The following is a 283,890-nucleotide window of genomic DNA, read 5'->3' as shown; positions in this document are numbered from 1 at the left end:
ATGAGAGTGGCAGAGAACAGCCAAGGGCAGGGCTAGGACCCCCTTTCCCTTGAGCATGACCATGCCTGCAGGAGACTGAATGAGCCTGCAGAGAGGAAGCATCTTAGAAGAGATCTCTCTAAAGAGGTGAGGTCAACAGTGATGATGAATTATGATAGGAAACAGGATCATAAAAACTTAGCTTCCAGGCTGGAGAGATGACTCGGTGATTAAGAGCACTGACTGCTCTTCCAGAGGTCCTGAGTTCAAATCCCAGCACCCACATGGTGGCTCACAACCATATGTGATGAGATCTGATGCCCTCTTCTGCAGACAGTTAGTGTACTTATAATTAATTAATTAATTAATTAACAAAAGACTTAGCTTCCTCCATGTTTGGATTTCTTTGTCCACAATCACATAAAATCAACAGTAGTAGCAGTAACATTTGTCCCTAAGGAAGAAATCAGTTTGAAACAAGAAAGATGCCTAGAACAGACCCCTCAGCCCCCACCATAGAGCCTCACATTTTTTTTTTTTTTTTTTTTTTTTTTTTGAGCTGGGGACCGAACCCAGGGCCTTGCGCTTCCTAGGTAAGCGCTCTACCGCTGAGCTAAATCCCCAGCCCGAGCCTCACATTTCTTTATTTCAAAGACTTATTTTTATTTTATGTGCACTGATGTTTTGCCTGTATGTACGTCTGTGAAGGTGCCAAATCTGCTGGAATTGGAGCTACAGACTGTTGTGAGCTACGATGTGGGTGCTGGGAATTGAACCCAGGTCCTCTGGAAAAGCCACCAGAGCTCTTAACCGCTGAGCCATCTCTCCAGCACCACCCCCCATCCCCATTTCCTCTGCTGGATGGTTTCCCCAGCCAAGCCACTCACAGTAATTGGAAATACTGCAGCGTCATCTAGACCTGCACACGGGGTCAGGCTCAGCCTCTCCTGCCCAGAACGACAGCCAGCAGCACACCGGTATTCATCAGCACCCCTCTGTCCCCCAGACTTAACATCTCAATCCAGGCTGTGGAAGGCCTAAACACAGTCTACTCACAAAGGTTACCACAGCCATGACAGCATGGAAAGTCCTTGGCTTGGCCGCAGCATTCTGTAGGGAGAGCATCCAGAGGAAAGATCATCTCCACTGCTCACCAATGGCGCCTCATGTTGTCCCCAGCCACGCCTCTGGCTGTGCTGCCCCTCTGCCTGAAAAGCCCACTGCTTATGGACTTCACTTCTGCCAGGCCTGCCACAGAACAATGAAAGCAAAACCAGACCCACATTCCAGCTTCACCCACCCCCAAATCATGCAGGCTGGCTGGGCTGGGCCGCCGCCCCTTCTCCAACGCCCTACCCTTGTCACATAGTAACAGCCTTGTAGGCCTAGCCTGATAGCCATACCCTGACTCTTCACAGCACGGAGTACCTGAGACAGGGTTTCCAGCTCTAATGCAGGCCTGGTGTGGGAACAGAGATCAGCATCTGTGGGTGACTGGGTTTGAGAGCTGGCCCAGAAGCCAGGAAACAAAGAGTTGGGCCAGGAAACAGACAGAAAGCACAGTTGGCCACTGGTCTGTCCTCACTAGATGTTGTGTCCCTATGCCCCTATGTCATCTTACCCCAGAGTAACAGCCCCCTCACTGGTCACTCATGTCCGCTCAGTGGATAACAACACTTGCCACTAAGCCTGGTGACCTGAGTTCTACCCCAGAACCTACACGGGGAAAGGAGAAAGCCAGCTCCCAATAGTTGTCCTCCGACCTCTGCACACACACATTGTGCACACACACATTGTGCACACACACTATTCTTTCTGGCTTGTCTTTTGAGGCAAGGTCTCTCTGTTATGTAGCCCTGACTGTACTGGAACTTTCTATGTAGACCAGGCTACCCAGAATTCACAGAGACCTGCCTACCTCTGCCTCCAAAGAGCTGGGATTAAAGGCACAGACCACTTTGTATATATTTTGAAGCTCTTTAACAGGTTGCAGAAATGTCTCAGTGGGTAAGAGCACAAACTGAATAAGCGCGAAGACTTAAGTTTAATCCTTGGCACCCACGTGAAAAGCCAAGCATGCCTCTAACCCCAGTGCTAGGGAGTAGTGTGTGACTTTAGTCACATCCTGGGGCGGACCGTAAACAGGAGTGTCTTGAGTGTTCTCTGGCCACTAGCTCCAAATTCAGCAAGAGACCTTATCTCAAGGGAATAAGACAGGAAGCTCCAAATGTCTTTTGGCCTTCATACACATGCACAGGTACTGCCCACCTAAACACACACATATACCACACATATATACACGTCACAAATGCACACATACACAGACCTTTGGCACAGGCTTGGAATCAGGAGGCTGTGGCAAGGAGATTACAAGTTCTTTCCAAAGAAAGGCTGGAGAGATAGCTCAGCGGGCCAGAGTACTTGCTGCTCTCACTGAGGACCAAAGTTTGGTTCCCAGCACACAGCAGGCAGTTAACAACTGCCTGTAACACCAGTTCCGAGGGATCTGACTCCCTCTTCTGGCCTCCAAGAGCATTACACACACATGGTGTATATACAAACACTCAGACACATAAACATGTACGTACTTTACATAACATGAATCTCTTTTAAAGAGAGAGAGGCAGGAAGAAGAGAGGGAGGTGAACAAAGGCAGGAAGGAGGAAGAGATAGAAACCCATTAGAGAGCTTGGGGTGCAGCTTGACAATAGAAAACTTCCCTATGTAACTTTAACTTTTTCAAATCCTACTTTTAATGATGGTTCTTAAACACTTTAACCTCCCTTTCCTCTACCACCCATCAGAAGAAAGAACGGGTACTGGGGAAGTGGACCTGTTTAGAAAGGTTCTTTGGAGCAACTCCCGTCTATGTTGTCTAGACATCAATAGTTCAGTTCACAGGTTAGCAGCGGCACCTTGATCCATTCGAAAACAGTTCACGGATGTACTAGCAGTCCAGTTCAGTAGAGTCAGGTTCACAATAGGGGTGACATGACCTAGCAGAGACAGGCAGGCCTCAGCCTCAGCTCGAGTCAGCAGGAGGGACCCAGAGGGACACCAGGGGAAGTTCTTGGTTTTGCCTCTCTCAGGGAAGCAATGATCAGCAAAGAGGCGAGACCCACAAGCATTGCACAGCTGGCTGTACCAGCAAGCCAAGCTCTGTCTCTGTCACTCTGTGGAGTCCTATTTATACCCTCCAAGCATCACATGTCCTCCACATGCCTTGCCTCGGCATCCAATCAGCTTGAGTCCATGCAGTCCTGAAAAATGGAGCTCAACTATGCAATGTAAGACAGACAAATACATACACGTGTGTTGTTAGCAAAGAATCCCTCATCATGTGTCCTTTCATGTGTTTGCTTTAGCAGAACATCCTTTCTCCTGTGTCTGCTTCAGCTAAACGTTCCTTTACCTATTTGCCCCAGCAAAACACCACCCAACACAACTGACTTTCCAAAGAACCCTTAAGGTTTCCACTTCATTCCTAGCATGCATAAAGCCCTGAGTTCAAGCCCCGGTACTAGGGAAGGGGAGGAATGGAGAAAAGGAAAGGGGAGAGGGAGAGAGAAAGAGAAAGAAGGACCTTATAGGGTACACGGGGTGGGGATTGAGCCTGTCTACATCCCACAACGTGGTAACAAGTCTGCTTTGTGCCGTTGTTGCTTTTGGAGATAGTGTCTCATTATGTTGCCCAGGCTAGCCTGCTTTCAGTTCTCCTGCTATGCCTTCACACACACACACTAGTGCTGGAATTGCACTTGAGGCCGGGGACCCTTGGAAGCAGCAGACAAGTGCACCATGCTGTTTTAGAGGGAGTCTAGGAGAGCATGACAAGAATCAGCTGTCTGGACTTAACGTCAGTCCCGCCACATAGTGGCTGGGTAAGACTGGGCCAATTAGGTCCTCCTAGTTCCCTGTCGTGCCAGTATTAAAGGATGAAAACTGACAACTAGTGGGAGTGGATTCTTGACTTCTCTCTGTGGGTCTGCGGATCTTCAGGCTCGGCTGCAGGTGCTTTGACTCACGATGAGCCATCTCACTGGCCCTTCCCTGTCAGTATGTTTTCTGATTTTTGCTGGTCCCCCTTGAAGTAGAAACTTTAAGGATTCTTTGGAAAATCTGTTGGAATGTCTTTTGCTGGGGCGAACACATGAAGGAATGTTCTGCTAAAGTGGACACAGGTGTGAAAGACTAAGGCAGACTCACGGAAGGAACGTTTTTCTGGAAGCAGACACAGGAGAGAGGATGTTCTGTTAAAGCAAGCACATGAAAGGACACGTGGTGAAGGATTCTTTGCTAGTGACATGCATGCATTGGTCCACCTTACGTTGTGTAGCTGAGATGCAGTTGTCGGGACTCTGAAGACTTGGGCTAATTGGTTGCACGTGCTGAGGCAAGGCACATGGAGGACACGTGATGTTTGGAGGGTATAAATAGGACTCCACAGAGTGACGGAGACAGAGCTTGGCTTGCTGGTACAGCTAACTGTGCAAGGCTTGTGGGTCTCGCTTCTTCAAGGATCTTTGCTTCCCTAAGAGAGGCAAAACCAAGAACTTCTCCTGGTGTCCTTCTGGGTCCCTCCTGCTGTTATGTACTGAGGCTGAGGCCTGCTGTCTCTTCTAGGTCATGTCACCTTTGTTATTAACCTGATTCTACTAAACTGGACTGCTGGTGTGTCTGTGAAGTGTTTGTGAGTGGACAGAGCTGCTGCCTGCTGACCTGTGAACTGAACTGCTGATGTCCAGACAACACAGATGGGAGTTGCTCCAAAGAACCTTTCTAAATAGGTCCACTTCTCCCACTACCCACTACCTTTCTTTCCCACTACCTCTGGTGGGTGGTGGGCTACAAGGGAGGTTAAACCATCATTAAAAATAAGGTTTGAGGGGTTGGAGATTTAGCTCAGTGGTAGAGCGCTTGCCTAGCAAGCGCAAGGCCCTGGGTTCGGTCCCCAGCTCCAAAAAAAAAAAAAAAAAAAAAGGTTTGAAAAAGTAAAGTTATGCCCTCTTGAATAGGGACTGGTTGTTTGGGGAGGCCTACACTAAGTCCTCAGGGTCTTAAATGCTCAGACACCTGCCGCTCTGGTTGCTTTTATGAATGTCATTCTTGCATCTTTAATTTCGGATTTTTTTATTTATTTCGTGTATGTAGGTACAGTTGCTGACTTCAGACACACCAGAAGAGGGCATCAGATCCCATTACAGATGGTTGTGAGCCACCATGTGGTTGCTGGGAATTGAACTCAGGACCTCTGGAAGAGCAGTCAAGTGCTCTTAACCGTTGGGCCAGCTCTCCAGCCCCTTCAATCTAATTTCAATTGAACATATCTAGAGACCAGCATCAATAGTTATATCAAGTCTGAGATCACCACCAACAGTTAACAGTTCAGGTGTGCCAATAGGGCCGTCCTTGTCTCCATGGCCTGACCCCTAAGATGACAGCCTGGCTCCCTTCGCCACAACTCCCTCTCTGAGAACTATGCTTTCTCAGCCACAGGCTTCTCAAGACTTCTGCACTTTGTGTCTCATTTCCCCCAAAAGAAATCTGAAGATGGTTGTTCAGCACTCATGATACTGAGGTGGGGAGGATCATCAAGTCCAAAGGTACCCTGGGCTACACAGACCCTGTCTAAGCAAATAAAATGCAAACAGGGTGGACAGATAAGCACTATATTCTAGGGCTTGTTCTGGGGGACAAGACATCCAGGTCCCTGCTCAAATGATGCACAATACTTCAGTGTGACACCAATCAACAAGTACTCTTAGTTGCGTCCTACAAGGACAGCCTTTGCCACTAAAATGATGGGAGCTGGGCTGGCTGCCGGGCTTCTCTGGGTTGGAAAGGATCAGGACCAGACTTGCTAAGGAGGTGTAGTAGGCAGCAGAGAGAAACTGCCACAAAGGGAACGTTACCTATAGCAGCTGGGAAGGGAGAGCAGAGGTAGAAAGCCTAGCAGAGCAGGGAATAGTGTGGGGGGTTACACATTCAACTAGAAATTCAGTTGAAGGCCGGGACAGGGGACTGGAGAATGAACTGCTTGCAGACGTGGCTTCAGGTTCCTTGATATGGCTCATGGCCAAAAAGGGCCTGGCCCAGCTTGGCTCCAGTCTTCACTCGTCCCACCGGCTCACTGAAGCTTTGCTGAGGCTCCGTCCTCTTGGGGAGACTCTGAATTCAGAGGGAAACAGAAAGGGGACAACAGGTACAGGCATGCAGTGGGCCTCAGGCAGACCCTGCCTCCTGCTGCACTGCTGACTTAGCCCAGCTGAAAGAGTTCCCTGCAGTTCCCAACCACACAGAGCCATGGCTTGCAGGGCCTCCCCTCTGCAAGAAGGAATCTGGGAGACACCTTCAGCTGCTGGAGCCCCAGACTCCTCCACCACCTCCAGGGAGAAGTGGAAACAGCACTGTACAGTTGAGCCCACAAATCTTCCATTTTGCTCTGACACTTTATCCTAGGTACCTGGACAAGTCACTCCATGCCTCAGCTGGTATCACTTCCTAGGAAGGTGAACTGGCCATAGTATCTTGTGATGCAGCCCTAACCCTGCACCCACAGACCTCACCTACAGCCCTAACCCTGCACCCACAGACCTCACCTGCAGCCCTTAGCCCTGCACCCACAGACCTCACCTGCAGCCCTAACCCTGCACCCACAGACCTCACCTGCAGCCCTAACCCTGCACCCACAGACCTCACCTGCAGCCCCCCTGCACCCACAGACCTCACCTGCAGCCCCAACCCTGCACCCACAGCCTCACCTGCAGCCCCTAACCCTGCACCCACAGACCTCACCTGCAGCCCTAACCCTGCACCCACAGACCTCACCTGCAGCCCTAACCCTGCACCCACAGACCTCACCTGCAGCCCTTAGCCCTGCACCCACAGACCTCACCTGCAGCCCTAACCCTGCACCCACAGACCTCACCTGCAGCCCTAACCCTGCACCCCACAGACCTCACCTGCAGCCCTAACCCTGCACCCACAGACCTCAAACCACAAACCTCACCTGCAGCCCTAACCCTGCACCCACAGACCTCACCTGCAGCTCTAACCCTGCACCCACAGACCTCACCTGCAGCTCTAACCCTGCAGTCACAGACCTCACCTGCAGCTCTAACCCTGCAGCCACAGACCTCACCTGCAGCCCCAACCCTGCACCCACAGACCTCACCTGCAGCTCTAACCCTGCACCCACAGATCTCACCTGCAGCCCCTAACCCTGCAGTCACAGACCCTCACCTGCAGCTCTAACCCCTGCACCCACAGACCTCACCTGCAGCCCTAACCCTGCACCCACAGACCTCACCTGCAGCCCTAACCCTGCACCCACAGACCTCACCTGCAGCTCTAACCCTGCACCCACAGACCTCACCTGCAGCTCTAACCCTGCACCCACAGACCTCACCTGCAGCCCTAACCCTGCAGTCACAGACCTCACCTGCAGCTCTAACCCTGCAGTCACAGACCTCACCTGCAGCCCTAACCCTGCACCCACAGACCTCACCTGCAGCCCTTAGCCCTGCACCCACAGACCTCACCTGCAGCCCTAACCCTGCACCCACAGACCTCACCTGCAGCCTTTAGCCCTGCACCCACAGACCTCACCTGCAGCCCTAACCCTGCAGCCACAGACCTCACCTGCAGCCCTAACCCTGCAGTCACAGACCTCACCTGCAGCCCTAACCCTGCACCCACAGACCTCACTGCTATGAACAGGGTTTTGCTTTCTTGATCAGTGCAAAGATGGTCCTTGGTATTTTACTAGTTTGGCCTTACCAGATCATGCTGAAATCTAGTCTCAGTTGCGGGGCATTAAGAAGATGGAACTTTAATCAGGGATGCTATTTAAAGGTGGTCTACAAGATGGCTCCGTGGGTAAGGATGTTTGCCATAGAAATCTGAAAACTGAATTCAATCCCCAAAACCCACATGGCAGAAGAAAAGAATGGACTCCTGCAATTGTTCTCTGACCTGCACACATGTGCCACACACATACACACATGCACAATAAATACACTTAATTTTAAAAATAAAGGAAATGGTTGGATTAGAAAAGTTCATCAGAACAGAGAGAGAGAGAGAGAGAGAGAGAGAGAGAGAGAGAGAGAGAGAGACTGACTTTTACATGATGCCTTGCACCTTGGGATACTGCCAGCAGAAAAGCCATCACCAGATGTGGCCCATAACAGTAAACCGGAACTTCATTCTCTTTCCACCTCACCCTGTCTGTGGCACTGAGCTGTTGGCAACAGAAAGCAGATTGAGACACCTCTCAATAGGCCTGAGTTAGTCAGGCCACTGTCCCTCCCAGGCCTGAGTCAGTGGGACAGCATCTTCAAGACGTATAGTTAAGGGCCACATCCTGATAAGCACCCTCTAGGTGTGAGGCCTGGGTTCAGGAAAAAGAGCAACAAAGGACAGGTGTGAAGGAACGAGTGCCAGTCAGAAGCTATGAGGAGAGCCTAAGTGGGTTTCCTGAGAGAAAACATCAAGTACCCTCTGTGCAGAAAACGCTCATCGATGGTTGCTGGTGGGGCCTGTGGGTGCACAATTAAGACCTGCAGGTGAAGTTGGGAGGCTGTGGTGCATGCCTTTAATCCCAGCACTCAGAGGTAAGGCAGGAGGATCTCTGAGTTCAAGGCCAGCCTGGTCTACAGAGTGAGTTTCAGGACAGTCAGAGTTACACAGAGAAACCCTGTCTCGAAAAAACAAAATTAAAAAGAAGTGCAGGTGAGGCCTGTGGGTGCAGGTGACATCTTGGTGCTGCTGTCCCACGCGTTGTCAGCTCAATTGCTTAGGATGTCTGTCTGCCCTAGTGTCTAGGGATGGTTGACACAGTACTGAGCTTCATGAGTAGGGTCACTAAACTCCACAGCAGCCCCACAGACCAGTCTTCACCGCCATTTAAAAAAATAGAGGACAGTCCAGTGGCCACTGCTAGAAGGTAGCTGGGATGGGTTTTGAACCTAGATGTGTCTGAATGCAAAAGGCCATATCTGTTGCCTCAAGTCATAGAAATCCAGCCAAGGGAGCTCGCTGGCCAGCAGGAGTGAGCAGAGTGAAACTCAGAAGCCTCAGAGGAATGGGATGTGGGTGAGGGTCACTCAGAACCGAATGCCAGGAGGTGAGAGAGGGTTGGGAGCCAGTCCTCTGCAGTCTCAAGGTGTTCACGTATCTGGCAGGAGGGAGGAGAGAGAGAAAAGCTGGGTCGTTAGTAGGCTGCAGGGCCCTGGCTCCCCCTCCACCTCTCCAGCGGATCGCCCGCCCAGGCTTTGCAAGTCACCCTTCCCGAGGAGCACAGACCGCACCCCACAGACACCCCCTTGCTGCCCGCCAGCTCAGCCTCCCTCCCGGAGCGGCCGGAAGCCGCAGTCGCTCTGCAGACACCCCCCGGTGGAAACAGCTCATTACGGGATGGAGAAAATGTGCTAGAACATTAGCTTAATAAATCAAACGCTCCCGCAGCAGCCAGCCGCCGCCGCTCAGCTAGGCGGTGCCGCGGCGCCCACGCCCGCTGGGCCGGGTGGCGGGGTAGGCGCCTGTCGCAGCTCCCTCCTGCCTTGGCGGAGCTAGGCGGGCACCCCCACCCTCCCGTCCTGTCCCGCCCCGCCCCGAAGCCGCCTCCGCACCGGCGAAGCTCCCTTGGTTTGACTCCTGACACTGGCCTATGACTAGAACCTAATCTCCCAGAAACCTCACCCTTCCAGTGAAGGAACTTCATCCTTCCAATGAAGCAAAGCAGAACCTTTGACTGGGGGCCAAACAAGGACCTTTGCTCTCCCTAATTCCCCTTAACCAGTGAGACGCACACTGCCCTCCCTCTTTTTCAGAATAGTGATCCTGGCAGCCTGTGGTTACTTCCAGCCTAGCCTTCCCTCTGCCCTTCAGCACCAGCTGTGAACACACAACACACACACACACACACACACACACACACACACACACACACACACACACACACACACACACACACAATTTGCCCCCAAGGAGGTGTTTCACCTGAAGAAAGACCTGCTAGCCAGAAGGCTAGCCCAGCAACTTAACTGGTCTGTAGAAAAGCTCACCAGGACTTAGGAATTGACAGAGATGAGCATTTAGTGAACCCTGGGGTTTTGCACTGGTTGGGCAGGGTAGCACTGCTGAGCATGACCCCACCCCACCCCCCAGCAACCTGCTCCCACCTCCTTGGAGAGTTGACCTATCTGGCCCGTGTCTTCCAGTCCTGGACTCTGTTATAGCACACTGGGCACCCAGGGGGCAGACGTGCCCTCTCCACTGGCTCAGTTTCCCTCTCTGTACAAAGCTTAGCTCTCAAGGTGCTAGAAGGTTCTGCTTCTTCTGTATCCCTGTCACTGGCTTAGGCAGGGAGGGGTGAAGCTGCCCGGGGTCCCTGAGCAGGGAGGGCTGCTCTTGAGAGCCATTCTTCCAGCTCTCTCTGGGCAGAGGGAGAGGGAAAAATTCAATTACCAGACCTTCTATTTGTCAACTCCTCCCTCCCCATCGACTTAATTTTCCTCAGCCAGACCTAGAGTTAGAGGCATGAGTGAGCCTGCAGGCCTGGAGAGGGAGGGAGGAAGAGGGGAAGGAAGGGGCCCCAAACAGATGTGGGCACGGGCTTCTTGGAAGCACACCAAACCAGGGATCTTTTGGTGAGATGAGAAAACAACAGACTCAGTAGGTATGCAGGTATTCTCTGGGTCCTCAGCCCAACCAAAGGACACAGAGCCCCTCCTCCAAGGAGACTTTCTGAACCTCCCAGGCTGAGCTGGGTGCCCTTTAATTCCTCAGATATCATGCTGCCGTGGCTCCATTAACTTTTACTCTATTTATTTATTGTTGGTGTGTGTGTGTGTGTGTGTGTGTGTGTGTGACATGGTATCGTTTTAGATTTATTTTAATTTCTTATTTGTTTGTGTGTGTTTGGTTGAATGTATGCCACATGTATGTGGGTGTCCCCACAAGCCAGAAGAGGCCTTTGGAGCCCCTGGAACTGGAGTTACAGGCACTGTGAACCACCTAGTGTGGGTGCTAGAACCAGAATTGAACTTAAGTCCTCTGAAAGAACAACTGGTACTCTTTGTTGGTATTCTGTCTAAGCTCCACCCCCCCAGGGCTACCTGTGAACAGTCAGGTATGCTCTGCCCCACAGTTGCCTAGCAACAGCCAGCTGTGCCTGACTCTATAAGGGGCTGCTTGCCCCTCCTTTCCCTTTATTTTTTAAAGATTTATTTATTTATTCTATATAAGTACACTTTCACTGTCTTCAGACATACCAGAAAAGGACATCAGATCTCATTACAGATGGTTGTAAGCCACCATGTGGTTGCTGGGATTTGAACTCAGGACCTCAGGAAGAGCAGTCAGTGCTTTTTTTTTCTTTTTCTTTTTCTTTTTTTCGGAACTGGGGACTGAACCCAGGGCCTTGCGGTTGCTAGGCAAGCGCTCTACCACTGAGCTAAATCCCCAACCCTGCAGTCAGTGCTTTGAGTCATCTCTCCAGCCCCCCTCCCCTCCCTCTTACCCCCTCTTACTCTTTGTTCTTCTCTGTTCTTGCCCCCTTCCCCCTTCCCTCCACGTGCCCATGGCCAGCCACCTTTCCTCTCCTCTCCTCTTCTTCTCTCGTTAAACTTCTCCATGTGAAACCATGTTGCCTTGGTGTGTTCTGTCTGGGCACGGGCTGAGACTTAAACCCTAACACTCTTAACCCCTGAGCCACCTAACTCTTTAGCCGCAAGTTATGGGTATTTGAGTGCAAATGTGCCCAGGCCACAGGCAGAGGTCAGAGGACAACTTTCAGGACTGAGATCTTTCTCTCCAGTTGTTGAGGCAGTCTCTCCTGTTTTCTGCCACTCTGTACTGCAGGCTGGTGGGCCTGCAAGCTCCCAGGAGATCCTTCTCTGTTTCCTATCCAGACTTACGAGTACTAGAATTATACATGTGCATATCAGGCCGCTGTGGACAGGAGGATCAACTCAGGCTGTCAGGCTTCAGTAGCAATGAGCCATCTCACTGGTCCATTCACTCTGGGTTATTGTTTTTTTGTTTGTTTTTGTTTTTTAAGAGACAAGGGCCTCAGTGTGCAACTCAGGTTGGCCTGCAACTGTGTAGTCCAAGATGGCCTCATGACGATCATCCTGCCTTGGCCTCCAAAGTGCTGGGATTATAAGTGTGTTGCCAGCATACGTGGTGTTTTTTCTCCTTTCAGACTTCCACTGTGTGGTTCAGGCTGGTCTCAAACATAGGACAACCCTTCTGTTTAACCTCTGAAGAACTGAGATTGTACGTGTGAGCCACTGTGCCTGAAAACTTTCACTCTTTCATACACCAAGTATCTGTGGTACACGCCAAAGGTGCTGGGGACCAAGCACTAAATGGGATCCATTATCTGTCTGCTAGTGAGAAACCCATGGGATTAGCACTGCTGTGTAACAAACAGCCCTCACCTTCCTGCTGGAAAATAACAGCAATCATTTTATAATCCTCCCCATGTAAATGCATGAGGGACTTTGAGGGGGCACAGCTGTGCACGTCTAGCTCAGCCCCCCTCCCCCTTGCACTGGATCAAACAGCAGCCAGACATGGTCAGCGGAGGACTTCAGGAGCCAGATAATGGCTGAGCACCTCGCTGGTTGACTTGGCCTGGGACTTCTTCCTGCACCTTCTCTGCACTTCTCACCACATGGCAGCTTCAGAGCAGTCTGCTGTTTACACACATCTGGCTTGCGCCACAGTGAACTCTCCAGAAACAGGAGCAGCCGGGCATGGTGATACAGGCCCACAGGAAGCTGAGGCAGGAGGTGCTTGAGTTCAAGGCCAACCTGACCTACATAGCAAAATCCTGTCTGAAGCAAAAAGATACTAGCACGGGAGGGGGGTGGAGGTGTGAGACTAGAGTCTCACTATGTAGGCCAGTCTGCCCTGGAATTCAGCAATCCTCCTGCTTCAACCTCCTGGGGACTGAGATTAAAGGAGTATATCACCACACCCAGGTACAAGCGGTTCTTTGTTCCAAGACAGGGTTTCTCTGTAGCCCTGGCTGTCCTGGAACTCATCCTGTAGACCAAGCTGGCCCGGAGCTCAGAGATCCACCTGCCTTTGCCTCCCAGATGCTGGGATTAAAGGCATATGCTTCCCCGCCTGGCCAAGTGGTCCCTTTTGAGCCCTGATCTCTCCGCCACTGAATCCTTTCCTTTTATACAGCTTTCCTAAGGGCTCACCTGTGTGGCTTCTGATGTCTGAATGACTTGGGTTACCTATGTTTCTAAGATGTCAACAGTGCTGTGAAGAAGACAAACTAGACAGAGTAGAATCACCCCCAAAGAGCACATCAGATACTACACACCAGGCTTTCCCCCAGGACAGGCCCTGCACAAGGCCATTTTCCCCGCTTTGGGGAAGCTTGAGTAACAGGAAAACTTCCATGCTGTTTCAGGAAGTGCCTACCCACCTTCTCAGGAGAGAAAGGCCCTGTGGGTCAGCTGAGAAGCCTGACTTACCTGAACAGTCAGTCTCAGGAGCTGGGAAGAACTGCTGAGCTCTGTGGATGGAGGGAGAAGCTGGAAGGATGACTTAAGAAGAGGGGAGGGGGGGTTGGGGATTTAGCTCAGTGGTAGAGCGCTTGCCTAGCAAGCGCAAGGCCCTGGGTTCGGTCCCCAGCTCTGAAAAAAAGAAAAAAGAAAAAAAAAAAAAAAGAAGAGGGGAGAGGAGAGGGAGGGAAGGAGGTGATGGAGGGAAGGAGGTGAGGGAGGGAAGGAGGAAGGAGGTGAGGGAGGAAAGATGTGTCGTGTGCATGTGCCTCTGCCTATACAGGGATGTCTAGATGTCTAATGTTCAGGCCACTCATGTCTTTCCCTAGTGTCCTCAAATATTGAAATAATAAAGGAGGAGGAACCCACCTGCCAGACCTCAAGCCCTTCATGCCAAACTGACCTTGCCCAGGCATCCTCAGTGGCCAGATGGCCAAGCAGTGCCAAACTGCTTGCACTCACCGCGGAGCAAAGAAATACAGCGATAGGCCATTGCTCAGTACCCAACATTGTGGCCAAATCCCAACTCTGGATGAGACTGAGTACCAGCAGGTGTGTGGGAAGCAGTGCGCTCTCAGGGACTGCTAGTGGCTCAGGAGAAAGAAACCTGAAGGGATTTAGTACAATAACTGATCAGGGACCCATGGAGACGGCTCAGTAGGATTAAGTGTTAACTGACCAAAAGCCTATGTTTGATCCCTGGGACCCACATAAAAAGCCCGGTGCCAGATCAGGCAGTGATGCTGCACTCAAGAGTGTGCTCACACACATATACACATATACACACACATGGATGTACACACGAACACACGTATACATGCGCACACACACAAGCCAGATGGATCTCATGAGTTCTAAGCCAGTCTGGTCTACAAAATGAGTTTCAGGCGCGCGCACACACACACACACACACACACACACACACACACCACACACACACAGATATGGGATCTCCAAGACACTCCCACCCAAGACCTCAGGGGACCTGGATCGGGGCTTTTGCCCAGGACTTTCTTGAGAGGCAGACACTGGAGGCTACCCCCAGGAGGATGGTTGAGAAGGGCTCACAATCCAAGGCCTCCACATTGACTCTAAGCACCGGAAAGTGCTCTAATCAAGAAGAAAAGTGTAGAAAGGCTCCGGAAGACCTTCATCATCCAAACAGCAGTCCCCAAGTTCACAAAATATGTACACTGTTCAAAGCATAAGCAGAATTCAATGGAGCCAAGGCTTCTGGGATGAGAAGCCTCAGGGGAGAAAAGCAAGACCAGTAGGTACACTTTAGGTATTTCCTGTAAGCTAGACCTGTGTTTGGAGCACTCTGTCTGTTCATTTCGCCTCTGGAATATTCTAGAAGGAAGGTACTGTTATTGAAAGTATCGGTGCTAAGGCATAGAAGAGCATTCTATTACCTAAGGACACACAGCTGAAGAATGGAGGTGCCAGATTCTGATCTCCGGCCTTGACAACTGTAAGAACCTCTTCCTGCAGGTTCATCCCAACCTCAAGCCTATCGAATACTGAACTTGGCTCCTCTGCCTGATGCTGGGGCCTGGGTGTTAGTGCTAGCCCGTGGCCAGCCTCTACTTTTCTTCTGTGTGCCCCTGCAGTGTTTCATCCCACCCCGCAGCCTCTCCACGTGCAGTAGCCAGCACCCCGCCCTACAGTGGCGGCACCCCCGTTGCAGCACAGGCCAATGCATCTGGACTCCAGCAGTGGCTCCCACCCATCTATGTGCTCGCCCACGCCCTCTGGCCTCTCTACATCTGCCAACATTGAACCCGGTTCCTCTCCATCATCCCCTTCCTTGCTTCTATTGTTTTTGTTTTGTTTTTGAGACAGGATTTCTCTGTGTAGCCCTAGCTGTCCTAGAACTTGCTATGTAGAACAAACCGGCCTCAAACTCACAGAGACGCGCCTGACTCTGCCTCATAAATGCTAAAATTAAAGGCATGCACCATTGTGCCTGGCTCCTTCTTGCTTCTAAAGAGCTACCACATCAGATTAAGTTCTGGCTTTGGCTCCCCTGGCCCTTCTCACTACCCACAATGCCTTCTCCCCACAGGGTGGGACCCATGCCCTAGGCAAACCACCTTCTCTCCAGGAACCTCCGGGGTGCGGGGGAGGTTTCTAGGGGATCTCCAGGTAGCACAGAGGGCTTAGAGACAGGCCACATGGGTTAAGTTTGGGCCCTGTCACCAGTAATTCTTTTTTTCCTCTCATAATTCAAAAACCAACAAATCTTTCCTATAGATTTTTCAAACATAAGAACTATTATACATGTAGGGATTTTTTTTTTTTTTTTTGGTTCTTTTTTTCGGGGCTGGGGATCGAACCCAGGGCCTTGCGCTTCCTAGGCAAGCGCTCTACCTCTGAGCTAAATCCCCAATCCCATGTAGGGATTTTTTTTAAACTATTTTTAAAATAAGACTAAGGGGGCTGGAGAGATGGCTCAGCGGTTAAGAGCACTGACTGCTCTTCCAGAGGTCCTGAGTTCAAATCCCAGCAACCACATGGTGGCTCACAACCATCTGTAATGGGATCCGATGTCCTCTTCTGGTGTGTCTGAAGACACCTACTGTGTACTCATATACATTAAGTAAATAAATTTAAAAAAGAAATCTAAAAAAATAGGATTAAGGTGTTGGGGAGCTGTGACTGGGATGTAATATGACTTCTTTAAAAATGGACTAAGGTTTGTGGCTCAGATGAGAAGGTTTGCTTAACCTGAGCAAAGACCACAGGTTCAGTTTTCAGTTCAGCACTGTGGGGAGTAAATGCACAAATCTTAACTTGAGCAGACAAAATGAGTTCTGGCACACACGTTGGCCATTCGACATCCCTTCAAACAGCAGTGTTGTTACGTTAGGACGTCTTATTAATGAGCAGTTTAGATACTGTTCTCAACACAGATTTAATTGAGCGTCTGCTTTGTGCCCGGGTGTATGAGCGCAGGAGACCCAAAGGCTGAGAGACGTGGGGTTGCCAGTGTGAACTGTGATGCCATGTTGGGAGGAGGCCATGGTTTTCAAGGAGCAGAAGGGACTGTGTGAGCTCAAGGGAGGGAAGGGGCCTGACCTGGAGATCAGCAGGGCTTCCTGGGAGACAGGAAAGCCTGAGGAGCATCTTGGAAACTCCAGTAGATGAAGCTGGGCCACACAACAGGACAGCAGGCTGCTGGTGTGGTTGTGTGGCATTCGGAACACTCTGGGATCACCCTCAGGAAACTACCCAAGGTAGAGGCATGCATCTGGATCCTAGCCCTCAGGAAATGGAGGAAGAATGTGCCATGAACTCTATAGTCTATACTGAAAGTTCCAGGCCAGCTCCATGAGTCTCTGCCTCAAAAAGAGGAAAAACAAAAGCTGTGCATGGTGACTTGTGCCTTTAATCCCCGCACTCAGGAGGCAGGCAGATATGTGAGTTCGAGACCAACCTGGTCTACAAAGCAAGTTCTAGGATAACCAGGGCTATACAGGGAAACCCTGTCCCAAGAGAGGGAGGGAGAGGGAGAGGGAGAGGGAGCGAGAGCGCAGAGAGTGTCCTACTACAAGAATCACTGCCACCACAGCTCACCGCTACTATGGAAGCCATGATTCACAACTGAAGGGGTCTTGCTCTAGTCATGATGACTGCAGGCAGCTTGTATGACCTTTGGAAGAGACTACTCCAAGCAAAGCAAGTACCTTACTCACCCAGTAGCTAGTGTCACACAGGGGGCCTGAGAGTCTTATTATGCCTGGCTGTGAACCACATCTTTTTTCTAGACACATAAGCAGGCTCTATCTCAACCCTGTTAGACCAGTCCAGAAGGCTTCCCTCCCGTGTATTATCCCTTGATATTACATCGAGCCCTAACAAAAGGCTTCTCTCGAATGGTCTTTTATTGCCCGTTTGTGGTCTGTTGTGCATGTGGAGTAGGGCTGAGCTGGTTACACAAAGAGCTAAAGACGCTCCTTGGCTTTTAGCCCCAGCTATGTCCATCACAATGAAAAAGAACCGGGGAGCTCCAGAGGGCGGCTAGAGCAGAAACTGTGGAGCGCTGGGGCTAACGAAGGCAATGGTCGCAAGCCCTGGTCCTGCTAGAGTCTCTGAGAGCCAAGATCCCAACACCCTAAGCAAGTGAGGGAGCTGTGCGACCTTCTGTGTATGGGCATGCAAAGTCTAGGACAGAAAGCCCGAGACCTGAGCACCGCGGTTATGCTCTCTAGCTCCGAAAGCTTGGGGCATCTAGTTCTCCAGGCCTGGAGTCATAAGCCTCTGGCTTTGAAAGGTCAGAGTTGGCTCTGATTTGAGTGTAGGTAGTTTTGAGCCTTTTGGTGTTAAAAGCCTGAAGCCATGACCCTCTAGTTCCCAGGGCTTAGCAGGTGTGCTCAACCTGTAGCCCAGACACTCATGCACTGCAGGATAGCTATAGATGAGACTCAGCACATGTGGGGAGGCAAAGTCATTGCCAGAGCAAAAGGTTTAGCAACCTTGGCTAAGCTATAAGATTTGCACTCTGAGAGCCCAGGTTGCCAAGGTGAAGTGACCCTTGCATATTCAACATTTCAACAGGAAGTAAAAAGGATCCTTGTACGAGGCTCCATGTTGCACACCTGCAACCCCAAGGAGGCAGATGCAGAACAAGCACCCTAAGTTTCAGGTCAGCCTGATCTACCTAGCAAGCTCCAAGACAGTGCTTCTGAGGGGACTCTGAAACTTTATTTTAAAAAGGGAGGGAGGGGTTGGGGATTTAGCTCAGTGGTAGAGCGCTTGCCTAGCAAGCACAAGGCCCTGGGTTCGGTCCCCAGCTCCGGGGGGGGGGAGGGGGGATAACCTCAACCAATCATTTGTGAGCCACAGTCCACCTTACTCTGAGTCTCTCCAGCTCCATCTTCCCCACTTACACATCATCTCACCTTATTTCCACACTAAATACTTCTTTACTTCATTGTAAGGGACCGATTTCCTTTTCTCCATCCGGACTTAGCACAAGTCCTTCAGGAAGCCTTACCTGAGGCAGGTAAGGGTCCTCTTAAGAACCCATTCTGACCTAGAGTGGGGTGGTGCACACCCTTAATCCCAGCATGCAGGAGGCAGATCTGAGTTCCAAGCCAGCCTGGTCTACAACATAAGGTCCAGGGTGATGTTTTCAGAGAAACCTTGTCTAAAAAAAAAAAAAAAAAACAAAAAACAAAAAAAAACCCTTTTTGAGGCCAGACTGATCTATGTAGCAAGTTCTAAACTGGCCAGGGCTACATAGTGAGATACTGCCAATATGTAGTAGTAGTAGTAGTAGTAGTAGTAGTAGTAGTAGTAGTAGTAGTAGTAGTAGTAGTAATAATAATAATAATAATAATAATAATAATAATAATTCATTCTATCAATAGTTTTTCTGTCACCATGATGGCTATCTCTTCTGGGCACATGTGACTCTGCAGGGAAAGACTGGAATTGCTCACTTTGGTATTACCAAAGTCTGGGCACCCACCAGAGACCAGCCAACACGAATCTCTAGAATATAATGCATGTGTCAGAGAAGAACCCTAGGGAGGGGCGATCTTGAGGGTAACTGAAGGCTGGGCAGGGTGTGCAGGAAGGCTCAAAGAATCCAGTTCAAGAATCCAGAAGCCCCCAGAACCAGTAAGGGTAGGTGGCTGAAAGGATAGAGAAGAGAATGTTAGAGGTACTTAACGGGAGAAAGGAAAGGATCAGACTTTCGGTGCCTGCTTGTTGGTAAGCAAGAAAGAGAGGGAAGAGTCAAAATGACTCCAGGCAGTTCCCCAGTCACCAGGGAAAGAGGGAGGCAGCTAGCAGGCAGCTCGGACACCAGTTACCTTGGACACAAATAACCCTCAGGGACCCTGGCCCGGTCAGCGCGAGCTGCAGCCTCTTGACAGCGCCTCCTCGGCAGCAGCCAGTGCACTCCCCCTCCCTTCCCCAGGGGCTGACTTGACGCTCCGCTGGCTGCGAGCCCACCTCTCCCTCCCGCAGTCAGCTCTGCGCCAGCCAGGAGGGGAGGGAAAAGGAGGGGCGGCCCCGGGAGCCTTGCAGGGAAGAAGGGAGGGCGAGTAGGGAGGAAGCTAGCCCTGCAGACCCTAATCGAGGAGCAAAAGAGCACAAGAGAGGGCGTGGCCGGCGAAAAAGGAGGAGCCTAGCTGTGTCACCTAAGGGTGTGGGGGACTGCCGAGGCGGGGGCGGGGGGGGGGCGAGATGCCAGAAACCTTCTTTATAACCCCATGTCCCCCTCCCATTTTACAGATGTGGACACTGAGGTCTAGAACCCAGGGCTTTGCAATTGCATACCTCTCTGTAGATCCCCTCTCCCCATCCAGGAGCAGCCACTTCCACCCGGTCTGGCTTGGTGTAGCTCAGGACTGGAAAACAGAGAGCTTGGCCTGCTCTCCAAACCTAGGTTACTGTCCCCATGATTCAGGAGACAAACCATAAAACTGGGACTTCAGTTCTCCGCTGATTGAACGAGTGAAATTTCTGAGTTCTCACTTGTAAAATGAGAGGACATGAGTGAGAACAGAACAGCCGGTTCAAACAAGCCTATGAGTGAAGGATCTTCTCTTTAGGGGTCTGTTTCAGTAACTGAAGAACCAAGAGACTTGACTGGGAAAGCTTAAACAATCCAGCATCCTCCAGAAAGGCAGTGGGAGGCACCGACTTTCCACCCAAGTTCTAAACTCTAAAATAGAAACATAAACCCTCCTACCCCATCCTCCAGCCTTTAGAACTGTCCCTTGGAGGCCATCCTCCTGCCTGTCACCAGCTGGCCAAGGACCACCTCAGTGCAGCTCTGTGCTCCAGGACTTGTTAGGCCTCTAACACCCTATGGTAGCCGCCCTGGTCCCACTTACTAGCTAGATCAAGCCTTACCCTCCCCACCCTCTCCACTTCTCCTGCAGACCCGCGGCGGCCCCTAGGGGGCAGTGTTGCTCCGAACTTGGCGGGCCGCCGCCACTTCCCCCGCCCGGGCGAGCGCTGGGAGGACGCTAGGGTTCTGGGAATACTGGATGCCCCCGGCACACGCCGCCCCCCGCCGCCGGCCCAGCCCCGGGGCTCCCGCGCTGCGCAGCCCGCTCGGTGCGGACTTGCTGCTGCCTCCCACTCCTCTCCGCACAAGGCACTTCGCGGGAAAAGGCTGGTTTTTGCCTTTTTATTTTTCGTCAGAGGTTGAGGCAGACATTGGGTTCAAGCTGTACGCACGGACCTACTCGTCTGTGCTCAGAGATGAGGGGGAAAATTAAAAGAGGGTAGGAGGCTTGTTCTGCTCAAGAACCTGTCAACTGTCTCCCTGTCACCCCTTTATCCTCTGCCACCCTTCCTGGCGTGACTGACAGGCATCCATCCCGCGAGCCTCCTCTCCCTGAGCATCGCCTGGGAGCCCCAACCCCAGCAGGACGTGCCCTGAGGCTGTAGTGTCCGAGGGGTCCTGGCCCCATCGCCCGCCTCGCAAACGTAGCCGCGAGGTCCGGGCTGCGTTTAGGGGATGATTCCTACTGCGAATGCCCTCATCGCCCGGCTGAGCCGTGAAGTCCGGCCGGAGCGATGGCTCTAGGGGGGAAACGGAGGGAAAGCCCCATTCGAGTTCCGGCCAACGATTTAATGGGAGGCGGGGGGATGTAAAAGCCCCGAACCCACAAAGCAGACTTTTTAAAAATTCTAATTGAAACCATCTCGAAGTAAGGGCGGCCAGGAGTGGGCCAGCTCCCCGCCCCCCGTCCCATCCCCCTCCTCTGCTCCCCGGAGTCCGATGAAGTCATGATAACTAGACTACAAAAAGAAAAAAGTGGGGGGTGGTCTGGGGGGCACGGGGGTCCCGGGCTGGGGCCCCGCACGGACACAGTTTGGATACTATGGTTACGCGATCCGACCCAAACAGCGAAGATGAACAACAATAGCGGCCGCCAGAGGAGGAAATTCCTTCCGGGGTGGACGGCGCGGGGGGAGGGGCGCCTGGCTGGAACGCCGAGGCGGCGGCTGGGCCAATCAGCGCGCGGCCGCCGGCGGTTTCAAGGTGCCCCGAGCCGCCCGCACCCCCCTCCCACACCCCCCCTCCCCGCGCGCTCCGCTCGGGTGCTGGAATTGCTGAGACGTTTCCCTGCACGCGCCCGGGTAACACTGTGGGGGCTGCTGCCCAGGCCGACACCCCCAGCGCTCCCCGCACCCCTCCCGGAGCCCACCACCCGGGGCGACTGAACGTTCCACTGCACGAGTTGCTTGCACTGGAAAAGGGGGGGATCCCTGCCAGTCACTCCTGTCTAGGGGTTGGTTCCTGCATAAGCCTGTTTTCTATTTTAAAGCATGTCTCAAGGGGGAAAAAAGAGAGAGAGAGAGTGAGAAGGTCTACCCTGGACTCTGCAAACCTGGGAAGACTGGTCCCTGACTCCCTGATCTCAGGGTTTGTTACGTAATAAGTTGGGTTGTTAATTCTGAAGGTCTTGCCCGGGCATCCGAGAAGCAGGAGGCCAAGGGCAAAACTGCCATGTAGAATCCCACCATCACCATCAAGTTAAAATCATCTCTCTACCTAGTCATAGCCAACCCAGGAACACCCCTCACCTGGCATCTGGATTTTTTTATGTGGTAACTAGAGATGGCATTGTGCCAGCATCTCTCCCGCCAGCTTCTCCCACAGTCTGGAATCTGCCCCAGGTCATCTTCCTTGGGAAGACCTGGACGAGCTACCAAGCCCGTGTTTCTCAGTATTTCTATCCTGCCAGTCCCCGCAAACGTGGTATACTCAGCTCTGTGAGCATTAGATCTTCATCCGTCCCTTTTCTTTTTTAAGCTCCTGACCGGGCTTTTGCTTTCTGATGCCTCCTGGGCACAGGGCATCACTCCCCACAGGAGCGCATGCTTTTTTATTCATTGCATGCATAGAGATTTGCTTCTCTGGCAGCATCCAAAGTGCAAAAACTGTCTCTCCCCTACTCTCCATGGATAATGGGGATAGCCCTAATTCTCCAGTTCCCCGTGCGTCTTTTTTTATAAATAAATAATGAGATTTTATTAATTATGCACGCACCATATCTGCACGCAGATTGCTATGTCTTCTAATGCATAATAATAATAATAATAATAATAATAATAATAATAATAATAATAGAAACAGAAACACTCCACACCGTGCGTGGCTGGGTGTGTTTTCCCCTGCAAGCAAACAAAAACTTCAAGAGGCCATATGTCCTCAAAGCTGGGAGAGGAAGGCAGAAGTTGGGGAGTGCGCGTGACATGGAGGGATTAGAGGGGCTTCCTCGAAGGTTTTCAGGGCAGCTGAAGGCAAATTTCAAGTTGCATGCTTTTCTTTTTGTAATTGAACTGCAGGTCTGAAAATTCACAAAGTTCTCTGGGGCATCTGTGTGCTCGGCTGGCGGGATGGGCAACTATTGCTGTAAACAGGAAACCAGCAAGAAGGGAGTTGGCAGGAGCCCAGTCTCTGTCTCTTTTCGTGCCCCTCCTCAGAGCCCCCGACTCTGAGCTCTCAAAACACACTTAGCTCCTGAACACTTAAGCATCTATGTTCCTGAGATTGGCACAAAATAAAGGCTGAATAAACAGCACACTGAATGCATGGCAAGTGATTTACGCTGTTAAAAGTCGGCCAAGACTAGGTCTCAGGTACCTTGCATTGAAAGTGTAGGAACTGAAATCTATTCCTCAGAATAGGGTGTGCGGGTTGTGGGGTCCCTAAAGTTGTCTGGCCAGGAAAGCGACATAGGACATAGCAGAAGTGAATGTTTAAAGGCTGAGTCCAGATAGAAGTTAAAAGAATGGAGCAGAATCAGAGTGCCAAGGAGACATGAACACAGGAGAGGTACCCCACCCTCGGGACATTCTCTATCTCTGTGGTTAAGGCCTGGGGTGGGAGCGGGTGCAGAGGCAAGCTTCCACTCCACATGTTCTGAGTCTTTCTGTGTGTGTGTGTGTGTGTGTGTGTGTGTGTGTGTGTGTGTGTGGTTTTTTTTTTTTTTTGGAGGGGGGGATGGAGTTCAAGAGAGGTTTTCTCTGTGTAGCCCTGGCTAACCTGGAACTTGCTCTGTAGACTAGGCTGGTCTTGAACTCACAGAAATCCTCCTGCCTCTGCCTCCTGAGTGCTAGGATTAAAAGCACTACTGCTTGGCTGAGTTCCAAGTTTTAATTAAAAAAAAAAATGAGATAGGATACAAAAGGGATCTTGGTACCCTAGACACCACCTTAAACTGAGCTTTTTTTCTTCTAATGCTGGAGAGCCAGAGGGGAGGGTCTCATGATAGGCAAACACTCTACCACTGACCCCCTAAAACCCTGAAATTTTAAAATTACATCGTGTGTGTGTGTGTGTGTGTGTGTGTGTGTGTGTGTGTGTGTTATGTCAAAGGACAACTTTCAAGAGATGGCTTTCTCCTCCTGCTGCCTGAGTCTCTGGTTGAGCTGTCAGTCTCCGTGGTAGACATCTTTTCCTGTTGAGCCATCTTGGAGCCCTAACTCTGGAAATAATAATAAACAAACAAACAAAAACAAGCTGCAGACACATAAACTTACCCATGCAATCATTCACCCAATGAGGATGACATGGGGCAGGATGGGGGTGTGATATGGGTCCACCTGGAGTCCCACATGTTAAAAATAGATCTAGGGCCTCGAAAAATGACTACAGAAAGTCCAAAGTACTTTGGCAAAGTACGGCTTCCTTCTCAAGAAGGATGCCATGGATTTGCTTCTTACACACTGCAGTGACGCAGGGCTGGCACTCCTGCCTGCTTCACAAGCCACAAGTCTTCTCAGCCAGCCTCGCTCAGACCATGCTTCCTGACAAAAGGGTCAATTAAACTGGACTGCTGTCACTTACTCTCATAGACAAATACACGTACACACACACTTTGTGTGTGTGTGTGTGTGTGTGTGTGTGTGTGTGTGTGTGTAAAGTTGTGGTGCTGTTTCTCCTGCCTGCGATATGCCTACATATCACTGCCGAGTTCAAACATTAAAAAACAAAATTGCACCGGCTGTGGTTACCACAAAGCTATCAAGCTGGGTCTTGTTGCTGAAGCCCTGGCATCTGCTGTGTAATTTGGGGAGCACTTAGCCTCCCATCCGTGCATGAGTGGGGGTGGCCGTCTGACTTACTCTCTTTGTTTCCTCCTAATTAAAAAGAACCAGGACCACTTTCTGTGTGCGTTCTAGAGCATCTCCAGTAGGGAGAGGCGAGGGCTGCAAACGCTAGAGGCTCTTAGAGTAGGAGACAGCTTAGGAATCTGACATGCTCCCACCTGTCAGAGGAGTTATGCCCTGATGTGTGACCCTGGGCAAGGCCCTCATTTGCCCACAAACTGGGTGAGGGAAACTGGGTGTAGACCACTGATCTTACTTGTCTTGTCAGTTTAAGTCTACCTCCCTGTGGGCTGCTTTCCTGTGATCTGTCGAAATGGTGCCTCTCATCATGTCTATATCCTGTTCCTAGTTCCACTTTTAGGCCAAGATCCCCTAAGCAAGACACGTCTACACAGCAAGAGTTCCTAAATTAGGGACACTCGAGAGCACTGCTTCTCATATACACACATAGCAAAATACACATCACAAACTGTCCAGTCTGAGCAGTCAGATGGCCCAGCTTGCATGAGATAGAGGTAAATAAACCTTCACCCGCGTCCCAGCCCCTTTTTGGGTGCCGTAAATGACAGGGAGCTCATTCCCACAGCAAATCCTATCTGTTCTGCCTACCAAGAAGTCCTGGTAACAGTTCCATCAGGTTCTGAAACTGAACGCCTGGCGTTCTCAACAGACCTGTTCATCTCCCTTTGTTCAGGTGTCCTGACTCCAAAAAATGGCACCCCAAGCTAGAAGCTTAGGGATAGTCCTTCATTTCCTGGTGACCCTACAGTCAGCCAATCCAAGTCCAAGCCCTCACACTGAATCCAGTCAGCAAGCTTCATCATGTCACCTAAACAGGAACAGCTACTTTCTAGCTACCAGGTATTACTGCCTGCTTGGTCCCTTCTAAATTCTGCTCATAAGGCCTATCCCTGAACACAGGAGTACTTTTAATAAGCCGTGACCTGAGATGCCCACTGCACTCGAGTCTGAATTCCTTAGCACTTATCCAAGGCATTTTGGGCCCTGGCCACACACACACTCACACACATATGTACACACACACATGCACACATACGCATATGCACACATACACACCATATGCACATACACATATGTACACACACATATATGTACACATACACATATGCTCACATCTTCACACACACTCATGTGCATGCTCACACACACAGGAGCTGTGCATTCTACTCCAGACTTCCACCAAACCAGAGAAAGAGGGATTGCCATGAATTGGAGCTCAGCCTGAGGCCAATAAGGCAGTTTAGGCTACAGAGAAGGAGAAGGGGGTGGGAGAAAGGGGCCTCCACAGTTGTTAAGATGGCAATAAGGCAGGAGAAAGGCGGGGTATTGTTGTCCCAACTGCAGGAAATGGATTCTTGTCCCTTAAATATTTTGTTCTTTCATGCCTGGATCTTTACATAGGATATATCTTCTACCTAAGAGGCTGGAGAGATGGCTCAGCGGCTAAGAGTGGTGGCTGCTCTTCCAGAGGTTCTGAGTTCAATTCCCACCACCCACACGGTGGCTTACAACCATCTAGTATCTAGTCCCATGGGTTCCTCTGCCCTCTTCTGGTGTCCAAATGTACATGCGAAACATCCATATACATAAATGAATAAATCCTAAAAAAAAGATGACCAAGAGTAAGTGGCTACGCCTGAAGAACCCAGGTCTAGTGCCGCACCATCCAGCATGGCCACCTCTCACCGTAAGTGGCTGATGTTAGCTGACAAAGGGCAAGCCATCAAAATAGACCCATGCTCACAGCAGACTTAGCACCCCAAACAAAAATGAAGTACCTCGTTCATGTTCTCTTCATATTGCCTACAAGATATGTTACTATGTTATGTGCATAGGGTTTAATTTATAAAGTTATTAAAAGAAACTCTAGAGATGGCTGAGCAGTTACACTGACTGCTCTTCCAGAGGTCCTGAGTTCAAATCCCAGTAACCACAGGGAGGCTCACAACCATCTGTAATGGGATCTGATGCCCTCTTCTGGTGTGTCTGAAGACAGCTACAGTGTACTTATAATAAATCAATCAATCAATCTTAAAAATAAAAGATTTCCAGGCAAAACTCAAAAAAAAAAAAAAAAAAAAAAACAAAAAAAAAAAACAAAAAAAAACGGAAAAAAAAACCAAAACAAAAAAAAAACAAAAAACCCTAGGCCAGTCCGGGTATCATATGCTTGTGTTCCTACGTTCCCACAAGGCAGCAGTTAAATCTCAAATTCAAGGCCTAGTCACTTAGGAAGACACTATCTGAAAATTTTTAAAAAGGCGAGTTAGGGGTATAGAGGTCCATAGACCAGCAGTAGACGCTATCACTCGCAAGCTCATATGGAAAAGACGCCAAGCGTAACAATACAAGCCTATAAACCCGGCACTTGGAATGAGGATCAGGAGGTCAGGGACAACCTTGGCTACATGACGCTGTTTCCAAAAAAAAGGACTGTGCCTGTCAACAGTCAGTCATGTGTTGGGAGGGCCTCACAGGGGCCCTACCTCTCCTTTCTGAACTATCGGTGATTGACTGATTCATGGGATGACAGTCAATGCTCTCTCTCCGACATGTGTACCAAACATCAAGTCCACACACACAGTCCTGGTTAACAACAGTGAGTCACAGAACAAAAAGGTATGGCTGTGAGAAGACCTGTTGGGGACAGAGGGCGTGTGTCAGGGATAGGGGACAGAGGGTGTGTCACGGATAGGGGACAGATAAAAGAAAGTGAGGGGTAAGACCATGATATACATATGCATCAAACTGTCAAAGAGCAAATTTAACTAATGAAAAAAAAGAATGTTTAATCCAAAAATGAATTAATTAAATACAGCTATTAGAAAATAAAATGGGTGTGATTCACCTTTCTGACTTGCATTATGTGTCTTCGGGACAGCACAATGAGGAGCATGGTCATGAAAACAAGAACGTATAGGTAGGGTTGGGGATTTAGCTCAGTGGTAGAGCGCTTGCCTAGGAAGCGCAAGGCCCTGGGTTCGATCCCCAGCTCCGAGAAAAAGAACCAAAAAAAAAAAAAAAAAAAAAAGAACGTATAGGTAACTGGGATTACCAGAGAGAGAGTTCAGTGATTAAGAGCACAGACTGCTCTTCCAGAGGTCCTGGGTTCAAATCACAGCACCCCCATGGCAGCTAGATGTCTGTAACTCTAGTTCCAAAGGTTTCATAGGCACTGCACACATATGGTGCACAGATATAAATGCAGGCAAAAACACCAATAATCATAGAATAATTTAAAAAAATAGCCGGGCATGGGAGTGCACACTTTTAATCCCAGCTCTAGAGGCAGAGGCAGATGGATCTCTGTGAGTCCAAGGCTAGCCTGGTCTACAGAGTGAGTTCCTGGACAGCCGGAACTATACAGAGAAACCCTATCTTCAAAAAAAGTATTAAGGGGTTGGGGATTTTACTGAAGGGTAGAGCGCTTGCCTAACAAACACAAGGCCCTGGGTTCGGTCCCCAGCACCGAAAAAAAAAAAAAAAAAGGAAAAAAAAAAAAAAAAAAAAGTAAAAAAAAAAAAAAAAAAAAAAAAAAAAAGGAAACGAAAAGAAATACTACAGTAGCGTTAGCAAATACCAGCAACCCCAACACGTGGAAGGCAGAGACAGAGGCAGAGGGATTGCCGTGAACTGGGGACCAGCCTGGATTATACAGTGAGCTCCAGAATAGCTTACAATATTGAGGAGGAGGAGGAAGAAGAGAGACCATCAAAGTGAAGACGGTAATGTGGCAGGAGGAAGGATGTGTCTGTGGCTAGCCGGAATCAGGTTATCACTAGGGGAGCGCTTCTCCTTTAGGCTGGCCAACACTGGTCCACACCAGGCTTCCGGCATAGCCGCACACCTTCAGAGCACCTGGGTTCCCATGGTTGGCTGAATAAGTGCGGGCTGAATTAAGAGCGTCAAGAAGGTCACGTGGTCATTTTCCTCTAGAAAGCTGTCCGGACTACTCTATCTGTTACCCAGTCTTGGTCTGACCCTCCCCAGGGTTCCTTCCCTGCCATCTCTGCTTTCTGGCCCTGTACAGCATCAGCCTGATGGCTCCTGGTGGTGCTTTTGACGGGCGTGACAACTGTCTTCCTTCCCGCACTTCACCTTCAGCCTAGCCAGCCTTGCTGCCTTGGTGTTTTGCCCCGGTGCTTGAAGCAAGGAAGACATTTGTCAAATGTTTGTAAAAGGGGGGAGAGAATTCCTTCATTCAACAAACATTTATTGACCGCCCCCGCCCCCTCCAGTGGCCTTTCCAATTGCAGCTATCAACAACCGCGCGCGTTCTTGGGCTGCCTCCCTCCGTCCCTGTGGATGTACTGGAAAGGGTCAGTGTGCCTCGCTTCATCACTAAGACCAGGTGGTAATTTTGAACAGTATCTGAGAAGGTCCCACAAATCCCCATGCCATGCTTGAACCTTGAGGAACTAACTTGCCCAAGGGGAGGAGATAACTTGCCCAAGGTCACACAGAAGGTCCAGTTGAGGCTGACCTTCACCAACCCATCCTCCAGTTCCCAGACCTACTGCCAGAGGCAGGGTTGGTCCAGGGTTTTCTTGGGACAGTCCCAGTTGAGCAGAGCATCCCAGTCCCTTTTGCCTAGATCACCAGCGTGCCCTTCAATACCTCTCTAGTTGTGAGGCAGCCAAGTCTATCTCGGTCACAGTTCAGCAGCTGGTGAACCCCTTACCCCCCTCCCGTGCTGCCTTGGGCTGAGCACCCCACCCCCAGCACCCCCAGAGGCCCCATTTGGGAAAGGGAGGAGGGAGGAAAAGAGAAACCCACGGGGCCTCCGGGGCACAGCCCTTGAGGAGCCCCGGTGTTTGGTTTCAATTAGGAGGAGAAATTCCAGGAAGCTAGGCCAGTGCTGGGGGAGGGGGTGTGCAGAGCTGGGTTTAGAAAGAGGAGGCTCCTGGAATCCAGCCTCCGGAAGAGGCTCCCAGAGGGCTGATCTCAGGGCCAGTTGAGGAGCTGTGTGACCTGTAGGGCCAGGCTCACGTCCCAGGTCAGTGTGTACCTTCAGGGTAGCTAAGATGGTGGCCAGGTCCCTGTTCCCCTACATATTCTCAAGACTCAGTGAACAGTGGCCAGCAGTGCGTTCTCTTCTTGCTAACATTGTTCTGGAAATTCCAGCTCTGGGTGGGGAGGGCTGCCTGATGACAATGCAATCAGCCACATACAGAGATGGCCTTAGCCAGGAGTTTGAGCCAGCCCAGGAGCCCCAGGTGCAAACAGAACAGCCATGCAGGGTAGTCCTCTGGAGACAGACAGACAGACAGAGCAACCAGGAGCGGGGAGCTGAGAAGCCAAGGGGAGAATGGATGGTCCTGTCCTGTTCACCCTGCCCACCTTGGCACATTGTCCCTGGGGCTTGGCACCTAGCAAGTGGCACCCATCAAGCGCTAGGTAGAGTCTTGCCACATGGATGGCATGAACTCTGTTGGGAAATTTCAAGGGAAGTTTCTTAGAAAAGGGCTGTACTTAAGTGGGAAGCAGGTAAGGGCCAGTCTGCAGCACAGTGGACATCTCATGGTGTGCTGACAGAAGTCGGGACTCTACCCTGTAAGCTGTAGGGATTCCCTAAGAGAAAACCAGGAATCCATTGGGACGGACAAGGACCTATAGTTCCCAGCAGTATTAGGGAAGCAGAACTGGCTTCCTGACAGAGCTCACAATTGTCTGCCAGGTCCCCAGCTGTCCACTCAGGGTAGCTTCTCTTCTGCCAGTCCCCACCACTGTAAGAAATTTTGGGTGCTTGGTGTACGTCACTTCAGTGCTGAGTGACTCTGGGTTATACCCCCTCCATGTCCTCCCCCCCCCGCCCCCCCCCCCCGCCATCGCCCTAGACCAGAAGGCAGGTGTGGCACTGGCTGTGATGGGGCAGTGAGGTTCCAAAGTTCACAGAGCAAGACATAGAAAAAACAGAGCCCCTGCCTTCTCATGGTGGCAAACATCCTTAATCCCAGCATTCAGGAGGCAGAGGCTGGACACACACACACACACACACACACACACACACACACACACACACACACACACACAGAGTCTCCTAGACTTAAAAAAAAAATTAGATTTTTTTCTTTTACCTGTACGTTCGTATGTACACATAAAGGTGTCAGATCCCAGGGACTGGAGAGATGGCTCAGGGGTTAAGAGCAGTGACTGCGGGGTTGGGGATTTAGCTTAGTGGTAGAGCGCCTGCCTAGAAAGCGCAAGGCCCTGGGTTCGGTCCTCAGCTCCTAAAAATAGAAAGAAAAAAAAAAAAAAAAAAAAAAAGTGACTGCTCTTCCAGAGGTCCTGAGTTCAAATCCCAGCAACCACATGGTGGCTCACAACCATCTGTAATGAGATCTGATGCCCTCTTCTGGTGTGTCTGAAGACAACTACAGTGTATTCATGTAATAAATAAATTTAAAAAAAAAAAAAAAAAAGGTGTCAGATCCCCTGGAATGGATGGTTGTGAGACACCATGTGGGTGCTGAGAACCAAACTCTGATCTCTGGAGAGACAAGTGCTCTTAGCTGCTGAGGTTTCTGTCTAGCCCCTAGAATCTCATCTTAACAAAAGTTCTCCCAGGTGTCTGGAGAGGTAGCTAAAATGAGGAACACCTCGTCTAGCTTGCAGAAGACCCTTGGTTCTTTCTCTGGCACTACAGTAAGAAAATGTGAAAAGGCTTTACTTTTTAAATTTTTTTTATTTATTTTATGTATGTGAGTACACTGTAGCCCTCTTCAGACACACCAGAAGAGGGCATCAGATCCCATTACAGATGGTTGTGAGCCACCATGTGGTTGCTGGGATTTGAACTCAGGACCTCTGGAAGAGCAGTCAGTGCTTTTAACCACTGAGCCATCTCTCCAGCCCACCTCACCCTCTTTTAAATTTATTTTTATTTCGTGTGCATTTGTGTTTTGCCTGCAGGTATGTCTGTGTGACAATGCCAGACTCTCTGAAACTGGAGTTACAGACAGTTGTGAGCTGCCATATTGCCTTGTGGGTTCTGGAAATTGAACCTGGGTCCTGTGGAAGAACAGCCAGTGCTCTTGGCCTCTGAGTCATCTCTCTAACCCTTCTTTTGTTTAGTTTTCACTTTTATTTGAGGTATGGGGACATACACTTGTGAAGGTCAGAGGACAACTTTCAAGAGTCAGTTCTGTCCTACATCCAGGGATCAAACTCAGGTCAGGCATAGACAAGCAAACGGTCTTACCTGGTGAGCCATCTCACAGCCGCCCTTTTTTTTTTTTTTTTTTTTTTTTTCCACGTGGAAGGTTTAATGAGAAAAGAGTAAAAGAAGAGAGGAAAAAGTGGCCGGCCATGGACACGTGGCGGGGGGGTGATGGGGGCAAGAACAGAGAAGAACAAAGAGCAAGAGGAGGAAGAGAGGGTAAGGGGAAGTAAGAGAGAGAGGGGGTAAGAGAGCTTTTTTGGCTTTTCAAGACCGAGACAGTGTTTTTCTCCGGGTTGCCTTGGCCATCCTGGAACTCATGCTGTAGTCCAGGGTAGCCTTGAACTCATGGAGACCCACCTGCCTCTGCCAGTGCTGGAATTAAAGGTGTGCAGCGCCACCTGACTCAGCTTTTAGGTTGTGTCTTCAGTAAAGTTCAGACAGACAAAGGCTCAGCTGAAGGCTGGTGTGAGGGTTGATGTGACTTTTAAAACCTGTTCGTTTATTGTGAGGCAGTCCCGCTATACATCGGCAGCCTTGAATACTCAGCCTTCTGAGTGCCAGGGTTACAGGCATTGGTCAACATACCTGCTGTTAATGCCTTTCTTACCCTGGTAAATCTGCCCATATGGCAAAGAGAGAGTCTTCCTAGCAGACACGAACATCTAAGCTAGAACTGGTTCGTTTTCCTTGAATTTATTTTTATCTTTGCCTTCTGTGTTTTTGGAAAGCCGCGCTGGTTTTTCATTTCGAGCACTGATGCAGTTTCCTTGTTAAATAAAGTTTCGCAAAACTGAACGAATTCAAAAGAAAACACTAAGTCACCGTGCACGGTAGCCTGAGTCTAAGAATCCCAGCTAGTCAGTAAGCTGAGGCAGGAGATTTGCTTGAGCCTAAGAGTTCAAGGCCAGCCTCTGCCACAGAGTGAAGTGGATGGGAAGGAAGAGTGAAGGGAGATAAGAAGGGAGGGACTTACTCAGTAGACTGTAAATAGATGTGACAAAAACCCCAGAGAAGTCCTGGGTGGTAGTGTTAGCATTCTGTCTAAGCTCAGCCCCACAGTTACCTGGCAACAGTCAGGTATGCCTGACTTTATAAAAGGGGCTGTTTGCCCCCTTCTCACTCTCTTGTTTTCTCTTGCTTTAGCCTTCCTGACTCCAGTCTCTTCCCCATTCCCTTCACCCCCTCTCTCCACATGCTCTTGGCGGCCTCTACTCTCTCCTTTACTTCTCCTCCTCCTCCTCCTCCTCCTCCTCCTCCTCCTCCTCCTCCTCCTCCTCCTCCTCCTCCTCCTCCTCCTTGTTCTTCTCTCTCTCTCTCTCTCTCTCTCTCTCTCTCTCTCTCTCTCTCTCTGCCCCTACTACCCTCTTAACTTCCCTCCCCATGCCCTGAATAAAGTCTAGTCTGTACTATATTTTCATGTGGCTGGTCCCTCAAGAGAAAGGGATGTCTCAAGCATGAGCCCGCTGAGGCACTCACCCCCTACCCCATCACACCTCCATAGAACATATCCCCTATCCCTTTTTCATTTCATAAACACATCGGGTAGCTCGACCTGGCATCCCACCACTAGGGAGGGGGAAGCAGAAGGTCACGTCCATTCAGTTTGGTTTTTGATATTTTGAGACAGTGTCTCTCTATGTAGCCCTGGCTATCTTGGAGCTCTATATAGGCCAGGCTTGCCTCAAATGACAGAGGTCCACCTGCTTCTGCCACCACATAGTACTCATAGGACTGGCTCCAAGTCAGCGTTTCTCTGTGTAGCCCCAGCTGTCCTGGAACTAGCTCTGTAGACCAGGCTGTCCTCAAAAATCACAGAAATTCTCCTATCTCTGCCACCTGAGTGCTGGGATTAAAGGTGTACACCATCACCACCTGACTCCAAGTTGGAGGCCAGCCTGGACTACTTGAGAGTCTGTCTCATAAAAACAAGGGCTAGGGGGATGGCTTAGTGGGTAAGCACTTGCTATGCAAGCATGAAGACTGGAGTTCAGATCCCCAGAACTCATGCAAAGCCAAATGAGGTAACACATATCTGTAATCTTTTTTTTTTTTTTTTTGGAGCTGGGGACCGAACCCAGGGCCTTGCGCTTCCTAGGCAAGCGCTCTACCACTGAGCTAAATCCCCAGCCCATCTGTAATCTTTTTTATATATATATATATTTATTATGTATACATCATACAGCTTTCTGCCTGCATATATGCCTGCTGGCCAGAAGAGGGCACCAGACCTGATTATAGATGGTTGTAAGCCGCCATGTGGTTGCTGGGAATTGAACTCTGGACCTCTGGAAGAGCAAATAGGTGAGCCTGTTTCAAACATGGAGGAAGTGAAGACAGAGACTGAACACACACACCTTGATAAGTTTCTTTTTTATTTTATTTTTTTTTGTAAGATTCACTTATTATATATAAGTACACTATAGCTGTCTTCAGACACATCATTAGAGGGCATCAGATCTCATTACAGATGGTGTGAGCTACCATGTGGCTCCTGGGATTTGAACTCAGGACCTCTGAAAGAGCAGTCAGTGCTCTCAACCACTGAGCCATCTCTCCAGCCCCACTTGATGGGTTTCTTATGTTGTCTCTCTAGTCCAGGTGCTGTAGTCTGTGCAGAATCAGGGAAGAGCTTAACCCTGGGGCTTAAGGGTGGGGTGAGTCATATTTCCCAAAGAGTGGCTGTTGGCAACTTCAATGCCATCTGCTTGACCTTTGCTGCATCTCTATGAAGGGGCAGGAAGAAGAAACCCCGGGTTGGAGTAGCTGAACCAGAAACCTGGTCATCCCTTTTCTATTTTTCCAGGACTGGGATTGAACCCACAGCTTTGTGCATGTTGAACAAGCACTGTGCCACTGAGTCATATCCAACATGCCAATCTGGATGATTCTGGGACAGACTCTAGGGAGAGAACTCCGGGACTACGGGCGGTAGAGAGGTGTCAGGAGGCCTCTTGGCACCCACCAATCTTACCCGTCTCAGGAGAAATGCTAGTGAAGGCAAAGACTCAGAGAGATGCCTTCCTCCCAACTGAGATGCTCACAGGGTTCTCTGACATCATCGAAGCACACAAATTTATCTATGGTTCCAGTCTACTTAGCCAGTTCCTACTCCTTCCTCAAGATTCTCATCCTTCTTCCTGGCACTTGCCCTCTCAACCTTGGCTGAAATTTTTGTCTCCTCAGTATCCCAACCCCAGGCACCCACATCATCACTGTGTTTGTGGATCCATTGTCCCAAAGGATGGGACATCTATTCATCTTGATACCCAGCACAGGGTCTGAGCCTAGACAGTGCCCAGTACAGTCTGCAGAATTGAAGAGGGTATGTACACTCAAGGGGCATTGTGGTGGCCTTAGTCTGATTCCTGAGAACTGTCATAAGTCCCTCTTTCTATAGGTCAGGTGTCTATTAAGAATTGTCAGAAACCAGGGAAAACAGAGATCTTACACCAGATAATGGGCTTCAAATCCTGGTTAATGTCCAACTGGAATGGGTCGTTGATTTAGCTGAGCTCCTCCTTTGTATTAAACAGCTGTCCTAACCCCTACCACAGTGGCAGACAGGGGATGGTATAATGGATGGAAGGTGACATAAATTGAGAACAGGGATATCAAGGGTTGGGGATTTAGCTCAGTGGTAGAGCGCTTGCCTCAGAAGCGCAAGGCCCTGGGTTCGGTCCCCAGCTGGGGGGGGGGGGGAGGAGAACAGGGATATCTGCAATTCAGGTACACACTTGCTAATTAAATTATGCAAATGTTCCAACTACAGAAAGCACAGGAAGCCTAGATACTTATTGATAACTTTGTCTAAGGAACTTAGGTAAAGAAAGGACTATTCTTTGTACTGGGCTTTGAAGCTGAAAGGAGCCCCTCTTCCCATGAGTTAGCCATGAGATTTAAGACATAAAGTGTGGTTAGAAAAAAATGAAGAGGGGGTTGGGGATTTAGCTCAGTGGTAGAGCACTTGCCTAGCATGCACAAGGCCCTGGGTTCGGGCCCCAGCTCCAAAAAAAAAAAAAAAAAAGAAAAGAAAAAAATGAAGAGACTGAAAGGAGACAGCAAAAATTTGATTCCAGCCTCTTCAAGAAGAATGAGGAATTGTTTGTTTTTTTTATTTGTTTGTTTGTTTTTGAGACAGGGCTTCTCTGTAGCCTAGGCTGTAGCCTCCCTCCAGCAGCACACTCTCATGTGCTTGGGATTCCAGACTCGAGGCGCCATGTTCGGCTGATTAGAAAGACGGGTTTACAGTATAGGTTGCAAGTGGAGCACAAGCTGTGTAGAAGCTAGAACACATGTGCTATTAGCAGGGGCTGGGTAATGGCTGTAAGATCTCTGCTTTCCCTGTATAGGTGTCTTACCTACAGGAAGTGGGGACCTATGACTGCTCGCAGACTGGTGGCACCATGATATCCACTAAACTGTTTTTTTGTTTTTTTTTTCCAGAGCTGGGGACCGAACCCAGGGCCTTGTGCTTGCTAGGCAAGTGCTCTACCACTGAGCTAAATCCCCAACCCGATATCCACTAAACTGTTGCTCACTCTTTGATTCCGGGGAGCTTGATTGAGCGCTGTCTGGGCTGAGTCGCTGTGCTGTATATTGAAATGTAGTTCAGTAGAACACTTGCCGAGGACCCACAAGCCCTGGGTTCCACCCGCAGCAAGGTAAGCTGAAGGAAATGCCTGCTTAGCACTCAATAGGTCCTAGGCTTGATCCCCAGAACCGAAAACTCTCAAAGAATAGTCCTTTCTTTACCTAATTTCCTAGAAAATTCCTAGTCCAGCATTTGACTGAAGGTATAAAATGATCTAGAAGAATAGAGGGCCCCTGCCTCCTGAGTCAAAAGGTCACTGGCTTGTCTTTCTGTGACCAAGCCCAAATTATAGCCACTTTTCTCCCTAAGCCTGCTCCCTTGTGCTGGAAGTGAGCCTCGCTTTTTTTCTTCATGAGTGGGAGAGCCCCCCCACCCAATACTTGGGTTTGTGTCCAACAGCCTGGGCCCATGGCCAAGCAACCTCTCCCTCTCTCTCCCCTCCTCCTGAGCAGGTCCGATACCCTCCTCCTCCAGCCTTGACCTCAGGCAGGCATGCCAAATTGAAAAACAAGCCCTTTTCCTAGACCAGAGGCATAGGAGGAGGCCAAGCCCAATTCTGGGTCAGAGCACTTTGCCCTGCTCTTCCTCCCTTGCTCCTGTTGTCAAAAAACTAGACCTTGGGGAAAGCTGGAGAGGGAGAGCCGCCTCTGCGAGTGCCTTGGAGAGAGGAGGGAGGGGGGAGAGGAAGGGAAAGAGAAGTGAGGGAATATATGGGGGATGGGAAGAGAAAACAGAGCTTGGAGGTGTGCGTATGACTGTATGACTACACAACTGTGCAAGAGACTGGTGTGTGTGTGTGTGTGTGTGTGTGTGTGTGTGTGTGTATACACACATGTGCACGCGGGAAAGTGCACGCGCCCTGCTCCTGCAGCAAGCTGTACCTTAAAGGCACAGCCCCTCCTCTTGAGTCCCCGACCTCCATCCATCTCAGCCAGAAGAACCTCTTGTCATCAACTAGGATCCAGAGCCCACTAGTCCCCAATGCCTGCAGCACCTAGGAAGGAAAGGCTGCAGCGTTCAGATCCCCCTCACAAGCTGCAGTCAGGGATGTGGAGAGCTTGGGAAGAAGTGGAGAACAGAGCTGGAGTACCCTGAGGAAAGAGGCCGGGAGGATCCCAGCTTTTCCCTTGCCAGGGCTGAATTGGGAAGATGCCACCTCTTTCCGAAGCTGACAGAGCCAAGAATGTCACCACCACTGATGAAGATGGGGAGGAGTGGAACAGGACAGCTACCATGTCTCTGAGGCAGCCCGAGCCCTGGCCTCAGTTCTGTGCCCTCCAGCAACCTTCTTGCTTCCTTGGCAGCTGGAACTTTAGGATGTCTTCTCAACTGCAGCTTGCCCTACCCTCACCCCAGCAGAGGGTGAGGGGGTGGTGCACTGGAGGCCGAGCTTCTTATCCTGCTTCTGGCTCCTCCCTAGACAGGTCCCTCAAGGGTGCTTGCTATCAGGGCTGGTGTTGCTGAGATGTGTAAAGGACACACTGAGTGACGAGAGTCTACCCGCTTTCTCAAACAACACTGGCTGGTTCTCGGCCTTATGAAGGGTATCATTTGATGAGAAAATGCCTCCGTGTATGAGAAATTACCCGCACCAGCTTTCAATCCTTCAATCCTTATCCGCGAGCTAAAAAAAAAAATACTGTGCAGCCCTTGATTGTTTGCTTTTGTTTTGAGATGCCCGCCAACAAGGGTCTAGTTAAAAATGCCTTCGATATAGGTGTGGCACACACCGTTAATCCCAGCACTAGGAAGGCAGAGGCAGAAGGATCTCCGAGTTCGAGACCAGCCAGAGTTGTGATCTTGTCTCAAAAACAAAAGGAAAAACAAAAGGGGGAGGGGTGGTGTGCAAGTGTGCAGGGAGTGTCCAAAAGAACCATTTGGTCCAGTTCCTCCAGTCTCAGTTAGGGAAACTGAGGATAGGGAAGATGGTGAAGGTTAAAGAGCTGCCCAGAGATTGCAGGTAGATGCCCGGGCTACAGCTCCAGGTCCCAGACTCCTAACTGCAGGAGGCGGAGCCGCAGGGGAGCTGGCAACGACCCTACAGGCCCCTTCCGACCCCTCCCCCAGCCCGCACACCGTCCAGCCACCTGCTCCCCCGCCCACAGGGCGGGACAGACACCCCCTGGTCCCCATGGCAACACGCGGCCCGGCGGGCCCCAGCCTCCCTGCTACAGCGCAGTCCATCTGGCCCCCAGCCCACCCCAGCTGGGCGGCCCGAGGCTTGCTCTCCGGGGAACCCGGCTGCTCTCTGGGGGTCACTGTAGCTCCGCGACGACCAGAGCCCAGAGCCAGGTGCCCGCACCTCCCCGTACCATGGAGATAACTAGCTACTGGGCTCAGAAGTTGATCAGAAACCATCGGCCTTCCTGACAGAAGGTAGAAACACTCTCTCAAACCAGTCCGGTGCCGCAAGAGGCAGCATGGAAACAGCTCAGTGTTGCACCAGAGGCCAGCTTTTTGGAGACAGTAGACCTGGGTTCCAGTCCCCAAGAACTGTAAAATTAGCCGGCTAGCATGTGAAACAATGGTGATCATAGAACCTGCCTCTCAGAATGCTTATGGGGAGTAGGTGGATCTATACAGAAAAAAATGCACGGAAGTAGGATTAATAAATATACCAGCTACTATCTTTAAGGAAGGCTACCAGTGAGCAGGACAGGCCGTCCTGGCCCAGCCTGGGGCAGTGTGGATTGGACCTTAAAAATAATAATCAGAAACCAAAGGGGAGGGGGACCTCGTGGGCAAGGACTAGGACGTGAAAACATGGGAGGCAAATTGTGGGAAGACTGCTCCACCCTGGTTTGGCAGCTGGGGAAAGCATACATTTGAACTATGAAATAGTGAAAGGGACAAGGGGACAGAGCTTCTGAAGGGTCTAGAAGGAAGGTGCTTAGATGCTTTGGTTGGCTCCTGGAAGCATTTCAGGGCAAAGAGAGGTGCATATGGAAGCGTGGAGCTAAGAGGCCTATGCTGCAGAAAGTAGGGGGGATGGGCATGGGGGAGGGGGGCATTGGATGTAATCAGAGTCCTAGGGCTGTACCAGAGTCTGCCCTTACAGCGTACCAGCCCCCTTCACAGAGAACAGACTCGTCCTGCATAAAGAAACCGTAAGTATCTGCATGGATCCCCAGTGGAAGCAGAGATAGAAACTTAGGGCTTGAGAGACAGCAGTTAAGATCATTCTCACTCGCTGATCTTACATAGGACCAGGACTTGATTCCCAGCCACCCACATGGTAGCTCACAATTATCTATAACTCCAGCTCCAGGAGATTTAGCACCCTCTTCTGGCAGTGCACCATACATTCATGAAGGCAAAACAACAAGGAAATCTTTAACAAAAGGCTGCCAGGTGGTGGTGGCACACGCACTCTGGAGGCGGAGACAGGTGGCCAGCTTGGTCTAAGGAGCAAGTTCCAAGACAGCCAAGATTACACAGAGAAACCCCACCTCAAAACAAAACAAAACAAAACCAGCCAACCAACTCAAGGTTTCCAAGCTACACATGCTGTGCTCTCTTTCCAAGCTGCCTGAGATGTTAGGGGGTTGCTGGGTGGGGGAGAGGCAGAGATAATTCGGAAGGTGGTTGTTTAGCTGACTGAGCCTTCACTGGATCTCAGCGTCCTCCTAGAAACACTGGAGTGAATCAGGGGGTGGACACAAAGCCTCTAAGCTTGAGCCTGGTATTGGAGAATGGTTTAGGAGACCCCTACATTATAAAGTTCCAGAGTAAAGACCCAACTGCCTGGAGGCTGATTCCCAGCCTGTGTTCCCACAGATCCGTTACTTTCCCAAGAAACATACCACAGAGTCAGAAGCCTTTGTCCCTCTGCTCCATGACCAGCTACGGACTTCTCAGATTTTGCCTGCAGGCACAGCCAGAGTCTGCTGGCGTAGGGAGAGAGGAATTCTAAAGCCTCCTACTCAGCCACCTCGTGAACTATCACGCCACCACATGTGCCAGCCCTCAGCTGTCCTGAGAGCAGTTACTGTGGAAACAAGGAGGGTGCAGTAGTAGTTTGCTGTCTGTAGTCCCAGCCTTCAAGAAAACGAGGCAGGAGGATTACTATGAATTTGAGGACATCCTCAGCTACATAATGAGACCGTGTCTCAAAAAAAGAAACAGAAGTCTGGGCTGGAGAGATGGCTCAGTGCTTAAGAGCACTGGCTGCTTCTGTTGAGGACCCAGGTTCGGTTCCCAGCACCCAGGTGGTGGCTCACAACGGTAACTCCAGTTCCACAGGATCCAACCTGCCCTGATGTATGAAATACAGGCACACAAGCAGTGGGCGTACACACGTGCAGACAAATGCCCAAATGCATAAAACGAAAATAAAAGCAGAACTCACGAGATGGTTCAGAAGGTATGGTCTCCTGTTGCCAGGCCTGGCAACCCAGTTTCAATTCCCCGGAACCACGTGATGGAAAGAAAGAACCAGTTCCCTGCAAGTGTCCCCTGAATTCTTCAGGAGCACACTGTAGCATTTCCCCACTCCACTTCCACCTGCTCCAACAATAGGTAAATATCTGTTGTTGTTTATTTAAAAGGAAAAGGATAAAAGAGGAAGCAGGCTCACAGGGGCTAAGGAGGGGCAGGCTTCCTAACAGGGTGGCTCCTTTGTAGCCTCAGAACTCTTCTGAGTCACAGGTGAGGGCCTGGAACCTCAGGGGGAAAAAAACAAACTGTAGGTTATTGGAGGAGCATCCCGACAGAAGGAGAGTGGTGGAGTCTGACTGCCGACCCTTCTTAAAGCCCAGGGCTAGACCCAGGACCGACATAATGGGTCCTCACTTACGTCTAGTTTAGGGGAGCTGAGGCTAGCAGGAAGCCTGGGCTGGCCAGCGCCAGCGAGGGCCTTGGAATGTGAGGAATGTTCATCCCCAGGGCTGGGTGTGGACAAGGTGACCTCTGGGAGATAAAGTCAAATTCCAGTACTGAGAAGTAAGGTCTCAGAAAGCAGCAGAAACTGGCCTGGGGTGCTACGGGCAGGGACTGGGATGGGAAGCGGAGTCTTGCTGTCTGCAAAGCCCTTCCAGACATAGTTATGAGAACTGAGGTCTGCAGTGGGGTGCTGGGAAAAGACAAGATAGCACTCCAACTCCTGCTGTTATGACACTAGGCATCTTTCCTAATCTGCCAATGATGGGTCAGGGTCAGCAGCATTCCTTGAACAGTGTCCCCAAGCATTCACCTGGTCACCTGCCTGTTGCCCCTCAGAAAGCTCTGGAGAACCTCAGGCACTGTCACCCAGAATTATGGTCACCGCATTCCCTGCCCACCTCTAAGCAGCCTTCTGCAGCCCTATCTGAGCACTCCAAGGTTTGCCTCTCCATCTTACCCTGTGTGTCCACACGAAGTGTCTCAGTATCTCTGGGACCTTTCCTCTGACTACCCCAAGCGTCAGTCCCTCTGCTCCTGCCCAGAGAACTGCTACTACATTCCCCGAGAGCCAGAGGTAATTTGCCAACCATCACCCAGATGGTGGGAAAATTAAATATAAAAAGAAATTTCAATGGAGCTGGCGAGATGGCTCAGCAGATAAAGGTCCCCGCCTCCAAGTCTAGTGACCGAAGGTCAAGCTCTGGAACCCACAGTGATGAGAAGAGAGAACAGACTCCCACAGGTTGTCCTTTCATAACCACGTTGGCTCGAGCATGCACACACTCTCATGCGTGTATGCATGCCTGTCCTCGCACATGTACCATAGTAAGAAGAGCACTAACTGCTCTCCCGGAAGACCTGGGTTTGATTCCATACGGTGTTCACAACCAAACACCCCTACAGATAAAATAAAATATTAATTTAAAAATTAATTTAAATATTAATTTTTGAATCCTCCAACAACTGGAGGGGAGAGAATGGGGGACGGGGGTTGGGATGGGGCAGTCCCTGAGTTTGTTGCCTGTGGATCCAAGTCCTCTAACTGAGCCACCTTGTATGGTATGGCCTCAGTGGGAGAGGATGTGCCTAGTCCGGCTGTGACTTGATATGCCAGGATGGGGTGATACTAAGGGTGATTCTCAGGAAGGGGAGGTTGGGGACTGGGAGGGGCTGTGTGAGGGGGGATCCAGAGGTGGCTGAGATCTGGATGTAAAGTGAATAAATAAATAAATAGGAAAAAAAAGAAAAAAGTTTTTTGAAAAGACTCAGGCAGTGCTCTGTTGCTCCCTGCTTAGAGCGTTCTCCAGCTCCTGACCGCCTTGATTCTCAGAAACTACAGGTTCTCAATACCCATCCCATACATTCAAAGCAGCTCTGGACCTTGCCCTGGGCTGCAGGTGTCCCCTCCCCTGAAGAGCTCCAGGATTCTGTTTGTTTGTTTTGTTCTGTTTTTATTTCTGATCTGTTTTGTAGTGAGTTGGGTTCTCAATCTCAGCCCAGGCTGACCTCAAACTCAGAAGCCCCTTGTCTCTGCCTCCGGATGTGCACCGTGAAGGCAGGCTGGACTCTTGCCCTTGTGTTTGCTATTGTCCCCTAGCCCAGCATGACACTTGGAATGGCTTGCTGCTTTCTCTGGGCCCCTCCATACAAGAGAGGGTCCTCTGATGTGGTGAGCATGGTCCTCTCCAGCCATGGCAATCCTGGGCACTGTTGGCCCAAGGAAGAAGCCTGGACTCAGTTTGGGAGACTAAGGTTCCTCCTTCCCCCTCCCCCCTTGACTTCCGTGAAGACCAGGCTCCTACTCTGGCTTGGTGAGGTTCTAAAATTGAAAGACAGGGGAAGCTGGCTAGACAGATGCTGAGGTCCTCAAAGAATGCAGAATCGCTTCTGCTGGAAGACCTTCCATGCCCTGAGGAGATTGGGCAACTGTGGACCAGTAAAAGCTCCAGGGTAGGAAAGAAGGGAGAAGCTAGACTGGAAATGTTTAGGCAAGACATTAAACCTGGTCTTCCAATTTGCGTGTTCTCAGGGCTTAGCTTCTCCTATAAGAGACAGGGCTCAACCCTGCTTGGACAGAGGTAACATGAAGTAAATCCTCTTTATTGGAAAGGTTTCATTATCTGTCCTGGTGGGAGACAAGGAGAAGTAGGTATGGATGGCGCATTCTCCAGAGGCTCAATGCCCAGACTGGAGGCTTTAGCCAGCTTTCTAGGCCTCCTCCAGGAAGCACGATGCCTGAGGAGCCAAATGGTGCCCACTGGTTACTGGACAGGGTCTTTTACCCTCTGTGCTTACTTACCTCCATAGTCCTCCAATGCTGCATGCTGCTTGCCCAGTAGTGGGGAGAGAAGTTAAGAACTCCCTGAAAATCCTATGGTTTCCTCTACCTACACTGCTTCACTAGGGGCTATGTCTTCCTGGGTCCATTAACTCTCCTCACCCGGGCAATCTGGGGCCAGAGCAGACTATTAGCCTGGAGTGGCAGCGCCCCAGGTCTGTGCACAAAGAAGCAATTTCTTGCCTCTGAATAGCAACTAGAAGACAAACCTTCTCTTCCCTCTCCATTCCCCCTTTCCCCCTTTCCCACCCCCTTCCCGCAGCCCACTGAACTAGTTTCCTGTCTGTCCAGGAAACAGGCCTGCCTGAGCCTAAGCTGGAGAGCCTAAAAGGACAGAGGACAGGGAACAGGGAAGGTGTGCCTTGGTGCAGCTGGTCTGTCCCTTATTCCTTTGATCAGACTCCCCAGCCACCTTTCCAGACAGTACCTAATTTTTAGAGGAGAAAACTTGGACTCAAGATGTAGCCAGAACCAGGTGGTGCTGACGCACACCTTTAAATCCAGCATTTAGAAGGCAGAGGCAGGCGGATCGCTGTATATAGGAGGGCAACCTGGTCTACAGTGCAGCCAGGCTACACAAAGAAACCCTGTCTCGAAAAATTAAAAAACAAACAAACGAAAAAACAAAACAGAACAAAGAAAAATACAGCCTGGCCATTCTAAACTAAGTCACACAGCTGATTGCTTCCTCACTGGCTCTGGGGCTTCAGGCTGGCCAGGAGAGGGGTTGACATTTACCAGAGGCCAGCCCCTTCAGGACCCCTGCAGTGGTGGCACACACCTTTCTGTAAGCCCAACCCTCTGGAGGTTGAGGCAGAGGGATGTTGAGGCAGGGAGATACTCAGTTCAAGGCCAGCCTGGACTGGATAACAAAGTTCTCCATCTCCAAGTTTCAGAGTCCTAGAGAAAAGTGTCCAGGTTCAGTCAGAGTGCACAGAGAGACCAGGCCTGCCAGACCCTGTCCTGACATGAGTCAGTTGCTCGAGGAGCCCTCTGTCCAGCTGCACTCTCCCTTAGAGGGACCTTTGCCAACAGATGCTGAGTGCCCCACCTTGGGCACAGACTTCATTATGATCCCAGCCTGATTGTTTCCTAACAAGATACTAGCATCTCCTGTCAGATGTTTCTGGCCTCTGCAAAACGGGGTTTTCTGGAGAGAACAGCTCAGGGGAGAATAAGCTGTGAGACCCAGACCTACAAAGTTCTCACATTTCAGTGGGGAGGCAGACAAGTGACCCCACCCACTCACACACTCTGAAAGACTTCTGCACATCAACTCCACACTCAGATCTCTGTGCAACTAGTCTCCCTTCTTCAAACCTACATCCTACCTTGCCCTGGCCCCTGCAGCTCCATCCCCCTCTTGCTTCCTCCCACCCCCATTCTCCCCACCAAAGAACAAAAGGAGCATTTGACATTCTTTGTCCGGTGCAGACTCGTGCTCTGAGACCTGGGACCTACCAGGCCCACAGCTGAGACCGGCCACCTTCCCCCAGTACTGGCCCAGCTCTCCAGGGATGCCTTCCAGGGGAGAGGAAGGGAGGGGCTTTAAAGGAGCAGAGGCTGCTTTCGGGATCTACCGGAAGGAAAGGAGGAGGGCGCAAGGTGGCCTGAGGAGACTGTAGTCACGTGACCTGTGTGAGCTTGGGCTGGGGGACTACACTGCAATCAGCACCCACTCCCCTGGCTCTTAGCCCAGTTCTTCATCCGCTGGGGTCTCAGAATTGGTTTTTCTTTGGTTATTGTTATTGGATTTGTTTTCCTTCTTGTTTCGTTTTGTTATGGTTTGTTTATCTGTTTTGAGACAGTGATATTCTGTTAGCCCAGGCTGGCCTGAAATTCACGATCCTCCTGCCTCAGCCTCCTAAGAAGCAAGCTCCAATCCTGCTCTCTTCTGCTGTGTGATTCAGAGTGAAATCTTTTCCCACTTTTCTAGACTTCAGACTGTCTTGTGTAAAATGCAGGGGAACAGTGAGGATATGCACTCCAGAAGTCTCTGAGGCAGGCACTGGGTAGGTGCACGACACAGGAACAAGCCAGCTCCCTAGGTCTAGTCCTGAAAGTCCATCAGGAAAGGGCACAGAAGGTTTTGTGGCAACATTTCCACTGCAATAGAAACCCAAAACTGGGACCCCAAAACCAGAGAAGAGCAGCCCTACTCTCTACTGGTACGGTCTTATGGAACTCACAAAGTTCTTTCACCACCCAGTCTTCCTCTACCATCAATGTCCCCCAGCGTGTGTGTGTGTGTGTGTGTGTGTGTGTGTGTGTGTGTGTGTGTGTGTCTCCATCCGTTTGCTCGTGGGTATGGGGGCTAGAGGTCAACTTTAGATGTCCTTTCTCAGGAGTTGCCCACATTGGGGTTTTGCTTATTCATTTTGGTTTTTAAGAGAAGATCTCTGTGTGGCTCTGGCTGTCCTGGAACTTGTTTTGTAGACCAGGGCGGCGTCTAACTCACAGAGATCCACCAGCCTCTACCTCTCTATGCTGGGATCAAAGATGTGCACCACAACTTCCACATCTTTATTGGTTTGTTTGGTTTTTTTTTTTGTTTTTTAATTTAAAAAGTGTTATTAGCATATTTGAGTGTGTGTATCCTTGCTCACACGTGTGAAAGATGTCCGTGCGAGGGTACACATGTGTGTGGAGGTCAGAGGACAACATTATGGAATTGGTTCTAACTTTATGTAGGTTAGGGTGACAGGGCAGTCCAACTCACCACCAGGCTTGTCCGGCAAGTGTCTTTCCTCCATACTATCTTGCTAGGCCAGTTTTTTGAGACAAGCTTTCTCCCTGGGACCTGGAACTCACTGATTAGGGTATACTGGCTAGCCAGTGAGCCCCACAGACAGCTCTCTAGCCCTAGGATCGAGGACCTATGTCAATCTGTGCAGACAGGGCCTGGCTGGGGCTCAGACTCAGAGCCTCGTGCTTGTATGCCACACAGACATGCTGACGGAGTCATCTCCCCAGCCCCCACACTACCCCTTTGCCCCCCCCAGAAAATCAAGGCTGCCGTCACAGAGGCTAGACCCTACCCCAGCCTCGGGTGGTGTCTAGGACTCGATGACGTCTGTGGGATGGAGAAAGATGGTACCTTGAAGCCGGCATTAGACAGGCCATGGGTGTCAGGAGCAAGGCAGAAATCTGGATTCTGTGTAGTTTTGTTTGGCGGGAGTCTAGGGTTTGTTTGAGGGGAGAAGAGGAAGCCGGGGGTGGGGGGCTCCGCAGCTGGCTAAGGAGCCTGTTTGTGGGGACAGAGAGAACTGGGGCTCACTGCATGCCAGGCAGGGGTTGTTCACTACGGTTGCCATATAGAGTGAATGTGAGGTAGAGAAAGAGCATGTGGCGGCTGGGACAGCTGTACATACAGGTACCTCCGGACAAAGGGACGTGTGGGGGGAGGGGCAGAGAAGGGGCTCACCGTGTTGCTGAGCAAGTCCTCCAGGGAAAGAGGGGAAGTGAGCAGGGAGATGGAGCAGGGAGAGGAAATGAAAGATTAAGTGCACAAGGGCCATAAAGCTCAGTGCAGGTCCGGCCGGCCGGATTCCCAGTTTATAGATACATTTTTATATTCAGGGATGCCCCACCAGGCCTGGCGGCCCAGCGAGAGCAGTCACCCATCGAGGCAGAGGGGGAAAGTGGGTCGGAAGGGACCCTTTAAGCACTGCGGTCCTCTCTTGCCACCCCCTCCACCTATCCCCAGGCCTCTGCCTGGCTGACAGCCCAGCTGGAAGCAATTGTAGGCGCCCCCAGCCTAGACGCTGCATCCCACAAAAGACCTGGTAAATAGCAGCCCACACCCTAGACAGCCTGCAGCACCCCTCCCCTGCCCCCTTGCAGCCCCCTGCCCGGAAATTTAAAACAACTGCTCAACACAGTCTTAAATCCTCCAGGAAGGGGCTTGGGTTGACAGAATGCAAGTTTGAGGCTAGCCTAGGTCCTGCCTGGAGATCCCAGGGCCCCCAGCACTCCCTGAGCTGCCATGAAATATCTACTCCTTCCTCAGCTCAGGATGGCCAAGGTCTGGTCCTCTGCTGTGTCCTGTCATTGGGACTTCCAAGGAGTGACCGTAACCTGTGTACAGGAAGAACCAGCAAACAAACCTGTCACCTGGCCCTGAGCCATCCAAGTGCTTTCGGGGCAAGTCTCCTCCCCTGTCAAACAGGTGTGACTTTTGTCTCGGCTGTCTCTCAGGGTTATAGAGGAACGAGTGCTCAAGTGGAGCGGTGGGTGGAGCTGAGACGTAGCTTACTTCTGTAGTATACTCCAAGCCTGGGCCGACATGTAGAAACCTGGCATTGTGGACCTCTAACTCCAGCATTGGAAAGTGGAAGCAAGGGCTCAGAAGTGAACTCCAGGCCAGCCTGAGCTACAAGAGACCCTGCTCACGTGTTAGCAAGATGGCTCATTGGGTAAAGGCATCCGCTGTCAAACCCACAGGCAGAAAGAAGAGAACCGACTGCCACAAATCATTTTCTGGCCTTCACATATGTGTCATGCACACCCTTACCCCCACCACTTCCACAAATACGTGTTATTAAAAAGTTTTTTGGAAGACTCTTATTAAAAAAAAAAAAAAGGGACAGCCATGGACACCGTGGTCAATGCATGGTTTTGCAAGGCACAGCCCAGCCTATGTTCACTGCTCACTTCTACACGCCCCCCCCCCCACCGTTCCCCTGGGGCTGTGTTGGCTTCCCCTGGGAAGTATGAGGAAGGAATAGAGCCAGCCCCTGCACCAGATGGGTCTTCGGCAGCAGGGAAAGGCCCCAGGCAAGCCTCGGACAAATCCCCTGCCCCGCCCCACCCCCACCCTGGGACCGACCTCAGCCAGCAGGCCTCCCAGCTTTGATCAATACAGGGCAGGCAGCCAAGGCGGCTGCAGGCTTCATCCTCCCAGGAGGCCCCTGCGCAGCCAGGGTCACAGTGGGGAGGGGCTGACGCCCAGCTCAAGGGCTGGGGGCAGGGTAAGGGGAACCGAGAAGGAGAGCCTTACCCGCAGTCAGCCATTCACTCCTTTGCTGTTCAGTGGCCTGTTCAATCCACAAATATTTAGTGAGCACCAACTACGTACTGAGTCCTGTCTCCCGCGTTGGGTGACATCACCAAGCGCAGCTCTCAGGAAACACACCGAGAAGAGACAAAAAGGTATGAACAAAACAACAGAGAGCGTTGTTCCAAAAGGTGGCAAAAGCTGGCATAATGGTGCCTACCTGTAATCCCAGAACTTGGCAGGCAGAAGACAAAGATTCATGAGTTCCAGCCCAGCCTGAGCTGCACAGCATAGACTATAAATAAAAAATAAAATAAATAAATAAATAATAAATAAAAATACATTGTTCGTTTGAGACAGGAGCTCTCTGTGTAGTCCTGGTTGTCCTGGAAATCTATGTAGACCAGGCTGACCTCCACCTCACAGAGTTCTGCCTGTCTCTGCCTCCTCACTGCGGGGATTAAAGGCATATGCCACCACACCTGCTAAATTTTTATTTTTTTAATGAATAAACAGAAAGGGACTGCTGGGCAGTGGTGGCACATTCCTCTAGTCCCAGCACACAGGAGGCAGAGGCAGAGGGATCTCTATGAGTTCCAGGACAGACTGGTGGTCTACACAATGAAACTCTGTCATGGGGAAAAAAAAAAGCATGACATGAGTTTGATCCCGGAAATTCATAGTGTGAAGAGAGAATTGACCTCCAAAATTGTTCTCTGCCCTCTACATGCACATTTGTGTACACACGAACACACACACACACACACACACACACACACACACCACCACCACCACCACCACATATGCATCATATGCAATAATAAACAAAATAAAACACAATAAAGACATCCAGTTGCTTAGGTTTTTTTCCTTTGCTGTGATAAAATACCCCAACAAAGGCAAACTAAGGAAGAGTGCATTTATTTGGCTCACAATTCCAGATTACAGCCCATCCTGGCAGGGAAGCCACAGCCATAGGTAGACTTTGATGAGGTCTGTCTCCCCCCCCCCTCCCCCCCGGAGCTGAGGACCAAACCCAGGACCTTGTGCTTGCTAGGCAAGTGCTCTACCACTGAGCTAAATCCCCAACCCTCGTAGGTAGACTTTGAAAGACCTGGTCACACTACATCCATTCTTATGAGCAGAGAACGATTGACTGCTATATCCACTGTAGTGCTCAGCTGCCCTTCTCCAGTTTTATATAGATTCCCCTTCCTAGGGAATGGTGCTTCCCACAGTGAGCAGTTTTTCAGGATGAGTTCCAGAATAGCCATACATAGGGAAACCCTGTCTCAGCAGGGGTGGGGGGGATGGGGGGTGGGAGGGTGGCGGGTAGGGTCAACCCAGAACTCTGAGGACAGAGACAAAGGACCAACCACTGGGTCTTGCTGGATACCTGCTTACCTCCACGTTCAGTGGGAGACCTTGTCTCATGAAAATAAGAGAATAATAGAGCAGGATACTTAACATCCTCCTCTGGTCTCTCTGTACATACTACACACACACACACACACACACACACACAGAGTGAAGGCTGGTAGGATGCCTGGAGAAACATTGCATACGGTAGAGACTAGAGACAAGGGACGTGCTGGTGCTGTGCTGAATGACAGTCAGGACACCTAGGAAGCTCAAACTGCTGGGGGATTTATTTAAAGCATTCCTGACTCCCAGTGAGTCAGAGAAGGAAGAAGTTCCATTAAGGGAACCGGTAGACTGGCTACAGGCACCACAGAAGGCTTTGCTTTCTCCCACAGGCTCTGGAGCTGGAAGTGCCCTTTGGGAGAGCCTGGCTTTGCTAGAGCTTGAGGCAACAGGGCTGGGACTTTGAACCACTCTTGAGCAGCCGTGGGCGAGGGGGCCAGCTGTCTGTTGACAGTCAGTCATGACACCTGTTGCTGCAAGTGCTCTCTGCCACTGGAGGAATGAGGACCTCACCCCAAAACGGAGATTTGGGTGACACACGGAAGCATCCACTTACCCATTCTGACATTTGTAGGGAGAGTGTCCCAGAGGGGACCCTCTCTAAAGCAGAAGTGTGCTTAGCTGGTAGAGGCATAGCAAGAAGCCAGTGCTAGGGGGACACTGAGTCAGGGGCAGTGTGAGGCCACCCAGAGGAACTTCCTGTTGAGAGCTAGAGAGTAATCTGCTGATTACCTCATGGGGAAAGACCCTGGGTGGGGATGTGGGCAAAGCATGTGGAGGGTGTGAACAGCCATGACTTAGGACATGAGGCATGAGAGCTGGGATGAGGGGCCCAGGGAGAGGCTCTCACTTATTAAAGACTGCCATGGTATATTGTAGTGATGTTTTTAGCATCCCATGGGGGGGGGGTGTTAGTTTTTTTTTTTTTTTCCCAGCCTTAAGAAGATTCTATCCTGTTGAGGGTTTGAGAAGAAACCTCAAACCAGCTCTATTCCTTTAGATGGGCAGTTATCTCATTCCTAAACCTTGGTGACAAGTAGGCACGCAGATCCTGTGCGCCCCGAGGAAGGAGCCCTCTGAGTTTAACAGAGGTTCCTTGGTTGTCCCTCTGTACACGGGCTCCGCATCTAGAGATGGAGCCAACGACAGAGCAAAATGTACAGGAAGTGCGTGCCAGGGACAAACCGTGCTTGCCTGGTAATCATGAAGCCCTGAGTTCAGTTCCCAGCACTGCATAAAGCTGTGTCTATATTCATATCCTTTAGGAGGTAGATGCAGGGGGCTGGAAGTTTAAGCCATCCTGGGCTACATGAGATCCTGTCTCAAAAAAAAAAAAAAAAAAAAAAAAGAGGCTAGGTCGTTGTGGTATACACCTTTAATCCCAACACTAAGGAGGTAAGGCAGGCAGATCTCTGAGTTTGAGGCCAGTCTGGTCAACAGAGCTAGTTCTAGGGCAGCCAGTACTAAACAGAGCAACCCTGTCTCAAAAAACAAAAGTCAAAATACAAGGGGCTGGAGAAGAGTTAAGAGCACTGATTGCTTTTCCAGAGGTCCTGAGTTCAATTTCTACCAACTACATGGTGACTCATAACCATCTGTAATGGGATCTGATGCCCTCTTCTGTGTGTCTGAAGACAGCTACAGTGTACTCACATACAAAAAATAAATAAATCTTTAAAAAAAAAAAGGGGTTGGGGATTTAGCTCAGCGGTAGAGCACTTGCCTAGCATGCGCAAGGCCCTGGGTTCGGCCCCCAGCCCCAAAAAAAAAAAAGCAAAAAAAAAAAAAAAAAAAGACAAAGAGAGTATACAGACATCCTTTGTGATTATTCTCTAGATAACAGAGTATTTCTTTTTTTTTTTTTTTTTCGGAGCTGGGGACCGAACCCAGGGCCTCGCGCTCACTAGGCAAGCGCTCTACCGCTGAGCTAAATCCCCAACCCTAACAGAGTATTTCTATAGCATTTCATTGAATTGGCTATTGAAGGAATCTTGAAATGACAAAGTTACACAAGAGGATGTGAAGTTTGTCTGTAATTAAGGACTTGAGTATCTGTGGGCCTGCCTGGGGTACTGAAAACAATTCCTCATGGTTACCAAGGGACCACTGCCCTTAACATAGATGAGGAGGGCTAAGAAAACCTTCAGGAAATGGCCAGGCTCTCTGAGGCAGAGGGTGTCCTTACCTCTACAGTTCTGACTGGGTGAAAAGATTATCATAGAACCACATAGGCACTGGAGCCCTGGAAGCAGACTACAGAAGTGGGCCACTTAACAGACCCTGGAGGGGAGGGCGAGGGATGGGTGACAATTCCTCTCTCCCGCTGGGGCCTCCTGATGGTTGAACTAGAGGTCAGGTTTCCTAGGTTCGTGGAAATCAGCCTTCCAGGACCTGGAATTGACAAACAGTGATAGGAAACTGGCTTGGGGGAGGGGTGTGAAATTGAGAGTATCCGGTTGGGCAGTGCATCACCTGTACTCTCAAAGTCCATGGAAATAGACAAAAATGCTAGTTCAAATGATGCATTTAGGTTCAAGGAGCACAGAGTTAGCAAAGGGCTTGGGGAGAACTTACAGGAAAGGAGATGGCACCAATCAGAAGAGTGGGAAAGAGGGCTAGTGAGATGGTTCAGACATAAATGTGCTTGCTACCAAGTCTGATGATCTGAATTTAATCACTAAAACCCACATGGTGGAGAAAGAGAACAGACTCCTACAAGTTGTTCCATGGCCTCTACAAGAGGACTGCGGCACGCGCGCGCGCACACACACACACACACACACGCATGCGCACACACACACACACACACACACGCAATGTAGCCTGGCAGTGGTGGCACACAACTTTAATTCCAAAATGTAGGAGGTAGAGGCAGGCAGATCTATGAGTTCAAGGCCACCCTGTTCTACAGATAAGCTCGAATTCAGACAGGATTACATAGAGAAACCCGCCTCAAAATAAATAAATAAATACATAAATAAATAAATAAATAGTAAAGCCACCAAACTCCAAGTAGGTGTAATTACTTAATTTAATGAATTTGAACATTTCCAATGTCCAGAACAATCCTTTGTCCCCATGTAGACGCAGCCCTGTAAAGTAACCAGGGTCACAGGCGTGCTAGACAAACATTCTACCATTGAGCTGATCATCAATGTTCTTCCTCCATCCTTTACAGTTTTGGAGACTAGATCTTTTTTCGTAGCCCAGGTTGGCCTTGAACTTACGGAGTTCCTGACTCAGCTTCCCAAATGTGGGATTGCAGTTGTGTACCACCATACTGAGCTTGGTGTCTTTTCTTTTGTATGTATGCATATGCGTGGGTGTATGCTTGTGTGTGTGTGTGTGTGTCTGTGTGTGTCTGTGTGTGTGTGTGTGTGTGTGTGTGTGTGTGTGTGTGTGTGTGTAAAACTATTTTCCTACCAGTGAGTGCCAGGGGCCTTTTTCTGCTCTGTGTTTCTGATCTTAGAGACGGGGATTTGTGGAGTTCAGGTTGGCCTGGAACTCTTTATGTAGATAATGATGATTCTTGAGCTCCCAATCCTCCTGCCTTTACAGTGTTGGAAGTACTGACATGTACCACCATGCTGGTTTAGAAGGTGCTGGAGATGGAGTTCAGGGTTTTGTGGATGCTAACTAAAGTCTTTCCCAGCCGAGCCACACCCACTACCTGCTTCCTTCCTTCCTTCCTTCCTTCCTTCCTTTCTTTCTTTCTTTCTTTCTTTCTTTCTTTCGATAGAAACTCATAATGTAGACCAGGCTGGCCTTGAATTTGTGGTGATCCTTCTTTTTCTAGGTTTTTTTTTTTTTTTTTTTTTTTTGAGCTGGGGATCGAACCCAGAGCCTTGCGCTTGCTAGGCAAGCGCTCTGCCACTGAGCCAAATCCCCAACCCCTGTGGTGATCCTTCTTCATCAGCCTCTTGAGTTTTAGGATTCTAGGCATGTGTCACCACACCCAATCACAGCGAAGCATCATACCTTGTGGTGCAAATCCTAAAACTTTGTGCTTTGTCAGCATTATAATTTTTTAGTTTCTTTGTGTTTTCATGTAAATTTTGGGATTAGTTTTTTTTATCTTTTATTTTTTAAAAAAAAAAAGAGATAAAATCTTCATGGAATTTTCATTGTTATTTGGCCAACATAAAATATGACATTTTGAGGTTTGTGGTTGCTTTGAGACAGGTCTCCTATAGCCCAGGCTGGTCCTGAAGTCCTAGGATTACAAGCGGAGACCACCACGTGTGGCTTATGCAGTGCTGGAGCTCAACCCCTGAGCCTTGTCCATGCTAGGCGAGTGCTCTACCAATGGAATGATAAGCACAGCCCTAGTTCAGACCTTGAACTTCCCCCCAGGGCTCATGTATTAGGACATGGTCCTCAGCTATTAGGCGATGGTAGGAACTTGAAGACGTGGGACCCGTAGAAGGAAGTTATGTCACTGGGGGGAGGGGTGTCTTTAGAGGGATATTAAGACCCTGCCATGATGTTCTGTTTCACCACAATTGAAAACAACAGAACCAGGAGACCAAGTTCTGAAACCATGAGGCAAAGAAAACCTTTCCTCTTTATATGTTGATTATCTCAAGTAATTTGTTACAGCGATGGAAAGCTGACTAACACAGCTTCTATGTGGATGGGAGTGATGGTGCCCTCAGGCAAGGAGACTGTAAAAGCAGGTGGCTGATGAATCTTGGTTGAGATAGATATGTGTGGGTGGCTAAACCACAGCTGGCCACACAGGACTAAAGCTCAGAGAGAATCTAGAGAGAAATGTTGACATACATGTCTTCTGCTTAGAGGAGATTATTGAAAGTCATGGCCTGGAGACAGAACACAGAGTGAGTAGAGGAGAGGTCCAGAACCGATCTACATATAAAAGGGGGGCGACTGAGGACTGGAAGGTAGGGGAGCACTGACTGCTCTTCCAGAGGTCCTGAGTTCAAATCCCAGCAACCACATGGTGGCTCACAAACATCTGTAATGAGATCTGATGCCCTCTTCTGGTGTGCATGAAGACAGTTACAGTGTACTTATATATAATAAATAAATAAATCTTAAAAAAAAAAGTTCTTGCCAAATGCCAGGCCCTGTCCTAAGCATTTTCCTTTCACTAACTGCTTTAATCCTCAAAACATGTGGTGGACACCATTATTTCTTGTCTCACAGATGAGCTCACTAAAGCACAGACCAGTAACATTATCTACCCTGAGGGTACAGACCTGTAATCCCAGATACTTGCACACCAAACCAGGAGGATTTCAAGTTCAAGGCTAGTATGGGTAACTTATTGACAGCCCATCTCAAAATGAAAAACGAAAAAAAAAAAAAAAAAAGCAGAGATGGACTAGGTGTGGTGGCACATGCCTTTCTAGAGGCAGAGACAGTGAGATTGCGGTGAATCACAGGCCAGCCTGTTCTACACAGAGAATTTCAGGTCAATCAGAGCAACACAGAGAGACCTCGCCTCAAAATAAACAAACAAAACACCAGGGCCTGGAGAGACAGTTCAGTGGCTAAGAGCATAGGTTGCTTCTCTAGAGGACCTGGGTTCAATTCCCAACACCCACTTGGCAGCTCACAACTGTCTATAACTCTAGATCCAGATGTTCACATGCCCTTTTCTGACCTCTGTGGGTACTGCACTGCACACATATGGGGCACAGACATGCATGTAGGCAAAACACCCAAACACATTAAATTAAAGGAAGAGACAAAATGGCTGGGGTCAGCCACAGCACTGCATGCTGGTAGGAAGATACCAAAGAGAAGCCAACCTAGGGCTGTGATGTGGGCAGAGAGTATAGCTCAGAGCATTTGCCTAGCATGCACGTTTATTATTCATTTATTTATACTTTGTTTGTTGTTTGGTTTGGGGCAGGGTCTCTCTAGAGAGCCCTGCCTGTCCCGGAAATCACTCTGTAGACCAGGCTGGACTCACACTCACAGAAATCTGACTGTTTCTGCCTCCAGGGTGCTGGGATCAAAGGTGTGTGCCACCACTGCTCTGCTGGAATATAGTTCTTAAGCGTTTCTCTATGTCCCCTCACCCAAATAAAAGCTGCTCCTCCTTCTAGATTTGAAAAATAGGATTTTATCTCCAGCCCTGACTTCTGAGTTTGTGACCACTCCAACGTCTTCACCAAGTGATGTTCAAACCCACAGCTTCTCTCCTTTGGTCCTTGTGTAGCCCCCTATTGCCTATCCAGCCTCTCACCTGTCTCCAGTTCACCATGATCTGCCCAGCATAGTTAGCATTTTGCCTCGTGGTGAGTGTGTGTGTGTGTGTGTGTGTGTCAGGGCTTTGCTTTTCCTGAAGCAGAATCTACTCAGGCCGGTGGGGCCAGAAGTATCACTTATAGGTTGTTAAACAGTTCAGAGAACCGTCCAAAAGCAGAGCATCACTAACTCAATTCCAGACATCGCTCCTAGGCACATGGTCCTCCACACTGCCAGGTGTGAGGCCATGCTGTCATTGGCATCCTCATAACCCAACCCCGAAAGCAAAGACCTCAACTTCCACAACCATAATTCCACAAGTGCAAAAGTCATGCCTACACAGGGACTCAACCCTGCAACCCGTGCTGAGTGCCAGACAGATGTGGTTCCACCTCAGCAGCCCAGAAAGACATGAGTGTGCCACTTCCTCATGTGGCCCTGCCCCCTCTAGAACAAAACTTCAGGTAAGGGCATCTGGTTGGCAGAGCCTCTGTCATGCGTGTGCAATGTCTCTGCAGCAAAGGAGGATGGGAGCTGGAATTCTAGCTTAAAGGCCACTGGCTAGGGACAGTGGTCATTCAGGTGGACAGTGCTTGCTTGCCTAGCATGCACAAGGCCCTGTAGGATCCTCTGCACCACAACAAAGGTGGGCATGGAGTAGCCTTTCAGTCTTTTTTTTTTTTTTTTTCCTTTTTTTGCAGCTGAGGACCAAAACCAGGGCCTTGCGCTTACTAGACAAGCGCTCTACCACTGAGCTAAATCCCCAACCCCAGCCTTTCAGTCTTAATGAACTAAGGCAGCCTGAAGACTCACCTTCAAGGAATCCTTCCCTGACTTCCACCACACTCACCCCTGCCTACTGTCCCACCGGCAAACCTCCCTGCTGGGTGTGAGGACTTGGAGTGAGTCCGTGGATGTGTCTGGCATCCCAGGATCCAACTTTACTTGCACACCCATGATCCACACAGTCCTTTCTTCTTCCTGCTTTAGGACACAGATCACACGCTTTTGAAAATGTACTATTTAATTACGTTTCAGTGAGTTAAAATGTTTAAAGGGGTTTAAGAAACTACTCACTCTCTGCCAGGCAAAGAGAACATGCTTGGAACACTAGGACTTGGGAGGTGAAGGCAGGTGGATCCGGAGTGGAGGGACTTCCTAGGCTCCGAGTTTGAGATCAGCCTAGAATATAATAAAGACCCCTATCTCAAAAACAAAAGGAAAACAAAACCAACCAATAAAAGAGGGTGTTCAAATGCACGCCCGTGCAAAGCCACTGAGGACTTGGACTTAAATTTTTGAAAAGCAGAGTGATCGCTTACATCTTTAATCTCAGCATTGGGGAGGCAGAGGCAGGAGGATCTCCATAAGTTCGAGGCATGGTTTGCAAATCAAGTTCTAAAACAAGAAAGAAAAGAAAAGCAGAGGGCAGAGTACAGTGATGGAGTATTCTAGGAGGAGCATTGGAGAGGTAAGTGGTCAGCCATCTCACTTTATCCATTTACCCTTCTTGAATGACACCCCCCCCCCCATAGGTCTCCCTTCACCTACAGGCAGGTCTCAAACTCTTAGCTTTTCAAGTTCTGAGATTACAGGTGTGAACCACCACGGTGAGTTACGGCAAGTTCCAACGGGGCTGACCTCAGGTTGGACTGATTGACCAAAGTGTTTGCCACACTGAACACAGTGATTGGCCCAGAGATAGAAAAACAATCCAGTTCTGGCCAATGAGCAAAATCCCTGAGATTCTTGGCTCAGCTTCAGGGAAAGAATGACTAAGCTTGTGGACCTCAGGGTGTAGGGCCTTGGCCTATGCTGGAGTTGTCAGCAGCCATCTTTGAGGCTCTCTGGGAAATGCCCATCTCAGAGTGAAGACAATAGGAAAGAAAGCAGAGAGAAGGATCAGGCACAGCGGTCTAGTCAGGTGCTAGAGGCCTTGGGCCCAGCTAAGCATGGAGTCAGAACTACCCTAGGTTTTTTCAGCTATGCAAACTACTGCTTACACTAATTTAAATCAGGTTTCTTTTATATTACATCACTAATGGTGACTTTTTCTTTTTGGTTTCAAAAGTTACATTACAAAACAGGGCTTGGCAGTGGTAGATGACGCCTTTAATCCCAGCATTAGGGAGGCAGATCTCTGGAGTTCCAAACCAGCCTGGTCTACAGAGTGAGTTCCAAGACAGCCAAAGCTACATGTGTATCTTTGGTTTTAGCCATCAGGACGGTGAGGCAGGAGAGTGGAGAGCTTTATGCCAACCTAGGCTACAGAGTAAGACCCTGTCTCAATAATGAGTGAGAGGGGAGCGGGTAGGGAGAGGGAGACATGGAAGAAAAGGAAGGACAGGAGGGGAGGAAAAACGGGAAAGCTAAGCAGGAGGCTAAGCAGGAGGCCCCACGGAGAGCCCTCGAGCACTTGGGAAGTCGGTACACAGTTTTAAACTTTTGACCATACTTTTTCAAAAGAGCCAACCATTTACATTCAAACCATGTAATTGGTTATTTAGAGAACAATAAAAACAGTTTGCTTACTCACCTAAACAAATTTATTTATTTCCTAATTATGTTATGTCATTTTAGAAAATTTGAAAAATACCAAACCATTGTAAAGAAGGAAATTAGAAGCATCTGTGTAACCCCACCAGCTTCAGCTTCTCCAGAGAATTCCTGCCGGTCCATCTTCACGGTGTTTCCTGTTTGTGTATTTTTTTTCTTTTTTAAGATTTATTTATTTATGTTTGTGAGTACACTGTAGCTGTCTTCAGACACACCAGAAGAGGGCATTGAATCTCATTACAGATGGTTGTGAGCCACCACGTGGTTGCTGGGAATTGAACTCAGGACCTCTGGAAGAGCAATTGGTGCTTTTAACCACTGAGCCATCTCTCCAGCCTGAGTTTTCTTTTTGTTTGTTTGCTTTTTTGATGCAGTCTTTTTCTGTAGCCCTGGCTGTCCTGGAATCTGGCCTCAAATGTGAAGGTCTTTCCTGCCTCAGCCTTGTGCTGGGATTGCAGAAATGTGTCACCACAATCCACTGTGTGTGTGTGTGTGTGTGTGTGTGTGTGTGTGTGTGTGTGTAAATTTTCCTGCCTCAGCTTCCTTGACACTAGGATGATAAGGCTCAGCCACTATACTCAACTCACAATTTCTGTAAGAGTGTTGGGAATGATGGGAAAATTTTAGCATCCCTGTACTAATCAACCTTCTAGTATATGAACATGCCGGGTTAACATTCATGTTTAATTCCCAGAAGTATACTTAGTGGGTCACAGAAGCCCTCCTGACACAGGCTGCTGCCTGCTCTCCAAAAGGGCTGGTTCCAGGTATAGACCCAGCGGTAGCCAGGAGATGCCGAAGCCTAGACAGCCTTGGCAGCCTCACTCTGGGAAGGAAGTATCCACGCGTGCTCTTTCAGCTCTCATACAGAAGCACGAGGTCTCGTGTGAACAGGATCAGAGGCTTCCCAATTTCTCTTACCTCTGTCCTATTGCTTACAATTCAGGCATGGGTCCTTGTGAGAAGCCCCACCCAGAGGCTCAAGGTAGCACTTGCCAGCATGTCGGAGGCTCTGGGTTCAACCCCCAACCCTGAAATAAAGCAGTTGGGAATGTAAGGGACAATTTAAACAGCCAGTCATTAACAAATCAACTGCTTGGGGACCTACATGTTTAAGTTACATTTCAGACAGAACCAATATTTTAGCATAAATGGTGAAATCATAAAAGTTCTGGAGAAAAGCTTCCACATGGGACTTCACTGCCTGGGAACCAGCACACACTCTTAGGCAAGACAGCAAGGCATTGGAGAGCATAAAAAATACGTTAGGTCAAGCACACAGGCTCATGCCTGTAATCCCAGCACTGGGAGACTGAGGCAGGAGGACTGATATGAGTTTGAGGGAAGCATTAAGTACAGAGCGAATGCTAGGCCATTTTCCACTATGTTCTGAAAAAACGTATTTCTTTTCATATTACAGGAAAGCATTGTAAAGGCAAGTGGCAAATAATTATACACAGAAAGGTAAGGGAGTTTCTTTTATGAGCCAAAAACCTAACTTTATTAGTATAGAAGTAATCTCCACCATTTAACAAAATACACAGACAAACATAAGGTTGATGAAGGATGGGGTTGAGTTAAGAAATGCAAAAAGTTGTGTATGGTGGCTCATACCTAGGTGGATGTCTGTGAGTTTGAAACCAGCCTGGTCTACAGAGTATATTCCAGGTTACCAAAGGTACACAGTAAAACCCTGTCTCAAAAAAATAAATGAATGCATGAATGAATGAAGAAAGAAAGACAATAAGCATACTAAAATAATAAAATAAAACATGCTCAAAATATGAACATTCCCACTTATACTTAGTTGAAATCAAGTTAAGCCAATGAGAAACTCGTTTCACCCATCAGGTTTTCAAGCTTAAGTAACTTGCTAAAGAGCTACAATCTACCACTTGGAAGGTTGAGGCAAGAGGATCAGAACTCCTGGGCCAAAAGTAAGGTCTTGACTCCAACCAACCAACCAACCAAATTAAAACAAATGAGCAAACCAGGCAGAACGACTGTGACAGTTTGTAAAGAGAAATGTCCCCCACAGGCTCGGGTATTTGAATATTTAGTCTTGTTGGCCGCACTGTTTGGGGAAGTTTTGGAACCTTTCGGAGGTGCAGCCTTGTCAGAGGAAGTATATCACTGAGGGGTGGACTCTGAAGGGGTACACCCTTGTCCTACTTCCGGTTCGCTCTCCCCACTTCCTGTGGGTAGATGGAAATGTGATCCCTCAGCTTCCTGTTCCTGCCGGATGCCTGCTGTTTGCTGCGGTCCCTCCCCACCACGATGGACGCTCATCACTGGGGAATTGTGAGCCAAAGTAAACGCTTTTGTCTATACATTGCTTTTGGTCGTGGTATTTTATCTCAGCAACCAGGGTAACTAAGAGAGCGGTACCCACCGCTAATCCCAGCACTCAGATGGAGGAAACAAGGGGATCACAAGTTGTCCTCAGATAAATAACAACTTGGACGCCAGCCTGAGCCACATAAGGCTGCTCCAAATAAACAGACAAAAGAAAAAAAAAAAAGCCAAAACCCAAACAAACAAAGTCTGCTGAAACGGTGACAAGGGGCGGCAGTTCACTGGAACACACGTATATTCCGAGTGATGAATGAACTCAGAAAGTCATTTTTTTTTTTTTTTTTGGTTTTTTTTTTAAAGCTGGGGACCGAACCCAGGGCCTTGCGCTTCCTAGGTAAGCGCTCTACCACTGAGCTAAGTCCCCAGCCCTTCAGAAAGTCATTTGTTTAACCCATACTTTGAGATCCTTTGAGATCCCATGACAGGTTGCCAGATGGTGATGTACCTCTTTAATCTCAGGATTTGGGAGGCTGAGGCACTCTGCTTTCTGAGTTCAAGGCCAGCCTGGCCTACAGAGTGACTTCCAGAATAACCAGGGCTACACAGAGGAACCCTGTCTCAGTGCATGGGTGAGAATTCAGCTAAGTTGGCAGGGTGATGTCTGGTATTCACAAAGCCCTCAGTTCAGTCTCCTGACCCACTTTATCCAGGCATGGTAGTTTATATCTGTAATCCTAGCACCAAGATCTTCAGCACCATAGTGAATTTGAGGGCAGCTTAGAATTCATAAGACCCTATCAAGAGAGGGACAGGAAGGGAGGAGAGTAGGCAGAAAGAGAAGGAAGGAAGGAAAGAGGGAGGGAGGGAGGCAGGCAGGCAGGCTGGTATGATGGGTGTCTTAGTGTTTTATTTTATTTTATTTATTTATTTATTTATTTTATTTTATTTATTTATTTATTTATTTTTTTTGGTTCTTTTTTTCGGAGCTGGGGACCGAACCCAGGGCCTTGCGCTTCCTAGGCAAGCGCTCTACCACTGAGCTAAATCCCCAACCCCTTTTATTTTATTTTTTATTGCTGTGATAAAATACCACAACTAAAACAATTTGGGAAGGAAAGGATTTATTTTGTTACACTTCCACATCATAGTCCATAATTGACTGAAGTCCGTGCAAGAGCTCCAGACAGGAACCTGGAGGCAGGAACTAAAGGAGAGGATGTGAAGGAATATAGTTTAGTGTCTGCCTCTCTCCCTGGCTTGGTATCACCACTCCACCCCCTCACCCTTGCTTTTTTGCTGTGTTTTGTTTTTTAAGGCAGGGTCTTTCTATGTAGCCTTGGCTATCCTGGAGCTCACTATGCAGGTTAGGCTAACCTCAGACTCACAGAGATCTACCTGCCTCCTGAGTTCTGGGATGAAGGCATTGGCCTGCTTCCTTATATAACTCAGGGCCACTTGTTTAAGAGTAGGACCACTCATAGTGGGCTGGGTCCTCCCACATTAATCCTTAATCAAGAAAATGCCCCTACAGGCTTTTCCACAGGGCGATTGGGTTAGGGCATTTTCTCAATTTAGGTTCCCTCTTCTCAAAGTACTCCAGCTTGTGTCAAGTTGAAAAGAAGGAGGAGGAGGAAGAGGAAGAAGAGGAGTGGGAAGAGGAGTCGAAACCAGGACAATGGGATGTTCCATTACACATTACAATGTGTCCTGTGCCCGGGACACAGGAGGCAGAGCAGGCAGTGGATCTCTGTGAGCTCCAGGCCAGCCAGAGTGACACAGTGAGACCCTGTCTCAAAATGAAATAAAAAAAATAAAAAGAGGCAAGCTCTGCCTCCAGTTTTACAATATGACCTTTCACGAAATGTCACAGGTCTGAGGTCACAGATACTCAGGAAGCGTGGGAGTTTAAGACTAGCCCAGCAACCCTGTGAGGCCTGCATCTTAAAAAAATAAATACACAAATAATTTAGAAACAGAAAAGAGGAGCGATGCCCTAGGAAGACATTTTCCTTGATGTGTTCTCTAACAGTTTATTTTTCAATGTTGGAGATGGAGCTCCCAGCCTCATTTATGCAAATAACAAACTCCTCCCTGAGCTCCACCCACAGCCTTTGCCCTCACCCCAGCCATTCATTAGAGGCTGTCTTGAGCCTGAAGGAATGCACTGGAAGGTTGTGATGGAGCTGTTCTTCTGGAACAGAGGAAAAAGCACAGTCATCAGAACTCCATGAGGATGACGGGAATAGCCTCCCAGGAGCCAGCCCAAGGCAGGCTCTTCCAGGTTTACACTAGGCGTCATCCCCGGACCTTGCCTCTCCTGCCCTGCTCTCCTTCCACTGGTTGGGTTTGGACTCAGTGTACCTACAGCCTTCATCTGAAAATGAGGAGCAGGTGCCCCGTGGCCTGTCCTTGCATGTCCGGGGCTGTCATCTGAGGTGTCTGTAGATGCTGGGTTTTTTTCCCCAGTTTCTCTTCTTACCTGGGTCACAGATACACTTCCTTCATGCAAGCCCTTGCCTGGGCATTTGTTTAGGGAGGACAGACTAAAACAAATGCCATGTTGGGGGTAAACTACTACCTTATGCAAGAGGCCACAATTTAGAGTCTAAGAGAGCTAGGCACTCATCCTGTTATCCCAGGACTCAGGAGACTGAGGCAGGAGGATTGCTAGTTTGAGACAGACCTGGTCTATAGAGTGAATTCAAGCCAGCCAGGGACACATGGTCAAACCTCATCTCAAAAAAGCTGTAAAGAGGCTTTGGAGATGGTTCTGTGGATAAAGAAGCTTTCTCTCAAGGCTGATAACTTGAGTTCATCTCCAAAAGCTACATAGTAATTCCCATGGGTGGTCTTCCAGCCCTGTTAATACACACACACACACACACACACACACACACACACACACACACACACCTAAGTAAATGTAAAAATGAAAAATTTTTTTCCTTTTCTTTTTTTTCTTTTTTTTTTTCGGAGCTGGGGACTGAACCCAGGGCCTTGCACTTGCTAGGCAAGCACTGTACCACTGAGCTAAATCCCCAACCCCTTAAATAGCTTTTTAAAAAATAAACAAGGGCTGGAGAGATGGCTCAGCAGTTAAGAGCACCGAGTTCAATTCTCAGCACCCACATGGTGGCTCACAGCCATCTATAATGGATCTGATGCCCTCTTCTGACATGCAGGTGTACATGCAGATAAGACACTAATATACATGAAATAAATAAATCTTAACAAAACAAAACAGCCACGTGGTGGTGCACACATCTTTAATCCCAGCATTCAGGAGCCAGAGACAGGCAGGTCTCTGTGAGTTCTAGGCCAGCCTGTCTACAGATCTGGTTCCAGGGCAGCTAGGACTGACTACACAGAGAAACCCTAACTTGGAAATAAACAAACAAACACAGCTATTTCAGAGGAAAGCATGCCCTATTATTGGACTGGTGCAGACTGTAGTCCACCATTTGCTGAGACTTATGGTGGTGACTTGTTCCCCAAACAAACCTAAATAGTGATCTGGTGGAATGTCCGCCATACCACATCTTGTCTCAACCTGACTTTGTCTTCCACACACGTTTGTGTGTTCCCTTCTAACCACAATACCCAGATGCCCAAACTTGAAACCCACTGGGAACCCCATCTTTTGCCCCCCCAAAACCATCTAACCATCTAGCCCAAGAACCCAGACAACTTCTATTTTCTGTTTCTCCTGCCCTATCCCTCTCTCTTTCTTCCTACAAGGTTACAAATATCTTAGCCTGGTCTTAAACTCACTATGCATCTAAGGCTGGCCTTGAACTCTTGATCCTTCTACTTTTATTTTCCAGGTGCTAGGGTTGTTGGCATATGTCATCAGAATGGGCTTCCTACTTCTGGTCTCTTGCTGTTCCTACTTTCCATCTTCCTGCCTGGCCCTCCCTGTAATCTATCCACAGTTCTTCCCATTGGCCTTTGTACCGGTTCCTCTCTAGCCTCCAATCATTCTAGTTAACAGAACAATCTCCCTGAAAGACAAATCTTAAAAATCACCTTGCTGCACAAGATTCTTGACCAAATCAAATAAAAAAAGACTAGCCCTGCTCCTGTTACCCTCCGTGAAACAGTCTGGCATCTTCTTGGCATAATCTGCCATGCCCTGGCCCATCTGGCCTCTCCCTGGCAGCTGTCAGCATCCCCTGCATTGGTCCAACTTCCGCCTCTGCCCTTCTGTGCTGCAGAGCCTGCTTTCTGTAGCTGGGGCCCAGAATGTCCTTTGGCAGCACTAAGCATGTTGTCCTGACTCAAACTGGTTGAAACCACCAGAAAACAGAGTACCTTGCTCCAGGAGGAAGCCGAAAGAGAGCAGGCGCGAGACAATCGGCAGCCAAAAAATGCAGAGGAACCAGCTCTCTGTCTCTGTCTCTGCCACCCTCAGGGGCAGACTCATCCCTGAAGTCAAATCCTTTCAGGGATGGAAGGCCGCAGATAGGAACAGCACACTAGTCACAACAACACCCAGCAGAGGAAAATGACCCTCTTTGCTATCTCTCAGCAAAGCATTCTAGAAACGCTCTGTAGCCTCAGTCTCACAGGTCTGCTGCTAAACCGACTAGCAGCAACAGAAATCCCATTACGAATGGCTCGAGGGGTGCTTAGCACCCGCCTCCCCTACCAAAACACCTGCACTCTTCATTTCTTTCTGTTTCTCTTTAAAGATTTATTTATAGGGGCTGGGATTTAGCTCAGTGGTAGAGCGCTTACCTAGGAAGCGCAAGGCCCTGGGTTCGGTCCCCAGCTCCGAAAAAAAGAACCAAAAAAAAAAAAAAAAGATTTATTTATTTTATTTATATAAGTACACTGTAGCTGTCTTCAGACACACGGGAAGAGGGCATCAGATCTCATTACAGATGGTTGTGAGCCACCATGTGGTTGCTGGGAATTGAACTTAGGTCCTCTGGAAGACCAGTCAGTGCTCTTAACCACTGAGCATCTCTCCAGCCCTCTCTCTGTTTTTCAAGACAGGTTTTCTCGATGGAGCCCTGGCTGTTCTGGAATTCATTCTGTAGACCAGGCGGGTCTTTTTCTTTCTTTAAGACATTTTTTTTTCCTTTTCTTTTTTTCGGAGCTAGGGACCGAACCCAGGGCCTTGCGCTTGCTAGGCAAGCGCTCTACCACCGAGCTAAATCCCCAACCCCAAGACATTTTTATTTTATGTGTGTGGGTTTTATGTGTGTTTTGCTTCTACATGTGTCCCTGCACCACATGCATGTTGTATCCATGTAGGTCAGAAGAGGATAGCCAAGTCTCCTGGAGTGGGCTGGAGCTGCTTCTGTGCCACCATGTGGTGCTAAGAATCAAGCCCAGGTCCTCTGGAAGAGAGACTGATGTTCTTATCTGCAGATCATTTCTCCAGCCCCCAGTCTGAGCCCCCCCACAACCAAAGTGGTATTGCGTCTGAAACACTGGTTCTCAGCCTGTGGGTCAAGAACCCCAAGTTGTCAAATAACCCTTTCACAGGGGTCACTTAACACCACTGAAAAACAGAGATTTACATTTTAATTCGTAACAATAGCAAAATTACAGTTAAGAAGTGGTAACAAAAATAATTTTATGGTTGGGAGGTCACCATAACAGGAAGAACTGTATGGAACTGGGTTGCAGAATTAGGAAGGTTGAGAACCACTTTATTTCAGAGTCTCAAATGTGGTCAAGAGTTACAGCAAGATGGTAACAGAATTCTGTCCTTAGAAAAGGAGTGTAGCTAGAGTTTCCCTAGTATCACATGAAGTCGATACACTGTGTCAAAGATTATTCCACCCACATGGATTATTTTGTTTTCAAGTGTCATAAACACCGTTACAATCAGTTTCCTTTTACATTGAACTTAGACATTGTGTTGTTTTTCCTACGATATAAATCCTTAAGCAGTGTAAATAGGGCAAAAACAAAAACAGAACAAACAAAAACCCAGCAGGGTTAAGTGGCCCTTGGCTACAGGCTCAGCAATTTGGGAGACTGAGGGAAGGTAATCACATTAGTCAGGAGTTTGGTTCCAGTCTGGGTAGCATAAGATCCAGTCTTTAAAAACAAATGATAGGGAGGCTAGAGAAGTGGCACATTGGTTAAGAGCACTTGTTGCTTCTGAGGAGGCCCTAAGCAGCTCCCTGCACCCACACAATGCCTCACAACTGTCTATAATTCCAGTTCAAGGGACTCCAGCACCCTCTTCTGGTCCCTGAAGGCACAATACATGTGCATGATGCACATACATATATGGAGACAAACACACACATAAAATAAGTCTAAAAAGGTTTTAAATAAATAAAATAAATGATTGATTAATAAAAACCAAGAAGGTTTCAAATCTTGGATCTGTTCCTATGACAGGTGTGGTCTCCTTCCCCCTTTTGCTTGTTTCTTTTGTTGTTCAAGACAGGGTTTCTCTGTGCAGCACCTGGCTGTCCTAGAACTCCTCTATAGACCAGGCTGGCCTCAAACTAACAAAGATCCTCTTGCCTCTGCCTCCCAAGTACTGGGATTAAAGTCATGTGTCATTAGTGCCTGGCAGACATATATTTTTAAGCCCTTGGTCCCTTAATAAATACTGAATTAAAATTTTATGGCTTAATGTAAGAGAACTCTTGTCAACTTTGAGAGGTCCCCTCCAGAACAGTCAGGGAGGTGTATGGCTGGTCTCTTAAACTGTGTAAGCTTCCACTAGGTCTGCGTTCAGTTGAATTTCCTGGAGACCAACCTTGATTGGGACTGTTGCAGCTAAGGGTTCAGTGGAGGGTGTGATGTAGAGATGGCAAGGAAGGCAAGCTTGGGAGAGGCGAAACCAAACTAAGGCAGTGACTGGTTGGAAGAGGTCTCAGCTACCATTCCAGAAAGAGCTCTGAAGCCAGAAGGACCCTTCAGAGGTACCTTTAGTTGAAGCAAGGTAATGGGTGCCAGTGTAGCTCACTATTAATCAGTCATAGGTCACAGTCACCCCAGAGCAGAGGGCCTGCATGAAGACCTCTGTAAGCTGGGGAGATTTCCAGGGAGAGGCAGTGACCAGTCACATGTTACACAGCTCAGGAGAGGTGATCAGCCTTGAAGTGGGACTCTAGGAGAACAGGGACACACACAGCCCATCCACCGACCTGCCCTTCTCCATTTGTTTCCATAAATTTAACCCAACTTCTCCAGGCTCCTGCTCGAGTTTGTTTCCTGTAAAATCTTGGGCTTGGTTGTAGTTTTTGTTTTTGTTTCAAGGGGGTGTTTTGAGGCAGGGTCACACACTGTAGCCCAGGCTGGCTGAACTTTTGATCCTTTTGTCTTAGCCCCCACCTGGCTAACTTCTGGTGACACTTAACAGAGAATTGGAGTAGAAGTTCCTTTTCAGGCCACAACTGATGCTGCTAGCCTCTTTCAACCCTGAGCAGACTTCTATGACTATAATCTGTTCGTTTATTCGTCTGTCCATCTTTTTGTCTGTCCATCTGTCTTTCTGTCCATCCTCTGTACCCCTGGTTGTCTTGGAGCCTGATTTGTAAACCAGGCTGGCCTAGAACTTACAGAGATCCACCTGCCTCTGACTGGTTTTCTGAGACAGGGTTTCTCAGTGTTCTGGACTTGCTTTGTAGACTAAATTGGCCTTGAACTAACAGAGATCTGCCTGCCTCTGCCTCCTGAGTGCTGGGATATAAGGATGTGTGGCCACCTCACCTGACTCCCCTGAGCTTTTGCAAGCATTTTCTTTTTACTTGGACAGCCTGTCTGGTGGAGATATGGACTTTTACCCTTAATGATCTGAGTCCTAGGTTACTGTGCCCTATTCATACCATGGTGACTATACTTGCTCCCATGCCACTCATGCCAGGCAAGAGACTCCAGAGGCACCTCAGTGAGTCACCTGAGCAGGACTTGGGCACTATGTCCCCATTCTGTAGGAATGTTTCTTTCTCCTGATGATGGCCAGGGTCATCTCCTCTCCTCACGTGGAGATTTCTCGCTGTTAGCATTCCCTTAGCTTAAAGGTGGCCACGATGACCCTGAAGTAGTCATAGTTTTTAATGGGCTTAATAGATAGGGTAACTGTGACAACATTTCCTTGAAACTTCTAGACTTCAACTTTTATTTTTATTTTTAGTTTTTTTTTTTTGTTTTGTTTTTTGAGACATGGTTTTTCTATACACAGATCTGGAACTCACTAGATAGACTGGGCCTCAAACTCAGGAGAGCTGCCAGCCTGTCTTCTGAGTGCTGGGGTTAAAGGCATGCACCTTCACGGCCACCTGATTTAGCATTAACTTTGTTTTTTCAAGACAGGGTTTCTTTGTGTAGCCCTGGGTGTTCTGGATCTCACTCTATAGTCCAGACTTGCCTCAAGCTCAGAGATGATATCGTCGTCGTTGTCATCATCATCATCATCATCATCATTATCATCATCATCATCATCATCATCATCATCATCATCATTCCAGGTAGTGTGTGTGTGTGTGTGTGTGTGTGTGTGTGTGTGTGTGTGTGTTTGTGTCTGTATTAGCACCATAGTGTGGCTATAGAAGACAACTGGAAGAAATTAGTTCTATTCTTCTACCGTATAGGTTTTAGGAATCAAACAGGCCATCACGTTAGCAACAAGCATGTTTACCTGCTGGGCTAGTATTGGCCCAAGATTTAGTTCTTTATGGTGGTACATGCCTTTAATCTCAGTACTCTGAGTTTGAGGCCAAGCTGGCTTACATAGTGAGTTCCAGGACAGCCAGGAGCACACAGAGAAACCCTGTCTTGAAAACCAAAGATAAATAAAACAAAATAAATAAATAAAAGAAAAAATAAAACAGTACATCCATTTCATTTTTATTTCTCAGGTCTGGAGAGATGGCTCAGTGGCTAGGAGCACTAGCTGTTCTTCCAGAAGACCTGGGTTTAATTCTCAGAACCCACATAGTGGCTTACCATTGTCCATAATCATAATTAGAACATCTGACACCCTCTTCTGTGTCCACAAGTATCGCAATGGTATCTATACAAATACAATGCACATAAAATAATAATTAAACATTTTAAAATTTGTTTTTGGCTGGACTTTGTGGTGCACACCTTTAATCTTAGCACTCAGAAGGCAGAGACAGATGGATCTCTGAGTTTGAGGCCAGCCTGTTCAACATACTGAGCTCCGGACCAGTCAAGGGGAGGGGGGTTATAGAGCAAAACCTTATATCAAACAAACAAACAAACAAGATAAAAACAAAGACATTGCTTTCACCTTAGTAAATGGTACGTTTATATGTATGCCAACAACTTTTTAAAAATAAAGTTTTTTTTATATTTATTTTGTTAATTTTATGTGTATAAGAGTATTGCTTTTTTGTACGTATGTGCATCAGGGTGTATACCTGGTGCCCAAAGACATCAGAAAAAAAGTGTTGGATCCTCTGGAACTGGAGTTACAGATAGTTGTAAACCAAATGCTGGGAACCAAGCCTGGGTCCTCTGCAAGAGCAGTAGATGCTCTTAAGCCCTCAGCCATCTCTCCAGCTCCAAGTCAATTGCTTTGTACTTTATTATCAATAAATGTTGGTGCTGGAGAGATGGCTCAGCGGTTAAGAGCACTGACTGCTCTTCCAGAGGTCCTGAGTTCAATTCCCAGCAACCACACGGTGGTTCAAAACCATCTGTAATGAGACCTGATGCCCTCTTCTGGTGTGCATGAAGACAGCTACAGTGTACCTATATATATAAAATAAATATTTTTTTAAAAAATGTCTATTTGTGGGGTTGGGGATTTAGCTCAGTGGTAGAGCGCTTACCTAGCAAGCGCAAGGCCCTGGGTTCGGTCCCCAGCTCCGAAAAAAAAGAAAAGGAAAAAAAATGTCTATTTGTATACTTTAAATATTTGTTTTTATTATGTCTTATGTGTATCTATGTGGATATTTATGTATTTACATATAGGTGGTATTTGCAGATATCTGGAGGTACAGGAAATTGTGAGCCATCAATTGATCTAGGTGCTGGGATTTGAATTCTGATCCTATGAAAAGCAGCAAGTTCTCTCAAGCACTGAGTGTAATTTTAATTTTTTCAAACCTTATTTATAATGCTGGTTCTTAAATGCTTTAATCTCCCTTGTAGCCCACCACCCACCAGAGGTAGTGGGAAAGAAAGGATATGGGGGAAGTGGACCTGTTTAGAAAGTTCTTTGGAGCAACTCCCGTCTGTGTTGTCTGGAAATCCATAGTTCAGTTCACAGGTTAGCAGGCAGAAGCAGCTTATCCAATCCACTCGAAAACACTTCTGCACTTCAGTTCAGTAGAGTCTGGTTAGCAACAACCATGAGACAACCTAGCAGAGCAGCCAGGCCTCAGCCTCAGCTCTAGTCAGCAGGAGGAACCCAGAGGGATACCAGGAGAAGTTCTTGATTGGGCTTCTCTCAGGGAAGACCCACAAGCATTGCACAGCTAGCTGTACCAGCAAGCCTAGCTCAGCCTCTGTCAGTCTGTCAAATCCTAGTTATACCCTTCAAACATCACGTCTTCCACAGGTCTTGCCTCAGCACATGCATCCAATCAGCCCGAGTTGGAGAAAGTAGCAAGAAACTGCAGTACATCATGGAAGGTTTTTGGTGCGTTTCTCTATGGAGTCCCAACAAATACATCTCAATTATGCCATGTAAGACAGACCAATACATGTGTGTCATTAGCAAAGAATCCTTCATCACTTGCCCTTTCACAAGCTTGTGTTAGCAGAACATCCTCTCTCCTGTGTCCGCGTCCGTCAGCAAAACGTTCCTTCACGGGTCTGCCTTAGCCTTTCACACCTATGACCATTTTAACTAAACGTTCCTCCACGTGTTTGTCCCAGCAAAACACCATCCAAAGAACTCTTAAGGTTCTACTTCACACTCTGCCATTTCTCCAGCCACCATGTATACTTAAATACACACCTGTGTACTTGACGTTACGTAAGACTTTCTTGGAGGGAAAAGTGCACACAGAGGGGAAGAGGTTAAGTAGCTTGAACTAGATCTGCTGAGTTCATGCTTCAGGAATAGACCTCCCCTTAAAGTAATGGGCCTCGGGCTGGGGATTTAGCTCAGCGGTAGAGCGCTTACCTAGGAAGCGCAAGGCCCTGGGTTCGGTCCCCAGCTCCGAAAAAAAGAACAAAAAAAAAAAAAAGTAATGGGCCTCTGTGAAGCAAGGTTGTGCCCTGAAGCCTACAACAGTTCCTAGGGGAATTCTCCCCAGCAGCCAATATCTCCAGAATCTGACAAGTGGGTTCCCACCATTGCTACCCATGGAAACATCACGGATTTACTTTCCCTCCTTGAGTGGGGATCACACAGCTTATCGTCATAATTATTCAAATGGAAAGAAGGCAATGCAGGTTTAAAACCCTGAAATTACGCTCGGTGAACATGAGTTTCTATTCCCTGTTTCAAAAACACTTGTTTGTTATTTTTATTTATATGTAAGTGTGTGTGCCTGTGTGCGTCTGTGTGCACCGCATACATGTGAGTGCCCACAGAATCCAGAGGGGATTGGATCCCCTGGAACAGGAGTTGCGAGTTGTGAACTGCCTGATATTGAGTGCTGGGAATCAAATCCTGTTCCTCTTTATGGGCAGTAAATGTTCTTAATAGCCTAGCCATCTCTCTAGTCCCGTCAATTCTCTTTATATCACGAGCTCTGTGTGGGTTTCCGTCTCCCTTTTTATTTTGCCCAGCAGGGACTTCTCACACTCGTTCATAGGATCCCTAGATCCATTTTTCATTGTCGTGGTTTTTGTTTGTTCCCTGATATTTTTTTTCTCTTCATTTCTCACTAACCAGCAAGCCCAATTCCTTTGTTTCTAACCCTCTCTTTGCATCTGAATCATATTTATGGAGTCTCAAGGCAAGGCCTAGCAGAGGTAGGTGGTGTTTTCAACACAGCTCATTTTTTGAGATGTGATATCTTTCATCCTTACCTAGAACCCGGCCCCAACATCTTGCTCCAACTTTGCCTTGATTTGTTTTGACATCAACCAGCCACCCTACCAACCACTGGCAGCTAGGCATAGGAATTCAGTGTGACTCACACAGTTCTGACAAGTTCGAGAAATAACAAAAAGGTACCAAAAGGGGAGTGAAATGGGGGGATTTGTATCATTATGCTGTCCAGCAGCCAGAGGGCCCTGCTTAGGAGCCTTCTTCCTGTGTCTTCCCTCACATGCTAGCCCTGTCTCTAGCCATCTCAGTCTGCTCAGTTAACAAGCCCATCCTATCACTGAAATCCAGACACTTAGAGGACACAACAGAGCACACGCTGATTAGATATCGGGCCCCAGCGGGGGCCGTTCACACCATGTTGCCCATGAGTTTGGCCCCTACCTGAAGGCACCTGTGTGACTTAGTCTAGGACTCCACCAGGTAGTCAGTCACACAGGCATCTCTCTACCCTTCGCTGTTCCCAGGATAATCCTGTCATTGAGCTGTCACTTTCCTACCCACCTTCCTGCCCGGGGAAGCCTCTGCGTGCCACCCTCCCACTCTTGTTTCCATGTATAAGATGAGCTACACTCAGGAATAACACTTGCTTGCAAATAGCAGACACTACTGCGGAGGCGTCTCGAATGCCCCGTCATCCACAGCTCTAGCTGCTTCCACCCTTCCCCATGTCTGCTTCAGGGCTAAGGAAGTCTGCTTCAGGCCTCAGACTCCCAGGTCCTGGGCTGCTCCTCTCACAAAGTGCTTCCTCTTGCGAGCACATTATTCCCCAGAATCAGCACAGGCTTGTACTCAGGGAAGGCTGTGGGCTGGGGTTTAGCTTATGGTATGTGTGTGTGTGGTGAGAGTTTCAGGGGGGGAGTGTGTGTGTGGTGAGAGTTCTGGGAGGGGGGAGAGATACCGTTCTTTTTCCTTTCTTCCTTATCCTTCCTTCCTTCCTTCCTTCCTTCCTTCCTCTTCCTTCCCCTCCCCCTTTTCCTCTTCCTCATCTTGTTTTTAGAGACAAGATTCCTCTGTATAGCCCTGGCTGTTCTGGAACTCATTCTTTAGACCAGGCTGGCCTCGAACTCAGAAATCTGCCTCCCTCTGCCTCCTGAGTGTTGGGATTAAAGGCATGTGCTACCACTGCCGGGGCATTTTCTCTTCTATTTACATTCTATTTACTTTGTATGCATATGGGTCTGGGTATACAATGCTGTGAGTACCAAGGTGAGAGAACAACTTGTGAGAGTCAGTTCTCTCCTTCCACCATGTTGGTCGTCCTGTGGCTTAAGCCCGGGATATCAAGCTTAGCAGCAAGTTCCTAGCTTTATCCACTGAGCCATCTCACCAGTTTCAAGGGCAAACTATATATTTCTATTTTACATAAATATGCATTTTATGATGATTCTGGATTTAGGGTGCCCAGCATCCAGCCTTTCCTTGCAGACAGATAGTGTGGTGGTAGCGAGGGGTGGGGTGGGGTTGACAGTGAGTTGGGGGCGACTTAGTCATCATTCTTCCTCTCCAAGCCTCAGCTTCCTCTTTTGGAAGCTGGGTGAAATGCTATTTACTTTTAGGTTTGTTGTGACAGCGAAATAACATAGCAACTGAGTGTCACCTGTCCTTTCGTGGTCACGCACCACATCAGGCACCTGACCAAGCCAGTGGTAGCTATTATCCCACTCATGGGGGTCCAGGCCCAAAACTTGTGAGGCCACCCTCATTTTATAGAGAGCAGGCCAATAGCATGGCAGGAGGTGGGAAAACAAGGCCTCAGGCTTCTTCCATCCCAGTTCAGAGCACTTCACCACGGCTGAGACCAGCCTCTGGTGCTGGTGCAGTTGCGTGATGGGGATTTTACCCATCTTTGTCCATTTTCCCTGGCAAATCCCTTGCACACACAGAGAAACTGAAGCAACCGCTCACAAGACGTGCTTGGTAGTACATTACTTAGTACTGTACCCAGAGAATGGCACCATAACTTCTACTTTCCAAATGAGGACACCTGACATTCAGGGGAGGGGGGAGGCCACCCGAGGTCTACAGGCATGAGTGGGATGCAGGGATGACGCAGGACCTCAGCAGGACCGTGTGCCCATGGTTCTCTCCTTCCACTTCTCCCCTAGGGGACTGGCTGGAGGGTGGGACCTGGGATGTGCAACCTCTTCAGGTGAACTCTGGTCCATTCCTAGCCCAGAGAGGAAGTGAGGCCCCTTGGGAGGTTGGGTGTTGACTGGGTCACATCAGACAAGGTGTGACCGCCCTCAGCAGCTGTATCTGCCACAGGTCCTTGGACAGGGCAGCACTTTCACTCTGGGTTGGCTCTTTAGGTGGGGGCACTCACAGGACTGAGACAAACTACAGCTTAGGAGCCAGGGAAGGCATCAAAAAGAAGCGGGTGTGTGTGTGTGTGTGTGTGTGTGTGTGAGTGAGAGAGAGAGAGAGAGAGAGAGAGAGAGAGAGATACAGACAGACAGAGAGACAGAGAGAACAGAAGGGACAGAGAGCATAGAAGAGGTAAGAGACAAAGGCCTAGGGGGAGGGAGTGAAGGCCATGTCAAAAGATACAAAACAACAGATGGGGTCCTAGTGGGCTCAGTGGGTAAGGGGAAAGGTGCATGCTGACAAACTTGTTGACCTGAGTCCAATCTCCATGACCTATAGGATGGAAAGAGAGCCATGCTGTGGCATTTGCATGGCTACACACACACAGACATACAGACACACACAGACACACACAGACACATACACATACATACAACACACACAGACACATAGACACACACAGACACATACAAACATACACAGACACACACACACAGACAAACATACAGACACACAGACACACACACACACACACACACACACACACACACACACACACACACAGAATGTAATACAAAACTAGACCAAACCAAACTGCTGGTGAGGGAAGAGGGAAGACAGAGGAAGGCAGGGAAGGGATGGGGAGGAGGGAAGCACCCCCCCCCCAAACACTGTTCATTTTTCTCCCAGATGAAGGACTACCACAGGAAGGAGGGATTCAGTAATGGCCAGAACTGGTAAAATCTCTGTCTCAAAACAGGTTAAAAACCCAGTGAGGAGCCCACTGAAAGAATCAGGAAGACAGAAGGATAGTCTGGAGGCCGGAACAGAGGAGGTAAACAGAGCTGGGGTAGGGGTAGGACAGGAGTAGACGCAGAGAGCCAAGGTGGGGCAGGTCTGCTAGCTTTCCTCGAAGAAACTTTTCCTGTGAGTCTGCCTGTGCTACCAACCAGGCTAGCAACGGAGGACTTGAGGCCTCTCATTCCCGCTTCTCACGAACCCCAGGTTATATGACCAGGAAACAAGTCTTGGGTTTCACTGCCTCAGCTCTGTTAGCCTTGGAGGCTGGAGGCTGTGCAAGGGTGAGGCCCAGCCCTGAAACTGGCACACCCTGAGACACTAAGGAATCATCTCTTTGACTTCGGGTACTGTCACCTCAGAGGTAAATTAAAGTCCAAACTGACCTTGAGACTGCTTGCTGGGTGGAGTCAGCCCCAGATACAAGGTGTAGTGCTGAAGTGGGAGGCTGGTAGATGTGGTCTAGATGGAGTGTGGGGTGTGTTCTACCATCCCGCAGCCCCGACAACCCTGTTGTGTAAGTCACATGAGAGTAAGTTTGGAAGAGACCTATGTTTGAAAGCTGGGACTTTGACAGTCGCCGATGTCTGTTTCCGTGGAAACGGCAATCAGAAGCAGAGAGGAAACCTGTGAGCTCTACTCCAGGTGCCCCAGATAGTGAGGGAGAGAGGATCCACTGTACCCCTTCAGCCATGGTCTCTCGCCCTTCTCTTCTGTGGGCTGAGCAGGCAAGGCTGGAACTACTTAGGAAATGCCAGGTCTTCCTTTAAAAAACAGCTCTGAGCCTGCCTACCAGGGACTCTGAAGCAGGAACATCTCAAGTCAGAGGCTGAGGAGGCTGAGGAGGCTGAGAAGGCTGAGGAGGCCGAGGAGGCTGAGGAGGCTGAGGAGGCTGAGGAGGCTGAGGAGGCCGAGGAGGCCGAGGAGGCCGAGGAGGCCGAGGAGGCCGAGGAGGCCGAGGAGGCCGAGGAGGCCGAGGAGGCTGAGGAGGCTGAGGAGGCTGAGGAGGCTGAGGAGGCTGAGGCTACTTAACTGCTTAGTCTTCTCCCTTTTTCCACCCCCATGATTTTTTAAATTTTACTCTGTGTGTGTGTGTGTGTGTGTGTGTGTCTGTGTGTGTGTGTGTGTGTCTGTGTGTGTATGTCTGTGGCTCCTGCACACATGTGTGTCAGAAGACAACTAGTGGAGATGGTCCGTCTTCCCACCATCTGGATCCCAGAGGTAGAACCAAGTTACCTGGTTTGGTAGCAGGCACCTTTACCCTCGGGTTTTACTTTTAGAAACTAAGCCGTTACAACCAGCCACTCTGGCTCAAACTCGATAGGTAGCTGAGGATGACCTGGAACTTTTCTTTTCTTTTCTTTTTTTAAAGATTTATTTATTTTATGTATATGAGTACACTGTAGCTGTCTTCAGACACACCAGAAGAGGACATCAGATCCCATTAGAGATGGTTGTGAGCCACCATGTGGTTGCTGGGAATTGAACTCAGACCTCTGGAAGAGCAGTCAGTGCTCTTAACCACTGAGCCACGGCTCCAGCCCGGACCTGGAACTTTTCATGTTCAGGCCTCTACCTCCCCGATGTTGCTGGTATTGCAAGCAGGCATCACTACTCCAAGTTCAGGCAGTGATGGGGAGACGGGGAGAGAGTGCAGAGGTATGTGCGTACTAGGCAAGCACTGTCCTCAACCCCACCCTTCCCTACTTCTTAGAGACTGACCTCTTCCGCCTTCATAATGGCACCTGCCAACCAGCATTTGCACAGCTCCAGCCTCCCCAGTATTCAGCCTAAAACAGCAAGTCCTTGCTCCTGGACGATGGGGTGTCCTCTGCCCTCCAAAATGACTTCTGCTCTTGCTGTCCTCTCTCCCTCCTCGTCTACTGTCTGGATCCAGTTTCTGCTGCCATCGCTCCCCCAGAACTGTTTCTCTGTGTAGCCCTGGCTGTCCTGGAACTCACTCTGTAGGCCAGGCTGGACTTGAACTCAGCCTTTGCCTTCCAAGCGCTGGGATTAAAGGCGTGCGCCATCACACGCTGCTTCTGATTCCCTTTTCTCAACCTCTCTGAAGAGCCCTCCTGGGTCCCCCACTGGCTACGCTTTCATCAGACCTGTTGATGCTCCTCGGAGCTGCCAGAGAGCCAGTGTCTCCCCGGGAGGGCTCATCAGTGCCCACCACAGTTCAGACAAGGTCATCTTCCCTGACCCCCAGTCCGGCTTCGCATTTCCACACTGTCCACAGGGGCCCATGTGCTCCATCACTGTCCTGTCACCTTAGATCACAGACGCTGCTGGAGCTGTCTGCTTCCTTACATAAGGACCAAGGCTCTCTTATTTGCACATCCGTCCCCAGTACACAGAACAACCTGTGGCAAGAAACGGGTGCAAAGAGGCAGAGGCCGATGGGGTTTTCATGCGAGGAGTGTGGGCTCCATCCTGTAAGATAGGGAACCACCGGCAAGTCTTACTCAGGAGCTGGATAAGATCTCAGGCCAGGGCTCGGAGTGCATGACTCTGCTGGCAAGGGAGGAGGCAGAGAAGCTGCAAGGATAGGGCAGTGTTCTGCATGCAAGCACGTCAGGGGGTGCCTGCGCAGAACCCCACTGGGTTACTGGTCCTGGCTAGGGTCAGGAAAAAGAGGCACAGAGGCTGTCTGTTGGTGCTCTGTAAAGACATGGAAATGAGCGACAGGAATTGGATGGAGAGAGATATAAAGTCTAATCCTGGCCACCTGAACTTGGGGACTCCTGAGTGGCACCAGGGTGTTGAAACCTGTGGTGGGAGCAATCAGCACCAGTGAGACGGATCTAGTCAGGGGCCATGCCCACATGTGAGCTTGTCCAAAGAGACAGAGCAAGAACAGAGCTAGGGAGGAGCTAGCTTTGATGGACTGTGTTACCAGTCTGTGTGTGTGTGTGTGTGTGTGTGTGTGTGTGTGTGTGTGTGTGTGTATGCACCTATGTATATTATAAAAATATATACGTATATGTGATATATTAACAATATATATGAATATGTATGGACTATACACACACATGTATTCACACATACATATGTATGTATATATGGTCTTTTTTGGGGCGTTCAGGAAGATTATCTTTATTAGTGGCCTGTAAAAGCACCTCTCGGGGTCTGTGGCCTCCAGACTGGAGGAAGCCTTGTAGCAACAGGGACAAGCTGGGGCAGAGGGCTAAATGTGTCCCTAACAGAAGGGACTAGCCTGGCGCCTCCCCCCCAGGAATGCTCAGCGCTGGAAAGGTTGTAGGGGAGCAACTGCCTCCCTTCCTTCACCCCTACAAATTAGCTTGATATGGGTGAATAAATAAATAAGGTTCCTCAGATTGGTCTCCACAGGAAGGAGCTGTGGAGGTTACTGGCCCTCTCAGGGCCCATATGGGATGAGTTAGGGTGTCTTCTCTCTCCTGGGTGCTGGGGAGCAGAGAGGGATTTGCAGCAGCAGGGCTAAGGATGTCCTTGGCAGCGGGGCACCCCAATGCCCCTTGACCTTGGTCCCAGTGGGCTCCATTTCTTCCCTTTCCCTTTATTTTGTTAGCACAGAGGCAAGAAGAGGCTCTTTTTTCCGGATCCCCTCTCTTTCTGCCTGCCAATCTGACCTCAGCTCCCGAGGGTATGTAGCTCCTCCTTATTCTAAGTCCATTCTAAGTCAAGGGACTCCTGGCTCTCATCCCATGCACACACACTGATTAGCACCAAAGCGCTAGGGCTGGGGAAGGGGGGTGTGTGGTTCTAGGGCCTAGCCTCAGTCCTGGGCTGACAAGGAGTGGGTGGTAGGGAACTTCGGGATCGGAAAAGGCGGTAGGCTCCGCGGCAAATGAGGAAGAACCAGTAGAGCTGGGGTGCGAGGAGTAGCGCGGCTCCCAGGTTGACGCAGGCCAGGATGGCCATGGGCACAGAGATAGGGGACAGGCCAGCGTGGTGCCGGTAGGCCCGGAACAGGTAGGGGAAGAGCAGCACCCGGCAGCACAGGAAGCTGAGTAGCATCAGGGCCCCATTCACCTTGTGCAGCAACTGCGCGCGCTACTGCTTGTACTGGATGAGGATCTGGCCCAGGCAGATGAAAGGTGTGCTGGCCTCCGCCGTCAACACGCAGCCTGGAAAGAAATCTCCCTTGCTTTGTCGCCATACCACTGAGAGTGGGAAGCACACCAACACCATGGCCGCGTAGTGGAGCACCATGAGGAACTCCTTGTGCAGATACCCACGTTCCACGGCTCAGGTGCTGCCCAGGGTGGTGGGTGTCCCATCTTCTCCTCCATGCCCTTTAACCCAGTGCTTGTACCAGTGGCAGGGGAACTGCAAACTGTGTATAGGCCGAGGACAGGCAGTGCTGGTCAGCTATGATGTGCTTGCAGGATGTGGAGACTATGTAGCCAGATGTGGAGGCCATGGTGGCTTGGACAATTGACCACCATCTTGGACGCCACCTAAAACAGCCTCTTGCCTCTCCATCCGCAAACCGGCTGGGTTCTGCAGCCCCCAGATTAAGGCAGCAAAGCACCACATATATGGTCTTAATACACAGCTCAGCCTGGCCTGGATTCTCTGCCATCTTGTTGGTCTTGGATTTAAGATCCTCATACTTCAGCTTCCTGGGTGCTGGGATCACAGCCATGTGGTGCCACGTTGTTTTTTATTCTATAAATCTACCTCCTTCTGGACCATTCTGCTTAGGCTTGGCGCGTGATATTGGAGCAGAGCGGAGGATCCCAGCTTCTAGTGCTGTTATTACGAAAGGAACATGTCAGGAACCCCTTGAGTGGGGATCCTTGTGGGGTACACAGAAGTTGAACCTTGAATGCGAGCTGTGGAGCGGGTGGCAGACCTCTGAATGAGAAGTATGGCTTTTATGGTAAAGCCGCTAAGATGTGGAGACTGTCGCTTAATCCTGTATCACCAATGGTATGACTAACAGCAATTTAAGTGGGGGCTGAAGAAAAAGAATCCTTTAAGGTAACAGGAAGGACAGAGGAGAGAGGAGACTTGGCATTAGGGTGAAGGGTAAGTTCTGGAGTTTTGGAACCTTGAGCTCAGACACAGAGAGGCACTATATCTGCATATATAGAAACAAAGTAAGCTGGTTTGTGTCTGTAGTCCCAGAATTCAGAGGCTGAGGCAGTAGCGTTGTCCAGCTTGGGCAGTGCACTGAGTTCCAGGTCAGTCTGGGCTACCGAGTGAAGACAAGAGTCATTAGCTAAGCAGTATGATGGTCCTGCTTAGCTGTTCCCCAGGGCTTGATCTACATTCCAGATACTGGTGACTCTCTAGACCTCTTCCTGGGCCTCCAGACTCATCTCTGCCTTCTTTCGGCTGTCTCCATATTCCCTGGACTTCTAGCGGGCTTTCCAAACTCAGCCTACCCAGGATTGAGCTTGTAGCCTGCTCCTGATCCCACACCAGAAGCCAGGAGTCCTCAGTGCTCCTTCCCAGACTGACAGGCTCAGGAAATGCTCATCGGTCTCTGACCCTAACCCCAGGGTCTCTTCCATTCTTTGGGTGTACTGGGATGCCCCAATTGCCTCTGTTCCTCTTTCCTCTGCCCTGGCTCTTTCCCTGCAGAGGATCCTGGGTAAACCCTCAGGGGGTCAGCAGGACAAAGCTAACTAAATGTCCAGTCGGCTCATGCACAAATTCATGGAGTCCTTTCCATCCCACTCTATTCCACCCTTCCCCTACGCCTGCCGAGGGCCTCTCTGTGCCTCTCCCAGCCCACTTCCTGACTGGTTTAACCATAATTTCAGATCTTACATATTAGGTAGCTCTCATGACTGTCCCCTAGCAAGAAATTCTTGTAGCCCTTGCCTCAGCTCAGGTTTTAATTTCCCTGAAGTAAAAAAAAAATGAGAGCTGAGTATGGGGAACACTCAGCTTTAATCCCAGCACTCTGGAGGCAGAGGCAGGTGGATCTCTGTGAGTTTGAGGCCAGCATGGTCAACAAAGTGAGTCTAGGACAGCTGGCACTACACAGAGAAACCCCATCTCAAAAAACCCAAAAAAAGTGGTGCTAGGCAAGGGCAGTATATGCTTTTTGTTCCAGCACTCAGTAGGTAGAGGCAGGTGGATCTCTGTGAGTTCGAGGCCAGCCTGGTGTACAGAGAGAGTTCCAGGACAGCCAGGGCCACAGAAAAAAAAGCCTGTCTCAAAAACAAAAACAAAACCAAAAACACCCACCCTAACCCAACCCAAACCAAACCAACAAACAAAAATGTGGTAAGGGCTGGAGAGATGGCTCAGAGTTTAAGGGCTCTAGCTGTTTTTCTAGGGGACCCAGGTTCAATTCCCAACACCCCCATGACAGCTCACAACTGTCTGTAATTTTAATTCCAGGGGAAAGGACACTTTCACACAGACATGCATGCAGGCAAAAACACCAATGCACATAAAATAAACATGAATAAATCATTAAGAAAAGGTAAAAAATAAATGTGGTAAAATCCACACCCCATGAAAGGAACTGACTTACTGTTCTAAGTGCACAGCGGGTAGCGCAGTCCTCCATACAGTCGGGCAAACCTCACCATGTCCAGCTCCAGATTCTCCTCACCTTCGCAGTTCCCTGCTCTGTACATCTCTCGTGAGTGTCACTCCTTACACCAGTGGACTCATCCATACAGTGTTGGCTCCTTAGCACTTTGTTAGCTAACGATCCTAAGTCACCCATGTTGAAGTGTGCATAAAACTCTCTCAATCTCCCTCTCCCTCTCTCTCTCTGGGTCTCAACTATCCCAGGCTGGCCTTGAACTTGCCAGGGATAATTTTGAACCCCTACCCCCGCCTCCCAGTGTTGAGATTATCGCTGTTTACTTCTGTACTCAGCTCCTTTTGAAAATGTTTACTTTTCCCCCTTTTGCTTTTGAATACAGTGTCCCCTCCTCATGACCTTCCTGCCTCAGCCTTTTTATTATAGGGGTATGTCCCTATGCCCTCTCAAAATCTGCTTCCTTTTCCTGCTTCCTCTAAGACTCCCTCCTCGGGCTGGAGAGATGGCTCAGCGGTTAAGAGCACCGTCTGCTTGTCCAGAGGTCCTGAGTTCAATTCCCAGCAACCACATGGTGGCTCACAACCATCTGTAACGGGGTCCGATGCCCTCTTCTGGTGTGTCTGAAAACAGCTACAGTGTACTCACATAAATAAAATTAAAAAAAAAAAAAAAAGACTCCCTCCTCCATTTCCTCCCCTTTTCAGCCTGAATACCACTCCCTGACGTGTATCATTGTGTTTACACATTCGCAGGTGGACACGTGAGTCGTTTTCATCCCCTTATGACAGTGCAGTTGTGGACACTGCCGTACAACTGGACTCCTGCTTTTGGTACTCAGAAATAGAAACGACAGATCTCAGGTAACTCCGTAATGTTCTTCACAGAGGTTGTTACGTTGCCCACCAACTGTACAGATGGATTCCTAGTCTCTACATCCCCAGCACTCCTCACTTCCTGTTTCCTGTCTGTGGCTTTGCTTTTTGGTAACAGCCCCACTGTTGGGTTTGACTCCAGCTTTGTTGAATTGCTTGCTTCCTGCACCGTTACCTGGCAGTACCCCCTTAGGCAACTCCTGTATTCTGTCGGGCGCAATCTCTGACAGGATGGCAAGAAAGACTTCCAGAACAAAGGAGTTTTTGGCTGCTGCTGTAAGGGTCAGCTCTCAAGAATTCTCCCTGCAGAGCTCTATCTGCTGCAAACTCCCCTGTCAGTCCTGGAACACCTCACCCATGCCCCCATACTTTCTTCCTTTCCTTCCTTCCATCCTCTAGAACACAGAGTTAAGATCACCTCCTCTGGGAAGCCTTCCTTCCCCACTGGCCCTCATTCACACAATCAGCCTGCTGGTGTTTGCTTTTGTGGGGTCTGTCTGTCCCTCTCCTTTTTGATTGCTCCTAGCACTTGGCACAGTCAGTAATGACTGGAGTACCTGAGCGCCTGCTGAATTAACCTTGTCTTCTCTGCTGGCCTCTTAGCTCCACACAGAAGGGTCCTTGAGACATCTTCTTGCTCTCACCATTGTACACCCATCACTGACCAGTGCCCTGCCAAGGCCAGGTATTGAGAACCCCCTTGCTAAAGGAATCATCTAACTTTAAGATAAAGCCCCCTGCAGTGCCCCCACCCTAATGAGGGAGGTGGGTGAGAAAAAAACAAAACAAAACATCTACTCTGGCAAGTGGCTTGGTTGCTGTGGAGAAAAGTAGACTGAAACTGACCAGGTGTCTTTCTCTGGGCTCCTGAGGAAGGGAGTGGTGCTGCTGCGCAGAAGTGAAAACAGAGACCAGAAGAGACCAGAAGTGAAAACAGAGACCCCACAGAAGGCCAAGTGGAATGAAGAGCCACCCCAGTCAGTGGTCACTTCTAGAAGCCACCTGGTCAGGGCCTTCAGATAGTTCCCTGTACTCAGAGCACATAGTAGGTGCTTTCTAGCTCAAACTAGATCCATCCTATACATTTTCTTTTTTTTTTTCCGGAGCTGGGGATCGAACCCAGGGCCTTGGGTTTGCTAGGCAAGCACTCTACCACTGAGCTAAATCCCCAACCCTCCTATACATTTTCTAATACGTGTTCTCCTACAACATCGGAGTATGATGCGTGTTTACTGAGAGGCATTCTAAAACACATTTGACTCTAAACTTCAATCCACTTCTTTTTCTTCTTTAGCAAAACCTCTGCTTCTGCCTCCCACGTGTTGGGAAGGCGTGCGCCATCACCTTTTGGCTTGGAATAATTTTTTTTTTTCTTTTTAAACAGGGTTTAAAAACCGGAATCCTAGTCAAGGTTGGCTTTTAACTCCTTCCTGCCTTTTTTCCCAGAGTGCTGGAATAACAGGCTCGCACCACAATGCCTACCTAGTGACCATCTCTTTAAAAAAGATTTTTTTTTTTTCTGAGACAAGGTTTCTTTGTGTAGCCCTGGCTGTTCTAGAACTCACTCTGTGTAGGTCAGGCTGGCCTCAAACTTAGGAGATCTGCCTGCCTCTGCCTCCAACTGGGATTAAAGGCATGCACCACTACCACTTGGCCAAAAATATGTATTTTTATTATTTAAAAATTCTATGTATATGTCTGCTTGTGTGGTGTTGGATCCCCTAGAGCTGGGGTTACAGGTAGTTGTGAGATGCCCTAACATGGCACCAGGAACTGAATTCAAATTCTCGACAGCCAGGGTAACTACTCTTACCACCACCTCTCCAGCCCCAATGGTCATCTTTTTTTTTTAGTTTGCAGAAACTTTCTCCAATCCTGACCTCTTCATTGCTCCCCATCCATCCACCCACAGGGCTGTGGGCTCAGACACACTGTAAGATAGCCTGGAATGTGACTTCCTATCTTTTCCCTGATTCTGCCTTCAGGCCTTTGCCGTGGACAGTAAAACCCTCGATGCCCAGACAGGACACGGAGGCTCCTCGTGGGCTATCTCTAGCCCAAAAGCTTCCAGCAAAACAACGAAGACCTGGAGACCAGGTCTCTAGATGCTGGAATTTGCACTCTTCCCAGGGAGCCCCTAATGCCCTTAGGGGAAATTCCTGCCCAAACCAGGGCGGACAAGGCGCTGGCCAAGGCTTCCTGCAGAGCTAGTGGAGGTTTGGAAGGTACAATCTCCGTCGGATTCCCTGGACTACTGGGGGCAGGAGGGGGAAGGGCTGGATGCTAAGCTTCTGTCCCAGCGGGCTCGGAGGGGAGGAGGGCTTAGCTTCCAGCAGCTGTGAGGAACACCACCAATAGAGCTGAGAACCAGCCAGAGGAAACCAGATACCCTGGCGTCCTTGGCAAGCAACCCAGCTTCCTTGGGTTGAGCTCACTGGCTTCAAGTCTCTCTCTCTCAACGGCTACCTTTTGAAGGCCTGGTCCTCTCCAACCCTCCCCAGTTTGCGGGAGAGGAAGAAGCCGGCTAGTTCTCCATCTGTCCCTGATCCTTGTTTCTTTTAGCATCATTGCTGAACGTGGCCGTCCCCAGTGGAATGACGAGCTCCCTGACCCCAAGGAGTGGAGTCACGTTTCTATGGGTGTGTGTGTGTGTGTGTGTGTGTGTGTGTGTGTGTGTGCTTAGTGAACCACACTCAAGTAAGGTGCAGCCTGGTGCATGGCACTCAGATCTGGGCAGCTGGGGGCGCACCTTACTGCAGCCTGGAAGCTTCCGGGTGGGGGGGGGGGGTGGGTGCACAGGAAGTCCCTCAGTAGGGTATTCGACCATCCAGCTGGAGGAGTAAGGAAGTCCTGTGTCACAGGAAGAGACTCCCAGCAGAGGGTTTTACAACAGTGTAAGCCTCACAGGATAAGTGGTTTTGTTTATGTTTGGGTTACTACTCTGGGCTCGTGGCAGCGTTTTCTACATAGTAGGTGTTTAATAAACAGGTTCTGAAACAAAGGGTTTGGGAAGGAGTTGAAAGAAATGGCTTGGTCACTTTGGGATGTGATAGTATAGTACTTCCAGGTGGAAGAGGCTGTGGTGGGCGGGGCTTAGCAGAGGGCGTGGCCTGATCTAATCCTATTGTGGGTGGTGTCAGTTTCTTATCTCTTCACCCAGCCGGGAGCTACTTCAGGCCTGGGGTGGTTTTTTTTTTTTTTTTTTGTTCTCCCGAGTCCTCTGTGTGTTGGGTCTGAATACACACAGGTATGGAACCTGTGCTGGGTTCAGGAGACACCCAGATGATTAAAATATTGGTCTTACCTTTCTGTCTGGTGTGGGAGACAGACGGTAAACAATTGTTTTACACAATGGGCTGGATGGGGAGGACTACTGTGTAAGTTCATTTGAACAAATGAGACTCAAGCCGACAGGATCGGAGGAGGGAGTTTTGTGGAGCAATGTTAGTTTTTGAAGAGAGGTGAGAGAAGGGGCTTGGGGAGAGAGGCATTCCAGGTAGAGGTGTCAGCCCAAAAATGTGCTCTAAGGGAGGTAGGGGAACCTTGTGGGAAAAGATGTTAGGGGCAAAAAGGCCACCTCTGGGTGCTTGGGCCTGCTTATGATCTGACTAAGATTCTGGATAATTGCCAGCTGCAGCGTGCTAGCTGGGGCTGGAGAAAGGTCTGTTCTAGGGAACCCTTTAGTCTCTCCATCACCAAGCGCTAAGACACCTCCCTCTGGTCTCTCTGCCTAGGTTCTCCCGCTGTTTTCTTAGCCTCCATCAAGGACCCACCAGCCCACTCGGAGCCTCACTTTGTCAAGCTTCCACAAAGGGCAGACCACAGGGATTCTGAACAAACAGCCCCCCTCCCTCTCACACATGTTTAGGAAGGAGGGGCCAGTCCGTTTGCAAGGGAGAAAAAGCAAGAGGAACACTGACCTGGTGGACCATCGGACTACCAAGAGATTTAAAAGACCCCCTCCCCCCAAAACCTTTGCCAGCTGACAGGCGAGGAAGTGGAAGAGCAAGTGGCCCCGAGGTCTCTCAGCCCTTGGGCTGCTAGGCATGGCCAACCCGGAGAATGCTTCGGCAGTGAGCCCCCCGAAGGGCCGTGCCTTCCCTCCCCCAAGATCCAACTGGTCCTCTTATCTGCGGGACCTCCAGATACCGATGAGTCAGTGTGTTGACAAGCCATCCCTGGCCATTCCTAGCCCATCAAAAATGGAAGGAAGTCCAAAGGAAGGGTATGAGCAGACCGATTTAATTAGCGCGGGCTCTAAAGGTACCTTAAGTTGGCCCTATTAAATTAAACTGCCTAGGGGAAAAATAACTGTAATTATTTCCTTTTCTCTCCTACCACTGTACTTCAACTCCCAACCTCCACGCTTCTCCCCTCCTTGACAAGACAACCTTTAAACTAGGGGCTGGCACAGGCATCCCCAAACTAGGTCTCAGCGTTTCCCTTTTTCTGCCCTTCTTCTGTTTGAGCTCTGGTTCCTAGCAGAGAGCAGAGTCCAGAGGGGTCCACAGTGCTTGGCTATATTCTAATTCAGGGAGGCTGTTACAAGAGTAGAACATTTTTCCAAAAACGCACCCGGAGTCTCCTTCCTGAACCAGTGCAGATCCGTTTGCTGGGGGGGAATTTCTTTAAAAAAAAGAAAAAAAAAACCTTTTCTCTCTTCTGCACAGCAAAATAAGCAAACTTTAATGGTAGGGAATTATTGTTTATTTTGTTGAAATCTAGTTCTGAGTTTTCCTACTTAAAACGTGTTTTCCCCAGGACACTGACCTATCCTTTAATTGTTTGGTGCGAGGCATGTTAGGGGGAGGGGCGTTACTTGTTTATTGGAACAGCGCAGTTAAAAAAAAAAAATCAACCTAGGCTAACAGTTTCAAGGCTCCCCTAAAGATGTATCCAAACAGGCAGCCAATCAGCGCTTACACAGCTTTTTCTGCTTGACTCTTTTAAAGAGACAGTACCGACTATGTTTTATCACATTTAAAGAGAACCGCGCTCTAAAAACAGTATGAAAATGGGGGAGCCATTTCTTATCTCACCAGTTTTTGATTTGGAATCTCCAGTGAGAGAACACTGCAGGTTTTTGGGGTCGTCCAGTGGACAGAAAGGAGTCGTGAGCAAAAAGCTTGGTCACTCTGCCAACCCCCCATTTCCCATTGTACACCTGGGTCATTGACAATGGAAGCTTCCCCTCCCCCCACGCCCGACTCTGGTCCCCCTACTCTCCAATTTAGCTCCATTTATTTGAAGTTTGAGATTTCTGCGGCGCGCACTCCGAGTCGCGAGGCGTCCAGGTGACGTCCCTCATCCAAGCGGAACCCTTTCCCGTGGAAAGGCGAGGGGCTAAACTTGCCAGGGTTAGCAAACCTCAGAAATTTGAGAGAAATCACTCTCTTTCCTTCTAGTCCAAGACTCCTTTCCCTTCCTACAGATTGCCTGGGGCACGCCAAGGGCCATTTTCGCGCGGCTCCACTTTGGGGTTTCCCAAAGTATTTTAACGATCTAGTAAAGAAGCAGCCGCGCGCTTTGGCGCCAGCTACCGCTGCCCAGCTCCGCGTGCAGCCCTGGCCGGGGCTCCGAAGGCAGGGCTGGGCGCAGGCAGCCCGGGGTGGGGCAGGGAGCAGGGCCGGCCGGGGTCCTGGCCCGCTGAGGGAAGATCAACGCGGGGAGGCGGGGGCGCTGGGGGCCAGGACGACGCGGAAAGGGGCGCGCCGGGCCAGCCGGGGTCCGCGCCTCTCTCCGCGCCTGCTGTCGCAGCGCCCAGTCCCCGCCGCGCCGGCCGGGTGCTCCAGTTCAGGCCCCAGCCCCTCGCGTCGCCGCCCCACCCCAGCGCCAGGGCTCGCCCCCCGCTCCCCCGGCCGGGGCACGAGCGGGCAGCGGCTCGCGGAGGAGGCGCAGCGGGACTGGCGCGGCCGCGCTGACAGGCGTCCCTCCCGGCCTCCGGGCCCGCCCCCGCGCGCCGATTGGCCGCCGCGGCCGTCCGTCGGGGGCGTGGACGCCCGCCGCGCTCCTGCCGGGGCAGCCACGTTCGGTTGAGCCGGCAGACCAGCGGCGGCGGCGGCAGAGACAGCGGTGCTGAAGGCGCAGAGGGCGGCGCAGGCGGAGCCGGGTGGCGGGCGCGCGGGCCGCGAGCAAGCGAGCTGCAGGCTTCGGGCGGGCGGCGGCGCAGCTCAGGCCGAGCCGGCGCGGGAGGAGTTCCAGGGCGATGGGGCCGCGGCCGGGGCTGACGCTTTGACAGCTGGAAAGAGCGCGGAGCCAGCTCCGGGGAGGGAGGGAGCGCGGCGAGCGGAGTGCGAGCGAGCGGGCGAGCGCCGGGAGGGGGCCGGGAGCAGGGCAGCTCGGGAGACCGGACGGTAGCGGCGGCGGCGGCGGCGGGCTCGGCGCCCTCTTCTCTGCAAGCCATGTTTGCCAAAGGCAAAGGCTCGGCGGTGCCCTCGGACGGGCAGGCTCGGGAAAAGTAAGCCTCTCGCGAGTGGGGCCGCGCCGCGGGCGGCGGGAGGCAGGTGGGCGCGGGGGTCGCGCTGCCTTGTGCCCCTGGGGCCCGGGTCTCTGCCCCGCGACGGCGGCGACGGCGGCGTGGAGAGCCCATTGTTGGGCGCCGGCGGAGGCTGGGGCACCCTGAAGGGGCGGCAGGGCAGCGGTGGGCGAGGGTAGTTGGTAGGCGCGCGGCTGAGCGGGCGCGGGGGCCCGCGACAAGGGTGGGCGAGGTCCCACTGTGAGCCGGTGCGCTCGGCCGGCCGGGCGCGGGGGCCTTACTTTGCCCACCGAGTGCGGGCAGGGGGCGCGTGGCTTTCTGCAGCCCCGAAGGCTCCTTTTGTCCGCCCGCGGCGTGAGGACTGCGTGCCGGGGGCTTTGTTCGCCCGGGAGCGCTCTCCCTACCCAGCCAGCGGCCTCATCGTCAGCCCGGTGCGCTCCGGGGCGCCCTGGCTGGGCTGGGCTGGCGGCGCCGGCCTGGCCCCAGGCTTGGGGGACAGTTGTTTGAGGGGGAGATGCTGAGGGCGGCGCTTTGCTGCCCTCTCCAGAGCGCGCCAAGTACCCGAACTGGGACCGAGTCGGTCCGGACCCCGAAGCTAGGCTAAAGCAGCGAGCTGAAGTGATCTGGGAAAAGGAGGGTGGCTCAGGGCTCTTGTAGCGGCTTGCGAGTTTGTGAGACCTAGGTGGGTTTAGTCCCAGTGCCACTTGGAAGTTCAAGTTTGGGGACCTTTCTCCAGCTCCCGCGGCTTGGTGGCAGCTTGTCTCTGGTACCCACCCACTAGCAGTTCTGACTCGGATCCTGTCTGGGGTAATAGGTACTTACGTCTTGTCATGGCCACAATGGGATGGCACAGACCGGGCTCACAGTCACTGGCAAGGTCCAGAGCAAGCCTTAGTGTGATCTGACCCTTCCCTCTCTCTCTCTGCCTCTGCTCACTTTCCAGGTTAGCTTTATACGTCTACGAATATTTACTGCACGTAGGAGCACAGAAATCTGCACAGACCTTCTTATCAGAGGTGAGTGGGACTCCTCAGCATCCAGTTTCTTGACACCCCCTCCTCCCCACTATTCTTAGAGCCTTTGTTTTCAGGAGCAGCCACTGTGGCCACCATTTTGAATTTTTATCACCTTTTGGCATTTATTGTTAGTTGGTCTTCACAGCCTTTTGGCTGGGGAAGGCCCTGCGGCCCCCTCCTTTCTGCCCCTCTAAGCTGCCTTCGTTCCTTCTTTTCTAGATTCGATGGGAAAAAAACATCACACTGGGTGAACCGCCTGGGTTTCTGCACTCGTGGTGGTGGTAAGTTTGCGTGATAGTTTTCTGTGTGTTTTGTTCTGAGGCCCGGGTCCAAGTGAACAAAGACAGGGATCTGGAGCAGGTCTTCTACCTTTGCCTCTGCTTTCCTTGGAGCAGGCACCTCTGGGTGACCCGACGAGGCTTGGCAAGGAAGAATGGGCAGAAGAGGCTGCTGCCCGAAGTTGTTGCTGGTTTCTCTGCCTGTGGGGAACTGAACTGAATCTCTCTATGCTTTTCCTTCTCACTCTGGGGCACCAGGCAGGGGGCTCAGAAAGAGCTGGAAGGGTTTTTGTCAATCCTGCATGCTGCTTTAATTAGAGGAGTGGGGGCAGGGCGGGTGGAGGGGACACCAGGTCCGCTCTGCAACTGGCCTGTCCCTTACGTTTTCTTCCACAAAAACGCCAAACCTTAAGAGACACCCATTGGGCCTTTTCCAGGGACCCTGAATAAAGCAAGAAGGGCCGCACTTCCTGTAGAGACACTGATTCAGACTGACTGGACCTTCCTTTCCTCTGTCTCCCCACCCCCCAGCATCCCTGCAACCACAAAGCCTTACTTTACCGAGAACCTTAACCAGCCAGAGGTGGCCTGGCAGGAGGCCTGCAGCTTGCTCAGGGCTGGTTCCTCTTATCTTTGACCCTCTCTCCAGGCCTGAGCAGCCTCTGGTCTTTTCTGCAGGCCGGAGGGAAGGATAGGGTCAGAGCCTTAAGCAAGTTGTCTCGTGTGTGACCTGGATGTCTTGTGGGGCTGATAGGTGGACTCTTTCACACCCTTTTGAAAAGGAAAGGGGCAGGGGAGGGGGAGGGGGAGGGTAGCTTTTGGTATTTTGGTGGAGTTGAGTCAAACATAGTGTCCTGTTGGGGTGTTAGCACTCACCTGTCTGCCAGCTCAGGATCCTGTTTCAAGGCCCTTTGAACAGCGGGAGGATGAAGTGTCTGTTCTAACTTGTGCAGAGAAAATGAGTTTTTAATGGCTTCTGCCAACCTCCCAACTGCCTGGTCGGAGGCGGCGGCCGATGTGGCGCAAGGATTCCACCTGCGGGAGTGGGTGATAGGTTGGCTGTTGGAGGTGAGCGTGGTGATGGGATTGGTGATTCTGGTTGCTCAGGATCTTGTAGAAACTTGGGCTTGTGAGTAAAAGTTATTTTGAGGGTGCTGGAAATTAGGGTGTCTCAAAGTATTTGCTGTGTGGGGTTTCCCGGGGAGAAGCTTGGAGGGGGAAGGAATGGTCCCCAGGCTCTGTCTGCAGTTGTGCAAAGACCTGCTTTTCCTGTGGCTCCTGGAGTCTCTTGCAGCTTTTCCATCCTTGTTCCAGGAATGGGAAGTTGGCTCAGGCTGTGGTGGCTGCCAGTGGTTGTAGTCTTGTTTGTTGGAATGCTTACTCTGTGGCTGTTTTGGGGGAGCTGAGGAGGCCTTGGATCAGATTGGATTGGATGGGATGGGCTTTGTTCCAGGCACACCTTGAGGGTGGTGCTTTCCCTTGACAGTGGAGTTTGCTGTGATGGGGCCAGCAGCATTGGACCACAAATCAGATCAGACCTCAGTTTCAGTGTTCACTGTGCCCTTCAATCTGGTTCTGTCTGGGCTTTGGTTCTGGTATAGGGCATTTCTAAGGTCCTGGGTTTGTGTAGCACTCTCACAGTTAGACAGCACTTGTGTTTTTGTTGTTGGGACTGTGGAGTGTTGGCGTGACCATATAGAGTTAAGAAGGGTCTTGAGTGCTGTGCCCTGGACCTGTGCTGTGCCCGCTTACTCTGTACTGGATGGGTGCTGTCTGAAGAGGTCCTTCTGCTGCTTGGTGAGAGGGGTAAGGTTCCTGGTTGTCACAGCTCCTTCCTCTTTGGCTCACAGACAGGTGGTGGTGCAGGCTAAAGGATTAAGAACCCATAAGACTCCCCTCATTGCTGGAGTCGCCCAGATTGCTCTGCAGATGAATCATAGTTGTGCCCTGACTTTGACAACTCACCTTTTTACAACGTGCCGCAGCCATTTTGGGTTGGGGTGGTGAAAAGAAGAGATGGGCAGAGTCTCATTCAGATTGGTCTGTGGACAAACCGTGGGCGGGCTGTGCTTCAGGGTCTCCTAACCAGTGATAAACAGTGTGACTGATAGGAGGTGCCTACTACAGAGGAGCTGCCTGCATGGGGACGGGGACTATTACAGATGTCTGGCTTGTCAGGAGAGGCAGTGTCCAGTTGTTTTATGGGCTGAGTTTGTCCAGTGCTGTAAGGGAGGATGGAGCCCTTGGGAGAGCGGTGCTATACCGTGTTTCCCGCACCCCCCCCCCCCCCCGTTGTATACACGTAATAATTAGTAACCTGATCTTACTTTGTTTTTCTGTTTGCAGTGTATTTTGGGACCTTTACTGTGCAGCTCCTGAAAGGAGAGACACTTGTGAACATTCAAGTGAAGCAAAAGCCTTTCATGATTATGTGAGTAACAAGTTTCTAATCCTGGCAATAATTACAGGGTTGGATGGCTCTAACTTCTTTAGTATCAAGAGCAAGCGCACAGCCAACTGGCAGTGGTCTCTATTTCCTCCTTGCCTGCCTTCCTTCCCGGTCTCCTACCCACCTGCCTCTGTTGCCTGCCTCCTTATACCCTCCGTCCCTGGTGTTGAAAGTTGAGGAACAGCATTTCATCACTTACACGGTTACATGAACGAGGCAGATGCCTGTCTGGAGGGGGTTTGAAGACTCAGAATCATGTGGGGTTTGTTAAGAGTTAGCTGGGAGGGGGCTGGTTGGTGTTGTCTGAAGAAAAAAAGTGACCACAACCAGAAAGAAAGTAACTGCGGAACTTGTATTTTAGACTAGAAGGGGTGGTGGAGCAGCAGTGCTGTGGCGTGGACTTAGCTCTGTTTTCCGGAGGGCAGCCTTTCAGTGTGTATACGTCACACACAATGTGGGGTGCTCATGCGCACACACAGCGTGGGGTGTATGGGGTCACAAGTGTGGGGACTCATACTGCTCTTCTCACGTGATGTGTACTGTAAGGTGAAGCTCACTGTCCTTTGTCTGAATGCTCTATATTTAATTATACTTATTCATATTATATGCATATGCACATTTGAGTTGGGTGTATGTGTGACATTTGTGAAAGTGGAGGTCAGTACATCTTGGGACTCAGTTCTGTCTTCCCACTATGTGTGTCCTGGGGCTCAAACCTAGGTCCTAAGGTTTGGTGGCAGGTGTTGTTACTGGGTCACCAATCTCGCCAGCCTACTAGGGGTTGAGGGGGACAAGGATGGAACACAGATAACTGCTAGGTTGGCCTAGAACTCAGTATGTAGATGAGATTGACCCTGGATTTTTAGCAATCCTACCTCAGCCTCCTAAGTGCTGAGATTTTAGCCACCATGGCCAGCTCAAAGTTTCCTTTGAGAGCAGATAGATTTTACCAGCGAGTCTTCTCTCCCGTTGCTGACTATCTACCTGGATACATTTAAGGTTCATGAAGCCATTACAAGGAAGGTATCTGTGCGGCAATGCTGTTGTGTTTTATTAAATGCACACTGAACCAACCTGGGTTCAGGTGGGCAAACTTTATGATTTGATGAAACAGGTGGTTCAGACCTGTCAGGGAAGAGTGGCGTGAGGAGAGAGAAGTATCTCGACGACTTCCACCACTTCTGGGTTTTGCTTCCAGTAGGCACTGCAGGTGATCGTGTACAGATGTTTGTGACACCCACGTAAGTTTGGACTCGTGTGAGGTGTAGGAATAGTGCTCTCATTCTAGGAGTAGGAACTGGTGACCAGTGTCAGGGCCCATCTTCTTGGTTAGGTCATTTGCCTCTTTTGCGTGCTGAGTTTGAACCTGGCCTAGGAGACGACGGTTCATAGGTGGTCAGTTTCAATGAGGTGGGGGTTGCCATGGTGAAAATGGCTCCTGTTACAGGAGTTTGAGTTACAGTGAGACTGAGCTCACTGGCTTCCCAAGTGATCAGTGTGATGGGATTTTGTTGTGCCCTGGGGTAGGAAGCTGAGGAATGTACTCAGTTCTTGTGTCTTCTCCAGGCTTGGGAAAAAAAGCTGGGAGTGGTACTTCCAGCCTGGTGGACTCTTAGCTCTAAAAGGGACAGGTGACTGCTGTCATTCTCATGATGTGGTTCTGGGAAGATAGGCAGTGATGATGATGGTGGGGCTGAACTTCTAAACTGGAGCTTGCCAGAAGCTGAGAGGTACAGCAGTGGAGTGGAAAAGTCAGCGAGCTTCCCCTTATACCTAGCAGAGGACTGCCTCCTACCTGTCACCCCTTCAGAAGAACTGCAAACAGCCAGACCCACCTTGCTAGTCTCTCACTACAATGCAGACAGTTTCATTTTAGAGAGGAAGGTAGGATGGGAGTGTCTGTTTGAAAATTCCCTGCCCCATGCTAGGGATCAGACTCAGGGCCCGGCATGTGCCAGGCAAGCGCTCTGCCACAGAGCTATGCCTTCCAGTTGCTTAGACCAGTCTTTGACAGACATCTATGTTCTTCACAGAAAGTCACATATGCTAATGATTTAAAAAAAAGTTAGTGTGTTTATTTCCTCGTTTATTTACTTGCTTAGAAGAGTCGCACTGTGTGTCTCTGGCTATCCTGGAATTCACTAGACTAGGCTGGCCCCTGCCTCCTGAGTGCTGTGGTTAAAGGCATGTACCACTACTCTCGGCTGCTTGTTTATTTACTATATGTATGCATGCCGGCATGAGCTAATGTACACCATGCTCATAAAGGTGCTATAAGGATCAGACGGCGTCAGATTGAATCGGCCACAACTGGAATTACAGATGGCTGTGAGCTTCCTGAGGTGGGTGCTTGGAACTGAACTCAGGTCTTCTGCAAAGCAGTCAGTGCTCTTGACTGCTGAGCTGGCCTTCCTGCCTGCAGGCGATGACTTGTCGCTTGGTGCTCTGGTGGGTGGCGTTGAGATTCTCTCTGGCAGTCTGTGGTTTGGTCTTGTGTCTTGAGTGAGATGGCAGTGGTAGAAGTGCATGTGCGCTTGCAGCCTGCGCCTTGCTCAGGAATGGCAGTCGAATCTTGCAGATCGCTGAGGTTGGCATGACATTTAGAAGATGCTGCTAAGAGATGAGGTCATCCTAGTTGGGGGCCCATGATTCATAGGTTTGCAGCTCAAGGCCTTTTTCCCTTAAATTGGGATCAATCTGATGTGTCTGTGACCTAAGTCAGGTCACAAGGGAGAAGGAGCGGTGTGATTGAGTGGAGACTACTCTCTTCCCTTCCCCTCCCCTCTCTTCTTGTCCTCTCTCCTCTTTTCTCTCTCCGTTCTCTTTGAGACAGGGTCTCACTATGTAGGAGTGGGTACTCTAGAATTTGTTTTTTATATATATATATATACACATATATATATATTATATTATTTTACGCTTGTGAGTATGTTGGCTCTTGTCTTCAGACATATCAGAAGAGCGTTTTAGATTTCATTACAGATGGTTGTGAGCCACCATGTGGTTGCTGGGAATTGAACTCAGGACCTCTGGTAGAATAGTCCGTGCTCTTAACTGCTGAGCCATCTCTCCAGTCCTAGAATTTTTTATACAGACCAGGCTTTCCTTGAACTCAGAGATCTGCCTGCTTCTGCCTCTTGAGTGCTGGGATTAAAAGTGCTGTTGGAAGGCCCTGGGATTTTCCCTACACTAAAAAAAAAAAAAAAAAAAAGAAGAGAAGAGAAGAGATACTGAAGACAATTAATTATGTTGTTGTTCTGTTTTTCCCTTTCATTTCTTCATCTAGTTTCTCTATTCCTGTGTGTGTCACTGAGTTAGACTTCTCCCTGAGAAGATTCCAGTAGCTTAGTTATTTCGTGTACATATGATGTGTGAGCGTGGGTGGTTGTATCACAGTGTTTGGGGGGTTCAGAAAGTGGTTTTCAAGGATCAGTTCTCATACCCTGAGTTCTGGAGATTGGACCTACTGAGCCGTCTTGCTGGCCCCATGTAGGTGTTTTTCTCTGTTTAATCCTTTCTGTCTTTCTAAGACCTCCTTGGAAGACTGGCTCTCACTGTGGTAAAATTCTCAATTCTCCTGCCTCAGCTTCCCGAGTAGCAGGGGTTATAGACCCCCAGCTATCATGCACAGCTCTCAAGGACATCTGTGATTGGTTTCTGCATTTGGTCATCATTCCATTTTAGTCTCTGTAAACGCCACCTGCGTGTTGCGTCAACATTTGCCAAGTATCTGGCTGTTTGCTCTTACTGCCCTTGCTCAGTTACTCTGCCATTAGAGGAAGCAGGCATGCTGCTGGCTCCGTCCTGTAGATGAAGAAACTGAGGCAGAGGTTAATCGCCCCAGGAGAGTTAGAATGTGCACACAGCTCCTGGCTTCTAACAGCTCCTGGCACAGGCACGAAGCAGGTTCCACTTGCTAGCATGATCCTGGCTAACTTTTTAGATTTTCCTTTTTGCCTAGAGCTCCCTTTTTACTGTGGCGTAGGCTGGGAGCTGTTTATCTCTGTAGCGTATCTAAGGCCGTCTACCTTCATAGTAAGCACACACTGATGGCAGAGAGGGAGGGAGCTAAGAGGAGGGGTGCAGGTGATGGTGGGGAGGGAGGGGTAACCTGGACTAGGACAGCTCATCATTATTGGGAATGTTCTTCAGATGCTCAGTTCTGTGTGTCATCTTGAGCAAGTGGCAGCTTTAATGTCAGTTAGACAAGGACGGCGTGAAGAGTGTTTCCTGGCCCTGGGTGCTGAGCCAAGGAGAGTCAACAGTTCTGACAATGTAGAAAAAGTGTCTGGGGCACCTCTTGGCAGGGGGAGGCTCTCCAGTTCAGAGGGAAGGTGTGGGTCCTTGGTTATTGTACAGAGTAATATTGTCATCTCCCTCCAAAATAGGAAGGGTCAGGTTGGGTGATCTTGAGGGTCCCTCCCAGATCAAGGCCAGATCTGTGGATCCTGGAATGAGCCAGGTGACTCAGCAGGGAGGGGGTTAAACTGTCCTTGATTTGCTGGGTTTTTATTTGAGTCATTGTCTATTTTCCGCCTCACACCTGGCGGCTCGGGTTTTCCTGGCTCGTTTAGAAGCCTTGAAAGCCCTGATGTTTGCCACATGTGCACAGAGTGATAGTGGTTTTGAGTCTAGGGTGGACTTTCCTGAGAATGGGTTTGTTCTGAGTACCTGAGGTCACAGGAGGAGTGACTGGTTCCCTGTATAATTTCTCCCAGGCTTAGCAGTGTTTCCTAAGAGAGATGAGGAAAACCCACAAGGCCCGCTGGGGCTCCCTCTGGGTTTCCTCTGACAGGGTGGCCTGTTAGTGTCCTTTGTGTTTGTGTGTGTCTCGTTCCCAGTGTGGGCTGTAGGATGGGTCTGTGGACAGAGAAGTATTTTTGGTGCCTTTACCTCTAGTGGTCCTCTTCGTCCTGTGGTAGCTGTTGTATTTTCTGTTTGGCAGCAAGAAAAGCCCAAAGTAGGTTAGTGGTCCTCAAGTGCTGGAGAACTGGCACACCTTTGGACGTCCAACTGTGGTTGGGCTTCATGGCTGCCTCGTTGGTTGGGTTTTATTACTACTGAGTCTCACTCCAATTTACACATGAAGCTAGTACCAGGCATTTCGGTCGCTAGTCTAGGAGAGCTGAGGTCTTGTGTCCTACCTGACAGTGTTAACTGTGCTCACCTGGTCCAAGCTCCCTGAAAAACGGGAGATGTTGCACTTGACCAGAGTGTGCCCAGCACCCAGGGTGTCCATATCCATTCTCTGAGGAAATAACAGAAGAAAACGGGAGACCCTGTAAGAAGAACTGCCTAGTCAGAGGCTAGGTGAGACTTGACCCATGGAAGGGGAATCTGTCATGGTAAAGTGGCTCTTTGCTTTTGCCAGAAGTAAAGTGATAAAAGCCACCGACTTCCCTTTCTAGAAAATTCCATGTCCTCATAAAGGAGACTTTGTTTATGATTTTAGGAGGTTCATGGATTATTGCTCCAAAAAAGCCTAGATCCCTATTTCTCACAGTGAAGAATTTGGGCAGTATAGTAGTCTTGTGTTCCTGGGACTGTGGCCAGATTTCCTTGCTTGTCTCAGTTTCTCTGTTCTGAAGACCTGGGCCCCTTTCAGTGCGTGCCCCAGCCCCCTTGTGAGAGGTGCTTAGCAGAGGGAGAAGTGTCTGAGTTGTGGGTGTGGACAGCAGCTGGGGTATTTGTGGCTGTGTGGCTGGGGTCCAGTGTCCTTGGTGGGTTTGAAATAGCAAAGTGATATTTGAGAGGGCTCTCCTTGGATATGCTGAGCTGAGGTCCCTGCTGGGCAGGGAGTGTCTGTGCCTGCCAGGGCCCACTGGGAGGAGAGGGGGCTGAGAGGTGGCAGTGGGTGCTGCAGCTGGGCTCTAAGGAGCTGGAGGAGTGCTGGCCTCTGTGATAAGCCAGCCTAGCTATCTGGCCAGAGGTCCTGGCAAGTTCAAGGCTTGTCTTTGGCTTTGACCCTTGGCACCCTTGTGTGGCAGATGAAAAACAACAGAATATACACAGTTGTGGCCCCCCTTGCCCCAGCTTTATATTTGTATTGAATCCCTTCCTTGGGCTCCCACCCTGTCCTCTGGAGTTCTTCTTGCCCCCAGAGGCTGCCAGACTCCTCTGTTAGTTAATTAAACATTAAACGAGGAACTGGAATTGCATTTTGCCAGAACCCAGGCAATGTGACCACTGTAATGGGTTTCAAGTGGCTGCAAGACCCCAAATGGCAAATCCTTGCCCTTTATTTAAGACAGGAGGTGGAACGAGGGGGGGTTGCGACAGTGGGGACCCAAACAAAGTTTTTGGCAGTGGTCACTCCATTTGAACTCCCAGACCAGCAGTGTGCAGCAGCCTCTCGCACAATGCCATCTTTGTTAGCGGAGCATTTGCAAACTTGGACTGAGAGTTAGCCCTGTGCCAGCCAACACTTGGAGGGAGCTGGGAGACACCCAGTTCTATGTCCCTTAGGTCAGCTCTGTTTGTAAGGGAGGAGGGCTCTCCAGTGAGTACTGCGATGCTGGACCCCTGTCTTCTGAGCGCGTATTTAACCCTTAAGAGGAGTCACGGCATGTGTATGCGGGTGGATGGTGGGTGGTGGGTGGGTACGTGTGCTTGTGGCTTGTCAGCTATGATAGCAGAAATGTTACACTAGCTATAGCCTTCGTAGTAGTGTCTGAGGGGTTTAGAGTATTTAGCAGAATTAATCTTTCTTAGCTTGGTAGTAATTCTGACCACGGCAAACTGCGTTAGACGATTCACATAAACTTCTTTAATATCCGTCATTGGGAGCTTACAGCAAATAGACAATCGTGGTGGTTGTTTTTGATTTGTCAGGGTTGGGGTTTCCTATGGCTTTGACTAGATGAGTTGTAGGAATGGATCTTTCCACAAGATGCCTTTCTTTTCCTGGGCTCGGAGCCTCTGGATTTGGATGAGTTTGAGCTCTGGCTTGGACTTGCCCCTGACTTCATGTGCATGGTTGCTGTTTCCTGTCTAGATGTCCTTTGGGTTCATCTGTTATCCCATCTGGATGTAGGCTAGGGAATGGTAGCTCCTGCAGGGCTGTGAGGGCTGTGAGAGCGAGGGTATATAGCACATGTTTATAAGGTGGGATGTCTTCCAGCTAGTGCTTGCAGAGTTTGATTGTTCTTTATAGTCCTGACGTTTTGCTCAGAAAACTTACTGTACTGCCTTGTCAACAACAAGAACAAGTTGACCCCTTATGAAAGGATCCTGTGTACTTGACCGGCCTCAGTATGCCCATCTCTGCCAAGGCTCCTCTGGTGTGTTCCAGGTTCCTTCCCTCCCGCTGTCTTGTCTCACTCCCTGCACCCTCATGAGGGAGTGATAAAGATTCCCCTGAGATGTTCCTGCCTCTTATCTATGTTGGACAGTATCCTGGACCACGCCTGCTTGATCAGCTACAGAGCCCAATGGGGAGGCCCAGGGGCTTGTGGGTGGCATTAGTAAGGGTCTAGATCTGCATGTTAGTCTCAATGTCTGTGTTAGCTTTGTGGTCCTCCTCACTGTAAAACATGGACAAGGCCTGTCTTCCTGCTCTCTGCGGTGAGAAGAAAGGCAGGAAAGGTATCCCTGGAGGGTTGTGGTGCTGTGTAAATGTGCCTAGGTATGAATAGATTAGAAGCCCCTAGGTCCTGGGCTGGCAAGCTGGGAAGAGAGACACTGAGGAAGCTAGTTTGGTCTCTGTATTTCTGGGGTAAAACCCTATGTGACCATGCACAGGACACTGCCCACAGTTGCCAGACACCTGCCCTGCTTTGCTGAAGAGCTGGAGGTAGCCAGAGTGTGAGCAGTGCTTGCAAAGGGTTGTGTGCAATCTACTGTTGATGTCAGTGGAGCATCAGGGCTGCAGATGGTCCAACCGTCACTAGTCATAAGCACATCAGACAAAGAAAAGCCAGAGGGAAAGATGTACACATGCTTCATATCATCCCCAGTGGCTCTCAGGCTGCACACTCAAGCAGGAGCCAAGACTTCCAACACTTGCTAGCCGTGTGGACCACGAGCACCTTAATTAGCCTCTGTGCCTCAGTTTTCTTAGTCAGTAATGGGAGATGAAGCCACATACCTCTCAGCGTTATCATGTGGAGTAAATAATTTGTGTGTGTGTGTGTGTGTGTGTGTGTGTGTGTGTATGTATGTGTATGTGTATGTGTATGTGTATGTATGCGTGTATGCCTGTGTGCGAGCACACACAGAATGCACATACAGTAAGTGCATACTCATGCCAGGCATATTCTAAGTTCTTTATTTGTGTATGCTTGTGATCTTCCTGATTCTGGGAATTCCTGCTTTCTGACAGATGGTGTTTGGTGGTTGATAATGGGGAGCAGAGGGACTTAGTGTGAGGGGTGGAGTCCAGAGAGGCTTGTCCTTTGTTTACATGCCCACCTGTTGATTAGCTCTAGGGCCCCTGGGGTCCAGGGGGCTGCAAGAGATGGATGGGGGTGGAGGTCTTGTATGTATAGGTTCCATATCAATGTGTTACAAGTGCTGCCAGCCCACACTTGTGCCCATTTCCTCTGCTGCTCTAGGAGCCTGGAACATGCTCTTTCCAGCCTACCTTGGCTCTTCCTTGTGGTCCTACCTGATGCCACCTGATGAAGTTTTGTTTCCCTGGGCACTGGTTCTTCTGATGGTCGGGTCTCCCACGGGCCTGCCGCTTCTTCTCCTTCTTCCAGGAAGTTGGAAATACTCTGACTCACTTGTCACATGTGGCCTAGAAGGAGAATTATCTGAGTCAAGGTGGAGTTTCTTTCTTTCCTTCTTTAGACCCTTGAGGGACTTCATTTTTGCCTCCTCTGCCACCCCGATCCTGGGGCTGATTGTAGCATCTTGAATAAACCCGTGGTCAGTGAGCCAGACTCTGTGCCCTGAGAAATGAGGAGGATTTGATCCTTGCCCAGGACTAAGTGTGTTAAAGACGTTTTAATGAAGAGTGACAAGTGGCAGGAAGTGGCAAAGCATTGTTTCGCAGACGGAGCTATGACCCATTAGTGGATCTTGAATGAACTTAGTGGGTCATGGCTGGCAATTCAAAAAAAAAAAAAAAAGGAAAGAAAGAAGCAACTGTTGGATCACAGAGTAAACATGAGAGCTACTTCTGGCAACCTCCGTTCAGTGATTTATGAGTGCACACAAGTGTGTGTGTGTGCCCTGTCTTAACCGTGTAAAGCTGTCTCAGTGCAGGTCTCAGCCTGAAGTTCTCCAGCTACTGGTCCAGCGAGAGCCATTCCTTCAGATTGGGTGATTTGGGTCGAGTGGTAGGCAGTGGCTGGGCCTGTTCCCAGATCTGTAATAAGGAAATAGCGCCATCAGGTCCCGGGTTGTAGGGTGCTTGGCTCCTTTGTTTCTGCAGCTTACTGTTGAGGTCTTAGTATGTTAAATGCACGAGCGGTGCTCTACATGTTTCTTGCGTGCTGAATAAGTGTACCTCCCACTTGGAGGGATGGGGTGTGGGCAGGTCTGGGAGGAGTTAGTGGTCTCACTTCTAAGAGGCAGAGGGGAATGGTTTCTTGAGCAGGCCTCATGAGTTTGCCGGGTGGCTCACCACAGACAGCTCCTCCTGCTTGCCTTAGGTTAGGGGCGTCATTCTCACATGGAGAGGATTGGCTGAGTAGTGTCCAGGTTGTGGCTGTAGGAATACTACTAAGAGAGGGTCTGTGACCGTCTGTGACCCAGGTTGGCCCAACCTCCCAAATCCCCTCCCCCGCCCTTGGTGACTGGACAGGCTGTGTCCTCTTTGTGTTGTAGGGGAAAGCACTGAAATTAAGTTTGCTTCCCAGTTCTCTGCCTCTTGAGTCCCTTGAGCCTGAGTTTTCCTCTCGTCATCTTTCTCAGTCATAGAAGGCTACCTGAGAGGGGGCTCTGCAGTAACAGTGGACTGGCAGAGTGGTTGCTTGGTGGGCAAGTTGTCCTGGGTGTTGGAAACTTAATGCGGGGTTGTGAGCAATGCATGGGTTTGGACTAGGATGGCCAGGGTACAGTTTGGATTCCTCCTGACCTGAGGGGGTGGGGGACACGACTCATTTGGGCCCTTTGTGCTGTTGTTTGCTCTTAAGTAAGAGGCAGACAGTGAGGTGAAGTCAGGGCTAGCTTTTCTCTATCCCTAGCTTTTTGAGTCACTGTACTGGCTGCCCCTCTCCTCTTTTATCTTTATTTTTGGGACAAGGCATTGAGGCTGGCGTTAAGCTCGCTGTGTCATGGAGGCTGACCTTGGACTCCTCCTTTTTGCCTGGGTCAGCATCCCATGTCCTGCACTTACTGCTGTGTACTACCTCTGCTGGCTTGGGACCTCTTCAAGAATTCTGTTTCATGTTTGAATTGACCATCTGATGGAATACTGTTCAAAAAGGAACTGCTAGGTTTCCAGATGGGGAAACTGAGGCTTAGAGCCTGGTGGTAACCCTGCTGGTTTGTGACTGCCCAGTCCCAGATGCCTGTGGTAGACACTGACTCTAGACACTGTACCTGCGGGTCTGGCTAGTGTGCCATACTTCAGGAATCTGGCAGCTTTCTTCTTGTAATGCCTGTGGCTTTGGCTACCCAGCCTGTGCTGAGGAGGCAGATGCCCAGTGGGCAGGCCTGGTGTCAGGCGTGTGCGAGTGGCTGGTCTTTTCTCCCTGTCTTTTAGAAGGCGTCCAGTAGAAAATGTTATCCTCTCTCTGGAGGCCCTTCTTTCTGGCAGCGCTGCCTGCCAGCTCTCGCTCTGCCTGCCTGCCTGCCTGCCTGCCGCTTGGGTTACGTGAGGTGGTGCTGGCCGGGGCTCTGGGCACAGGTTCTGTTGAGGGTCTGCAAGCCATGAGCCGCTTTGAAAGGGATTTTACAACATGGCAGGGAATTTCAGCCACCATGTTATCTCCGAATTGGCCAATTGATGGCTTCAGCCGAATGAGCGTTTCGGCAACCAGGAAGCCAATACAATTTGAGTTAGTTGTGATGGCTGCCACTTTAAATACCACGGTGAATTTCTGTCAGTGAGCTAATGTGTGGAATAGGGAATTGCAGAAAACTTGATCACCAGAGTGCTCCGGTCGATTCTGACCCCAAGCTACAGAAAATGAACTTAAATCTAGTTGACTGTCACCACATACTTTCTTTGGCATTATTTTGCTGGCAGCATGTTCGTCAAAGGGAACTAGGTGGGGATCCCAGTGCTCGCCTCTGGCACCCCCTGATTTTAGAGAGAGGCAATCCTCTGTGGGTGCTGAAGCCCTAGGCAGTCCAGATGGCGGTTTTGTGGTGAGGGACAAATTACTAAATGATGGCATTATGGCTCACTAATAACCCCCCCTTAATGAAGGCTACAAGTGTTTACTGAGCACTAACTATGGTTACAGACCAGGTGGTGGTGGTGGTGGTGGTGGTGGTGGTGGTGGTGGTGGTGGTGGTGGTGGTGGTGGTGGTGGTGGTGGTGGTGGGTCTCAGGTAGTCTTTTTTGGTCTATCACTTAACTATGTAGACCAGGCTGGCCTTGAACTTAAGAGTTCAGTCTGCCTCTGCCTCTTCATGTACCACCATGCCCAGCTTAAAAAGTATTCTCATTCCATTTTCTTCTGAGAATGTAGGATATTGGTTCTTATTTCATGAACATAGAGCTAATAGTAGCAAGCAGTGAGTGCTAACTGTGCGCTCTATACTGTTTTCGGGTAGACTTTGTCTATCTTTCAGTGATCCCGTGGTGGATTATTTTGTTTTTGTTCTTATTTTGTACATGAGGATATGGAAGTGTTTGGAGTGACTCAGTAATGTCAGAAATAGCCTTAAACTTAAGTTCTCATTCTCTCTCTCTCTCTCTCTCTCTCTCTCTCTCTCTCTCTCTCTCTCTCTCTCTCTCTCTGAGATAGTTTTGTGTATCCTTGGTTGGTCTTGACCTTGGCTGTGTATCTGAAGGTGACCTTGAACTACTGATCCTCCTGCCTCTACCTCCTGAGTGCTAGGGTTACAAGCTTGCCCTGCACTTGGCTTTTGAAATGCAGAGGATCAAACTTAGGGCTTTGTGCGCTCCCAGGTTCTGTTTTTCCTAATCCACTCTGTTTCTGTGCCATGCTGCCTTCCTAAGAGTTAGCACAAGTGTGTCTGATGGCATACTCCTGTGCTCCTAGCACTTACGATGCTCAGAGAGGTAGATTTCCACAAGTGTAAGTTCTAGGCTATTCTGGCTGCAGAGTGAGACCCTATCTCAAAGAGCCAAAGCCAAAACAATCCCTGAAAACAAGCAAGCAAGCAAACAAACAAAACAAAACAAAAAAAACCCTCGAACAACAACAACAACAACAACAACAAAAACCCTACCCAATAAACAATGGGCTTAGGAGCAATCCTGAGAGCCTTGGGCAGGCCCAGGTCCCTCCTGTGGGAAGAGGGACTGGCTAGTTTTTAACAGCCTCATCTAAGAAGAAAATGCCTGGATCACTTGCAGGAAGGGTTTTCTTGATGTTTCAGTTGAGCTGAGCCATTAACGGCTTGCACCATCTCTCTAGCCCACAAAGGGTCCTGTCTCTCCTTGCAGGGCCCCTTTTCCTCATTCCCCGCTGCTCTTGTGGACTACATGCTTGAACATATTTTATTCATGAGGACATTGCCCATATCGAGTCATCATTAATTAATTGTTAATGTGGTGTCAGGACTTGAACTCAGAGCCTTGAGTAAACTAGACAAGTTCTATAACTATTCTCAACCCACCAGCACCATTAATTTGATTGTCTGAGTTTTTGAAACAATCTTTCTATGTAGCCCAGGATGGCCCTGAGCTCATGTTCCTATGCTTGCACTTGCCGGAGTACGGGTGCGTGCCTCCCAGTCCCACCTCCAGTTCCCACTGGTTTTAATGAAGCAGTATAAAATAAAAATGTAGATGCTGGTCAGGGCTGCTTAGTAGCTCCAGGAAGCCAGCTGGGGCTCACAAGCGAGTACAACTGTAGTGAGCAGAAAACACTCCCAGCAAAGGCAGACCTGAGTGTCGTTGAGCTTAGATTAGTACCGACGCCTCCAGCATCCCCAGTGAGGTTTTCTGGAGGCCTGTTGGAGTCATTAGGCGGAGGACCTTGGCTCTGCCGGGTGTTCCCCACTGATCAGCAGTGTTGGTGGCACTGTCTAACTTAGTCCTGGCTCGGGAAAGTCAGAATGCAGAATTGTCTCTGACAGGATCACCTGACTGACCCTCTGAGCCAAGAGAGCTCAGGGTGCAGAGTGAGGGCTGTGCATGCAGAGTCCAGGGCTGGCTGTGTGTACACTTGGAGAGCTGGAGGACCCATGCTCCTTGAGGATTGGAGCTGGTTCCTCCCCGAGGAACTGGCTCGGGACAGCAAAGTCCCCAGATTACCCAGATCAGCTTTTTTCTTTCTTTCTTTTTTCTTTTTTTTTTCCTTTTTTTTCTTTTTTCCTTTTCTTTTTTGCGGAGCTGGGAACCGAATCCAGGGCCTTGCGATTGCTAGGCAAGCGCTCTACCACTGAGCCAAATCCCCAACCCCCCAGATCAGCTTTTCTAACAGACCTTCCTTCATAGAAGCTGTCAGTGGATTGTTGGCTTCTTTCTAGGCCGTGGTTTCCATAGCATGAGGCTAGCAAGGGATAGAAGGGCAGTCTCTGAAATAATGGTGACCAGTATTTAATTTACTGAACATTTTATACAGGACCAGTACTGTGTGTGGGTAATATTTAATTCCCTTAACACTCTCCAAGGCAGGGGCTGTTATGATCCCATTTCTTGGATGAGGGAAATCAAGGCTCAAAGAAGAGAAGCTAGGAGCCCATGGCCATGGCCTTATTAGGAGTCAGGACTTGCTCTCAGGGCTCCACATGTAGCCTTTGAGCGACTGCTATATTGACAAACTCTGGGATGGTTTTGGGAGATGGGTCCTCGGGGAGACTGTTCTTTGAAAAAAATTGGAACATTTCATTACAGAAACGTGTAAATGAGTGTCTTGAAAAAATGTCAGTGACAGTTTGCATCTCAGCGAGATGAATGCAGATAAACCTATTTTGACTGTTAACTTATTTTGTTGCTTAAAAGCCAGTGACACGTAGCATTGAATTTATTTTCCTCCACGATGTTAAGTGTTTGCCACTTCTTGAATGACTTGTGTGAATTTGGAAATTGTCTTTTTTGGAAGTGGAGGCTGCTTCTGCACTTAGGTTGGCCTTCGAGGGGCTCGAGTTGGGTTTGTTGGGTGCAGGTGTTCTAGGACGTGCCTGGGAGCAGCATAGGTACCTGCGCCTGAGAATAGAGCCAGGGCTTGTCACTCAGAAGTTAGGGTCATGATGCAGAGCCCATCGCAGGAGTCTTTGTGACGGAAAGCCTAAATATTTATTCTGTTCTGTCCCTAATGAAAACAAATTGTCAACAGTTGTTCAGTAACTGACTAAATTAAAATCTGTAATTAGTCAATTAGATTAAAGAGTTGGCACAACCTGATTGTATCATGCTGCTTAGGTTATTAAGAGAAAGGGTGTGATTTTTAATTACTGAATGCTAATTTTGACAGTTTCAAATAGAAACAGACGTGGTTTCCCCCTTTCCCTAATTCTCAATGGTTTGGAAAGTGAAGGCACTCAATGTTTAAATTATGTTTTTTTTTGAAGGCAAATAATCCAAGATGGCCTTCTGTAGGGTGGGGGGATTTGGGTGGAGACCCATGTTGGATCTCTTGAGGGTTGCCTGGAAATCCATCCCTTCTTGAAGGAGGTGTGCCATTTCTGCTGTGAGAGTGTGGGTCTTAGTTGGAAGTGATTGATCTGTAAGTTCTCTTTTGGGGTTCTCCAGTGTTGTACCTTGTGCACTCATGGGGGAGGGGGTCGTTTTTTTCATTCATTCCTCTCTCTGTAGGCCTTACTGTCTAATACTGGCTGGCCTCACCTCAGACCTGATCTGTAGATCAGCCTGGCTCAAACCCACTGAGATCTGCCTTTCTTTGCCTCAAGGGCTGGGACAAAAGGTGTATCCTAGTACCTGACTGGCTCGCCCATGTTTTAGAAAAAGATTTATTTTTATTTTATGTGTAATGTATAAATGATTTACCTATATACATGTGCATGTAACATGTGTATGCCTGGTGCCCGGGAAGGCTAAGAGAGAACATCAAGATTTCCTGGAACTGGAATTACACAGAGTTGGGAGCCTCCATATGTGTGCTGGGAATTTAGTCTGGATTCTCTGGAAGAGCGGCCATTGCTTTTGACCTCTGAGCCGTCTCTAGCCTGGAGCTCCTTGTTTTTGAGAAAGGTTCTTGCTAAGTAGCCTAGGCTTGCCTCAAATGCCTGATTCTTCCATGGCCTCCCAAGTTCTGGGATGCAAGATGTGTACAGCCGTACCTTGCTGTTCGGAGACTTTTTTCTGTCCTGTAGTTTAACAGACTGAATTCAGCAGGGAAGCTGCATGAATGAATTATTGGGGAGGGGGACATCCTGGAGATGTCAGTTTGTTCAGGAAAGGGCGAAGATTTGTGTAGTGTTTCTGTCTGTTGGTACTCAGTGTTAAATGACTGCTTTTCTCTATGGGAAGTTCTGGGTGGAACATGAGTTTTGCCTTTTGGCTTTGGGGAGTTGAGAGCTGAGGGTTTGAGGTACCATTTATTAGGCTTTAGGATGAGGTAGGGCAGGCAAGGGCTTATGCACAGCAGGAAGGAGCAGCCTTCCTTGGGAGGAAGATGGATCAGAAGGCAGCTGCAGATTATGGGACTGAAGTTAGAAAGTCCAAGCCAGAGAACATAGGGAGAGTGTGGTAGGCTGACTTGCACATGGAGTGAGACTCCTGTCTTAGTGTCCTGGGCCATACTGTACCAGTCCCTGGGATACAGGGATGAGGAGATCTGAGCTCCTGGGCCCTCACACAACTGCCTGTTCCCACTGGCTCTGTTCCTGTGGATTCATGCTTGGATTCATGCTTCGGGGGCTGAGCTTCTCAAGCCTTGTATGAGACGTTAAGTGGGAAGGTACACCACCTATGCTGCTGCCTCGAGGCCTGGCTGGAGCGAGGGGCTGAGACCCATGTCAGCTTGCAGCCCTGGTGTGGGCCCTCTGCATCGGCCTCCTGTGCCTCTGGTGCTGAACTGATACAAACCGTACAGAGGGACAGAGTCACAGACACTACCTGGAGTGGTTTTCTTGTGGCCATGTCTTCATTATGCTTTAAGTTTTACTTGTTTATTAGTGTATGTAGAGGTTGGAGCACGTGTTTGTGAAATTGGTTCTCTCCATCCACACTCACTTTTCCTGTACATCATACTTAGGTCTCCAGGTGTACGGGGCTAACACCTTTACCTGCGGAGCCATTTTGCAGCTGTCATGATGCATGTCAAGTGCCAACACTCCTTAGCTTTCAGGAGTTCACAGTTCTTGGTGATCTAGAAGGTATTTTTCTTTGCCTGTCGTGGCTGGCAGACAAGGGGTGCTTGGGAGCTAAGGTGGGAGCAGAGGAGGCTTGTGAAGGGCCACAGCCTGGTTCCATCCAACAGGGCCTCTGCTCACTGTTTGCTCTGGTTTCTACCTCAGTGTCTTCATCTCACTGTTTGCAGTGGCTGCTTGGGAGAAGGAGTGAGAGAACCGTAGAAGATGTTTCTAGAGTCAGAGTAAGAGCTGAGGTAGGCATTGTTCCTAGGAAAATCTCTTCTATTGGGTAGAGCTGTTGTAGAGCAGTTAGAAGTGGGAGTGAGAAGAGTGTGTTCTGAACTTGGGGTTCCTCTTTCAAGCCAGGCTCCACAGGCATGAAACCCCCATAATAGGTGCATGTGTGTGCGTGTGTGGGTGCGTGTGATGATGCAAGGTCAAACCCCCATAATAGGTGGTGTGCATGCATGTGTGTGTGTGCGCGCGTGAGTTGCTTGTTGGGGAGGGGGTTGTCAGAAGAAGAAAGGAAGTGACAGTGTTAGTAGAGAGTTTATTTTAAAGGCCTCCCCACTGATAGATTTGTGGCTCTGTGTAAATAGGGAAGTGTGTAAACCTTGATTCATTTTCTCCTGAAGTCTGTTTTGGTTGAGTAAGGAGGATAGGGACAACCAAAGGAGCCAAGTCCCTTCAGGTCAGAAGCAGCTGTATGTCCCCAGAGCATGCTGTGTCTGAAGGGATGGGAACCTCATGTTGCCTCCATGGAAGGGTGGGCTGGACTGTGGGTCAGTCAGTTACATGGATGGTTGAGCAAGGTCTCTGCCCTGGGATGACTTCCTCCTTCCTTCCTGGCCTAGAGTTTGCTCTTTTCTTTCAGTCAGGAAACAAGTTCTCCCCTGTCCTTGCCCAACCTGCTCGAGACATGGTCTGGTAGCTGGCAGTGGCCAGTGTAGAGCTAGGGTGTGTCTTACACTGGAGGCCTGCGTGAATCTGCTCAGGAATCAAACTTTCTGGGAAGACACAGTGGAAACAGAGGTGACAGCAGGCAGAGGCTCAGTGCACTTACCTGTTGGAAATATAAGTTGAAGAGCAGAGATACATGCTTCTCTGTGTTGAACTAAAACTGACTTTCTTGTTGTTGGCTGGATGGAATGGAACTCCTAAGACTTACGTTAAGCATAAGGCAGGAAGCCCCGCTGCCTCAGGACCTTTGCACGTGCTCTCCAGCGTGGATCACTTTCTTTAATTCTTTCTCTGTCTGGAGGAGTCTGATTCTCTTTACGTGTCTCAGTTTAGATGTCACTAAGTTTACGGAACTTATTAGAGTCCCCTTTGAGTTGCAGGGGTCAGAGACTGCTGGTAGATTTAGTAGTGGGCTCTGAAAACTCTGGATCTTACATACAGTGGACTCCCAACTCATGTTTGCTGAGGCTGCCTGCCTTCCAGTGTAGCCGTGTGTAGTCTGTCGTATTTGAAGGCTTCCTGAGGTCCTGGAAGCTCTCAGCCAGTGCAGGGTTGTCGCTCTGGTGTTTGCCTTTCTTCTCTGAAGTAGGCCTTTGACATATCGACAGAACGTTATACGTGAAGTGCCCTTAGAGCTGTGTAGTAAAAGGCTCATTCCTCACTTGACCCAGCCTTCAGCTATCTCCCGAGACTCCGAGACTCATGGCCACTCCTGCCCAGGTTTTGCTTGTTTTAGGTGGACTGTGGAGGGAGGTGTGTGTGTGTGTGTGTGTGTGTGTGTGTGTGTGTGTGTGTGTGTGTGTGTGTGTTCTGGAATCCAGCACACTTCCCTTACCTCTGAGTCTTAGTGGGGTGCTGACCAAGCACGATGGAAGGCGCTTTGGTTCTGATCATCCAACTGCCCTGAAGGTCTGTATGGAAATACTGTATTATTTGGCTCTGTAAGTCAGGGTTGTGGGTGATTTTTATCAGGCCTTTTGAGTCTACAGTTGACCTTTGCTTTATCTGTAAAGACTCCTGTTTGCTTAGCCAAGGATAAGCAAGAAGATTCCAGAGTGGGTGGCCCCTCCATGGGCCCTGGGTCTTCGTATGCAGCTTCTAATTGGAAATATTTTATCTCTTTTTCTGGGAGGGGGTTTAGCCACGCCCTGGCGTAGAAAGAAGCTTATTTCTTCAATTCCATTCAGGCCTTCTCAAACTTTGAAATGCATATTCCTTTAAACAACCATTTCCTATTAAAACTGTTCCAGTTCAGAACTTTTCTGTCCAAAACCATACCTGGGGGCCATCCCAGGTGTTTGTTTCCTTTGTGTATTTAGTTTGTCTAGTCCTTCATTCTTTTTAAGTACCTGATGCCTCTCTGTGTGACCCCAGACTGGAGAGATGTTGCTGCAGTCTTTGCCCTCACATGGCCTTTAGTGCCCCTTCCAGTGCTCAGGGCTTCTGTGCTATCTTTCTGGGTCATGTGGGCACTCCTCCGAGAAAAGCAGAGGATACCTTCCTGCTTTCTTGACTGCTGTACTTCCTAGGAGACCATCCTTCCTCGGCCTGTCCTGACACCCTGGCTGTGCTGTGGGTCAGCTTTGTGATGGGGGCCAGCTCTCTGACTCCAGAGTGCTCTGCTTCTTTGTTAACAAGTGATACTTGCCCTTTGTGATCCCAGTACAGGTGGGAGCTGAGCTGAGCTGACCTTAACGGTTGGAGAGCCCAGAAAAAGTGGGGGTTGCTCTCAGAAAGACCATGTGGGGATGTGGTTAGAACAGCAGTGCCATGTTATTCTAGAAATGATGAAAACAAAAACCACAAAAAACCAAAAACCCCAAAACTGGCTTTTGGAAACTGATATCCCAGAGAGGCTAAGTAGACAGGATGCAGGAGGCTCTAAGGACTCACTTCTCTCACTTTAGATAAAAGTTTTTTAGGTTTTACTTAAAACACAGCATTCCCTGTCCCCCTCAGCTCCCCACTCAGGTTGGGCATTTTTATCAGGCCCTGGGAGCCACCTAAGGCACAGGTGCTGCCCACAGACCCCCCTTTGCTGTGAGTCAGCAAGCTTGTCCTGGAATATCTCTCCCTGGTGAGGCAGGGTGTTGCTGGGCCGCAGCTCCTCAGGAAGCTGGTGGACCGTCCAGAGCTGCCTTGAACACCGGGGATGCATCGATGGCTCTCCCCTTCTGGATGTCCTTTGAAAGTGTTTTCCATGCAGAGCATGTGTCTTCATGGCATCTCTTCATGGGGACAGACGCTGTCACTGCACGCCTTGGAGAGGCTGGTTGGGATCCAGAGCCCACTGTGGCCTGATCTGCAGTGTCTGGTGGGCCCTGTCCAGGTGGCATCAAGACTCAAGTATTGGGGGCTGGGGTGAAGAGTCCTGTGGAAGGGAGGGACAATCTAGGTGTGACTCTGTCAGTACCACAGGAAGACCATTCCCTTCTGAAACCAGCCTGCCTGCTGCCCTAGGGGAGGGGCTGTTTTGATCTGAAGTGGAGGCTGAGGCCAGCTGGACACTGTGGGAGTGGAGGAGGGTAGAGGCACCCCCTCTGACCAGAGACCCCCTCTGGGTTTTCAGGCTCTTTGTGCTAGTGAGGGTCCCCCCCCAGCCTCCACTGCCCCTCTGTGGGACCAAGAGTGCCGCAGTCTTATTCTTCCATGTGAGTAGCTCCACTGATGCTCAGTGACGTCTCCTGTGTTAACTCTGCTGGGGAGATGCTGGCCGTGTCAGTGCTGTGGGCTGTGCTGTGTGTGACACACTGTAGGGGCTCATATCGGGGTGAATGAGGCAGGAAAAGCAAGATTTTTGCATAGGTGGGAGACAGGAGGTGGTATGACCTTCTGTAGGGGGTCTCTGGGTCTTCTGTTTCTCTTGCTTGTGAGGACAGCCTGTCTCTCTTTCAGCATTGTCTTATGCCAGATTTTTGTTAATGCCCATATTAAGTAAAAATCAAATCAGAACCAAGACCAAAAAATTGAGAGCCACTGCAAAGACATCCCATTGAGGTCTCCGCCCTAGACCCAGCCAGGCTGTCCTCAGCCACACTTGGATTTTGTGGCAAAGGCCAACTGGGAACTGGTGTATCTTTATCACAGCCTTGTGCCGAAGCAGACAGCAGGTTTCAGGACAGAAAGGCAAAACCAGGTGGGCAGTGGAGTTCAGAGGGTGTCTGAGGTAGGGAGTGTGTTGCTGCCCCCTCCCCCCAAAAACAAATAGACAGACACACAACACACAGGTTGGGGCTGGAGAGGCATCTACGAGGCAGCTGACTGACTGATCAAGTAGGCCAGAAGGGACCCGACCAGATGAAAAAGGTCTAAGAGGTAGTGGTGTCTGACCTAGCCTGGGAGGGCCAGTGGGCTGCCTCTTGTGTAGTGGGTGTTTTCTTGCCCAGGTATGTGTTAGTGAAATGCTAGGCTGAAGGAAGAGTGAATGAGGAGTTCCTTCCCCAGAGGAGAAAGCAGGCTCCTTTCCTGTCCCTTTGTCTCTTGTCCCCTTTGTCCCAGCCTTCCAGCTCTGTGGCCTCCCCTCCCCCAGTGGTTCCTCCCTTTGTGCCCAGCAGGCCACTCACCAGTGAAACTTCGCTGAGGCCTGCTTCCCAAGAAGCAGCGAGGCCCAGGAGCTGGTGAATTTAGGCTGCTTTCAGCACCATGGGCTTAAAGTGATCCCAGTTTTCCCCTTAAGCCTCCAAAAGGTGGTGAAGGTTGGCTCTGACCATGGCAGCCCCTTCAGAGGGAGCAGCATTGTTGGGGTTTGTGCCAGGCCCTTCCTGGCTTCACAGTATGGCTCACTCTTGATCAGAGCGGTTCTGGGGCCTTTCTGGTCCTAAGCCCTCTGTGAAACACCACAAAATGTGGACATGCTGACCTCTGAGAGAGTCTTACTCACATCTGTCACATGAAGGAGTTTTGTTTTGTTTAATTTTAATTTTAATTTTAATTTTATGTACATGGTGTTTTGCCTGCATGTATGTGTGAGGGTGTCAGGTCTTAGAATTACAGCTGCCATATGGGTGCTGGGATTGAACTTGGCTTCTTTGGAAGAGCAGTCGGTGTTCCCAATTACTGAGATAGCTCTCTGGCCCCTGTTGTTAAAATTTTAAGCCAGGGTTTCAAGTCTGTGCTGGCTTGAAACTTACTGTGCAGTAGTTGAGGACTTTGAACTTCTGATCCTCCTGCCTCCACCTCCCAAGTGCTGGGACTACAGCTCTCAGCCTATATTTGCCCAGTTTATATTTTGTAGGCAGTGGAACCCAGGGCTTCGGCATGCTAATGCTAGCCAGACATGGACACTTGAACCATGCTCACAAGATAGTGCTTCAATCATAAGTGAAGACCAGTCACAAGGGCATAAGTAAAAACCTTCAAGGAGGAAAACAGAAAGCTGGGGAGAATATATCAGAATGAAGTTGTCAAGAACATGGGGGAGGCCTTGCTTCTGTTCTTTATGCGGATTGAACTCTGGCGCCTCATTTCTAAAGATCCAAGGACCTTGCTGTGACCTGGCCCTGTGTTGTCCTGTGTTGGGGCCTGTGAAGTACCACAGGGGTAGAGCAGAGCTGTGCAGTGGCCAGTCAGGCACAGCCATGGCCTGTTAGTGTAGCTTCACTGCCATCTGCAGTATTTCTCTCTGCTTATCATGTTTAATTTATTAATTCAGCTGTACATGTTCAAATAATAAACAAAGGGGGATGACACACACATTTAAAACACTGTAATTCACCCTCATGCATTCTCTCTGCTCCTAAACCACTGTCTGTAGCCACTTTTCTTCATCGTCAACACCCTGCCTGAGTTTTCTTTTCACTTTTATGTGTGATTTGGTCTCTAGAAATTGTCTGCAGTCACAGAGACCCATTGTTAACAGGAAAGCTGGCCTTGTAACAGGTGTCATGGCTGCTATACACTGTTCCTTACCCTTGTTCTGATGTTGGGGAGTGGGCAATGCTGGGCAGCAGCCTTGTCTGCTGAGTGACCTTGATAGTTCTCCCAGCATTGGTGTTTTCAGCCATTAAAAGCAAGTGGCAAGCAGGGCAGTGCAGGGCCTCAGGGCTATGAGGAATTCAGCATGGTGCTCTGCTTCCTTACAAGTGCCCACTGCATGCACCCTTGCAAACCAGGCCCTTGGCAGCACTGCTGCATGTCTGGTTTACAGAGTCACCTTGTGGGCTTGTCAGTCCAGGCCAAGGCAGACCTGTGGGGAAAGCCAGGAGGACCACAGAGGGTCCTGTTTGGGTTTGGCAGTGGGGAACCCATTCCCGGAGAAAGGCCTGTGCTCTCAGTAGGCAAGTATCAGTAATGGGTTGAGGTGAGGCCCTTGGCCCTGGGCCATTTATTGATTGCCTGCCTGTTAAATGTAGTGCCTGTGACCTATCTGCTGGCACTCCCTCCCAGAGTACTTTTTAAAATGCCCTTGGTTTGGGGACCTGTGCCCAGGAGGCAAGAGAAGACTTACTAATCTGTGGAAAGGACTCAAAGAAAACATTGAGGCTTTATCTTTTAATAGTTTTATTTCAGAGCTGGCACATAACATTGCCAGGTTGTCTGTGGCTGCGCCATCGTCATGGTCATCATGTGTTGGCTGCAGGGTGACAGGTCTCATGCTCTAGTTCTTAGTTGTGTTAGACTATGGCTGAGGTGTGTGTCAGCGCCTGTGGGATGATTTGCATTGCCGTTTGTAAATAAGTACTGCTTTGAATACCCACCTTGATATGCCCAGAGTGAGGGAGCTGGGATCCCCAATTTAGATGTTTGACATAACCTGAAAGTGAAAGGATCAAAAGTGTATCTCAGGAGACTAGAAGAGCCCGATGTTATCACCTGGCTGAGACTTCCATGTGGTTTGCAGGAATCCCAGGCTGAGCAGATACTGAGCATGTGGCCCTCAACTACTGAAGTGCCCTAAGAGACTGAGATGAGGTTAAACCGGATGCTGGAGCTCTTACCTTTCCTGTTGCTTTCTACCTCATCTTCTGCACTGCTGCACCCAGCATGGGGGTCCTAGAGTGGTGAGGGAAATAGGACCAGGAACTTGAGGAAGGGGCAGGGATGTAGGGCAGGTTTCTGTCTGCAGGGTCGCTGTGCCTGGGTGGGGGTGCAGATGATGAGATGGAGATGGAGGGGGAGGAATGGAGAGGGTCCAGGAGAACAGGCGGGGAGGGAAGGGCTCATTTGCTCTGTTAGGGGAGGAGCTTAGTTGGCAGGAAGGTTCTTTCCTTCCCTGTCCCCTTTCTGTCCCTCCTTTGTACTATCTCCTGTCTACCACTCTGCCTCCTTCCCGTCCCTTGTCTCCTGGCCTTGCTTTGCCTCCCTGCAGTTCCTGCATGCTGCTTGGCTCTTTGCCACTGGTAGTGCCTGTTGTCCTAGAGTCAGAGAAAGGCTCTGGCCCTAGTTTTTCTTGCAGAGCTGGTGCAGTTTTGTGTGCTACCAGCTGTTTTTTCTCATAACTGTCTCTTCTGTCTGGAAACTGGAGGCTCCAGGAGAGACTGGCAGATGCTGGCTCCTGAGATGGTTTTTTGGAGCTTGTCTCCAGCTTGACACTTCCTTCAAAACTCCTAGCCAAGGGTAGCTGCTGGAAATGAAGAGCCTAAGGCAGTAATGAGTTCATCTCAGTATGGGGGTGTGGCAGAGAGGGGCCAGTAGACTGGCATGGGCAAGAGCAGATCTTAAGTAGTGTGGCCTGGTTGGCCCGCCGTATGTCTTTTGGGTAGCTAACTGTGCTCTGCACTCCAGGCAGGAGAGAGCGCCCCAGAGGCTGTTCTTTTTCTTCCGAGCTGTTTGTGGGCATCGCCACCCCTGTGAGTACTTGAGTCTGTCTGGCCTGGGTCAGAGTAGGCAGGCCAGTGGAGACAGTGGGTGGGGCAGCATGTGGGTTCTCTGCTTGGTCGGTAGGCTACAGGACAGGACCGCAGTCTTTCCTGTAAATGGGGCTGGGTCATGCTCCCACCAGCTACCTCTCCCCCAGGGCTGTTTTCATCCTTCTTGTCCCTAATGTGTCTGGCCTCCTGTATACACTTGTGCTTAAGATGTTGTCTTCTCACAAAACAACAATAAAGCCAGCCTGTGCCTCGTTGACCAGTTCGCGCCCTGATTCCTGAGGCTGGATGGAGTGGGAGATGGAGTGCCCTTAAGTTTCTAGTACACCAGGGCAGGTGAGTGCAGCGCTCCTTTGCCTCTGCCCTCCCCCTTCGTGCAGAAGAAGGCACAAGGCAAGCGTGGTGCAGGCTTTCTCCATTCTCGCTTCTGAGTCGGCATTCTTACCTATGAAATGGAGGTCATGATGTTCACAGCTGGACCAGGGTCATTGAAGGTGGTGTCACTCTACACAGTGAGTGTTGTCAATAGTCTCAGAAACCAGGTAGGCAACAGGCCCCTTTGTGCTCTGCTGAAGAGAATAATAATAAAGACAGGCCTTCCCATGCAGAGGCACAGAGCCACACCTCAGAGCTGGTGCTCCCTCATAAGTGGCCATGAGACTGGGGCCTCTTGTTTACCTGGTTGCTCTGTCCCCTGGCCTGGCCTCTGTCCTGATCATCCAGGCCCACCAGCATTTTGCCAGTCTAGGTTGCTGCTGAGTGTCTGCTCAGCTCTGACTTCTCTGGGAGTTCCTTGGTTCCATGGCTCTTTGTGCCTTTGGTCAACTCTTTTGGATGAACTCAATGTGTATGAACACTGTGGGCAACTTTGGAGCAGTCTGTCCCTCCTGTCCAGCAGAATTATGGCTGAAAGGCATGACTTTCTGGAAGACCCCAGCAGGGTTGTCAGACTGTGTCCTCAGCTTCAGACATTCTTGTGGGTAGCAGGAGGATGGGGGTTTTGCTGAGCTGGCCATTGAGAGGCCTTCCTAGTTTTCCTGACAGTCCTCTGCTGAGTTCTCATAGTTACCCTCACCCTCCAGAGGCTGGACTTGTCGCCTCCTGCTGAGCCCTCTAGCTGGAATCACGAAGGATGACTCCTTTCTCTGCAAACAAAGGAAACTGAGTCCTGGGCTGGGAAGAGGCTACCTTGGCTGACAGAAAAGGGCCCCAGAGGCTTTTCAAAATTTCCCTCAGCCTCAGCAGCATACTGGTGAGGTCTCACCTTGCTCCCAAGGCTGTTGCCATTAGCAACCCACTTCCCCTGTTGGTTCTGGGGGCCCTTGAGGGGACGAGGAGGCGGTGGTTGAGTGTAGGCTGGTGATACTGGGAAGGAGGACCAGGCCACATGGAGCTCTCAGTGTAAATAAAGCCGTTGGTGTACATTAATCCTTCCCAATCACAGGGAAATCAGAGACAGGGACATTGCAATTTATGTGCAGGCATATACCCCACTTCCTGTACCCCACAGGACAGAAATGGAAGAAAAACAAAGGGAGAAAGGTTGGCTAGGGGACGTGTCTGTGGGGGACATCACAGACTGACTTTTGTTAACTGTTAAGCTGTAGTTCTTCAGTTTGGTGAGTCAGTTTTCCTATTTCTAAAGGGATGGTAGTGGAAGAAGTACCCGTAAGCTCCAGAGGGGCTCAGAGGTCCAGTCCCCTTGAAGCCTCAGTCCAGGTTTTCTGGTGGGGACCCAGTCACACGGTTACTGTTAGAGTTTGGCAGAACACTGAGGTGAATGAAGTGAGGATTGTGCTGAGTATCGTCTGCAGGTAGGTAAGCCAGTGGGTGCACTGGAGGGAAACAGGCAGAAGGTGAAAGTGGTCAGACTTTGGGGGAGGGTGTCTTCCTGGTTGGGTGTGGGGCATGTAGCTGTTCCCAGAGAAAGAATAGGAAAGAGGAAGGAAGAAGAGAACATTTCTGAGGCCAGGGGTTTGCTAGTGGTTGGCCTTTAGAGGCTCCCGACGCTGTATGTTTGATGCAGTAAATTCCTAGTAACTAATCTGCGAAGTGTTTGGTACTCTCAGCCCCAGAGAAGTGAGGTTACTTCTCGTTTACAGCCCAGTGGATCCAGCTTCGAGAGCCAGACTCCAGAGACCAGGCATGTGTGTATCCATTCAGCTCACTTCCCAGTGCTGGTTAGTGGGGGTAGTTGATGACCTTTTTGCCTTAGGCTCCCTATCTGTGATGTGAATGTATAAACTCCACATGCCCACATCTGTGAAACACGTTGGCCAATCTTGAGTGCGGCCAGCTCTGGACTGTCTGAGGTTGGGCTATGGGCCGCTGCTCACCCTCACTTCTGTTACCAGGCAGTCATTATATGTAGAAAGGTGTTGATGCAGCTACTCCCCTGTCTGCATTCCGCCATGCTGTGGAAGCCAGGAGGAGCTTTTTAGATTTAGATACAATGTGTCAGACTGCCCCCAGCACACAAGTGTGCGCCCAGCACCAGTAAGCAGGGGTTGTTTTTATTGTTGAGTGTTATCTTTCATTATGAATTATTGAAGGCCCCTCTTTGGCCCTTGCCTTAGAATTGGAAGCAACTTAAAGGGGGAAGTATATCTAGAGTTAGTGATTGGCAGTCAAGATAAACCACATGGGGTGTGCCACAGAACCTGGAGGTACCAGAGGCTGCCCCACATGTCAAAACGTAGGGCCTAGAATGGCCCCAGGCTAGTCAAGGCATCCTGAGATAGCCTTTCAAGCATGTGGGGTGAGGTATGAGACTAGGACTAAGTTGGTGGCATCTGCACTTGCTTCTGCTGTTCTCCTTGATGTGCTAATGTCCTTGGAACAGAGTCTGGCAATGGAGAGTATAAATGGTGGTCTGGTGAGGTGTTCTTTTTCTTTTTTTTTTTTTTTTTTTTATCCCCCCAGGTGTTCTTTTCTAAGATTGCCTGTAGACTCTTTCTTTTTCTTTTCTTTTTCTTTTTCTTTTTTCCGGAGCTGGGGACTGAACCCAGGGTCTTGCGCTGAGCAAGCACTCTACCACTGAGCTAAATCCCCAACCCCTGCAGACTCTTTCTTTGCCAGCTGGTATGCTCCCTGTGGGTGGCATCCCTGGCAGCAGTGACATCAACCTGTGCCCCAATACCGGGAAGAAGTAGTTGGCCATGTCAGGTCACTTAGGAAACCCATTTGGCGGGATTCGAGAGTTCAGGTGTCAGGGCTGTGTTGTATATGGAACTATGCTGAGAAAGATCAGAAAGAACTACTGAAGTCATGGGATATTCACCATTGTCCCAACGACGGGACAGGAAACCTAGGCTCTTGTCCGGTTCTGTGTCATGGGAGCTGACGGCCATTCAACCCCACACTTGGCTAATTCTTGGTGATCTGGAAGCCTCTCCTGGCCTGTGTCATGCCTCAGAACCACTCTTGTAGAGAAGGACTATAATCTTCAGATATAATCACCCCCTGCGCCCGTCACTTTATACAATAGTCTCCTGTATACAAGCTCATTGGTACCACCCTCCAGCAGTCCTGGGGCAGTGATAGACAAGGCTTATTACCTTGTTTTGTTGATGAAAAGGCAAAGGGCTTTACTGACTTTCCAGAGTCACATGTCCATGTCCAGTTTATGGTGAAGCTCAGAGTAAAATTCAATCTCAGGACTAGTCAGGGTGTTCAGGGCAGATGGTAAATGCTTGGTACACTCTGGAGCGTACCTCCTGGCTTCAGTCAGATGCTGCAAACTGATCTCAGTAACTTTCTGCCAACCTTGGGTTCAGAAATTTTCAGTATTTCATTGAGTCATTATTATTCAAATAACATGCCTATTCAACATGCAGCCATTGTCCTGTCATGGGTGACACATGCTGGGCTGGAAGTTGGCTGGGGTGTACCCCTTTTTCCACTTGTTTGGATTTCTAGGTAAGGGAAAGTTGGCTGTTGTGTGAGAGGAATTTAGTTGGAAGACCTATACCTGCCTGGCAGAGACAGTCTTACCAACTTCCAGGAAGGCTCCAGAGAATCTTAGAACGAGTGGTGCCTGGTGTTGAGGAAAGGAGGGCCGTTTGATTTGGAGTGCCAGATGGTGATCCAGAAGGGCGTGGGGGTGGGGGTGGGGGTGGGGGTGGGGCAATGTCTCTCGGAAACGCTTGAACCTTGCTAGCTCAAAGAAGTGAACGTGCACACACCCTCCTGACATCTTGAGCTCCACTCTGCAAATAGGTGTCTCTTGGGATGTCCTCCTTGGGATGTCCAAGGATGGCTCTTTAAACTATGTATGACCCTTAGGATGTGGGGCTCTCAAGAAGGTTGGGGTGAAGAGGTTGGCAAATGTTGCTGTTCTGAGAACGTAGTCCAGCTCCAGGCATTTCCATGCATCAGGTTTGATGTTCTCATTGCAGTTGGCCCTTGAGTTGCACGCCTGCCCCTTTGTCCTCATCTTTCCTCCATGCAGACACAGGGGTATCTGCTGTGCTCACCTAACTCATGCCTGTTCTTTTTTGATCACATAACTCTTCAAAAATCAGCCAGTTTCTTGCTGTCAGCCTACACATTAGTTTTTCTTGACCTTGGATTTCAAGGTGTTTTTCATCTATTCACCTGGCTGCCTGTCCTCTCATTCATAAAGTCATGGTCATCTGACTTTGTGCTCACGGGAAGTCCTCTCTAGTCATTCCTGCCTTGACCCAAGGAGCTGCTGGCGGAAGTTCAGCTGCCCCGAATTTGAGAAGAACGGTTGTACTAAAATACAGATGTAAGGACAGTCCACTGTAACAGCCAAGAGGGACCCTATGTGATGTGGGCTTCAGTCGCTCCTGTTCCCTTTGTAGCAGAGCCTTTTCTTTAAGCCTAGTCTTACAGGGAAGCCCAAATAATAAAATAAAATGGACTGCTGTGAGTTAGGGCAGTCGGGGACTCCTGCCAGCAAGCCGCTCTTCTTCGAGCTTCCCCTTGTGCACCTGTTTCTGGGAGGGTTCACCTTTGAGGGAGCATTGTGTAAGATTCCTCTGATTGGCCAGTGGCTGTGACTCAGTGCTAGGGCACTTGCCTAGCATGTGCAAAGCTGGGTTCCATTGTTAAAAATAGCAACAAAGATATTCGTGATTCAGTTGAATCTCCAGTGTGGGGGTCCTGGCTAGGAGGCAGTGGCTTATATGACTAAGGGACCCAGCCTTCTCTTCATACTGAGATACTTTTTGGACCCATTTCAGGAGTGTATCCAGAGCTCTAAGAAATGGGGGAGGTTTTGGTTCATGGGGATTCACTGCTGAGCCCATTCGAAGGCTGAGATCTGGCATGATGGGACATCAGCGAGGGCCTCTAGCCTACTAGACAGCAGGCCTTCATGTTTGAGTACTCCTCAGGTCCCAGAATGTCCCACCATTAACATTCTTTTGACCTTCTGACTTGTGTCACTGGGCACCATGTCAGCTAATGTTTCCCATCTTTTAGTGATCATTGGTACCTTGCTGGCTGTGCCACACTTTACCATTCTGTAACTGTTTTCTGATCTTCCAGTTGATCTGCTTGGTAGTATGATTGTAAGTTTCCTATGTTGCAAGTAGCACATAGGCATGGTGGTACTCTTAGGTGTGGCACTGTTGGGTCTTGTACTTAGAAATGCAAGTCTGAGCTATTGAGCTCTTTGAGAGGACTAGAGTTCAGTTCTCAGCACTCGTATTGGCAACTCAAAAGTGCTTGGCAATCTAACTTCTGGGGACCTGATATCCTCTTTTGGCTGCACACACGAGCACATACACCATGCACGTCCATTAGAACATCCTTAACATTGTTCCTGATAAAGCAGGAAGGGACAGGACCAACTGTAGAGGCAGCTTTGGTCCAGATAAAATCAGTCCTGGAAAACCAGAAGGGAGGCCTGTTGCTGTTTACATGCTGCCTTCTCTGGCTCGTCTGGCCCCAGAGAGCTGGGCATTGCCCCTTTTCACTTCTGTACTCACTCTAGCAGCAGGCCCTGTGGGGACTTACTACATATTAATTGATTAGACGTAGATACTTTCCCCTGTGTACATGCTTAGTAGTTGAGACCTATTTATTTGAATGTATTTCGTCTTGAAGCCTTGCAAGATGGCACAGATTAGACTGTAGTGGGGGCATCAGAGACTTGGCTTACAAAGAGGTCTCTGTCTCCACTGTTACTGTGTGGGTATTGCTGATCTCATTTATGACTGGCCTCTTCAGAAGGAGGTGTAAGGGGAAGGGTAGTTAGGGGCCAAAGTGGCTGCAAGATAATTCTCTGTTCTTCTGCCTGTGTTGATGGTTTTGGAGAAGGGATGATTTTGGGTATAGTGTTTATCATCTGGAACTGAGTTGATCAGGTGGCAGAGGAGGGCAGTCTACTGTCAGCCTCTCAGAACTTTCTGTGCTGTTTACAAGACCCCTAGGAAACCCTGTAAGATGTAAATGGTATCATGGGTCCCTCTTGGGCACAGAGTTGAGGTCCTAGGATAGTAGCGTGATAAGTGAGCATTGACTTTCTGCTGTCAAGGGAGGGGATGCCCGTGAGACTGGGAGCAGGTTTGTTCCGGTACGAAGCTGCTTCTTACCAAGGTGATGACATCATGGCCCAGGCTGTGGAACAATGAAGGGTTTGGAGAGAGTCGCCATGATTCTCCCCATGTTGCAGCACTGCCTTCAGAGTGGTTTGGGCAGTGATGATGTAATACCTACACACACAGAATCGGCTGCAGGGGGCATCCGAAGATGTTCGCAGCACTTGGGACTTCAAGGCTCTGGGGAAGCAGATAATCCAAAGAGGTCATCAAAAGACCTGAGAAAGTGCCTTCCAAGGAGCGGGGAGACCTTCATAGACTACTTCAGAGCATTCTGAGTGCTCTGTAGACAAACACATTTTATCTCAAACCAGTAGCTCTGAAGTGGAATTGGGATTAGTATCCCAGGTGAGGGAACAAGCAGAGAGGCCAAGTAATGTGCTCACAGTCACACAGCTAGAGCGTGTCCCAGACAGGAGTTGATACAGACAGGCATTCCTAGCATTTGGTAGGTGCAGCCTATCAGATCTCACAGAAGACTGGGGAGGAAGAGTTACAGGAATCTCTGGGCAAGGAGAAGGCTAGAGAGGTCAGAGGTCTGAGAGATGCTAAGGTTCTACCCTTCCGCCCCTCACAGGCAGCTCATAAGCCAGTGTTGTTCCGTTCAGTTCCCCACTGGGCGCTTTTCACTGTGGTCCTGAAATGGCACCCTTACTGGTATTTTTGGTCATTGCTTTCTTGAGGTTGAGAAGAAACTTGAATCCCTGGTGTGTCTCCTGTAGGAAACACGCACTGACAAACCCATGGCACGACTGAGCATGTCTGCTCCTGCCCCCTGGCACCTGGGCCGCCCGGGGCGTTTTGACATGGCGTGTGATATCCTTACTTCGTTGTGTGGCACAATAGGGCCTCTGTCGATATGCCAACTAATTAACTTTAACTTTGCAGTGTTGCCTCATCTCCGTACTGTTCACGCTGCCCGGCGTCTTCCTGGTGAGTGTGCGCAGAAGCTCTCGGTGCCACTGCCCATTGCTGGGACGCAGCAAGCACCCTTCCCTCTTCCCTTCCCACGTGTATCCTTCTTAGCCTGATTTCCTACCACCCTTTCCAGGGAAGTGGTGGGTGCTCCTTTTGGGAGAAGCCTATCTTACTGGAGGCTTTAATTTTAGCACAGACCCCACCAGTTTGTACTCCTCAAGGGCAGGGTTGTGCGAGACCTGAGAAGATGACATTGCGGGCAGCTGGTGAAGCGGAACTGCTTAGTCCTGTATTGCCAGGTTCACCTTCAGTGCCGAGGAGGAAGTGCCCTGCCTGGGCAGGGAGGAGGTGGGGCTTGTAAGGAGCAGGAGGAGGATTGGTAAAAGGCAGTTAGCCTGTGCTTTTGAACAGTCTGGGTGGACCATCGCCTTCCGTCTCCTTTCCCCACTTTCCACACGTTTGATGGGAACCTTGGGTTCAGCATTGAGCCTCTGGGCTTTATTGTCTGTTTCTGTGTCTTCTTGAGGAGTGTTTGTCTTGAAAACACCGCTCCTTATTTTATTTAATAGTGTATGGGATTTGAAGGCAGCTGGGACCTTACCCTTTAGCAGGATACCCTGCTCTGCTTTGGGCCTCAGTTTTCCCATCTGTGAAGTGGAGGTGCTGAGCTCTAGCCTTACGTATGGCCTTTGTAACAGCGTGCTCTGCTGGAGAGTGTGGCCGTCAGTTCTTCCTGGAAAGAGCCAGCCAGCCGACTGCTGTCGTGGGCAGTGTGGTCTTGCAGTTCAGTCCTCCCACTGAGACGGAGTCAGCCACAGATGGTTCAGACACAAATGCATGTGTCTATCCCAGGTCAGGCTTACTTACAGGTGCTGCATTTAACCTGCTGCCTTCGTGTGCAGACTCGAGCTCTAGAGTGTCCTTACTGTCTGCCTGGGGCAGAGAAAGGTTGGTTTTTCACACCACTGTGGGCTGTGCACATGGTTAGCCTGTGTGGCCGAATTCTATTTGAGATAGGGCAACACCTGAACCGTAAACTCTCCTGAGGCCCCACCTTGCCCATGAGTCTGCACCACACCCACACATTTCTTCTGGCAGCTGGGAGGTGTCTTGTCCAGCTCTCCCCAGGGAGCAGGTGTGCTCCTCCAGTGCAAGTCCCCCAGCTCCTGGAGTGGTGTCACAACTGGGAAATCCCATTCAGAGTCTGGTAAGACACCATCTCGTACAGAGTGGGACACTTTCCGTGGATCTCCCTGTGTCTTCTTGACGGGTTTTTGTTTTGAAAACATCGCCCCTTATTTTATTTACTAGTGCATGGGATTTGAAGTGCACGTCTAAGTGGGAGAAGGGAGGCAGGCCGAGCTGATGTCAGGGATTTTTGTCTGTGTGACATTAAAGAACCGTGGCCCAGAGGATGGTTTCCGAGGTAACTGCTGCATTTTTGTGTCGCTCATAACTCCCCAGCCCCTTCCTGACTTTTATGATGTTGTTTGGTTAAGGGCCAGAAAAGGCTTGGCAGTGGAGGGGCAGGGAGGAGCTACAGGATAAAAGAAGACAAATGGTCCCCGCCCCCTTTTTTGTTTTTTGTTGTTTTGGTGTTTTTTTGTTTGTTTTTTGTTTCGTTTTGTTTTGGGGTTTTTTTTGTATTTTCCTTTTTCATAAATTTATTTTCCTTTTATGTGCATTGCTGTTTTGCCTGCATGTATGTCTGTGTGAGGGTGTCAGAGCCTCTGGAGCTGGGAGTCAGACAGTTTTGAGCTGCCGTGTGGGCGCCGGGAAGAGTAGCCGGTGCTCTGAACTGCTGAGCGTCCGTCTCCAGCCCCTCCTTTCTTTCTGTAACTTCGCCCATGTGGCATCAGATGGTTCATTTGGTTCATTTGCTCCTCTCATTTCTTTGAGCTGTGCTGCTTTCTGCCGGGTGGAGACATGTTGCTTACTCACAGGCTGCAGGCTGTGTGGTTTTCTTCTCCTGAGCTGCTGTCAGGAGAGACAAAGCTTGTTTCTGTTTCTCAGATTGGTAAATAAAGCACTTTGCAGTTAGTTCTAGATAGAAAATGGACATGTCCTTCATACAGACTGAAGTGTGGCTCACAGAAAATACCTGACCTGGCAGGGGTGCTGTGCTGCAGTGGGCCTTGAAGGTCTGGTGCCTCCTTCCCCCAGACTGAAGGTGGTGAGGATTACCATCCTCTCTGTCTAGGACATCGTCTGGGCAGGCCAACCATTGGCTTTCAGACTGTTCATTTTTCTCTCCTGCCCTCTTCCGTTTTGTTGTTGTGGCCCTGAGGGAAACCGCAGCTTTATAAGCATGGTGGGAGGCCCTTCTGGGGGAGAACTGAGGGGATATACCACTGAAGCAAGACTAGCCCCTAGGGCAGCCTGCATGGGGCTCAGCTGCTCAGATAAATGTTTGGACAGCTTAAGAAGATAAACTAAAACTTAAGCAAATAAAACCAGCTACCTGGTTATGAAGAAAAAATCAGGTATGGGGCCTTCTGTTTCCTGAGGTTTTTAAGCTCACAGGGTGAGGAATCTCCTTATAGCTTCCCTCCCTGGACTGCAGTTCTTCACCTGTGTAAGGACACTGGAAGGAGCTGAGGTGGGTGCAGGCTTCTGCCTTTGGGGTAGCCTTTCCAGGGGCTAGCTTGAGCTCATGCCTTCCCCCCCCATTCGCTGTCCCGTCAGTTCACAAGACAGGTCCAGGTAGCTAGACCATTTCCCAGATGACAATATAGTTGTGGAGGAAGTGACCCAGGGACACTTGCTCTGTCCTACAGGGTCAGAGTAGTATGAATGAGGCCATGTTGCTTTTCTGAGAACAGTTTCTCTATGTAGCACAGGTGGGCCTTGAACCTTTAGTATTCCTACCTCAGCCTGAGTGTTAGAATGACTGGGGTGCTCAGATGCACCCCATTGCATTGTGCTCACCCTAGTGGTGCGGGAACTGTCACTGCTGGCAGCCGCTGTTGCCCATGAGCTCTGGGGGTGGGGTGAGGAAATGAGTGTGTGGTGGATAGAGGAGGGAGGCCTCTGGATGCGGTGAGGGCGTGTGTATTTATGGTCCCCTGTGCTAGTCCTTACCAGAGAGGTGGAGGCGGTGATAGGGCTGAAGACAGTCAAGATGCGGACACCAGACTGGAAAGGAGGCCGTGTACATTCTGAATCCTGCCTTTAGTAGGGCAGGAAATCTCTGCCAGGTTTTCAACCTCTTTTCCCCTCCCTCTTCAGTTCTGGGGGGGGGGGATGCCCAGCTCTCCGGACTGTGAGAATGCTCCGGTTCCGTCTTTATTGAGGCAGTGAGATAGGAGTGCATGAGGTAGGAAGGTGAAGGGTCTTTTAGTCAGGCGGAGTTGGGGGAGATGGCTTTTACCTGTGAATGGTAATGTAGTTGTTGCTGCTGCCGACATTGTGGAGCTGGCACCCAAAATATCTGTAGTGTTTTGACAGGCCACTTGTCTTGATTTTGGTCACTGCTGCTCATAGGAACTCTGTCACCATACACCACTGATTATAGTCTCACTTGTTTAGCTGGGCTTCCAAGAGGGAGGGGAGTAGCCCCATTCCTTGAGAACAGGCTCTGCACCTCCTCTTTAAGCCATTTAGTCCCAACCCAAAGGCCCTTCCTGAATCCCTCCTCGTGAGGGGAGGGCATGGAGGAGTGCCTGCTGTACACCTCAGTGGCAGACATCCCACTTCAGTCTCACTCTGTCACCTGTATGGTTCAATTTCTAGACCTTTCTCCTCCTCTTTTCACACCCCTCTCTGTTCAGTTTCCTGAGAAGGGTAAAACCCTTGGGAATTGTACTATCAAAATCTACACCTTTACATCGCAGTAGTGTTTGGAGTCTGGATTTTTACCTAATGTTATTTTGTGAAGTGGTCTTGATTGTTCTTTGTCCCTAATTGTCATATGTCACTGAGAGCTGGCAGGAAAGCAGATTCCTCTTGTGAGGATTTTCAGAGTTTCACAGTTAGCACTTCTCCCACCAGTGCTTATGGGAGGGTTTACATTCATTCTGCCAAGGCAGCTGTGGCATGGCCCCCATTTTGCAGATGAGGAAGTTGAGTCTGAAAGATGGTAGATAGTTCAGTGACTTCCCCAAGACCATGTGGCTCTTTACATGGCTCCACACTGCCTCCTAGCTCCTTCCTTCTGGAAACACGTAGGCTTGGACAGGCTTGTATAGATTAGAGCCGTTCCCAGGCTGGCTTTGGATGATTACCCTGAGTTCCATGGTTTTGTTGTTTTATAGCTGAGAAAAGATCATCTCAAGGGACAAGTGACTTGACCAGGGTCATACAGTAAATCTGTTGGCTGGATTCATTTCAAGACATTGGTTGAGCAGAGTGGTGACTGTCTGTGTCTACCTCATGTGCTGGGATGGAGTGGCCGACAGAACATAAACACCCTGATTTTGTGGGCCTCAGGTTGAAGCTTCTATATTCCCATGTTTTACCTCTCCTCAATAATCTGCTGCATGGCTTGTATTCTACCGTTGAAGCTAGACACTATCAAGGAAATTTAGTGCAGAATTTTGAGTTGAATACAGAGCGGTAGATAAATTAGTTTGGGGAAAAGAAGTTACAAAATTGAGTCTAAAATTGAGACGGAGTCTAGGGAGGTAACTCAGAATGACTAAAAGAGCTTGGAGGAACAACTTTGAGTCTCCAACAGCCACATAAAAGCCAGGTATGATCGCATATGCCTGTAACCCCAGCATCAGGAGGTGGAGACAGGTGGATTCCAGGAGTTTACTGGCCAGCCAGCCAGTGTGCTCCAGGGTAAGTGTGAGATGCGTCTCCAGGTGAAAGCTGGTGAGTATCGCAGTATGTTACAGGACGCCATGCAGTGGTCTCCTCTGGCTTCTGCATTTGTATGCATGGACATGTGCACACATATACAAACACATACATCCCACAGGGGTTTCTGATGGTCCATTCTGGCCTTGAACTCTTGACCCTGGAACTTCTAAGTGCTGTGATTACTGGTGTTTGCCATACTGCCTTGTCCCGGTCTTTGTTCAGCTGTTCTTGGAGCATGTGTGATATGCTGGTCAGTGCTTTGGTTGAGAGAATTCAGCAAACCTGAAGGGATGGCAATTCTGTGGCCTTGAGTTACACTGACACCCAGTACCAGTGGGAGGCTCAGATTTACTCCTTTGTGATTGGTCTGATTTGAGTGTTCCCCTAGGCTGGATGGTGTCTTCTTAGCTTGCTGGGCTGGGTGACACTACCAGGAAACACCAGTATGGCAGCAAGACCGTCCAAAGCTGCAGTGACAACCTGCTGCATTTCCCATGCAGTCTGCTCTGAAACTCCCCGCTCTGTTCTGACTCTGCAGGACCGAAGTACCCTAAACATTTGAGTTTTCACACAATGGAGCCTTTCTTACTAACCCAGCATCTCAGTCACCACCTGCAGCTTTTGCCACAAAAGAGTGACCTCTGCAGCCTAGAAGAAGGGGGTGGGGCTTGACCAAGGATGCCAGAGAGGCCTGGTGTTTATAAAAAGCCCTCTGAGGTCGGAGAGAGGCAGGCAAATCCTTTCCATGCCCCTCCTTAGGAATCCTGCACTTTTTTTTTTTTAAAAGAAGAAAGGCTATTTTAAAACACGAAGGGCTGGATGTTCTTCTTTATATCCCCTCATCTGCATATTATCAATTGATCACCTTTAAAGTCCCTTCTGAGTCGGAGAGTTTTGGCTTAGATTCCTGCTACAGTGCCTGCTTTGTCCCAGGAGGTAGGGGACTTGTCACCTGGACCGGTGAACAGAAGCCTGGGTCTAAGGTATTTCCACCATCAAGTGGACAGGGCTCTCTCCGCAGCTGCTTTTTGAGTGGTGAATATCATCCCAACTCACACAGGTTTCCGTTCTTGTCACAAAAGGCCTGCTTCCACTCTCGCCAATGAATGGGTTCCCATCCCAGATAACCTCAGTTCTGCCTCAGATGGGATCTTGCTGGCTTTTGCTTTGTCTGTGTTCTTCTGAAAACATAGTTTCCAAAACTGACCTCTAGCGCCCCCTCTCTGGCCCAGTGCCCTTGAAGTGTCTGCAGTTGGCCAGAGGGAGAAGTACAGTGGAGCGGAAGATGCTTCATCAGGAGCTGGCAGTGATCCGCTTTGCTCTGTGGTAGGTATTAACTGTGTTCCCAGGCCTGTTTCCTGCTCCCAAATGCCAACATCCCTGCCTCTTAAGTGAGGTTTAACTTAATCCCCAACCTTACCTAAATGTTACATCTATTATTATTCAGAGCTGTGGGCAGAATTTCCCTGCAGCAGTGAGACCTGAGAGGCTGAGCATCGTCGGCTGCCTGCTCTGTTCTGCTCTGCGCTCCTGTAGCCCTCCTGGCAGCAGCCGTTCAGCTAGGGTAGCTCCAGGCTGCTAGGGGTCAGGTCACTGGGGTGTCTTTAGAGGTAGATTGGACAAACCCTTTATTCACCAGCAGGAAAAACTGAGGCCTACGGCCTTGGGGCAGACCTCTCTCCCTTTCCTGTTTCGGAGTCAGTAACCAGGCTCGTTGTGCCAGAGCTCTCTGCCTTCGAGAGAGACCATAGTCTGAGAAGTGGTCCTGCACTGAGCTCTGAAACTGCGGTTACTCTGTCTGGGCCAGGTCAAGGCCACTGTGTCCAGATGCTGAGGGCCTGTCAGCAAGGCAGCAGTGGAGCCAGATGTCAGAGTCTGTCCAGTAGGAAGCTCACTAAGGGCAGACAGGCGCTTAGTCTTCACTCGCGTGTTCACAGTATCCAGTGGACAGTAAATGCTCAGAGCACTTGTTCAGTGAGTCAAAGGATTTGGATAATAAGACCTAACAATGGACAAGCTGGGTAGTAACCCACCCATTTGGTGGGTTAAAATGGGGCGGGGAACCTTTTTTTAAATCTCAAAGGCATTCTTAGAGCTCCTCCTCCCTAAGGACCACCCCCACACCTGGGTGGCATGCTCTGTTTTGCCTTGAGAGGAGTCCTTCCTCAAAAGCTGCCTCTTGGTGTTCAATAGCCACCTCACCGAGTTCATAGTGCACGTGATATTCCTGGTGATGTGCCCCCTTCCCATCCCAGGGAAGGGAGTGCATATCCTGCCTTCTCCGTTCCCCCACCTATCACCTCACTTTTAGTTCCTTCTGAACTTGATGGAATGATCTGCAAGAAAAGGCTGGGTGATGGTGGACCTGCTAATAAGAGGTGCTATGCCTGCCTCTTTACCAGGAAGAAAGACATTAGCATCTTAATTCACTGAACTGGATTTTGTCCCAGGTGTCCCTTTGGTATGGGACCCACGCTGGCTGGAGGATGAGGTATGGGTTGCTAAGCGTCCTGGTCATGAGCCTTTCCTCAGGAGAGAAGTGAACTTGCTGAAGCAGAACCCATCCCCATGGTTAAGGCAAGCTCCTTGCTCTCTGAGTATGGCATAGATCTGTTGTAGCACAGTGGTCTCACCTGGCTAGCACAGTGTGCCAGGCACACTGAGAAGACTTGGGCAGGCCTTCCTCTCAGATACAGATTCAAATTGTAGTCCTGGGTTGCCAGACACTTTTCCTGATCCCATTGCACTTTGTTCCTTGGCCCCTTTTCTGATCCCTTTCCTCCTGGAAGCTCAGTTATTTCTCCTGCTGTACCCTCCTTCCTAGAGACCGTTTGGTCCACTGGCTCAACCACAGGCCTGACTCCATCCTTGGAACTGTTACATAGAGTAAGGCTTGGCTTGGTGGGACCTTTCCTCCCTTTGGTCCATTTATGAACTTCCTCCCTTCAAATGGGAGGGGCTGAGGAAAGTCCGTGGACAGATTGGTTCTTTGGAGACCTATGAACAAATTGTGAATGTGGGTAGAGGAAGGCTGCCCTGCAGTGGAGGAGGGCGTGGCTGGGTGGCTGGGCTGTTGCGGAGGATGCTAAGGATGACTTGCAGGTGGAATGCAGGAGAGGCAACTAGCTATGGCAGTACCACAGCACTGCCTCAGGTTGGAATGGGCGTCACTGTACCCAGTCAGGCTCTGCCTGTGGAGTGGGAGCGCCTGCAAGGAGACTGGGGGCCTGCTTGGCAGCCGGCGCCTATTAGACAACTGGAAAGTGCCAGTGCTTGCGGGCCATCTGTCCCCTGCGCCTAACTCCCAGCCACCTTCTGCTTACCACAGAAGGGCCCGGCGCTGTTCCACAGCACAAGGGCGAGGCGCCTGCTGGGAGGGGCAGGCAGTTTTCCATTTTGCTTTTGTTTAGTTCCATCTTCCTTGTAGCTCCTGGTGCTTTGGTCTTGCCAGGTGTGTGGAAAGTTTGCCGGCTGCTGTCAGCCAGCCTTTTGGTGGATATCTGGTGGGAGAAAAAGGTGGGTGCGTAAGCAGCCTGTTCACTCTCGCTGTTCGTCCAACTGTGGACTCTGGTCCTTGCCTGGCTGCCTGCCCTTTCTCATTCTCTTGCTTTAATTATAGGAGAATAGCCAAAGCAGGACAACACTTGGGATTCGGGCTGGGCACACACCACCCCTCTTCCAGCTACTTAATGGGTTAAAAATTATGGGGAAGTTCAGCCGACACTTGCAAGATATGGTTGCCGTAGCAACAGGCCTTCTAATCTGGTAGGTGACCCGAGAGACTGGAGAAGATGTAGGGGTTGGTTTGGCATTTCATCATTTCATGAGGCTGCCTCTCCAGCTGGTTTCTTTGCTGAGCTAAAGCTTGCTGTTCCTGCCGCCAGAATTGCTGGCACATTCCAAAGCAACAGCTCGGATGGCGTGAGCAGTGTTCATGGGGGTTGGCCAGGCTGGGGGGAGAAGCTCTGGGGAAGAGGGCCTTTGTGGGGGACAGCCCTCCATACAAAGAAAGATGGCCTGGTCAGTGGGTGTGTCTGGCTCACTCTCCTTATCCGTCAGCCCCTTGAAGCAGCACGTCCAGTAAATGCATTTGTTTTCAACGTGTGCTCATGTCTGTGCTGGTATGTATACTTTTGTGTACATGTACAGAGGCCGGGGAACGTCTTCAGAAGTGCTGATTTCCTACTTGAGTCAGTGTCTCATTGGCCCATTTGGCTCACCAGTTTCATCACTTAGGGCTCACCAGTTAGGGTGAGCTGGCTGACCAGCAGTCCTCAGGGACTCCTGTCTCTCTGCCTCTGTCTAGCATTGGGATCACATGTGAACTCCACCAGGCTGACACTATATGAGTTCTGGGGCTCAAACTTGGCTGTTTATGTTTATTGACTGAAATATCTCCCTGGACCCTGAATCTCATTTTATGATTTTTGTTTTGTAATTGTCCTGAGAGGGACTAGCTTAAGGAAACTTGAAAGGTCTTCCTCTAGTTTGCAATGAATCTTCCTTAAATTTGGGGGCTTGTTTGGCATGGAGAAGGTCCCAGTTGTCATGTTTGTGTTCTGGCCTCATCTTCTATTCACCTCCAGATGGATTTTTGTCCAATCATTTGGTTCACTTGGCCCTATGAGGAACCTCATGCCTGGCAGGTACCGGGTTGGGCAGTGCCAGACAGAATGTCTGGTTTCTACCACTCTCATAGACGTCTGTAGCATGTTGTAGGCACAGCAGAGAGGAGGTAGTGCTGGCCTGAGCCTCCCAGTTCATACACGAGGAACCTTGGGAACAAGGGCAGGAGGAGAGAGCCCCCCATCCTATCCTACTCCACCTCTGTGCTTTAGATGGACTGTGAGGGGAGCCGAGAGTCTCGGCCTTGGGGAGGCCATTCGTTCATGGGGCCTTCAGACTCCAGAGGCCCAGTGTCTCTCATGTTTTGTGGAGTTAGGTAGGTGTTGTGCTCTGTGGTGGGGACATCGTATTCAAGCTATTGAGTGTTTTCTTGTTAATCATCCTCTGGTTTGGAGAAGGGGAAATGGCTGAGGAGTTACCTGTGTTGGTTATTTTTGAGCTGCTAAGGTGGTAGCTCTTAGATTTGTGTTGTCACAGCAATAAGGACAGTGCTGTAATGGGAGATGCCACACAGTTAGGAAACTGGGTGAGAACCAGACCCAGAAGATACCAGCCACCATACTGTCTTCATCATGAGACTTGAGATAGAATGGAGGTGAGTCTAAGGGAGAAAAGGCTTTGAGAAAAGATGAAACCTGACAGGAAGTGAGGTGATCTAACAGGAAGTGAGATGACTCAGGGGAGACATTGTCTGACAGGAAGTGAGGTGACCTGCAGAGACCATGTCTGACAAAGGTTCTGCACAGATAGTTTGTGGAGAAGTATGGCTTTGTCCCAGTGTCATTTGTAGAAGCCATCTCCTCTCTAGGTCAGGAAGTCTGGACCCTTTGGCTTTCCTGGAGATTTAAGTGGCCAGATAGTTTCTCTGTAGAAGAAGTAGAACTGTATCTCATCCCAGGCATCCTAAGGCATTATATGCTAGTTCTGCAATACTGGTGTTTGCTCATTTGTGTGCCCTGAGTTCTGCGTAGCCCAGGGCTGTGCAGACTGCAGTCCCTCATGTAAAGATTTGTCCTTCTGTGCTGTGAAAGCCTATTGCTTAGTTGGGGACCATACTGCCTCCTGGCTCACCAGACCCATCTGGGAGGTAACTTATCCCATGCTGGTAGGGTAAGTAGAGGAATGCGCTGAGCCAGCCGGGTTGGTTCACGAACCTTCCAAAGCACCGTTCACCCACAGGAACATTCACAGGGACTTTACTACAGTTGGGTGTGTACACAGCACAGGTTCCAAGACAGCTCTCAGAGGACCCAGTCAGGTTTCTGAGCCTTCCTATGAGAATGCCCACAGTTCTTTTCTGTCAGTTTGCACTGTCCTAGACCCACCTTCTTGTAAAGATTCCACATGTTAAGAGGAACATGAAATGAGGAAAGATTGGTTTGCCACATGGCCTTGCTGAGTAGCCCAGGCTGGACTTAAATTTATCTCACTGGTGTGCTCAGGTGCTGAGATTATAGGATTGCAAGCACATGTGACTGATGCCTAGCTAAAATCGTTTTTAAAGTTAATCTCTACTTACATCAATACAGTGTTGATCTTAGGTCCGTTACTGAGCTTCAGCTGCTCATAGGTGTGACCGGAACGATCTGTATCCTTTCTGAATACACCTAACAGATGCTTTCTCAGAGGCCAGTGGGCCCTCTCCTTCAGTCTGGTGTGTTGTGTGCAGTCTTACTCAGTTATAACACCAATGTGGGTACTGTTGTTTTGCTCTCCTCGAGAACCAAAGGAATTATATGTTCTGTACATACTCAATTAGTAGCCGCAAAAGGGTGGGAGGATGGCCCAGTGGTGCAGTACTGTCTAATGTGCATGAGGTGTGATGGGTTCCAACCTCAGCTGGAAGAAGTCACCTGTCAGTCCAGTACCAAGGCTCACTTTGTGCAGACAAGATTCTGGGATATTTTCCTCTTTTCCACTTTTTCCATGGGGCTTTATTCAGAATATTCCCATGATAAAACATGACCTAGAGTTGGAAAGATAGCTCAGTAGCTAAGAGTGAGCACACACTGCTTTTGCAGAGGACCTGAGTTTGGTATTCAGCACCCATATCAGGTAGGTCACAGCAGCCTGTAACTCCAGCTTCAGGGATCCTGTGTTGCTGACCTCTGTGCGTGTGATCAAGGCACACCTCCGCCTCCACACGCTGACAGTAAAACAAATATTTAATAACAGATAAACCCGCAGCACCTGAGAAACCATGGAGGCTCTGTTTCTGTTTCCAGATCCTGAGGTTTTCCTTTGGGGTGACTTCTGCAAAGTCTCTGTGTGGGGTGCTTTTTTTGGATCCCAGGCTGATGCTGGAAGAGTTCTTGCAGCTCGGCATCCTGGGCTTGGGCATCCAGACTTGAACAAGACCCTTTGTGTCTAAGGAGTTGCTGATTGGAGTGCTAATGAATCAATTAGAAAATTACTTGCTGCTGAGATCCTTAGCCAAACTGGGGCTGCTCGAGAGCCTGACAAGCCATCTGAAGGCCATACACGGATAAATCTTTCTTGGCCATGGCCCTCGTAAATCGCACCACAGCCTTTCTTGGGCCTGTTAATCACTTGAGCAAAGCAGGGCTTCTGCTTTGTCAGGCTGCCTTGTGTCTGGCACAGATTTCTAGCTTGTGCCTCCATTTGTCCCAGCGTTGGTGAGCAAGGCCGCTTCAGCTCTCTATAACAGCCTGGGCGTGGAATCACCCAGGAGCACTCTTGTGTCCTTTTGTTTGTCCCCACAGCAGCAGTAGGGAGATGTCCATCTTTATGAGAGGCAGCAGTGGGCTCAGAAAGTGCATGCAACCTGTATTCAGGGCATCTCTTTAGGCAGAATTGGAGCCACAGACACGTCAAGCAGCCCTGTGTTGTAGGCCCTTCCAAATGGAACCCATTGTTCTATTTAGGGGTCTTCAAGCCCCAGCTGGGAATTGTAGGTGAGGAGTAGCCTGCTGAGGTGGGGAGGGTGGGAAAGGTGATTTGGGTTAAATATCTGGGGTTGTGGTTTGGTGCCGTGTGACTTGAGGCAGACTGTTGGGATGACAGCCAGCAGCACTTAGTGTGACTCATGTCAGGGCACTGGCTAGACCTTGAACTGGGGGGGGGGGCGGAGGGGGGATGAAATTGTTGTGATTCTCAACTGAGGCCAGAGCCAGCTCGTGAAAAAGGCGTTTGCAAAAATAATGATTTTGGTGGATTCTCTGGCTCCCCCACACCAGTTTCCTGTTAGTTATACACAGTATAGTCATCCTAGTCTCAGAACTCTGAAATATGTTTTACCGAGACCGTTACCAGTTCTTGCCTAGAAAAGCCAGCATGTTTGTCTGAGGCTGGAGCCGGAGGCCGTGTTTTGCTGGGCTCCTCATTTAATTTGGATTCGTGGGGTATTGGAAGGATGGACTTGAATTCTTGGCTTTCTGGTTTCTTGTTTGTTTGTTTGTTTGTTTTCCCTCTCTGGGGCCAAGGTTGCTTGTTTTAGCACCTCAGATTCTCTTTATTTTTTTGTTTTTGAAAAAGGGTCACTGTTGTTCTAGAATTCATTATTTAGTCTAGGTTGGTCTCAAACTTGTGGTCTTCCTGTTGGGATTATTGGCATGAGCCAGCATAGCATGCCTTGCTAGTTTGCTCTTTTGTTCCTGAGATGTCCTGCTGTCTGGTAGGTCTGCTTATATATAACATATATTACATATAATGCTCAGGAGGCCTTGGATACTGAGAAGACTGTTGTACAAGCATATGTGCAAATCTGATGTCACTGCTGAAGCACCCTGGTGTTATGCTTTGGACTTTGAGTGTGGCAGGGAATGGAGAATGGGACCACAGGTTGCTGAAGCCAGCACAGGTAGGACAGAGTGTGGAGTGGAGTCTCCAGCCATCCATCTGCCCAACCAGCTCCTTGGCCTGCACTTGTTGACTTGGCCCTATCAATTTCCAGTATTGGAAGTCCAAAGTAAATAAGCCTAGTCCCTGGACAGAAGCAGGCTGGCTTTCTCCCTGTGAAGCTCAAAGTACAACAGCTGTGTGGGTAGACAGCACCAGGTGATCTCCTCACTACTGTTGTAGTGAGGTTCCAGGAAATTCTAGTAGGGCATGAGAGTCACATATATGTGGTTGGCTGTGAGCAGGGATGAGGTATATCTTCTTCACCTCCTGCCTGTCACCTTGACATTCAGGTTCCTTTTGAACCTTCTTGTGTTTCTGTTGACTTATCCACCCACCCTCTCCACATCTCTGTGATTTTGACACTAGAGTTGTTTCACTGGCAGGCTAGGGACCAGAGGGCCACCTGGTAAAGCTGACCTTCTTGTTGTGCTCTCGATGGCACTTGTACTCTCTCTGGCCTGTGTCTGGTGGTCTTGGTGAACTGTCAAGGTCGGTTGCACAGTGGTAGCTCCATCCTTTTGGGCTATGTATTATTGTAAGAGGGAATAGTGCAGAGGACGAGGGCAGTTGATGGGTAGGTGAGAGAGAGTTATGAGATTTAAGAGGTCTACATATTTCTAAAATTGCACTAACAGAGGACTATAAGTGAGTGAAGACTAAATCCAAGATCAAGTAGGGCCGTGCACTCCTGAAGGGTCTAGGGAGTCTGTCCATGACTTTCTCTTCTGGTGGTGGTGTTAGTCTTCGCATGCATTCTTTGACCCATGATATTCCAATCCCTGCCTCTTATGACTTGGCATTCTCCCTGTGTCTGTGTGGCTACGTTTTCTCATTGGAGCAGTGCTCATTCATATCCAATATGACCTCATGCTAGCTTGATTTCACCTGCAAAGGACCTGTCTACTGACAGGTTCATGTTCATAGGTGCCTGGATGTGGGGAGGCCTTGGACATGTTGTTTGTTTGTTTGTTGTGGGGTGGGGTGAGAACACAAGCTAACCTTCCCAGAGGTCTGTAACCTCAGAGGAGTGTTTAATTCCCATCATAAGGGCCCTTAAGGTTTGTACTTGCCACAGTCACTGTCTGGTCTCAGGCAGCAATAGGAGTGAGATATCACCTGGTTTTTGGGGTGAGAAGCTATTTCCAGAGATTTTAAAGAAAGCATAAAGGGAGTGTTTGTGCATGTACTGGGAGATGGCCTTAGAAACTAGGTAGGTTTGCCTTCCGTCCCTGTGAATTCTGAGGCTACTTAGCTTCTTTTTCTTAAAGAAAGGTGATGGGGAAGGTAGAGGGTTGCCTGGCTCTCCCCTGTAGGAAGGCAGGACTCTAATGGTTTGGCAAGTTTGTTGGTCTTGTTCCAAGCAGCCTTGGTAGCTGGTAACTTTTACTGGAAGGGCAAATACTGTGCAGTGTCAATACGGATGTGTTTTTGCTAAGGAAGAACATGAAGAGCCAGGTGTGTGTTAGTGAATAGTGGCTGGGGCCAGCCAGCTTTCTCCCCTCACCGAAGTTTCCCATTGCATAGAACCCAGATGAAGCTTTGTAGAACTTACAGGCTGTCTGTCCCAGAAGAGCCCGCTCAGAAGACAGGAGTGGAGTAGAGGCACTTCTAGCTTTTGAGTTGGTGAAACTCAAAAGCGACAGGGCTTGGGCAGTGAGGAACCTGGTTCCCTACCTTGGTTATTCATCATGTCTCTACTCCTGCAAAACAAGGAGAAGAAAGCTAATTGGTATTGTCTTCATGCCTTCCCTCCTTTACAAGACCATCCCTGTGTTTGTGAGGAGGACTCCACCCCAGTAGGTGTCACTGGCCAGAGCACATCTCCATGCTTGTAAAGCAACTCCAAAAGAATCCAAGAAGTCTCTGAGCATATTAACTCTGCCTTTCTGGGACTGGCATCTGTCATATTTTGGATAGAAATATTGTTACCTCAGGAGTGACAGAGGCAGAGCATTCTCAGGCCCAGAGTTTGCTCTGAGTTTTCCCATAGTACGTGCAGATGTATGCTCTTTGTAAAAGATAGATCCTAAAGTAACCACCGCACCTCAGACCTTCACAACCAAGGATGGTCCTGCTGTTCAGACATGTCCTTCCATCGGGTCTAATCACATGTACTTCTCAGCCACCGGGCCTCTTTCTTCTGGACTTCTCCAATTGCAAGGGCCCAGTTTCCTGCCTCCATTCTTCCTTTCTTTCTATCTTTGGACTCTGTGGGATAGTCCACTTTGCTGATCTTCATGCCCTGCTTAAAGTCAGAAGATCTTGGTGATAGATGTGACCAATATCTTTCCTTTGGAGTGAGGAGGTGAAGTGTAATCCTTGCTCAGAGCCCTAGAGTCTGGCCTTTATGTGAGAGGCATTGAGGGATGTGTGTCAAACCAGAAAGGTAGTAGGCTTCAGCCTCTAACCTTTATGTGTCCTTCCTTTGCCCCGCTCCAAGCACTTTCCACTACCATGTACAGATGACAGAACACCAGGGGTTTGGTTTGGAGACTCCCCTAAGCCCTTCCCTAGGGAGCCTCCCGGAGCAGATCAACTCCCCAAACTACTGAACCTCCTGGCCTGCTTACCCGGCCTCCTGGAGTCTTTCAGTGGGACTAAAAAGAGAGGACCCACAGTCGTGCTATTGTAAAGATGGCGGTTACTATGTCTGCTGTAATCTTGAACTCTGCTTTTCACCTTCTTCACTGTGACTCAGTGAGGGAGAGCTTCTGCTGTGAACCTCCCACCCCACCCCACCCCCAAAGAAAAGAAAGAGAAAAAAATCCACCATGACTTTATCGACCAGCAAAAGAAGGTTCAGAAAGGTACTGTGCCTGGCTAGAGCTAGGACGGGAACTCAAGCAGCATGGATGGCTTCAGAGTGTGTGACAGATGCCTAGCAGGAGCAAAGACTGTGCTCAGGAAACTGAGCTACAGCCTTCCCAGTGTGGAGGGTTTGGATACTCTCTCCTCCCTCCCCCAGGCTTGCACCTGCTCTGTGTCCTCCACATGCAGAATCTGTCTCCTGAGGAGCCCACAGGCTGGGGGAGGAGAATGCAGGTCCACCGCTCTGCAAAATGTGTGAGATCCTGTTCCCAAGCCGGCCGGGTTCTCTGAGTGTCCCGGCTGGCTGGTTTGCTAGTCACGAAACATGATCCATACACTGTATTTTAGGATTCCCCATCTGTCAGTGTCGGAGAGGTTGTCCCCTGAGGGGGTGGTGGGGGAGCCCTCAACACTTCATGATGGGGTAAGGGTCTGTGGTTGGGGGCCTAGGGGTACTGAAGAGTAGGAGATACAGGTCAGGTTTCCACATACGTAAGATGTGCCAAGTCACTTTCCTTATGATGTCTCTCTGTCTGTCTGTCAGATAAACTGCCATACAGGTCGTGGGGAAGGGACTTTTCAACCAGGTGTTCTTTTTCAACCAGGTTCAAGGCCGTTCAGGGACTGTGCAGCTAAGGTTTGAACAGTCTGTGTCTAGGCTGTCTGGAATTCTCTACTAGTTGTTGTGGGAACCACAGAAGCAGAGGCACGAGCCCCCCTCAGCCCACTCACAGGATGCTGTTTGCCCTGGTCCCTACGTGTCCCTCTAGCCTTTGCTGGTGGCAGAGAGAGAAGAGAAGGGCCATTGACCCACCCTCTCCTCCTGGGGAGGCCACAGCACCCTCAAGGTTTTGTTTTAAAAATGTATCAACCTGATCACAAGCAGGTCCCAGTTTAAAAATAAATAAAAGAGGCTAAACAAGGTGGGGGAGGTGAGGGAGTGAGGGATAGGTGTGTGAAGGGCATGGGATAGGCTCTTTTCTCAGGTGCCTTTAAGCTTCACATTGGGTTCTAGGCCCCTGTGGTCCTGCTTCCCTTCCCTGGGAGCCTGTTTTTTTCTTTGGCTTAGTCTATACAGTACAGTGTCTTCAACCTTAACCCAAAAGGGTCTCCCAGAGTGCAGTGACAATTTGCCGTGAAAGCCTGCCTTGTTGGCCCTGCTAGGGCACCCTGGCCACCCTCAGCCCCCCACAGTTCTCAAGAGTCCTAGCTCCAGCCTTTGCACATGTGGCTCTCCACAATGGGCTTAACCACCTCTCAGGTCTCACTGGGAACAGTTCTTACAGAGCTGGCTTTCTGCTGCCCGGGTCATGCTTCCTCTTCGTCCCTGTGGTTTCCAGGACTAGTGTGGAGGCTAAACTCAGGGAAGACCTGCCCTCCTGTCCTAGGGCTTCTGTTGTTGCAATGAGCACCATGACTAAGGTAACCTGGGGAGGAGAGGGGTATGTATTTGTCCTACACTTCCATAGCACTGTTGATTGTCAAAGGCAACAGGAACTAAAGCAGGGCAGGAACCTCAAGGCAGGAGCTGATGCAGAGACCAAGGGACGGTACTTGCAGTTGCCCTTCATGGCTTGCTCAGCTGCTTGTCCAGCATCACCAGCCCAGGTGTGGCACCATCCACAGTGGGTGGGGCCCTCCCCATCAGTCACTAATTAATAAAATGCTCTACAGCCAAATCTTATGGAGGCATTTTCTCAATTGAGGTTTTCTCCTTTCAGATAACTCTAGCTTATGCCAAGTTGATCTAGAACTAACCAGCCACCTCCCCTCTGAGTCAGGAAATCATTATGGCCTGCAGCAGTGGGGGCCAGGGTCGATGGTAGCCAGGGTCTACTCTTGGTCGTGGGAATGACATAATTCCCTGTGGACGGTGCTCCTCCCTTCATCCCTCCCTTTTTTTGAGACTCACTTTGTAGCCTTGGCTGTCCTGGAACTTGGTTTTGTAGACTAGGTTGTCTTCAGAATCATAGTGATCCTCCTGCCTCTGCTCTAGAGTACTGGAATTAAAGGAAAACACCCCCATGCCTAGTTCCCTGAATCTAGGGTAGGCAAACCGTGAGGCTTTAAGAAGTTTCAAGTAGGCACTTGCCAGCAGGGCTGGGCTTTGCACCTCCTGCAGCAGCTGCTGCCTCACCTGAGTCTGCATCAGCTTGTTCCCTCTCGATGGAAAGGGATGAAGTCCAGAGATGGGAGAGGACTTAGCCAAGAACCCAGGATCTTTATCCAGACCTCCACTGCAGAAAGATGATCTGTCAGGTGGCAGGGGTGGGCGTTTGCTCTTGGGGCCCACACGGCAGTCAAGAGACTCCGCTTGCTGCTCCAGAGCACCACAGCCAAAACAGTGGCATTGGAGCTCAGCCTTTCTGATTCATGGCACGCACGGTTCCACCCCATCTCCAGTGGGCTGGGATAGTGTGACAGCTGCCATTTCTTGTGTGGGCCATGGAGGGCCCTCTGCCTCCAGTTAGAAGAGTCACAGGGATCGTGAGCCTCCACTGGCTCCCTCATCCCCTCCTCCTTTTGTATCTTTCCTCCCTGTCTCTGAAATCATGTTAGACCTTTCTCTTGTTTCCCCTTCCTCATCCCTGCAAAGCCACTGGGGATTCTGGAAAGATAACTGTGGGTGATAGAGCAGAATCTCCACCTTTCTGAGAGTAACATTCCTGTCATTTGTAGCTAAAGATAAAGCCTGTGCATGCTTCTCTTTGCAGCAGATGGGTTTTCTTTTGGGCGCTGAAGGGGTCATCAGCCCCTCCCACCCTTCCCAGGTGTGAAGCCCTCCATTACTTTGGGGGCACAATGGGCTTGATGCTGCTCACTGGCTTTGAGCCTCAGTCCTCTGAGGAAGCTTCAGAAGTGGCTTTGGAAAGAGGATGGTATGTGTAAGATGGGACAGAGACCCCAACTTCCTCTGCCGATATGCAAGGCACCTTCAGAGGACTTCTCAGTGCTGGGTGTTTATCTTTGATACCTAGAATCACAGAGGCAAGACAGAAGAAATTAGTTTGTTTAATTAATTTTTTAAATACTTACTGAAGAGACGTTTTATGCCAAGCCATATGATAGGGGCCTAAGCACTGATTGAAAAGTAACATGGCCACATTTCTTTCTTGTTCTGTTTTGTTTTTCCAGATAGGGTTTCTCTGTGTAGCCCTGGCTGCCCTGGAACTCAGAGAGATCCACCTGCCTCTGCCTCCCAAGTGCTGGGATTAAAGTTGTCTTCAGTTCCCAGTGTGTGTGTGTGTGTGTGTGTGTGTGTGTGTGTGTGTGTGTGTAGCTATGTATTAGACGGGGCTAATAATTTACTTGCATTTATTTTCAGGGCTAAGCATTAGCTTTGGTCTCTTTATCCATTTTCTAGTTGATGAAATTGGAGCATCCCCTCCTTTCCCCAAAGATTATTAAAGTTTCTTGGAGTCCCACTGCTAGATATGTTGAGGTCCAGACAATAGATTTCATTCTTTTTTTTTTTTTTTTTTTTTTTTTGGTTCTTTTTTTTTTTGGAGCTGGGGACCGAACCCAGGGCTTTTGCCTTCCAGGCAAGCGCTCTACCACTGAACTAAATGCCCAACCCCTATAGATTTAATTCTTGAAGCTGTTTTGAGCCACCTGTCTGTCCTTGATACTTTCTTTTTGAGAATTTTCAATATACTTTCCATTTAATACATACAATATTAGTAGCCTGAAAGGGTAAGAATCTCCTATCATCTCTATTTCTTTAAAACAAACAAACAAACAAACAAGATGGTGGCAAATGCGTGTTGGCTGATATCTGGAGGCTAGCATTGCTTTAAAAGACTTTTTATAAAAAAGATCGAGGTGTGTATATGTACATGTGCCATGGCATTCATGAGGGAGGACAGACAACTTTGGGTGTAGGTCCTTGCCTTCCATACTGTTTGAGACAGAGTCTTCTCTTCACTGCTGAAGCTAGGGTAGCTGGCCTGTGAGCTTCCAGGAAGAAACTCTCATCTGCTTCTATCTTTCAGCAGGAGTACCAGGACTTGAGATGTGTGGTTTTGTGTGGTTCTATAGATCTGTAGGTTTGTGGAGCAGATATTTTACCCACTGAGCCATCTCTTCTGCTCCTGTTGCTTTTTACTCATTTTTAATAGTAGTACAAGGTCTTGCTGTGTTACCAAGGCTGGTATCTTACCCCTGGCTCAAGCAGTGCTTTTGCCTCAGCTTCTTAGGCAGCTGAGATAACAGGTCTGCCCTACCCTGTCTAGCTGGACCCATGCTGTGTTCATTCAGACCCTATGGGGAAGTCTATGTATGCAGTGTATTTGTTTATTTTTGTTTGTTTGTTTGTTGAGACAGGGTTTCTCTGTGTAGCCCTGGCTCTCACTTTGTAAACCAGACTGGCCTCGAACTCACAGAGTGTTGGGATTGAAGGCGTACACCACCATGCCTGGCTACATGTGTGCACTCAGAGTGGTGAGCGCCGAATGAATGAAAGGACACAAGAGAGGTGTGTAGAGAAGACAAGTGTGTCATTTGGACCTTACATATCCCATGTGGGGACTCCTTACACTGTTGTGGTGATCTGATTCCAGGTACCTGTGAAAATGATGGCAGTTGTTGTTTGGAATTCCCTATTGGCACACAGCAGCTGGGTTAGATGTAGGAGGCTAGGGCGTCCATGTGGGAACAAGCTGAGGCTTGTTAGGGGTGTCACTTTGCTCTGCCCTTTGTGTCACCAGGGAGGAGGGTGGGAGCAGAGCTACAGGGGCTATTTTTACACTGCACGTCATGTTCAGAATTACTAGATGTTTGTGGCTAGATCCCTGTTTGGCCTTAGTCAGGGAGAGAGCTTGCTGCCTGTCCCCGCATGGAAACTTGAGCTCAGCCCCTTGGGTATATGCGTTCTGAAGGCAGAGGAACCTAACGTGATCATGCAGTCACCAGGTCGTTGGGAGTTTCTTCTATTTTCCATGGATCTTCAGTACCCTGCTGGGGACGGGATGCCAGCCTGGGAGGCAGAGGCCATGTACTGACCCACAGACTTACTTATTCAGCAGGTAGTCTTTGAGTTTGAGACAAACACTAGCTGTGTGTATTTTCAGAGTGGAATAAAGTATTACTTCTCAATGATTTTACACAGTCGATCATGTACAAGCCAGGCATATGTGCTGGGCTCTGAAGAAGATCAGGCTGTCCGTCTGTAGGAGTACATGGCAAAGCAAAAGAAGGGCCCGGGTCATTCGGGGTGGTCAGAGTCTGCTTCTCTTTCAGGAGGTGCTGGGTGGCAGGAACTGACTTAAAGAATTGAGGGTAGAGTTTCAAGTTCTAGTTCAGTTTGTACGTTGTACAAATGTGTGTGTGTGTGTGTGTCTGTGTGTCTGTGTGTGTGTCTGTGTCTGTGTCTGCATGGGCACATGTCCCTGGCACAGCACTATTTGCAGTGAGTATTCCAAATGCCAAGTTCCCCTTGACTTGAGCTGAGCCGATGAAACAAAATGGCAGACAGATTAAAAGGGACTTGAGAAACCTTTTAGGATTTGAAAAGCGGACTTAGTTGACTTTGAAAAGCTGCTGAACTGGCCCATCTGCACAGATGGAAGGGCATCTGCTTGGCTCTAGGTTTGAGACCCTTGTACACATCTCCTCACCCTCAACCCCCATGCATGGGGGCCAGCCTGTCTCTGAGTCTCTCAAGGGTAGTAATGGGAGCAGGGGAGCTGGGCCTCCTAGAGCTTCAGGAGTTCAGGTAGATCTCCAAGGGGTGTGTGTGTGTGTGCGCGCGCGCACATTTCAATGTACCTACTAAGTCTTATAAGTATTTGCCGTCCTTCACCAAGGACCCAGTAGGTAGAAGGAAAGAAGATAGCCTTACTGTGTCAAATCTGTAGAATGGACCAAGAGAGGTATAAAAGTTAAAAGCACAGAAACCTTGACTGAGAAATCAAAGTGTCAGTGCCAGCAGAACCAGAGGCGGCTCCATTTGTTCCTTTGTGCTGTGAATGTACGTAGTACTGCATGTAGACATGTGCATAGGAAGAGGTAAGGTTGGAGTCTGAGCCTCCCTCTTTGGCCTTCAGCTCATACTTGTCTCATGACATCACATTGACTTCTGCCCTTAGTCCTTTCTTCTTCATAGACTGATTTCTTCTGCTCTTTCTTCAATTGCTTCCTCTTCCTGCCTGGATTCCCTAGGAACCCCTCAGTGCGTGCTGCCTCGTCCAGCCTAGGGGAAACAGGAAGAGCAGAGGGTCTAAGCAAGACCTGCTTCTGTGATACCCCCTAGGGATAGTACTCTTCTCATGAGATGACGCACACGCACACACAGAAACATCTCACATCTTGTTATATACCCCCTAGGGATAGTACTCTTCTTGTGAGATGGACACACACACACACACACACACACACACACACACACACACACACACACACATCTCACATCTTGTTATGCTCCTCAAAAAGAGTTCGTGGAGTTGGATTTTGGGGCTGTGGGAAGATGCTCTTTGAAAGGTGTGGGAGTCTTCTGCCAGTAATAGTCAAGTCCTCGGACACACAATGAAGCTCAAGTCCTAAATTGTCCTGCCTTTAGCAATAAGGTGGACCACTGTGCCCTGAGGCTAGAAGATTCTTTCTGCTTGTTCTCTTTTATTTGCACACTAAGCACAAGCGCCTTCATTCCCGGGAAGCACCATCTTCTCTAGAAGCATCGCTGAGAAGTAGGAACTCTGAATTCACATTGGAGGAATGCTGTAGAGACTGTGAGGAGTTGGGCGCCTGACAGCAGCCTGCTCACAGGACTCTGTTTCCAAAGCGAAGTGCTATCCCTCTCAATACAACTCTCTCTACTCCTGGCTCTTGTGTCCTAGCTGAGGCCTCACTGTGTGGCCGTCATTGTCTTAGCCCTGGGAGCTGCTTCTGTGGTCCGGCCCAGGTTGCTTCTCAGCAGGTTGAGCCAGCTGATCAGCAGATCCTCCTGTTCTTATTTCCAGGGTCACAACAACAGGATTAGGTGTTAAGTCCTGTATGGGTTTAAAAAAATTAAGATACTGTCATAGGGCAAGGGAGAGTGGTTTTAATAGTGAGCTTGACAAAGTGATTAAATCTGATAGCTGGCTTTGTGTGCCAATAGTTGGTCACCAGTGACACAGGCTTGTTGTAGAATGCCACATCCATTAGAAGGATTGCCAGTAACAATTAGTAAGCAGGTGTTTTACCTGTGACCTTATGCCACCTTTGAGGTGTATGTGTGAGCCTCCTTTTTCAGGAGATGGTTTGTCCAGCATTACTCAGGGCAGGACCAGGTAAGCCCAGGCAGACTAAGAACTTGCACTGGCTGGAACAGCGGAGGATTGGGTACTGGTGAAGATTCTGAATGAAGAAATGCTGAAGGAATTGACGGCACTTAGCCCTGAGGCAGCTTTATTTGTGCTAGGCCCAATTCCAAACAGTTTTTATGTGATGACTTTGCTGTTGCACCTAATTTTTTCAGGCAGGGAAATTGAGGTATGGGGAGGCTAAGTTAAGCAATTTGTCCAAAATGAGACTGCTGTATACAGCAGATCTTGGGTTCAGACTGGAGCACAAGGCCTTAAGTCTTTAAAGAGGATGCAGCTGGCAGACAGGAGAGCTCTGACCGCCCTTTTCTACATGGTAGTGGCTATTCTGTTTGGACTAAGGAAAGAGTCAAACTCTTTTTGACTATAGATGTGATAGGAAGAAGCTGGGCCCAGACTTACCTCTGTGGACACCAGATGGCTATGGAGTATATGTTCCCTGTGTGTGGCAGTGAACTCCCTGTTGCCAGGTGACTGCCTATAACCAGACTTGCCCCTGGAGACAGGATATATAGGATATAAAGGTCTCCGTGACCTACTGTGTAGCTGGCTGGCTCCCAGTGCTTTGTTGAAGACCGGACCTCCATTACCTGCAGCTGGTAGTGTGTCCGAGGTAATGGTCCCCATGGATCACTGCAGGGGAAGTAGCTGGCTGTCTACTGGGTCCAGCTTGGCCATATTAGGGAGCGCCGGCTGTCAGGCCCACAGAATGCTGACAATGGAGCCTGGGAACAATGCTGCGTGGGAGGTGTGTGTGTGCTCGCCTCCTGACCTGAGTAACATAGTTTATTTTCCCCCTTTGGTCCCCAGTGAGCACCTAGCCTGGCCTGGGTGCGCCTGACCCTTAGGAGCTAGAGCTTGCTGTGGGATAGCTGAAGAGTAACCTGAGCTGGGCTCTCCTTCCTTGGCCAGGGTAGAGGGGCAAGGGGACGTTCTTGCAGCCCTTGTCAGGTATCCACTCCCTCCTTGCCTGTTGTGTGTGGAGGGGCAGAGAGGAGAGAACATCCCTCACTGGTAAGCTTAACTATAACTAGCCTTTGGTGATGGGAACTGTGGTGGGGGCATTTGAGGATGTCTTGTGCAGCCCAGCTGTCTTGCAGGTGAGAAATTGAGGCCCAGACTGGCAGCTTTCCCTGGCCCGGTGTCCTCTCCGGTCATTGGTGGCAGTCAAGTCTAGAATTGGGTCTTGTGGCCTCAGGTCCCAGGCCTCCGTATTGCTGTGTTTCATTTGCTGCCAGTCAGATGAAAGCGCGTGGTGGCTGATAATCTGTATGCTTAAATCCGCTGCTTCTGTTTGCTTTGCTTTGTAAGAACTGGGACCCAGGAAAGGATCACAGGGTCATGTCTCAGTCCTGCTCAGAAGCTGTGTGATCTTGGGGAAGCTGGATAGCCTTTCTGAGTCCTGATTGGTTGGGGTGAGGTGATATTGATTCAACCCTCAGTAGCCTCCAAACCTGCAGCTCTATGACTGTAGCTTTCATGCAAGTGTGCAAGCCCTAACTCAAGGTTGGAGGCTCTGAGTGAGTGCAGGAACCATGGGAAAGCCTACCACCCTTCCCCGTGCCTCTGCCACCTCTCTCCACCTGGGTGCTGTGGGCACAGGCTGCTTGTGGGTGTGTATGAACACTCACACCGCCCCAGTCCATTGGCAAGGCCTTGGTCAGACTGACAGCTGGACACAGGCAAGTACCAGGTCCCCTGTGTCATTTGTGGATTGGATTCCATCCATCCTGGTCTTGGGCCTGGGACACCCTGCTTTCCATTAGATCACAGGTATGGGGTGGAGGTAACCTCAGAGCAGACCGGGAGTCACTGGCTTCTCAGAGTCTCCATTGTACTGTCATGTCAGCTGTTTACACGGTTGTCACTCTTTGTTTTTTGCCTTGACTGGGAGGTTACATCCTGTTTTATGTAACCTGAACCCAACTATCTGAGCGTGAAGAGCAGAGCTTTTTTTCTCCTTTTTCTTAACATAGGATATCCTAGGCCATGGCATCTGGAAGTGCTTGGGCACCTGGTTTGAGCAGAATTCATGCATGCACACACTTTTACAATATAGCATGGCTGTGTTCAGAAAATACTCCCGTGTCTTTTTTTTTTAACTAATTTATTTTATACACATGGGTGTTTTGTCTGCATGTAAGTCTGTACACCACATGTGTGCCTGGTGCCTACAGAGGCCAGAAGAGGGTGACTTAGGTCCCCTGGGCTGGAGTTAGAGATGGTTGTGAGCTTCCATGTGGCTTAGAGAATCTGGGTCCAAAAGAGCAACTGGTATCACCACTGAGCATCTCCCTAGCACCCCAACCGCCCATGTCTTTCTGTATCAGGTATTTAGCTGTAGTTTCTATGTTGATGATGTTAACATGCAGATGGTATCAGGCTGGGACTTGGGCTATACCACACACAGGGACAAATGTTGACTTGGGCTTAGAGTGAGGGCATTTCTAAGGGTTTTCATGTCAAAGGCACTTGTAGTGGTGGATGTTTGTGTGTTTTTCTTGTAAGTTGACTACACCATCTAACAGTGTCTTTAGTGGTTATAATCACACCTTTCCTCACCATTGCCAGGCATTGCCCACATGGCACTGTGGGAACTCTGCTCTGTTCCCTTGGAGAGGTGATCTCTACTCCCACTTCCTGTGGGTGCCTGGGAGGGGCAGCTCCATTTTTAAGTGGTCTGTTCTGACCATCAATCGGGTCTCTTCATGGCCTGATTTTGGTAAAGGTGAGAACCCCACCCACGAGATTCTGGGTGGTTCTGCCTTAGAGAGTTAGGCTCTGAAAGGATTATTCCCCCACCACGTACAGCCGGAGATGATTATTGTACTGAGATTTGGGCTGTGTCAGCAAGTGATGCCTGTGTGGCCTCACCTTGTGGGTGGCAGACAGGGAGCCCCGAGAGCTTCTGTGTAAATCTTGTGGACAGTGACTGAATGGGAGTGAGGGACCAGACGGCTTATCCTTTTTCCTGTTTGGTCCAAGGGGTAGCCAGTCGACATGGTCTTAGCATTTTTGACTCTGCTTAAGGAAGAATTTGATAGCATAAAGGCAGGCAAAGGGAAAAAGGATAGAGAGCATTGGAGGAGGGTCATGGGGGTACAAGGTCAGGCACAATATTGGTCCTCTGTAAACTGTAGGCAACTCTTTCTTTAGGGGAGGATAGCACCTCCTTCTTGCTCTGCCAATACTAATGCCCTCTGTGTGGTCCTCCTCTGTAGGGGTGGCAGCTACGTTATTGATTTTTGGTCAGTGTGCTGAAGTTGCCAAGGATGTACCAGGATTATCTGGGATATTTGGTTCTTTGTTTAATTAGTTTCTAATTTTAACTTTTAGAATTTATTGTCTTATGTTTTGTTTTTGTTTTTTGTTTTTTGTTTTTTTTGTTTTTTTTTTTTTTTTTTGTTTTTTGTTGTTTGAGTGTCTCTTTGTTGTCCAGAATGGCCATGAATTTCAGGTCTTCCTGTATTAGAATGCCCCTGAGTGGCAGAATCACGGGCATGTGCCACTAAGCCTGTCCTGAAGTCTCTTAGGGTTTTTCTCCAGCTGTAGGATAAGAAGTGGTTGTATTCCTCTGTCCTCTCCACCCCAGCCCTTTCTTTTTTTTTTTTTTTTTTCCCGGAGCTGGGGCCCGACCCCAGGGCCTTGCGCTTGCTAGGCAAGCGCTCTACCGCTGAGCTAAATCCCCACCCCCCCCCCCAGCCCTTTCAACCTCATCTGGATTGGTGGAATGAGGGCAGCCACCCAGGGCCGCTCCTCCTTTCCCCTAGTTTGGAGTTGGGGGTATGGGGAAGATCACTGTCTTACCTTGGTTTCTTGCTGCTAGGCAGAGTCCTGGGAAGTATGGGAGATCCCTGCCAAGGATTATATATCTTGGGACAGTTGACAGAGAGCTGGACCTCTGAAGTAGAAAACTTCTTTTTTGGCATCCCTTGTAGAGAGATCTCCTTGAGCCTTGTTTAGCTCCTTTCTAGCCTGAGCCCCAGGTTGAGCCTAGGGGCCTGAGTAGGAGGCTGTGGCCCTGACAGTGACCCATGTTGGGTGAGTTCCAGCCTTCTGCCACATCCTAAAGCGTAACACACTGTCGATCGTGCAGGTGGCTGGGCTGCTGTGCAGTAACCCTTGCTTCGAAGCAGGCATGCTCCTGAGGGAGGAAAGGGAGCGGAGTGATTCTGTCACCCATCTCACATACCTTTAATAATGCTCCTTGATTTAGGATTTCAGCTTTTTGCAGCATATTTTAAAATGTCAGAAAGATAAATATACAGCCTTCCTAATGTGTCTGCTTTGAACAGCGCTTTAAAAAAAGGTGCCATCCATCCTCAGGGTCACAGGCTGTTCTGTTCCTTTGCTATGGTGATCTGACCACCCTTCCCAGGGCAGTATTTTTGGTAGGGAAGGGAGAACAGAGGCAGACTGCCTCCTTCCGAGTCCAGAAGACACGTATGTGCCTAGTTCCGAGTCTGGTAAAGATGTGTAGTTTCTGGGATGCATTTGGGAAGTCTGCTATTAGACTTCCAGAGTAGGCACTGGCTTCTAGTAACTATCATCTAGCTAAATACTCTCCTCACCTGGAGAGAAACACAAGTACGTTGCTAAGCCTGTCCTGTCACTGAATTGATGGTCCTAGCTGTCTGTAGCCTGGGGTGAGTTGAGGCTGTTCTGTTAGGCACTTAGGCCAGCACTCTAAATGGCCTTTTCTGAGCAAGCTAAGATCAGGTGGGTGTTAGGTCTTGGTGAAGAAGCCACCGGAGGTTGAATCAGACTGCATTGGCCCTGGCTTCTCATGCTAGGCAAGTGTGCCACATCCCCAGGCCTCTTTTAATGTTTTCATCTTGAGACAAGCCTCATTATCTAGGCTGGCCGTGCAGCCCAAGCAGGTCTTGAGCTCCCTATTCCCCTGCCTAACCCTGAATAGTTTGGATCACAGGCCTACAGCACCAGACCTGACTGTGGTGTCTTCATCCTGTCATTGTATAGATTTTTGTAAATGTATCCTGGGAACCTAGCTGGTGATTTTTCTCCCAAAGGGATGAGAGGAACTTTTGGGGTTCTGTAAGGACTCCATCCCCTGAGCTCAGGAGAAAGTCTAGGAAGCTGAGCAGGGCCCACCTGAGGGGGAACTGCAGGGGAGCTTCTGGTCTGAGGAAGTAGCCATCACGTGTTTGACCTGAGCTCCCTCCACAGACGAGGAAGAGGAGACCTGGCGAAGGCTGCTGCCAGTTGGCCAGGGTTGCACAGTAGGTCAGCAGGCATCTGTGTCTTCCACCTGCTGCGTTAGGTGGGCCGGGCGGCCGAGGGTTGGGCAGGTGATACAAAGCCCCGATCTTAGCATATGAACTGGCCCACTTGGTTCTAATCTGTGCTCACTGTTCCCCAACCGGACCAGAGGTGGAGCACCCTCTTCTGTGCAATCTACTCGTACATGGGGTCAGGGAACGCTCCCATTCCTCTTCCATTCCCTCAGTCATCCCTCCTCTTCCCCAACACCATTTTTGAGGATCATAACATTTATCACGAGTCTTATTATGAGAGACTTTTTCGTGTTTAAAAATAAATGCTAGCTTACAAGACTATATTTGGTATATGGGAGTCGTCGTTTGCATGTAAATGTGCCTAAGGACAACAGCTCTAGCCCAGACCTAGAGGGGCCCTGACTGGAGGGAGGGCACAGGAGTGGTGGGAGGGCTTCAGAGTCTGCCTGCTTGGGACAGTTGACTTGGAGCCTTCTGGTTTGCTGGAGCCCTGTTCTTTTCTTTAGAGACAAGTGCAGGACAGGGTAACTAGCGCTTAAAAATTCATAGAAAATGTTTCTTATCACAACGTCATAATTGTTGTGACTCAGAACAGTAAAATTGCCGTTCCACTCTGCCTGTCTGCCCTCTCGTGAGTCTCCACAGCAGCTGCAAAGTCTTCAGAAACGAGAGAGAAGGAAAGAAAAAGAAAGGAGTCCAAGGCAATGCCGTATTCATGTTAACGGCTACATTTGACTTGAAAATTCTGTCCTCTGAGCCTTGAGGTCAGCACATTATGGGTGATTGATGGCTGTCAGGAGCAAGCCAGGTGGCAAATGGCAGTGGGGGAAGTGGACAGACGAGGCTGTGGCTTTCAGGGGCTTAGCAGACCCTGAGCTTTGAAAGGAACACAGTAGAAAACAAAAGCAGATGGGCGTTTGCCCTCCCCCACCCTCTCTTCTGTATTGAGCATTAGAAAGTGAGGAAGGGGTACTCATACCATCAGAGTCACATGGAGTGTATGCATCTTTTAGGGTGGACACTATCGTGAGAGCCTAAATGTGTTGGGCCTGAGTCAACTAGTCTCCCGATCCTTAGTACCCACAATCTTAGCCTAGAAACCAGGAGGCTCAGCTGTTTCCTCACTTTGCCTGTCTCAAAGACATCTTTGATGCTGCCCCCCCACCTCCCACCTGCTTCTTAGCCTCATTTCTGAGCCCTGTAGGGCCCTTCCCCACACTCTTGCCACCTTCTGAACTGAGTTACTCAGGATTATGTTTCCAACGGGCTTTTTCACTAATCCTTGAATATTTTCTGTGGTAGAAACAAATGGTATCAGACCAACAAGCCTATTTACATATGGGTAGACACAGAAATGATGGAAGAGCTTTGAATTTTAAACATTAGCTAATGAAGTTACAGATGAAGGCATCGGATGGGATGCCCCGGTATTCCGGTGGAACGGGACTTCCGGGAAGAGTGCAGACCAGTAGGAGAACAGGCGGGCTCACAGACCTCTGAGGAGTCCCTTTCCAGGGTCTCTCTCTGAGTGGCAGGCAGTAAGAGCTCTGATGCCTGCCTGGGCACTTGGCCTGGTTAAATAGATGGTGGGTGCTGGATCGGAAGGGCACAACTGCATGCTGTGTCAAGGCTGGTGAATCTGGTATCTGCAGGGTTCCAGGTTGGGCAGGAAAAGGAGGCTGAAAGCAGGCAGGGAGGCAGGAAGGTATTCCGGGTAGCTGCTGGGTGAGGCTAGAATCTTTTTTTCCCGGGGCATGGGCTGCAGTTCGTCATTTCCTCTGCCTCTGCCTCCCCCGCACTGCAGAGCACAGTTGTGTAGAGATGGGACTGGCTGTTCATTCATCCGCTAATTGTTTTGATAAGAGACTCTAATTATCCACTGTGATCATCAGATTACCCTGGCTCCAGGAGGGAGACACTAGTGATTGAGCTGCTGCCTTGCTGCCACCACCATCCCTGGTCCCTGCCAAAGGATCCTCCTAGTGCCTGGGCCACCATGCCTGGAAAAGCACCATAGGTTGTTGTTGGTGAGTTCTGCTTGCACCATCAACCCAAGAGCAGAACCTGCCGATGTCAGGCAGGCTTTTCCTTTTGATTATCTCTGTCTCACTGCGTTAAGTCCACAGATGGTTCTAGGGATCTCACCCTGTGGAGAGGAGCGCAGGGGAAACAGAGAAAAACACAGCAGTGTCTAATGAATTGACGTCAGCGTTGAGACAAATTCACATGCTTTTTGTACTGTTTGATTTGATTAAGTTCTACTTCCATGTGATTTTTTTTTTCATATAAAAGAGCAATAGGCAAAAAACAACCAGGAGGGCAGATTATAAATTAATCCAATAATTGGATCCCCCAGCAGAGGTAATGGGGAACGATGGCATCATAATTGATCTGATACAGGTATTCACACGAGTGGGAGGTGCAGCATAAGGAGTGTCTCATCTTGGAAGGAGGGACTGTGACCAGACCAGATAGGTTAAACCTTTGACAAGCCTTGGTGTGGTGAGTCTGACCTTTGCTGGTGGGAAATGTGATCCCCACTCCCCTCCTGTCTTCATCATTCAGGCAGCATCAGTGGAGCCCAGAGAAGCTGCTGAGAGAAATGGGCTTCTGAACAGCCCTGTGGTTAACATGGATCTTAGAGGAAGCACAGCCCATCTATGGGATCTGACCTGACTGGGAACAGTAGTGGTAGACAGCAATGTGATGTAAATGCCACAGGCACTAAGCAGTCCATGCTGGAGTAGTCCTCATGCTAGTACAAGGCTTTGGTCCTACCCTTTCTGACTGCTCCATTCTCAGAAGATGGACATGTCGCAGGGGATACCAATTTCCTTCCAGTTCTCATTTCTTAAGTTTCTTAATTCTGAGCCTCATTCTCCCACTAGAGTACAAAGTCAGAGATCAGTTCTTTTCTGTTCCAGGGCCCCTGCTGCTTCAAGATGTACTTTCCCCTTACAGAACCCAAATGTTGTCTTCACCTTTGGGGTTTATCTAGCTGGGGAAGTTTGGCAACACATCAGGCCTAGATAACCTGGCCTCCAGAAATCCTCTTTTAATAGACTTACTGACATCTTGGGCCTACTTGCTTCTCAGGAGCCAGCATTCAAAACATTTTTGCAGGACACATTGTAGTTCAATTAGGGCACTGCCATTAACCTGGTACTCCCACAACCTGGAGTAGCTCTGGCTGTCCTTGAACTCAGCATAGATCCACCTGCTTCTACTTCCCTAGTGCTGGGATTAAAGGTTTGCCCCATCATGTCCAGCCTATGGAATGACTTTGTTGTAAAGGGGGTTCGCCCATGGCCTCAAAGTCTCAAACAAGACCATTTCCATTTCAGGGTTCCTTGACCTAAGCATTGCTAGGGCATTCAAGGCCAACAGACCTGGTCGATAACTGGGCAGCAGACTTCAACCCTGGTTCCTGCCTTCTGCATCTGTATCGTGGGACTTACTAAAATAGGTTTGCTAAGAGAATCCAAGTAGGATTAAATGAAATGATTTTGTGATATGCTCAGGGCAATCTGGTCCTGCTGACTGTCTATAGATGTTTAGTCTTCTTTGAAGAGGTCACACAAGTCTAAGAGTCATACCACACTTAACACTGAGCTGAGGGAACACTAACCTGATAGGGGAGAGACCTCGTTTGCTGGTTCTCTCCAAACCCCAATAGTCTTTTCAGCCTCACTTCAAGGGAGTAGAAGCCAGCACTCAGGAGGCAGGGACAGGCAGATCTCTGTGGGTTCCAGGCCAGCCTGGATATTTCCAAAGGGGGACAGGGGAACAAGTCTGACAGTATAGATTAAAAACAAACAAACAAAACAAAACCAAAAACAACCTCTCGACACTAGGGTCAGTCCTTCCCACCTCTGGTTGGGGAAATGTTGCTGTTTTGAGAATCCAGGCCAACTTTCAAGCCAAGCACCTCCTCCCTGCCCTTTGCTTGCCTGGAGACAGAGAGCATGGGGGCTGGGACAGGGATGGTACTGCCTGCCTGTTGGGACAGGGTCCAGCTAGCAGGCCAGGGCAGAGGCTCTAGGTAGCAGGCTGCAGCAGAAGCATGAACACCACCTTCCAGGGAAGATAGGGAGCCTCCTTCCAGAAGCAGGACTCTGGCATCTTGTCTAGCTGGAGAAACTGGTTTCTAGGCTCCTAGGCCAACTTGCTGGAGGGGTCCTGGGATAGAGAGGCCAGGAACTGAGGCTTGGCTCTGCCTGTTTGCTGAGCTGCTGACTTTCCCCCTTTCTGTGAGCCATCTATTATCTGTGTATCTCTCGGCCTTTTACAGAGCTAATTAAACCCTCCAGGTACAGTTTTAGAGCCTAGAACTTTTTTTTTTTTTTTTTTTTTTTTAACTTTCCCAACCTTTGTACTTTGTGGTGTGCTGGAAGTTTAATTGTCTTGCTTAGGGCTGATCATTGAGTCCTCGAGCTGGAAAGGAGAATGGAGGACCCTGTTCTGTTCACCTAAGATGGTCCTAGTATGCCTGTGGGGCCCCCCCCCCCAAATCAGTGAAGGTGGTGTAATTATTTACCAGTATTGTTCCAGAAGGCAAGGATCATGGCTTTTTATTTTATTCCTCTTTCTCAGACAGAGAACTAGCAGAACAGAGGGTTTGTTGTTTAGGTTAGTGTGGGTCGAACCCTAGCATGTCAAGTAGGATGTATCAGAGCCTGCATGTCCCCCTTAAGTAAGACTTAATGAATGCTGCTTATAGAAGTACGATTTTGGGGACCAGTGACCCATGGTGTCTGCTTTGTGTCAGGTGCGCTGTGTTGGTTTCCAGCTCTGCCCGTCATACCAGCTGGCTTGACTCTGGGGGCAGAAGTGGGTTGTTACTTTTTCTTGAGCTTTGACTAGCTCAGAGTCAGGGACAGTTGTAGGCCTCTGGAAACCAGGTCTGTTCCTTCCACTCTTTGTGAGTGGAGAGTGCTTGCCTGTGGTGTATACCCTTTGTTTCTGTGTGGCCTGGCCAGGCAAAGCCTTATGAAATTAGGTGTCATCTTTGGTGTTTGTGCCAAGTGTGCATATTGTTAGGTGGTGGCCATCGAGGAATAAACTGTCCTAAGGCTCCTGCAGGGGCTGAGTGGTGTGCACAGAGGAGTGAGCAGCCTCTTCTTCTACAAGTATCTGCTGGCCATGGCTTAGCTTTCCCATACCATGAAACAGGCAGGGCTGCGGTGGGCCTTGGCTACCTCAATAGAATCGTATAGTCCTTTTCTGTTCTGTTCACTGCCACAAACTGCTGCTCTTTCCTGGTCTGTCATGGTCCAGCCACTGGCGGACAAGAGGACTGGCAGAGAACAGAACCTCAACCAGAATTTCCTTGTTGGGTGCTTGAAGTCAGAGCCATAGGATCCTACCTCCGTGTTCATTGCATGCTAAGACCTACTAATTTTTCCAGTCTTGAACTGAAATAGGCAGGGTGGAGTGTTCTGTCCTATTTTTTTCTAACCTCTTCTCAGCCTACTTCCTACTTTTCCTACTGCAAGCCAGCAGTGCATAAAACATGGCCTTCCTTGTCCAGCCACCTTTCCTGATTGGCTAAGGTCTCTCTGCCACCCCCACTGCAGAGGACTCATTATCCATTTGACTCTGATGAACCAACCTTAGCTCTGTGTTCCTCATCCTGCCCTAAATTCTCAACAGCACCTAGAAGATAGCCACATCTGAGGGAGCAGCACTACTGTGCTTGAAGGGCTTTCCTCCTGCATGTTAGTTAGCACACACCCTCTTGCCTTGCATATAGTCAGTCACCCCAGGCTAAACACCCCATCCTTCTGGTCTCCACTCGAGGAAACTGAAATCCACACAGGTGAAGAATTCCTGGACTTCGACCTGACCCACACTGCTGTTTGCAGAGGTTCATCTGGGTGAGACTTACAGCTTTGTGGGCGACTCCTGCAATGCAGATTTGTCAGGGTTACCATGGGTACGGGGCAAGGAGCCTAGGGCAGGCCAAGGGGAGTACACACAGCTTCTTGGATGGCCTCACTGTTTTAAGATTTATTCATTTATTTATTTTATGTATAGGTCACTCTGTATGCACACTAGAAGAGGGCATCAGATTCCCATTACAGATGGTTGTGAGCCACCATGTGGTTGCTGGGAATTGAACTCAGATCCTCTGAAAGAACAGCGAGTGCTTCTAACTGCTGAACCATCTCTCCAGCTCCATCAATGGTCCCACTTTTGTTCCTAGTTTCCTGCTGCCAGAGTTGCCTTTTAAAAGAGATCTGCCTACTGCCCCTTATCTGGCATCTTGAGAAATCCCCTTGTCTGTAGGGTGAAGTCCTCTATGCCCTTTCCTGGAGCCTCTAAGGTCCTGTGGTCAGCATCTTTTTCCAGCCACCCCTGTCTCTCCAGCATGCACAGAAGGTCTCCTTGGAGTTCACCCAATCTGTTACTGTGCCTTTGCATAGGAGCTTTCTCTGCCTGGTGTAACCCTTTCTCCCAGTACAGGTTTCTCCTTATAGCTGGCCACCAGGGCATTTCCTTGGCAGAGACTTCCTGCCTCCTCACACAGAATAAACTGTTCACTCTCGCACTCCTGCTCATCCCTTTCAGAGTCACTGGCTGAATGCTTACTGTCTGCCAGGCACCATACTGACCCACAGGGGTTTCCCAGGCAGCCTCCTGATCTTGTTTCTTGATTTAGTATTCTCGGTCCTTACAGTCTTTCCTTGAAGTCAGAGCCTTCTCTGTGTCTACTGCAGGAGGACCACCATCAGCTTCCCAAGTAACTCCCACTTTGTCAGGTCCTGGTGTTAACTTGCAGCCTGTTTGTACTCACCCTTCTCTTTGGATTCTTTGAAGGTGGTCCTCCCTGTTTCCTGGTCTTTTTAACCTAGAAGTGCCAATGTCTCTCATCTCAGAGACTGACTTCTTTCATCTGACTCGTCCCCTCCACTTGAAAACACTAGCATTTGTCAAACTTTCCCCACCAGACTGGAAGCCCCTGAAGGGCAGGGACAACCCAGTTCACCTCTAAGGTTTGTCCCTACCCCAGGTATGAAGCCAGCGCTGTCACAGTATGCAGAGTTCTGCTGTCTTTCTCCTGTCTAGACCTGAGGAGTAGGGAAGACTCTCTATCTAGATAGATAAAAGGGTTTGAAACCAGTGTCTTCAGCATTGGTCCCTAGAATTCTACCCTGGCCACCTGCCTCCCTCAAAGAGAAGAGGCCAACAAAAGAACAATAAAAATACCTCTTTCTTCCTTCACAACTTTTTTTTTTTTTTTTACAACCCAATAAATTGGTGCCAAACCTGCTTCTGGCCATTTTCCTGGAGGTAGTCATTGTCTTCTTGGAAACTGAGGGTTGATCATTAACAGATTGGGGGTTGGGGAGAGCTTGTAATACAGGTAGTGGGCCTGAGGGTGCACCCCACGTGGGCTGTCAGGAGCTGTCTCTTCCCTCAGGAGAGCCTCTTTTCTGTGGATACTACATCTTAGCATCTTTGCAAGTTTTATCTGAGAGGAATTCACCTGGTCCTGGCCTCTCTTTCCCTCCAGCCAGCAAAAGCAAATGTTCCTAGTACATGAGCAGCAGCAGTGTCAGGTGCTGCTTGTAGCCCTGGTCCTCCAGTATGATGGGTTGGGGTACGTGCATGCGTTGTGGCGGGGGCCTACTGGACATGAACCCTGGACCTAGGAGGTGGGCCCATCACTTAGAAGGAGAGAGACTGGAACCAGTTCCTTGGAGCTCTGCTTCTTCACCTGCAAGAAACAGCCCTTCCTTCCTGGGTTGTCACAGGGAATGAACAAAGGCACCATCTTGTTGCCCGTTTGCTTGTTTCCTGGCCCTTCCTCGTTAGGAGTGCTCTGCAGTGTTGAGGTGGTGTTCCTAGGGTTCAGCTGGTTCACACACAGAATGAGAACTCGCTGTGGAGGGGGTAGAGTGACTTGTGGGGTCATTGTGCCTTGTTTGTTGTCCTCCCCATCTTTCTGTCAGTGCAGTCAGCAGGGGGCATGTGGCAGTCTGGGAGATGTCACCACCTCTAGCCTGGCAAGAAGGCTGTGGTGGCTCCTCTTCTGGCCGCCTGCCTGCTCTGTCCCCACACATGTATGCCTGTGTTCTTGCTGTGCATCCTTCCCTGATGGCACACTCCATCCCCCACCCCAGCCACTCCCCACCCCCGACTTTGGGGTGTGAAGATGAACTAGTGTGACTATAGCTTGGTGTTTTGGTGTCTGAGAAAAGCAGAATTGGCTCAAGCTGCTTTCTCAGTTAAGGGGATTTAAGAAGAAGGAGAAAAAAATTAATCCTACCCTGGTGCTCAATCTGACACCTTCCCTTTGAGCCCCAGATGGTTCATTGGGGTAGAAAGTTGGCCACGGCTGCTGTAAGGGAACTGAATGGTTTGTCTCTGTACATTGGAAATTGAGGCTCTCAGTTACGTGCACAGTTTGCTCAGGGTGTGTGTGTGTGTGTGTGTGTGTGTGCGTGCGTGCGTGCGTGCGTGCGCGTATGTGTGCTCATGCATGGGGTAATCATGTATGTGCATTGTGTGTGCACATTGTATGTATACCCTGTGCCCAGAAGTTCCCCACTGGTAAGTGGCATGCTTCGAGGTGTTGGTCATGTAACCCTCCTTGTTCATTCACCTTGGTTTGTGTCTCTCACCCAGTTCTTCACCCCCTGGAGGGGTCTAAGCTAGGTAGGTGGTGTGGAAGTTGGGGACACAGGCCTAGCTGTCCCCTTACAAACAAGCTCAGGCAGTAGAGGTGAACTTTCTCCCTGTTCTTTCCCTGTCACAGCCACTGGCCCTAACAAATGCTCTCCAGTCTACACTTGTGACTGTGCTTGGTTGCCTTTTCTTTGAATAAACATGCTTCCAGCTATTCATAATTATGTTTTAATGGCGACCTTAGGTTTTACTGAAGCATTTCCTTATTGGCTAGTCCTTCCTGCCCTTCCCTACCATCCTGCACTATACATAAGACTGCAGCAAACACCGTTGCCATTCATTCTCCATGGTTTCCTTGGGATAAATTCCCAGAAGTGAAGTTACTGGATGAGGAAAGTTAGGCTCATTTCAAGACCCTTAAATTATTTTGCCAATAATTTTTCAAAGGGTTATCTTGAATTATACTCATACAAGTAATACATAAATGACTCGCCCTAACTATACTTTCACTGTTTTTTTTTCTTTCATTTTTAGAAGGTTTTGCTAGATGAACAAATCCTAGATAGCTGTTCATATAGTGTTATAGCTCTAACTTACCCACTGACCTCCCAGCCTGAAGCCTGCTTCTGTTGAACTTGGTACACTCTTCGTTACCCTGTTTTCCAAGGCATAAGAAGGGGGTCACAGGTAAACCACATGTGACCTCGATCCCTTGTGCAGGATCAAGATGGCTTCCTGTGTTCTCTCTCTCTCTCTCTCTCTCTCTCTCTCTCTCTCTCTCTCTCTCTCTCTCTCTCTCTCTCTCTCAGATATGGCAAAAAGGAAGTTATGGCCTAGAACACCTGAGTATCGAGGAAGGAGTACCCAGGGCTGGCTTTGTGCACCAAGGTTCTGTGGAGACCCTGATACATCATTCTGTTCAAGAGTATTTATGGGGCCTCTTGGGCATCAGGCTCAGTGGGGACTGGGAGATGGATAAGAGCCAGCAGTCACTCCAGGCAGACAGAGTCACACACAGGGAATTTCTATATGACGTGACAGATGGCTGGATAGGGTGCCATGGATGATCAGGGCCAGAGTGACAAGCTCTGCCGTTCTTTTGTTCTTGAGATTTTAAACTCCCTTCCCCCATTCCTGCTTATTAAGGGAGGCTAGGCTACTCTTCCCTTCTTGGCCAGTATGTAGGTAGCTTTCGACTGTATGGGTTTTACACACCAGGCGGGACAGCTTCCTCTGTCCTGGTGTGAGACCCAACGCTACAGATTTCTGAAACACCCTTTGGCAAAGTAATTCTAAAGCAGAACCTAAAGGAATTTAAGTTGAGTATTCTTGTCTTGGCAATTGTAACTTCTCATCTAGTTAACTCTTGTGTCTGAGCACTTATCCATGTGTCAGGTGAGGGTCCAGCTTGATGACCATGGCTCTCCCCATCATAGTGTGTGATCTAGAAGGACCTTCTTAAGGACCTGAGAGTGATGTGGGGAGACTTCTTCATTCTGATTGTCCTTGGTGTTTGTGCTTCACAGAAGGCCCTCAAAGCGTTTCATTTTACTCTCCCTCCTACTCCTGCCAAGTAATTCTCTGCCTGGAGACTAGGCCTAGGTCAGGAGCTGGCAAGGAGGAGTCCTGGACTCATAAGAGAGACCTGGCTCCTGGCTCCAACTCACTTCCTTGTTGCCTATGTGACTTGGCTCCCTCTGTCCCATCTCAGCCACTTGGTTGCCTCCTAGGTCTAAAGTAAAGGCCCTCCCACTCCCTGCTTCAGAAAGCTTAGCTCTCTGAACCTACACTCCAGGCACAGGGCAGAGGTGACACTTGTAGAGGGAGGGATGCCTAAGACCTCACACTTTATACTTTCCATTCAAGGTCTTGGACATTGACTCCAGGGCACCGCATAATACAGTGGACTGCTGTGTATCCCTTGCTCACGGGTAATAGCTGAGGCAGAGGCAGACCAGAGGCAGAAGAGCAGGCCTCAGACTTTTAGAGGAAGATCCTAGGGCTGTGCTCCCAGTCTGCCTTCCATTGTCCTGGAGCTATAAGCTACTAGCCCCCTCCCCCAGATCTTCCTCTGGAGAATAAACTATCAGCAGGATTGATTACCCTGCAGGTCCCTAGGCAGCTGTCTCTGGCCTGCGTCTGGAGCTGATTTCTGTGCCTTGTTAGACCCATTGTCTTGGATGGCTCATTTCCACAAATCAAAGTTGGCTTCACTGCCCTAACCCTAGTGTGACCCCAGATGCATGTTTGTTCATCCCATGAACACTTCCTGCTTAGAGGGGAGAAAAGCTGAAGTGCACATGAGTTAGCGCAAGAGCCACCTCCCTGCTCTGATGCAGACAGGATGTTCCTTCCCATCCCAGCCCGTCCCTGGCCTCCCACCTAGGCCTGCCCTTCTGAAGTAGATTCAGAGAGGACGGATATGTTCAGGAAGTTGGAGCCATCACCTGGCACCAGAGGGGAGACTCATAGCTTAGTGGCTCCTATAAGGCTCTGTGCCACCCACATCAAGGTAGGAGCTACAGGCCTCGAGACCTGGCAGACCCTGGCATGGGCAAGTAAGTTTGATCTAAAATACTGGCAGCAGCCTATTGGCTAAGTTTGTAGCACAGGCAACTGAGTGGATCAGTGGTCAGCGATGGCTTCCTTCCACCTGGAGGGAATCACTGAGTTACTATGCAGGGGTTATGGGGAACTGGACACTGCTCTGGGCTGGGGGATTTCAGTGGCCTTAAGTTTGTCCCTTCTTGTCAGTTTTTTGTTTGTGTGTATGGTGGGTTTTGGTTGGTTGAGCCTGTAAGATACAAAGCTCTCAGGATCCACCTGTTTTCTCTCCCCAGTGCTGGAGTAAGAGGGCATATGTGGTCATGCCTGGCTGTTTGTGTGTGTGTGTTCATACTTAACACAGCAAGTGCTCTAGTCTTACTGTTAGGACTTTTATGCTGACAGTAATTTAGTTTGTCCTCCACTTGAAGACCTTAGAACTTGGCGGCCGTGTTGGGGTGCAGAAGGCCTGTTCCTTCAAGGCAGTGAGTGGCTTTCCTCTTTGCCTCTCTCCCCAATGGTGATGGGAGGATAGAAGCCAGGATGGCTCAGCTCTGTGGCTGGCTGACTCACTTCTGATTAGGGACCTGTGTGGCTGGCGTCTTCCTGCCATTGTTTCCCAAGCCCTTTACAGGCTCCTCTGTCTTTATGAGCCCCACAACAGGTCCTGCGAGTTAGGGAGTCCAGAAGCACAACAACATCCAGGGTTCTTCAGGAGCTGTCTCTGGCATTGTGGGCTAATCCTCACTGGCTTTTGTTCAGGAAGAGAGCCCTTTCCGTGGGTATTTTGAGTTACCATGTGTAGCATGTAGCCTAGTCTTATCTCTCAGACTTTGGAGGCTGCCCACGATCAGACCTTCACTTTGCTGCCCCCTTCTGGGACGACCAGCTCTTTACTCATGGACTGCCTTTGCCTGATCTTCCTCACCCCAGGAAGCAGTATGTCCAGCTGCAGAATTCTTATTGCTTGAGAGCTCCAGACAAACGACAGTCAGGATTTATCCCTTCTGCATATGTATACTCCCTCCAAGAGTGAGGACGCATGCTTCTTGTAGATGCCATCACCCCCAAGCCCAAATCCAGATCCTGCCTAGGCTTATCCCACCTATCCACCCAAACCTTTGTTCTTGGTGAGACCTCAGTCAGCCTCTTATAGCAGGGTGGGTCATCGCTTGTCTTGTGGTGTAGGATACTACCTACAGTTGTTTAGTAGCCCAGCAGCAAAAACCCAGGTGCCTATAAAATAGTGGAGGGAAGGAGAGGGTGGGAGGGGAGTGGAAGGCCGAGCCAGAGCTGCAGACCTTCAGAGTCCACCCCTTGTGAACCCTACCCAGCAGATCGGCTTCCCACCCAGCCTTTTCCCTCCCTGTGGTCTGGACCCACCCGGCCTTGTAGATTGCATCAGGGAGCCACTTACCCCCATTAAAACTGGGAGGGCCAGGGAGGGAGGAAATGGGCTAGGGTGTGTGGAATGTTTTAGCTAATGCAGGGAGTGCTTTTTAAAAGGCAGGTAGAATTTTTTTCTTTATAGATCAATTAAAAACCCTTCTTAAAATTAGCCTCTAGGAAGGTGTGTCAGTGAACTCTTGTGTCCCACGCTCTTTGTGTCCTTCCTAGCAGAAGCCCTTAAGAAACTTCTTTAAGAGATGACCAGTGCTTTTAAATGCCAGGTAGTGACCAAGGTAGGGGGAGCTTGCACTAGGGTTGAGTACCGTCCTGGGAGGGCGTGTAGACGAGCTGTGACTCCTCAGGGCCATGCAGCTTGCTGGCAGCAGCAGGCACGAAGAGGGACACCTCACCAGAGCTAGGCAGATGGTGTTCACCTGCTCGGGACACACTCCCTGGTCTGCAGCCCGTGGAGTTGCTGAGATAATAACAGACAGCTGCCAGCCCTGGACCTAGATCTGCGGGCATTCAAAGGCGTAGAAGTGTGCAGGGAGAAGGAGCCTGCCCAGGGCCTCCCCACCCGCCAAGCCCTGCTTTTGTTTTGAGAGTTGTGAGCCCCTCCTTTCCCGCACCAACATCCGAGCAACAAGAGCGCTTTAATGGAGGACAGTTCTGTTTTGGAAACGACAAGAAAGCTCCTTGTCAAGTGTGACCTGGCCTTTCCTTTGTCTGGCCTCCCTCCTTTGTGCCTGTCTGCAATGGGTTTTGTTCCCAGGGGCAAAGGAGCTGGGCATGGATTTGGTGTGTTCCTGGGGTTTTCTTTCTCTTTTCTTTTTTGGCAGCAGCTAAAGCTTTTGGTTATTTCTGAGTACAGGACAATTGGGGAGTTGGGGATTCAAGACCACTCCAGTGCCTTTGAGTTACTGAGTGGTGTCAGCAACAGCGAGTGGCAGAGAAGCCAACTTTCTGACCGCCTGGAGATCTCTCAGCTCATTGTATATGTGCGTAAGGACAAAAAATTTCTCATGGCCTCCAGTCCTAATAGGGGCATTTGCCCAAATATCCTCAGAAGGCAAGACTAGCTGTTTAGCCAGCACTCTGCCCTCTAGCTGTGCTCTGAAGGAACTGGTATTTCCTAGTTACCATGTTATTCTCCTCCACTGCCAAATAGGTCTGCGCTGGCCAAGGTTATCTGGACCTGGCTCCATCCAGTGTGGGCACTATTGGGGAATGGTGGGGGGCAAAATTGGATGTTACTTCCCTCAGGGCAGGGCTCAGGCCTGACTCCTTCAGGCTAAGACTCAGGGCAGCTCAGTAGAGGAGTGGCGTTAGTAAGATTATAGGATCAGCTTGATCGTCTTAAATGCCCAGCCAGCGTGTTCTGATTGCGTGCCTGTGCCGGCACCTCTGTCAGGTGTCCTCAGTTGAGTCACAGGAGCTGTGTTCTATGTGTGCCCCTTAGGGCTTGTCAGAAGAACATTATAATTTAGTTGTGGTGATGGCTCAGTCCAGCATTTCATCTCTGTCTCTAATTATCCCAAGCTAGTGATACTTGTCTCGCATGAACCTCTAGACAGAAATTGTCTTATTACACATTTTTAAAGAGTAGGGTTTTTTTTTTTAAGGTTTGTTTATTTTTTATGTGCATTGGTGTTCTTTGCATCCATGGCTGTGCGAGAGTGTCAGATCCTCAGAGTTACAGACAATGGTGAGCTGCCACATGGGTGCTGGGAATTGAACTCAGTTCTCTGCAAAACAGCCAATGCTCTTAACCACCCCAGCCATCTCTCCAGCCCCAAAGGGTGGTCTTAAATGAGTATCTCTCAGTCCAGCTCTCTAGGGTCACATAGTAAGACCCTGTCTCCAAAAGACAAAACAAAACAAACTGCAACTGAGTTTTCAAAACTGTCCTTAACCGAGTTTCTGACTTGCTAGAAACCAAAACCTCTTCTACTCTTTTTTTTTACTTTAATTATTGATAAACATCTCTGGTGAGACTTTGGGCTGTTTTTTTTTGTTTTTTGTTTTTTGTTTTTTTTTTTGAATGGAGTTGAGCTTGAAAATGTCTTCTAATGTATTTTTACAAATACAGGGAGAGACAGACAGACAGACACACCCCTGTGAAGCCTGTACACAGTGTGACCCTGATGACAGCCAGTAGGCCTAGGAAGCTTCAGCTAGAATGCTATTTGATCTTTGCTTTTTGGAACCCTAAGGTTGAAGGTAAGGGCAGAATACACAGTGGTCGGTTCCACAGAATACCAGCAGTTGTCCTTGGGAGATGTCAGGGTCCCAGCCCTATCGCCCACCATAGCTTGCTTACCCACTCGTCTCTGGTGACCTAGGTAAGAGTAAGGATGACTCTGGAGTGTTCTTGTTTGTTTTCTTTTGTTTTGTTCTCTTTCTAAACTTCTCTTTGTCAGGCTGGTTTCAAGTAATTCAGCACTTGCTAATTATGAACCTGGTGTCCTGGCCTGAAATGCTTTCCCTGTTTGGACTTGCAGCTTTCCAGTTCCAGGAGTAGATGTATGCTCTTTGACATCAGCCCAGGTCTTATCGGAGCCAAAGTGTGTATTCTCACATTGCTCCCATTCTTACTCAGCTAGTGTGTCGGGTCCATAGTCTGTGGGCAGTGTGCAAGCACAACTTTCTTCTAAGGGGAACCAGGGAGACGGGTGGATGGCTTTGGCTGGTCTTAGAAGGATGCCAGCAGGTAGTGACAGGTAGGAGGGGGAACTCCATCAGTAAGGGTAAGTTTGGAAAAGGTTGCTGAGGAATGCATGTCATATTCCACTGGGACATGGGTCAGCATATCCACACATAGGAAGGATGACGGGCAGTCATAGGAGAAGGCAGAGTCATGGGAAGCAGTTTGCAGGTAAGAGCCCTGCTAGATAAAGAAGCAGACGAAGGTTTTAAAGCGAGGACTTTTTTCCCACTGTAGTGTGTTTTCCCCAAGAGTATGTAGACTCGGGTTCGCTAGCTTCTGTTCTAAGAGCAGCTGTGGCCCTGTGCTAACCAGCAAGGGAACCGTCTGCTCTCCTGATCTGTCTCCATCCAGAGATGGATCTAAGCCATCGTTTCCCCAGCTGTGACATCTGAAAGCAGGAAATCTGAACCCCTAAGATGTGTTCTGGGCAGGTGCTATATCCCCTGAAAAAGTGAAGAGGGACCAGTTACCTTGAAACAAAGGAACCTCTCCTATTCAACCTCTGCTCCTCACTGGGGAGAGAAGGAGGGATCTTTCCTTCTCGGTTGAGAAACAGTTTAAACCAGCCATGGTGGTGACTGGTCTCAATACTCAAGAGACTGAACTAGGGGAATCCCAGGTTTGAGGCCAGCCTGGAGTACATAGTGAGATGTCTGAATGACAGCAGAGATGTAATCCCAACAGTCTCAAGAGTTGGCTCCTTCATGGTGGCACTGGTGTTTTTCTGGATGTTGGGAATATCATTGTCTGTGATTGTCTGAGACTTGCAGTGGCAGACCTAGGATCATTCCATAGGCAAGCTCTGTCTGTTCTCTGACAGCACCCACTGTTCAGCCTCTGGCCTTTCTCTAGCAGCATTCCCTGTCTCCTGGCAAACCCAGGATGATACTGAATTACAGTGACGACCGAGCAAGCCTGACCTATCGCTGCCCTCTCGCCGCTTGCTCCTGACACTTGGAGCCGTTGCCTAAATGACCTGTCGTCCGTCCGGAGCCCTGCCTGTTCTCCCCTCTGTCACATACCTCTCCCCCTGCCAGAACATAATTGGCACCTGGAGCATACCCATGTGCAGCCTATGTTTCAAGTACTTGTAGCAAGGGATTCCAAGAAGCACCAGTAGGGCAGTGAATAAAGAAACAGGATTGCCTAGTGAATGGCAGACCCGTTTGGGGTGGCTGGCCTAGTCTGTACTTCAGAGTGGTGTAAGAGCTGAGTGAAAAGGTATTCGCAGAGGCTGCGCAGACTGGAACATTTGTTACTGAAAAATCCTGGTGACTTGTGTGTGAAAATACTGAACCAAGGTCTCTTTTGGTGCCAGGACCTGTTCTGTCCTCCTGGAGCTGGATACCTGAGTGGGTGCTGTCAAGGTTCCTGAGCAATGGCACGTTGTGCCTGAGTGTGGCATAAGGAGTGGGCTGGCATGGGGACAAGCCACAGCAGGAACATGGAAGAGAGAGCAGTAGCCGGGAGGGCCTCCTGGAGAAGGAGGCCCCACCTAAGCTCATCTTGGGTCTCATGGCTCCCAGAGCCCTCTTGGACAGCACCCTCTTCCTGCGGCTCCTGTGAGGGTGCTCTTTGTGATCACTGTGGTGTACCTCACTCTTGTCTCTAATTGTGTGGTACAGTGTGTGCCTTATTACATCAGGATATAATACTTGTAGCCTGGCAGTTACCTCGTTCACTGATTGTTTCGTGTATTTATCTTGTCTGCCCTGCTGTTCCTTTTGAGAAGCAGGTACTGTTTCTGTGACTCTGATCTCTGCCCAGGGCCCAGAGGCTAGGGTGTGACTGGGCACCCAGGAGCCTGCTCTCAGGGCCGGAGGCCAAGTCCTGCATCGGCCAGGTGGATTTGACCTGTGGTCTTCTGTACACAAGCTTGGTCTCGGAGCCCCTTGCAGCCCTGTCGCTTGGAGCTTTCTGCTCTTACAGTAGCCAGCCACCACCCCTTTGTTCTGCACGAGTGGCTCCTAAGGCTGAGTGTTAGAAGGCAGCAGTGAATGGCACATGGGCTGTTTTGCCTTCAGAGGTCTAAAATAGTAGGAAATAGATAATGGGGACACAACCTCTACTTCATGCTTACTTGGGAGCACATCTACTCAGTAGGTGTTTCAATACATTTTTACAGCACCACCTATGCTAAAACCTGGGGTACCCCGGTGGACAAAATGGAGGCTCCTCTTGTCCTGTTCTCATTCAAAGCTACATGAATGTATATTCTCTTAGGAGTATGCTCTTACACACCTGGTGCTTTGGGGAGAGCAGCAGGCACAAAAGATGGGCCTATATCTCGAACCATCAGAGCCCTAAGAGACTCCAGAAAGGGATGCACCAAGTTTTTGTGTGTCCCACCCCAGGCAGTGACCCAAAGCTAAGGTGTTTATTTATATTTTTGCTTTTTAATACATGATATGGGGGCGGAGGGGGTTTAAGACAGGATTTTAAATAAAAACCAGCTGAAGGCACTACAATGGGTGTTTGGGAGTAGGGCAGCCCTGAGAGCATGTGGCTGGGTCACCCCTTATAATTATGCCTCTATGAGGAAGGCCCTGGAACCCAGGGTGGTGGTGGGCGGGGGATGCCTGGCTTCCCATCTGCTCAGCCCTACTTGGCTCTGAATGGATTAGTTCTGTTTGGGTTAGAGCTTACTGTTGTGTGTGCTTTTTAGCCCTCTCCTTGTTCTCTCCCTCACCCAGACGCCTGCCCAGGACTGTGAGCCTTAGGAGCCAAGAGGGTCCCAGTGTGGGTGAGAGAATAGTGAAGTAGCCATCATCCCAACAAGAGAAAGGTTACTCAAGTTGGCATTCTGTCGACTTTCAGGAACTATAGTTGTAGTTGGATCTGAGAAGTGTCTGACTCCATGGACACTAAAAGGGAAGTGTCCCCTGTGGAAGCTGAGGGGCCAGTGCTATCTACAGGAATGAGCACTGCCCGGAACACAGTGCCCCATAGGTTAGTTTGTGCTGCTAACCCAGGGGAGATGCAACTGCTGGTCTATCTCTGTGACTTTCTGTCATATGAAATTTGTGAGTGTGCACTGATTCTCTCTGGGCAGATGGTCCTAAGTGAAGCTTCTACTGAAGGGAACTGTTGGCACAAAATTATTAATGGGCAGCGTGACAGTGAAAAGATTGGATGTGGTCTGTTCCTGACCTTAGGTTAGTTAAGTGATCTCCAAGCCTCCGTTTTCCCAGTCTGTCAAGTGGAAATATTCATTCCTGCTCTACAGAGTTCGTAAGCGGAAGCGGCTCAGCAGCCCCTCACAGGGCGTTATTTCCTGGACGTGTAAAAGTTGCCATTTCTGGAACACCATGCCCCATGCATGGTGCAATCCCATCGTTCAAAGTGTTGTGGAAACGGTTCGATTTCATGAAGGGCTTCAGGGAGCCTCGGTAGGGTCTAGCAACTGTGCTTTGAAATAAAGAAATGTATTGTATGATCCTACTAAGCTCCTCGGAGCCTCATGAGAGTGGACACTAAGCATGTTGGAGAGGGCAGAGGCAGCAGCCGTGCCATGTCTCTCCTGAAGTCTGCATTCGGACTAGAGACTCAAAATTTCACACCTGTGGGACAATTAGAGAAAAATAACAGATGGTGTCTGATCAGATGTCCCCACTCTCTGTAGCTCTCCCAGACTGCCCCACCCTGAGGGAGAAGTAAGCCTTCCTTTTCTCTGATATCTTAGCCCAGGACAGGCCCGTGCAACACTGTATTACATGGATTGTAATTGGCCATTTATGCAACAGCAAGTGTTTACTGAGTGTCTCCTCATGCCAGGGACCTGCCAGGGACCTCCTTGGGCCTTCCTCATGTCTTTGCTGTCACCTATGCTAGGCCCAAAGCTGAGTTAACTTAGGACTTTCTTCTCTCGGGGCTGGCAATGCTTATGACTTGGGCAATGCTTATGACTGTCTGTCTATTTTGAGATAGTGTCACAATAGTCTAGGCTGGTTTGGACTATGTAACCCAACTTTGTCTCAAACTCCCAAGTGTCGGTGTGAACTGATTGGATGAACTGGTATTGGGTTGTGAGATTTTTGAGGTTTCTTTTGCAAATAAATTCTTTAATGTGCTAGCCTGTTAGTAAGGTTATAGAGGTATGGATACTGTTTGCTTCCTAGTATATCATGGTTAGAGCTGCTGTCCTCAGCCTGTGGATATTTACATTACGTTTCATAACTAGCAAAGTAGCAGTTAGGAAGTAGCAACCAAGTAGTTTTATTGGGGGGGGGGGTTACTACAGCATGAGGAACTGTATTAAAGGGTGGTAGCATCAGGGAGTGGAGAACCACCTACGTCTGATCTACAGGGTGAGATAGCCTCAGCCCACGTTGATAGTATTGAGGGGATCTTGTGCACTCATTCCAGAGCCCCGAGAGGAGGTCTGTCTTAGCGACCTAGCAGAGCTGCATGATTGTGAACCTGAAAGAGAAAAAGGCCATGCAGGTGAGGGCCTGATAGGCAGAGAGTAGCCAAGCATTCTAGAGTGGGGAAGAGCCTGAGTATGCATGCTGGGCCTAGGAGCAGGCGCCCTGTGAGCATCAGGAGACAACTCAGTTCAGAGCTAGCTCAGTGCCAACGAGGTTGTGGAGGGCTGGCCAGGCTGATCTAGTGTTGTCTGGAATAGGGCCCCGAGTAAGCCAGTGCCCTGAGTTTGCTCTTTCTGGAGAAAGGGGGCAGGACTGAGGTGAGGAGGCTGACATGGTCAACCAGGCTGGGAGGAGAGGGGGTTTAAGTCCTGATGGTATAGGGGTGGTCAGAACCTTTGATGCTCCAAACCATTGGTGAATTTGGTAGTTGGGAGAAGTGCCCACAGTTCCTTCAAACACCACACTCTTTCCTAATAAAATAAATGTTCTTGTGTCTAAGTGGGTGGGATGTATATTACATAAACAGCCCAGATTTAATAAATGTTAAAAATGAAGAAGCCACCTCTCCAAGTCTCCCAGAGGATGGCAGTATGAGAGAATTTGAGGCATTCTGGAAGGGTTGTGGGCATGCATGTCTCCTGCTACAGGCCTTAATTTTCTTTTTGGTGGAATTGGCAGGTAGGGATCATGGACCAGTGGAGAAGGTGTGTTTGTACCCCATGACTGCCTCCTTTGTTCCAGGGGTTGACGGGCAGCTCAAGTGTGTAGGGCAGGGTGCTCCCTTCTTGGCAAGTGAAGTGGAAAATGCCAGTGTCTTGCAGTGAGTCCTAGTGGGTGTGGGGTGGTGTGTGTGTGTGTGTGTGTGTGTGTGTGTGTGTGTGTGTGTGTGTGTGTGTGTGTACTCGGCTGGGTGTGCCTCCAACATCTCCCTTGGACAAGGCATGTGTGCTGGCCTGGTTGGGAACCTGCCTGGGCTTCTTTTATAAAATGCTGTTTTCCTTATACCTATCCACAACACCAAACACAAAGCCTTAGCACCGCTTAGCTCCCCTCACACACCGTGTGTGTGTGTGTGTGTGTGTGTGTGTGTGTGTGTGTGTGTGTGTGTGTGTGTGTAATTTACCACTGCTGCCAACTTACTTCCTTAGGATATATTTAGATAAAGTGAGATAATCGAGAAGTAGGACACGCGTATTTGCACAGGGATGTTTGCATACGTCATCTGTGGTGTTTTTGAACCTGATGTCCAGGAGCTGAGCTTTCCTCACCCTTTCTAATGCACTTGGAGAGAGTATAGCATCCCCTCTTGGAGGGACTTGTGGGCAGGGAGAGTGAGCCTTTTTTTGCCCAGATGAAATGCAGCTGGTTGTCCTCCCAGCACACCCACCACTGCCTCCTTCCCACAGAATGAAGTAGCTGCTCAAGGCCACAGAGAATGAGTGGGAGGGGCAGTTGCTGTGAGTCTGAATCTTAGGGCAGCCGCCTCCTGGGTAACATGGGATGGTACCCTGTAAGAGTGAATGCACTTACTCTACAGTTTGCATTTATTACAGTCTTAGGGACAGCATCCACCCCCTGCTTTGCACCCCTGCCAGAACACCTCTGTTATGTCTTTGTAGAGTGTGTGCTGTCCACGTGGTGAGCTAGAAAGCTAGAGCAGAGAGGTCCCCTCTGGCCTCCCAGGATGTGATCAGCTTACACAGGGCCGGATGGTACTCTTCTGCATTAAACCCAGGACCTCCATCTGCAAGACGGAGGCAGCATTGATGAGATTAGAAAGCTGAACCAAAAGGCCAATTAAATCTGAGGCTCTACCTGTTTGGGCAGCTGTCTAAGCCCTGACCTGCACCCACAGGCATGCTGGAGACTCTAAGAAGCCTGGCCAAGGGAGAGGGGAAGGGCTAAAGTAGCCTCACCACTTAGGCCAGTGGGTCTCTCTTCCAGGTTGTTTCAGGGCCAGCGATAGGAGGTCTGGTTCAGGGGCTTCTAAAGTCATGGCCTTGCATCTCTGCAACCATGCAGCATGAGCAGAAGTTAGTTGTAAAGGTCCCCCTGAGAATCTACAGTGTACAAATCAAGAAGTAGGTGTGCATCCTTTGTTACATGGAAGTGGAAGGAAGGGAGAGGAGGATCCATCCCTAACACAGCCTTTCTTAGGTTTCCAACGGAGAGGTATGTTGTTTGGGCCTAACTAGGAAGGAAGTTCCATCTGTTGTCACCTGTGAACTTGTTCAGGACAATGAGCTGGCCTAGTCACTGCTGGCAAGATGGGGTCAGTAGAAGGCAGAACTGGCACCTCAGGAGCTTATTGAGGGATGGATTGGGCAGTCTCCCCTAGGGTCTGCAGAGAATAAGTCTCAGAATAAGGAGTTCTGTGCCTGAGTTCCTGGCACACAGACAGAGTCTTTGGGGGACAGTCTGGGAGCATTATAAAGATCTACTCTCTAGAGCATCAGAGGACAGGTAGATGGTGGTGTTAAAGGTGTGTCTGTAGAGGACCTGACTCATACATATAGGCCCCTTTCTTGGAAGCCTTGCAAGTCTATGGGGGCAGGCAAGTTTATAAGCCACTTTCTAGAGCCAGCCAAGGCACAGACACCTTGGGAAATCCTGTCCCAGGGCTGTCTTGCCCTTACCTCGGTATGTGGACTAAGGGATCCTCAGTTCCTTCCTGTTACATAGCTCTGGAATGAGTTTCTGAAGGCCCATGCATTGCCCAGGTTTAATTAAAAATTCTTGTCTTGGGTGGAGACCATGAGTAGAATTAGACAAAAATCAAAGGAAAACAACCTACATTAGGGCAGTTTTGCCATAGATCGGGGAGCTTGTCATCTGTCAGGGATTGGTCTGCTGTTCCTGAATTCTGGGTCTCACAATGTAGGAGACCCTGGATTCGGGCACTGTTTTCTGGTAACCACTGTGACAAGAGAACAAGGAGTCTTATAGGAGTGACGCTGTGTTTGTCCCTCTTGACATTTGGGCTTATGCAAGTATGTTCTGTTCTTTGAAGTTACATGGTTATGAAGAAGAATAAGGAAGGAGAGAGAGTTTTTTCCCCAGGAAGGCCAGACTGAGCTTGTCCAAAAAGGTCTTTTACCTTGGCTAGCATAGGGAGGGCCAGTCAAGGTGTGTGTCTGTAGTCATCTGATGCTTAGTGGTTATCACGTGTAGCAGACATTGAGACCTGCTTTGCCTTTTCGGAGCTGGGAGTCTGCAAGAAGGTAGCCTCTGTCCCTGATGAGGCCGGCTAAGAAATGCTATGGCAGGGGTTGGGGATTTAGCTCAGTGGTAGAGCGCTTGCCTAGCAAGCGCAAGGCCCTGGGTTTGGTCCCCAGCTCCGAAAAAAAAAAAGGAGGGGGGAAAAAAAAAAAAAAAAAAGGAAATGCTATGGCAGAGTTGAAACAGAGTCTGCTCAGTGCCCAGGACAGCCTAAGAGATGCGTTGGCGGGGCAGAGAAGTGGACATACCAAGTACAGTCCATGGCATCTGCATAAGCTGGTCACTAGCAAGATTTCCCTTGTGGTTGCAAGTGAGGGGACGAGAGAGGGAGGGTGGATGGGGGGGGGGATGATTAGTGCACAGCCTTTCATCATCCCCTGGCTCTGCTTCTCAGGCCCTGCATCAGCGGGCACATCGCAGGCCAGAGCAGCATGCCTGCCTCTAATCGGTGAGCAGCCAAGGAGTTCAGCATGTTCACTGCTTTCAGTGTATCTTTGTTGTCAGTGTCTCAGGGCGTCCCATGAAAGAGACACAGGTGGGAATCAGCCTGGTTTAGTGTTGAATTCTGGTTTATAATCTTTTTGTTCATCTTCTGGCCTAGAAAGTGAGATATGTTTGGTGGGTGTTGATGGAGAGCTAGGCCTTCTCTGGGAAGCTGGGAGGAAGTGGGAGAGCTTGCTGAGCAGAGAATGTGAGAGTACTGGCTCCTGGGTAGAGGGGTTGGCACCACCCCAGATGTGGTTAGTACCGGGGTGGGTCAGAGTAGGATGCAGGCTCGAGAGCTCAGTCGTTAGCCCCCTCTTCCCGCTATGCCCTCATTGTGTTTGTCAAGAGAGGTTGAGGGGGTAGGCATTCGATGGTGTATGGTAGTGTCTCTGTCTCCTTAAGCCAGCTCAGGGATTGCTCTGTGATGCTTATCTCTTGTACTCCAGCTGTGGACAGTGATCTCGGACTTGGCTCTGAGGACTTCACTGCAGTGGAGCACGTTGTCTGGGAGTGGGCCTCTGCCCACGCCCTGTCTACCATTTCCAGATGCCACAGCTGTTTGTAGCTTCTCTTGATTTGTATATGAGTCCCATATGAAAGTGACACTTTAGACAAGCCGAACAGAAGGTTCTTGATCAAGAACCCCAGGGCCTTTCTAAGTGTAAGCAACATTCTTTGCTTTGCTAAACTGGGCCAAGACCAGGAGAGACAGTGGGTCTCAGCAGTTCACTGAGAACTGGTTCCCTCTTTGCACTCAGTCTCTGAAACATGCCCTACATGTCTTCTGAAATGGGAAAAATGACAAGAGTTAAGTGTCCTGAAGTCACCCACACCACTCTTTGCCCCTGTAGTCCTTGGATGTACACTTTTCCAGGACAGTCGAAGTCTCTATGGTTGTCTTGAGAGGGAGATTGAGAGCGGTCTTTGCTGTGCTGACGTGACCCGTGACGAGGAGATGTGGGCTACCTAAGTCATTTATTAGCAAGTTCTCAGCAGTGGCAATAACAGCTTAAGACACTCTCAGTTCCTAGGTTGGGGTATGCCTAGGAACAGTGTGTCCTGAGATGTGTGGGGCGGTGTGCATGCACGTATGCGTGTATGTTGGAGCCACTGGGTATTTGGATGTGGGCTAGCAGTAAGCTAGAGGAACTGTGCAGCCTTGGGATTTGACCTTGTGGCTTCAGCACCTGCTCTCCATAGGCAGAACTTCTGCAGGTTTTTTTTTTGTTTTGTTTTTTTTTTTTGGTTTTTTTTTCTGAGCTGGTGAGCAAACCCAGGCCTTGCGCTTTCTAGGCAAGCGCTCTACCACTGAGCTAATTCCCCAGCCCCTTCTGCAGGTGTTTTATTCACCGAGATAATATTTACTGAGACAGCATCATCTCTGTGCTCGACAAACCACACCCACTAGTCCCTGAGAAGACAGCTGGCTAATTTAATAAGGAATTAACAGTCAGGTGGGAGGAGTGCAGTGATGAGGAATGCAGGGAAGATGAGGGGAATCTTCGGCTTATTTTCAGTTTATATATGGCACACCTGGCAGATTCCAGAAACCCTCCACAGAGAGCTTGACTGATAGCCTTCAGGCCAGGCTATATCCAGAACAGAAGCAAGAAGTAAACTGGTGGTTTGTGCTTGGTTCCTGATCCCTTCGCTTTGGGAGTAGACCAGCAAGCACTCTCTATGAGCCTCCTGAAAGCTGGCCAGGGTGAACTTTGTTCTAATTCTGCTGAACAGAAGTGTGGGGTCTCCTCACAGCCGATTACTACAGAAACAGAAGTTGAGACACATGGAATGGCTGTTTGGCTTCTAGGGAAACCCGTAAGTACCAGAGCTGTGGCCCTTCCTAAACACGCACACAAACACCATGGAGTCCAGCATTAGAGGTGTGAACATTGCCTTCTCCTCAGTGCCACTCCTTTTAGTTTGGAACCCTAAATAGTTGTAGACACTATTACAGGTGACAGGACCAGTCTCTTTGGTCTAGCCCAATACGGCCAGCCAAATAGTGTGTGACTAGGCTTTGAGGAAATTGGTTGGCCCAGTGTAGGGACTGAGAGGGATCCCTCACAATGTGAGCACTCACAGGGAAAGGCACCCAGGCCATGTGGGGTCTGTTGGTGGTGTGATGTTCTTGGCAGAAAGACTGAGATTTGGAATCTTATCACTTGGTGTGACCTCAGGGCTTGCCCCTTAACCCTGTCATTCTGTAAACCAAGAGCTTGGGGCTCTGAGAAGACCAGAGTGGCCTTATCCATGGTCCCCTGCCTGCTTCTGTCAGTCCCCATGGAGCCGAGCTGCAGGTGTTGGGCTCTTTTATGTCTGTCTGAAGATATGGTAGAGGGGAAGAAATGTGGACTTTGAAGTCAGATCCACCAGGCTTGAGTCTTAGACTGCTACTTCCTGGCCTGCTATGCAGCCTGGGGCAGGTCAGCTCGCTGAGCTCTACTTCTCTCTGTAACACAGGGAAGATAATACCTCAGCTGTAGGACTGTTGAGAGGATCAGAGATAAGCACATAAAAGGCCAGGCATTGGGAGGTGCCTGCTAACTTGTCAACTGTTGCTGTCTTGTATGTCACCTCCAGGGGAGAAGAGACTTAGCTAGGGGCCTGGAAGCCTCATCTACAGGCTCCTCACTCTGCAGCTTAGCGCCCGGTTTAGGCTTCTGCCCTCCTGCTCTGTTGATGAGTCTCCAGACAAGGCCCGCCACCTTCCACATCTCTGCCTCTGCAAGAGACAGGCCGTGCCTGAATTCTGGTCGGAAGAGCTGTCCACACTGGACTCCCGCCTGGCAGCTGGCTTGGAAGGCTACTCGACTGGACAGTGGCAGACACTGAGTGCCCAGCTCCTCGTGGTGCTGTTGGGTCCAATTTCCTTTGCATTGTGACCTACATCATTCTTTATTTGCTAAACCCTCTGAGTAGGCAGCAGTAATAAATCAATTAATGACTCCGATGAATCGTTTAATGGCTGACAAAACAACACTAAAGCCAACAGCTTGCATCTCTCCAGCAGTACCGAAGGACGCTGGTGGATGCAGGGCGGGGAATGAAGCAGAGACTGTTGGCGAGATTAGCCCAATTAGCTGTGCTTTGAAGGCTTAGGAGGCATCTGCTCAGCTCTGAGCTTGCAAGTGGGGGGTAGGGGTGGGGAGTGGGGCATGCTTGAGGAATGGCTGCATGAACCATGGTGGGCCACTCCTTGCGACTACCCAAGGCCAGGCAGGAGAGTTAAAGGATTCTAGTCCACTCTACTGTGCAGGAGAGACAGGGTGGGCCTTGGCTGCACCCCGGCGAAGCTTTGAGACTACATAGTCATTGTGTCACAGTAGAGGGTGAGGAAAGTGACTCTGAACCTGCTTTATTGAGTGCCAGCTGAGGAGGGGTGGGCTCCCATCCTTGAAAGATATGTGGAGGGCTTTGCCTTTAATAATTCCTTTTAAACTCGAAGCAAAAAGTTCCTAGAGGCAATGGCTTCTGTTCGTTGGGTACCTTGGTCCCGACAGGATTAAGTTGTCATTGGAACAGAGCTTGTATGCAGGTCCACGCCAGGGAATTTTCCACTCTGCAGGAGCAACTGCCAGCCTTCTTGTTAAGGAGCTGTCACTGGCCTACTATGACATGTTTGTGGTTGTAAGTCGCTCTTTAAGACAGCAGGCAGTGTGTGCATGTATGTATGTGTGTTTTGCTAATGGCATAGCCATCTTTTTAAGAAGAAAATGATCACTGTACAAAGAGCATGCTGTTGACTTACTGCATGGTATTCATCCAGGGCACTGCTCTGCCTCAGCCTCCCAGCCTCCCCAGTGTGCACCGACAGGCCAAGCTCTATATGGGTAGCCAATATAGCTACACTCACTGTGGGCTTGAGAGTTTCTGCCTAGGGCACACTGACTAGGGTCCAAGGCACAACCAGGTGGCATTAGCACCTGGGACTCCACCCCTTACAATGAGGCACCTTTTGATCCAGTTCCCAGGGTGGCCTGGTTCGTCCTAGGATAGGTGGGTCAGCCTGTGATACGGCGGCCTTCTCTCTTAGCCTGGGGAAGACAGTCTCTCTTTCTTTTGAAAAGGACTAATATGCCTTTCTCTTACCTTGTTCCTTTCCTTCCTTCATTCCTTTTTGCCTGTCTTGTAGCTCTTCTAAGGTGGCCACTGAAGGGAGACTACTTTAGAGCAGACGTCTCATCTGTCTTCCCTTCACTGCCCAACCCCTCCCGACATACCTGTGTGCTACTCTATGCATGGACTTTCCTGCTCACACTGGGCTCTGTGTCTGTGATTCCAGATATTTGACCGAGGCAGGAGGATTGCTTGAGCTCAGAAATAGGAATTCAAGGCCAGCCTGGGCAAGAGCGAGATCCTCACCTCATAAGTGAGCAAATATATCAAACTCCAAAAGCTCAGCCTATCTGACATTGTCCACTTCTGTATCAGGCTCAGAACCACCAATTCCTTAGCACCTGCTTTGCCCTCTTAGCAAGATGCCTTACCCGACAGCCCCAGCAGGGGCCAAGACTTCAGTTCTCTACCACAGAGAGCCAAGTGAGGGCATGTAAGGGGTACAGATGTTCCCAGTTCCTGGTGACTCAAAGGATTAGAGCTTAAATACAGACTTGTATTTCTCCATGGCTCCCAAAGAAGCTGGGACTTACCAAGACCAGGGGCAATGGAGTTAGCCCATTGGGGGGCCTGACTCAGGGCATTGCCTGTTCTGAGCCATACTACCCCAGATAGGTCTGATGTAGCCTGCATTTTCTTATGTGTAATGATAAGTTACTAAAGATCTGAGAGGGCCGAAGAGTACATTCTGGGCCTGGACAACTGTCGCCCTCCCATGTGAAGGAAGGTTAGGGAGAGGGAGCCCATGCCCACCCCTATCTGCAGATGGAGTGGGTCCTGGATAGCACTGTTGGAATCCCCACCTCCTCCCAAAGACACAGCAGGTGCCCATGCTGGGAGAGAGGGTTAAGATGTCAGCTGTTAATCTCTTGCAGGTATCATCTTTGAATTCTGCTGTCCTGTAAGGCCCTAGCTTGAGTGTCACCTCTTCCTTAAAGCCTCCCTGATCCCCCTAATCCCTGCTTTAGTGCCTGCCTGGAGTACCTTTCCATGTCCCTAAGTTCTCTGTCACCACAGCTCACTTCATCTTTTAGACCTTCAAGGCAAACACACACGTCTCCGGCCTAGGTGCAGTGCTGCCCACCGGAGTGTTTGCTGAGTACATCTGATACAGCCCAGCCCTGCAGCCCCTCTGTCTTTCTCCTCTTCCTTGCAGGCCACTTGCAAGTTAGGTCCACAGGCTCTTCCGAGGGATCTTACAAACATGGTCTCATTCCCTACTTCTTGGCAAAGGGCACTCACTCTCTGAAGTAGTTGACAGAGAGGGCCAAGTAGAAGAAGGTCAGCCTCACAGATTACCTAAGTCACAGAATGAATTGAGATTATTTGGTGGTTTAATGATCTGTTTGCTGTTTCTCATCATGAGCCAAAAAGTACAACGGTTTTTTGTTTGTTTTGGAAACTGTGGGGACTACTTTGAAGACTGGTACTTGGGTTTTCTGATTCTGAAATTGGATGTATGGGACTAAAGTTGAACCTAATTATTAACCATATAACCATAAGACTCAGTTTCCTTACAGAGTAAACCAGAAATGATAGCTTCTTAGGTTGCTGGGGCATAAATTCTTCCCATTCACCCCCTCCTGGTTTATGGGATCAGAATAAAAAGGTGCTTGCTTCTCTCGGATTTTTTTCAAAGACGCGCATGCCTTGGATCTGTGTCCCTTGGATCTTGTGGCCTGGCTGTGGCTGGTGGGCCTTTTCCACCCACACAGTAGCCTTTTCTTAGTTGCTTGCATAAAGGGCTCAGGTGGTACCTGTGTTGGCACCACGGCATTACAACCCTTGTATGCCAGGTGCTCATGCTTTGGAGGCCTGCCTGTCTTAGAAGTGAGTGGTTTGCAGCCAGAGCTAAGCCTTGAGGACCCTTGGTTCAGGGATCTAACAGTGCTCATGCCCAGGCTACCATAGGTGGCAGTAGGCAATATACTAGTTTCCTTTTGCTCTGTTACTTGTGAGCAACCCAGGGTAACCAGTTCTGGGACATAAATAAGGAAACTTGGTGCAATTTTATTCTGTTGTTGGTGCAAGCAGACGGGTTCACCCTCTTCCCAAATACTAGTGTTCTGCCTATTTGAAGCCAGATTCTCTGTTGCTGGGACTTGTTTCATTCACTAGTGGGTTTTTATCTTTTCATGTAGGTCAGCTCTTTGATTTCTCTGAGCTGCAGATTTTGAACGTGTTTCACCAAAATCATTGTCCTGTGGTCTGTGTGAGACTTCTTTTGCATATCATCAATGGCTACTGCTCTGGTCGTCACCTTTCTGTAGGATGTGGTATTTTCTCCACCCTTGGAATTCCCACTGTGCATCTTCAGCCTTCTCAATATTGCTGGGATGGGCAGGGCTACCTCAGGACTCTGTACAGACTCTTGGGACCTGGTTTTCCAGGAGCATCATAAGTCTCCTGCTCTACCCGGGGTGCACATCTACCAGGACCACACCTACTGTTGTCACTTTCATGTCCTGGCCACATCCAGGACACACCCGTTACCCCCTGCTGGTCAGGCCCTCTGCCACATGGCCAGCTTGAGTTTCAGTCAGGGAAGACTTGCAGTTGGTGGTTTCACACGTGGCTGTAGTGTGGCATGCCAAGGCCTACGTATTGGGCAGGGAAAGAGGGAAGGATTTGTAGAACAAGATACTATTTTTGCTGCCTTATAAATCAGTCAGGAGTTATTGGCTGAGCTGGGAGAGTCCAGAGTCCACCTGACTACTTATAAAAATAAATTATTTTATGGGGGCAGGCACTGCAGCAGCCATGTGAAGGTCACAGGACAATTAGGGAGAATTGGTTTTCTCTTTGCTCCATGTGGGTCCTGAGGATTGAACTCAGGTTGTCAGGCCTGGCAAAAGCACTTTTACCTGCTTAACCATATTAACCCCCCGTGAGTATTTGACTTTATTTATTTCCCCTAAACTTGATGGGCATAGATGTAAGACTCAATCCACTTAAGTACATACATATATTTGTATATGTGTTGTACATGCATGCTTGTGTGTTTTTTCCTCTGTCCATATGTTCATGCTACAGTGGGTGCCCAAGAAGATGGTCTGGGACCTAGAACCCATATGCCAGGGCTCAGAGAAAGACAGGTCTCTGGGTGCTTTTTGCTCTTTGAGCTGTGAGTGAAGAATTAGAAGCAGGGGGCTGACGCTCTGTTCTACACTCTGCAGGCAGCCTCTTCTTTCCAGTGTGTGTGAGCCAGGATGGGCAGAGCTTAGGAAAGGGAGTCCACACATGGGAAGGAACCTGACTCAGACGGGAGAGGTCCTTCCAACCTTGACTTGTGTGTGGTTGTTGCCTCTCAGGCAGCCATGCAGCCTGGTGTGCTATAGCCCTGGAGAATGTGCCAGGGCTTTGGGTTTGTTGAGAAAACTCACACGAGATGCTTTGTTGAGTGCCTTAATGGAACTCTCAGTGCTTGAAACCACAGGGAGAGGCCACTTCTTAGCAGGCCTGAAAGGTCTGGCTCCAAGGTGGTCAGGTTTGAGCAGGTCCTAGAGTATTAACGTAATCATTTATTGAACACTTGCTGTATGCCTCACCTTGTGCTGGGTCATGGGCGTAGGCAAGCAGCTCCTGTGGTTAAGGTGTGGGAGGGTGAGGGCAGATCAGTTACAGCCTGGGTCCCCTTGGTGAAGGTCTGTAATAGTTTGTCCTGAGCCCTCTGCAGTCTCTTAGCAATTGCCGATCAGCACCAGTTTCTGCTTATCCATCCTTTTATGTCTCCATTTTTGCACCAGCTAAAGCACAGTGAGCGCCTAGGCTTGCCTGCTGGGGAGGCGGAACAGGATAGAAATCACCTCCTGGCTTCCTGCCTCTTCCTCATGGTTAACCTGGTTGCCTTTGTTGTCTTCCATTGGAGATGGTGAAATACTGAGAGTTACACCATCCATTTAATTAGGACCATAGTTGTCCTGGCCTGTGTCATACACCCCAGATCCCCAGAAACACAAACACACACACACACACACACACACTCACTCTCTCTCTCTCTCTCTCTCTCTCTCTCTCTCTCTCTCTCTCTCTCTCTCTCTCTCTCCTGAATTCATGGTAAGCCATATTTGAAAGGGCATCATCAGTATATTCAGTCTTTCATTTAAAAGTTTATGACCACCTACCAATTGTAACAAATACCTCAATATGTAAAAAACCATATACCCAAATAACAAATTGAAAGTAGCACTACAGTTGTTAGGGCAAGGCACTTCGAAATGTAGTAATTCAGAATACCAAAGATATACCCCATCAAGTTAGCAGTGACTCCAGGTCTGCTAGTCAGGGGTTAATTCATGCTGTTGGTGAAGGATGAGGCTCCTTTTCTGGAGGAACCCGAGAGATACATGGAAGTTTATCTTAGCCTCCATCTCTTAGTGTTCTTTTGCTCCTGGTGCAGAGAAGTAATTGTTGGCTGTTCCAAAAAATTACAACTTAATCCCCTAGGCAGGAGATTTTCAATAAGTTCAAGGTCAGCCTAGTCTAATTGTGAGTTCTAGGCCAGGTAGGGCTGTATAACTAGAGAGAATATATTTCATACATGGAACTCTTAGCCACAATAACACAACTTATGCCTGAGCCGGCTGACTCCCCCTCAGATCCTTTCCCAGGTATAGGCAGGACTGGGTGTGGCAGGACTTGCTCCCCCTCTCGCCCTCCCCATGGCTGTAGACTGGGGTTGCAGATGAAGGCCAGCAGTATTTGGGGTTAGGCAGAGTCTCCTTAGGGAGGTTCTGTCAGCCTTCATTTTGAAAATGAAAACTAGCAGCTAGTTCATTCTCTTTACCTGGGGTCTGCCAGGTAACCACTGTATTCCCCTACTGGATCAACAGAACGTTCCCTGCCTGCAGACCTCAGTGCCTCCCAGCACTGGTCCTTACACTCCTACCATGGAGGTTGGACAAGACACACAATCATAGGCCAGTAGCCATGGCCATTCCACATAAACAACAGCGCTCACTCGGTGTTTGTGGGAGTCCATACTTCTCTTTCATGTCAAGGAGAGGAAAGCAGTGACCTCCTGGACTGAGGAGAGGGACCAGTGTGTGGAAGTTTAGCTTGCACAGGAGAAGCAGGGAGCACACTCTGCTTAGAGGCCCAGACTGTGACTTCTGTAAGGCAGAGCTTTGGCCTCTCAGCCTTAACTTTGCACATTTAAGAACAGAGTCAGGCACAGACATGCTGACCACACAAACAGGTTGGGCACAAGTGTTAGAAGGTGGCCAAGTGGGACATCTGATATCTGGCCACCCCTGGGAAGCATTTGTAGAGGCAGAAGTGCCAAGTAGATGCTGAGACGGCAGGATTCAACAGGAAATAGAGGCCATCTCCCATGGTGTAACTCTACTTGTACTAAGAGGCATGTAGGACCTGGTGAGGGTCAGAACACGTGTCCTTCCAACTAGTCTGGATATTCTCTTAGTGGCCCGTCATCTATCAGTAATATTTATTGACTTGCTCTGTGTAACACGTCAGTGATTTGGAGAGGGTACCACTGTTTATGAATTGGTCCCCTTACTTCTTAGAGCAGCTGGTGGAAAGTCAAGATATGTTATCAACATATACACCGTGGATTGACTGCACATCACCGCTCTGCCAGACTACAGGAGTACTTTTGCTTTGTCCCTGCAGTGTGCCTAAATGTAGACATCAGCCTCTGCCTCTCATTTTAGAGATGAAGCAGTGGGGACCCAGAGTCCATGGCTTGCCCGGTGAATAACCCCTCTTCAGGGCTTTGTATAGAAAGTGGCCTTTGAGGAGGAAGGGTCTGTTTGGGGGCAGGGACCAAAAGCTCTCTGTGCAGTTGGATGTTTGCCGCTGACCTCCTCGTTCTGTCTCCACAGAGTGCAGCAGCTGCCCCAAGTCCTGTGCTTGGCAACATTCCCCCCAATGATGGGATGCCTGGAGGCCCCATCCCACCAGGTTTCTTTCAGGTATGTGCTGCCCCGGGGCCCTGTGCTGGGCAGGCAGGGAGGAGAGGACAGGAAAAGCAGCTCTGTTTGCCATGGTTTAAATACAGTTGCTTTATGCTGGTTGAGGCCCTGCACTCGTACCTTGTCCACTTCTCCAAAAGCTGCAGAGGGGAAGAAAGCTCTGAGAAGATGTCTCCTTCCAGGCAGGCTGTGGCCCTGCCCTTCTGTCCACCCTGGTGTTGGGGGAGGTCAGTGCTTCCAGGCCACTGTGGGGTTTGTTTTATAACAGAAGCTGTATTCTTTGTCTTCCCCGTTTCTAATGAGTAAACTGTCCTTTGTTTCTGTTCTGTTGCTCCTGTCTTCACCATTGTTTACTTTTCCTGTCCAAACTTCAAACCTTAGGCGTAACTAGAAAAACAAAAGCCCCAGCATCCTGGCATGCCTCGATGTCCTTTCACTTTGGTTAGCCAGTGATTTTTTCCGAGTGCGATCACAAGCATCGTCCCACAAGCATTGCTCAATGGCATCTGGGCTGGCACCCTGCCCACCTTAGGCAAGATCGGATCCCACAGTGAGGGGAGCCCCACCTTCTCTACAACACACCTTGTTGGTCTTTCAGGCAGGGGTAGGGGTCTGGGAGGTGTGAAATCACTTCGCTCTTTTGTCAGGGTTGGGTGTGGCCTCCACACCTTCTTTTCCATCCCCTCCCTTCCCTTCTGGTGCTCATGCCTCCTCAGCCAGACTGGGGCTACGGAGTGCTGCCTTGGAGTGCCATTGGAATGCTGTCAGCCTTAGCCTGCTCTGCAGGCTGTGAGAGGGAGCACTTGGGAGGCTTTCCTGTTGCGGCTCTTGATTGTGACATCGCCAGTTCTTTCAAACCTGTCCTCACTGAGTTTGAAAAGTACTTGATTGTCCATACCTTCTGAAGGATAGGACTCCCAGACAATGTTGGGAAGAGAATTCTCAACAGAAAGCCCAGGTAGGAATGCAGAGGTGGAGCAGAGGGCCCCATGCACAACGTCAGGAGCAAAAATAGGATTGACACCCTATGGGAACGATAGGGCTCTGCTTCCTCTTTCCTGGGAGTCACTTCCGTTTTGCAAGATTGCATATTTTAGTTCACAGTAAATCTGGGAAGAGGAGGGTTAGGGCACATACGTATCAAAAAGAAGGACATTGGTGACATTTGCTCACTCCATAAAACAGAAGTATCTGACTGCTCATCAGTGGGCAGCGAGAAGAGAGATACAGGGTGACAGTTCAGGGCATCAGATGGCCACACATGTATCTGTGTGTGATGCCAGCGTGCCACCAAAACTGGGGCCATGTCCAAGGTATGGAGATTGGAGTCCTGGGGGTAAGACTGCAGACTGAGTTAGAGAGGCTGACAGGAAGCAAGAGCTTAAACTCCTGGGACCTGTTGCCCTAAGGAAGGCCAGAGCTGTGTTGTTGCTCACCTTTACCTGAGGGGCAAGGATCTGGCGGGCTCCCCCACTGTTGTTCTGCTCAGTGGGAGATCTTTCTCCGGTTGACGTGGTGTCCTGATACAGTACAAGCATGGCTTCTCCGACTGGCCTACAGAGCCCAGACAGATATCACAGCTGCCTGTATGCCTTTGTTCTGCGTTTTCTTAAGGATAATTATGGCCTCCAGGTACCCACTACAGGCTGCTATAGTGAGAGACAGAGGGTAGACAATTGTAGATTGTGTTTGTTTGCACAAATTAAATAGTTTCTGTAAAGTTTTGTTTTTATTTTATGCAGATGGGTATTTCGCCTGCATAGACGAATGTGTTCTGTATATGTGTCTGATGGCAATGGAGGTCTGGACACAGTCCTGGGTCCCTAGAACGGGAGTCATGAATAGTTATGAACCACCTTGTGGGTGCTGAAAACTTAACCTGGACCCTGTACAAGAGCTCTCAACGGCTGAGCTATCTCTCTAGTTAATGCCAATTGTATTTTTAAAAATAGGCCATTGACTTCTATTTTGGCTTGAGCCTAGGAGAAGGAATGGGTCTGCATGATATGTGGGCAGCTCCCAGCTTCCTGCTTTGCTGTAATCTTCCATGGTTAAGTTCTAATTCCAGTCATACTTTGTGGATCCCTCCCCTATGACGTTTAGGGGTGTGTGGTCAGATAGCCCAAACTGATTTCTGCCCTTATTTAGCCACTGCCAGCCACTGTTAAACAGAGGTATCGTTTAGACTCTTGCCTTGAGATCATCTCTGTTCCCCAGGCAAGGTGCACTGCCAAGGGTTGGCTGGATCATTCAGGAAGGTTCTGCTTCCCGGGCCTTTCTGCTCTCTCACAGACTGAGCAGTTCGGGTTTCTTATTCCCCAGCATTGTAGCAGTAAAGGGCAAAACCACTTTGGCTCCCAATGGGTCGCACTCGCCAACAAGCATCCTTCCACCATCAGTCAAATGAAGGAGGTAGGGGTAGGCCAGACACTCTGAGTGGGTGCTGGCTTTCCATGATGCTGATCACTTGGCCTAGACCCCTGCAAAAAGAAAAGGCATCTCTCTATAAAGGAAGAAGTGACAGCCCATTTCCGGAACAGATCATCTTGACAGAAATATTAGCGATTGATTGCGGCCCTTCACTATTCTCAAGCAGCCACTCTGATACTGGAAGGAAAATAGAGATAATATCAAGCATTTTATCTGGTGTCAGCAATTGTACTTCTTCCTTCTTGGCTGCAGCCTGGACAGGTGGCTGGGCCACAAGAGGGCTGTGTCCTGGGAAGGCAGCCCTGGTGGCTGGGCCAGCTTTGTCCAGCCTGTGTCCTGTGGTGTCACAGACCTTTTCCAAGTCAGAACTGTAATACCAGTTGGTCTTAAATTTAGAAACCAGTAGGGCCTCCAAGGATGGTCATGAGGGAACAGCTGACTCCTGCCTATGGAGGCGCCTCAGGAAATATCACACAGGACTTCCTTAGGCTTCTGACTACCATGCAGGATGGTTACTCGTGGAGTTAGATTGGGCCAACAGTGCAAGAGGCCCTGTTTGCTATCTTCACTTTGGGTCTAGGTTTCTGAGATGGGCAGTGCCTGTCTAGGCCTCTGGAGTGGTGTGAGATATGTGTGGTCATCTGTATACCGACCCAGTGACACTTCAAGTTTGGAGATACTCTGAGGCTTTTGGAGGCCTTGCAGAGTCTAGCCAGGATGGTTGAACTCTGATCCTTGTTATTTAAAAAGAAAAAGCCCTAAGTATAGCAGCTGTAGCACCTGGCAGGCAAGCAGTAGAGTGGGACACAGCACATGTCTGAACCAAGTTTATTGTGGTGCTCGTGGTACAGGACAGAAGCCTAGCCTGCTCTGAAGTGTCAACCTGGAATTTTGGCCACTTGAACTCTGACCAAAGGCTGCTTGGGCATTTAGGACTGGCAGTCTGGAGAAGGGCACAGAGGGCTTAGCCATGTGCTGGCCGAGTGACCTTGGGCCAGGGCTCCCCATTGCTGGCCCTAGATTTTCTTATCAATAGATGGTACAGGCTGGACTAGATAGTCATCCAACTTTGATTTTCTACATTAAACCCAGATGGACTTTACATAATCAGGCAGTGGCATTTCCCCCTCACAGCTTAACTCAGGCTACACATCTGGAAAGTGGGTTGGCCTTGGCCAGGCATACTGGTCTGGCTAGGTCCCTGAGTTTCTTAGCCCCAAGGGGAGATTCTCCAGCAAAGATCTCTAGGTCTAGAACTGGACAGTTGCAGGACAACAGGGGTCACAGAGTAGAGCACTGGGTACAGCCTGTTTCTGTTCTTGTTTTATTGTTGAATTCCATTACTAATTGTCAGTTGTGTTTTAAGCATGCAGCTTACTTTCCTTGAGTTGAGTGATCCTGCCAGTGAGGCAGAACTGGTCAGGAGAGGAGACTTAGAAAGGTGAAGGACTGCCCTACACTGTCCAGTGTATAAAGTTTGTACTCAGTCCAACCGCTGGCTCCCCATGTCCTTTCTCAGACCACTGAAGCCCAAGTGTAGGTGTCTCCTGATTGTCTAAGACAGGAAGGATGACTGTCTTCTTGGGGTTGCCCAGGAGCCTAGTGGCAGTGCTGAGTGCAGCAGAGGAGCGGCACGAGCACGGAGCACATTCTAGTGTGCTAGTCCAGCCTCTCACTCAGCGACTGCACATGGAGTCTTGAGAGGAGGGAGAAGGGAACTGGTCCCATTGGGGACCGGCAGAGGTCATAGGGATAGACGTTGTGTCTTCTGTAGATCAGTCCTGGGCTAGCAAGGGAACCAACTCCTTTTATCAAAAGCTCAGCTGTGGAGACAGTGATGATGTGTCCCAACACCCATCCCAGCAGGCCCCCCTTCTACCCCATTCTCATTCCCATCTGTGCCCAATGCCCTGTAAATAGGCTGATCTCTGCCCTAGTTACAGGGACAAGGGACAAGGGCAAGATACAGGGACGAAACACTGTACACAGCCTGGAAGGTAGAGAACAAGGAAAAGGAAGGAAGAGATCTACAACCCAGCCCTTCTCCTGCAGACTCAGCTGTGGGCTCCGCTCTCCAGAGACGCAGCCTCAGAAGGCTCTGCTGCTTGCTGATGTCCTGCCAAACGGTAGAGACAGCCTTGTCTTGTGAGGCTCCAGCCTCCGATCCTGAGTCCTTGAGGGAATAGAGAGAAGCGAATTTGAAGCTTTGTGGAGAAGGCAGTTGTGCCATCTGCAGATGTTATGGTGAGGTAGTGAGCTGACTGACTGATGATGAGAGTAAGCAGTCACAAACAGGATGCCCAGTGGAGAGCTTGGGAGGGGAGATATGTCCAGGGAGGTCAAAGCCCTGCTGACCTGAATGCACTGCTGGTGGCAGTGGGTTGGCTCTAGGAAAGTCAATGCTGTCTACAGCCTTCTTCAGAAGAAAGAGGAGAACAGAGGTGTGTGAGGGATGGGGGTGCACGCAGGCCATTCCTCCAGCCAGAAAGCTGCTAGACAGGCACTTCTGCCGACCACTTCAAGTCTAGGGGTTAGAGAAAGAATTAAATCCTGGTTTCCTGATTTCTGAAACCTATTACTAACCAGGACTTGCTGTCAGGACTAGGAGCCAATGAGAAGAAGGGAGGCAAGGAAGTGGGCAGGAACCAAACCCATGAGTGTCAGACATGTCCCTATGGTTGAGGAATTCTGGTGATCACTACCAGAAGGAGCTATAGACAAGAACCTGCCCAGGGACTCAGTCTAGCAAAGGCCATAAAGAGAGACGTCATGGTGAGACATAGAAGCACAGGCTAGGCTTAGACAATGCTGGGCGGTTTGGGGGCAGGAATTGGGTGTATAGTAAATAAACACCTCCTGCCCCTTCAGCCCCCTTTTTGCCTGTCCTGGTTGAGCTCAGGCCCTTCCTGGTGGGAGCTCTCTGGCCTTTTTGAAGTTGGGGGAAAACATTCTCCCAGAAGAGTTAGCTCTTCCTGTCTTCTAGGATTGCATTGTTTTAGAAGGTAGGCCCCAGAGCCCAGCATGGCTGCAGCACAGATGAGGGAGCGCTAGGGAGCCAGACAGACAGACGGTTCTGGACAGCATAGGATTGTGGCTTCTGTATGAACTACTAATCTTTCCAGTCATTGCTCCCTCCTCCCCTTCACCCAGGCCCCACCCCCTCACCCCAGGCTCTGCCCAGTCTGTTGTCCATTGATTTAAGGCCCACAGGTGCTCTCTGAGCCCTGGTTCCCCTGCCCCCAGCTTCTTACCAGGTGCAGTCATCTGCTTCCAGACTGACAGAGGTGAGCCAGTTACTGCTAAGAAGGGTTAGGGATAAAGTGTTCCAGCTGCTGGGCCCAAGTCTCAGATGGGGGTGAGGTCCTTCCTACTCTACCCCTACCTATTCAGTCAGTGTGCTCTGGAAGCAACTAACTTCCCACCTCTGGTTATTGCGATGGAAGCTGACTACAGGGCAGAAAACTGAAGGGCCCCCACTCTCACTCCAAGAGCTATGTACCCTGAATTGAATCTAACCCTACTGACAAATTCTTGGGTGTCCTTCGAGAGTCTTCCTACCCACACCAGGACTTATTGTCCTTCGGTTTAGTGACGGAGCCTTACCACCACTCACCTTTCCTGGGCACCATCACCTCCTCATAGGTCTCTGTTCACCCAGTGGCCAGCCTGGTGCCTTATGTCTGCCCAGGGGCAGATGACTGGCACCAGGGCTCCTAGCAACCATGGACAAGAGGTTATTCCTGATGTGCCAGGCTGCCTGAGTGACTGGTGGGGCCTTGGCTGGTATGCCTGCCCAGATGCATGTGTTTGGACAGGTTTGTGTCTGCACACTCCAGCTGCCCCCACCCCAGTGTGCACTCCACATGTAGCGCCGTGACTCTCACTGATGAAATGGATAGTTGCACATAAATCAGTGTCTGCTGCCCCGTTAGCTATGCATCAGCAGTCAGCGCCTGGGAGACTTGCTCAGTAACAAAGCCCCTAGTGTCTCTGCAGGCTGCGACTGCCCCCTAATGCAGAGCCAACCCCACACCATGGAGCCCTGCTGGTTGTCTGCAACAGCTCTCTCCTTCCCAAACTGGCAGATGCTCAGACAGAGCTGGACACTGCTCTTTGCCTATGGTGGGCCTTACCTCTCAAGCTGTAAACTTCAGCATTTATGCTTCTAGTGCTGGGAGGACCAGTGCCAGCTGCTGCTGACCCGGGGCTGCTTTCTCCTCCCCTTTTTGGACTTGCATTCTTATTTGGGTTTCTTTTAGCATTGAGTCTTCTTTTCTGCCTCTGAGAGCTACTGCCCTATGCTGCCAACTGCCTGACTATATTTCCTTTCCCCAAATAAGAGTCACGTTTGCAGGTGCTCACATTTGTGGGACTAGACTGTTGGGACTCTCTAGCCAATGCAAGGGTAACTCTGCCTGTCCTGCTGTCACATCAACAAATTGTGAGATTTTTCTCCTTTACAAAAAGGAGGTCAGATTCACTGAGTCCTTGTAGCAGAAAGGGTTTGAGGAAGAGAATTCTAGTAGAGTCCTGTGCAGTACACAGTACACATGCCTCTGCACAACCCAGGTCAGGACGGCCCCTGGGTCAGTCATAGTAGATGTCCTTCCCTGGGAAGACCTAAGCCTGGGGTCTGGGATAGGATTAGGAAACAGCTGAGCCATCTAATAATATATTATGAGGACTTGGGACATGGTAGGACCCACCAAGTGAGTTTCAGGTGTGCGCCCCATTTCTGTCTGAAGGCCCTTACTTCCCTAGGCGACTTTGCTAAGCAGAGTTCCATCCAGACACGAAGACCTTGACAGCAATGAAACGTTTAGCCCAGACCCACCGAGCTTCTGTGAGCTTCATCCCAAAAAAGCCCCATCTCTTGCTAAGACTTAACTGGTGGTTAATGAGGCTGGAGTATTAGGGGCAGGCACGGCTCTCATGAACTGCCAGCTTGGTGCTAGATGTTAAGCTAAGCTCTTCTAGCAGATGATGACAGTGCAGGGCAGGTGTGGATGGTCACTGTTAGGCTAGGAACAGCGAGTGGCTGTGAGCAGGGCGTTGGGAGCATCGGGGCTTTCCTCACCTAAGGTGCTGTAGGATTCCTGCTGTCTGTTTCTGTCTGTACTGGAGGGGGGCAGGCTAGACACAGATGCCTGATGTCCAGTGCTGTTTGCAGTGCTGCTGGGAGATGAGGAGCAGCCTCAGATCCATGCTGGCAGGGGCCTGGGGAGCATGCAGTTCCCTTTGAGCCAGGCAGGTGCACAGCCCCACCCCCTCCTTCCTCTATGAAGGGGCTATTTTCCTGGTGGCTAGGGTTGCTCCAAAAATTCAGTGAACCTCTCTGAACCTCAGTTGCCACATCCCATATTTGGGGTGGATGGGATATCCATGAGTCCTCAGGACTCTTGTGGAGAATCTGTGATATGCCTGTGCTAGGTACCTGGTGAGCACTTTACCTACCAGCACTTAGATGGTTCCCGTGTGTCTTGGGGCCACTTTATTCTCCAAGTTTCCTACCTGCTTTTAGTGTATTCTTTTGGCAGAAGAGCATCTTGAAGCTCAGTACAGCCTTTATGACATTACTAAGGTTCATGATTCTCCAAATCAACTATCCTGTCAACACTTAACAAGAGTTGGTTCTGGTGAAACACCAATTCCATTTGGCCCTTTAATGAGGCAGCTTCCTAATCTCTTGCTCAAGTCTGCCCACTTGACTTATTCCCTTGACTTTAGCCATTCTGACTCCTTGTTCTTTGGTCTAGCCCCTAACAGGAGTCTCTATGGGAAATGAAGGCAGACAAGTAGGTTGTGGGTTCAGGAGTTTCTGCTTCTGCTCTTAGCAGTCTTGTTTGGATGAACTTAATGGAGACCTACTCTCGGACCCCAGGGACGACATGGAGTTCTGTCAGCAGAAACTGCCGGAGCACCTTTGAGTTTCATTTCTCCCCTGCCTATAAAACAGCCTACTTCATCAGCTCTGAATTACACCAGAGAGCATGAAAATGGTTGGAAATTTTACAGGATTCCTTTCCAGAGGCCAGCATGTAATCATTTCGTCATGTAGCACACAATCGGTCAATGGCCTTTGGCCTGGCCATAGTGGGTACACTTGTCCACTGCCGTCATAGACTGCCATGTTCGGTGCTCTTCCACAGTGTCCTTACTCATAAAACTCCACACTGCCTAGTACAGCACCCAGAACCCTATCTGCTCTGTCCCTGACAACCTCACACCATTGGTAGACCAGCTCTTGGTCTCCAGGGTGAGGATCAGCTCTCAGGTCTGGTCTCTGTGCTTCCATCAGTCTGAATTCTTCTCCCAGCTGCTGAGTTCTTTTCTAGGAGTGAAGGCTCTTCATTCTCAGGTCAGTATTCAAGAAGCCTTTGACAGAGTCTGGCCCTATCTTTGCTCCAAGATCAAAATGGACAAACCCAACATCTAGCCAAGTTCCTCTTCCTGAAGGTAGCTTTAACTAATACAATAGCTGTGGAGTTGTAGGAAGAGTCAAAGAGTCTAGAAAAGCGGCCTTATTTTCTGAGTCCTGGTCCCCATAACATTAGAGGTAGTGGATGTGAGAGGCACAAAAGGAAACCACACCAGGCTTGCCTGTTCTTCTGTGGAAGAGCCTTGTTCCAAGTGGAATTCTTGAGTGGGTAAGAGGGGAAAAGACAGGGTGTCCCTGGAGAAGTCTGGGGGTGGAGAGGATCATGAGTGCCAGCTTCACATATTAGCAGCTGCCTCGCGGTGATAGCTGGCTCCAGCACTGACCCGAGTACTTGACTCTTGGCACCACAGACTTGAGATTGTCTTCAGGCATATTAGGATCTTCACAGGCACAGAGGCCAGGCTCCTCCCATAACCCTGGCTTCTTTCACTACCCCAGTCACTCCTTCTGCCAAAGTTCTCCAGGGACTATGTCGGTTGCCCACATGGCATTGGACCCGATATCTCAAACCTGTACATTTCCAGAGTTCTGGCATTTACCGGCCCAAGCCTGCTGCTTCACCCTAACTGAGAAGAGAATAGAGTCCCAAGTCATCTCAGCATGTCGGAAAGGGAGAGGCTTGAGAAACCACACTGATGGAGCAAACCACACTGATCACTTCTGGGGTCTGCTGTTTGGTAGGCGTTGGAGGCTGAATTCTGGGCATTTTGGATTTGTGGCTTCCGGGGCCTGGTTACCTGCTTCCTGGTTGGCTATGAACAATTGTGGATTGTCTGTTGAGCTGTGCAGTGTTACTGGAAGAGCTGTGTGCACAAGTGTGTAGAGGACTTCAAGCAGAGCAGGATTCTCTGGGTAGATGAGGCCATGCCTCTTTAACATGCACCTCACCTCCACTGTGCTGTTGCGATTAACAGCAGAGCAGAACTAGCAGGCAGGGTGGAGGCCGGCAGGAGCCAGCTGCATCAGTAACACTGTCCAATTGCAGAGCAAATGATAGTTTTTAGGGGGGGGGGAGCAGATTGCTCTGGCAAAGCAGGAATATCCTCCCTGTATCCCAAGGAACTGATGTAATTTACTATCAGGGTCCGTCTCTGATGCCCACACATTCCCAGAACACGTGACTTTGCAATGAGCAGAAGGGAGAACACCTGCCATCAGGTCCCTCTTAGAAGCCCTTGGGGATGAGACTTTGTGTGGGAACCTTGACCTGGCCAGTGCTGTGGCAGATCCCATCAAGGTCACAGAGCCTGCTCACAGGGGGAAGATAATGGCTTTCTTCCATCCCCATGACAAGAGATGGAAATTAGCACCCTGGACAGCTGTTAGCTCAGGATTTTCCCCCATGGCCACAGTCCTGATTTCTGACTTGAAAAGAAGTAGAGAAGCATCATGAGAAGAAATGGACGTGCGATCCTCAGATAAGCCAATCTTAATAGTAACTTCCTAATAGAAGCTCCCATAGGTTAGACTTCCTCCGTCCCAGGCCCAGGTCCCTGCCTTTCTGCAAGCATACATATCTTTTCCTGAACCGGGGCTGTCTAGGCATCCTCTGCGCCCAGACTGCCACCTCTCTTCACCCAGGGCACATCTAAGGCCCTGCCTCCTGTGATTCTGTCATAATCACTGCAGCGTAAATACCGCCTGCATTTAGTTTCTGTCTCCGAAGCTGCTGTGGTCATAGTTAAACTTAAGTCTCCAACAGACTTCCACTCCTGAGGGAAGGGTGGGGTGCTACTTGTTTGTGATGTTGGCACAGCAGCTGGTACATCAAATGCACTGGCCATACACAGCAGACTGTGGTCCTGTTCGCTAGTCTAAATTCTGGATATTCTTCCCTTGTCCCTACAGACAGATGACCAGTTATACAGATAGCAGACACCCAGTGTCAAGAAGGGAGATTCCAAGGTTTCAGTGGCTCCCCAAATCATCTCTCCTATTTTACCCCATCCCAACCCATGCATTTAAGATTAGGCCTGAGGAACCCAGAAGCTCCTCCATGAACCTCAGTCCTTAGAAAAGGGCCCAAGCAGTCTGAACCTGCTAACAGAATACAAATGCTCATGTCCCAGACAAGAGAAGCCCAGCACTGTGGCAGGGATGAAGTGATTTCCATCAGCAGAGGGCTGGGGGGAGGGATGCCCGAGTGGAGGTCTAGGTCAGCTTCTGAGTCCGTTTCCTTCCACCACTTAGTCCGAGAGCAAGCCTAGGTCCTCAAGCTCGGCAGCTAGCATCTTCACCCAGGCGTCGTCTCACCAGCCCCTGGTCCTTTATGCTGCAGTGGTGAACTGCAGTCTATTCAGGACTGAAAGGCAAGCAAACCAGGCTGGTGAAAGGTGATGTGGCCAGTGGGGAGAGAGCATGCTTGTCAGCCTCGGACTTCCGTTCATTCTGGCCGTGTCCCGTGGGATAAACCGTGACTCTCTGCTAATGCCTTAATGTCACTGGTTTGCCATGTTCTCTCCCATTTCAGACTCACCGTGTAGCTAAGGCTATCTTTGAACCCTAGACTCTCCAGCCTTCCCTCCCAAGTGCACGTGCCACCAGGCTTGACGCCATTTTCTCCTGTGCAAATAGTTGGCTCTTACTGCCTTTGTCTTTTAGGGAAGATGTGAGCTTAAAATCAGAAAGTGTGCGGGTATTGTATTTTTCCTTGCAAATTAATAAAGGCCCCAGTTTTCCCTCATCAGCTTAAAAGCTGTGCCCTTACTCAGGGATCTGTCGACCATTCCTGTGATTGGAAGGTTAGCAGATGTCAAGACCCTGTGCTCCTCAGGTCTCCCATGGCTGCACAAAGGTATCTGTACATAGAACACAGATGCATGGGCTGTGTCCAGCCACACCTTAGAAAGAGCTGGCAGGTCCGATTTCTCCCTGAGCTCACTGGAGTCTGACTAGTAGCTGTCCCCTCGGGGTCTTGTGCTGGCATTCACCTCAGCCTCACCTCAACTATGCGTAGTGTGGCAGAGGACTGAGTCTGAGCAGGTGCCTTCATGGCTAGGGCGTGTCTGGCCCCTTAATCCGCCTAAAAGCAGTAAGCACAGATTTCCTCCCCATTTTTGGTTTGTTTGTTTGTTTGTTTTTTGAAATTACCGGCTAGCTGGGTGATGGTGTATCCCTTTAATCCCAGTACTCAGAGGAGGCAGAGGCAGGCAGATCTGAGCTTGAAGCCAGCCCAGTCTACAGATCCAGGATGGCCAGGGCTACACAGAGAAACTCTTGTCTCAAAAAACAAACAAACAAACAAAATACCAACAGCAAAGCTATCATCTGCTGATGCATGGGGCAAGTGTGCCATGTACACGTTGAGAAATCTTTCCTTGAGTGTGCCTGTGTGTCTGACCAGGCGCATGTGAGACTCAGATTCACTGTGAGTTATCACTCCGGTTGCCCAGTGCTGTCCTGACATCACGGAGAATGGACAGGGCAGGAGGCCATGATGCTGGCTTTACTTTGCTCACATAGAAAGCAGTGCCCCTCTGTTGATTCTCCCTCCGGTTTCCCCGGAGTGGAGATACTCGCTGTGCATTTCTTCTCACTCTTAACTGGTGACTTCCCCGTCTCAGATGCAGGGTGTCTGTGGCCCATGGGCACACCTCGGTTCTCCGTACAGAGTACAAGGTGGATTGTCTGTGAAGTCCTTTTGCTGTGTATCATCATCATTTTACATTGCCTCGTCTACACAACATGTCCAGCAGGCAGGTGTCCGCCAGTACCACAGGCCTTCATACTCTGCTCTGATAGAGCCCAGTGTCCACAGTCAGGGGAGGGGTTGAGATGTCATGGCTCTTACTTCACCTCTTGCAGCTACATCCTCAAGTCCACTTTCCAGTGACCTTCTCTGAGAATGAAAGTTAGATGGTAATGACACTGTCGTTCTAAAGCACTGTCTGAACCCTGGGGACTGGGTAAGAGCAAAGAACCTGCCAGCCAAAGCCAAGGCCATGACCACAGGGTGTGACTCTAGCCCTCATTCCACAGCTTTCAGCTTACCCCTGCTCCTTCCATGGAGGGGTGGGAGTAGGGGTATTTAAGAAAGGACCATGTAATTATCTCCATTTCTCCTTTATATGTGCTTCGGTGTTTTGCTTGCATGTGTGTCTGTGTCACATCACATGGAACTGGACTACAGGCAGTTGTGAGTTGCCATGTGGGCACTGGGAATTGAACCTGGGTCCTCTGGAAGAGCAGCCAGTGCTCTTAACAGCTGAGCCATCTCCAGCCCCTCCATTTCTCCTTTAAAAGTTAGCATTTATTTTTCTTTAGTCTTCTTTATAGAGCTCTCATTCTCTACCCCAGAGTCATTTAGAGTATCCGATTGGTCCATCTGTTGGTGCTTACATGCCCTCCTAGTTCCTCAAGACCAAAAACATTAGAACTTCATGAGGTCTCTTGATGTAGCTGTATGGTCACATGCCCAAACCTCACTGCACTGGTCCAGCCTTGGCTCTCTTAATGGGGCAAACAATAATAGTTGTCCCAGAATTCTGCACACATCACCAACTGACCAGCAGGTTATCAGTGGAGGCTTAGAGGATGCTATCTAGATAGCTTTCCTCAGGGTATGGATATTCATGACAGGACACCCTGACCCAGACTACAACCTGCAAGCCAAGCTGCCAGTTTCCCTGCCTAAGAGGCCTATTGTGAGCCCAACTGCACTGCTGCAGTGTCTGTGTAGATGGCTCCAGTTTTCTTAGAGAGACCTGAGGCTCAGAGCTGTTAGGGAATTAGACTCAGCACATATACGTCAAGGATTCCCCCATCATGCCCTAGTACATCGCTCGAGAGCTTCGGTACAGGGCATAGCCAGAGCGTGTCAGGAGGAGCTCCTGCTGGCAGTTGTAAAATGCTTTTCTGCAAAGACCTCCGATCTCTGAGCTGCAGGAGTGCTGCTTCCTACCATGCTGATGCCCCATCAAGGCTTTTGCACTAAACCATCAGCATCCAGACTGTGAGGTTCTGTGAAATGGCTAAACACTTGCCTCGATCACACCCGTAACAGAGCCTCCCAGGCCTTGCCTAAGTGGCTCTCACAACCTGCTGGATATAACACTATTCAATGCTGAAATTACAGAAAAAAGAATGAAAAGGAAGTCTGGGGGTTCGGGTGTCTGAAGGCAGTGATCGGGAGCCAGCTGTGAGGGAAGGGCAAATCCATTAACAGGGTTGGCACGGTGTGAAAGCCGCATAGGCCATAGGTGTATTTTCTACCTTTTTTTTAAGATTCAGGAGCAGGAATTGCCCTTGTTCATTTGGCTCCCCCTCTCCTAAGGTCCCATCTCCTGACGTAGGCAATGGAGGCAGTAGAAACAAGTCTGATCTACTGCAGGACTGTAGTTGCCGTTCCAGATTCTGGGGGCTGAGAGAGCAGGCCTACATCCTATAGCCTCTCTGGACAGCAAGGGGGAACTGTGCATCACTCTTAGAGCCCTAGGGGGGTTTGCAGCTCAGCCTTTTCTGTCATTGGGTTCTTTTTTTCCTCAAATGAACTTGGAGGTCTTTTGGGCACAGGCTCATGGGCTTGTGGGGTGCTGGGCTCCTCCAGATCCCTGGTTCCAAGAATGAGGCTTTGGTTCCTCATTAGTAACCACAGAATTCTCCTTTCTCAGCTTTGTTTCTTGCCTATAAAATAGCATGACTAGTGTGTTTTGTCGAGCTTCTATGTGGGGGTTTGCCCATGCAGGACAAATTGGGGGAGCCATTAGGTTCCCTTTATGTAAACCAAATGGCAGCTCTCTGGCAAAGAAGGGATGGTGAGGCTACTTGTTTGGGGCCTGTGTGGCAAGCTGTTCAGGGTTCCCTCTGTGGATGCTTCAGACAGTCTAAGGTCACGGCCCAGCATAGTAAAGAGAACAGATGACACAGGTACCAAGAACATGAGTGAACTACTTGCAAAGTCAAAAGAAAACTTTTTGCTTCTGACCCATGCAATAGGCTCCCAGAGAGGCCAGGTGCTGTGCCTGAAGGTTTCTAAAGTGAGACAAGTCTGAGGCTGACAGACAAAGGGGTAGCACTTCTGCTAAGGGAATGACTTTCTGTCATCTGAATTCCTCTGTGGACTATCTCTGTCAAAGCCTGGGCTAGGATGCTCTGACACACCTTCACATGGAGAAAGGGAACTGCTGTCCCTACATGCCCTTAGGGCCCTACCAACAGCCTTGTTTTATGGTGAATCTGTCTTGGTGACAAACTTGCTATCTCCGCTTGTTCAGAACCAGCTTTGCCTTCTGCACCCCAGGGTGCCTCTTGTAAGGACCTAGCTACTGCTACTAGCCCAGGCTTTCAGACCCAGGCTTGGTCCCTGAACCTCAAGTCAGCCATCACATGAAGCCCCAAGGTGGGGTTGCTTCAAGTGTTTTTTCTATTTCCTGGTAGCCATCAGGGACTGCTCTTGCCTGGTGGGGCACACAGGTGTTCGGAGCTTGCTGAAAACAGTCTGCTTGCTCTGCAGATGCATTTGTGTGACCAGGGAGGGAGACAGGACTGTGAGGGAGGAGGTAGTTCCTGTTGCCAGGAGCCTGAGGACCAGCAGACAAGCCTTTGCCCCCTCTTGGCAGCTGGACCTTACCCCCTTGAGCTCTCTTCCTCCGTTCTTTTTCATTTTCTTTTTGGGGGTTGGCTTCAAATTATCTTGTTTTGTTTACATTACACCCAAGTTTTGTGGTATAAAAGACTTGCAGGTGCAAATATGTCCCGCCTTCATTAACTTCCCCTCCCTTTTTAATTTATGTGATTTCAATTTTCCTTCCCTGTACTGTTAATTAGGGGACCCTCTAATCAGTGCCATTATCACAGTGGTTTTCATGTTTAGGAAAGCCGCTAAACAAATGCTTGCAAAATTGCTAAATGGCTAATTAATGTCTGTTAATTAAGAAAATTGCTCATGGTAACAAACCATGCCGTTGCTGGCAGCCGCTAGAAAGACACACACTTGTTGAAATTAGTAGCGTGGCAGGTAGGGGAACATCTGCTCCTCCAAGCTTTCCGGAAGTGAACAGCCCCTCACTTAGCCAAGAAGCTCTGGGGCTGTCCTCAGTGGTGCCCTCAGCTGCTGGACAGCTCTTGCCTCTTGTTTTGCCCACCTCTTTGTTGTCTCTACCTTATCCCCAGCCCCACCTTCTCCTCAACCCTGGCTCTGTGTCCACATGGGCTTTGAGAAAGACTGAGGGTGGAACCAGTGGCTCTAGTTAACTTGCTTTCCTTCCCTTCATAAATGCCTGGAGTTTTACTATAAGGGACAGCTCCAGTGCAGAAGGGTGCATTGCAGTTTGTGATACGTGATCCTGTTCTGAGACTAGGTCCTAGTGGCCTGTTGAGCCAAAAGGGGCCTCAAAAGCAAAATGCCTGTGAGCCACTATCATAAACCTTTATGACTTTCCTAATCTGTGTATGTGCATGTCTGTGTGCAAAGGCATGCAGGCACACGGGCGTACTTTTTCCTGCACACAGTAAGTTCTGAAGAGATACTCTCCTTGTGATACATAAGGCTCTCTGATACTTTGTTGCTCTGTTTTTGTTTTTGTTGTTTCGTTTGCATTTATTGCATTGATCTTAGCACCCACTGGCAGGATACAACCTGCAGTTTGGCCTACTCTATAGATAGTGAATTCATCTCCTTGTGTTTGGTGGGCAGTTGAGGTGAGCATAGCCCAGAGCTTGGACCTGCAGGTGGCTCACCATCATCTGGAAAGTAAGCCCTCCACCCACTGAACCACCAAGCAGTGACAGTGCTCACCCCTGTGCCTCAGCCTGGCTCTGCCACTTAGAGCTTGTGTGGCTGTGGCCTGGTCTCTTCATTGCTTGACACGGTGTTTCCTCTCCTGCAAAGGCTGAAAGAAAAGGCAGTGCATACAGAGCTGTTTTGAACTGTAGGTGAATTCATGAGCCATGGAGCCCTGGCAATGCTTGCACGAGCTTGGCGACTGTCTGTATACACTATTGGCTTAGAACCTAGACCACCTCTGCCTCTGTCCTTGTTTGTCCCATCATTCCCTCTGCTCTGCTTCAAGCAGCAGGACCTTATGAATACTGTCCCAAATCACCTGTTCTCTGTCTGAGAGACCCTCAGCTCCTTGAGGGCAGGGACTTCACCTGATTCCTCCTGTCCTCTGAAGTGGTGCTTTCAGGCATTGTGTCTGGGTCCAGGGCCCTGTCTGAGTCAACCAGTGTATTTAACATGGCAAACTCTGTGTGGTCGTAGCCTGCGTCTGGCCCTCGCTCCTGTGTGCTCTGATGAAGGTGCTTTGTTTTATTTTTTCGTTTTTCCAAATCCCTTGTGAATGTATTGGTCAGCCTCCCTCCTTCCCGCCTGCCCGCCGTTGTTCGCCATTGAACCAGGACCCAAGCAGCGCTCCACCACCTCCTGCCAGCCACAGCCCACCACCCGCACGCCCGCCGCCACTCTGCGTTTTGGTTTAATTTTTGTTCTTTTAAGCTTCTTCTGCGCTTCTCCATGTGCTGTGATCTATAACCTGCCTCTACTGTCTGGCCTCACAGGGTCCTCCGGGGTCACAGCCCTCGCCGCACGCACAGCCTCCACCTCACAATCCCAGCAGCATGATGGGACCCCACAGTCAGGTAAACGCACTGTGGCTCGCCGGCCCGCCGGCCGGGGGGCGCCGGGGCAGGAGGAAGGAGAGAGCCGCAGAGGAAAAACAAAAATCAAATGTGCTCCAGCGTTGCCTTCCAGTCCTAATTGACAAGTCTAATTAAAAACATTCTTCTAAATACAGTCTTCATTTCTTGGACATCCCACCCAGTTTGGATCTGAAACCAAGAGAAAAGAAACAAAAATCTTTCTGTGACCTTGCCAGTGGCCTTTATGTTTTTGGTTTTTCCTCTCTCCCTTTTGTTTGGTTTTGAGTTTGGTTAACCATTTGTTTGTAACCAAGGCTGCACCCCTGGCCTTTTCTTTGTGCACTCTCGCTGCTGAGAAAGCTTTCTTGCCCATTCCCTGCATTAACTTAGGGGGCCCACTGTTTCTTACTGTTTTTTTCATTGTGTTTTCCCATAAGTCCTTGCCTCCCTTCCCACTCCTCCCTGTTGATGGTTTCTCTGTGTGTGCTTGTGTGTGTGCTTGTGTGCGCGTGTCCTGCTCTGTCTGCAAACCTGAAGATGTCTCGCTCTTTTTGCTGCTTGTTTTCTTTACCCTTGTGGAAAGCAGAGGTGGCCTCCTTTGCCCTGCATTGATTTAGCTATTCTGCGTTCTGTGTGACGTCCTAGCTGCTGCCCCTCCACCCAAAGTAGATTCCTGCAAGCCAGTGCAGGCCGGGAGTTGTGTGGATCTGTTTTCTCTGCCCAAGGGAAGTTTTGCCTGGAAGGAAGAGGAGGCTACCGGACTAGAGAGAGCTTAGAAGATCACTAGTTGTCATAAACCGGACTTTGCAAAGTGCAAAGCATTTGTGTTTGTCACCACACAGTAGTTCATCTGTCATTGAACTGATTCCCTATAATTACAGCCTTTTATGTCACCGCGATATGCAGGCGGCCCCAGGCCCCCGATCAGAATGGGAAACCAGGTACAGTATCTTTTTTGTTGTTGTTTTCTCTTCTCTGTCACCCATCCTAAGACCTAGGTAGACCTGGACTCAAGTCAGAAGCAAGGTGCAAGGCTTGGGGGCAGAGTACTAGGTTTTTATTGTTTTTTTTTTTTTTTTTTTTTTTTTTGTGTTTGTGTTTTTTTTTTTTTTTTTTTTTTTTGTTTGTTTTTTTTTTTTTCTTTTTTCTTTTTTTCGGAGCTGGGGACCAAACCCAGGGCCTTGTGCTTGCTAGGCAAGTGCTCTACCGCTGAGCTAAATCCCCAACCCCGAGAGTACTAGGTTTTAAGGTGGGGGAACTTGTCCATGCGTCTGCTCTGAGCCCATGGTCCAGCACATAACCTGCTTTTCACGGGGAGCCTCATAGCGGCCTGTATCAGATAGCACCAGCTGGTGGGATTGCAGGACTCAGCTCTTGTAGAAAAACTGCTAATAACCCTAGTCCTCCCTTCCAGCCCTTTCTTAGGAGAGGGTCTTCCTCCTTAATGAAGTCAATTGACAATGTGCATTTTTTTTCCTGGAAGTTTTTGAGAATTGCCAAGGCTGATAAACAGAATCCTGCGATTAGAGGGAGAAATGTCCTGAAGGAGTGCTTAGATCAGGAGCCTGACGACAGAGGGAGCTGGGCACTTGTGAGGTGTTCTTTCTGCCTGCTTCCCCAGAACAAGGAAGGACTTGTTCATATATTTAGAAAAGTACCCTGCTTATGAAGAGAGCTTTTCAGCCCAGGGTCACGTACCTTCCTCTGGGCCATCAGAGTTGACAGTTTTGGGGTAGGCTGAAGAGTGGGTCCTCATATGGTCTTCTTTGGTCCACCCCATCAAGGTGGGGTACTGAAGAAGTGCAGATGCCTCTGCTGAGGATGGACAGACAGACACAACCTGATGTAGGCATCAGGGAGATTTCTCTCAGTGCCAAAATATTTCTAGCTAGAATTCTTCCAATGTCTCAACCAAAAGTCTCTGCCAGCATTCATTGTCAGCACACTGGAGCTAGAAGTTTGGTCACCTACATTGTGACTCACTGCAGGAAAGCCCAAGTGACGGCATGGGCTGTGGAGGATGCTCTCCAGTATGAGAGCGCCCACCACCTTTCCACCTTGCTATTTTCCTCCCCCACAGTCCTTTGTTTCCTTTTTTTCTCTAACACAGAGGGGACAGATTTAGACAAAGAGAGTTTAGAAGACTAGGGTTTTGACAACAAGGACTTCTTGGGTATGTTGCGGGTGAGGAAGCAAAAGGAGGAAGGCCAGGGCTATAGGAGAGCAGGCTTTCCTCCAGGCCATCCCTGTCCCCTGTGGGCCTCTGGGGGGGGCACACATAGCAAAATTATGGCCCCCACCTACAAGGTTGTGTTTCCTTCTCAGGTATGAAGGCATCGGCCTTCTAGTGTAATACCTGTTTTCCTTGGCCCTTGTTCATATAGTCTTCTTCCTCTACAGAAGAGCCTGGACCACCCTGTCTGCATTTCAGACACCCAGCTGAATATAGTAATTCCCAGATACCTTAACCCAAACTGCCAACTAAAACCCCTGGCACCTAGCAGGTTTAGAAATCATGGAGAAGTGCTGTGTGAAAAGCAGCCATTGTTAGAGCTATTTGAATGGGATAGGTGGGGTATACTTATACCTATAGTGGGGATCTAGAAGGTCTCAAATCCTGTCTCTATTAAAAACCACCGGCACAGATGGGCAGACACAGACCAGCCAGGTGACTCATAGTTCAAGAATTTGAGGGGACAGAGGGGAAAATGAGGAAGGTAAGGATGACTAAATTCAGGGTGCAGGGACCTGGCCTCATCAGCTCCCCAGGCTGTTAGAAACAGCAGATGCCAACACAACTTTTCGAACCTGAGATGCAGTGTGACCAGAGGAGCTCGCCCTCATAAAGCCCCTGCCCCAACCCCTCCTCCTATTCTGAAGCTGGGGACACAGGGAAGGGCTGTCCCTTCAACTCTTACCTCCTTGTTGAGCCTGCTTGGCATTCGTTGCCAGCCAGAGACGGAAGAGCCTAGGTGTCCTATAGTAGCACTCGAGTCTAGGGAGCCTGTCATGGCCCCCCAGATCCACAGCCCTTCAATCAGGAACTGTAGCCCTCTGTCACCAAGGCTTTGCTTCCTGAAGTCAGTGGCTTCTCTTTGGTCTAAAGGTCCCACAGGACACTGGGCCCAGCCTCTGCTGTTCTCTTGTTTTCCAGATTACAGCTAGAATAACTTCACCCGAAGTCAATTACCTTTAGTCTGTTCTTAGAGCATCCTGTCTCCTTTTGATGATGTCACACTGGCACCCACTGCTAGAAAAGCAGGCTGCCCTTAATCACTCTGTTCCTCTACAAGTAGCTGCTTCACCACCTTTGGGATGGAAGCTCAGAGGCCTGGAGGGCTCTGCTGACTCAGGCTCAAGCTCTTAAGAGCTCTGGACCCCAGATAACCCCACCAGAATCTCCAGGGCCCCTTTATGGTTCACCTTTTAAAGGCCTCCCTGTGGTGATAGTTTTTAAACAGTGGCTTCTCTAAGTTCTTGTTGCATCTTTAAAGTAAAAGAAAGGTAGGGCTGGACTTAAACTATAGTCCCTGGGGTTCATATTCTGCCCTTTGGGTGGGGGTGAGCAGCAGATCCAGAGTATGCCTTGTTCAGGATGCAGGTGCAGGTTCACGTGGAGAGCTGAGCTCCCCACTGTACTCCCACCCAGTGCAACAGTTCCGACTAATGCTTGCAGGAACTGTCTGCCGTGCTCTCCAGCACTGGGGGAGTACCCTACCCAGCTTGCACTGATGGTCTCAGGCAAGCCATGACTTAGCCCCTTATGGCCAGGTTGGAGGAGCAGGGTGGGGCAGGCAGATGCATATTGCCCCCCACAACCACCCCCAACAGCATCCTGTCTCTGTAAATGGCGACTCAGGCTGTGTGTCATACGTCTCTTTCAGCCTCCAGGAGGAGTTCCTGGGACACAGCCACTGCTGCCCAATTCCATGGATCCCACACGACAACAAGGTAGAAGGGCAGGCAGCGTGGTGTGGACCGGGGTGTTGGGGCCTCCTCTTTGCTCTGCTCCTAACACAACTCACCTGTCTTCTCACACAGGTCACCCCAACATGGGAGGGTCAATGCAGAGAATGAACCCTCCCCGAGGCATGGGGCCCATGGGGCCTGGCCCACAGGTAAGCAGCTACCTGTCTGTCTGTCCATCTGTCCCCCTGCCATCTGTGTGCCCCCGCCTTCTCTCCTTTTTCCATAGTCTGTCAGTCTCCACATTGCTGGCTCTCAGTTGAAAGGAAGGGCTCATTCAGGTGTCTGGCTCCCCTCCCTGTCTGCAGGATGCTGAGTAGGAATAAAACCCCAGCTATCTGGGTAGCAGAGCCCTCCAGGGTGGGCGTCACAAGCTGTGATGTGGGATCTTCAGGAATCTAAAGCCACTTCCCTCCCAGAATGGAACAACCTTAAGGGGATCCAGGACCACCTTGTAACTTGAGTCAAGTAAGGGATGATGATGGCCTTTATGAGGCACTTTGACTTCTGGGGAGCCCAGGTACTTTCACCATCTACTGTGAAAGTCTCTGTTCCCACGGGATGTGGCCAGCCATGCTCCTCAGCTCCCCACAGCTAACTTCACTGCTCTTGGGCTCTGATCCTTGGAGGCTCTACGCTGTCCCTCCCTCTCTTTGTTATAGGTGATGGACATCTTTGGGTCCCCTCCTCGGGTCTCCAGCTCCCTGGGGCTGAAGTTGTACCCTCCTGTCCTATGTGCTCACTTTCATAGGGAAACTACAGACCTGAAAACCATCCGGTCATTCCCAGACCCCTAGCAAACCAACCTGCTCCCTTTTCTGTGGTGTTGAAAGATCTTAGGGTAAAGGGAAGGAAGCAGTTGAGACTTGAGAGGTCTTGTTTTAGTCTTCCTCAAGTTTCCCATAGTCCCATAGTTCATGTTTTCCCCCCTCCTGTCATCTCAAGCTGACCACAGGACTGTCCTTAAACAGGGCAGAGGCCAGCATTTCAAAGCACATCATCTCAGAGAGTCAGAATGGGTCTCTGTCCTCGGAGGGCTTGGCCTGACCAATGTGGAATTCACTGCTGGTGAGGATCGACAGGTTTTGGCTTTTCGGGGATCTGAGTGATGCTGTGTGAGATCTTGTTTCCTCATGGGGCCTCTGAGAGGCTCAGCAGCTACGTCTCTCAGATGAATAAGCACCGTATCCACACTGTAGGGAGCTGAAAGTACTCAGTGCTGATGTGATCCCTGGGCCTTGGCCCCCCATGGAGAAGTTAAAACTGCTGGGTGTGTACATGTTTAATCCCAGCGCTCAGAGGGGAGTTGGAGGCAGCTGGAGCTCCTGTGAGTTCCTGAGTTGTCACTACTACATAGTAAGGCTCTGTCTGACCACAGAGCAAGTTCTAGGTCAACTGGGGAAACAAAACAAGAACAGAACTTAAACCAATGTTCAGGACCTCAGCTGTTTCGGTTTGATTAAGCTTATTTTCTTTCCTGGCCGTCATTAGCAGTTTATTAGGCCTCACGGTAAGGCTGAGGGAGGGCCGTGGGGCAGTGAGGGCAGAGCTGTTGCCTAGCACACATAGCCCTTGGTTCCATGCCCAACATCACAGACAATAAAACTGAAAAACAAGACTTACAGGGACTGGGAATGTAAGCTCGGTAGGTAGAGTACTTGGCATTCGTGGGGCCTAGCTATAACCCCAGCACTAGAGGAGAATCAGAGGTTGAAGTCATTCTCAACTCCACAGTGAGTTTGAGTCCAGTCTGGGCTACATGAGAACATGCCTTAAAACAACAAAAACCGGGGGCTGGGGATTTAGCTCAGTGGTAGAGCGCTTACCTAGGAAGCGCAAGACCCTGGGTTCGGTCCCCAGCTCCGAAAAAAAGAACCAAATAAAAAAAAAACAAACAAACCAAAAACCTTACAGATCTGGAGTGAGACTCCAGTATGTCTCACAGTAGTAGTCCAGCACTTACGTGGACCCTGTCTTAGTTACTGTTCAGTTACTGTGAAGAAACATTATGACCAAGGCAACTTATAAAGAAAGGTATTTAGTTGGGACTTGCTTACATTTTCTGAGGGTTAGTTCATGATCGTCATGACGGTGAGCTTGGTGGCAGGCAGGCAGGCAGCCTGGCATTGGCGCAGTAGCTGAGAACTCATGTCTCATCTGCAGGTGGCAGACAGAGAGACTGGGCCTGGTATGACACACATCCTCAACAAGGTGTGCCTACTCCAACAAGGCCACACCTCCTGATCCTTCCAGACAGTTCTACTAACTAGGAACCAGACATGAGCCTATGGTGACCTTTCTCTTTAAAGCACCACAAATCTCAAAGCTTCGCATAGGAGAGGACAGGCCTACTTTTTCCTCTGGGTGCTTTTGTGTTACTTGACTGCTGAGGCTACTGCCCAAGCACAGTAACAGACAAGAGGAGTAACCTTGAACTTGGTACTGGGAGATACTGACTGGTACTGACTCAACTCTTATTCCTGTTTGCAAAATGTGTTGCCAAGAGGTAACACCTTCTGAGGCAGGGCAGGAAAATGACTGTGGATCCACTGTTCCCTTTCTGCATGATGTACATTCTGTTTTCTGGTGGCTGGAGGTGGTTATAGGGCAGCCTGCCTCTCGGGAAGCATAATTGAGCACTGCTGTATGAGTCTTGCTACACTGTGAGGTCAGACATAAAGGTGGGATGCCACTTGTAGGATTTCTTAGTGAGGTAGCAGAATGTATTTGATCACTGATCCCTCTACAGCTTTCTGGAAGGGGTTGGGATGCAGCTATGCTGTGGTCTGAGAACTATTTTATAGGTAGACTGGCACTCTAGTTTTTGGCCCTGTATCCTGTTTTAATCCAAAGGTATGAGCAGACAGTTGTCCCCTGTGCTTTCCTCTAGGGCCTGCGGTGGTTTTAGTGTGCAGTGGGAAAAGACAGTGCTTCATGGATGACAGCGTGAGGTCCTGAGGGCCCTGTTGTCCACATTCTGCAAAGTGAATTCATAGACAGAGCTAAATCTCGGTTACTTTGGTAAAGCAGGTTGAAGACCCCTGAAGCCCAGTGGGCACCAACCAACCCAAGGCCCCAAATTTGGCAGTTCTGGTCTGACTAGAACCACACTACCATCCTGGGGTGGGGTGGGGTGTATTTTCAGGTAGAGGATATTCTTGATTCTCCAGGGACAGTCCTGTGCCATCTGGAGAAAAGAATCCCCTGGGGCCCCGAAGACCCATAGCTGGTACAAGCTCAGAGCTTCGGAAGGACCACTTATCCTGTGTAGATCCCCCGGGGCTAAGTGAGGGATTGAGGCAGGCACTGGGGGTCAGCCTGGGAGACTGTGTCCTAGCTTCAGGTTCCTCTACAGGGGAGTCTAGTGACAGGTGGCTCTGTTTGAAGATAAAACCAGAACAAGGGAGGCAGAGGAAGTGTGAGAGAGTCCACTCTCCTGTAGACCCCATTCATGTCCTTCTAGTCCCTCATAACTGTGGAGCAGGCACCTCTTCTCCAGCTAGGAATGAGGAAGGAAGCCCTGTGGTGCTGATGAAGGTGAGGGACGGCTCCTGTTAGGGACCCAGTCACCTCCAGCAGATCAGAGCCCTGGGTCCTGGTCTTTCAGCCCCATATGCAAAGCTAGTGCTTCTGATTGGAAACTTGGTCCCAAACCTGGTTTCAGCTCAGCTTCCCTCCCTGTCTTGCTTACTACGTGGCTGTGGGCAAGTGTCTAGCCTTTTTGAGCCTCCAGGTTGTCATCTGTGAAGTGGGAGGTGTGTGCAGTGGCCCTTCCGGCTTGGCATCTGAGGAGGGAGACTTGCTCGGGCTCTGTGAGGGATACCACCTTGTTAGCAAACTGGATAGGGTTCGAATCCTCTGCTGTGCCTCCCCTCAGGCAGCAGGCTGCAAGTCTAGGTGGCCGGCCCTCTTTTGATGCACACTTTGTGCTGTAGCACCATCCTGACCTCATTTAGCCCTGGAGCTCGCCGTTTGCCTCTTGGGGTGCGGGGGGGGGCGGGGCGGCTCTAGAAGATCTTTCTCATGAACAGTTCTCATGCATCATGATGAGCTGACTTGCTGTGAGGGGCAGAATTGGGTAGAAGCAATCTGGGTCTGCTGCTGTCGTCAAGTGACCAGGCACCCCTTACTAAGGGGTCAGAACCAATGTTTACAGTCAGCGTGGGCTCCTGTAAGGCTGAAGGAATTAGGCTCTTTGTCCCTGCTTTAGAGACTGAACAGGGTTGTGACCCTGCAGGCGGAACCTGGCAACAGGTCCTTGTCCCAGCTTAGCACCTAGCTGTTCTGTTCCTTCTGTGCCTCATTTTCTGAGCCCTAAGGGGGTTGCTATAGCTGTTAAACATCCATGTACACACAAAACATGTGACACAGCTTTATCCTCCATAGTGAGAACTGTTGTTTGTGTAGTTGCCGGAGTCAACAGCAAGTGGCCAAGCTGAGGACAGCTTTCTGTGGCCTCTCCTTGCCATCCAGGTTGTCGAATCAGAGCAGGTCCTGGGACTGAGGCACTGTGTGAGCTGGCTGCAGCCTGTCTGCCCTGTAGACCTCACTTGTTGCCAGCCATCTGGATGTCACAGCCTGTATTCTGTCACGGCCTGTATTCTGTCCAGGCAGTCTTGTAGACGCAAGGCCTCCATTGGAGACCTAGCAGAATAGGGCCCCTCAGTGTGAGGTTTGGGAGACAATTGTGAAGTCAGCTCAGGGATATGTCTGTGCTTGTCTGACCCAACACTGTCCCTGGTTTTCACCTTCTTCCTACCAGAGAATCTGGGAAAAATCCAGGGCATATGAGTGAGACTCTGGTCTGCCACACTAGCTTTGGCCAGCCGCTCCCTCTTAGGCCTACTGCTCTCCTTTTGTAAAGTGGGACCAGCTTCAGAGGGTTGTTAGAGGGACAGAGCAGACGAAGTAAAAGATCACTGTGTGCACAAGGCTCACACAGGAGGTCTCATTGCCTTCAGCATCTCACCAGCCTTCTGATCTTAGATAACCACAGAGGCAGTGCCCAGGCTTACAGTTGGTGCACTTTGTTCTCTTCTGTCTTCCCACACTGTTTCTGTCAGTCACTGAGCACCCCAGGTTGTAGAGTTGGGGGCGTGGCCATGGAGGCACTGTCCTGCTGCAGTTACTCAGAGTCCACACTAAGGGAGGAATAGCCATGTGACTGACTGTACGGCAGGCTGTTGAGCACTTGGAGGTCAGAGGCATGGTGGGCTGCTTCCCTCTGTTGTCTTCTCCCTCAGTCTAATGTGTCCCAGATCACCAGTCAGCATTGGGCCCAGTAGCAGAGTCAGCCTGTCTAACTGCTGAGGCCTGTGGGAAGGGGCTGACAGCAGCTTGCTGATCAGACACGTTTTAGGGGAAATCATCATGAAGCCCCTACAAGCACATTGACTGTTGTGACTGTCCCTCTGTGCTGGCTTGTTGTCATTGTGGTCCCTGTCACTTGGTCCCGTCCGTTCTGACAGAATGTGATTTTTTTCTCATCAGGTTGTCGTCACAGACTAACCCTCTCACTTATATTCTGTGTTTGTCTCCCTCCCGGTTCCCCTTCTCCTCCTCATAGACTGACCCTTGGTTATCGTTGCAGAATTACGGCAGCGGCATGAGACCACCACCCAACTCCCTCGGCCCCGCCATGCCTGGGATTAACATGTAAGGCAAATAGGCCCTGGCTGGTGCCTCAGAGCCTGTGGCCTCCCCACCCACTGTTGGAACCCCAGGAGACTCTTAACACTCACTGGCGCCTCTCTGGACCTCAGTTTCCTCATCGTTAGGGTGAGAGCTCGACCTTAAACAGTGTGGTGTGCCAGGAACAGTGTTGGCCACACACATAATCATCAGGCCACTCCTGTAAGGAGTGGTTATTCCCTGCCTGTGATGAGGTCACTGAGGCCCAGAGAGGTAGAGTGACTTCCTTAGGCTTGCACAGCTTCAATGGCTGATTCAAGATTTAATCCTTATGCAAATAAGCCCTGATAGTTAGTGCTTATGAGAATCAGTGGTCCCTCTTCCTAGGGAAAAGCAGAAATACTTATATATAATTTTGGAAATACATATTTTACAAATTTTTTCATATAATTTGAAGGCGTCATAAGTCTTCTGTGGAACTACCCATTGGTACCCCTGAGTCAGATGGCATCTAGGACTTCCTGTACTGAAGGCAGCCTGCTCCTGCCCCCACTGGCTGCACTCTGTAGTGTTTATAGCCCCACTTTCATTGTCCCCATCTCTCCTTCTCTTAGGGGCCCAGGAGCTGGCAGACCCTGGCCCAATCCCAACAGTGCTAACTCAGTGAGTATACAGATCTGGAGGGTGCCATTTTCCAGGAGAGAGGTTCTGGGCATTAGGTAACCCTGTTGCCAGGAAGAGGTATCAGGAGGGAGAAGTGTACTGTAGTAGGATTCCACATGATGCTTCTAAGAAGAAGGCACATGTAGGTGGAGCCCATGGGCAGTGTGCTGGGGTCCCCAGAGGTGCTCCTGCCCTCAGCTCACAGGCCCCAGATCAGAGCTGGAGTGCCAAGTGCATCATGGCTCCGGTTTCTAGCATTGAGGGGGAAATGATTGGTGGGCTTGGTCCAGACAGAGGAAGGGTGTGGGTGTTGCTCTCTTCCACTCTCCCAGTTGGGAAAACTTCTGGGACCCTACTCTCAGGCCCCACCGAAGACTGGGAGAAAGGAGACCAGGCCCCAGGACCACTGAATGTGGCTTGACTCACATCTCAGGCCTCTTCCTCTGGAAACTGACCAGGTTACTAATTCACTAATTCCCAAGCCTACCGTAAATAAGTGAGTGTGCCCCAAAGTGGGTTTGGAAGTGACAGGGCACGATGCTTGTCTGTCAGAGAAGGCAGCTCCAATCCATGGCTCCTGAATCTTCTTTCCAGATCCCGTACTCCTCCTCATCACCCGGAACCTATGTGGTAAGTGCAGCTATGGATTCTGACTCTCTAGTGCAGATGGCCAGCTGCCTGGGAGGAGAGCCACGCAGGGTCTAGTATATTCCTCATGAGGATACATCTGAGCCCAGGAGCCAAATTGCTATCAGTGTTTAGATATTTGTACAAGCCTGGGGTAGCCCAGACTTCTCCAAAGTTGACATGGAAGGGAACTCCTTTTTAGGAAACACCCAGCAGGCTGCGTGTTCCCATTTACTGCCTCTGGTTGGTTGGTGCGTGCGTGAGTGCGTGCGTGCGTGTGTGTGTACGTGTGTACGTGTGTGTACGCGTGCTCGCGCGCACACACAGATGCATGTGTACACCCACTGCTGAAGCCTCTGGGCTTGAGAGGAAGCATGTAAATCCAGCTTCCTTCAGGCTTGAATGCTCTAGCTCTGAGTGCAAGAGAGGCAATACTCGGTACCAGGCCGGTCTGGGCACTGGCAGGTAGCATAGAGGCCTCCCCAAGCTTCTACCACCATAGGGTACTGACAGCTTTTATCTCACCTCAGGGACCCCCTGGTGGTGGCGGCCCTCCTGGAACCCCCATCATGCCTAGTCCTGCGGGTAAGAGGGCTTGGGGGATAAATGTCTGGTGGGAGTTGGGTGCTAGGCCTCTGTTGCAGACCGTGGCCTTTCAGGCTCTGCTTCCTAAGCCCGTAAGAGTGGATGTTCTGCCAGGCACTGCTGCCTGGGGGTGTAAGGGCCATGAGCCCTCACTACCAACGACCCATTGCGTGGCTTCAGTCATGAGACTCTTATATTCCTGTACAGTGCTTTGAAAAGAACAAGATTGAACCAAGGTCTGAAACAACATGGTCTCATTACTCTAGGTGACTTCAAAAGGACCTTTGGTCCCTGACAACTGGGCATCAGGATTCTAAATCACACATGCTCCCCCCGCCCCAAGGTTCTGGGTTCTAGGCTTCTTCTGGTCCTCTGTGTAAGAGGTCTTGTTTCCCTGTTTCTTTTATCTGGAGAAGGCATGCATGCACAAGCGGGCGTGCACACATGCACACATACATAGTGTCACAATTATCTGTCTGCTGGCTAAGAATAGCATTGCAGTCAGCTGGGAGTGTAGCATACATCCCTACCCAGCCCAAAATAGAGGGAGACTCTCTGCTCCTGATAGAACATCATTAGCGGTTTCCTAAGGAGACTTTCCTGGGAGGTGGGAAGTGGTGGAGCCTCCCCTCCCAACTCCCCATAAAGGAAATCTGCTCAGCTGCAGGAGTGGCTCCCGCTCCAGCTCCCTCTGCAGCATTGATGAGCAGCGTGACCTACATTCACACTGGGTCACGGTAACCCACTCCCTATGTTAATGCGGCCCGGGCCCTGGCCAGCCCCGGCTCCTCAGCCTAGCAGAGTGGTTCTGGAAAACTTGCTGCATTTGCCTTCCCTGGGTGGGGCTGACAGAAAAGACAGGTTGTGTCCTTGTGTCTGTCCTTGCTAAGCTTAGGGGATAGATCTGTGTCCCTGTGCTGTGCCTGCCCAGATGTCCTGACATTCTCAGGTTTGTGGTTGAATGGTTTTCTCAGTTGAATTTTCTGTGATTAAAAACTTTGTGAATCTTCATTAAATACAAATTAGCCAGAAGATGGTGATACTTAGAAGAAATTTTAGGTGATAAAATACAAAAGAATGAGTTCAAGTGCCACGAGTTTGTTTTAATTAAGAAATGAATTAATCACCTGAACTATACGGTTTCCACTATTCTACAGATTCAACAAATTCCAGTGACAACATCTACACAATGATTAATCCTGTGCCGCCTGGAGGCAGCCGGTCTAACGTGAGTCTGCTTTCTGCTCATTTACATACCAGATACCATAACAAATCATAATTAACTTCATCAGCTGAGGGGAAAGCAAGCGTAATTGATTTTAGCCATTTGTTACCAAAGATGAATAAAATAAACCATCAGAAAAGCGATTAACTCTTGGGCTAGTCAGTCCTCTTCTTATCGCTAGTGGGCGGGAGGAGGGGCGGGGCTCACCCTTTGATCAGGTGTGAGGATGCTAGCAAGGGAACACCCGGGCTTCTGGGGCTCTGGCTACTCCCCATTCTTCTGCCTGTCTGTGCCACCGTGGGTAGTCCCTCTTGCCCATCCTTCCTGTTCCCTGGGCCTTAATGCTAAGGGTGAAGCCTGGGGAGCCTTTGAACCCATGCTGATGCCAAGAGGACAACTCCTTCATCTCTACTCCCGACTCTCTCCTCTCCAGTGCCCCACAGAGCCTCCCTATACAGTGTCTGCCTTGCTTCTGTAGTTGTGGAGAGGAGATAGCCTCTGGTTTTGTGGTCCCAGTTCCTGGGAAAAGACAAAGATCACGCCAGGTATTAGATTTCTACATGTGGGCTGCCCGACACTGATGATGACGGCAAGCGCGTCTGGTGATGCGGAACGAGTCCAGGACCCTGTGCACATAATCACATGCCTCCTCCTGTCCTGCACCTCTGGCATCGGATACCACACACATTTCATCTTAGAGCAGCCTTCAGAGGCCATGTTCTTTGGCCTACCTCCTTTGCCAGGGCCATGTGTTGAATGAATATGGGGAGCTCTGTATGATGCAGCTCTCCCACCCATCCACTCGCCTTTCTTCCCCCTCGCTAGGGTTGTCTTTTGTCCAGACATTACTACTAATACTCTGAGACACCTCAGGGCATATGTGCTGTTTGTAGCAGTGAGTATAGAAGACTGAGAATACCAAGCCTACTGGACCGGGTGGGGAACACTCTTGTCAGGTGGAGGTGATTTAGGTCGTCTGCCACCTACAGTCACTGTTGCATTGTCACAGCCATGGCTGCTGCTACGTATCACTCAGGCCTTGTGATCCTAAGGGCTGTGGCCTCAGTACCTCTGCCTACTGCTACAATTTAAGTTTGCATCACGATGCTACTGAGTTTACGTGTGGCTTTATGAATACCGTGACCGCGTGTGTTAAGAGCTGAGGTCATGAATCTAGGAACCATGAGAGTGCCAGCTCCAGTGTGATCCAGATAGCATCAGTTAAGCTGAGTGACACACAGCATGAGGACAGTCAAGAACATTACACTGGATCAAGACAGGTACTCCGGTGGGCAGAAAGGGGATAGGGAAGCTCACACTCTCCCAACTGTGTAGGGACTGGCATATCCTTTGAACCAAAAGCTCTTTTTGTTCTTCAAAGTGACACTGGTGTCCATTCAAATACAGTGACCACCCCACCCCTGATAGCGCTGAGTGTAGGCTGGACTGAACACTGCCATCACTCTGTTCCCTGATTGCTCTAGAACTAAGTTCCAGCTGCAGTGGTTATAATAGAAGTCCAACGTGTGGAACATAGGGATTTTGATAACAGTTGTCCCAGCCCCTTGGATATAGCTGTGCTCTTTATGGAATACCAGTGACAGCTCACATCATTCTAACACAGGATTGTGTGCTGAAGGCACACTTAATGTTAGAGCACATGCCCTACATGCAGGAGACCCTTACACCACCCAACAAAACAAAACCAACCCCTGCTAGGTGTTTTGATTTAAGAACTGGAGTTCTATGTTATCTTGATTTCCTAAAGGCTTTTAATGAAATTGCAGAAAGCAGAACTGTCCTCTTATCAAAGCCAAGCTCCAGTTTGCTCATTGATCTGCATGTTTGACAAATAGCTTTAATATCACGCTTGGTAACTTGATCTGAATGCTCTCACCAATGGAAGGAGAGCCTCTCACACCCTGTGCCTGGGCTTCCACAAAGGGTGTCTGTGACAACAGCCCTCATGGTGAAAGTTTCGGTAACTTGTCAGTTTGCAGAAGAACTTCATGCAAGTTTTACTTCATAGAACAGAATGCCTCAGATAGATACCTGTGAGATGACAGTCATTGGGGTTCGGAGAGATGGCTCAGTGGTTAGAGCACTGGCTGCTCCTCCAGAGGACTCAGGCTGAATTCCCAGCACCCACATGGCAGCTCACAAGTGTCTGTAACTCCAGTTCCAGACGCTCTGGCACCCTCATGCCAGCACCCATGTAGGACAAACAGCAGTGCATGAAATAAAGATGGCAGCCACAGAAACGGTGGTAAATGCTGTTTCTAACAACTCCATAGTTTTGTTGGGAGGGTGGAACAATGCCTTTAGTCCTAGTACGCAGGAGTTCTATAAAGTGAGTTCCAGGAAAGCCAAAGCTACCAAGCCAACCCCCACAATTTATTTTTACATATGAGACGAGCTGCCGTGTGGTTCACACCTACAATCCTAGCACCCAGGAGGCAGAGAGGTAAGAGGATTGCCTTACATAGTAGCCAAGGCTATATAGTGAGCACCATGTCTCAAAACACAAGAACAGCACAAGTGTGAGGCGAGGATGTCCATCTCTAACCTGGAAGGGGGAGGAAGAGGGATTGGAGTAAAAGGAAGGAGTGTGCTCAGCTCATACACAGAAAGAAGGACGCAGTTTTAGAAGTGAGGCTTCGAAGAACTCAGCAAAGGCCAGCCAAGCTAAACAGGCCTTTCTCAAAACATTTCTTTCTTAAAACTCACATGGACTTCAGCTGGGATCTCACAGGTGCAAGTGTCCTCTGTGGCTGAATACCATTTCTTCGTGAGAAAAAGGTTGGGGGGGGGTGCGTGCTGCATCTCACAGGCAGGAATGACCCAGAGCTTTCAGGCATTTCAGAGAGGTTGGGGAGGAGGCAGAGACAGAAGGAAGTTGGACATGTCAGGACAGGATCATCGTAGTGAATGTACAAAGCTTCCTCCTTTCCTTAGTCCACCTGGCTGCTACCTGCTGTGGCTAACCGACTCTCAGTTTGTTTAAGCGGCGGTGTTCTGATTTGGAAAGTTAACCAGGAGACTGAAGTTGTAAATGGGACAAGTGGTACCACAGCAAGTGACGGGGTGGCCTCCCACCTCACACCAGTACACGAACAAGTACTTGGCGACTGGAAGGTGGGCTTGCCGTGCATGCACGCAGTCCCACATGCGATTTCCCAGAGCTTGTGGCTTTATTTTGTTTGTTACATGCGTGTGCTGCCAGCACTGGGGAGGTGGAAGTAGGAGGTACCCAGAGCTCACAGCTCAGCCTGTGTGGCTGAGTAGACAAGCTCCAGGCTCAGTGAGAGACCCTGTTTCAGAAACTGAGGTAGAGAGCAGTAACGGAGACGCAGCTCTGACCTCCAGCTTTCCCGGGCAGGTGGGCATTCCCCTCTACGTGCACGTGTGTGCGTACCCATGCACATGCTGAAAAATAAAAGTTAAATAACATTAACACCCCAAATATTTAAACCAGGTGCATATTGACACACACCTGTAAATGTAGCTACTCTGGAGGCTGAAGCGGGAAGATCACTTGAACTCAGGAGTTCAAGGCCAATCAGGGCAAGCAATACAGAGTCACCTCAGAAAGATAATGAGAAGGTGAAGCAGAAAATCTACAGAATGGAGGGAATGTATGTGATTAAAAAAAATGAAACTCAAAATAATCATCCTGCGGATATGATGAGCAGACGTGTGTGGCAGAGCAGAGTGAGCTCTGCCCTGGGCTTCCATCCATAAGCAGGGATATGGGGCAACCTAAGATATATATGTGCTAAGAGAGTAAGAGCAGCCAGGGGAGACCATGGGCTGCAGTGTCCAGAATTAGCAAATCCATAGCCATGAAACAGACTGGTTACTGCTGAGCGTGATGGACGTTGTAGGGGTAGTGGCCAACCATAAATGTAATGGATCATTTGTGTGACGTATGAATGTTTTAAGTTACTAAAACATTATGTGGAAATATATACTATATAATATATAATTTCAAAATTGCCTGATTTGGAGACGGAAGTGTTGGTGTATATCTTTATCTAGAGCTTGGGAAACAGGCAGGCAGATCTCTTGAGTTTTGGAGTAGCCGGGGTTACATAGGCCCTGTATCAGGAAAATGATGAATCCCCTGATTTTTATATGTTGGTCATATCTGTGTTAGAATGGTGATGTGCATTTGTACATGTGTGTGGTGTGTATTATGTCAGCAACTGTAAACACTCTTTGGTCTGGGGGCAGCTGTGTCTTAGGAGCTTAACAAGATGACCATTCCCCATCTGGGCTAATTAGCATGAAATTCGTGCCTTGGAAAGGTGACAGAGATGTTGGACCTCACTGTTCAGGAAGGCCCTGCCCTGCCTTGCAATTTCAAGACCCCAGTGCCTCCACTCGTGTGCGTGTTGCCTCCTGTCCTGTGGTCTGTTCTGGAATGGCTCCTGTATCTGTTCTCCGCCCAGATTCTGTTCATTTCTGCTAAGACTCTGCAGCCTCCTCTTTGAAACCTGTTCTGGTTTCCCTGCCCATGTCCGAAGCTGCAGCCATGCCTTGTCTATGGCTGTGTTTGGAGCTCAACCCCTCTGGCCCCTCTTCTGTTGGCTGGCTGTGACACAGGTGTGACCCCGCTCTGTTTTCAGCACCCAGCTCAGGCCAAGTCCTCCCCCTGTCACATCGTGTCTAGCCCCTCCTACTCCCTATCCAGTCTGTGTCACAGGCACCCATTCCAGCATAGGCTCAGCCTTACCTCAGGACCCTGAGATGTGGCCTTGTGTCCGTTCCTTTCTGGGGTGAGCTTAGCAGTTGCAGACAGAATGGGGGAGTATACTCCTCACCAATACCCCTCGAAACTTAACATGTCTGAGGTCCCCGTAACAGGCTCCTGGTCCACTTTCTGCTTCACCTGGCCCCCCAGGAGACTATGCAAAGCACTTCCTGTGCAGGTGACAAGTTTGAATCATTTTTCTGGACTGGGTAGTCTAGATACTTTTCTATGCAACATGGCTGGTGAGCCAGGCACCTCAGCAGAAGTGGATCAGGTCCTGTGAGGTGGCCCAGGAAATTGGTGAGCTGGCTGTATATAGAGTCTGGTGGCTTTAGTCTGCTTCCTTCCCCTGAGTTTGCTCTTTTATTGTTACCTAGGCTCAGGCTCCTCCACTTGGCTGGCAGCCATGAGGGCCAACCAGCACCCAGGGCCTAAGTCTGCACAGGGAGGCCCATCAGCCTGGAGCATCCTAGGTGCTCTGCTAAGCCCCTGGGGCCTGAGGCCTTTGCCTTCAAAGGTGCTTGGGAAGCAGAAGAGGGATACAAAAGGTCTGGGCCCACTAACCAAGCCCTGCTTATCCCACAGTTTCCAATGGGTCCTGGCTCAGATGGCCCAATGGGCGGCATGGGCGGCATGGAGCCACACCACATGAATGGATCCTTAGGTAAGCCAACACCTACACATACTCCACCGGCCCAGGCCTGGACTCTGCTTTAGCTCCTCAGTCACCTGGGCCTATGACAGGGCTGGCCTTGACTAGGCCCCTACAAATGCCCTGAGCCAAAGCAGGACGTGAGGGTCGGGGTGTCCTCTCTAAATAAATAATGTGAATTGGTATGCACAGGACCAGAGAGGAAAGGTCCTTCTTAGAGGGCCGAGACCCCCACAGAAGAGTGATCCAGCAACTGGACCGGGCCAGGCATGTTTGCACACATGTCCTATAGTCATTCAGGAACCAGAAGCAGGAGGGTTAGGCCTGCCTGGATAACACACAGTTTTCAAAATAAAGAGAAAATGAACTAAAGATGTAGTCTGGAGTTCAGGCACTCACTAGAGCATGCACGAGACCTGGTGAGATCCTGCTGGGCATATCTTCAGTCTGAGTACTCAGGTGCCCAGCTGGGAGCACAACTGATCCCTGGCATGGCTGGGCTACGTAGCAAGGTCCTGGCTTCAAAAAAGCAAATGGGGCTGAGAAAATGGCTTAGACAGTAATGTGTTTATTTGTCAAGCATGAGGACACTTAGAATACTAGCACTGTCCAGGCAGAAACAGGAGATCTGTAGCTGAATCAGCAAGTTAAATCCAGGTTCAGTGAAATAACCTGTCTCAAAGGAAGGTAGAGAACCCATGACAATGATCTTTGACCTCTCCCAATGTATACACATACATACATGAAAACATGTATCTACATATTGCGCGCGCGAGCACACACACACACACACACACACACACACACACACACACACACACCCCATGCTGACTCCGTTTCTTCTTCCTTCTTAGGATCAGGCGACATAGATGGACTTCCAAAAGTGAGTGGTACTCTATTGCCCCACCCCCCAATGTCATCCCGTCAGTTAGGCCAGGCTTTGGCCACATGGACTCACCTGCTCATCTCTTTCCACAGAATTCTCCTAACAACATAAGTGGCATTAGCAACCCTCCAGGCACCCCTCGGGACGACGGCGAGCTGGGGGGGAACTTCCTCCACTCCTTCCAGAATGACAATGTAAGCCCTGCAGCCCCAGCTCCTCTACTTCTTGGGTCCCAGTGACTCCCTTAGGCTCGAGGGCTCCATAACTGCGTCTTAGCCATGCTGTCTTTTATTTAGTCAGCCAGTTGCAGAGCCTCAGCCATTCGTCGTCTGTTTTCTCTTGCCTGGTCCTTCCAAGGGGACTGTAGAACAGCTGGGAGCCCTGGATTGAGTTGGGGCATATGGCCTTTATGCCCATTGTCATTGATGAAAGCAGCTTTTGAGAGCCCCAGACTGTCCCCAACCCACAGCACCCTTCAGGAACTCTGACTCACCAAGTCTAGTCTCCACTGTATTGCTTTCCCCAAAGAGCTGACCCCAGAGGATAAGAACTAGAGGTCATTTGTACTGCCAGAGCTCCTGGCAAGGACTAGAACTGAGCTGGGCCCAGGAGGAACTTCCTGCCCCTTCACCTGTCGCTTCCCATTGTGCCACCAGGCTGGCTTTGTCAGCACTGTGCAGCAAGCCTTCAGAAGGTTTTTGGCACATTGGCAAGTCCGTGGCCTCTCCCCTCCACCTGATCCTCAACTCTGCTTTCCCCGCAGTATTCTCCAAGCATGACGATGAGTGTGTGACCCCCTCTCCACGACGCTGAGAGCCGGCATTGCAGGCAGAAGATGCCAGAAATTATGCAAGAAGAAGTGAGGTGTCGATACCAGGAGCTGGGGGAGGGCGTCTCCTGCTCCCCTCCATTCCTCCCATTCACTCCCCCACCTTTCCCAATTTTAGTTTCATGCAATAAAAAGGCCAAACTTTTTATTCTGTCAAACATGAAGGACAAAACTCAGAAATATATTTCAAGTCAACGACCAGAAAAATCTCACCTTCTCCCTGCCCAAAAGGACCTTTCTGTACATGACACTTTTTGTTGGGTTTTTTTGTTTGTTTGTTTGTTTGTTTGTTTGTTTGGGATTTTACCGTTGCTGGGATTTTAAATTTGTTTTTTTGGGGGGGGCGGGTCTTTGGGGGAATTTTTTTTAATGGAAGCTTCTAGCAAGCCCTATGCCCCACCCAATCAACCTCTTTGCTTTCTTCTTTAATAAAAGGAAAAAAAGGAAAAAGAGAAAAAAAAGGAAAAAGAAAAAAAGGCCAAAAAAAAAAGGAAGAAAAACCCACAAGCCCTGCTGTCTATCCCCAAGTCCTACCACCAGAAAAGCTAGTCTAGGTGTGCAATATCACACTGACATTGTAGCCATCTAAAAATAATAATAATAAACTGGACAGTTTACAATTGGTGGTTTCTTTCAAAAGCTGTTTGGGGAAAAGGAACCGAAGTCGACTGTTTCCACGTGGGCCTTTGGGGTTTGTGCTGGGCAAGGAGATGCAGGTGTCCTCTCTGCTCTGGCTGGGCTGGCCATCACAACACACTGGGCCAGAGGACCCAGAGCCCCCAACTTGCTGTCACCCAACAGAGACCATCGCTGTGACCCAGCGTACACACTGTTCCAGGATGGCTGCCTCTTCTCCAAACCTCTCATGCCCAGCCACAGGGGCCTCCAGCCCCTCGGTCCCCACCGTTTCCTGGCAAGAATCCTGCTGGCTGGGTAGTGGCCCAGGCTGTGTAGGAGAGGCCCCACCAACAGGATGACTACAATCTGGGCCATAGAACTGACCTCCATGTTCTGGTCCCGAGCTCCTCACATAGTGCGCACTGGCAGGGCGGGCTGAAGTTGTGTTTTTCTTTTTTTCTCCTGTTTGTCCTTTTTCAAAGATGGGTGTTGGTTGGAATTGCTCTGTATTTGCTTGGAACTGGATGGACAGACTTCAGCATTGCTGTGGGGGTGGGGGGAGCACCAGCAACCAAACAGACACTGTTTCTGGTCCTGTTTTTATTTTCAAAAACTGATGAACCTGATGGTGGAGCCTGTCCCCTCCGAGGAGGGGTGACTTGGCTGCCCTGGCCTCTCCCCGTGGCAACCATTGTGTCTTGCTCCGGAAGACACTGAGTTCTTTGTACATTTACCCCCTCCGCGCCCCGCCCACCCTCGTAGCTGGTCTTTGTTTTCTTACCTCCCCTTTCTGACCCATGTATATCATATTATGTGAGATACCATCTGCCTGACAAAAGACTTGTGCGGATCCTTGGGAACATTGTAGCTGTTTCTGTGTTTTTTCTTACCTTGTAGTCTGGTTCTGAATTATGAGAGGAAAAAAAGTAATTATGATACATTGTAGTTTGTGTACGATATATGTTGATAACGTTTTATTAAAGGGACATCTTTTTTCCGCAGCCCTTCCTGACATACTTGGGGGGACCCGGGTAGGAACTGATACTGATCAGGAAGGAGAGGCTGTGCCTGGCGCTTAAGTTCGGTGCTGAATACTGTGGCCTTGGGAGGGGTTTGGGACAGGTAGATGCCAGTCTTACCCCAGACCTGTGGAAGCCTTAAGGTAAGGCAGCTTCTATGATCTGCCTTGCAGTCACATTTTAGCTTCCACGGCTTTGCTTCTACAAGTAAACAACAGTCCCAGGAGACTGTTTTCTCCTGGGATGGGGGCTGGTCCTCCCAACTGTTCCATATCCTGCCTTCTCCCAGAGCCTTTTTTTTTTTCCTTTAAATCTCACAGACAGGGATGGAGGTGGGAGAGGCAAGGCTTGGGGATGGGCAAAGGATTTCAGGAGTGGTGCAAGGTGACCTGTGGTTTACAGAGGGGCCGGACAGTGTGGCAGATGCTGGTTGACTTAACAAAGTACAGTTGACGTCCTGGGTACATGTGGCAGGCCCGGGGTGGGGACAGTGCTTGAGCATAGGTCATTCTGCTCTTCTAAGACTCTTAGGACCAGATTGTAGCTCCCACAGATCGGAGTATTGCCTCTGACTAGAGTTGGGGTGGGCAGGTTAGTTCTTCCTCTAGACACTAATGCCCCTGTGGAGTGTGAGGAGTGTGTGCTCACCACTTGGCGACTACTTGGGAGGATAGTGGGGTGGAGAGAAGCTGGGCCGCTCTTCTCAGCAGTTTCTGGCCGTGGCATCCTCATTGGTGACTATGAAGATATCCTTGCACATTCTCATTTATGCTTCCAGACGAGACCTGTAGAGGGCGTTCTGTGTGGGAGAAGACATCCCCAGCTCTGTCTCAGGTGGCAGGTAACCTGCATTTGTTCCCCCTACCCCAGCATCAACAGCCACTTAACCTGGTTTTAAAGGAAAGGATTGGTTCTCCCTCACTAGAGTGTTGTCATTCCCCTGCTCAGGCCTAACCATGACATCAGGGCCAGGCCAGGGCACTGCTGTGAGCAGCATGAAGCTACTAGAGAGGAGAGGACTGACTCAGCCTATGGTCTCCATGCTGGAGCCCCCTGTGCATAGGCACCTCACTGAGGAGTGGCCTGGCTGCCCTTTCCCTGGAAACTATATCCAAAGAACCAGAGGCAGGGCTGTCTTTACCTGAGGGCCTGACCTATCCCTGTCCATAGGCAACAGAGGAGCAGCGCTAAGACTGCAGACCCCATTGAGTCTGGGCTCTGGGCACCTAGAGTCATGACTTGTTGGCCTTGACTCGAGTGGAGGGGAACCACCTGATCTCCAGAGATGTGTGGCTCTCCAGGCCTTGGCTGTGGGCTAGGCAGGGAAAGGGGGACTCGAGGAAACTAGCCTTTCAGCATTGGGCTTCAAGGTTGGACAAAACCAGCCAGCTGGGGGCCATGTATTGAAAAGATTGCCTTATGATGGACAAAGGTTTAACTTCTGAGGCTCCTTACTCTTGCTTGCAGTCACCCGCTCATGTATTTAGTGACACCTACCTGCTAAGTAAAATAGGCTGGGCAGGATGGTGCTACCCTAACCCCTGGCAGGCCAGGCAGGTGATAGAACTGCTCTGTGGGTTAAATTGAGTCAACTAGATAGAAAAGAAAGCAGACATCTAGGCCTGTGTTAGAGACCCACTTAGGACTTGATGGCATTTGAATGTCTGATGGCTGGAGGACAGCTTAGGTCATCTAGAGAATAGGTCAAGATGTGGTTTCCAGAGATCAGAAACAGGAAACAGCAAGGGAGGGCAGAGGTGGGCGAGGGACCACTGCAAGGGTCCAAAAGTTCTTTCCTAGCATTTGATGCTCCCTGACAGATGTCACCTAAACCTTGGGTCTCTTTATGCCTTCCTAGCTGTTCCCTGGAGCCAAGCTCCAAAATCCCCACCAGGAGAAGGCTCCTTGGCTGTGGCTGCTGTTGAGTTCCCAGGCCCTGTGCTGAGTCTAGTGTGCCTTCTCTAAGCCAGGGCCTAGCTCCTGGCAGGTGCTCAGGGGGTGTTTGTGGAGGAACACTGAAGGTTGCTGATTCAGTCAGCCCTGGAACAAGCTCATGACGCCTATTCCCAGCATTCAGGCTAGACCTTAGGTGTAGAGGGAAGGTGGCCTTTGTGAGCAGCTGCTACTGCCGATCCAGAGGAGACTGGTTTTTGTCAGTGCCCACTAGACAGCTAGGAACTCCTGGGGACAGGGACTGTGGCTCCCAGCTTGAGTTTCCCAATCCCAGCACAGTGCCTAACACATAGTGCCTAGTGTGAATGGCTAAATTGCCAGAGATGTAGGGAGCCTCAGGACTCCAGTCCTGACGCATTTGGGGGTCCCCACATCAGTCTATCTGGGTTAGAAGCCTGTAAATTATGTATGTGCTCTAGGGAGGGAGACACATGCTCTCCGAAAGCTGAACTCTTGAGAATGGAGCCTAGATGGGTCGGGTGAGATGTGGCCTGAGGCATGATCTCTCAGGTGGAAGCATCCTAAACAGGAAGTGCTGGCCTTGCTCTGCCTGCCCTCCTCACAGCCCAGTTCTGTGAACTGAAAAGTGGGGCCAGCCTGGGAAGGAGACAGCAGGCTGTCTGAGGTCCATCATCCTCACCTCCAATTTTTTTAGGGAAGGCCCCCTACTGGGAGACGTGTGTGACCCAGCAGGTAGAGTTGAGGCCCCAGCACTGAAGCTACAGCGTGGCCTTCCTTTAGCTCCATAGGGCACTTACCAACCAGGGCACCTGAAGTCTAAAGGAGGGTGCTTATGGTGTTTCCCCGTGGGGAGGGGGAAGCCAGTTGGGCACTGACCGGGGCTGCGTGTGTTTGAGGAGGTCTGGTTCCTAGCACTGGAGTTAGGGCCAGCTCACTCTGACATCAGACCTGATTTTGGCTGGATTGCCACCTCTAAAAGGTCTCTGGAGGCGTGACTTACCCAGTCACTTCCACTTTCTCTTTTGGCAAAGATGCAGCTCTGCAGGCTGCTCCAACCTTTACCCAGCTCAGAGCTTACACTGTCTCCAAATCCTCTCCTGGCCTGCCCTACTCTCCATTCAGGCCTGTGTCATTGATTCATGGAGACTCACTCCATGTACCCTTCTGGCCTGGGAGGGCAGTGCTAACATCATCTTCATCTGCTAGTGATTGACAGGTATGCACCCTCCTGAGAACCTCCCCCTGCAGATCCCTTCTAGGCAGTGGCCAGTGGCATGTGAAGCCCGCGGCTGCGGGCAGCTTTGTCTGCGCAGCACCCACAGCCTTGTATCAGGTCTGGCACATACTAGATATTCCAGGGAACTACTGAGAATGGGTTCTCTACAAGTTCCCCGGATCAGGTGGGAGACTTGGGTTCCCCATACCCTCGGCATTCATGTGGGCATATTGAAGAGACAGTTTTCAGGTCCTGTGCCTGCTTCCAGGGACTCAACTTGAGTGAGTGAGCTGAGCCTGTGTAGCTCCTTCCAAGTGAAACTGCAAGGCAAGGCAGCCTCTGGCAAGCGACTGCCTGGGACCACCGAGGACCAGCCTCAGAGAAAAGTCAGCAGAAAGGGAACCCCTTCCAGCTGGGGCTTGAAGGCCTCCACAGCGATCTGAGGGAAGCTGATTAGATGCAGCCCACCTAATTAAAAGGTGAAAGACTGCAGGGGCTTTGTGCTCACTCTGCAGAGGACGGGGGCAGCTGGATCCTGGAGGCTGTGGGGAATGGCCTCCAGGCCAGATTTAATTCCCTTGAGACTGAATTGAGCCAGCCTTTCTCCCATATCCTTTTTAAAAATACTTATTTTTTAAATAGAGATTATTGTAGCCCAGGCTAGACCAGAATCCCCAATATAGGCAAGGATGAACCTGAACCTCTCATCCTCCTGCTCTACTGGAGTGTTTGAGTTAGAGGTCTATCTCTACTCAGTGTGGGAGAGTTTCTCAATGACTTGGGGACATTCAGGTTCATTATGAAAGAATCATTTTGGCCCCAAGTCTTTTGCTTAAAGTCCCCTGGGCATCTCATACTGAGTGTGACCCTGTAGCTAGCCTCTCTCCTCTCCTCCCCTACACAGCATCTCTTCTCAGTCTCAGGCACCTGTCCTCAGGCTCTGAGCCACAGACACAATGTCATCCTGTAAGAAAAGCGGAGTGGAAGAGACAAGGCAGCTGGGCACGGGGAGCTGGGGAAGGGAGTTGATCTTGGCAGAGGTGGCTCTTCACCAGTACGTCATGTGGGCCTTTCAGCCTCCTCAGTTTCCCCATCTCTATGGGGACGGGGATACCCACCATTCCTCCTGCCTTGGTATGGAAAAGCTACACTTTGTGTTCAGTTTGCTTCTCTGTGCTGTGGGCTCTGAGTGCATATAAGACCATGTCCACACTGGAGCTAGGGGAGCATTGATTCCCAGCCCTGGAACACTGGCCCATCCGGGGACAGCATCAGGTCTCAAGCTGCAAGGTCATGGGCTGACTGTGCTTACTGAGAGCCTCCACCCCCCAGGCTGGTCATTTCACCCTCTTCACCGGCCATCAAGCCAGTGATAGGATGATAGGACGTGCGTGGGCTGCCTAGGCTTCCAGCCATCGCTGTCATTGCAGAGGATTACCATGGTGGCCTCCAGCTGGCTGTCTCAGTCATCTGCCGACTCACCCTCTGTGCTCCCACCAGTGTTGAAAACACTTCCTCTGAGTCAGCAATTCCACTGCCAACAATTTACCCAATGGCAGACTTGGAGCCATGAACAGGGATGTTTGCTGCACATTTTCTGATAACCAGTGCCCAGAAACAACCTGTATGGCCATCTGCAGCCACAGCTGTAGCATAGGTAGGGGTGGGCTGTCCGTGCTGGTGTGGCAGGACCCTGAGATTAGTTAAGTGTGTAAGGAGGACACTAAGTACACACAATTGTGTGCTTTAGGGCACATGAGTCTTGACATGGGGTGGGTTGGGGGGGGAGACTGGATTACCCCTTGAGAAAAGGACAAGGAGTTGCTTGGGGTGACTAACTCTTGCACTTTTCTAAATCCCGTCTTTACCTTCTGTTTTCATCCTGAATGGCAAGGTAAAACTGGTAACAAGGCTCACTGGACCCCATGTCAGTCACCTACCTCCCCTGGAAAGCCCAAGGTGCCTAGTGTTGAAGGCCTCATGAGACCCCCAACCTCTATCCCAACCCTCCATTTCCACATTCCCAGACACCTGACATGCCAGGTTCCTCCTTCTTTCCTACCTCCCCAAGTCCCACAGCCCCTGCCAAGCCCCAAAGCTGGCTGAGCGGTGGGAGAGCACAGCCTGGAGTGGAACAGACATGGCCCAGTGCTACTACTTGCTGATGATGTTACCAAGCTACAAGGTCTCTCTGTGCTCTTTCCACAGGAAGCCTGGGTATTCAGAGTCACCTCATCATGTATGAGCGATGTGGCTCTCAGGTCCTGGGGACGCCACTGAAGCCTCAGGTGTGATCACAGATACAGAGGCAACCACCATGTTCCATCAGTGTTCCTCACAGGATCTGGACCTAGGCTAGTTTCTCCCCAAACACCCAGAGGGTCTTTGTCCCTAGGTCTAGATTAAGGAAGCCGACTCAGAACATCAGCTGTGGGCACATGGGGCCACTCCATATGGTTTCTCCTCATGCCTTCCACATACCCATCCCTCAGTGCTTTGACTGGACGACTACCCTGTTGACCACAATGTAAGCAGGACTTGATGGTGTCTGGAGCCAAGCTGACCCAGGAAACTCATCAAACCCATCAAGCAGGAAACCTACAATCAATGTTCTCAGAGCCTCTAGAGTCACTGAGGAACGCTTATGCAACTTGAATAGCTTGAGAGCACTGGCTGCTCTTCCAGAGAAGCCAGGTTCAATTCCCAGCACCCACATGGCAGCTCACAGCTTTTCTGGGCACTAAGCATCCACTGGTACACAGACATATATACAGACAAAACCCTTATATATTAAAAAGAAAACATTCTGTAAGAACTAGGCTCAGGTTCAGAGCACCTGCCATGAGGCAGGGAAGACAGCCAAGTCTAGAATCTTCCAAATTAGAAAGGGGAGCAGAGGTGTGGCTCAGCGCTACAGTGCTCTTCACAGGTTCAAGCCCCTGAAAGAAAACAAACACAAAAAACCAACCAAGGGAGGAAAAGTGTGCCACATGCCAGAGACGACCGTACTCTAGATGCTAAGGTAAGGAGAGCAAGGTCAAGGCAAGGCTGGTTACACAGCAATATCTTGTCTCAAACACACACACACACCAGAGAGAGAGAGAGAGAGAGAGAGAGAGAGAGAGAGAGAGAGAGAGAGAGAGAGAGAGAGCGCGCCCAAAACTCTAAAGGAAGTGATATTAGCTTCAGGATTTGGATGACGAAGCTCAGGCACCGTCTAAGCCCTTACGTATGCAAAACCCAGGACCTGTATTTTAAGAGGCAGGAAGGCACAAGGTGTTGTCCGCATACAGCGCATACCAATGTCTCACAGACAACGTCATACCAATGCAATACTAAGACTTTATTTCCATAGAGACCACTAGGCTGAGAGAGCGGGAGGCTCGCCCAGGCTCCAGCACCACCGTCCCAGGACATGAGCTCTTCAGAGGCATCAGGCCCCAGAAGGTTCCTGGTTCACACAGCACCATGCAAGTACAGAGCTAAGAACTTCTTGAAGGTCTCCGGCTGGAAATCAACAGGCCCAACAGGTTCCTGGAGGAAACACAGACCATTAGGACACTGCTACCATTGCATGGCAGCAAAGGGAACAGGTCATTTTCTGAGAGCCACCAGTGCCTGGCGAGTCACTGTCATATCCCGCATCACCTCTGGGAATGAGGGCACCGAGGAGCTGGTGCTGCAGATGGGCAGGGTTCCTGGCACCCATTGGCCAAGTCATCAGCTGACACTGCTCTGGCTCCCAAGTCTCTCACTCCAGCCACCAGGAAATGACAAGAACCCCGCATTCTACACTGGCTTGTAGGTTCCTGCTCTCACTGTGTTGAGCTTGTGCTCACTGCTGGAGGCCTAGGAGGGAGGCAGATCTGGCTCCTAAGCTCAAGAAACTTCCAGTCGGGTATTTCGCTGACAAGAAAACATGACAGGTCTCATTACAGAAGCAATAGGAAGAGGCCAAGGTGTTTGCATGTTTGACTAACTCACTGACCTTCGCACATGGAGGATGAGTAGAATGAGCTTGGAAGGAAGGAGCTTCAGACAGAACAGTGCATTCAATAGCACAGGGTTACAAATGAAGGCAAGAAGGACCACAGCAAGATTAGAACCCAAGCCCACGGTGGTGGGGCTCAGAGGCAGGAAATCAAACTGCAGAGGTTAAGTGGGAGCTCTGACCAACCATGGAGAAAGACCAGGGGGAGATGGCACCAACCCCTGACAATGGGGGTGCCTGGTAACTCTGTCACAAGGGGGGTGGGGCTGGAGAATGGTCCAGACTCCCACAGCAGTTAAAGGGGAGCAACGCTGTCAGATAGGAGAAGGTACCACTGAACTGACTGGAACTTCACAGGCCACTCGCCCCACCCAGCACAATGGCCTTGGGCTTAGTGGGTCCCACAGCCCCCATGCTCTGACATGCCATCCTCAGAGTGCTCCCCTTCCCAGCTTGCCTGAGCTTGTTTAGACATCTTCCCTGCCACTCCCCAGACACCAGGGTGGACTCTCAGCTGAGCCCCAAGTGTAGCAGATACAGGGTCACAGGATAAAGTCCACACAGCTTTCAGGGGAGTTTAACAGTTAACCACAATGTGACTGCTGTAACAGGGCCCACCAAGGCACTGAAGTGGGCAGGGGAGTAGACACAGCAGGAACTGTCAAGAAGGGCAAGCCGATGTGAGTGTCCAGTCCCTAGATCCCCCGACCACACCAGGCCCAATTGCAAGGAGTCAGGGCCCTGTTGTAATCGCCAGGCTGGAGGCAACTAGACTTACCAGCACCACCTTTTTTTTGATGACTGGGCGACACCAGAAGTGCTGGTAAAGGAGCTGGTCTGAGTCTGTCCATACCAAATTCTTGACGCCCTCACTAGATGCCAGATCTGTGGTGTTCAACTGCAACACCAGAAACTGGAAGACACGGCCATCGGTGCCCACGCTCTGCACGACTATGGGCTGCTCCAAGACTCTGGCTGTGTTCTAAGAAGAGTAGACAGATGAGTCAGGTAGTAGGATAGTGCACACCAGTAGCCCCACTCCACCCTTTAACACACCCACTTGCTTCCTTTTTATGGCTTCACCTCAGGTAGGTAAGAGCATACAGAGCTCCACAGTCCACACCCAGTCTCTCCTGACCCAGACAGGCCTTTCCTCACCCACCTAGGCATCTCCTCACGTAGCCTGGCCCCCCGCAACCCAGACTTCTCTTCACCCAGTTAGGATTCCCCTCACCTAGCTTAGCCTTCTCTGCCTCAAGGCCCCCAGAAAACTGCTCTGCAACTCAGTGGTAACCCCCACAGCTCACTGGTGATTACTGGACAAGCCCTGACGTTCAGGCAGATGAGTTGGGAAGGTTAACGGTGGGGATCTCTGAAAGCTCCACCTTCCCTGAAGAGACAAGAGTGACGTGCTATCAAAGGCTAACCCAGGGGGTTGGGGATTTAGCTCAGTGGTAGAGCGCTTGCCTAGGAAGCGCAAGGCCCTGGGTTCGGTCCCCAACCCCGAAAAAAAAAACCAAAAAAAAAAAAAAACAAAAAACAAAAACAAAAAACAAAACAAAACAAAAACAAAGGCTAACCCAGGTTTACTATCGGACCTATCACTCAGTTCTCACTCCATCTGACAGGTGAGGAACACACTCAACATGGTGACCTGACTTGTCTCAAGTCACAGAGCTGGCCTGCATCACTGGGCACTTCTGAAAGCCCGACTGTCTGCTCTGCAGTCACCTGAGTTTCATTTGCTTCCTGCGACTTGTCGTCCAGTACTCCGGGCATGTCAGTCAAGGCCTGTACTAATCTCATGGTCACAGCAATGACACAGCAGTTATGGGAGCTCACCCGAACATCCAGGTCCCCTGCCTGACTTTACTCACGGCTCTCATAAATACAAGTACATTCCTGCTTCTCAAAGAAGCTGAAGTTTAGAGAGGTTTGTTCAAGGGCAGCCTGAGGCACAGGCCACCTGAGGTGACTTATGTGCAGGCTGACTTGACATCCCAGCAGACTGACAGCAGAGCCTTGTCCACTGTTTGTCTGAGTAACTCCACGGCCTGCCTCTGTACACTTTGTGCCAACCCAGGCTGCCACTGGCCTAAGAAGCAGGGCATTCCTAAGGCGAAACCACTGGTGCTTTGCCCCTCCAGGGCTCACCTGACTTTAGGACTAGCTAATGGAAGTCCCAAGTGTGGGCCACACCAGGGCTGCTGGTCTTATAAATACCTGTTCTTAGCTGCATGAGAGATAAATAAAAAGTGAAGTACCTGTAAGTGTTAGCTGAGACTCTGTATTGACTCTTATCTCCCTCTACAGATCAATAAAACTGCAGGCAGTACATAAATTTCTCAGCGATTTTACCTTTTACATGGAGGCTCTTCCCATAACTGCTCAACTTCACAGCCCCAGGAATGATTTGTACCTGGAGACGGTGGGGAGGCCGCTTCTCCTATCTATCTGGGTAGCAATTAGTCAGCACTGCTACGCAGGCCCTTCTGGCAACAGCTGGCAGGGGCTACACGGGGCCTGTGGGCCTGGGCCGTGGTAAGTGGTTGCTTCCTTCCTCTGCCTAAATCGGGGGCAGCACATCCTTTTGAAGCCATAGGAATCACAGATCAATCTCTGCTTTCCTACTCATCATGGGTGATTTACCTAATGTCACAGAGTTCAGGAAGTATATAGGAGGAACGGGACTAGAGCCCACCACCCCTCCCACACTAAGACAGAAGAAGGCCACATGAAGATCCACAGCTGCTAATCTTTCTGGTTCTATTTCTTACCATGATGGGGACGGAAACTGGGGGCTCCCACATGCTGGGAAAGATGCTCTACCACTGAACCATACCTCCAGCTCACCCAGGCTCTCAGCTGTGTGATGAGGAACAAAAACTAGCCTTCCTGAGTTTGTCTCCTCATCTGTAAAGCGAGGCTCATAGTGCCTGTCACACAGGGCTGCTCAAAGGCAGATCACGTGAGTAGTCCTCACACTTGAGTGTGGGGTTCCCGGAGCTTGCACCAGCCTTACTGGTGGGCTTTTGGAAGACTGACTGCTGAGCCCCACCTCAGAACCTCTGACTCGGTGGGGCTGGGAAGTCCAGGTCTGTCAAGCTCCCACATGAGGTCCTACAGCCCCTCCAGAACTGTAGTTTAAGAACCACTAATATCGAAAGTTTGTTAATGGGTGTCAGGTGATCAATACAGGACAGTTACTTCTACTCCTCCCCACTCTTGCAGCCTACCAAACCCAGCCCTGCCAATACCGAGAGCAGGCAGGACGGATGGAAATCTCAATCCCTCATTCTCAGGAGGACACTGGGCTTTAGGTTCTAACTGAGACCTGGGAGAACAGCACAAGTTCTCAGAAACATGCCCTGAGTTCCCACCCCTGTACCCCATTCAGGCTTTTTCCCCATTTTGAGACAGTTCTCTATGATAACCTCTCAGCCTCCATTCTGTACCAGCTAGGTCTTGGAACTTCCTCTTAATATTAAGGACCACGACCAAGTGGCATCTTGGGTCCCTGAGCTGAGGGGCTCTGCCTGGACCATCTGGAAGGCCTCACTCCCTAGGCCTCCTGATAGTGCTGTGCACTCCAGTTCTGACCCTGCACACGAGTAGGGCGCCCTTGTTCCTGTCCTTTCCCCAGGCTTCCCGTTAGAAAACGCAGGGTGAAGTGATTAGTTCCCTGTCGTCCCATGGCACTGGAAAGGGGAGCTATTAGAGGGCCACCGTGACTAGATAGCGCACCAGCCCCATCAGCTCCCAGGACAGGTCAGGCAGTACAAGTTAAGCGAAGTGCATAGTCCTGCAATTCCTTAGTCAAAATCAAAGTCAGTCCCCCACGCCATTCTTCCTGGCAGTAGTCTTTACAGCAGGGAGTCAACCCCAGAGAAAGCAGTTCCAGAGTCTCTCCGTATACATACCCCATAGAGGAGCCTGGCCTGAGCCAGGGCATTTGCGAAAGCAAACAGGAGCATCTTAGCCCTTAGCTGTTCTGGAAGAAAGCGCTGTGGCCGTAAATTGGCTTTTTCCAGGATATACAAGGTGTGGGGATGGGGATAAGGATAGCCCTCCCGGAATCCTGCAAGAGAACAGACAAGAAAGGTGAGGAGACAACTGATTCACCAGTGTGCCACAGAGAAGGAATCACAGGGGACACTGGCTATGCAACCATGCTCATAGAAGTAGGGATGGCTACTGAGGAGTTGAGGCAGAAGCCAGAGGTGGCTTATACAACCCAGAAAATGCCTGTCAAGCTGCAGCAGGTACTTCCTACCCACATTCTAACTCCATCCACTCGTGCTCATCCAAGCGCACGGTGACAGGATCACTAAAACACAGAGGGTGTGGCTGTTACGAAGGCAGAAGGCAGTACTCTATTAGGAACAAAGGACTTGCCTCAGACCTCACAACTTCAGACATGACTGAAGTGTTCACTGTCACATCACGAACCCCCTCTGAGTGGCTATGAATACATCTCTGTGAGTTGGGAGCTTCTAGAATAAGTGGCTGGAATGGGTGAGTGCACATGAGGAAGGAGAGAGCCGCTGGAGACATGGGCTCTGAGAATCAGGGAAAGGAGTGCTGGCTGAGAGCCCAAGCTTTCCTGCACACCTTGGCCTTCAGGCTGCTCCGCTCTGTAGCTTGTGTGCACCGAGCTCTAGACAGGAAGCAGGGAGTGCACAATTGGAGCCTGCTGCTGCTGCCTGTGAGGAGCTCACGGTCTAGAGGGGAACTAGACGGGAAGATCAATCACATCCCAGCAGAGATGTGGCAAGAACAAGATCCAGGGTGACTCAGGGACTGTGGGAAGATAAATGAAAAGTTCCTGATTGAGTTCATCATTTCTGGGAGGAAGTGATTCCTAGCATGGACTACTAACAATTAAGTTAGGAAGCACAGGCTGCCACGCAGATTCTAGAAGGTGCTGTATCTGTAGCAGTGTTGGGGCATCTTTCCCTTTCTCTGTACTGCCCAAAATCCAAAGCTTTTCTCTGTACCTGTGTCGTCTTTCACTTCATAAACATGGCACTCCTGAAGATCGATGGTAGGAGATATGGGATAGAAGGTTTCGAGAACATGACTTCTGGTAGCTTCAACCTCCTCTCTGGAGGCAATGGGGGGCAGGGGATCCTTGGCACTCAGCATGGTACTACTCGTACCTCGGACCTGAAGGAGAAGAGACTCTAAAATGGGGAAAAGAAGATTAGTCTAACTGGGTCTTTTTACAGCTCTCAGAGTGTGAAGCCTTCATTACCCGCAAACCTGAGTCCAGTCTGTTATAGGTTCTCTAGATGACCACACATGGCACCGGGACAATAATTCTGAGCCCCCCCAAGAGATGAGGAACTATGACATTCTTTTCTCTGTGTACTCTTCTGATAAATCCCAAGACCCCTGACTCCTGGGCATCCTTCATCTTCCAGCAGCACCAAGCCAGGGACCCAACAGTTAAGTCAGAATTACCCTTTGCTCTCTCTCAAGGAGCCCGTTAGGCAGCAAGCATTGCTATGGAAAGCACAAGCCATATTTAGACACAGCCCTCTGCAAAGCCCAGAGCGCCTCCTGCAGGAAGCAAATCCTTTACACTGGGCAGCAGAAGCCCCTGGGAGGCAGAGGCAGGAAGATTTCAGCGTGTTCAAGGCCAGTCATGGTTACAGAGTGAGACTGCTTGACAACAACCACCAAGGCTATCTGAAGGAGGAGCAGGGTGGGTCTCTCTTACTGGACCAGCTAACTCTCTACCAAGGGGCCAGACTGCGCACGCACATGTTCAGCAGCAGCCCCGTCCTCTGGCCACTACAAAGTCCAGCTCCATCCTCACGCATGCCATCTCGGTCATGATCATCAAAGCTGGCTTCAGACACTGCCCAATGCCTTACTGCTTCTGGTGAGAAAGCTCAGGGCAGGAGTCTGCCAGGCACTGAAAATGAAGACTCGCATACAAAAGCATAGAGGAACAAACCAGGGTGCGCTGAGCATGACCCAGGAGAGCAAGAGGCATAGAAAGAGAAGGGCTGTGAGCAGGGGCAGAGGAGACCGTTCAAACCCAGGCAAAGAGCCAAGTTCTTCTTAACAACCGAGTGAGAAAAGCCAGGCAGATCAGAGCCTGGGCTAAGTTGGATTAGCATGTATACTACATGGGAATACAGGTGGTCAGAGGAAACACACGCACAACTCACTAATCACTGAGCCTGCTGTGAGTACATGGAAATGTCACTTGTACTGTTCCCCTGGGGAAGCCACATGCCACTACCAGACGAATGTGTTTAGAAAGACTGTTGTCAGGACCCTGAGTGGCTCTGAGTGGCACTGCCCTCTGCAGGGGCCTAACTTCAGAAAGAGTCAAATCCCAGTGTGAAGGTAATAGATTAGGGTTGTTGTAAGATTAGAGATCAGCTTGGTCAATGACATGTCATTTAATTAGCATGCAGCCTCCCAAGATCCGTAAAAAATGAATGTTACATCTACAGACAGATAAATTCTGCAGTAATTGCACCTCAAGATCAGTTTCCTAAGGCATTTCCTGTTTCCTCACACAAATGTGCTTGGACCTCTCCTAACCTTGGGTTTTAGATTCTCCCCACAGATCACTGTAGTGTGGTTTCTAATTCAATTCCCTCCACATCTCTCCTCCAGTGACAGCTCAAAATGGGGCAGTTTAATTAGAGGTAATACTTGACAATGGGCCAACAAGTACTCTCCATTAATGAGGTGCACTAATTTCCTTAGTGGTACCATTACCTCTGCCAGGCTGATTCCTTGCCAGAAGTCCATAAGCATAGGGGGGAGAGGAGAAAACCTGCTCACACCGACATCCCAAGTCCCACGTATTCCTCTGCGGGTTTCTTGCTCCCTAATTCTATCTGTTAGAGCTCCTGACTGACACTGCTGTCTGGAACACCAACAGGCACTGCCAAGTGCACAGCATGTGCGAAAGCAAGCAGGTGGGGAAGCTATATACCAACGAGCTCTCCCTGGCAAACTCAGGGACATGGGGAGGGGTCAGCAGAACAAGTGACACACATAGGGCTAGGTGGAGGCCGCAGCACAGAGGGCCTGGTGTCCCATGACAAATGACAGTGTAGGGTGACGAGCCACTCTAGCAGCTCTGCTCACACAGCCATGGAAGGGAAGCAAAGCTGCAGCGTTGGCGAGGGAGAGATCAGTGTGCTCTACCATTTCCCTGGCTGTGGGGTCGTCTTGACACTACCAAGCATACTGTGGGGCTCAACGGATACAGTCATCAGCCAACACTGGTAGAATAAAGTTTTAGAAGGAGATAAAAACAGAAACAAGAAAGTTGGGCATGGTGGTACAGACTGGAGGATCACAGTCTGAGGCCAGCCTGTGCTATGTAGTGAGACACTATCAAGGGTGTTTCTGAACCCACAGAATAGGTAGCAGGAGATGAATGTGAGAGATGAGATCTGGTGGTAGGGCTGACAGAAGGATCAGACACACAACACAACCAGAAAAGCAACAACAACAAAAGGCCCAGCAAGGCCTTCTGGTACATAGGATGACTAACCTCGATTCCAGGTGGTGGCTAAGGAGCAGTTTTGGGCAGAGGTCCGCCTGGCTAGAGAAGGGTGCTTGATAATCTGGGACTTACACAGCTGTAGGAGGCTGTCCACAATGAGCGGGCTTGGAGAAAAAAAAAAAAGATATCTGGAGACTTAAAGCAACATGTAACTTCCAACACTCCTCAGTTATCTTATCTGGAGGAAACTCACCAGTAAGTCTCTCTCTTGGGGATGTCCTCAGTGGAGTGCCAGAGCCGGGCATGAGAGATGATATCCAGAACACGTTGTTCTTGGCTCTCGATGTGATTGGTTGGATCATCAACAAGACTAAGCACTTTCTTGGGGAGACCCTCTATTAACTTGGTCTTCGTAAGCCAGAGAGCCTGCTTCATACCTTTGGGACAACCAAGAAGAAAAAGAAAAAGAAAGAGAGGGGACAGCTTAGGAAGGGATGTGCATGCCTGCAGGGAGCACCACAGAGAAGAGGCTGCCTCAACAGAGAGCTGGTTTTGTTTTTGAAATATCTGAGAAACGAGACTTCCAGGTGGTGAGAGTAGACTACGGGAATAAGTGCTTAAAAATGGAAGGAGTTCAAACCATGCCCAAGGCGCCGAGTTCCCTGCTGCTCCCCACAGAGAAATCAAAGGTGTGAGACTAGCTCAGTGGATACTGGCCCTTCAAATAAAACCCCAGCTCTGTGATGGTTTGTTTTTTTTTTTTTTGCTAGCAATCTCAAGCCAGGTTTTATGGTTCTCTAGCACAGAACAAACTATGTAGTCCTTAGAGCTGCTATTTACTGAATGTCTCCTCCTGTGCCATGAACTTACTATAAGTTAGATGGGATTCTGACATGAAGGGGAAACCTGGACAGACTGAGTTTGCCTCAAGTTGCCTATCTTTAAGGTGATACAGGTAAGGGGAGAAACTGAGCCTGTCTACCATGAAGTCCACAATCTCTCCACAGCCCCAATCCTCTTCTCAGGCCCATATCTTAAAAGGGTTTGTTGTGACTTTATAAGACCTCTCTGTACGTTGAGGAAGTGTAGGATAGAAGATACATTTCCAGACTGGTTCAATGAGTGCAATCTTAGCCTCTGATCTTTTTTCTAAGATAGGGTTTCTCTGTGTAGCCCTGGCTATCCTGGAACTCACTCTGTAGACCAGGTTGGCCTGAACTCCCAGAGATCTTCCTGATTCTGCTTCCCCAGGGCTAGAATTAAAAGTGTGCACCACCACCTCCCGACTGCAATCTTAACTTCTGAAATACATCCGTCCACTATTGTCAGGGTCACTTAAAAGAGTCATGTCTGTGAGATCCTTCACAGCACCTGAGTTCACTGAAAATGGTTAATGGCTAGAAAAATCAGTTTGCAGGCATAGAAGTGGGCATTTTAGGAGGCTGTGCCACCACCACCATCACCACCACTACCCCACCCCCACCCCCCAAAGTGTTTCTCTGTGTATCCCTGGCTGTCTTGGAATTCATTCACTCTGTAGATCAGGCTGGCCTCCAACTCAGGAAACAGGCACAAGACACTATGACCTGTTCTTAAGTGGGCAGATTTTCGGGTCTTTGAAAACATATCCCAGACCTATTTAACAAAAGACACTAACCTAGGAAAGTAGCGTTGTAGACCTGCTTCACTATCCCTTCTCCATGAATGTAAACAGATCACCTCCCGCTACACTCATTCTCCACTGCTCCCTCTCACAAATACTGCCCTTGATCCTGACAACTCTTGGAAGACGGATGTCAATCAGATTCTACTTCGCAGAGGAAGAAACTTCCCCAGGGTCGGGATCATTGCTGAGCTGATAACAGGGTCTCCTCCCGTTTGTCCTGAGGCCTCACCCTCAAGGAGTCGGCAACGCTGGTGGAAGATGTAGCAGGGTTGCTCCTTGTACAGAGGCTGCTCGTGGATGGGGGCCGCACGGTGGAACCGTGGGTCATTCCAGCCGCGCTCCCACGGCGGGAAGATCGGCTTCGCCAGCCACGGGACGAAGTGCTTCTTGCCCTCGTAGGTAATGGGTTCCAGACCAGGGATCTCGTACACCCTGTCCGGGGGGCGAGGTTCGGGTTTCCGAGTGGAGCGCACACCCCACTCATACGCTCCGCGTTTCGGGGCCCCGTAGCCCCCGAGGCCGAGCCTCGCAGAGCCAGCGAGTGCCCGCATAGCGGGCCCGGACGCCAAGGCCATACCGACTCGGGTCTTCACTGCACCTCTACCTGGACGCCGCCATCTTTGCCCGGGCAGGGCCTGCTGGGAGCGAAAGGGGCGGAGCGCAGTGGCTCATTTTGCGATTGACAGACACTTCACCCAATCACAAATAAAAATCCTTGCTTTGTCCCCGCCCCTCAGGCAGTTCCCATCCTTATAGATGGAACCTGCAAAGCGCTCTTTGCTTGGGGTTTCTGAAGTACCCCACTTGAGGAGACTTGCTGGTAGGTAGGTGAGCGTGGTGGTGGTGCTTGCGTCCGTAGCGGAGGAGTGTAGGGACCTCAAACTTGTACTTTGGACGTCTTTGACCATTAGGCATTTAGTATTTGAGAGGGCCCAGTCTCCTCGCTGTAAAATTAGGAGTTAAAATGTCTTAGCAGGTTCGACCCCTAGTGAGTTCTGGAACTATCGTCCTCTCCACCCTTCTCACTGTTGCCCTCGCTCTCCTGGCTGCGGCTTCCCAGAGCCTGCTAGTGACCCCGGTTACCTCTACGCCACCTCGGCAACTGGCAGGCACTGCGGCTCAGCACAGCGCCGAAAGCGAGTTACTTTTGCTCTTCTGAGATTTCTGATTCCTGAAGGGGACCAGAGCCGGGAATTGCTCCTTCGCTCAGCACTAACTTCTGGCAGGCTCACGGTAGGGGTCGGGGTGGGTATTGTGCTAAGTACCAGGGTGGACGTGTAGAGCATAGGTTGAGGGACCACCCAGTGAGTACATGAGTGTACGACTTGAACGGTGGCAACACACACATGCTTCTTGTCCATGTCCTTAAGGTCTTTCCTCTTGTTTGACCACTGTCAAAGTTGCTGTTTTTATTTTGTTTAGTGACTGTCCTGTGAGCTCTCCCTGACTTCTAGAGCAGTTGCGTGACTCACAGTTCATGTTTAACAAATGGATACATACTAGAATAAAGCAAGTGCTTGGTGATGACAAGTGCAACTATTGGGAAGGTCTCTGACAGGAGTTGACCTTTCAACCAAGGCCTGAAGAGTAGGGATAGGCGTCCAGGTCGAGGCTGCAACAGGGATTGTGCCTCCCAGATAGGAAAGAATCATGTCTTTAAAACTGAGATTGATATGGCCAACTTGTCTACCAATTTCCAAAGTAACTGAGACAATAGGACTATTTAACCCCCATGAAGGCGAAAAGGCAGCGGACAATATGACCAACTCTCAGACTGTACAGCAATTTACAGTTAACAAAGCATTTTCATTTGTCTGATTTTAATACACCCCCTCCCCAAACCCTAAGAGTAATTGGCGTAAAGAGAGACATCATTCACTCATGTATCTGATACAGTGCATGCTGTAAAGATGGATTGATGTAGCACCATGCCAGGTCTTAACAAGGACAGGGACTGTGTCCTGTGCACGTCTCTTGCCTTCCAGCTCCTAACCCTGTGCCTAGCTCCCAGTGAACACTCACCAGTCAGTGGGAGCTTCCCGTATGCCGGGTGTTTGGCAGAATACAGAAAGAGTAAGACACAACTTCATTCTCCCTGGTTCCCCAGCTTCAGAAACATACTGAAGCTTCTTGCACAGTGGAAAAGTTCTTCTGAATCCAAATCCCTTCTCTGCTAAGATTTACTTCACACACACACACACACACACACACACACACACACACACACACACACACACACCCACCCAATAATTATAAGTGTTTCCTGTGTGACAGCCTCTGGTTAAGCCATCTCTATCCCTATAGACTACCTATAGAAAGTGTGAGAGAGATAACAGGGTATAACTGCCATGTTTTCCTTCTCCCAGGCAGACAGCAAAGAGGAGCCTGGCCTATTTCACCACCACCCCACACCCCCATATTGCCCAAGCCCGGCTGACAATGGCTGAGAGGGAGGATGACCATGCTGAGGCTTGGCTGCAGTTGAAGCCTGTGGAGCCCTTGCCCTCCCAGTGCTGTGGCAGTGGCTGCTCGCCCTGTGTGTTTGACCTCTATTACCGAGACCTGGAAAGATGGGAAACAGCCCAAGCCAAAAATGACATGAGCCTGCTGAGTGGGAAGCAGCCACCTGAGAGCCAGGTGAGGAGCCCAGAGTGGCAACATCTATCCGGCCCTGCCCTGCCCTGCCCAGGCCCCTGCTATGGGATGCCTTCCTTGACTAGACAGTGGAGAGAAAGAAGTCCTTATAATGGAAGCAGGTAGACCCAAGGAGCAAGGTCCAGACCTAAACTCAACCTATTAGCTATGTGGATGTAGTCTAAGTCCCTTAACCTCTTGGTGCCTTTATTTCCCAAATTGTAAAATGGACTGAGTTATCTGTAATGTTTAACACTGAACCTAATAATTATTTCACCCAACATTCAATACCCATTGAATACCTGTCGTACCCCAGGCACTATTAAGCCACTGAGGATTGTGAGTGAGCAAACTAACTTGGTATTATACAGACAAGTACATAAGGAGTGTTGCTGTTACTCTGGAGCTTAAGGACTTTCTCTTCCCATTCTAACTCCTTCACAGTACTCATGTGTTCAGTATACAGTGGCTCTGTAATCACCTGTGATAACAGAAAATTAAGTGATAGTACAAAATGTGGCAAGTCTTACAAAACAGCTTTTTTTTTTCTCTTTGGATTTTCAAGATAGGCTTTCTCTGCGTAGCCCTGGCTATCCTGGAACTCCCCTCTGTAGACTAGGCTGGCCTCAGACTCAGAAATCCACGTGCCTCTGCCTTCTGAGTGCTGGGATTAAAGGCATGCGCCACCACTCCCTGGTCAAAGCAGCATACTTCAATCTAATAATTTTATCTTTTAATGTAATAAAGTAATAATAATATACTAATTTCTCTAGTAATTTCCACTTTTGAAATTCATATACAAAACGGAGCGCAGTGGCGAATTCTTTTAATCCCAGCACTTAAAAGCTAGAGGTAGGAGAATCAAGGATTCAAAGCCAACCTTGGCCAGCTAGGATCAGGTCAGTCTGAGTTACATGAGACCCTGCCTCAGAGAGAGAGAGAGAGAGAGAGAGAGAGAAAGTGGTGATGGAGAAGAGGCAGACTACTCAGGCCATGCTCACCTGCTGCAGCCTTTCTCTGTCTACCCTCACAGCTCCTGTGCTGTCTGTCAGATGTCAGGTAGACACCACAGTGTGACTGTCTGTGACTCTGTACTTCTCGCTTCCTCAAAGGAAGTTTACCGAATACCCTAATCAGAGCACAGGTTAACTGAAGGGTTGAACCTTTCTCCCTTCTCCTACCTCCAGGGAGTCAGACAGCCTGACTGCCAGTATGTACTATGGGCTGCTCATCAGCTACATGACCTTGGACCTCCTTTTTCTCTCTGAAGCCTGTAAAAGGAACACCCACTTAGCTTCAGGAGCCTGAACTTTCTTTGGAACTCCTGCCATATTATGTCTTGGGTGTTAATAAATCTGTTCCCAGAAAGACAGTCTACCCCAGCATTCCTCTTGAAATCCAAAACTTAAGACCTTTCAGGCCTCCGTCTCCCCATATGTGATATGAGGATATTAGATTGGACCATCTCTGAGGCTTCATCAGTTTTTTAGATCTGGAACTTAATAGATCTGAAGGATGAGTGCTGTTTTGTATAGAGCATACGGTTTGAACAATAAAGACCTTGAGGTAGGTAGGCAGTGACAGGTGGCCTTGGGAGGAGGAGGAATGAACGTCTAAGGTCTGTTCTGTGGCAAATAAAATGAAGCTTGTAGTTGTCCACTGCTCCCTTGAACGTAGGCTAAGGAGCCTGCGCTTGTTCCGGCAGCTGCGGGGAGCTACAGAAAGCTTACAAGAAGAGTAAACTCCATGTACTATGCTGTACATCAAGGGGAAGCAAGGGCCAACTTCTGTCACATCAGGAGATGGCTCTCATCAAAATCAGAGAAAGTAGCAAGGATGTGTGTCCCTTGGGTCTGACCTCTAGAGGTCAAATCTTTTCCTGTTATAGGGCTGTTCTACCAAGCTGAGTCCAGAGACTTTCCTGGCCTTCCACATCAGCACCATGGAGAAGGTCACCAAGGACACCTATCTTGTCCGGTTTACACTACCTGGGAACTGTCACCTCGGCCTGCTTCCTGGGCAGCACCTCATCCTACGGTACATTCAGGTAGTGGGAGGACCAATGTCTGCTGCCCTGCTTTACCACTGACCAGCTGAGTAGCTGGGGGGAGCTTACTTGACCTATTTTAAGCCCTTCTTCAGGATGGACGTAGCAGCATAAGACTCAGGGTCCTCGGTGTGGAACTCAGTAATGTTTTTGTGATATATGATACACCAGCACTTTGATAGCACTTACTAGCCAAGCCATAGTTCTGTCTGCTCACATTCCTAAACTCATTTAACAATCATGAAATCCCCAGAGGATGCTAAAGTCAGAGAGTTTCAGGAACTTGCTCACACAGGAAGTATTGGATCAGGATTTGAAAACAAGCAGTCTGTCTTCGGAGCCAGTGTAATTAGCATCTGATGACAGAAAGGACACTAAGAGTAAAGAACCTGAACATATAAAAGGAGGAGGCAAGAAAATTAGAAGTCTAGGGTCAGCCTTAGCTACATCTCAAGTTTGAGGCTATCCTGGGCTCTATATCTTATCTCAAAAACAGCAGTGATACAAAAGAGGAAACAAGCAAGCAAACAAAAAAGTTTCCCAGTCTCACACAGCTACCAAGTCATGGGATCCAGATCCTGGCCTAGATAGCCTGGCCACTGAACTGCATTAGTGTCCTTTCCTCTGAGAAGAGTCCTTTGAACTTCCTTCTGACCTGCGCATCCCTAGCCTGAACCATCCCCACCTTTCCTGGGAAAGCATCTTTCAGGTGGGCAGTTGTGGCTTTGTGAGGCTCTGCAGAGAGGTCAGTACTGCAAACATGGATCTGGGCAATATCGTCACATACCCAGACAGCATTCAGGAGTGTATTGTATGTGGGAAGAAAAATGGGCATAGAGCTGAACCCCAAGAATGCTGGAGCTTATGAGGTTTGCAAGAAGAGAAGGAACCAGCAAACAGACCACAACAAAACAAAACAAACCCAAAAACCTACAAGGCGTGGCCCAAAGACAAGGCAGGAGGGCACTAGAAAGAGCTTACTGCTGGTCAGACTGGCCACTTGCCTCCAGTGGTCTGGCCTGTGGCCTGACTGGCAATCCTTGAAGTTCCATATTCCAGCTGTCAGGAGAAGCCGCTCTGCAGCTCTCCATCCATAAAGTGGAGTGGCCAGGACACCCTGCTTCTAGGCTGGCTGCCCTCCATCCTCTCTACCATCCAGTGACCATGTCACTCAGTAAGACATATTCTGGTGCTCCTCATTGCTCCCATGGCATGGTTGCCCAAGCTTCTTTCCTCCCAGGTCCTCCTTTCCCTACTTCACATGTGCCCCTCCCTGTCAGCCTCAAAATCCTACTACAAGTTTCCAACTTGCCTGCATTGTCCAGCCCGGGCTGTTCCCTCTGCCTGGAGTTCCTCTGCTAAAGTTACTTCCTTTCCTGGGCTCACCTGTCAGTGGCCTGCTCCAGCCTCAATCCTGACAGCAGCAGACTTCTGAGTTCACAGGCGAGCATGCTCCCTCCCTCTGAGACTCGGCTTTGCCTGCTGCAGGAAGTGGTGTCCTGCTCTCCGCTTCTGAGCCATGTTCTGCTCTCGGTATCTGCACATATTTCATTAGCTTTCCTCACGTTCTGTCTAGTGTCCCTGCATTTGGCGAATTTGGACAGGGCTTTCAGTCTTCCTAGACACCAGAGCTGAATGTCGTGCACAAGAGAAAGGAATTCTCGGCTGTGCCAGGGAGCTGTCGGGATTTTTGTTGTTGTTTGGGTGTGGGGTTTGAGTTTGGTTTTTATTTTGTTTGTTTTTACACGGTTGTTATGTACTTCAGGCCACCCTCAAACTCCTATTTTTCGGCCTCAGCCTCACAAGTGCTGGGGCTACAGGGTGCACCACCACACTTAACTGCCTAAGATATTTTGAGGAGCAGAACCCAACTTAGATTTGGAGCCATGGCCAGATGCCAGCTGTGCGAGGGCTTTCCTTCTCTTAACACTGCATTCTGCATTTAAAAAAGATTATTTATTTTTATTTTATGTGTGTGCATGTGTGCTTGAGGGTTTGTATATGCGTTGTATGTGTAGTGCCCATGGAGGTCAAAAGAAGGTATCAGATCCCCTGCAACTAGAATTACAGGCAGTTGAAGCCACCCAATACGGGTGCTGGGAACCAAACCAAGGCCCTCTGCAAGAGCAGTGAGTGCTCTTAACCCCTGAGTCATTCTCCAGCCCTGGGCTGTTATTTTAAATGAAGTTATGTATATAATGTGCCTGATACACAGCAGGTATCACACCTCATAGCACTTACCAGGACTCAGGACTGTGCTCTGACCCCAACATTGGTAACATCGTAAAAACAATCAATACCTTGGCAAGGCTTTGGCCTCGGGCCCTTGGAGGACTCTTCCAGTTCTCACGCCTGCTGCTCTCCGGTAATGTTCCATAAGCTGCTAGCAGCTGCTTTCACCTGTTTTATTTTGTAGCGGAGAAGGAAACCACAGTAATGTCCCACAAACTGCTCAGAGCATCAGTGTGCTCTTTGATGTACTATTCTGTCTAATTCAAGTGAAGTCACACAACCAGGACCTGAATGGTGAGCCCTACGTTACAGGAGGTGCTGCTGAGAGATTAAGTAGTGTGCACAGGTCTCACAAGTAGGTGGGCAGTGGTGAGCTCACTGCTCTCCCTTCTGCTGTTCTTTATCTGTCCCTCCGCGAGGACCTCTGGGAATGACTGAAACCTACCCTTCATGTCCATTAACCTGTCAGGGGAGGTGCCCATTAAATGGCTGACTACCTGACTTCTGTGCACCTCTCCTTTCCAGAGGTGTAGTAGATGACTTAGAAATTCAGAGAGCCTACACTCCCATCAGCCCTGCCACTGCACAAGGATACTTTGACGTCTTAATCAAGGTGAGTCAATTCTCGTTGAAGATTCTGTAAGGTGCTATGGACTTTTTCCCTCTCTGACTTGCCTGAGGTATTAGTTGTCATGAGAATGGGCTGACTTGAAGGAACAATAGTTTATGAGGGGATCTCTTCCTTCTCTTCTAAGGAGGTTGCTGTTATGCCCAGAGGGCATGCTATTGGGAGATTTTAGGAAATCCTATACCTTATCATCTTTTATGTGCTGGTGGAAAGAGAGTATTGAGTTGAGAAGTGGAGAGAAGTCCCTGCACCTGTGTGTGCTGGCACAGGGGTCCAGCCTGACCTGGAGGGACCCAGGATAAGTGATCATCAGATCAATACAGTACAGTATGATGCTAGTCATGAGAGTGGAGACCCGGCCCAGTACAGGGCAGCTGTAAACAAGGAACTCAGGCCCGGCTTCCTGGGAGGTGCTGTATGTTTGAGGGCTGAGAAACAGGAAAAGTATGAGGAGAAGGCTCAGAGACCTGGGAGCGGCACAGCAGAAGGGGCATGAACTGGGAAAGGCTTTCGTCCTGGCACAGAAGGCAGCAGGGTGCCAGAGAAAGCCGGGCATGAAGACCGTGCAGACAGGACTACCCTGACACCCACTCTGGGAGGTTAGTCTTGAGGAGTGAGAACTGACGGTGGTAAGGAATGAATGCCATTCTAGGCTGAGAGTACTGATAGCCAGACTTCGGGAAGGCTTCTGGGAACTGTGTTCAGTCCAGGTGGTGGAGCAGAGGATGCCTGTGGGGCAGCTGGGCCACTGGAAGAGTTGGCAGGAAGGAGTGGAGTGGGTTGGATACAGAATACCTTGGACACTCAAGATTGTGGACCTGCTGACCCACCGATGTTTGACTTCCAGCAAGTGAAGCTTTGTGTGTGCCAACCTGCTGTAGCTCTGCTAGGCCCAGACAGCCTCTTGTCGTCACAGCACCATGCTGTCAACTACAAAGTTCATGCTCTAGAACAATTGAATTAGCAAACAAAACCCCAAACAAAAACACGGATAATGCTCTAAAATCAGTTTCAGTTTTGTGTCAGACCAGCTGTCCTTAGCTGATTGTGGCCATAGGCCACAGGTCTGACATGCCTGCAAGTGAGAACATTTCCCTCATGCAGTCCTAAGGAGCATCAGTAGCCTCCTTACAAGGCTGTGTCATGATCTCATTTACTGGTCAGCAGGCTGAGGCCGGGAGGACCCAAGGTGGGAGGTGGAGGAAGGAGTCCTGAGGGGGAGCAAACCCCTGATTCCGAGGCCTAGAGCTGACTTGGGCTCCTGCTTTCTTGCCTGCCTGTGAGCCTGAATGTTTATTCCTTCCCACATAAGCCTGGACAAGCTCCCTTCTGCACGCTACTGTTTGTCTGGGAGATTCCACAAATCCTCTCCAAATGGCCTGCTTCCCTGCGCTGCTTGTCTAGGGCGCTTCTGCTGAGAGGATAAGCCCAGAGACAGCTCTCCAGAGCAGCTGGATCCCTCCCAGCTGCAAGGCTGATTTGCTCCTTCAGAGCAGTATCTCATTATCCCTAAGCCACTGGATGGAAAGAGCTAGAAATGTCTTTGCAAATTGGGAAGGCAGTGGGAATTTGTGGGTTGACTTTCCCATGAGGAAACTAAGGAGGGCTCTGTTTTCAGTACCTGCTAGGCAGTGGTTACACTGCTTGTAACTGTTGTCATTTCAACTCATGACCTCAAGAAAACCATATTATCCCCACTTTACCAATGAAGAAACTGAAGCTTAAAGGCCTCTTGGGTGGTAGGACAAAAGCTGTCTTAGTATTTCTTGAGCCTTTGCTCCAAACCAGGCTCTCCGAGGCAGAAGAATCTCCCCCCCCCCTTTGGTGCTGTCTAGGGCTGCTAGGGCCATAGCTAGGGTTTTTGTTTTGTTTTGTTTTTGTTTTGTCTTGTGTTTATGGACAGTGGTGAGCCACCATGTAGGTGCAAGGAATTGAACCCAGGTCCTCTGGAGGAGGAACCAGAGCTCTTAACAGCTGAGCCACTTCTCTAGTCCCCATAGCTTTACTTTCCCCCAAATTGGGCCCAGAAACCAAGATATGCCCACACACAGCTTCCAGTAAAAACTCTCCCTCCTCATCTCCCAGGTGAGCCGAGACTTCCTGCACCTTGTGCAGATAGTGTCGGAGGTAGTTGTGGACACTCAAAGGCAGGTCTGACACCAAAATCTGTCCTTCAAGCTTTGGACCATCCCAAACACCCTTCCAGTTTTGTGTCTCAGTGTTCCTGACTCTACCCCTCCATGGCTGTCGGTTCTTCCCAGGAAAAGACCTGGGCTCTATGCCTTTGCCCAGGCAGCCTCAAATCCAAGAGTCTTTGCATGTCTCCCCACCCTGGGAATCCAGTTTTGCCCAAACTCCAAGAAGCCAGCCTTATTTCACTCCATGGGCTCATGGTTTCTCCTCAAGGAGTGGGAAGCTGTCTGTACTGTGTGAATGTCTGAGATGTGTATGTACATCCCTCCTCTACTGTGAGCCCACCAGAGGAAGCCTGAGTGCATAAATTAATTGATGGGAATATTTAGTGCTGAATGTTCATGGTTCAGGCACTGGATGTCTTCACAATGTTTCAGATTCAACTGTGTGTTCTACTCCAGCATGGTGCTCAGAACAGTGCAGGTAGATAGTGTAGACAGTGAAGGCAGTGTAGACAGCTCACCTACTTAGTAGTCATCCCACCAGGAGGTGGTGTAGAATGAGCCAGACACTGGAAACAGTCCAGTGTTCAAATCTACTTGGCTTTAGCCTGCCTAGGATTGCAGAATTACAAGTTTATTGCTGACATTTCAGAACTGGGAAGGTTTTCAGTAAAAAATGGATCTCCTCTATCTCCTGGAAGACTTCTGAGATCTGGCAACATCTGCCCCACAAGTTACAGACTGGCACCTGAGAAATAGCTTCCCTCTTAGAAGGAACATCCATCCCTTTTAAACAGACAATGTCTTTTCTCACACTGCACGCTCGTTGCCTTTAGTCACTAACCCGTTCTTTGTTGGGCTACACTCCCTGCATGGCCTCCTCAGGCATTTCAGTGTGCGACCTCTCTGAAGGTTGGTAGGTCCATTGGAGTCTCGTCTCAGCCTTACCATCCTCCTGTGTGTCTAGATGCCAGTGTGGGTGATAGCTCCAGTATGGGGGGTACAGAAGAAGGCAAGGTGAGAGTCCTCAGGAGGCACCGAGCATGCAGAAGGAGCTTCAAGCATTAGTTAGGGAGGTTTGTGCTGTGGCGAATGTCTATCCACTGACCGTTCCCTGTGTTTGCTTCAAGTGCTACGAGACTGGGCTGATGTCCCGGTATGTGGAGTCCTGGAGACCAGGAGACACAGCTTTCTGGCGAGGGCCTTTCGGAAGCTTCTTATATGAACCAAAAAAGGTCAGTGCCAGCACCTTCAGTCCTGAGGAGCTTCCACGAGTCACTGTGCTGTTCTTCCAACATTTAAACCCAGCCCCCAGAGTGATGTGAGGCTGAAACAAGGCTTAGACAAGATAGATGGGCCCTAATAAACACACTGTCCCCTTTACTCCAAAACTGTTGATGGCTGCCGTGCCTCAGAAGATCAGGTTTGAGGACCTAGAGCTCAGGATCCTGATGCCCTCTGACTCTTAGATGCTGTTCCGATTGCATCTTCACCTCGGGAAGCTGAGCACAGCCCACACTCACTTCTAGACTGAAGGCTCTTGCCTCGTCTCCACAGCACGCTTGCTTTGCCCACCTTTCCCAGAAAGAACTGGTCATTTCTCATCGCTGCCTCATTCCTGGGAAGAAGTCCAGTCGTGTGTATCGAGAGTCTTGAGAATCCTTTGACCCAGTAATTCCATTTCTGGAAGTCTATTACACAGAAAACAAAACAGAACAGAACAAGACAAAACCCAAATGCTGCTTTCTGTGCATGTGTGAGTAGATTTTTACTTATAATAACAAAAGACAAGAGACAACTGAGTACCCCACAAAGAGAACAGTTACAGGTACTTGATAGAACGTTCTCCTAGATTTTAAAGTTATGTTGTTAATGATGCCCTGTGCCTATGCTATGAGAGCAAGTGACAAGTGCTAAGTACAAAGCAATGTACACCCAGTAGGGAAACTAACTTAAAATGCACAGAAAAGAATATGAAGTGTGTGAAATATTAGCAGGTTTGGGGGGGTTGTGGGCAATTTTTATTTTTTTCATTATGCTTTCCAAATTATCTGGAATAAACACCTATTACCTTTATAATTAGGAAAACAAAGCCAAAACCAAAACAAGCAGAAAAGAATGAATCATGCTTGCCTTGCCATTCTTCTTGTTTAATTTAAAAATAGCTTTTATTGTATTTTCCCCTTATTATAAATGCAAAACATTCTCACTAACAAGAAAAAAAAATCACCAGAGACAGACAAAAGGAAGAAACCCAAATGCACCTGGAAGCCATCTCCCCAGGATGCCAGGCTCACTTCCAAACCCTCTGCCACATATGGGCATATGTACACACACACACACACACACACACACACACACACACACACACACACACACACACACACACACGCTTATATGAACATCATCATACCATCCCTGTCGGGACTGGGATGTAGCTCAGTATAGAACACTTTCCTAGCACCGGTGAGGCCCTGGGCTCCATCCCAGTAGAGTTATACCCACATACATACATACATACATACATACATACATACATACATACATACATACAGGTGGATATGCTATCACTCTCCAGCAATGTTCCGGAACTATCCAAGCTCAACTCTGCACTGTGCCCCCCCATTCAGTGTCCCTGCCCTTAAGAACAGGGTGTGGATGTTTCTTTTCCTGGCTTGGAGCAGATGGTCTTCTGACCATTTGCCCCATAAGGGGGCCTCCCAGTGCCTGTGACCTGTTTCCTTGGGACATCAGGGCTTTTGTTTCTCACCTAGATCCAGCAGCAAGGACCTCCCACATTCAGATGGCCACCAGAGCTTTGCCAGAGTCTGCTTTGCTCCTAGAGAAAGCTCAGGATCCCACCCCTCTTTCCAGGCCTGCTCTGTAGTTGTCTAATTATGCACAGATGTTAAATCAATCATACAAATGTCTGTCTCTGCTGTCACAGCACAAACAGACACTAGTGTCTGTCCAGGAGGAGACAGGCACATTATTGTCGGGGTTTGAGGGAGGCACAGGCACTGGGATAGGAGATGAAGAGCCCAGCCCAGCTCAGGGAAAGCTTCCTAGGACACAACCTGAGCAAGAATGAGAGAAAGGGAGGCACCCCTGAGCAAAGGCCTGGAGGCTGCAGGGACCACTGTTGCAGAACAAGGTGACCCAGCCCAGTGTCTCAGGCCTAATAAGGGGGAGGACTGAAATGGATTAGACCCTGACTCCACACCCGGCCTGTCTTCAGGGCAGTTCTGAGCTATTTCAGGAAAACGCTCATCATTGTTCCCCACCAGTGAAGAAATTAAGGTTCAGATTAGGAAAATAGCTTGCCCAGATCACAGTTGATATCTATATACAGATGTCTAATCTCTGGAATGAAAGGGTGAATATTTCAGTGTGGGTCAGGCATTAAGCTTTAAGAAACTGACCTTGAGAGCAGGGTGGGAGTGACTCACTCTAACCCAGCACTTGAGAGGCAGAGGCAAGCCTGGTCTATAGAGAGTTCCAGGTTAGACAGGATTACACACACCCACACACACAGAGACACAGACGGGCGGACGGACAGACAGACAGACTTTGAAAAGGCTTGCCCTGTTTTTTAAGGAACCTAGAGACGGGAATGGGTTTACTGAGGAGGGGTTGATGGTACTGTTCTCTTGGGCAGAAACTTACCTTACAGTGCCATGCTAGGCAGATGTATTCATTACTTCCTTTACTTCAGAGAGGCTCAGAGTTCTCGGCTGGGGTCCTGAGACCTTTGTAGAGCTCTGCAGAGTGGAGGAGGCAGGCTAGAGAGCAGGCTGGGATGGAGTTGGGAGGGGCCAGGCTTCGGTGGGAGAGGAAGTGACTTTGGGAGGTAGTTGAGTTCCTTGCCAGCTGTAAGCAGAGTCCTTGTAGAGAAATGTTAAGAGAAGGTTGGGGCTTTGCTCTCTGGGAGCCTCAGAGTCGCATGAGCTGCGTTCCGCAGGCTTTACCTGCTGTTCGTAATTCAGGTGCCTTCATGCACCAGGGGAAGAGCATGGCAGAGACGGGTGGTACACTTGAGAGATGCATTGCTGCCCAGCTTAGGCAAGACCAAGAGCAGACCCCTGTGGATGGTGTGAGACCCGCGCCATCCACTGTGCTCTCCGTCCTGCTCTCTAGTACGGTGAGACCCGCGCCATCCACTGTGCTCTACATCCTGCTCTCTAGATAGTGTGAGACTCACACGCCATCCACTGTGCTCTCCGTCCTGCTCTCTAGTACGGTGAGCTCCTCATACTGGCAGCCGGCACAGGCCTGGCCCCTATGGTGCCTATCGTGCAGAGCATCACAGACAATGAAGACGATGAGACCTTTGTCACCTTGGTCGGCTGCTTCAAGACCTTCGAGGACATCTACCTGAAGACTTTCTTCCAGGAACAGGCCAGGTTCTGGAACGTTCGAACCTTCTTTGTCCTCAGTCAGGTGAGCCCAGGGTGGGGGCCTATCCCCTAACAAGCTGCATTCCCTTTGTGCTGTCCTGAGGACTGGCTGCAGCCTGTCCACCCTGTGCTATATTAATAACCCCAGGTGCTCTGTCTGGAGTGTAGGCATCACCAGGTCCATCATACAAGGAGGAAGCCGGTTGACAGAGGTCCCAGTCTGAGGGGCCCCATATGCCCCACATTCCTAAGCTCCACCCTCAGCTGTGTCCCAACCATCCCCTGGGTCACTCGTGTGGAGTTAGAGCAGCAGCAGTCCTCTTCACATCTTTGTGGCTAAGAATGTGGGCTCACATACTCGCCATGGTACCTAACATGAGGCTAGGCCCAGAGTAGGGGTTCCATTGAGACTGACTAGGCAGTGCCTCAGTAAGGGCCGTGCCATCTTCACCTGTTCCTCCACACAGCTGTGGAACAGCTACTGTCAGACTCAGTGGGCTGAAAGTTCTCTAGCTGGAAGCCACGCATGTCCTGCTCTCTGTGTCCACATTGCCCCAACTCTCGCTATAGCCTGGCGTTTCTTAGGCCAGGCATCCCGTTACTATTGTCTGTCTGCTTTCTAGAGGGTCTAATCTCACTGCTTCCTGTTTCCCTGGGTCGGGTTCCCTGCTGCCCCTTCCCTGTTTCCTATTACTTGAGGGTCAGCCTTATATACTGCAGATACTCCCTCCTCAATTTCCTTTTTGACAAAATTCTGGAAAATCTCTGACAGCTTCTGAGATCCTCAACCTTATGGCTGGGTCCAGGAAACTGGATTGCCGTCCCCTCCAGAGCTTTGTAGATGCAGTCTACAGACCTGTCCACAGATGGGAAGCTCTTTGAGAGGGCCTGTTTGGTGAACATTAGCCACAGCAGGAAGTGACCAAGGCAGGCATAAAACAGAAGGCTGGTGTGTAGCAGAGGGGACAAGGGAAGGCCACACGCCCTGCAAAAGCCTGGGCCAGGAAGGGGAATGACACAGGCACCTGGCGGACTCACCCTGGCTGCTGCCTCTTTCCCTCCGTCCTCACCACATGAGAGATGCCAGGGCCACAAGTGAGGGTGAGGTACCCTCTGCCCAAGGGACACTCACCTGTCTGCAGGGACAGCTGTCACGGCTGTCTGTCTTAGTCGCCTTCTGTCGCTGGTAAAGAGCATGGCCAGAAGCAGCCTGGGGAAGAAAGGGATTGCGCCAAGCCTTCATCTGTATCTGCACTGAAAGTCATGGCAGAAACTCAAACCTGAACACAGGAAGCAGCAGAGTCCATGAAGGAATGCTTCTTCCTGGCTTGTTCACTTTACTTCCTTTTAGAGTCTGCCACCCTTCCACATCAGGCATCAATTAAGAAAATGAGCTGGCATGATGGCGCACACCTTTAATCCCAGCACCTGAGAGGCTGCAGCAGTCAGAGCTCTATGAGTTTGAGGTCAGCCTGGTCTACATAGTGAGTTCTAGGCCAGCCAAAGCTATACATAGTGAGGAGGACCCGAGAGAGAGAGAGAGAGAGAGAGAGAGAGAGAGAGAGAGAGAGAGAGAGAGAGAGAGAGAGAGGGATGAGAATGGGCTCCACAGGCTTGCCTATAGGCCAATTATTTACTCAACTGAGGCTCCTTCTCAGATGACTCCAACTTGTATCAGAGTTGACAAAACTGACCAGGGTGCTGCTTTTCTTTGCGCATGTCTCTGTGTGCCATTCAGAGCACTTCAGTCCCCACCACAGTCTCGTGAGGGTTGTACTGCCGTCCTGTCTCTTTCACAGGTGCGGAACTTAGGTAACAAGGTAACAGCAGCAGAGAGCTGGGTACCAGCCCAGCTGGTCCTGCACAGAGGCCATGTCTTAGTCCATCAGGATAGTACATACACATGCTGGCCAGCGTGGAGGGCAAGCGGGCCAGCGTGGAGGGCAAGCGGGGTCAGGAATGCCACACAAAAGAGGTAGGCCTTGAGCCTGGGCTGGAAAGTTACACGGAAGTTCACTTCTAGCCCTGCCAGGCTTTGATGATGCTGAAGGTCAGGCAGGGGAATGGGCTGGCTGGCTCCACAGCAGGAGTAGGGGTGACTGTGTAGCTCTACTCACCCACATGCATTTGACACACAGGTTGCCCCTTTCCCCACCTGAGCCTGGCAACTCTCCTTCCACTTCCTGCCAGCCCGTCCGCCCATCGTTCTACACTGCCTTGTTCCTAGCCCTTTGCTGGCTCCTACATTCTCAGGGCTTCCCAAGCCCAGTGGCCTGATGACCTTGACAGCTCCCTCTCCTGGCCTGCCCTCCCTAATGCTGTGTCCTGGTGTCACTGGCAAGCTTGCAGGTACCACTGTGCTGTGCTTTTCAGGTGCCAGCCTTTGTCCCTGCTGTCCCCTGCCAGGTGTGCTGTTTCCTTTTCCTTCCCCAGTGCCTGCTCACCTTTCCTGGATCTGCTGATGGGTAGGGAAGTCCATCCTGCAGTCACGGGTCCCTGGGTGCTGCTGGTGCTCCTGCTGTCATAGCACCTACCACCTACCTGCCATTGCTAAAGGGTTCCGCCTCACTGAGGAATAACCAGAGTCGGTGCATCTTAGGGTGCACAATTCGGGTAGGGCCAGTGGAACCAAGAGGTTGGGGAGAACTGGGAAATGGGAAGGAGAGATGGGCCAGTGAGGTCTGCTGTCTCTACCCTCAGGGTTCTACTAGATAGGAGAGTTTGGGGGGAGTGTAGAAAGATCCAGGTCACCAGAGAGTGTTCCTGAACAGCACTAGGGGACCTGGAAGTCATCCAGATTCCTGAAAGTGAGGCTACAAGGCCTGAAAGCACATGGGACACTAGGAGCTCCTGGGCCTCCCCAGAACTGAGTTTTTACTGTGGTCAGCAGGACCATGGTTCTCCATAGCCTAGGCCTTCTTCTCTCAGCTCAGAGACTAGGGACTCACCATGGCAGTGACAGTTGAGTTAGAAGCTTCTTTTGGTGAAGGGTTTCTCCCGTGTCCTGCAGTGACAGAAAAGAGCTGGCTGGGTGAACACCGAGAACCCCCAGGAGTCATCCCTGCTCTCTCTTGCCTTCCCAGGAGGTCTGCCCAGATCAGCTACCCTGGAGCTACCGTGACAAGACCCACTTTGGACGCCTGGGCCAGGAGCTGGTTGATGAACTGGTGGCCCGCTGCCGGAGAAGGCCATTTACATTAGTCTGTGGCTCGCCTGCGTTTACTGAGGACATGGCTAGGTGTTTGCTGTCTGCTGGCCTGACTGAGGACTCCTACTTCCTCTTCTAGCCCTGGCCTTGGACCCTAATCACGGGTACCGAGAGGAGCCCAGACCAGAGTCAGACGACATGGAGTCCAGGCCTGGCCCTGCTGCTGACTTGCCCAGAGGCCTTGGGCAAATGTCATCACCCTTGAAACTTCCTTTCCTGTCTGCTGCATCCTGCTGTGTGGAGGAAGGAAGGCCAGCAGTTATCCTGGGAGCCAGGGAAGGCTGCTCCAAGGTCACCATCAAATGGAGTCCTACTGAGCTCAGGCTGGTGGGAGCTGGACAGGACGAGAGGTGAGGAGCCTCTTGTCCTTCCAGAGGGCTCATCAGTGCTGAGAAAATGACTTGGGGAAAAGCTCAGAGCTCTTGGGAGGACCTTAACTTCTGTGCCTCCTGCGGGGTGAACCTGACTTGCTGAAGGAAGGCCTTGGGTGTATGAGCTGACTGTGTCCTCAGACCACGGCACTGCCCTGCGTCATCTCTGTGTCCGTGACAAGCCTTTCCTGGACCATCTCTGCCGTGACCAGCTTCACGCTCAGTGTCTTTCCTGGCTCAGGAGGCCAGCTCAGAGTCCTTTCCCCACAAAAGAAGAGGAACAGAGGCAAATGCCCCTCCCTCCTGCAGGCAGCCACATAGCCCGTGCCTTCAGCTCTCGGTGCCCTGGCGACGGTTGCTATGGAGATCTAAAGATAGAGCAGGAGTCAGGAGACCTGGGTCCCTCTCCCAGCTCTGCCCACTGAGTGGCTGCTGATCCAGGTCCACCCAGCCCCCACCTCCACCTCCTCTATCCAGCGTGGGGCATGCCCTCTCCAGGGAGCTCACTGCCCCTGGGCATCACACTGACTTAACGAATCCTGCTTTCCACAGCCTGGGCCCCAGTGCATTGCCCAGCACAGGCTGGATCCGGGCAGCCCCAGACTTCTAATGCTCAGCAGTGGAATGTTAGAAGCCGAGAGCCAGGAACCTTCAGGATTAGATGTTTGTAAGTTGTGATCCTCCCTCCATAGCAGACTTCAGATGCCAAAACTCCCTGTCCAGCAGACTCAGTGCACAAACCAGTAAACCAAGCCTCTGAGTGGCTCACCCAAGGTGAGTGCCGAGACAGCCCTGCAAGTTTCCATCTCCCCTCCCCAGTACGCCCACCTGTGATTGTATACCACGCTTTGCAAACTGGGCTCCCCAGGCCGCTAGGGAGCCTTGCCTGGAAGGCAGCAGCAGTAAAGGTGTCTGGAGGGATCCCCAGGGCCCCTAAATCACAGCAGATCTGTTCTTACCTCATCTTCATAGTGGGCATGGGAGAATCTTTGTCACAAAGGACTTTTCTGTCCCACCCTGAAAAATCACAACAAAGAAATCCCTGTTCCCTGCACAGCCGTGGTGCTTGGTGGGTGACGGAAGCTTGCATGCTGCACCTCAGGGCATGGAACCTCTGTCGTGGTTTTACAGGGCATTAGGTGTGACTTCTTGGAACCAAGTGTCGTGAGCAACTTAAAGCTGCATAATCATAGGTCAAAACACTTGATTTTGTTTGGCCCAGGTCTTGAACCTCAGGGTCAATTTTCTCTCGAGTCTCAGGCCTAGCACAGTGCGACAAGACTGAGAGCCAGAGCTCCCAAGCCTGGTCCATGGGCTGGCTCTCCTTGCCCAGCCTGTGACTTGGGGCAAGGCACCTGTCCTCTATCTGAGAACTTCATCAGTGTGCCGTGGTGGGTCGTACCGGTTGTCCTCATGGAGGCTCCTGTGGGACTAGGAGCCCAACTGTCTGAGGAAATAGCATGCTAGGCACAGCCTTTGCACTGGAGAGCTCCAGCCAAGGCTCAAGTTGGCTTGCACAGCTCTGAAAGGGGTGAATATTATAGAAATGGGGTTCACAGTGCTAAGAGAGTGCATGGGGCTTGAGCCTGTAAAAAGCCTGGGTTACTTCCCATCTCCAACGCTAGAAGCTTCAAAAGCAATGCTTTTGCTCATTCCTGGGAGGGCCAGGGAGGGCCCACTTAAGGGGAGGAGCCTATGGCAGTTCCCACATGCCTCTCTCTCTCCCATTAGATATTTGATGCTTAGACGGTAGATTAGGCCACTCAGAGGCAACTGACATCCCCTGTCCTGGGTGGGTTGCCTTCCTCTTTACTTCCCCAAGTGTAGAATCAGGGTAGCCTGGCTACTGGTGGGATTAGTTATTGTGAATATTGGCTAGGACACTGATGTGTATGTAATGCCAAGATGCCAAATGGTCTTCTGTTACCTGGGTACTCGAGAGCTCACAGATAGTGTTTGCTATGCCTGGCAAGGTATAGGTGAGCATAATATAGGACTGATTGGAATTCATGAGGTCATCCCACTTCTCGGATTCGTTCTGCCAGCTAGCCAGTTTCTCGTAATAATGCCTGGCTCTCTGCAGGCTGTGGGTATGGAGTTCGCCCTGGGCACTGCCATTGTGTGGCAGTGCAGTAGCAGAAAGGACACTCAGGATCTGAACATGACCTGAAGGCCTCAGATGACCCACAAAGAGCTCACTTCTCTGTGAGCAAGACAGATTAGCACCCCCAAGTTATCTGCCACTGCCCCTCTATCCAGTCAGGAAGGATAGCCAGATCCTGCCTGGCCTCACCCAGCCACCGTATTCCCAGCACACAGGTGCTCAGCCCCTCCTGGAGGAGGACACCTGAGTCATAGCAGAACTGTGGAGTGCTTTACAGATGGCGGACTCTCCATCTACACGGAGTCACGCCACTGTATTTGCCCCAGGTCAGAGACAGAATCAGCCTCTGAGCCACCAGGATCATGTAAGGGGGCACAATTCCAACATGCGTTAATTGTTTTAACGGTTATATGACACGTGTACACACCTGGAGGTCCATGTAAAGACCTTGTTTCTGTATGGCGTGAGACAACCAAGGCTAAAATCTGTGAAAAAGCAGAATGGGAAGTAAGAGGTTCTCTTTTGTTTGTTCTCTTTGTTTTGTTCGGGTGCTGAGGACTGATTCTAGAGCCTTGTGGGTGCCAAGTTAAAGACGTGCTCCACCACATCTAGTTCCAGTGGAGATCCCAGTAGGATATCAGCCTGCAGTTAAAACGAATGCATCGGTCTGCATGTACCAGCATAGAGTAAACGTTGTTAAAAGTCATAATGGAATAAGCTGCACACAGTAACAGGACAAGGACAGGGCTAGCAAGATCGCTTTGCAGCTAACGGTGCTTGCCGTCAAGCCTGACACCCCAAGTTTGAACCCTAGAACCCACATGGTGAAGGGAGCGAGTCAACTCCCACAAATTGTCCTCTAGTGTATGCACACACGGACCAATAAAAGCAAAAAGATTTGGGGGTTGTACTTGGGAATTATAAAACTACAAATTAATGTTTTCTGTAGAGAGAGCCCAGCTGCAAGCACCGAGCTGACTGATGGAGAAAGATGGCCCTGAGTGGGCGGGGTGGGGAGGGGGTGGGGCCAGAGCTGCTCTTGTGTTACAGAAAAGATTTGAAATGAGCTTCTGGCAAGTCCAGGTGTTGGTTCCTCCTCCCCCCCACCTCTGTTTAAGGTTCTACAATTAGATTGCCAGGTACACACATGTAACCCCAGCACTTAGAAGGCGGAGACAGGAGGATCAGATCAAGATTATTCCTGGCTACATAGGAAGTGTGAGGGTAGCTTGGGGTACTTGGGAGGGTGCCTCAAAAACAGAGCAAAACCAAATGATCCTATGTAGCCAGTCCATATAGGCAGAAACCAGGGGCTTCAGGTGCTCACGGGCGCTCCCTTCTGATAGGCTTGTCCCCACATGCCTCCACACCCTTCAGTAATTCACTGCAGGTCTCTGTGAGCTGCCGTGCCCCAGGCCTTCTAGGTGTGGAAGACACAGCACTGCAGGCAGAGCTGTTCCTGGTCCCCAGACCTGGTAGGGGACCTCGTTCTTCCTCTTTTCCACGTGAACTCAAATCAAAGCGACTTGGCAAACCCCTTGGTGGTGCACTCTTTCTCTCCCCTTTTTAGCCACTTTTAAAATGAAGCAGACCTTGGTTCAAATCTCTTCTTGACTGTGACCCACAAGTAACTTAGCCCCTGTGACGCTCAGTTTGCACATCTCTACAATGGGGACGTAACCATCCCTCAGGTCCTCTGTCTTAGTGAGGATGAGGGAAACGGTTTACACAGCCTGACCTGTATTAGTAGGTCCTCACCACTGAGAGAAAATGGAAGAAAGAGTTAAGAAAGAGTTAAGAGCTTCAGTCCATGGCCAGCTGACTCCACTGCTTGGGGTCTAAGGCCAGGCACAGCACCATAGCAGCTGGTGTGAGAGACAGGAGCTTTCTACCTCCAGGAAAACAGCAGAGAGAAAGGAAGGGGTCAGGATAAGATGTACCCCCCCCCAGAAACACCCCAACACCCCTGCACCCTCCGTGACCTACTTTCTCCAGCTAGGTACTGCTAAAGTGTCTAGCACCTTCCAAAATAGCACTGCACATGGGGATCAGACTTTCAACATATGGGGACAGCATTTCATATTCAAAGCATGACAGGCCAGGTCTACCTCCTACCTTCTCCTCTCCCTGGTGCTCAACTCATGGTGACCTCTGCAAACTGCATTTCTTCCCAAACATCACTGTCGATAATCCTCCGCACGCCCAACAGGATGATGCACTCCCATAGCCTCAGCTACTCAGATGCTGAGGTAAGAGGATCTCGTGAGTCCAGTGTTCAAGACCAGTCTGAGCAACATGGCAAGACTCTCTGAAAATTTCAGAAAACAAACAACAAAAACCCCCCACACCACCACCATCTTAATTCTTTTTCCCTTGTTTTGGGGGATTTTTGATTCCAAATTGCGAGTGATGATTACTTACCTCCCGTGTTTTCATTAACGAGGTAGACAACCGCCACTTAAAGCTACTAATCTGCACATCCCACCAGGCACTGCTCAGGACTGACGTGGTACTGGCCAGAGACAGAGGAGCTCTGTAGCGTGTGTCACCTCCAGACCCTGCATCCTACCCCTTTAGTCGGCATGAACTGTGAAAACTGCTGGCCTTGGCCAGTTGAACACTGTTCTCATAACTGGTACTGACTGGCAGGCTGGGAACTGAGTTTCTTTGTCATACTGTAGTATGGCACTTTCTGAGGGTCCCAGGTCCCCCCACCCTGAAGGGCTCACACTAGATAGATGGCATTCACCAGCACCACACAGCAGGCTGTAGGGCTCACATACAGGGAGGTGACAAAGCTGTCTGCATACAGGTCCCACAGACCCTGGCTGGAGACCACATCACCATGCCCACTGCTCCCAGTGACAGAACGCACTAGCTTATATGGGGTGGGGTGACAGTGTTGACCAGATCCCAGATCTCAGCGCTCAGCATGGTGGCCAGGTTGGCAGGCTGAGTAGGGTGGTAGGCCACACTAACCAGCTTGGAGGGCAGGTGAGCCTGGATTAGCCCCTCCACCTGGGTTCAAGGGAACTTCACCTCTGGTCTGACTGACCACAGGGGCCCCTGAAAGAAGAGGAAGAGAGGCAGGTTGTTTCCTGCAAACAATTAAAACTTGAACCCAATATGTTAGACGTAGACCTCTGAGCTGGAGTGCATGATTTGAACACAGTGGAAAAATGAATGCAGAAGCTGCCCTAGGTCCACCCCACCAAGAGCTCCTGAGCCCACACCCTAGAAGCAATAAAGAGTCCACTGACTTGTTCAACAGCCTATAGGTGTGTGTATGTGTGTGTGTGTATACATGTATATGTGTATATATGTATATATGTGATGTATATATGTGTATATGTATATATGTGTATACACACACACACACACACACACACACACACACACACACACACACACACGGTCTTTCTATGTAGCCCTGGCTGGCCTGAACATGCTGCATAGGCCAGGGTATCCTCACACTCAGATCTGCCTGCCTCTGCCTCCCAAGTGCAGCGTTTATCAGGCCTGGCTGGATGAAGGTTTGAGAATATTATGAGCTAGGCATGGTGGCATGTGTTTTAGTCCCAGCACTGGGGAGGCTGCAGGTCATGGATCTCTGTGAGTCTGAGGCCAGCCTGGTTTACATAGAGAGTTTGAGACTAGCCAGGGCTACATAGTGAGATCCTGTCTCATAAAAATAAAACAGAGGCGAGAAAGATGGCTCACTGGTTAAAATTATTATGCTTGGGGTTGGGGATTTAGCTCAGTGGTAGAGTGCTTGCCTAGCAAGCACAAGGCCCTGGGTTCGGTCCCCAGCTCCGAAAAAAAGAAAAAGAAAAAAAGATTATTATGCTTACAGAGGATCTGAGTTCGATTTCCAGCACCCACATGATGGCTCACAATTCTCTATAACTTCAGTTCCAGGAGATCCAACACCCTCTTCTGACCTCCCTGGGTACCAGGCATTCACATGATAGATAGACAGTCATGCAGACAAAACACCCACACATATAAAATAAAATACAATAAAATGACACTGTTTGGGGCTGGCTCTGCCCTACGGCCAGATGAGCAAGGATTTTGAAGGTGACCTGGGTACATAGACAGCAGTAAAGGGTGATGTGGCCAGCAGGATCCTCTGATCTCACCTGAACTCATGCCAAGTAGCTGCAGGATGTGCTGCAGAACTGCCCCACTAGAGGACAAGGAAGCTGGAGCCTCTGCCCAGCAGCCACCCCCTCACTTGCTGGTCGTGGGCACAGACTCCTCCTCATACTTCTAGCCTTCCTGGGTGGGCTCAGTGTTGGGAGAATGAAGAAGCCCCTGGTTGGAGACACTGGAAGGCAGGAGTCTGCATAGAAACCCTGCAGGTGCCTTGGGTGGACAGTGGTACACGGAGCCCTGGGTGCCCTGACCACCTTGTTTAAGGCTTACTGTTGCTAGAGAACGGGAGAGTCTGTTTGTCACCTATGCCCTGGAGATGTCCACTACCTCCTGGGGGAGCAGCAGCTGCTCTTACAGCAGATGGACAGGGCCTGGTGTTCTGCCCAGTGCACAGCAGACACTCAGTGACCCTGGCGTTCTTCTTTCTTCCCTTTCCTCTCTGGGTCTCAGTTTCCACAGCCAGAAAATGGGGCTGTATTTGCTCCCTACAGTTGCCTGCAGCCACACTGCTGCTCCTCTGCCAGAACTCTGGCCACTGACCTCGCGCTCTCTCGTGCGCCTGCGTGCAGCCAGGAGGCTGAGTGCTTCTGTTCCTTTCTCTGGACTTGCAAGAGGTCCTCCAGCTTCCTTTCTTGATGGAATACTTGCCAAAGGCCTGCTGCTGCCCTGGTGGGTGTGATGAAGGTCCTGACAGAAGGAAGCGCTCAGGGAGGGAGTCTGGAGAGGTCTTGGCCCCTGTCACCTGCAGCATCATTACCCTGAGTCTGTACCCTGGCTCAGACGTCTTGTCAGTTTCCACAACTGAAAATGAGCTGTCTCAGCCCCTTCTCCCAGCGTTGTTTGTTGGGCATCCAGTCTGCACTCCATACTTGAAGTGTGGCAGTAAACATAGGATAAATCTTTGCTCTTCCGTGTCTCTGTGCTGGTGCCTGGACAGGCAATAACCAGGAGTGTCAGCCAGGACAGCGCTGCTCCAAGGATCTTTGGCAATACTGGGAATGCTGGCACCTCCCTCCGTAAGGCAGTGGGGTAGTGTGCATATAGCATGAAACATTGGGCCTAGCACACAGATGGTGTTCAATAAATGCTTGGGAAAGAAATAAAATTGATAAAAAAGAAATGCTCCCTGAATCCATTCCAATCACCAAACAGCGAATAGAAACTGGTGATTCTTCTGTAAGGTTGTTAGGAAAAACCGAACAACTGGAGAGATGGCTCAGCAGTTAAGAGCGCTGGCTGCTCTTCCTGAGGTCCTGAGTTTGATTCCTAGCACCCACATGGTGGCTCACAACCATCTGTAACTGTAGTCCCTTGGGACCCAATGCCTTCTTCTGGTGTGCAAATGTATTTACAGACAAAATACCCATATACATTAAATACATAAATAAATCTTTTAAAAAATAGAACTTGAGACTTGACACATGCTAGGCCTTTCTACTACTACGGCGTTATACCTCCCCTGTCCTGTCCCATGAGTTCTTTGAAAAAAAATTTGAGGTTAAATATTTCAAAGATGCTCAAGCTGGCCTTGAACTTGGAATCCTCCTGCCTCAGTCTCTCCAGATAAATGTCATCACACCTGCCTACATTTTAAATTCCATTCAAATTAGTGGGTGTTTAAGTAGAGCTTACCCCACATCGTGAAACCTTCTCCTCAGCCCTTTGCACACACTAGCTCCTTTTTCTAACTTTACAGATGAGGAAACTGAGGCACAGTGGAGGAATTTGCTCAAGGCCATGAGCCCTGGCTGAGGCTGGGGATGATTGCTCCTGGAAGCGGGGAATGGCTTCACAGCTGCTTCCTGTGCAGCAGCCTAAGATGAAGCCACCTCAGGGCTGGTATGCAAGGCTCCAGGCTGCGTTGACTCCTGGATGTGAGAGAGTGGCAGAGGAACGGTGTTGTGAGGAGCAAGGAGAGGGTGAGGCCAGGAGGGTCCAGAGGATGTGGGTGTCCCAGTTCCACGCTGCCTCTCCTTACATAACTGAACTTCCTCTACTCTACCTTGGCTTATTAGAGGCCCCAGCTTGGTCAAAGAAGCAGGACTTACGGGCTCTCAGAGAAGGAAGAGGAGAGAAGCTGGACCAGCTGGAGGCCTTTGTGTCTCCTCACCCCTGCCTCCTGGCCCTGGAAATATCCCAACAGGACCCTTCTGCCAAGCTTCCCTTTGACCCACCTAGAGGTCTCCTCCCCAACCCTGCCTTAAATACTTGATCTGCTACCCACATGGGATGATTCTGGACATCTATAGCTTGGAACGTGATGGGGGCTCCTATCACTTACCAAAGGGCTGGGGTGCGAGCGAACAAAGCAATCTATGCAGCGCCATGCCCTGTACATGGTGGCTCTGGTCATCACTCCCATGCGTGGCCACACAGATGCTTGCCGATGGATGTGTGGTTCCTTACACTCTGCAGTCACTTCACTCACAGCAGCCCAGGGCGCTGGGCTATGATTAGGAATCCCACTTCATTCGTGTAAAGACTGAGGCTTGGTAGGGGAGGGCCTTGCTCAAGGCTCCACAGTGGGTCAGAGGCAAAGCCCAGCCACTGCCTTGCTAGCTACCTTACTACCTTACTACTTGCTACCTTACTATGGGTAATATAGGACCCCAGTGCTGTTGGGGGCTAACAGTTCTTTCTGGCCTGCCCCTGTCCAGTGCAGGCCCTTGTCCCAGGACAGTGAGTAACCACTCTGCTTAGGCCCAGCTGTGGTGGGAATTGGCCCTTGGGAAGCTAGGAGTCAATTTTATCTGTGGCATGTGGCTAGTTCCTTTTCCTATGGGGCCGAGAGACTCAGTGAGACCGTATGTGGCCACCAAGCTGGGGTGGGGCTGTAATTTCCTTCCCATGGGCCCAGGAGCTACAAGGTGAGGTCACAAAATTCACACTCTTGTCCAAGGGCTCTTGGGAAACCCTGTCCTTGTCCTGCCTGGACTTTAGAGACGGCATTTGCAGTGTGTGGCTTTCACACCTCAGCCTGTGGGAAAGGGAACAGGGTGGAGCGATTGTGAAATAACAACAGAAACTCTGATGTAGTTTCCTGGGCCTGGGGTTGGGGTGTGGCTTCCAAGAATGTGAGGACCCAGCAACTCCTTGGACCACCTTCCGTCATCTGGGGCTCCACCCGCGTCACCACCAGATCCTGCTCCACAGAACCCACCATCCTCCTCTCTGACTTAAACCCTTTGCTCTTTCTTTTGTAGTCCCCTCCTCTATCATGTGGTGACACAGCACTGCGCAGGCCCCAAGCTTTGTATCAGGCTCCAACAGAAATTTGGGGTAACGAGCTGCTACCCTTTCCCGTTCCCACCTCTTGGGCTCTGCACTCATGGCAAATGTCCTGACATCTCTGGTGTCCCTGTTAAGGGAGTAACGTGACTCCTGGGATCCCAACAGGAGTCTCTCTGTCTCTGCTCTCTGCCACTGTGTGTCGCCAGGCCATTGGGATAGGGAGGCAGATTTCCCACAGCACCCATGTTTTCTCCTGGGCACCATCCTGTACTCAACAAGCAGTGATACAGACACGGAGATAAAACTGACTTAGAGAGTACCCCAGCTATAGACCCGCACGCGCATGCCTGTGCACGCACAGAGACGCTTTCAGCCTTAGCAGTGAGCAGGATGTGTACCAGCCACATGTGTGCACACCTGGAGAAGTACAGCTTCACACCAGCTGTGTACCATGGAGAAAGATGAGTGCTCTCAGAAAAGCATATGGACCCCAGCACGTGGAAGAGCACATGGTCCCCTGGGGTAACCATGCACGTGCACCGTGACATTTGCACAGAGACTGATGGACATGAAATGAATCTGTATAACCAGAGGGCGAAGTACATACACATGACATCTGGATCTAGATATAAATCGTCCAGCATGCAGGGGACAGATGTATCCACAGCAACAGCACGGTGTGCTCCGCACATGTGCACAGGGACAAACATGTATGGAAAGATGCAGATATAAAGGCCTAGATATATGCAGTCTCAGAAGGCCAGAGTCACATCTGCCACACAGAAATTCATGCCCTCAGTGTCTGGGACATGGACTGACATCAAAATGGGCTCTTGTACATGTACACGGTGATGGAAACATGACCAAGGGCATTCATTCCCTCCCTAGATGATATTCGCACAATTGTGTGGATCTCACCCCCTCAGAGATGGCCATTTGGTCTTGTAGCTCCTGGCCAGACAGGCAGGATGGCCACCTTACACCGAGATAACCCTGGAAATTTGCAAGCAGGTCCTCAAGCCTCAGCCTACATTGGCACACAGGGACACGGTTGGACACTTATGGTCAAGTTTGATGGTCTTGTGGGAAGCCTGGGCACACCTTAAAGACCAGGCAAGTGTCAGCCTTTGCTCCTTCTCCACTACCTCCCCGGGATCATTCTCCCCTGAGAGAAGCCCTGGCCACATTCTGATTGGAGGCAAGGGGCACTCAGGCAGCAAGAGGCCCCACCCAGAGGTGACTTCGAGGAGAGGGGTTGTAAGGAAATAGGAAGACGGGAGGTCTGCACATCACTCAGAGTAGCCATGCATGGCCTACATACAGAAGACAGAATGCTCAGAGGACACCAGAGAAGCCTTTGAAGCTTCACCCATCCTGTTCTCATGGAGCATAGTTCTCAGTTCACAAGGGTGGAAAGGCCAAGATCACACAGATAATAACTCCCACGTAGTCCTACCTCTACAGGTCCGAGGCTTAACCACTGCACTGGACCATCCTGCCATGGGGAAGGGGATGCTGGTTGTGGGAAAGAACATTTGTGTGTTTGTGTTCCTAGCATTCATATGCTGTGCTATTGCCGTTAGTGGAGATCACTAGCCTTTGGGAAGTGGTTAGTCTTTTGGAAAGAAACCACCCTCACTCCCCGCCCCCAGCACATACCCCAACTCCGAGAGCTCCTCACTTCTCTCTCCGTGGGAGAACTCAGCCAGTTTCCAGCTTTATCAGACCCCTTGGTTTTGGATTCCTGTCCTTCAGAGCACAGAGGAATAAGCCTGTAGTGTTTATGAGCTGACCAGCCTGTGGTGTTTTATTACAGCTGAGGAGAGCAGGGTTAACAGAACAGCCTTTGGCCCAGGCAAACAGGGATCCAGAGGGAAAAGGGCACTTGCTGGCTGTGGGCCTCTGAACGGTTCAGGCCAGAAATGTCTGCTGAGCATCTGGGATGTTTAAGATGCGGCACAGGCAAAAATGGATGTCTTAGGCTGTGATAAACACCAGGACCCAAAGCAACTTGGTGAGGAAAGGGTTCATTTCAGCTCACAGCTAAGAGTCCATCAGCGGAAGTCAGGGCAAGAGTCCCAGGCAGAGAGCAGGAGGTGGGAACTGAAGCAGAGGCCATGGAGCCTCTTTCTCATCCCGTCTCCCAGCCCCCTCCGCAATCCTGGCATTGCTTCCTGAGATGACTGTTCACTGTAAAGTCTTCTTAGTAGAACTCACCCCAGGACCTTGACACAAGCACACAGCTTCAGCCTCCTCCCCTGTCAACTGTGAAACCTACAGTATGTTGTGCTGGCTGAGAGGCTACACACAGGTGAGCAGCGCCCCAGCACCATGCCCATCCATCACCGTGCCCACCATTCAGTCGTAAATAATAATAATAATAATAATAATAAATATAATAATATTATAATAAAATAATAATATAATAATATGATATTATTATTATTATTATTATTATTATTATTATTATTATTATTATTATTATTATTATTATTGACAGAGTTTCTCTGTGTAGCTCTGGCTGTCCTGGAACAACTCACTCCGTAGAACTCAGAGGTCTGCCTTCCTCTGTCTCAAGTGTTGAGGCTAAAGGCACGCACCACCCCCTCCCAACTCCCCTCATTCATATGTAAGTGCGTGAGAAGAAGCTTCACTTCTCAGCCTGCCCCGGACTTTCCTTCCTTTTCCATCCAGCTCCAGGGATAAGCCAGTCTCTCCCGTCTGACCATTCCCGATGCCCTTTGCTGAACACCTTCCAGGTGGCCTCCTCTGCCAGCAGCCTAGGGCTCCCCTGGGACTGCCTGACAAAAGGACGGGCCAGAGGCGACATGTGCTCTGGCAGATGGACGCTGGGTTCCTCTTGGGGAGATAAAAAGCCTACTTGTTGTGGTGTAGCGAGCCAGGCTGGCGTTCCTGCTCTCATTTAATCCTACTGGAGAATAGCAGGCCGCAGCTACCTTTCTGTGGAGGAAGCTGGGCCTCAGAGAGAATGTCTCTCTCTCACAGACCCCTCAGGCTGGCAGTAGGGCAGCCAGGACTGACTTCTATCAATCAGAAAACACAGGCTCGGCCCTTCCTGGGAAGGTGGGCATCTGTCCTATTTCTCCTCAGTGTCCCGGGGCCGTGTACAGACCACACAAATGCAGTAATTAGAAATATGTGGTGGAGGATCTGGAGATGGTAGTGATTTCCACCCTCACACTGGAGGACTTGAGCTTGATCCTTAGCGCGTGCGCGCACACACACACACACACACACACACACACACACACACACACACACACACACACACACACACCGAAAAACCCTCCAGCATTTGTTATTTCAGCACCGGGGAGGTAGAGGCAGCCAGATCCCTGGGGCTTACGGGTGAATTCTAAATTCAATAAGAGACTCTTTCAAAATCAAGTCAGAGGGTTTCTAGGGAATAGCACTCAAAGTTGGTCTCTGGCCTCCACAAATGCGTCTCCCACCACCACCACGGGGTGGGCTGACTCAAAGGGAAGAATTCCTAGAGAGAAGAACGGATCCCACTTCTCGCTGGGCACAGCTCTCTTCAGGACTCTTCTGCAGTCCCAGCTCCCAGCTCCCAGCACAGAGCCTGGATGTAAATGACCCTCATGGACCAGTGAAGGCATGGTGGTTACTGTCCTGGCCGCACAGCAGACTGCAGCTCACGCCTATTGCATTAGAAGACTCACAGCAGAAATCCAACAGCTGCTGCTCTTGTCTCCCTTGACGAAGACGCCTGTCATCAGAAGTCCACAGCTCCTTCTCTGTCCCTCTGAGCTGAATTCTCACGTTGGGAGGAAGCTTGTCCTCTCTGTCCCAAGACCGGCAGGCTCCTTTTGACTCCCTCTGGAGCGGTGGATGGAGAAAGACAGGAGTACACACCTGCTGAGTGCTTCAGCATACTGTATGCACTTACTGCATACATTAGCACATGCAATCTCATTTCTTTTTCCCAGTAGCCCCAGAGGCAGGGCTGCATGGCTGTACTGGTTGGATCAGAAGGCCAAGAGGGACAGGACCACTGAAATGGCTTGTTCAGGATCCCCTAGCCAGTGGGAGGCTGAATTAGGGTAGATCTGACCCTGGAATAGAGGCCCTTTCTCTACTGTCTTCTTCCAGGCGCAACCTGCTCCCCTCCCTGATACAGGGTGGCCATTGCAGTTCTCAGTATGTGTCAAGCAGGTGACACCAGATCCGTCACCTCGGTAAGGAGTGGAGGAAGCACCTAGGATCGCCTTACTAATTCAAGGGCCCGATGAATTATTCACACCGCCATTTACTTGGAGGCCCTTCCAGCCTCACCTCTCTTTCCCCTCTCAGACCCTTGGATCCTGACCCCTGAACTCAGCTTTGGTGCGGGTGAGCCCCCGGTGGGGAGATGCGAGCTGAGATGGAGGCCTGCCTACTGCTGGCAGCGGTACTGCTGGACTCGGGTCCTGGGACCCACGCTATGGAAGGTAGGTGACCAGGCAACTCGTAGCAGGGCGGATGGGAAGAGGGTGCAGAGGACGAAGGGGCTCAGGGAGCCCGAGCCGGAATGCAGGAGCGGCTCTGAGGACCTGGCTGAGTCGAGTGCGCGCTCTCTCCTGAGATAGGAGGGGCAACATTGAGTGAGGCCCGCTGTGGGTTTCACGCATTCGCATTCGAGCGTTTGATCTGCAGAACAAAGTCCCAGGTGAGGGCTGGCCTGCTTCTCCAGATGAAATTCAGGGCTTGAGGGCTTAGGTACAAGGCCACACAGTACACGAAGGCACACGAAGGGAGTGGCTCAGAGGTGTGGAAGGCCTGCCCACCGTGGGAAGGACCCCCTTCTGTTCTGAGAGTCGCTGCACATCCCCGGCAGCCAGCCAGGCCAGCTTCAGCCAGGCCAGCTTCCTCGCCCCATGCCATTTGGTGCCTCTGGTGTGTTGGCTCCAATGTGTCTGTGTCCTTGCTGGGAACCACAAGATCCTCTTTCTAAGAATGCCCTGCCCGGCTGTCCCTCTGCCTGGGAAAAAGTTCTTCCTGGAGTTTCTTGGAAGGATTCTGTTTCTCTCTAAAATACTTTTCCGATTACATTTATTGTGTGTGTAAGGGGCTCGTGCCGGGGGGCGCACTCACATGGGAGAGCTGCATCGCTGCACCCGTGCACAGAGAGCAAGCTGTGGGAGCTGGTTCTCTCCTTCTACCGTGTGTGTATGGGGATTAAGTTCAGGCGGTCAGGCTCAGTGGTGAGAGCCTTTATTCACTGAGCTGTCTAGCCAGTCCCCTTTTCCCTGCTCACCCTTAAAGTCTAAGTCATGCCACTTCCCTGTGAAGTCCTCGTCATCCTCTGTTGGGCTCAGATGCTCCTCCCCCAGGCTCCCAGAGCTCCTCCACCCCAGACTGTGATCCTAGGACCTTTGTGCCCCCTGACCCTGCAGGTGCTTTCTGTAAAGCTGGTGAAATCATTTTACCATTCTGCAGCAACATGTGACCTTGGCAGGGACTGCATCGAGGGGCTCAACAGCTTGCCTTCCTCGAGCTCAACCAGGGGCCAAGAGGAAAGATGTAGCTTGCCAGTCGCTCTATTGCTGGCAGAAATGGCCTGGGCATATCAGAGTCTCTGCCCATGCGTGGGTAGTGAAAGGTTATTATTTTCTAACCTCCAAGGCTTGGGTGGCTTTGATGTGACCCTGAGGGTTAGTGTACCTCGCTGGATCTTTATAAGCAAGATTTCCACTTGTGCTGGAGCCCAGGGCCACCTAGGCTACAGGAGTTCCACTCTGACACTTGTGTGGTCAGCAAGGGGGAAGGACAAGCGTGGACACTGGAAGAGTGGTCCCTCCATCTTCTTGCCATGTGGTTATGAACTAGACACCATTCCTGGCACCAGCCTCCTCAGACAGGGAGGAAATCATGTGACCTGGCCCCTGCACGGCCCCTGTACTACCTCTGTCTGCCTGGCTGAGGTCTGCAGAGGGTGAGTTCTTCACCACCTTCACCAGTAAACGCAATCTTTCTTCCCACTCTGCACATGTAGCTTCCTCTGTGGGTCTTGGAGCTCCCCCAATACTACTGTCACCCTAGCCCCACACAAAACAGGATACAGCATACCACAGGTGTGGCTTTACCTGGCTTGCCTGACTCTCCTCAGCTCCACTCCTCCTGTGAGCTTGCCTGGGAAGGAGGCTTAGCCCAAATCAGCACGGACCTTCGGTTGAGCTGTGTCTTTCTTGCAAGAATGTTATTCAAGTGTGCCTCCCTCTCACCATTTACTGTTGAAGTACCGGGACTGTTTATCTCACAGAAGTTTCCTCATCCTTGGCTTGGCCAAATGGTGTTAGGAACATTCTTGTTCCTAAGCCAGGAAATAGTAGTGCACATCTTTAATCCTAGCGCTTGGGAGGCAGAGGCAGGCAGGTCTTTGAGTTTAGCGCTAGCCTGGTCTACAGAGTGAATTCTAGGACAGCCAGGACTACATAGGAAACCCTGTCTGGGCACACACACACACACACACACACACACACACACACACACATACACACACACACACACACACACATACACACACATACACACACATACACACACACACACACACACACACACACATACACACACACACACACACACACACACACATACACACACACACACACACATACACACACATACACACATACACACACACATACACACACACACACACACACACACACACATACACACACACACACACACACACACACACACACATACACACACACACACACACACACACACACACACACACACACACACACACACAAAGGGAAAGAATATTTCTGGGGTTGCCAAGAAGGCTCAGCACTGGCTGCTCTTCCAGGAAGCCTGGTTCTGTTCCCAGTATCCATGTCACCAGGAAGCTCACAACTCTGTTCCAGAGGATCCAATACCCTGGCACCCATGGGCGCCTGCACTCATGCACATATTTAAAACAAAAATAAATCTTGAAGGAGGAGGAAGAGGAGGAAGAAAAAGAGGAGGAAGAGGTTCTTTTGTGGGGCCAGTGAGATGGCTCAGCAAGTAACAGCATTTGCTTCAAGAGCCTGAGGGCCTGAGGTGGATCCCTAGAACCCGCACACATCCACACTCATAGTAACAAATAAAACCTATATTTTAAAGATTTGCTTATTTTTGTTTATGTGTGTTTTTTGTCTGCCTGTATGTCTGTGAACCCTTTGCGTGCCCGGTACCTGTGGAGGCAGAAGGCATCGGATCCCCTGGAACTACAGTTAGACATTTGTGAGCTGCCGTGTGGGAGCTGAGAATGGAACTGAGGTCATCTGCAAGGGCAGGAAAGGCTCCTAACCATGAAGCCATCTCTCCAGACTCAAAATTTAATTTTTAAAAAAATGTCTTTAAAGCATGTCCTTTTATTAGCTGGGGCAGTAGCTCATTTGGTAAAGCGCCATGCAAGCAGGAAAACCTGAGTTCAAGATCCAGAAGCCATAGGATAAGGCCACATCTGCAATCCCAGGGCCGGGAAGGTGGGAACGAGCAGGCTCCTGGGGCCCCGGCCAGGCAGCCTAGGCTACTTGGTGAGCTCCAGGCCAGTAAGAGAACTTGTCTGAAAACCCAAGATGGATACATCTTCAGAAGCTACACTCTGGCCTCCACGACATACATGTTCACACACACAGATGCTCCTTCAGCTGGGCGCAGTGACACATGCCATAGAAAACCTCCGGCTCAAAACAAACAAACTAATGAAATGTGTTTGCTTCCTTTCTAGTGTGGGCAACAGTGGTGCATCTCTGTAGTCCTAGTCCCTGGGAAGGCTGAGGCAGAAGGATCACTTGAGTCCAGGAATTCATGCACAAATACACAAACGTGCACATGCACACATATGCACATGCACATGTACACACATGCGCACACACATAATGTGCATGCACATGTGTACACAGACATACACACACACTCCAAAGGCTGAGGCAATAGGATGGGCAGTTCAAGGTTGGCCTGGTCTCCAAAACTATGACTTTACCTTAAAAAAAAAAATTACTCTGTAAGTAATCAAGTGTATACATTTCAAATTGTATAGCATTCTACTGTATAAAATTCTTTCTTGGCTTTTTTTTACACTTGTTAAATTAGTTCTTTGGCATTTCATACACACAGGCAATGCATCCTGATCACACACTCTCCCGTGACTCCTCCCTGCCTCTGTCAACCTTATGGCTGCCGCCGTGGTTGTCCTTGAATCATTGTCTTTCTATGTAGCTCAGGCTTGCCTAAAACTTGCAGCCCTCTTGCCGCAGCCTCCAGACACTTCCCTTGCGTGTGTGCGCTGCTATGTCAGACTTGTATGTTTTTAATTGTGTTTTTCAAACACTTGAACCAGGTGTACTGGCAGATACCTGTTACCTCAGCGTTCAGCGGCCTGAGGCAATAGAATTACAGATTTGAGGCTGGTCTGAGGCTACTCAGTGACACCTGCCCTAAAAACCAAAACAACAAAAAATCATCTGGCTTTCGAAACACCTTGAGTGAGTTCACAGAGAATGCCTGTGCGGCTGACCACCTGGGCTTTCCCTCTTGCAAACCTTTCCCTCGGTGATAGCACATTAATGATGTGTCTAACCCAGCATTCCATTAAAACTTGTCAAATCTGGTTTTCTAATTGCCTTTCATTGTGTCTCTTTTTAAACAAAGATTTATTTTTATTTTATATATATGAATATACCGTCACTGTCTTCAGACACACCAGAAGAGGACATCCAATCCCTTTACAGATGTTTGTGAGCCACCATGTGGTTGCTGGGATTTGAACTCAAGACCTCTGGAAGAGCAGTCAGTGCTCTTAACCGCTGAGCCATCTCTCCAGCCCTCCATTGTGTTCTTTTAAATTATTGTTTTCTACTTATTTACTTATTGTTTACTTACTTAATTTCCAGGCAGTGTCTCTCTGTGTGGCTGGCCTAGAACTTCCTATGTAGACCAGGTTGTTCTTGAACTGGAAGAGATCTGCTTGCCTCTGCCTTCCTAATGCTGGGGTTAAAGGTGTGCCCACCACTCACCGTTCTCCCCAGAGCTTATCTCTCTCCTCTCTGCTTCCCATCCTGCTGGGGTTTATCATCTTCCCACCAGAACATGCGTGCTGAGATCAGGAATCTCTCTCACTGCTGACCTCCCAGCACTGAACACTGTCCAGTGTTCAGTGTTTGTTGCATGACTAGAAAAATGCTTCCCTGGTATCTGAAAGATTTGTGCATGCTTGGGTGAGCTCAGGCATGCGCCCAGAGTGATTCAGGACCCTGTTCCGTTTTCTTTCCAGCCTCAAGGAGACAGTCTTGCCTCACACGTATCCCAAACCCCAGAGCTGATTCTCAGCCATCCTTTTCTCTTGCTTCAGGTGTCAAGTGTGGGGGTGTGCTCTCGGCACCATCTGGAAACTTCTCCAGTCCAAACTTCCCAAGTCTGTATCCCTACAACACCGAGTGCAGCTGGCTGATCGTGGTGGCCGAGGGCTCCTCCGTGCTGCTCACTTTCCACGCCTTTGACCTGGAGTACCATGACACCTGTGGCTTTGACTTCCTGGAGATCTACAACGGGGCCTCTAGAGACAAGGGCAATCTGCTGGGCAGGTTCTGTGGCCAGGCGCCCCCGCCACCCTTCACCTCCTCCTGGCACGTCATGTCTGTCGTCTTCCACTCAGACAAGCATGTGGCCAGTCGTGGCTTTTCCGCAGGCTATCAGAAAGGTCAGGAAGCCACTCAGCTAATGCTGGCCCCAGATGCAGAGGGTGGGGGCAGAGCACAGGGAAGGTGAATGAGCAGCCTCTTTGCGTAGGCCACTCTGCAATCCGGATGACCTCCATTTAGCACAGCCTACGGGGCAAAGGCGGCTTTGACCTCCCTAGACCATGACCTCCCTAGAAACCACTCCCCACTACTCTTATATTTCCCTGCTTCCTCCATGACCTTGGGTCACCTAGGCAGGTTGCTGCTCCCTGAAAGGAGGCCCACAGGACTCCTCTGCCTTTGTCCTTCCCTTGTAGTATTGGTCATAGGAGGATCCTGGCTGTTGTCCCTGCTGTTGAAATCCTGTGGCTTCCACATCCTTCCCCTGCCTGTGGTTCCTCCTCTCTCAGGACCTTTCTCCCTAACATCACTAACTGGTTCCCCTAATCCCCAACTCCTCCAAGCAGGCCTGTCACCTCCTATAGACCCTCATGAGGTAGAACCCGGGTCCTGCTCTTCAGCCTTCTTGCCCCCTTCTTCCTGTCTTTGAGTTCTTGTGCACAGACCCAAAACTCCTTCTTTCTCCCCAGGAGATCAGATGCCTCTGTGTCAGCCCACATAGGATAGCCACAAAGGTCCCTGTCCACAGCTCCACCCCCAGCAACCCTAGGACTCAGGCAAGACAGCAGCCCCTGTTGAACTTGAAAGCCCAAAACTGTGGCGAGCTAAACTGCAAGAACAAGAGGTTACTCTGGCCAGAGCATGGGGACCTTAGGCCTGGGGGTTATAGGACATTAAGGTATCAAAGTCCTGACATCACATGAAACGCTTCCCAGCAGTTTTACAAACAGGACGAGCTGATAGCAGACAGAGCTGTCTTGTTAATCTTTGAGATCTAAAGAGATAAATGTAGTATTTTAATGATATGCACTGATTTCACAAGTTCACATTTGTGCGTGTGCGTGTGTTTGCATGTAAGCCAAAAGTCAGTCTCAGGTATTGTCCCGCAGAGACCTGGCTGGGTTCTCCAATTAGGCTAGAATGGCTGCTGGCCAGTGAGCCCCAGAGATCAACCTGCCTCTACTTCCCTAGCTCCAAGATTACAAGTTCGAGCCACTACCCCCGACTTTTATGGGGTGCTGGGAGTGAAACGTGGGTCCTTATGCTTGGTCAGCAAACACTTTAACAGCTGAGCTACTGCCCTGGTCCCAGGCTCATGTTTCCAACATTCACGTGTGAAAAGCCCGTCCCTAAAACCCTGGATGTTGGTGGACTCCACTGGGCTAAAGTTTTCTGTGTAAGATGTGTAACTTTGGCTTCTGTCTTTTATTATACTCAAAGATATCAGGTTGGGAGATTGCTCTGTGGGTAAGTGGCTTTTAAATTCCCAGCATCCACATGAGATACAGGAATGGCTGTGCACACCCGTGACCCTGGTGCTGTTGGCCATCGAACCTAGTTGGAAATTAACAGGCTTCAGGTTCAGAGAGAGACACTGTCTCAGAGAGATAAAGCAAAGGCTGACAGAGCAGGAGAGCTGTCCTCCTCTGACCTCCAAACACACCCGCTTCTGCATGGGCACAGACATTCACACATATATGTAAAACACACACGTTGGAAATGCAGCATAAGAATGAACTCCAGAGTATTTATCTACTCAGGTTATAGATATTAATTGACTGATGTCACAGACTATCTCCACCTACCTTCTCATTTCACAGTAAATCTGACAGCCAGAGAGGAAATACTATTGCCTACAATAACACAGCTGAGCAGGCAGTCCTGGGACAGGAAGCCAGGACCTCAGCTGCCAGGTGCCATGCTCTGGCCACATGATTGTCACGTATCTCCTGGGCTTCAGTTCTATCTGCTAGCTGGGTGACCTGTCCATGCCTCTTAGCTCTTGTCACCTCAGTGTTGCCTGCAATCTCCATGTCTCTGTCTGAGAACATTGACCGTGTCTTTACTGTGACAGAACCTCATGAGTGAGACAGCTTATGAAGGAGATGTTTGATTTGGGGCCCACGGGTGCAAAGGGTGTGAGTCCATGACTATTGTGATGGGGAGCACGGCAGCAGGCAGGAAGGCATGGTGCTGAAGCAGCCGCTGAGTGCTTACCTCCGGAACCACAAGCTTAAGGAGAGCTAGCTAACTGGGAACAGCGTGGGCTTTTGAAACCTCAAAGCCTGCCCCCCGTGACACACCTCCTTCAACAGGCCATGTCTCCTAACCCTTCCCAAATAGTACCACCGACTGGAGACAAAGTATTCAAATATATGAGCCTATGGGAAGCATTCTCCTTCAAACCCCCACACAGTGTATTCCCTATCCCCTCCACTCCTGGAGTCACACAACTCAGCAGCTCCCTTTAACACACTTCCCCATCTTATCTCAACCCTTACTTCCATGTGGGGATTCTGAACCTTCAAACAGAGCCCTTGTACTAGGGTCTTTATCACCAAGGCCTACTGAGTGAACTCAGGCCTAGGCAGATAAGTTACTCGGCCTCTCACTGTGAAAGATGTGTCCTATGTGGGTCAGTTATACCACTCATGTGTGTTTCGGGTGTCTGGTTCCCTGGGGAGGAGGTCAGCTCAAGTGGGCTCCCTTGCAGATGTGTGCGGTGGTGTCCTGACCGGCCTGTCAGGGGTCCTCAGCAGCCCCGAGTACCCCAACAACTACCCCAATAATGTGGAGTGCCACTGGCTGATCCGTGCCTCGGGACCTGCCACTGTCAAGCTGGTGTTCGTGGACTTCCAGGTGGAGGGCAGTGAAGAATGCATGTATGACTACGTGACTGTGCTTGGAGCACCAGGCCCTGCCCAGGGGCACCACTACTGTGGCAGCACCAGACCCCCCACCCTTGTGTCCCTGGGCCATGAGTTGCAGGTGGTCTTCAAGTCTGACTTCAACATTGGAGGCCGGGGCTTCAAGGCGCACTACTTCTCAGGTAGGAGGGGCCAAGGCTATGGTAACACACCTTTGCACTCCTGCCTACTGCTTTGCTTGGGGATTCAACTAATGCTCGCTTGTGTCCTCAGGGCTTGGATTGGCTGCACTGTGTCTAATGGTCTAGCACACACTTCCCGGCCAACCCCAAGACCAGATTGGTCTCTTCTAAACGCCTTAGAGCAGTGGTTCTCAACCTGTGGGTTACGACCCCTTTAGGGGTCAAATAGCTCTTCCACAGGGGTCATATCCTGAACACCAGATATCTACATGGTGACTCATGACAGTATCAAAATTAGTTATGAAGTAGCAAAGAAAATAACTTTATGGATCTGTGCGGTGGTGGTACAAGCATTTAATCCTAGTACTTGGGAGGTAGAGGCAAGAGGATCTCTGAGTTTGAGTCCTGCCTGGTCTATAGAGTGAGTTTCAGGATGTCCAAGGCTACACAGAGAAACCTGTCTTGATGATGATGATGATGATGATGATGGTGGTGGTGGTGGTGGTGGTGATGGCGGCGATGACGATGACGATGACGATGATATGACTGGGGTCACTATAACTTGAGGAACTGTATTAAAGGGTCACATCATAGGAGGGTTGAGAATTCCTTCCTACTCTTATCTACCTCATGCCATCTTTGTCCAACTCCCTGCCTGATGGTGAGGTAGCTCCTTTTCTTGTGCCTGGAACACACTGTGCGCTGATGTGATGTGGTCATAGGAGAATGGGTGAGCTTCAGAGAATTCACAGTCCACGGAGAAAGATGGGTGGTACAATGAAAAGCCACTGCCACTGAGTACTAGCAGGTAGAGTCATGGGGGACTTCCTGGAGGAGGAATTGAGCAGAGCCTTGAAGTCAGTCACAGAGCACGAACGTTATGTGCAGAGGCACAGAGGGCAGAGGGCAGAGGGCAGCTGACAGCCAGTCCAGCATGTAGGCAGAAGGTCAGCTCTCCATGCTGAGATAGGCAAGAGTGTTGAGGCACGGAGGAAAGGTCTGCCTTGGCTCACGGTTGCAGAGGTCCAAGGACTGTCATCAGCTGTGGACTTTGGGCCAGTGGTGAGGCAAAACATCATGGCAGAGAGCAAAGAGTGGAACAAAAGCTGCTTCCTCATGACTGGCAGGAAGCAGAGACATAAAATGGAACGGACTGGAGCCCTAGCGCCCACTTTCAGGGCATTCCCCCCAGTGAGCCAACCTCCTCCCGGTAGGCCCCCTGCCCTAAATCTTCTACCACCTCCCAGTGGCACCTCAGGCTGGAGACCCTGCCTTAACCATCATTTATTTCGTATGTGACCATTACTTCCTTCTCCCCAGGAGAATGCCAGGAGGTGTTCACAGCTGTGCGTGGCAACTTCTCCAGCCCACAGTACCCTGGCGCCTACCCCAACAACATCCGTTGCCACTGGACCATCCGCCTGCCCCCTGGCTACCGGGTCAAGGTCTTCGTCCTGGACCTGGGCTTGGAGGAGCCCAACAGCCTAACCAGAACCTGTGACTTTGACCATCTGGCAGCCTTCGATGGGGCCAGTGAGGAGGCAAAGCTGCTGGGGAAGTGGTGCG

General features: G+C 49.9%; 4 protein-coding genes and 1 pseudogene across 10 annotated transcripts in view; 3 read left to right on the top strand and 2 right to left on the bottom strand.

The window, feature by feature from the left end:
* Positions 1-79,876: 79,876 nt before the first annotated feature.
* LOC116890815 lies at positions 79,877-80,641 on the bottom strand (annotated as a pseudogene).
* An 8,907-nt stretch (positions 80,642-89,548) lies between these two features.
* Positions 89,549-226,246, top strand: Ssbp3 (single stranded DNA binding protein 3). 6 transcript variants are annotated; one of them, XM_032901023.1, is made up of 18 exons: positions 89,549-89,957; positions 90,919-90,991; positions 91,211-91,272; positions 93,616-93,700; positions 187,275-187,364; positions 204,730-204,810; positions 205,692-205,751; positions 208,695-208,761; positions 208,852-208,928; positions 214,343-214,431; positions 215,022-215,070; positions 215,665-215,700; positions 216,228-216,282; positions 217,440-217,510; positions 222,846-222,924; positions 223,767-223,795; positions 223,891-223,992; positions 224,562-226,246. In XM_032901023.1, the coding sequence occupies exons 1-18, from the start codon at positions 89,902-89,904 to the stop codon at positions 224,589-224,591; spliced, it is 1,191 nt and encodes a 396-aa protein (XP_032756914.1). In that variant the 5' UTR covers positions 89,549-89,901; the 3' UTR covers positions 224,592-226,246. The 6 variants fall into 6 exon arrangements, with proteins under 6 accessions (XP_032756914.1, XP_032756920.1, XP_032756928.1 ...); XM_032901029.1 differs by having other exon boundaries at positions 214,367-214,431; positions 224,562-225,090; XM_032901037.1 differs by lacking the exon at positions 204,730-204,810.
* A 6,471-nt stretch (positions 226,247-232,717) lies between these two features.
* Mrpl37 (mitochondrial ribosomal protein L37) lies at positions 232,718-243,167 on the bottom strand. Its single transcript, XM_032901017.1, has 7 exons — positions 242,761-243,167; positions 241,119-241,302; positions 240,914-241,029; positions 238,383-238,568; positions 237,306-237,463; positions 234,164-234,367; positions 232,718-232,928 (listed from the first exon to the last, which is right to left on the bottom strand). The coding sequence occupies exons 1-7, from the start codon at positions 243,104-243,106 to the stop codon at positions 232,851-232,853; spliced, it is 1,272 nt and encodes a 423-aa protein (XP_032756908.1). The 5' UTR covers positions 243,107-243,167; the 3' UTR covers positions 232,718-232,850.
* Positions 243,168-243,291: 124 nt separating this feature from the next.
* Positions 243,292-261,373, top strand: LOC116899320 (NADH-cytochrome b5 reductase-like). 2 transcript variants are annotated; one of them, XM_032901002.1, is made up of 7 exons: positions 243,292-243,351; positions 244,898-245,168; positions 247,054-247,202; positions 249,970-250,057; positions 253,338-253,442; positions 256,444-256,647; positions 259,688-261,373. In XM_032901002.1, exons 2-7 carry the CDS (start codon positions 244,971-244,973, stop codon positions 259,889-259,891), a joined length of 948 nt encoding a protein of 315 aa, XP_032756893.1. In that variant the 5' UTR covers positions 243,292-243,351; positions 244,898-244,970; the 3' UTR covers positions 259,892-261,373. The 2 variants fall into 2 exon arrangements, with proteins under 2 accessions (XP_032756893.1, XP_032756882.1); XM_032900991.1 differs by lacking the exon at positions 259,688-261,373 and having other exon boundaries at positions 243,326-243,355; positions 256,444-256,812.
* A 12,693-nt stretch (positions 261,374-274,066) lies between these two features.
* Cdcp2 (CUB domain containing protein 2) overlaps positions 274,067-283,890 on the top strand; it is a 16,405-nt gene continuing 6,581 nt past the window's right edge. Inside the window, exons 1-4 of the mRNA XM_032891227.1 lie at positions 274,067-274,145; positions 279,047-279,394; positions 281,989-282,324; positions 283,645-283,890. The exon at positions 283,645-283,890 is cut by the window's right edge and continues 108 nt beyond it. Of these exons, the coding sequence (XP_032747118.1) occupies positions 274,067-274,145; positions 279,047-279,394; positions 281,989-282,324; positions 283,645-283,890 (1,009 nt within the window). The remainder of the gene's footprint in view (positions 274,146-279,046; positions 279,395-281,988; positions 282,325-283,644) is intronic.

Source organism: Rattus rattus, chromosome 1 (assembly GCF_011064425.1).
Source record: "Rattus rattus isolate New Zealand chromosome 1, Rrattus_CSIRO_v1, whole genome shotgun sequence".
Lineage (NCBI taxonomy): Eukaryota > Metazoa > Chordata > Mammalia > Rodentia > Muridae > Rattus > Rattus rattus.
This window is presented reverse-complemented; position numbering and strand designations above follow the sequence as displayed.

What these genes read in the sequence shown, in the direction of transcription:
- Ssbp3 (XM_032901023.1), top strand. Translation starts at nt 89,902, where the DNA reads ATGTTTGCCAAAGGCAAAGGCTCGGCGGTGCCCTCGGACGGGCAGGCT. An exon ending in GACGGGCAGGCTCGGGAAAA is followed by an intron (nt 89,958 to 90,918) that starts GTAAGCCTCTCG and finishes CTCACTTTCCAG; the next exon opens with GTTAGCTTTATACGTCTACG. An exon ending in CCACATGAATGGATCCTTAG is followed by an intron (nt 222,925 to 223,766) that starts GTAAGCCAACAC and finishes CTTCCTTCTTAG; the next exon opens with GATCAGGCGACATAGATGGA.
- Mrpl37 (XM_032901017.1), bottom strand. Translation starts at nt 243,106, where the DNA reads ATGGCCTTGGCGTCCGGGCCCGCTATGCGGGCACTCGCTGGCTCTGCG. An exon ending in AGCCACCACCTGGAATCGAG is followed by an intron (nt 238,569 to 240,913) that starts GTTAGTCATCCT and finishes TCCCCATTTTAG; the next exon opens with AGTCTCTTCTCCTTCAGGTC. An exon ending in TGAAGTGAAAGACGACACAG is followed by an intron (nt 237,464 to 238,382) that starts GTACAGAGAAAA and finishes GTTCTCTTGCAG; the next exon opens with GATTCCGGGAGGGCTATCCT.
- LOC116899320 (XM_032901002.1), top strand. Translation starts at nt 244,971, where the DNA reads ATGGCTGAGAGGGAGGATGACCATGCTGAGGCTTGGCTGCAGTTGAAG. An exon ending in ACTTTGACGTCTTAATCAAG is followed by an intron (nt 250,058 to 253,337) that starts GTGAGTCAATTC and finishes GTTTGCTTCAAG; the next exon opens with TGCTACGAGACTGGGCTGAT. An exon ending in TCTTATATGAACCAAAAAAG is followed by an intron (nt 253,443 to 256,443) that starts GTCAGTGCCAGC and finishes CCTGCTCTCTAG; the next exon opens with TACGGTGAGCTCCTCATACT.